Source organism: Dendronephthya gigantea, unplaced genomic scaffold (genome assembly GCF_004324835.1).
Source record: "Dendronephthya gigantea isolate DGI-Jeju-01 unplaced genomic scaffold, DenGig_1.0 000108F, whole genome shotgun sequence".
NCBI lineage: Eukaryota > Metazoa > Cnidaria > Anthozoa > Malacalcyonacea > Nephtheidae > Dendronephthya > Dendronephthya gigantea.
In genome coordinates, this window is record NW_021163118.1 from 1 (window position 1) to 215,000 (window position 215,000).

Below are 215,000 nucleotides of genomic sequence, written 5' to 3' on the forward strand. Positions count from 1 at the left end.
AGCTTTTTGATATCTTGTGAGGATTAATATCCTTGATCATTGAATCTCCAATTAGTAGGATGTTTCGCTTGGATTTTGTGCCTTTATGAGTTGTGTTAGTGTTCTCATTCCGATGACCAGTTTCCAAGGTTTTGTCTAAAGATACTTTGCTCACAGAATCATTGGCATCGTCTTCTTGATCACTGATGCTGAGGACTTCGTACCGATTCTTTGACTCAAAAACGCTTTCAGATGTATCTTTACTAGAGCTCTTTACTTTGGTATAATCCCGTTTCTGTGTTTTGCTTCCATCATTGAGGTCTTCTTGTAGGGATCTTGCAGCTGCTCTTAAACTATCGTTCTCAGTTTCCAGTTCTTTAATTCTCTCCCTCTCCGCCGGTAGAACTTTTTCACGTTGGACCAGCTTCAGTGAGGTCATCAGACTCGATTTCTCTTCCTGGAGGTCCAGAACTTTAGCTCTAGCTTCGGACAGAGATTGGAACAAGTTCCTATTTTTCTCTTTTAGCTCGTTATTTTCCCGGTTAAGTTGCAGTTTTTCCTTCCTTAACTCGTTAACAACGTCCTCTAAGACCAGGATAGCATATGCTTTGTTCTCTTTAGTTTCTTTAATTGTTGAAATTTCATCATCAGCAAGAGCCTCTAGTTTTTGAGTAACACTCTGGGTATATTTCTCTAGCTTAGATTCAATTTCGTAAACTTCTTTTGGGTTTTTGTTGAAGTTTGTACTATTTAAATTACTTGTGTAGTTTTGATCATTTAGCTGTATCTTATCAGTGTTCAGGTTACAGTCTCGTGAGTTTGTATGCAAATTACTGTCTGTTGACTCCGAGATGAAATGCAAATTCCCGATCTTTGAGCTTTGATGTTTTGCAATGGCTTCGCCGCCTGTTTGTGATTCGAGTAATTCGCAATCGCTTTCCACAGTCTCTCTCGTTTCGGTCAAGGGTTCACCGTCCGCTATGTGTTCAGATGCTGCCTTATTAGTTAGATATATGTCTTTGACTAGGTCTTTGATTTTCAGAGAGGCTTCGCCTTCGAACGACAATACTGACGATTTCTTCGAGTATTTTATTGTTATTTCATCGCTGCTAAAGAGCTTAGTTGATCCACCAGGTGATGTCCAGTTGCCTCCTAAACCCAAGCGTAGCTCGGTAAAAGCTTTCAGATCTTCGAAGGAGCCATTCCATTTGATTTATGATCCCTCGACTACGAGTTGATTGTTGATAGTAGGTTGAGTCGAAGATTCGCTTTGATTTATACACGCTATGGTGTAGGCAAATTAAAACCGTAATATGTACTAAGCCAATTGTAGTTAGAAATTTTTTAACAGCAGCAATTACTTGGCGAATTCACGACTACGATGACGACAATATCGCTTGTCATTTTACGAGCAAACACTCGTGGAGGGAAAGTGAGTTCCGTGTAACCATCGGGGAATCGAGCCCCGGTCTCCCGCGTGGCAGGCGAGAATTCTACCACTGAACCACCAGCGCAACGCCACATCCTAGCCACTAGACCACATGGAAACTTCCTAAGCCTTACGTAACAATGTCGTTTTATTTCGAAATTACCCGTTTCTTCTGATGATTTTGGTACGACACAGCAAGCCCGAAAAAGAAACCACAGGATGGGTGTTTTTGATTAGGACAATGCATCCGAGGGGAATTTCATGCGCTAGCGGGGAATCGAACCCCGGTCTCCCGCGTGGCAGGCGAGAATTCTACCACTGAACCACCAGCGCAACGCCACATATTGTAGTCAATTTCGGCAATAACCTTACTCCGGATCCGCTGTATGAAACATATTTTGAATCAACGTATTTTGTTTTAAAGGAGTTCATTTTGCGATATGCATGTTCAAGAAAATGTTGGCATTACACCTATAAATTAGGTGCCATGCTACACGAATCAAACTTAAAAAAATTCAATTTTTAATTTAGTAAAGAGTGATCTATATTTTAAAAATTGTTGTAAGAGCTGTAAGAAAAGGCAGCAATTGGGGGATTAGCTCAAATGGTAGAGCGCGCGTTTAGCATGCGCGAGGTAGCGAGATCGACGGCCGCATCCTCCAAAATTTTACGCTTTGGATCTCAAATCATTCTTCAGAAAACCGTTGCTTTGCGTTAAAAGTTTTTCGTAATATTTTTAAAAATAATATTTATACTTAAGTTTTTAATAATTATCAAAATTTTAATTAATAGAATTAACTATTGTACGACAAAATTAATATTGATTGATCAATAAAGAAGCTAGCCGTTATCAGCCTTCGATAGCTCAGTTGGTAGAGCGGGGGACTGTAGATAAGTAAACAAACATCCCTAGGTCACTGGTTCAAATCCGGTTCGAAGGACAGTTGCATGGAAAAGGTTTTGAAAAATATTTTGCTTCCCTATGTCAAATTGATATACTGGAAATGGACTAGAAATTTACTAAATATATGTATGCATATTTATCATAACCTTACATTTTGAAATTGCCCAGTATGCTCCGTTGTTGTGTGCAGCTAGGGAACGAGGTGGATGATCGAAAACGTCTCAAGAATATGAATACACGTTTTAAGCTGTATGCCGAAATAGCTCAGGTGGGAGAGCGTCAGACTGAAGATTTGAAGGTCCCTGGTTCAATGCCGGGTTTCGGCAGGAATTAATTTGAAAAATTTTGCCGGTTAGCTTGGTATGTCTGCAAAATATTGAAAATAATGCTTTCATTTTGCGGTTTTCGCAAACAGTTTGTTTGGATAATCAAATGTAAAAAACCCAAAAAAGTAATGTGTCATGGTAAACAATGGATTTCAATTCGTTACGGCGGCTGTTGGGGATTAGCTCAAATGGAAGAGCGCGCGCTTTCATGCGTGAGGTACGGGTATCGATGCCCGCATCCTCCATATTTTTTCCTATTCCATCAATTAAAAACACATTAAATTCTCGAAAACGCAACTCAACTTTATTCGTTCAAAATATAATTTCTTTTTTAACAAACTCGATGAAACGCGATTCTTCCTATCTTTGTCAGTCTTCCTGTCCTGGAATAACTCTCATTCAGGTGTTAAATGTATTGCCGTAATCTCTTTTTGCGGGCCATAATTCTAAAAACGGGTTTCCCATGCCGGGAATCGAACCCAGGCCATGGCGGTGAAAACGCCAGATCCTAGCCACTAGACCACATGGGAACTTGCTATGCCTTACGTAACAATGTCGTTTTATTTCGAAATTACCCGTTTCTTCTGATGATTTTGGTACGACACAGCAAGCGCGAAAAAAACCAACAACATGATGGGTGTTATTGATTAGGACAATGCATCCGAGAGGAATTGCATGCGCTAGCGGGGAATCGAACCCCGGTCTCCCGCGTGGCAGGCGAGAATTCTACCACTGAACCACCAGCGCAACGCGATATATTGTAGTCAATTTCAACAACAAGCTTACTCCGGATCCGCTGTATGAAACGCATTTTGAATCGACGTATTTTGTTTTACAGGAGTTTATTATGCGATGCATGTTCAAGAAAATGTTGACATTACAGCTATAAATTAAATGCCATGCTACACGAATCAAACTTAAAAAAATTCAATTTTTAATTTGGTAAAGAGTGATCTATCTTTTAAGAATTGTTGTAAGAGATGTAAAGAAAGGCAGCAATAGGGGGATTAGCTCAAATGGTAGAGCGCGTGCTTAGCATGCGCGAGATAGCGGGAGCGACACCCGTATCCCCCAAAATTTTACGCTTTGGATCTCAAATCATTCTTCAGCAAACCGTTGCTTTGCGTTAAAAGTTTTTCGTAATATTTTTAAAAATGACATTTATACTTTTAATAATATTATTAAAATTCTAATTAATAGAATTAACTATTATACGACAAATATTGATTGATCAATAAAGAGGCTGACCGTTATCAGCCTTCGTTAGCTCGATCGGTAGAGCGGGGGACTGTAGATAAGTAAATAAACATCCGGTTCGAAGGACAGTTGCATGGAAAAGATTTTGAAAAATATTTTACTTCTCTATGTCAAATTGATATACTGGCAATGGAGTAGAAATTTATTAAATATATGTATGCATATTTATCATAACCGGACATTTTGAAATTGCCCAGTATGCTCCGTTGTGTGTGCAGCTAGGGAACTAGGTGGATGATCGAAAACGCTTGAAGAATATGAATACTCGTTTTGAGCTGTATGCCGAAATAGCTCAGTTGGGAGAGCGTCAGGTTGAAGATCTGAAGGTCCCTGGCTCAATCCCGGGTTCCGGCAGGAAATAATTTGAAATATTTTGCCGGTTAGCTTGGTATGTCTGCAAAATATTGAAAATAATGCTTTCATTTTGCGGTTTTCGCAAATAGTTTGTTTGGGTAATCAAATGTAAAAAACCCAAATTAGATAATATGTATTCTTGTTCATTTGAATCACTGAACAAAGCCAAATTATGCCATGCAAATATCAGGAGTAAGTTAGAAATTTCGTTTTTTTTCGCTTTTTATCGTAATTAAAGTTTCATTTTCGTTACCATGCCACAGGCTCATGTATGTACCGGCGAATGTCGAGCCTTTTTTAGCATCGGAAGTATTGATGTTTTTCCAGTATCAGCGGTATCGAGTAGCAAGTACTTATATATTACTTTATATTGACTAAGCTCTATCGTCTCGTAACATGCCATATGTTATCGCTGAGAACTTATAAAATGCTATTTCTCCGATTCTTTTGCACATCCTACCCCCAAAATTACTCAGAATTATAACAGAATGATAATATGTAAAATTCAGACATTCTAAAGACAACAGAGAGCAAAAAAGCGAGAAATTACGGAATTTCTAAAGTATATGGTTGGGCTATGGTTGACTAATTTGAGATAACAAAGCAACCTATTATTTTGACTCATGTTTTGACTTATAATACACAAGCAGCTTAATATCACTATATGCTGGTTTGAATATACCATTTAGATCGTCTTTCAAGCTCTATCGTTTTAGCGGTATTCCGGGGTTTTTAGCCCAAGTACTTGCCGAGATATTTAGTTTTCCTTCTTCCCAACAGTGTTAATTGTCTCGATTAATTATCCTCGGACAATAGTGAGTAACGATAAATGCATTCACTAAAACCAGTGCGGGTTGCGTTTTCTGGGAATCCCCGTGCAGGGGTCAGTGAGAATTCTTATCAAAGCATCAGGAAAGGTTTTTACGATGAGAAATCCGATCACCGAACGCACTTGCTAATCTTTGATTGCTTCTAGTATTAGTTTATATTGACCCATCTCTATCGTCTCCTAAAAAATCAACGCAAAATCTCGCAAAAATAAACGCCTGTCCTGGGAAGGTACGGAACAAATCACAATTCTTACTCTGTAACATTAGTAAATCTTTTAAATAGTTAACCCTTTCTTGAATTTCGACAAACCTGAAAACCGATTTAAACAAAAATTTAAACAAGCACAGATTCAAACAAACACACGCAAAAAGGCAAAAGCCTTCAAAAGAATAAAAGTTAAGAGACTATATAATTAAAAAATGAGACGTTACAATGCTATTACGCTTACTTAATTCACATAGATATTTATGCAACTTCAAATCAAATAGTTTCATTCCTTGTTCGCTGTTTGCACAATTCTGAACTAATTACCTTCACTGCATGCAATATTTTAAAACTAGATTCAATAATTAGGAAAGTGTTGACAAGCAGTTCGCATGCATGCTAAAAAATTACCTAGCTGGGATGTCTTTTAAACGAAAGCCTTCAAAATTAGAGTAAGAATGGGACAGTAACAATCTCTCTCTGCTGATTTTTAACTCGACTTCAATTTCTTCAGGGTCATCTGAGCGACGGTGCACCTTCAAAACGCGTTTAAGTTTCGACTTCAAGCTAATTTTAAAGGCAGCGTTTTGTTCGTCATTGTTCATTGTCCAAACAAGGTTGAAAATAACGGGTAAGGTAGTGGCTGCGATGGATCCAGTTACTTGTACACTATCCTGAACTCCTGACTTTTCTGACAATGACATCAAAACAAATAAATAGTATGCGAATGCTATAACAATGAACACTCCAGTGAAATAGCGGAACAAAACTCTATCGTAAGGCAGAAATTTCTCTCTAACCTCATGGTACAACTGCCGTGGAATCATTGGCTCACCATCATCGTCAAACTTGATAACAAACGTGGCGTGCCTGTCGTTGATCGAGAAACTTTGCATATCAGTAGGAGCCGACGGTGGACTTTCATTGCAAACTTCGTAGATTGCTGTATTTAGTAACAAGTATTTCGCTTCGACAGAAACCTTCCAATTGGTATAAGAGTAGGAAAAGATGGTGAAAAGTGGAGCTAAAAACGGACCGTACGTTTCCCCGTTAAGAAAGAGACCTACTACAAAATAAAGAATGAAACGAAAGAGACTATAGGAGCAAAGACCGATTAAAGCTACCCCCACAATGTTTGATTGATAAAACAAAGAAGGCAGCTGAAGCAAGCAATTGCAACAACAACTACGATTACATTTTGGCAACCTATCAATTGAATAGCAAAGACCGGTTATCAAAGTTATTAGAAGCAAAACTAACACACACAATGCCGGGAAAATTCCCAAAGAAAGAGCGACCAAAATAACAAAAAAAATACGAGACACCAATCCCTTTGCTCTATCGCAACTGGATTCCGATTGTTTGGTTAGCATCGGAGTACGCTCAGTTTCACGTCCTTCGTGATTAATGCAAGAAAAATACAGCATAAAAATTTCAGAGAACTTTTGCGACCACCATTTCAGGTTAAATGGAAGAGAAAAAAGTTCAATCATGCTCTGACAATTAAATTTATTGTAGACTGACTGTATATAAGTGCCTCTTGTACGTCTTGTGGAAAAGTTGTGCCCGTCAGAAAGCAAAAAAAACAATGCCCATGGATATACCAGGATGCTAAGGGCAATAGTAGACGCAGAGGTAATAGTTTGCACTGGTAAAATGGTAACAATCACAAAAGACGCAATCAATAGTTTCCGTACACACGACTTTATTCGACCTTCCCCTTCGAGAAAAAGCATGACCGCTATGAATGATATATCCATGAGACTATCTGTTATCATATAATATTTACCTTCTACACGAAACCGATTTGTATAATCTATCATCAAAGGGAGAACAAAATAGAAAAAACAGAGCACCATGACAACAAAAATTATTTTAAAAGAGTGGATCATGATTGACGAATAGTGTAAGCATAATGGGACCGCTTTAGTTCCAAATTTCCCCGATTTTATTGTTTGCATCGAACAACAAACAAATGTTATGTTGTCATAGCGACATAATTGATAGCCGACCATGTTGTCATCACTGATGTGATAAAGGTGTTCTAGAATTCGATCAAAAATTGGATTTTCCGATGTTCTGTTCCTGGCTGAGCTCATACATCTCTGGCTTTCTATGTTCACATAAATGTCTACATTCACAACGCCAGAGTTCATCGTGATGGTAGATATTGATGAAATCAATGATGGAATATGATGAATGTAGGTATGTATTAACCAATACAAAGTGCGACCAGCTTCGTTTGCCCACTGAAAATCTATCAGTAAAGTCTGATTATCATTCGTGGTATCGTTGTCTGCCAGTTCAGACCAGACATGCAGTGTAATCACATGCGTTTTGCTATCACGCATCAAACTTACGGTTCTCTTTAGAGATGACTCAGAGAAATTAAAATTGCAGGCGTTGGAACCGCTTGTCGTGTTTGATGTCATAACAGAGTCAACCGAGATGGCAACGATTTCTCTCAGGCACACAGTTAGGATTAAAATGAACATTGATACTTTCACAACAATTGTAGACATCTTGACGGTGGAGATCTGGAGAAGAGAGGTTATACATAAAAAGATTTAGACAGGAACATCATTGAGTGGGTTTACTTTAACTACCTTTTATCAAACTTCTCCCGACGAAGGCCCTTGGGTAAAAACTTCGAGTTTTTTCGTTCATTTTCGGCAATTGTTACCCCTTATTTGTTGAAAGATGAAACTAGGGGACTCGAAAATGTGCTGATAAACCAAATCAGTTAATAATAAATGAGAGTCTCCTCGTCACAAAACTCAAGCCTTCTCTTAACGTTCAAGGGGTACATTCCTTTTGTGCAACCGGAGTTGAACTCTCAAATGAGATTATCGATTTTCATTTCTACTAAATATCTTAAAATAGAATCGAATTTGATGAATCCACGTTTGAATTTTTCGGATTCAATCTTAATCTTGATTCGATATTCAACGTTCCTTTTTGAACCCACCGAAAGGCTGCACACTGCAAAGAAGACCTGGTAACGTTAAATCTATCGGAAACAATGCGTAATGATCTATTTTTAATAATTAATAAAAGGGAAAATACTTAAAATACTGTTCATCCGATTTATATAATATCAGTAATCTGCATCACATCATCATGCGGTCGTCTCGTGACATGTTTATTTCTGGCAGAAACGAAGTACATAAATCCTTGAATATTTGCAAATATTCGCATTTCCCTACAATTTATGAGATAGACGTGGCTTTATCCGTTCCTTAAAGAAATGTAACGTTAATGCACAAGGATATTAGCTTTCCGGTGAGCATCTCCGGTAAGGCGCATTAATGCAACGTACAAACATTTTGAAGACATACAAAAAGTCGAGCTCCTCTCGGCATCAATCAATGCTTACAGCCAGTAGCGGATCTAAGGTTAGTCAGAATAATTTACGCGGTTTCCCGTCCGGTGTAGATTAATTTCGGACGTTAGAGTCCGAATTTTTTAAAATTCCAATAGCTCTGCGAATGCGCGAGCAAAAAACACATAAATACCACCAAAATATAGCTCGAGAAAAATACTATAACCCAATCGCTTCTGTTTTAATCCGGAAATTAATAAATATTTCTGTTAACCTGACACCGCAGTGCAGCTGTCAAAATCATGTCAAATTACAAGGTGATGACAACCGGAAATATAACTCGCCTTTGGAATTTCGTTATTTTCTTCGTTATTTTTCATCCTTTCGTATTTTAACCGTTATATATAAACTAGGAATGCTTTAGTTTAGTTTTTGAGTTAGGATGGGCAGAAAAACTCGAAAAATATCGATTTTTCTGATTTGTTATTGTTTGTAGCGAGACAACAGGGGGACATTTGTTTGCGCATGCGCTAATACAAACAAGCGTGGAGTACACGAACTGCGAGATTTCTGCGGAATGAATGGTGGCGGGAAATTTAAAGTACAATTTTACAATTTGTAAATAAACAAACATTTTGTCCGTCCTCGATACATAAATGGCGATAAAACTTTTATTAATTGTTGTTTTCGTGTGCATGCTTGTAATACCTGTTTCGTGTCATAAAAAGTGTCTAGTTTGTGGTAGGAATGTCGACAGTAAAGCAGCACGGAAACCTCTCGCGCTTCACATTTTCGAATACTTGCGTTCGCGGGTGATTGCCAGCGAAATACACAAGTGCAAATTGATCCTCGCAAAACTCATGCTTACCCTATTTTTCACTTCATAAAGACTTTTTTTATTGAAAGACAAGTTATTCAGCTTTAAAATTAAGCTAAAAAATTTGTGGTGTCAAGGGCTCATTTGCTCGCAAATTGTGATTTAGTACCTTGAAATGTACTTGTTCGGTATGAACAAAAATCTAAAATGAACTCAAGTTCCTTCAATATAAAGAATTTGTGCTTATTACTACTCCTTTTAAGTAAAATACTTAACTTAGTTTACTTGGAACCTATTTTAAGATATAAACAAGAAATCGACATGCAACTTGCAGAGAAACACGATAATGAAATTGGGGTGTCGGAATGCTTGATTTCACCAAACGGCCAGATCATAGTGTCGAGATCGCGCCTTTACCGAATTTTCCTAGCCTTAAGTATCGTGTTATAAATTCAACAGTTATATGTACTTCAAAATAAAAAAGAAAAAATTGTGGTGTCATAGGCTAGATTTTTCGTAAAATGCGTATATTCATTTGCAAGTTGTTTACATTATTTCGAAGCCGTCGAATTGTTCTCAAACAAAATATGGGCGCTAAATGTTTTAAAAAATTCAAAATATTCAAAGATTAAAGACATGGAAATGTAGCTTGCGTTACAAAGAAAGATTGACTTACCTAACTTTTTCATTATACGTTGACTAAAACCATGTAAATTCCTTTCAAAGATGCGTCTCACATAGATATCATGTCACATAGCGGTGAAAAAACTCCACAAAGTGTCTTACCCATTTAAAAGTCAATTTAAACGCCGATGTATACATATCCCACGGCTAAACATGCCAATGATATTGGACAACGAATTTTACCAGTTTCTATGGAATTTCCAATGATATTTTTAAGATACGAGATCAAATCAAATCATGTTCTTCAAAGCATATGCAATAAACAGAACAACACCAACGTTGCGTCTCACCTTCCTCGTATTAAAATCTATGTTTTCTTTGTAATTGTTTCGATTTTTAAACACCATTAAGCTTGTGGAAGAGTTACTCTACAACTTCCAACAAAGTAAATCTCGGTACATTGAAAAACCAGCGAATCACAAATTATTCACAATGCTGAAAACTGCAAAGCGCTTATAATTTACATGCCAAACTTTGAAAAGCAAAATTTGAGCGAAAATGTGCATGAGCCCGCGCTATTTTTTTCAGCGTATGCAAATGTCCCCCCTGTTTAGCGAGACGCGTTGCTCAGCGCACGCACATGCGGTTGTCGCGTGAGCTTAGAGGTGTCAAAAACTTAACGTTGCCTACCCCCTAGGGGTGAAATAAGCCCGGAAATCGATTCCTGGGGTAAAAATGTCCCTAGAAGTCATATATTCGGCCTTTTTGGAGGGAAAATTTTCCGATTTTTTGTCAAATTTTCGCCAATATGGTGATAATTATATGCAAATTTTCGGATTTTCCGTTTGTAAACACGTTTGTTGGAAATATCACTACAAATCGCCAAAACGACTGTATTTCAAGCAAAATAGATGGAAATATTGATCACAATGTACAAACATTTGGAGGTTTTTAGGCGAGATTTCTGGAAAGCTTTGCGTATTTTCGCTTCTCTAAAATTCAATTTCAAAAGTACAATTGAAAGAAAGCTATTGAAATGAACTAAACTTACACATATAGATAAATGTTTTAGCTTTAAGATAATACAATTTCTAGTTGCTTTGGTAAAATACTTGCAGATAAAATCGAAATTTTTTGCGTGCGTCGTTTACGACCGGACGGTTATTTCCAATGGATTTCAAAAGAATATATTTTTAAACCAAAAACTATCAGAGAGATTGCGACTTATTCTCAGTTCGCCACTGTTTGCACCTGTATTCAAAAGTTTACTCCCAAACATGAGTCACTGCACTCATGAATGAGTGCATGCATGTATCTTATCTTTAAAATTTCCGTTTGTAAAATTTTAACAACTTCCTCACCTTGATTTATTGTGCGATATAGCCACTTCCGCACTATAGTTTGTTGTCGAAATGTGTCAAAATGTAAATAATAAATGCATTAACATCAGCCACAGTTGCTGTGCATAAACCAGCCACTTGCGTACTACACTTAAATTTGTTGTTGAATTTAAACGATAAATGCATTCACTGAAATCCCCATGGAAGGGTCAGTGTGTACCAAGAATTAATCATGTATATACATATGAATACAATGGAGCGACTAGCTGCATTTCAGGAAATGGAAATGGGAATAGAAAATTTCTCCTTTTCTTAGTATCAGCAGTATTGATACGTTTCTCAGTATCAGCGATATCGAGTAGGAAGTACTTAGTATTAGTTTATACGGATAATGTTTGTTTCTAGCGAAAACGAAGTACATATTCCTTGCATACTTGCAAATATTCGCATTTAGCTACAATTTATGAGATAGACGTGGCCTTATTCCTTTTCTATTCAGACTAGGTTTTCGGTAAGCATCCCTGATGACTGATTTATCACTGATCCATGTGAAAATATATAGAGTTCTATCTTTAGTCAATGGAAAGTTTCAAGGTAAAACACTGAAAATAAGTTCATATTCGAGTAGAAATACCGTCATTGAATCGCTACTTGACGTGATTTAAATATCCCACTCAATCAGTTTGAGTGTGAGTGAGATTTTAAAATACATGCAGGCGTTAGACTCGTCTTTATATAATTTTCCGTTAATAACATTTTAAGAACTTCCTCACCTTGATTTATTGTGCGATATAGCCACTTGGGCACTACACTTTGTTGTTGAAATGTGTCAGAATTTAAACGATAAATGCATTCACTGAAACCAGTGCAGGACTGCGTTTTCGGGGAACCCCCATGCAAACGTCAGTGTATACCAAGAATTAATCATGTATACATATGCATACAATGGAGCTACTGACTGCGGTTGAACGAACTTTTACCAACAAAGGCTAATTTTAATATCCAAGTTGATATTTTGCTAATATTGTAGGAAATGTGAAACTTGCATACTTACTGGCATACTTACTTACTTACTAGCTCACTGGCTGTAGTGAACAGCGGTTGGTCGTCCCGTGATGATCCCGTGATTCTGGAGATTATTGTCACGGGAGGGGGGGTTGGCTTTCCCTCATTGCCACTGTACATCATGAATTTTAGGGACGTTAATATTGTTTGTTATTTGGAAGTAGGCATCTGATCTGCTGAAAGCGAACAAAAAACGGGCACGAGTTATAGCTGTGAGCTATGATTGAACATGATTATTTTATTAGACTAATGCCAGTTTTCATACATGGTTATACTATTAACTTTTGCTTCTATCCATAATGAACAAAACTTCATTCATGTTTGGCCATTCAGTATTCAATTATGATGACATATTTAATTATGACATAATTATACGTTAAAATAGGAGTACGGATTATTGTGAGTTTTAATCCTTTTTTAGAACACCTAACAGCTGTGGAGAATAATCGAGAAACTATCGATCCTTTAGCAGGAATGGAACTTACGGTTCGCTGATACGCGAAAATAAATATGAAAAAAATATGATATGCGAAAATTAATTGCATATTGAAAGTTAAGTGCATATTCTCTTGATTAATACATTTGTGTATTATCATACCTATGAAGCAGAGCTGAATTCATTGGTCATTTTTAAACGGCCCTGTTTTCGCACACTTTATTTTTCCTTTCATATCGTCTTCTGTTTCGAAGATGTATTAACGATGCATTCTAAAATCGTGATTTTCATTTAAACATGCAGAAAAAGGTTATAGATATACATACTTAATTGTTATATATGAAACGGATAAAACATGCAATAAACTTGGCAATTCAACCAGTTCCATTTCTTATCTACCCTAAATAATTGGATTCTTGTATACAAAAAAAATCAGACTACATCTCTGTTTGCAAAATCTCCGTTCTTTTTCTGGGTTAAACAATTAACCAATTCAACAATAATCATGTTATTTTCGCGTTTCTTAATCTTCAGTATGTGTTGAAGCTTTTCCGTGGTTGCCATATTTGTGGAGGACTTCTGTGCTGCTTGGTAATCGGCGTAAATTGTTTTAAAAATAAACGGCAGTAAGATAGCCACAATAGCGCTAATTGCTCGAATACTTCCTGAAATTCCCGATTCCTTTCCTAGAATCAGGACAATCAACATAACCCAAGCGTATATGCAAACGAAAAGCACTCTTCTGAAGAATGAAATAATAGATCTCCCAAGGGAAGAACTATTTTGCTGACTTCTTCGTAAAGTTTCCTCGATACCATTGCCTCGCCAGTTCTTTCGTCAAATTTGATGGCAAGATTTTGTTCTTCAGCAGCATCAGTCTCATCGCCGGCAACAGGAGTAAGAAAAGTAAAATGAAATATTCTTAAGAATGAAGATTGCCAAAAAATTGTCAAATTGGGGAAGGTGGGTTTTCATCACTCAGGAAAGGTTGGAAATTCTTAATTACGAAATGCTAGAATCAATTTAGAGCATCATGTCTGCACGGGGCTCTTCGGGTTATATTTATAAATATGTAAACTATATTTATATAAATTATACACAATTGTGTGAGCATGTAAAAGCGTTATTATACCAATGCCAGGGTAAAATAGATTATCATTTTACCTGAAAGATTACTGCATTCATTTTCAGTGCATAAATAACTACACGAGCAGAATAATTTTGAAATACTTTTGAATGCTTTTAAACAACTATTTTCACCAGGCGATCCACGTGGTGATGATCCATCTGGTGATGGCCTATCTGGGGATGATCCATCTGGTGATGATCCATTTGGTGATGATCCATCTGGTGATGATCCATCTGGTGATGATCTATCTGGTGATGATCCATCTGGTGATGATCCATCTGGTGATGATCCATCTGGTGATGATCCATCTGGTGTTTGGGTGTTAGCGGTAGTTTCGGGTTCATCGGAGGGAAATTCTCTCGGTGATGTTTGGGTGTTAGCGGTAGTTTCGGATTGATTGGGGGGTCTGGGGGTCTTCTTAGCTTTCTCCTTGCGAACACTAATAATTAGCGTTTTGAGTTGCAGACACTGCGCTTCGACCGAGAACTGCCAATTTTTCCACACAAAGGCTATCAAAGTCACAACCGGGGCAAAGAAAGGATTGAAGAATTCTCCGTTTAGAATCAAGCCAACCGTTATAGTAAGACCAAAAAAAAGAATCGACCCAGAAAGAATGATGATCACCGCGAAAGTTAAAAGAAAGTTGCCATAACCTTCTCCCCATTGACAACATACACAAGTAAATGGAAAAGCAAAACGTAATATGAAGTCAAATAATACGAATTTTACCAGACATAATAGTACAAGGACTAGAGAAAACACTAAAAGCAGAATTTTTACAAAGTAAATCCCAATATCTGTCAAAATATCCTTCCACGACGAGCCCCTTTTGGAATCTTCATTATCAAAGGGAAGGGAAATCGGAATTGTGAAGCAGGAGATTAGGTTTTCTGTAAACTTCAACTCGAATTTTTCTTTGATTCTAATACAGGGGGACTTTTGTCGAAGAGAATCCGAAGAAAGTGACAAAAACAAAAACATAAAGCCCACACAATAAAAAGCCACAGGAAATACGCGTGCTTGAAATATTTGGCGAAATAGAACACTGTGGACGAAAATCCTACAAAAGCTAATCGTCTGAAGAGAGTTTTACCCCATCCACGACCTTCACAAAATATCATAGAAAAAAAAGAAATAAGAGACATATGACTGAACGAAGATTTGTAAAACGTCATTTCTGGGTAGGTTATAACATGTTCAAGCACGAAGGGTAACGTCATTATACAGAATACAACCACCGCGGCTATTGAACCCGGACGAGCCCATTCAAGTACAATAGAGGAATAATCAGCACAGAATGTCAACTTTCCACCACCAGTTATTTCATAACACTTGAATCTGTAAGATTGTGCATAAAGTGGTCGAGGAAATTAAGGTACGACCAATTTCGTTCGCCCAAGACCATTTCATTTCAGGAAAAACTCGAGTCTTGTTTGCAGAGGCAACGGTCGCTGTTATTTCAATGGTGTTTATGGTGGCTAGAAGCATTAGCTGAATCAGATCTTCCACGAACGTCGATTCTTGGAAATCAACAGTGCAATTGGTAGAACTCATATTTATATTATTTGTCGAAGTTTCATGACCATAAATCGCGGTTGAAAAATGCAGAAACACGACTAAACCAAAGTAGTTAAGCAAAGACATCTTTCAACGTGGTGGATTTATATCTCTCAAATTCTAGATGTTAAAAATAGTACGTCAGTCAAAATTTGGACTTGTGAATGCTTGTAATGCTAAATTTAAATACTTTAACTGTTATTTTTTACAGAAAGTTTTAAAAAAATTTTTTGTCAAAATTAATTACTAATTGTAAGACAACAAAAACTGTGTTCATATATTATGTATTCTTGTTCATTTAAATCACTAAACAAAACCAAAATATGCCGTGCAAATACCAGGAGTAAGATAGAAATTTCGTTTTCTTTCGCTTTTTATCGTAATTAACAGTTTCATCATAACCGTTACCATGCCACAGGCCCATATATGTATCGACAAATGCCGACCCTTTCTTGGCATCGGAAGGAATACTTTTCCAGTATCAGCGTTATCGAATACCAAGTACTTATATTACTTTATATTGACCCATCTCTAACGTTCAGTTGTTTCTGGCAGAAACGAAGTACATACTCCTTGCGTGCTTGCAAATAATGCATTTCGGTACAATTTATGAGATAGACGAGGCTTTATTTGTTCCATATTGGTAATGTAATACATGCACAAGACTAAGAGTAGGTTTTTGATAAGCACCCCCGATTGGGAACATGACATTCAACACCGTGGTTTGTAGACGAACTGGCTAACGTTTCGAAGACATATAAATAAACTCGAGCTCTGTCAGCATCAACATTCACAAAATTACTCAATGAGCATGACTTAGAATTTCCTTTATCACTGATCCATGTGAAATATATATAGCGTCCTATCTTAAATCAATGGAAAGTTTCAAGGTAGAACACTGAAAATAAGTTCATATTGGAGCAGAAATACCTACGTGACGCGATTCAAATCTCTCACTCAATGAGTTTGAATGCGAGTGAGGTTTTAGAATACTGGCGTTAGGCTCGTCTTCATAATTTTACGTTAATAACATTTTAAGAACTTCCTCACTTTGATTTGTTGTGCGATAGCTATACTTGCGCACTAATTTATTGTTGAAATGTGTCAGAAATTAAACGATAAATGCATCCACATCAAGAACAGTTAGTGTGCATAAACCAGCAACTTGCGCAGTACACTTTGTGGTTGAAATACCACAGTCAAGCCTAGTTTCTATAAGGAAGTTATCTGTTGCAACCTGTCTTTCAGAGTCTTTGAAGTAATCTTGAAAGACCGAAAACGACATAGAAGAACCGAGAAGTCGTTGAGGGTTTTTAAAGCAGTTTTTATGGCGTTCTTTCTGAAGTTCCTTCTTCAACTAAATTTGTTTATGCTCTTTGCGACGAGGCGACGACAAATAAAAAGGAAACAACGCCGCTTCTGGGCTAGAGAAATTTTTACGAAGCGAGAAGAGGTTGGTGCGTACATAAACTAGTCCTTATAAACTTGGTATGCATGACAGAGAATACTTCTTTAGGTTTGTATCTTTCGCAATAATTTTCGATTTAATATGTTTTTCTACTTCGTAAAATATTCCATACTTACCCTTACAAAAATTTCACATAACGATTTCACATATGAAATATTTCATATATGAAACCTTGTGTGGAATTGAAACACTTCATATATGAAAATTTCACATGTGAAATTGTTTCACATGTGAAATCATTTCATATATATGATTTTTACCCAAGAATATTTCATATATGAAATGATTTCAAAAATGAAATATTTCACATATGAAATGGTTAGAAGATAATAAGATGGCTGCATGAGTGAATTTCAATGCATGTATGGATTGAACATTTATTGGATTAAAACTTTAGAGGTTTTATACAATAAAAATCTAAATACAAAAGTTAATCATTTTAAATACATACACATATTTACATATACAATTAAAAAAAAACAATTTGGCTAACATTTAAAGAAGAACACTTATCAAGTTCAATCATTATTTTTCCTTTGCATGGCATTTTTTCATGATTTCATCCTTCATCTGTTTGCACATAGCATTCCTTTTCACTATCTTTGCTGCTCTGCTCTGCCTACACATTCTAATAAAAATTAAATATATCAGTTTATTCAAATGCACTTAGGTTATCTCACTTTCATAATTATTATAAACTAATTTAATCATACAAAACTATTCCTAGCAACACAAATTTTTACCAGCTTTATCACAACTTTAGTATATAAAGCTTCTATGGCTAAGGAAAAATCATGCCAGTTGCTATTAATCATATTATAAATATAGAAAAGGTATATACATACCTTTTATCATTTAGCTAGATCAAGTTGTTTGTCTTTATTTTCCTTGCCAGCCGAATCCCTTTCGATCCCTGGTGTGTTTCTAACTCAATGGGTACCAACAGTATATTTGTCCATTTTTATTCATTTTTGGCTTGGTCCACTTCAACCCAAGCAGGGTGTGTAGGCATCAACTAAGAGCAAAAAAAAATAATTGTGTTACTATTATACAATGTATTTGTATACTATATAGTTCTTACAGATTTTGTCAATATGTTATCATTAGCATTCATTCATAGGCCATGATGTTCAATGGACACAAGTTTATATTTGAAAGACCAAAGTTCTTGTAAAGTTCAATTACCTGATCATGCAGCTAATAGGTCAATGTAAAAAAAAACAAATGAATGACCAATACATTATTCGCAACATTATTTTGCAACAACAGTACTCTTGTCAGTTCATTGTGAACAAATCTTAATTTTCAGCTGATTGAAAACCTCAAAATTTTAAAAATCTTATCCCACTGATTGTCATTCCTGGTGATTGATGACTGTATGCAATAATTTTGAGTCAGACTCAGACATGACATGGCTTTCCCATCTGACCCATCAATACTTTCATGTGTAAAAAATAACATAAGTCATAAGGAACAATATAAATTCCCTCGTATTTTCATATTACTGTTATATGAAAAAGGATTAAGAGTAATCAATATAAATTGAACAAATTGCCCGTGAGTCATCTGTGATTACCGTGATTTTATTGCTGCGGAGCAAGCGAGCCTGAAGCGAGCGAGCGTAGCAGCAGTCTAATTGGCGTAGTAGTTTGATTCACAAAATAAATATTCGCGCATTGATGTCTAGATTTTTCGTTTAGCATATCGTACGACGCGCGATATACAGCATTGACTATCAAATCGTATTTTAAGTATATTGTTGATTTGCCTGTTTGGACTTATTTTGACTCAGTGTTGATAATCCAAGTTTATTTCCTCATCTTTGTCATTGCGCCTCGTGTTTCATTGTCATAGTGTGCCTGGGCAGTCTGCCGTATTCGAATTTCATTTTTTCGAACTGATTAAACTGTTTGTAGCTATTCTCGGTTTCATTTGCACTACGGTACTGCGCTTAATTCAGTGTGACGTTTACTAGAAGTAAAAAGCTCAGTAAAAGCGGCAATTTAGTGTTTAAAATTAAAAATCCAAGTATTATGTTTTACATATTTGTCATTGCGGCTCGTGTTTCGTTGTCGCTTGCCGCATGTAAATACAGTAAATGAGTAGCAATTCTTTGAAGGAACTGATTATATCTTCGATTTCATTTGCACCTTTGCGCTTGATAGTATTTCCTATTTTATCTTATCGTTAGACCACAGTTTAGCTTGATAATCCAAGTTTATTTTTACATCTTTGACATTGAGCCTCGTGTTTCATCGTCATAGTGGGTCCGGGCAATCTGCCATATACTAAAATACAGCAAACGAGTATAGCAATTCCTTGAACTATTTAAGGCAAGACAACGATGCCGAAGGTTCGCCGAATACATCAAAGGTGGATTGCCCTGCAGAAGGAGTCACTTACATTCTTATTTTGTTAACTTTAGAGTTTAGTTCAGGCCCTGTTACACGATGCAATTTTTTTGCAACTTGCAAAACAACTCTACTCTTGAGAAATGTAAAATGCCAAAGTACGTGTTTTGCGTTTATATTTTTCCAATCCATATGGCATATCTCCATTGACTTTACTGATTACAAGCAGAATTCCAAGTTGCAAGAAAATTTTCATTTTTACACGTCCTTTGTTAAATTAGTTGCGACGTGATCGTGTGACACATATTTCATAAATTTCAACGCTTTTGTAATATTTTCTTAACAATTGTACAGTTTTGCCAATCCTGTTCTTATATGATATTTGGTTCAATTTGTTTTTAATGCCCGCAGAAATCCCTACCTTGCAGGTAACCTAGTATAATGTATATACAAGATCAATTCAAGCAGACTCAAGCTGATCAACACAAACAATGAAATACCTGACAACTTCTTTAAAACCATTCTTTAATAGACCACATGAACACAGCCTAACCACAGCTTAACCACATGTCTCATTTATATCTATATTTGGACTATTCCACACGGATATATATTAAATTTTTACGCGAAAACAAGTTTCCCAAACCATATTTACGACAGCCAGCAGAAAGTTTGAGACGTGATGTAATATGAGAAGTTCTTCCGAAGCACGGATCGTTTACGAACTAATCCTATCCAGGACTCTTCGGGTACCAATCGGCCGAATCGGGTCATCCTCGCTGCCAGGCGCTACAGGTTTATGTTGCCGAAATTGACTATAATATGTGGCGTTGCGCTGGTGGTTCAGTGGTAGAATTCTCCCCTGCTACGCGGGAGACCGGGGTTCGAATCCCCGCTAGCGTATGCAATTCCTCTCGGATGCATTTTCCTAATCAATAACACCCATCATGTGGTTTCTTTTTCGCGCTTGCTCTGTCGTACCAAAATCATCACAAGAAACTGGTAATTTCGAAATAAAACGACATTGTTACCTAAGGCATAGCAAATTCCCATGTGGTCTAGTGGCTAGGATCTGGCGTTTTCACCGCCATGGCCCGGGTTCGATTCCCGGCATGGGAAACCCGTTTTTACCATTATGGCCCGCAAAAAAAAATTACGGCAATACATTTAACACATAAATGAGTATTGTTCCAGGACACGAAGACTGACAAGGATAGGAAGAATCGCTTTTCATCGAGTTTGTTAAAAAAAATTGATATTTTAAACGAATAAAGTTGAGTTGCGTTTTCAAGAATCTAATGTGTTTTTAATTGATTGAATAGGAAAAAATATGAAGGATGCGGGCATCGATCCCGCTACCTCGCGCAAGCAAAGCGCGCGCTCTTCCATTTGAGCTAATCCCACATAGTCCCCGTTATGAATTAAAATCCATTGTTATAATGACACATATCTATTTTGGGTTTTTTACATTTGATTACCGAAACCAACTATTTGCGAAAAACCCAAAATGAAAGCATTATTTTCAATATTTTGCAGACATACCAAGCTAACCGGCAAAATATTTCAAATTATTTCCTGCTGAAACCCGGGATTGAACCAGAAAACTTCAGATCTTCCGTCTGACAATCTCCCACCTGAGCTATTACGGCATACAGCTCAAAACGAGTATACTGGGCATACTGGGCAATTTCAAAATGTCAGGTAGTGATAAATATGCATACATATATTTAATAAATTTCTACTCCATTGCAAGTATATTAATTTGACTTAGGGAAGTAAAATATTTTTCAACATCTTTTCCACGGAACTGTCCTTCGCACCGGATTTGAACCAGTGACCTAGGGATGTTTGTTTATTTATCTACAGTCCCCCGCTCTACCAACTGAGCTATCGAAGGCTGATGACGGCCAGCTTCTTTATTGATAAATCCATATTTGATGCAACATCCGTTGTATGAAACACATTTTGAATCGACGTATTTTGTTTTACAGGAGTTCATTATGCGATGCATGTTCAAGAAAATGTTGGCATTACAGCTATAAATTAAGTGCCATGCTACACGAATCAAACTTAGAAATTCAATTTTTAATTATATTTGGTAAAGAGTGATCTATATTTCAACAATCGTTGTAATTAAGAGATGTTAGGAAATAATTTGAAATATTTTGCCGGTTAGCTTGGTATGTCTGCAAAATATTGAAAATAATGCTTTCATTTTGCGGTTTTTGCAAATAGTTAGTTTGGGTAATCAAATGTAAAAAAAACCAAAATAGATATGTGTGATGGTAACAATGGATTTTAATTCATTACTGCGGCCAGGGCGCCTATAAGATAGGGCGGCGAAACGCACGGATGGCGTGTTGAAACATGTGTGATTTGCGGACCCCCCATGAAGATTCGAAAAACTGTTTTCAAAATGGCGGCGGGTTACTTAGATGACGAAGAACTTGAGATGTTTATAAGTTTGGATGACACTGATCTGGCAAGAAATGACACAAACTCGTCATTTCTAGTTGGAAATACTGTTAATTTCAACGTAAAAGAGTTAATTGCTGTTCTTGAAAGGGTTTCTTCGTGTTTTTTATACTCGTCCCAGTCCGCAGGTTACCAAGACAAGTTTGTAAACATGGTTCCGTTTTATGGTTGTCGTTTTCCAGAGAAAATTGTGAAAAAGGTTCAAAACATTATACAACCATTTGCACGTGGAATCGATGTTAATGAACAAGGGAGTTATTTTCTAAATTTTCCAGCTTTAGGAGCTATGGCAAGGTTTTCAATTTTTTAATGGAAATTTTGTATATTGAAAATTCGAAAACGTTGTTGCGATGCGGTCTAATGCTCTTGCAAGTAAGTTAGCATTTTCTTGTTTTGTTTTTAGCTTGGCCAGGTCGACATTGCCATGACGAAAGAAAAACATATCATATTTTCAATTCGGAACGTTATCTAAGTATATAATATAGTTTAAAGGGATTTTGTGTTGATATTTTCCGACCTCGCAGCCGTGAAAACAATTTTGTTGTAGAAAGTTTGAATACGTTCACTTCTACAAATGATTGCAAAAAAGGTTCAAAACGTTGTGTAGTGAAATTTGCTACAAATGTTCGTCAATATTCTGTACACCAAATCTTGAAGTATAATGCTTTTGGGGATTTTCCTCACTGAGAAAAATCAAAATGTGTATGATACATCTAAAAACAGACCAAGTAGCCGTGCGTATCCGTAGTTTTAATTTGACAAATTCGGTCAGTTAACTTTTGAAGAAACAATTTTAAGGCACAATATTAATAGAAAGAGTTATAAATTACACAGGAGAAATCTTATTTTAGATATCGCGTTAATAGTTTCAGAGATTGAGTGGTTTTAATCGAGCTTGTTAAAAACCAAGTAAATATTGTTTCGTTCGAGAATTTTTCGCCGACCGCCCCGTCCCAGTCCTAAAATCGCATCACACATGTTTCAACACGTTATCCGTGCGTTTCGCCGCCCTATCTTATAGACGCCCTGCTGCGACTGTGGGGGATTAGCTCAAATGAAAGAGCGCACGCTTTGCATGCGCGAGGTAGCGGGATCGATTAATCTAGCCACAAGACCACATGGGAGCTTTCTATTCCTTACGTAACAATGTCGTTTTATTTCAAAATTACCCTTGCTCCTTTAGATATATATTTTTGTTCCTATTCCATCCTTTAAATACTTTGATCTAATATATTTCGTATGAATCTTTATCAAAAGAAGGGCTAGAGTCGCTAGACACATTTATCTGGTTAGACCTGAGTTTTGGCTCAACTACAAGGATTTAAATCAGTGTAAAACATAATGGATAAACAAATATTAATATAAATATGTTGTAGGTAAACAAATTAAATGTTAGTGAAATATATAATTTCTGTTTTCAGATCTTTCATAGCTGTCGAACTACGAAGCTATATTTTTTACAAGACGTTCAGAGTTCAGACATTAAAATTGCGAAAGCCTTTTTAAGACTCTTACCTCTTAACTGAGAGCAAATCGCCAAAAATTTCCTCTTTGATAAGTAAATTGCGGTAGGAACAGGCAGAGCAAATAGCTGCTTTTTTTTTCAAGTTGAAAAGAACCAACAAAAAGGAAAAAAATCCATGTTCTTGTTCAAAAACAAAAAAAGTTGTAAAAACTAAATTTTGTTTTCATCGAAAACCAGGAGGGTGCTCGCATTTTTTCATGATTTGGATCGCGGTTGGTCAGTGGTAACTACCATGGCAAATAAGAACCAGTGGCGTCAATCTGGCGCCAGCAAAGGCCAAAATCCGCCATGTTTTTCGATTCACTTTTTTATTTCAAAACATTAGGTGCAAGTTCTCCAGGAATTATAGTATAGCTCAGTGCTTTAACTGCATTGAGCCACCGAATCATATACTTAACTGAACTAATAAATACTGAACTAAATATGTTACTTACTAAACCATGCATCTAACGTCTGGATCAGTATGCACTAAGCAATTTCATTAACCAGATATATCACAACTGAGTGTGACTGGATTGAGAGTAGAAATGCAACAACTGGATTGAGTGTAAAAACGTTATTTTACATCCTCTTTTGACTTATTTGACACCATTGTGAAACATGATTCAGTAGTAAAAAACGCGCGTTATTTGCATTATTTTGTCAACGAAGCATTTAAATTCGTCATGTTATTTTATCTCTGCTGTTTTTAATACACACGTTTCGTCTTGTATAAATATTTACATTTTTCTGCTAAAATTATTAACTTGTGAAATATTTGCTTTGCTAATAGTGTTCTTCAAGCTTTGTTATCTGTTAACGGTTATGCGGATAACCTTCTGCAATTGCAACGCAACAGGAATCAGTGTCGAAAATGCGGTAAGAAACAAATTTAATGTTATTTGATATTGAATTTCCGAATTTTTAATGGTGCTAAATGTATAGCCCTGCAAAATTTGTGAATTTAAGCTGAATATAATTTTTTACGTTATCTAAAATTAGTTAACTTCACGCGAGACAAACGATTACAAGGAAGCGCTTAAATATTTTTTCCTCCCTAGCGAAGACGCTCAACAAATATAGTAAGTTTAACTAATTTATACACTACCCCACGCAAATTATACCAAGTTTGATGTCTAACCAAATGAACATCACGTGAATATATCTTTTCACACACATCGCAATTCAAATGATTTTACTTCAATATGTCTTATTTGCAAGGCCTTCTTTACCAGATGGTTCGGGGGGGGGGCGTAGCATTAAAAAATTGTGCGTAACTATAAACTGCTTTTTCAAAACTGGTGGCCCCTGGAGGCGTTTTTCTAGGGGCCCCCACAAAAAAGGTTAGCGAGTTTAACATGCTCTAAATCTACGACGCGGACGTTACATGAAAACTGCTACTAGTGTTAGGAAACCATTATTAATTTGTTTTACATACGGCTTTGACTTCGTTTATCGAAAAATTAATGGTGTATAATTTTCATCCCTATTGGGAAACTATTAGAGCAGTTTTATTTCACGTCTGCGTCGGAGATTAGGTGATTCTTAAAATCACTATTGTATGTTGGGGTATCTCTGACTCAACTTTCTGCATTTTGCGAATACGTATTGACGAATCCATCTGAGCGGAAGTTTTAATCTAAAGAGAGAATTATCTTCTTCCATAAAGAGGGTTACTTTGGGCTATTTCTAAAACCAGGAACGCGGAATCGGGGAACGGAACGGGGAACGGAACGGGAAACGCGAAAACCCGGAATACTAAAAGCCGGAATCTCTAAAACCCGGAATACTAAAAGCCGGAATCTCTAAAACCAGGAATACTAAGGGCCGGAATCTCTAAAACCAGGAATACTAAAAGCCGGAATCTCTAAAACCAGGAATACTAAAAGCCGGAATCTCTAAAACCAGGAATACTAAAAGCCGGAATCTCTAAAACCAGGAATACTAAAAGCCGGAATCTCTAAAACCAGGAATACTAAAAGCCGGAATCTCTAAAACCAGGAATACTAAAAGCCGGAATCTCTAAAACCAGGAATACTAAAAGCCGGAATCTCTAAAACCATGCAGGAATACTAAAAGCCGGAATCTCTAAAACCAGGAATACTAAAAGCCGGAATCTCTAAAACCCGGAATACTAAAAGCCGGAATCTCTAAAACCAGGAATACTAAAACATATGGTTAAGTAAATTACCAATGACAATCATGAGTGCAACGCGGTATAAACTGTAAAACTAGTTATATTTATATTTGAGTACAATTACAGAATATTATGCGATAACTGATCAGACAGCCAAAGCTTAACATTTCAATCATGAAAATGAGGCATAACTGAGGCCACGTACTGTCGAAAGGGTTTATTACCAACATTCAAATATGCAAGAGGATATATTGCCATTTCCCTCTTGAAAGTATTAACTCAACTTTAAGCATTGACATACAATAAAGAAATTTAACGACTTAATTAAAGGTGATGTAAAGTCTATTTGAAAACTCAGGAACGACTGTTTCAGACTGTTTCGGCATTTTACTTCAATTATTTGACAATATTCAACCAATGGAAATACTGTAGACAAATGTGATGTAAAAAAAGAGACCGCTATAAGCAGAACTAATGTGCAAAACCGACTTTACATCATCTCTAAACAAAAGTTTCTAATACAAAAAACCCTATAACTGGCCAAAGACGTCCCCGAGTGTTAACGCGTCTTGGTTTTAGAGATTCTTGGTTTTAGAGATTCCGGCTTTTAGTATTCCGGGTTTTAGAGATTCCGGCTTTTAGTATTCCTGGTTTTAGAGATTCCGGCTTTTAGTATTCCCGGTTTTAGAGATTCCGGCTTTTAGTATTCCGGGTTTTAGAGATTCCGGCTTTTAGTATTCCGGGTTTTAGAGATTCCGGCTTTTAGTATTCCGGGTTTTAGAGATTCCGGCTTTTAGTATTCCGGGTTTTAGAGATTCCGGCTTTTAGTATTCCGGGTTTTAGAGATTCCGGCTTTTAGTATTCCTGGTTTTAGAGATTCCGGCTTTTAGTATTCCTGGTTTTAGAGATTCCGGCTTTTAGTATTCCCGGTTTTAGAGATTCTGGCTTTTAGTATTCCGGGTTTTAGAGATTCCGGCTTTTAGTATTCCGGGTTTTAGAGATTCCGGCTTTTAGTATTCCGGTTTTAGAGATTCCGGCTTTTAGTATTCCGAGTTTTCGCGTTCCCCGTTACGTTCCCCGTTCCGTTCCCCGATTCCCCGTTCCTGGTTTTAGAAATAGCTGGTTACTTTGCTAATATTTAAACTGAAAAGGGCTTGTTAATTTGGACGGGGGGAGAGCAAAAGCTGTCACTACGAAAGGCTGGTGTCCCCTAGTTATATAGTAAAAGCTAGCCAATGGGTCTTTCATCGGTAACCAAATTGCTATCATAGGAAATTTTATATTACAAATATCATATTTATGAGGTTTATCTCCACTGTGTCTTCTTTGATAGCATTAACCAAACTACTACCATGCGAAAATGTTATGTCACAAATATCACTTCATAAATTTTTTCAGGCGTGTTTTTTTATACCAAATTGCCATTACTAAAGGACTAAAATGAAAAAAATCTTCTTAGAAACATCACATTCATAAGGGCTCTCTCCAGTGTGTGTTTTTTATGTCTATATCCAAAATGATGACCACTATTTGAAAATCTCTTCTTACAAACATCACATTCATATCGTTTCAAGTTGCTCATCGCCCTCACTACGAACTTTCAAAAAACAAACAAAATTAATCTATTCAAACTTCAAATCCCAACTTTTGAATTTTCAATTTTAGACGAGTTAAATTCCCCAGCACAAAAAGTACTAGAAAAAAAGTAAGAAAGTACCTGGAGACCAGGAAACACTTGATGTTAGAATTATAGCTGTAGAGCAATATGAAGCACGGAAAGTTGCGTTTGTTACTAAAGTCTTGTTAGTGGCGTCAAGCCCGTTTAGCTTACGTTTAAGCTAGTGGATAAGTCAAAATTAAATAACACTCTTACAACTCTGTCGAATGAGTCAACTTGAATATTATGCACTGAATATGTATAGTTTGAAGGGTATCTTTCTATTAAGGCTAAAAACATTTTGTTTGCTCGTTGAATAAAACTTGATTTCCATTTTGAATTTATCCACCGTTTAAGCTAAACGGGCTTGATACAACCGGCACCAGCATGAAGAGTCAGTGGGGTGGATATATTCATATATATTCATATATATCCACCAAACTTATCGATGCTGGCGACGCCACTGGTATACTTCACGGTCATGACGACTCCCCCTTCTTCAAGTGTTTTGAATGAAACTGCTACGAAAGTCCGACATCGTGGCTTGTGGCTTGTGGGGGCGCAGGCAGACCAAATTATTTTTGAATGATGTTTTTTCATGATTTTTTACTGTGCTGGTTTGCGTCCCTAAAGCTTAATAATATGAAATATAAAGTCGAAGGGGGTGTGCTGCAAGCTGTGACCACACACTTTTTTGGAAATGGGCGCAGCCCTCTCAATTCAAATTTCGTTCCGATGGGCTTACAAGAAGGAGATCGAAAACCATCTCAACAGCTCCGACGCCTACCGCAGCTATAATATACTTCCAACAACGAGTTTTTACGTAAGATTTAAAAAAAAAACTACCACCCTGTCTGACACACACTTCGCACAATATTTCCTGATATGCCCATTTCGGTTTCTATTTCCCAAAAAGAAAACCGGGAAATAATTTGATGCCTTCAAAAGCGTGTGTTGTCCATTTTTTTTCTGGAAATTATCATCAGTGTATGGCTCATACATAGGTCATCGGAGTATGACTCTTACAACGTAAATTCCAAAGTGGAAGCGTTCCTAATGGCATTGTTACACTATGCAATTTTCCCTATGCAACCTCCAATGCGATTCAACTCCTGGTGCATCTAAAGTCTTACTTTCTGCATTTCAAACACTCTTTACAAATTAACATGGCTCAAAATCATAATTGCATTGCAAGCTGCAAAGAAATTTGCGTAGTGTAATAGCGCTTCGAATGCGACTGAAGGTATTTAGTGAATGATGTTTGTTTTTACTCGCCTCAGCGGCTCGTCCAATTTTGGCAAAATTTTTAAATATAACACGCGCTGTTAATCCCTAACTGTGCTCCTAGATCGAGTAATCAAAAGTCTTACGATATTAAATTACACTGTCACACGTTCTGGCTTTGATCTGTTTATTATCATAAATGTTCGTCTAAAATACTCTATTCGTCAACATTTCAATCACATCTCTTCTTCGTAGCCTCAAAAGCAAAATATCCTCATTCTCCATTTCTCCGTACTTTCCCAACATTATATCGTCTCTTCGTCACTACTTAAAATAGACTGTTCACGTGTTCAGCGCATGCAATCATTATTGCATGTTATAATTATCTCGTAACAAAAGGGGCAAATTTAAATCTGATGAGGAATCCAAGCTGATAAAATGCATGCGGTCGTTCGCTTTGTAGGCTATTTGTCATTCTGGATTTCAGATTGCGAAAACACTGGAAGATAGAGTCCTGGGCTCCGTTGTATCAAGCCCGTTTAGCTTGAACGGCAGATTAGTCAAGATTAAATAACACTCCTACATCTCTCTTGAATGAGTCAACTGGAATATTATATGCATTATGCACTGAATATATGAAGTTGTAAGGATTATCTTTGTTGTAAGGTTAAAAGCATTTAGTTCGCTTCTTGAATAAAACGGCAGACGTAATTTCAATGTCAAACTTAACAACCGATTAAGGTGGCTCCCTACAGTTTTAAGAATATTGAAATATTTTCCTATGATATTATGTGCATGTATGTTTCAAATTTCTCTTATCTTCACCATAAATATCAAGGTTGTATGTAAGCTTGCATGCAAAATTAAAGTCATAAACTTGGTAGTTATAATCGATGACCAACTATTTTGGTCAATGAATCCGGGATACCCTGCTGTTCGATATACAGGGTATATAAAAAAAAGGTAATCCAACTTCAACACGCTATTGTATATGTGAACTACCCAGTCTATGAACGAAATTTTTCCCATTCGGAATGATCAGGCTTTTAGCTATCGCATGACATGCTTTTAATACAAAATGATGAAACAATGAGCATATACCAGGCTGATAAAAAATATTAGTCACATGCAATCGCATATTTTCACCTTTGAGCCTAATTAAAGCAGTGTATTGATAACAAAAGAAGTACAATTAATCACGAACATGTCACAGCTTGCATGGTTTCATAACATGTTTATTTGCAATTATTTACATTTACCTTCTTAAAAAGAGATTTTGCGCCGATGTCTTTAACTTGACCACCATCTCTATCGATAGAAAATTGACATCGCCGCCACATTATTGCTCGGAATTTTCTCCTGATGTGATTTATATATGCCTACTTAATATGCATATGCGGGTAGTTCATTCGGAAGCAAAATTCTTCACAGCAATGTCTAATGTTAATGTTCTGTTTTGACACTATAGGCGCATTTCATCTAGTGAAAATTAGCTACTCGAAGTGCTCGAACGAAACACATATGCATTTGCATTCAACAGAAAATTTGAAAGCCAATTAAGCAGCTTATATTAACTCCCATTATAAAAGAGGAATAGAACTATATATAATTTTTTTCTCACATCCTAAATGATTATAAAGATGCATGTATGTATCAAATTTCTTTAATCTTTATTGTAAATATATAACTTCTCAAGGTTATGTAACCCAACATAAATCCCTTTGAAACTTATATCTGGCAGACTACATTTTGTGATTGGTTAGAGGCATAATAATTGCAAACACCGACATTGCAGCCAAATGCATACGATGTATAGTCAGTATAGTTTAGCTGTTAAAGACAGATTGTTATGCATAATGTTATTAATATAAAGGGAAGTTTGATATTTCACACAACAACTGAGCGAAGTTTATTGTTTTAGTCTAGCTTCTGACTATAAGTTCCAGCCATTAAAGGGATTTATGATGGGTACATTACCTTGATAAATTGTATATTTATACTGAAGATTAGAGAAATTAATTTTGATACATACATGCATGTATATAATCATCAGGAAATGATGAAAAGATTACCCTGCTGCATGTGAGTATACTCAACAACAACACAATACGGTTGCTCGTGGAAAGCGAGAAAATGGACTTCATTCATAAATCACTAATAATTTTTACGCAATTAACTGGAGGAAAATTTTGCTCATGTTGATAATTGAGTATACGAACAATTATTGTTTCCTCTTTTATAATGATGGAAAGTCATATAATTTATAGAGGCAACGAAGCATATACGACTACTTCAAATCTCATACGTGTACTTAATTATTTCGCAACCACACGATACGGTTGCTCGTGCAAGGCGAGATAATCGAATTCATTCAAAGATCACGAATAGTTTGCATGCAATCAACGGGGGGAAAATTTTGCTGATGTAAATGATTAGGTACAAGGACAAAAGTCCGCGGGAGGGACGTTTCCATGCATGTAATTCGGAGAGGGGCCTGAGTGTTTCTTAAAAAAAAACACTTAGTGTTTCTTAAAAAAAAACCACTTATCTTAATCAAGGCAAATTTGAATACAATTCCTACGAGCCTATTTATGATAATTAGAGTGAGCATATAAAAGTAAGTGATTTGTTCATGGATTTTATTAGCTTGCGACGACATTGGAACCAGTAACCGCAAACGTTGAAGATATTTCAGGTATGATGGAATGTTTTTTTCTTATTCAAAAATCTTTTACTAATGCACGAACGTTAATTTACACGCCGTCATAGGAGCATAATTCTACGTAGGTAACCTTAGGATTTGAGAGCGCTACTTGAATATCAAGCCTACATTCATATACTTAACTATAGAAAATAAATCTTACGCAAGATATTAAATATTTTAATACAAGCCCCCGTTTGAATAAAGAGGGCTAAAATTTTCTATAATGTGAACAGCGATGAAAAAACATTGAATATGGCGACATTCTACTGCACGAATAAGAGAATAATCAAGTTTCCACAATTGTTCACGTCATGTGATGTCATATTACATATTGCTAGATGTCGTTACTTATCAGCACTATTCATTTTAAATTTGTGAAACATAACCGGTATATTTGTCATATAATTTTTATCGTATAACTTAACTTCATCTCTTCATGCATTGTTAAATGAAGTCATATAATAGTTGAAGCTGCATGTCTGCAGACACTATTATTGCTAAAACCAAAGGTTTCAAAGTAAAAGCAAATTCCGAATAAACAAGAAATCTTGAGAATCAAAATATAATTCTAACAAGACACAGATTAGGACTGAATTTTCGACTTTATCACAAAATAATCTTCATTCTGTCTGAAGGGTGCAAAATGAAACGTGATAACTATCCACTATATGGATACTGGAGGTGAAACCATCGGTTTAACTTTAAAAATGTTTTTGAAAGTGTGATTTGAATTTTTGAATTTTTGTGATTTTGTGATGTTCTCAGTTATGGTTTGCAGCATAAATACATTTACTTAAGATGCGACAGTTTGGAAACTGTCTGTTTTATTTGGCAAAAATACAGGTAGTACCAATCGGTTGTGTATACACGAGCCGAAGTGCGTGTAGAATTACGTTTCTCTTTGCTGAAAATTATTGCCAGTGGGAATGGTAATAGAGGACCTTGCATATCAACTTGAATAATGATTTGTAATATAGAGATAAAAGTACATTAGGAAAATTTCTACCCACTTAATGTTGAATCGTGATTAAGTAACGAGTTTATTATTGATCTGTGTGTTAAAATTTATTGTAGAATAACAGCTGAAAAGGAAAGTTTAAACGACAATGGCTTCTTTGAAATTTGCTCTTTTTCTGGCTTTCGTTCTCCTGAATGCAGCCGAATTTGGTCAGTTATTGCATAAATTACATGCATCAAACTCTATTACATTATCCCACCAACTATTTTCAGTATTTTAAGTATTTCACAGTAAGGCAGCTATAGTCCTTTCCAGAAAAATGTGGTCTGCAAAAAAAGTGAATTAGGGACTTAAAATTAAAGTTTGATTTGAGTTCAGGGCCGTTGCTAGAACGATAACTGGTAAGGTGTTTATTCCCATACTCAGTTCGGCCCGGTTCCAAAATAAAATTAGTCTGGCGGAATGAGTATCTGAAATCCTACCGCTCTCTGAAAGAACTCTTGTTAAAATAAAATATGGTTGATGAAAGATTTAAGTCCCAATAACAATATATGTTTATATATGCACTGTTTCGCAGCTAATTTCATTTAATTTGTACCAGTGCAAAAATAAATGATATCCAAAAGTGCTTTACATGTGACAGATATTTTTTCATTATGAAAATCCTTTTTAGCTTTCGCAAAGTTCACGGTAAGACACGAGCAATATGGTTATCTGTGCAGCTTTGGAAATTCCTTAGGTTTCTCGACGGCAACACCTTCCGCTCCATGTTTGTTTCAATTTCTTCCATCGACAAATGCCATACAAGATTTGGCAAGTGGGAGATGCTTTAATGTTATAACCTCATCCAACAAACAAGTTGTTCTCCAACCATGTTCTTATAACCCACTACAGTGGCAAATTACCGACGATGGTCACCTTAAATCAGTACAATATAATCAGTGTTTAAGTGTGTGGGGTGCAGTTATGCCTGGTCTTAATGATTGTGCTAATTGGAATAGAATGGTCATACATCAGGTTCAGCAATGAAACAGTACGTTATCAGCCATATGTACTATCTAAAACGCTATAGGGCCGCTAGAACAAGAATGATTGTTCATTTCTCCTAGAATTCTACAAAACAAAGTAAAGCTAGTATAACGATTGTTGTCCCAAAATGACCTCAATCTAATTTTTCTTTTTTCATTTTTTTCAGAAGCGTAAATAAACATTGAAGAAAACGTGATAAGGATGAGCTTTTTTGTTGTTTAATTTTAGTTTTGCATGCATTTTTGTTGGTAATTTTAATCGAAAATAAATTGATAAAGTGTTATTTTTGTATTTCTTTGCTTTATATACATTTTAGTAATTGACACAGAAGACTGGTATTTACTAGATAAGTGAAGCTTTTATTACATTCTCACTCACAATGAGCAATTCGTCCGAGTTGCATGACACATCAAGTGTCATTGGAACGCTTTATTCAACCATTATACCAAATTGAAGTTTATTATTTCACAGCAACACATATGTATTTATATTTAATCACATTTATCTCCGCTCTGGTTTATATATTAGCTATAACTAATGAATGTAATAACCACACTACGATTACATTCACGACCCACTAAGGATCATTATGGAGAAAGGCGTTGCGGTTTAGAAACATGGCATATCAATGTAGGTTCTTGTGATCTATATAGATAGGGATAACAGAAGTCATTTACCTAAAGAATATTTACATCTTGTTGCCAAGTGACGCCATCGACGCCAAAGTTCCCAGTCTAATCATCAGATCACCTTGATGAGGAAACTTTTTTCTTGCATGTTTGGTGTTATGAGTGAAATTTGAAATCAAGAAGTGTGACGTGAGATTAGTCACTACCACGGACATTACGTCATATACTATAATTAAATCTAAAGTATGATGTCGCTGCATGATGTACTATATTAATATTTTAACTTCTTAAAAATTTGGAGATTAGAGTATCTTAATTTATTATAAGTTGTTAGTTGTTTTAAGTCATAATTGTTGTGTTCGAACGGCGCTGCAAAAAAGAAGATATTATCATTGTTATTTGTTGGGTTTCTATGAGTATGAAAGCAATATAGTCGGAAGAGACATACTAACTCGAGAAGTGTGAAGAACGAAGTCTGCAAAGCAAAGCTGTGTCATTGTCATTTGAATGAAAAGTTTAAACTGTCGTGATTCTTCCTTCTTTCAGTTTTTCTTTTAAACATGCATGAAATATTTAAAAAATTCTACAGACTTCTCGCTTCTCGTTCAGGTGAACGTACTAGAAGGAACTGAGGTTCGTGTGACCTACAAATGCGACGCCGATTACAGAACATGTCTTTGGAACGCTTTATGTTGCCTATATCACTCGTAGAATTTACGCATTTGAAAAGAATGTAGAAAGTTAGTTAATATATTAAAAAAGTTTTTTGATTTAGTGCGACAATTTTGAAGATACTAGTCTTTAAACTACCTGCAGTTCCTGAGTCCCAGGCTCCTGTAAACAATGGGCAGTTTCAAATTAAATAGCCGTGTTTAAACCCAGGAGGTTGGGACTCAGGAACCGCAGATAGTTGAGTTGCTTGTATCTTAAAGATCCAACGAGTGCATGACATAGGCACTTTAAGGCTTGGTTACAAAGCACGTAGCCATGCTTATTTAACTGGATTGAGCCACCGAATAATATAATTAACTGACCCAATAAATACTGAACTATATATGCATGTTACTTACTGAACCATGCATCTAACGTTTGGATCAGTATGCACTAAGCAATTTCATTAACCAGATATATCACAACTGAGACTAACTGGATTGAGAGTAGAAATGCAACAACTGGATTGAGTGTAGAAACGTTATTTACTTCCTCTTTTGAATTATTTGACACTATTGCGAAACATGATTAGTAATAAGCGCGTGAAATTTGCATTTGTCAACGAAGTATTTAAATTTCGTCTTTCGTCTATTTAAAAATATTATTTTATCTCTGCTGTTTTTAATTATTTGTTTCAATATTTACATTTTTCTGATAAAAATCATTAACTTCCTAAATACTTGCTTTGCTAATAGCATATCAAGCCTTGGCATCCGTTAACGGTTATGCGAATAACCTTCTGCAATTGCAACGCAACAGGAATCAGTGTCGAAAATGCGGTAAGAAACAAATTTAATGTTGTTTGGTATTGAATTTCTAAATTTTTAATGGTGCTAAATGTATCGCCCTGAAAATTTGTAAATTTAAGTAAAATAAGGTGATGTTTTAGGCAGGATTAAAAACAACAAAATATTTTAATGTCAACTCTGTTTTACATACATTTTAACACAAGACCCACGAGTTCCTATATATCTTCCCATAGTCCCTTTCGGTCTGTCTTTTAACACCGTAATACTTTATGTAACATACACTACATCTCCCCCTTACTTAGAATGAGATTTCAACTTCACTAAAATGTTCACCGATGTCCTTAAACTAATATAACTTACTAAACAAATATATAGTCCTGATATTTTAGTGGCATATTACTTTGGCGCGAAGGTCGCGCTTCAGCTTCAGAGTTTTGCGTGGCAGAATCAGTTTGATTGTCCCCTGGCAATGCTTGTGAGGTTGCTTGGCTTAACGGTTTCGCTAGTTTTTTTACATGTGCAACATTACGCATCTTTCGAACTCCTTCTTTATTCTCGATCAATACAGCATTTCCTTCTCTTTGGACAACTTTATATGGTACTGGTTCAAAATTTGTGTCCAATTTGTTCTCGCGGTTTTGCTTTAGCAGCACCTCATCGCCCTCGACAATAATGCTGATGTCTGCAGATCGTCTTACATCGGCGTGCTCCTTCTGCCTCAGTTTGTTTTTAGCATCTCTCTCTCTCTCAGTAGCTGTTTCCATTCTGCTTCAGTAGCCCGATCCGCTGGTATGTGTAATCGAGGAAGCTTGTCGCGGAACGTTCTACCCATGAGGAGTTTGGCTGGCGACAAACCTGTTGTAGAATGAGGAGTTGTTCTATAGTGAAAGAGAAAATTTTCCAGTGCGGTCTTCCAACTTGTTCCTTCGACGTTGGCAATTCGAACAGCTTTCAGAACGGTCTGGTTGAATCGTTCAACTTCTCCGTTGCTCTGAGGCCAATAGGGAATTCCTTTGCTGTGTTCAATTCCAAGATGTTCCAAAAAACTTTCAAACTCCTTGGGTGCGAAGGGAGGTCTGTTGTCACTTCGGACGTTTTCCGGCAGACCATGCGTTCTGAACATGCCTTCCATTGCTGTAATTATGTGCTGAACATCAGTTTTCTTAACGAGCACCACTTCAGGCCAGCGGGAATAATTGTCTATGATTACTAAGAGGTGATTACCACCTGGTATTTCTAGTAGATCGATTGCAATGTCAGTCCAAGGACCTTCAGGTAGCTTTGTGGATCTAATGGGTTCTGGTTTGGTTCGTGGTCCCACTAATTGACATGGGTAGCAGGTTTCGACTAATTCTTCAACATCTTTGTCCATATTGGGCCACCATACCTTTTCCCGTAGTCGTGCTTTTGTGCTGACGATGCCCTGATGGCCTTCATGTGCGAGGGACAACGTCTGTTTCCACATGCTTTCAGGCATGATGATGCGATTTCCACGCATAACTAACTGTCCCAAGACCCAAATTTCATCAGCTAGGGCTTTGTACATTGAACCAGATAAACGACTCTAGTCTCCGGTGGTGACTGCATCTCGAACTAACTTTAAGGTGGGGTCCTTTTCAGAAGCGATTTCTACTTCCTTTGCTGTTAGAGTTGAAGGTATGGCTTCGGTAGCGAGACTACATGCGTATTGCTTGGTGGCGGTGGCATTGGTATCTTGAGCAGGACCGACAGGCAGGCGACTGAGAACATCAGCTGAATTATCTTTGCCTTGGATGTGAGTTACTTTATAGGAGAATTGCTGCAGGTATAATAGCCACCGTTCGATTCGAGCTGATAGGTGTTTGCAATTTGGTCCAAGAACACTGAGCAAGGGCTTGTGATCTGCCCGTATTTCAAACTCAGTTCCGTATAGGAAAAGGAAGAACTTTTCACAGGCCCACTACACAACTAGGGCCTCCCGCTCAAATTGCGAATAACGTGGCAGGCGAGAATTCTACCACTGAACCACCAGCGCAACGCCACATATTGTAGTCAATTTCGGCAATAACCTTACTCCGGATCCGCTGTATGAAACATATTTTGAATCAACGTATTTTGTTTTACAGGAGTTCATTTTGCGATGCATGTTCAAGTAAATGTTTGCATTACACCTATAAATTAGGTGCCATTCTACACGAATGAAACTTAGAAATTCAATTTTTAATTTCGTAAAGAGGGATTTATCTTTTAACGATTGCTGAAAAAGATTTAAGGAAAGGCAGCAATTGGGGGATTAGCTCAAATGGTAGAGCGCGCGCTTAGCATGCCCGAGGTAGCGGGATCGACGCCCGCATCCTTCAAGATATTGTGCTTTGGATCTAAAAATCATGCTTCAAAAAACCGTGGCTTTCCGTTGAATGTTTTTCGTAAAAATTTTAAAAATAATATTCATTCCTAAGTTTTTAATAATATTATCAAAATTCTATTAACTATTGTATGACAAATATTGATTGATCAATAAAGAAGCTGGCCGTTATCAGCCTTCGATAGCTCAGTTGGTAGAGCGGGGGACTGTAGATAAGTAAACAAACATCCCTAGGTCACTGGTTCAAATCCGGCTCGAAGGACAGTTCCATGGAAAATATTATGAAAAATATTTTACTTCCCTAAGTCAAATTTATATACTGGCAATGGAGTAGAAATTTATTAAATATATGTATGCATATTTATAACAACCTGACATTTTGAAATTGCCCAGTATGCTCCATTGTTGCCGTGCAGAATATGAATAATGCCTGAAGAATATGAATACACGTTTTAAGCTGTATGCCGAAATAGCTCAGGTGGGAGAGCGTCAGACAGAAGATCTGAAGGTCCCTGGTTCAATCCCGGGTTTCGGCAGGAAATAATTTGAAAGACTTTGTCGGTTAGCTTGGTATGTCTGCAATATATTTAAAATAATGCTTTCATTTTGCGGTTTTCGCATATAGTTTGTTTGAGTAATCAAGTGTAAAAAAACCAAAAAAGATATGTGTCATTGTAACAATAAATTTCAATGCGTTACGGCGGCTCTGGGGGATTAGCTCAAATGGAAGAGCGCGCTTTGCATGCGCGAGGTAGCGGGATCGATGCCCGCATACTCCATATTTTTTTCCCTATTCAATCAATTAAAAACACACTTTAAATTCTCGAAAATGCGACACAACTTTATTCGTTCAAAATATCAATTTTCTTTTTAACAAGCTCGATGAATGGCGATTTTTCCTAACCTTGTCAGTGTTCGTGTCCTGGAATAATAGTAATTCAAGTGTTGATTGTATTGCCATAATCTCTTTTTCCCGGCCATAATTATAAAAACGGGTTTCCCACGCCGGGAATCGAACCCGGGCCATGGCGGTGAAAACGCCAGATCCTAGCCACTAGACCACATGGGAACTTGCTATGTCGTACGTAACAATATCGTTTTATTTTAAAATTACCCGTTTTTTCTGAAGATTTTGGTACGACACAGCAAGCGCAAAAGAAAAACCACAGTATGGGTGTTATTGATTAGGACAATGCATCCGAGGGGAATATCATGCGCTAGCGGGGAATCGAACCCCGGTCTCCCGCGTGGCAGGCGAGAATTCTACCACTGAACCACCAGCGCAACGCCACATATTGTGGTCAATTTCGGCGATAACCTTATTCCGGATCCGCTGTATGAAACATATTTTGAATCAACGTATTTTGTTTTACAGGAGTTCATTTTGCGATGCATGTTCAAGAAAATGTTGGCATTACACCTATAAATTAGGTGCCATTCTACACGAATGAAACTTAGAAATTCAATTTTTAATTTCGTAAAGAGGGATTTATCTTTTAACAATTGCTGGAAAAGATTTAAGGAAAGGCAGCAATTGGGGGATTAGCTCAAATGGTAGAGCGCGCGCTTAGCATGCGCGAGGTAGCGGGATCGACGCCCGCATCCTCCAAAATAATATGCTTTGGATCTCAAATCATGCTTCAAAAAACAGTGGCTTTCCGTTGAATGTTTTTCGTAAAAATTTTAAAAATAATATTCATACCTAAGTTTTTAATAATATTATCAAAATTCTATCAACTATTGTATGACAAATATTGATTGATCAATAAAGAAGCTGGCCGCTATCAGCCTTCAATAGCTCATTTGGTAGAGCGGGGGACTGTAGATAAGTAAACAAACATCCCTAGGTCACTGGTTCAAATCCGGTTCCAAGGACAGTTCCATGGAAAAGATTTTGAAAAATATTTTACTTCCCTAAGTCGAATTTATATACTGGCAATGAATTAGAAATTTATTAAATATATGTATGCATATTTATAACAACCTGACATTTTGAAATTGCCCAGTATGCTCCATTGTTGTGTGCAGCTAGTGAACTAGGTGGATGATCGAAAACGCCTGAAGAATATGAATACACGTTTTAAGCTTAATGCCGAAATAGCTCAGGTGGGAGAGCGTCAGACTGAAGGTCTTAAGGTCCCTGGTTCAATCCCGGGTTTCGGCAGGAAATAATTTGAAAGTCTTTGCGGGTTAGCTTGGTATGTCTGCAATATATTGAAAATAATGCTTTCATTTTGCGGTTTTCGCAAATAGTTTGTTTGGGTAATCAAATGTAAAAAAACCAAAATACAGGGTGTCCCAAAAAAAACGAAAACTATTGAAATCACTCATTGTTAAAATTTGAATGCCGTGTTCACGAATTTCAGCCCGTGGGGATTTAATGCAGCTTATAAAATGCTAAATGCTTTTTGCTGCTAGAGAAAGGGAACATGTCGAAAGACATGGTCCTTGAGATGCACAAAAATAATGTTATCCATATTTGTAAATTGTAAATATTGTTAGTAAATATCATTTTTGCGAACAAGCAAATTTGACTGCATCATGATGCATGCATAAAAATGCTTATGGCAACCCCGATTTATACACTTGTGGGCCCAACAGAGTGCTTAGGCATTCAAACTCTAACAATGGCATTGTTATGGGTGCTTTCAATAGTTTTCGCTTTTTTTGGGACACCCTGTAGATATGTGTCATTGTAACAATAGATTTCAATGCGTTACCGCGGCTCTGGGGGATTAGCTCAAATGGAAGAGCGCGCGCTTTGCATGCGCGAGGTAGCGGGATCGATGCCCGCATCCTCCATATTTTTTCCCTATTCAATCAATTGAAAACACATTAAATTCTCGAAAATGCGACACAACTTTATTCGTTTAAAATATCAATTTTCTTTTTAACAAGCTCGATGAATGGCGATTCTTCCTGACCTTGTCAGTGTTCGTGTCCTGGAATAATACTCATTCAAGTGTTGATTGTATTGCCATAATCTCTTTTTGCCGGCTAAAATTTTAAAAACGGGTTTCCCACGCCGGGAATCGAACCCGGGCCATGGCGGTGAAAACGCCAGATCCTAGCCACTAGACCACATGGGAACTTGTTTTGCCTTACGTAACAATATCGTTTTATTTTAAAATTACCCGTTTTTTCTGAAGATTTTGGTACGACACAGCAAGCGCAAAAGAGAAACCACAGGATGGGTGTTAATGATTAGGACAATGCATCCGAGGGGAATTTCATGCGCTAGCGGGGAATCGAACCCCGGTCTCCCGCGTGGCAGGCGAGAATTCTACCACTGAACCACCAGCGCAACGCCACATATTGTAGTCAATTTCGGCAATAACCTTACTCCGGATCCGCTGTATTAATTATATTTAGAATCAACGTATTTTGTTTTACAGGAGTTCATTTTGCGATGCATGTTCAAGAAAATGTTGGCATTACACCTATAAATTAGGTGCCATTCTACACGAATGAAACTTAGAAATTCAATTTTTAATTTCGTAAAGAGGGATATATCTTTTAACAATTGCTGGAAAAGATTGAAGGAAAGGCAGCAATTGGGGATTAGCTCAAATGGTAGAGCGCGCGCTTAGCATGCGCGAGGTAGCGGGATCGACGCCCGCATCCTCCAAAATAATATGCTTTGGATCTCAAATCATGCTTCAAAAAACAGTGGCTTTCCGTTGAATGTTTTTCCTAAAAATTTTAAAAATAATATTCATACCTAAGTTTTTAATAATATTATCAAAATTCTATTAACTATTGTATAACAAATATTGATTGATCAATAAAGAAGCTGGCCGTTATCAGCCTTCGATAGCTCAGTTGGTAGAGCGGGGGACTGTAGATAAGTAAATAAACATCCCTAGGTCACTGGTTCAAATCCGGTTCGAAGGACAGTTCCATGGAAAAGATTTTGAAAAATATTTTACTTCCCTAAGTCAAATTTAAATACTGGCAATGGAGTAGAAATTTATTAAATATATGTATGCATATTTATAACAACCTGACATTTTGAAATTGCCCAGTATGCTCCATTGTTGTGTGCAGCTAGTGAACTAGGTGGATGATCGAAAACGCCTCAAGAATATGAATACACGTTTTAAGCTGTATGCCGAAATAGCTCAGGTGGGAGAGCGTCAGACTGAAGGTCTTAAGGTCCCTGGTTCAATCCCGGGTTTCGGCAGGAAATAATTTGAAAGTCTTTGCGGGTTAGCTTGGTATGTCTGCAATATATTGAAAATAATGCTTTCATTTTGCGGTTTTCGCAAATAGTTTGTTTGGGTAATCAAATGTAAAAAAACCAAAATAGATATGTGTCATTGTAACAATAGATTTCAATGCGTTACCGCGGCTCTGGGGAATTAGATCAAATGGAAGAGCGCGCGCTTTGCATGCGCGAGGTAGCGGGATCGATGCCCGCATCCTCCATATTTTTTTCCCTATTCAATCAATTAAAAACACATTAAATTCTCGAAAATGCGACACAACTTTATTCGTTCAAAATATCAATTTTCTTTTTAACAAGCTCGATGAATGGCGATTCTTCCGAACCTTGTCAGTGTTCGTGTCCTGGAATAATACTCATTCAAGTGTTGATTGTATTGCCATAATCTCTTTTTGCCGGCCATAATTATAAAACCGGGTTTCCCACGCCGGGATTCGAACCCGGGCCATGGCGGTGAAAACGCCAGATCCTAGCCACTAGACCACATGGGAACTTGCTTTGCCTTACGTAACAATATCGTTTTATTTTAAAATTACCCGTTTTTTCTGAAGATTTTGGTACGACACAGCAAGCGCAAAAGAGAAACCACAGGATGGGTGTTAATGATTAGGACAATGGATCCGAGGGGAATTTCATGCGCTAGCGGGGAATCGAACCCCGGTCTCCCGCGTGGCAGGCGAGAATTCTACCACTGAACCACCAGCGCAACGCAACATATTGTAGTCAATTTCGGCAATAACCTTACTCCGGATCCGCTGTATGAAACATATTTTGAATCAACGTATTTTGTTTTACAGGAGTTCATTTTGCGATGCATGTTCAGAAAATGTTGGCATTACACCTATAAATTAGGTGCCATTCTACACGAATGAAACTGAGAAATTCAATTTTTAATTTCGTAAAGAGGGATTTATCTTTTAACAATTGCTGGAAAAGATTAAAGGAAAGGCAGCAATTGGGGGATTAGCTCAAATGGTAGAGCGCGCGCTTAGCATGCGCGAGGTAGCGGGATCGACGCCCGCATCCTCCAAAATATTATGCTTTGGATCTCAAATCATGCTTCAAAAAACCGTGGCTTTCCGTTGAATGTTTTTCGTAAAAATTTAAAAATATTCATACCTAAGTTTTTAATAATATTATCAAAATTCTATTAACTATTGTATGACAAATATTGATTGATCAATAAAGAAGCTGGCCGTTATCAGCCTTCGATAGCTCAGTTGGTAGAGCGGGGGACTGTAGATAAGTAAACAAACATCCCTAGGTCACTGGTTCAAATCCGGTTCGAAGGACAGTTCCATGGAAAAGATTTTGAAAAATATTTTACTTCCCTAAGTCAAATTTATATACTGGCAATGGAGTAGAATTTATTAAATATATGTATGCATATTTATAACAACCTGACATTTTGAAATTGCCCAGTATGCTCCTTGTTGTGTGCAGCTAGTGAACTAGGTGGATGATCGAAAACGCCTCAAGAATATGAATAACGTTTTAAGCTGTATGCCGAAATAGCTCAGGTGGGAGAGCGTCAGACTGAAGATCTGAAGGTCCCTGGTTCAATCCCGGGTTTCGGCAGGAAATAATTTGAAAGACTTTGCGGTTAGCTTGGTATGTCTGCAATATATTGAAAATAATGCTTTCATTTTGCGGTTTTCGCAAATAGTTTGTTTGGGTAATCAAATGTAAAAAAACCAAAATAGATATGTGTCATTGTAACAATAGATTTCAATGCGTTACGCGGCTCTGGGGGATTAGCTCAAATGGAAGAGCGCGCGCTTTGCATGCGCGAGGTAGCGGGATCGATGCCCGCATCCTCCATATTTTTTTCCCTATTCAATCAATTAAAACACATTAAATTCTCGAAAATGCGACACAACTTTATTCGTTCAAAATATCAATTTTCTTTTTAACAAGCTCGATGAATGGCGATTCTTCCTAACCTTGTCAGTGTTCGTGTCCTGGAATAATACTCATTCAAGTGTTGATTGTATTGCCATAATCTCTTTTTGCCGGCCATAATTATAAAAAACGGGTTTCCCACGCCGGGAATCGAACCCGGGCCATGGCGGTGAAAACGCCAGATCCTAGCCACTAGACCACATGGGAACTTGCTTTGCCTTACGTAACAATATCGTTTTATTTTAAAATTACCCGTTTTTTCTGAAGATTTTGGTACGACACAGCAAGCGCAAAAGAGAAACCACAGGATGGGTGTTAATGATTAGGACAATGCATCCGAGGGGAATTTCATGCGCTAGCGGGGAATCGAACCCCGGTCTCCCCGTGGCAGGCGAGAATTCTACCACTGAACCACCAGCGCAACGCCACATATTGTAGTCAATTTCGGCAATAACCTTACTCCGGATCCGCTGTATGAAACATATTTTGAATCAACGTATTTTTTTTACAGGAGTTCATTTTGCGATGCATGTTCAAGAAAATGTTGGCATTACACCTATAAATTAGGTGCCATTCTACACGAATGAAACTTAGAAATTCAATTTTTAATTTCGTAAAGAGGGATTATCTTTTAACAATTGCTGGAAAAGATTTAAGGAAAGGCAGCAATTGGGGATTAGCTCAAATGGTAGAGCGCGCGCTTAGCATGCGCGAGGTAGCGGGATCGACGCCCGCATCCTCCAAAATATTGCTTTGGATCTCAAATCATGCTTCAAAAAACCGTGGCTTTCCGTTGAATGTTTTTCGTAAAAATTTTAAAATAATATTCATACCTAAGTTTTTAATAATATTATCAAAATTCTATTAACTATTGTATGACAAATATTGATTGATCAATAAAGAAGCTGGCCGTTATCAGCCTTCGATAGCTCAGTTGGTAGAGCGGGGGACTGTAGATAAGTAAATAAACATCCCTAGGTCACTGGTTCAAATCCGGTTCGAAGGACAGTTCCATGGAAAAGATTTTGAAAAATATTTTACTTCCCTAAGTCAAATTTAATACTGGCAATGGAGTAGAATTTATTAAATATATGTATGCATATTTATAACAACCTGACATTTTGAAATTGCCCAGTATGCTCCATTGTTGTGTGCAGCTAGTGAACTAGGTGGATGATCGAAAATGCCTCAAGAATATGAATACACGTTTTAAGCTGTATGCCGAAATAGCTCAGGGTGGGAGAGCGTCAGACTGAAGTCTAAGGTCCCTGGTTCAATCCCGGGTTTCGGCAGGAAATAATTTGAAAGTCATTGCGGGTTAGCTTTGTATGTCTGCAATATATTGAAAATAATGCTTTCATTTTGCGGTTTTCGCAAATAGTTTGTTTGGGTAATCAAATGTAAAAAAACCAAAATAGATATGTGTCATTGTAACAATAGATTTCAATGCGTTACCGCGGCTCTGGGGAATTAGATCAAATGGAAGAGCGCGCGCTTTGCATGCGCGAGGTAGCGGGATCGATGCCCGCATCCTCCATATTTTTTTCCCTATTCAATCAATTAAAAACACATTAAATTCTCGAAAATGCGACACAACTTTATTCGTTCAAAATATCAATTTTCTTTTTAACAAGCTCGATGAATGGCGATTCTTCCGAACCTTGTCAGTGTTCGTGTCCTGGAATAATACTCATTCAAGTGTTGATTGTATTGCCATAATCTCTTTTTGCCGGCCATAATTATAAAAACGGGTTTCCCACGCCGGGATCGAACCCGGGCCATGGCGGTGAAAACGCCAGATCCTAGCCACTAGACCACATGGGAACTTGCTTTGCCTTACGTAACAATATCGTTTTATTTTAAAATTACCCGTTTTTTCTGAAGATTTTGGTACGACACAGCAAGCGCAAAAGAGAAACCACAGGATGGGTGTTAATGATTAGGACAATGGATCCGAGGGGAATTTCATGCGCTAGCGGGGAATCGAACCCCGGTCTCCCGCGTGGCAGGCGAGAATTCTACCACTGAACCACCAGCGCAACGCAACATATTGTAGTCAATTTCGGCAATAACCTTACTCCGGATCCGCTGTATGAAACATATTTTGAATCAACGTATTTTGTTTTACAGGAGTTCATTTTGCGATGCATGTTCAAGAAAATGTTGGCATTACACCTATAAATTAGGTGCCATTCTACACGAATGAAACTGAGAAATTCAATTTTTAATTTCGTAAAGAGGGATTTATCTTTTAACAATTGCTGGAAAAGATTAAAAGAAAGGCAGCAATTGGGGGATTAGCTCAAATGGTAGAGCGCGCGCTTAGCATGCGCGAGGTAGCGGGATCGACGCCCGCATCCTCCAAAATATTATGCTTTGGATCTCAAATCATGCTTCAAAAAACCGTGGCTTTCCGTTGAATGTTTTTCGTAAAAATTTTAAAAATAATATTCATACCTAAGTTTTTAATAATATTATCAAAATTCTATCAACTATTGTATGACAAATATTGATTGATCAATAAAGAAGCTGGCCGTTATCAGCCTTCGATAGCTCATTTGGTAGAGCGGAGGACTGTAGATAAGTAAACAAACATCCCTAGGTCACTGGTTCAAATCCGGTTCGAAGGACAGTTCCATGGAAAAGATTTTGAAAAATATTTTACTTCCCTAAGTCGAATTTATATACTGGCAATGGAGTAGAAATTTATTAAATATATGTATGCATATTTATAACAACCTGACATTTTGAAATTGCCCAGTATGCTCCGTTGTTGTGTGCAGCTAGTGAACTAGGTGGATGATCGAAAACGCCTCAAGAATATGAATAAACGTTTTAAGCTGTATGCCGAAATAGCTCAGGTGGGAGAGCGTCAGACTGAAGGTCTTAAGGTCCCTGGTTCAATCCCGGGTTTCGGCAGGAAATAATTTGAAAGTCTTTGCCGGTTAGCTTGGTATGTCTGCAATATATTGAAAATAATGCTTTCATTTTGCGGTTTTCGCAAATAGTTTGTTTGGGTAATCAAATGTAAAAAAACCAAAATAGATATGTGTCATTGTAACAATAGATTTCAATGCGTTACCGCGGCTCTGGGGAATTAGCTCAAATGGAAGAGCGCGCGCTTTGCATGCGCGAGGTAGCGGGATCCATGCCCGCATCCTCCATATTTTTTTCCCTATTCAATCAATTAAAAACACATTAAATTCTCGAAAATGCGACACAACTTTATTCGTTCAAAATATCAATTTTCTTTTTAACAAGCTCGATGAATGGCGATTCTTGCTAACCTTGTCAGTGTTCGTGTCCTGGAATAATACTCATTCAAGTGTTGATTGTATTGCCATAATCTCTTTTTGCCGGCCATAATTATAAAAACGGGTTTCCCACGCCGGGATTCGAACCCGGGCCATGGCGGTGAAAACGCCAGATCCTAGCCACTAGACCACATGGGAACTTGCTAAGCCTTACGTAACAATATCGTTTTATTTTAAAATTACCCGTTTTTTCTGAAGATTTTGGTACGACACAGCAAGCGCAAAAGAGAAACCAGAGGATGGGTGTTATTAGCGAGCTTTAGCAGTGACTAGGAGTACGACTACGAGTACGAGATTCGTCATTCTCGCGCGTTGTTTGCTTACGCCATCGGTCAAAAGTCGTAGTCGTTGGGCTTTCGAGTACGAAGTTTATCAAAAAACTCGTACTTAAATGCCCGGCGACTACGAGTTTTGACTGATGGCGTAAGCAAACAACGCACGAGAATGACGAATCTCGTACTCGTAGTCGTACTCGTACTCACTGCTAAAGCTCCCTATTGATTAGGACAATGCATCCGAGGGCTATTTCATGCGCTAGCGGGGAATCGAACCCCGGTCTCCCGCGTGGCAGGCGAGAATTCTACCACTGAACCACCAGCGTAACGCCACATATTGTAGTCAATTTCGGCAATAACCTTACTCCGGATCCGCTGTATGAAACATATTTTGAATCAACGTATTTTGTTTTACAGGAGTTCATTATGCGATGCATGTTCAAGAAAATGTTAGCTTTACACCTATGAATTAGGTGCCATGCTACACGAATCAAACTTAGAAATTCAACTTTTAATTTCGTAAAGAGGGATTTATCTTTTAACAATTGCTGGAAGAGAAATCAAGTCTTATGACCTCACTGAAGCTGGTCCAACGTGAAAAAGTTCTACCGGCGGAGAGGGAGAGAATTAAAGAACTGGAAACTGAGAACGATAGTTTAAGAGCAGCTGCAAGATCCCTACAAGAAGACCTCAATGATGGAAGCAAAACACAGAAACGGGATTATACCAAAGTAACGAGCTGTAGTAAAGATACTTCTGAAAGCGTTTTTGAGTGAAAGAATCGGTACGAAGTCCTCAGCATCAGTGATCAAGAAGACAATGCCAATGATTCTGTGAGCAAAGTATCTTTAGACAAAACCTTGGAAACTGGTCATCGGAATGAGAACACTAACACAACTCATAAAGGCACAAAATCCAAGTGAAACATCCTACTAATTGGAGATTCAATGATCAAGGATATTAATCCTCACAAGATATCAAAAAGCTCAGTTCGAAAGTTAATAATATACCCTGGGAAAAGAGCTGAGGAAATAGCAAATGAATTCCAAAAAGCTCATGTGCATTCCTCTCCCACAGATGTTATCATACACGCTGGAACGAATAACTTAATACAGAACTCGAGTAAAGAATGCTGCGACAGTATTAAGCATCTATAAGCTCCACAGTAAAAACAAGTTTAAAGATGCCAGAATCGCAATATCTGGCCTAATATCGAGAGGAGATATTGACGTAGCAACAAAGATTCATGAAACCAATAAATTACTATACAATCTATGCAAGAAAAAAGGATATACATTCATCGCAAATAAGAACATAGACGAATCCTGCCTCAATGGCTCTAAGTTACACCTTAATACAAAGGGATCAGCGCTCCTGGCTGTCCATTTTATCAAATTTCTTTGGCGACTTTCACATCCAACTGTTGAGGATTTTCCGAAGGAACTTCATCATCAGGGGGAGCTTCTGAGGATGATCATACCACAGACGCCAAGGAAAAGAATTCATCGTTAGACAAATCGTTATATAACGCGGAAAAGAGTACTTATGCCACAAATAACAATGATCTGGCGAACACGTCAATAATAGGTAGTGTGGACGACCAATCTGCTGTGCGGGAGTCTGAATCTGTGCTACCGAGTGTAAATCGTAAGTGACTAATATTAATTATAAACCATTTGGCAAAGGTCTAGTAATGGCCTCACTAAATATTAATAGCCTTTTTGCACATATTGATGAATTTCGAATATTTATGAAAGAATCTGATATTGATGTTATCTCAATTAACGAAACAAAGCTTGATTCTTTAATTGGAGATAACGAAGTCCATATACCCGGCTATGAAATAGTAAGGAAAGATAGGAGAACAAATGGGAGACATGGGGGTGGTGTTTGTTTCTATGTAAGATGCAACCTTAATTAAAAAATTTGCGATGATTTAAGCTCTGACGATTTAGAATATTTAACAGTTGAAATAATTAAGCCTCGGTCTAAATCTCTTTTAATTAGCACTTGGTATCGACCTCCAGATCTGCCAACGTATTACTTTGATTATTTTGAGAAAATAATACAGAAGGTAGATTTGACGAATCATAACTAATTTCTATTTAATAGGGTGACATAAATGTGGACCTTATGCCGGGAGCAACATCAGCCAATGCTAATAAATTAAATGATATATTTGAAATTTTTGGCCTCACACAGCTAATTAAAGAACCCACTAGAACTACACCATATTCCTCAACGCTAATTGATCTTTGCGTTACAAATGCCCCCAAAAAATCATAAATTCAGGTATAATTGATCTTTCCATAAGCGATCATGTTTTAGTTTATATGACACATAAGGTTCATTATAAGAAAGCGGAAGCGCGATTAGTTGAAATAAGGAGTATGAAAAATTTTCATAGAGGAAACTTTATAGGAGATTTAAAACAACAGCAATGGTTAGAATTAAATTTGTGCAATGAACCTAATGAAATGTGGGTAAGATGGAAAGGGATGATGTTACTTAATTGCATTGATAAACATGCTCCACTCAGATTAAAAAGAATTGGGAAAAAGAAATCCCCTTGGATAACTAATCAATTAAAACAAAAAATGCGCCAGAGAGATTTTTTGAAAAAGAAAGCAAAAATGACTGGAGACACATTGATTTGGCAACAATATAAATCATTAAGGAACTCTACGAATAATGAAATTAAAAAAGTGAAAAGTCAATATTTTACTGATAACCTTGAGACCAACCAGAACAATCCAAAGTCAACTTGGAAACTTATTAATGAATTAAGCTCTCGTAATAATTCTAGTCATAAGACCATATCTAATATTACAATTAGCGAAGAATCAATAAATGCGCCTAAGGACATAGCCGAAATGTTTAATTCTCACTTTGCAAAAGCAGGTGAGAATTTAGCATCTGATATACCACCATCTGCTGTGGAACCGGAGGTTTATATTGAGCCAACTGAAACTACATTCTCATTGACAACCCCCACAATAAATACAGTTTGTAGTAAATTAAGAACGATTAACGAAAAGAAAGCATCAGGTCTGGATAAAATACCCTGCAAACTTTTAAAACTTGCAGCTGAAATCGTTGCCCCATCATTAACTCTAATATTTGATAAGATTATAACTACTTGCATATTCCCAACGGAATGGAAGTTAGCAAGAGTTACGCCGATTTTTAAGAAAGGTAGAAAAGATGATATGGACAACTATCGACCAATATCCGTAATTTCATGTGTTGCTAAGATTTTTGAAAAACTGATTTTTGATCAGCTATATGAGTATTTAAATGCTAATAATTTGATATCCAAAATTCAATCCGGTTTTCGATCATTGCACAGTACATTAACTGCCTTATTAGAAGCAACGGACAAATGGTCAATCAACATAGATAATGGCTACTCAATGGAGTGGTCTTTATCGACCTCAAAAAAGCATTTGATACCATTGATCACACCATTCTCTTACGGAAGTTAAGAATATATGGTGTTGACCAAAGCGGCATCAAACTCTTTGAATCATATCTAAGCAACCGTGGCCAAAGATGTTGCGTAAATGGTGAATTATCTGAGGCTGTTAAAATAAGTTGTGGTGTGCCTCAAGGTAGCAACTTGGGGCCACTATTGTTTTTAATTTACATTAACGATTTGCCTAATTGTCTGGAAAGAGCCTCTCCGAGAATGTTTGCTGATGATACAATATAAGTATTGCGGCAAAATCTGTAACAGAGCTTGAATCAATAATTAACTCTGAATTGAAAAATCTTAATCAATGGCTCATAGCTAACAAACTGAGTCTAAATGTCGCTAAAACGGAATTTATGATAATTGGATCTCGTCAACGGTTAATGATACACAATAATGAACAAATAAACATTGAAATTGACGGGAAGATAATCAAGAGAGTTAAAGATACGAAATCATTAGGATTACAAATTGATGAGCACCTAGTATGGGCGCGACACGTTGAAGGCATTTCCAAAAAGGTTGCGTCGGCAATTGGTGCTCTTAAAAGGATACGCCAGTTCATAGATACAAGCACTGCCCTCAAAATTTACGGAGCTTTGATTCAACCGTATTTTGATTATTGTAGTTCAGTTTGGGATGGTTTAAATATCACGTTAAATGATAAATTGCAAAAACTGCAAAATAGAGCAGCGAGGGTAATTACCAAATCTGGTTACGATGCAAGTTCCAGCGACCTTTTCACTAAACTAGGTTGGGACAATCTTTCGACACGCCGGAAAAAACACAAGGCTGTAATAATGTTCAAAATTCTTAACGATTTAACACCGAATTATCTCCGTAATTTATTTGAATTCCACAGCACAGGATACAATTTGAGAAACTTTGAAAATGCTTTATTTGTACCAAAACCGCGAACAAATTATGCTAAACGAAGTTTTAGTTATAGTGGCGCGGTGTTGTGGAATGAGTTACCTCAAAATGTATGAGCATTATGCTCTCTTAACCAATTTAAAAGGGAGATTGACAACATTTTTTCCCTATAAAACAGACTCTCGCACGGCAATCTTGTAAATCAGTTTATATAATTATCTGTATTTTAAATTGTATTGTATTGTTTTGTATTTAGTAATTTTGTCCCCAAATATCTAATGAATGTACATAATTATAGCCCACTTTTTATACTGTAGATTTTACAGTGCTTAAATAAAGTTTTGATTGATTTTGATTGATTGATTGGAATAGATTTAAAGAAAGGCAGCAATTAGGGGATTAGCTCAAATGGTAGAACGCGCGCTTAGCATGCGCGAGGTAGCGGGATCGAGGCCCGCATCCTCCAAAATATTGTGCTTTGGATCTCAAATCATGCTTCAAAAAAACGTGGCTTTCCGTTGAATGTTTTTCGTAAAAATTTTAAAAATAATATTCATACCTAAGTTTTTAATAATATTATCAAAATTCTATTAACTATTGTATGACAAATATTGATTGATCAATAAAAAAGCTGGCCGTTATCAGCCTTCGATAGCTCAGTTGGTAGAGCGGGGGACTGTAGATAAGTAAACAAACATCCCTAGGTCACTGGTTCAAACCCGGTTCGAAAGACAGTTCCATGGAAAAGATTTTGAAAAATATTTTACTTCCCTAAGTCAAATTTATATACTGGCAGTGGAGTAGAAATTTATTAAATATATGTATGCATATTTATAACAACCTGACATTTTGAATTTGCCCAGTATGCTCCGTTGTTGTGTGCAGCAAGGGAACTAGGTGGATGATCGAAAACGCCTGAAGAATATGAATACACGTTTTAAGCTGTATGCCGAAATAGCTCAGGTGGGAGAGCGTCGGACTGAAGATCTGAAGGACCCTGGTTCTGTCCCGGGTTTCGGCAGGAATTAATTTGAAAGACATTGCCGGTTAGCTTAATTGGTATGTCTGCAAAATATTGAAAATAATGCTTTCATTTTGCGGTTTTCGCAAATAGTTTGTTTGGGTAATCAAATGTAAAAAACCAAAATAGATATGTGTCATTGTAACAATAGATTTCAATGCGTTACGGCGGCTATGGGGGATTAGCTCAAATGGAAGAGCGCGCGCTTTGCATGCGCGAGGTAGCGGGATCGATGCCCGCCTCCTCCATATTTTTTTCCCTATTCATCAATTAAAAACACATTAAATTCTCGAAAATGCGACACAACTTTATTCGTTCAAAATATCAATTTTCTTTTTAACAAGCTCGATGAATGGCGATTCTTCCTATCCTTGTCAGTGTTCGTGTCCTGGAATAATACTCATTCAAGTGTTGATTGTATTGCCGTAATCTCTTTTTGCCGGCCATAATAAAAAAACGGGTTTCCCACGCCGGGAATCGAACCCGGGCCATGGCGGTGAAAACGCCATATCCTAGCCACTAGACCACATGGGAACTTGCTATGCCGCACGTACCAATGTCGTTTTATTTCAAAATTACCCGTTTCTTCTGATGATTTTGGTACGACACAGCACGGGCGAAAAAGAAACCACAGGATGGGTGTTTTTCATTAGGACAATGCATCCGAGGGGAATTTCATGCGCTAGCGGGGAATCGAACCCCGGTCTCCCGCGTGGCAGGCGAGAATTCTACCACTGAACCACCAGCGCAACGCCACATATTGTAGTCAATTTCGGCAATAACCTTACTCCGGATCCGCTGTATGAAACATATTTTGAATCAACGTATTTTGTTTTAAAGGAGTTCATTTTGCGATATGCATGTTCAAGAAAATGTTGAGATAGATAGATAGATAGATGGTTTATTGACTTAAAACTTGCAGCCTCGGCAATAGGCTCCGGCTGAAAAACCTTAAGTGTTACAAAAAGTATGATCTATGTTATTAAAATCCATAAAAGTGGAGGTTCAATTGGTAAAACTATCTATTTACATTATTTAGTGTCTCAGATATATTATACGTATTTACTAGAGTTGAAATTGATAAAATCGTTTTTAAATCTAAATGTTCTACAGTTTGGAACTTGAAATATTCTTCTTTCTCTCAGAGATGCCTCAGATAAATTTAATGCTGGTAATAAATGGTGTAATTTGTCTTGCGGATCATTAACAATTTGCCGAAAAAGTTTATCGGTCAAATTTTGTCTTCGATCGAACAGTGACAAGAGACCTAGTTGATTAAGTGCATCCTCGTACGAATGTTCGGGGAGGATTATTCTGCAAGCTCGGCGTTGTAATCTTTCGAGATCGTCTGACAGGTATTTTGTAAGGGAATCGTGGAATACTTCGCACGCGTATTCAGCAACCGGCCGAATACAAGTAACATAGAACAAGAAAAGATCCTTGGATGGTAACTTTGCCCGTTTCAATTGTCGCAAGAAGTATAGACGAGTTGAAATCTTCTTGCATACAGTCTCAATATGTTTATTCCATTTGAGGTTGTCGGAGATGGTTAAACCGAGTAGTTACATCTATAAATTAGGTGTCGGAGATGGTTAAACCGAGTAATTACACCTATAAATTAGGTGCCATTCTACACGAATGAAACTTAGAAATTCAATTTTTAATTTCGCAAAGAGGGATTTATCTTTTAACAATTCCTGGAAAAGATTTAAAGGAAGGCAGCATTTGGGGGATTAGCTCAAATAGTAGAGCGCGCGCTTAGCATGCGCCAGGTAGCGGGATCGACGCCCGCATCCTCCAAAATATTGTGCTTTGGATCTCAAATCATGCTTCAAAAAACCGTGGCTTTCCGTTGAATGTTTTTTGTAAACATTTTAAAAATAATATTCATACCTAAGTTTTTAATAATATTATCAACATTCTATTAACTATTGTATGACAAATATTGATTGATCAATAAAGAAGCTGGCCGTTATCAGCCTTCCATAGCTCAGTTGGTAGAGCGGGGGACTGTTGATAAGTAAACAAACATTCCTAGGTCACTGGTTCAAATCCGGTTCGAAGGACAGTTCCATGGAAAAGATTTTGAAAAATATTTTACTTCCCTAAGTCAAATTTATATACTGGCAGTGGAGTAGAAATTTATTAAATATATGTATGCATATTTATAACAACCTGACATTTTGAAATTGCCCAGTATGCTCCATTGTTGTGTGCAGCTAGTGAACTAGGTGGATGATCGAAAACGCCTCAAGAATATGAATACACGTTTTAAGCTGTATGCCGAAATAGCTCAGGTGGGAGAGCGTCAGACTGAAGGTCTTAAGGTCCCTGGTTCAATCCCGGGTTTCGGCAGGAAATAATTTGAAAGTCTTTGCGGGTTAGCTTGGTATGTCTGCAATATATTGAAAATAATGCTTTCATTTTGCGGTTTTCGCAAATAGTTTGTTTGGGTAATCAAATGTAAAAAAACCAAAATAGATATGTGTCATTGTAACAATAGATTTAAATGCGTTACCGCGGCTCTGGGGAATTAGCTCAAATGGAAGAGCGCGCGCTTTGCATGCGCGAGGTAGCGGGATCGATGCCCGCATCCTCCATATTTTTTTCCCTATTCAATCAATTAAAAACACATTAAATTCTCGAAAATGCGACACAACTTTATTTGTTCAAAATATCAATTTTCTTTTTAACAAGCTCGATGAATGGCGATTCTTCCGAACCTTGTCAGTGTTCGTGTCCTGGAATAATACTCATTCAAGTGTTGATTGTATTGCCATAATCTCTTTTTGCCGGCCATAATTATAAAAACGGGTTTCCCACGCCGGGATTCGAACCCGGGCCATGGCGGTGAAAACGCCAGATCCTAGCCACTAGACCACATGGAAACTTGCTTTGCCTTACGTAACAATATCGTTTTATTTTAAAATTACCCGTTTTTTCTGAAGATTTTGGTACGACACAGCAAGCGCAAAAGAGAAACCACAGGATGGGTGTTAATGATTAGGACAATGGATCCGAGGGGAATTTCATGCGCTAGCGGGGAATCGAACCCCGGTCTCCCCGCGTGGCAGGCGAGAATTCTACCACTGAACCACCAGCGCAACGCCACATATTGTAGTCAATTTCGGCAATAACCTTACTCCGGATCCGCTGTATGAAACATATTTTGAATCAACGTATTTTGTTTTACAGGAGTTCATTTTGCGATGCATGTTCAAGAAAATGTTGGCATTACACCTATAAATTAGGTGCCATTCTACACGAATGAAACTTAGAAATTAAATTTTTAATTTCGTAAAGAGGGATTTATCTTTTAACAATTGCTGGAAAAGATTAAACGAAAGGCAGCAATTGGGGGATTAGCTCAAATGGTAGAGCGCGCGCTTAGCATGCGCGAGGTAGCGGGATCGACGCCCGCATCCTCCAAAAATTGCTTTGGATCTCAAATCATGCTTCAAAAAACCGTGGCTTTCCGTTGAATGTTTTTCGTAAAAATTTTAAAAATAATATTCATACCTAAGTTTTTAATAATATTATCAAAATTCTATTACCTATTGTATGAGAAATATTGATTGATCAATAAAGAAGCTGGCCGTTATCAGCCTTCTATAGCTCAGTTGGTAGAGCGGGGGACTGTAGATAAGTAAACAAACATCCCTAGGTCACTGGTTCAAATCCGGTTCGAAGGACAGTTCCATGGAAAAGATTTTGAAAAATATTTTACTTCCCTAAGTCAAATTTATACTGGCAGTGGAGTAGAAATTTATTAAATATATGTATGCATATTTATAACAACCTGACATTTTGAAATTGCCCAGTATGCTCCGTTGTTGTGTGCAGCAAGGGAACTAGGTGGATGATCGAAAACGCCTCAAGAATATGAATACACGTTTTAAGCTATATGCCGAAATAGCTCAGGTGGGAGAGCGTCAGGCTGAAGATCTGAAGGTCCCTGGTTCTGTCCCGGGTTTCGGCAGGAATTAATTTGAAAGACATTGCCGGTTAGCTTAATTGGTATGTCTGCAAAATATTGAAAATAATGCTTTCATTTTGCGGTTTTCGCAAATAGTTTGTTTGGGTAATCAAATGTAAAAAAACCAAAATAGATATGTGTCATTGTAACAATAGATTTCAATGCGTTACGGCGGCTCTGGGGGATTAGCTCAAATGGAAGAGCGCGCGCTTTGCATGCGCGAGGTAGCGGGATCGATGCCCGCATCCTCCATATTTTTTTCCCTATTCATCAATTAAAAACACATTAAATTCTCGAAAATGCGACACAACTTTATTCGTTCAAAATATCAATTTTCTTTTTAACAAGCTCGATGAATGGCGATTCTTCCTATCCTTGTCAGTGTTCGTGTCCTGGAATAATACTCATTCAAGTGTTGATTGTATTGCCGTAATCTCTTTTTGCCGGCCATAATAAAAAAACGGGTTTCCCACGCCGGGAATCGAACCCGGGCCATGGCGGTGAAAACGCCATATCCTAGCCACTAGACCACATGGGAACTTGCTATGCCTTACGTACCAATGTCGTTTTATTTCAAAATTACCCGTTTCTTCTGATGATTTTGGTACGACACAGCAAGCGCGAAAAAGAAACCATAGGATGGGTGTTATTGATTAGGACAATGAATCCGAGGGGAAATTCATGCGCTAGCGGGGAATCGAACTCCGGTCTCCCGCGTGGCAGGCGAGAATTCTACCACTGAACCACCAGCGCAACGCCACATATTGTAGTCAATTTCGGCAATAACCTTACTCCGGATCCGCTGTATGAAACATATTTTGAATCAACGTATTTTGTTTTAAAGGAGTTCATTTTGCGATGAATGTTCAAGAAAATGTTGGCATTACACCTATAAATTAGGTGCCATTCTACACGAATCAAACTTAGAAATTCAATTTTTAATTTCGCAAAGAGGGATTTTTCTTTTAACAATTGCTGGAAAAGATTTAAAGGAAGGCAGCAATTGGGGGATTAGCTCAAATGGTAGAGCGCGCGCTTAGCATGCGCCAGGTAGCGGGATCGACGCCCGCATCCTCCAAAATATTGTGCTTTGGATCTCAAATCATGCTTCAAAAAACCGTGGCTTTCCGTTGAATGTTTTTCGTAAAAATTTTAAAAATAATATTCATGCCTAAGTTTTTAATAATATTATCAAAATTCTATTAACTATTGTATGACAAATATTGATTCATCAATAAAGAAGCTGGCCGTTATCAGCCTTCGATGGCTCAGTTGGTAGAGCGGGGGACTGTAGATAAGTAAACAAACATCCCTAGGTCACTGGTTCAAATTCGGTTCGAAGGACAGTTCCATGGAAAAGATTTTGAAAAATATTTTACTTCCCTAAGTCAAATTTATATACTGGCAGTGGAGAAGAAATTTATTAAATATATGTATGCATATTTATAACAACCTAACATTTTGAAATTGCCCAGTATGCTCCGTTGTTGTGTGCACAAAGGAAACTAGGTGGGTCATCGAAAACGCCTCAAGAATATGAATACACGTTTTAAGCTTTATGCCGAAATAGCTCAGGTGGGAGAGCGTCAGACTGAAGATCTGAAGGTCCCTGGTTCTGTCCCGGGTTTCGGCAGGAATTAATTTGAAAGACATTACCGGTTAGCTTAATTGGTATGTCTGCAAAATATTGAAAATAATGCTTTCATTTTGCGGTTTTCGCAAAAAGTTTGTTTGGTTAATCAAATGTAAAAAAAACAAAATAGATATGTGTCATTGTAATAACAGATTTCAATGCGTTACGGCGGCTCTGGGGGATTAGCTCAAATGGAAGAGCGCGCGCTTTGCATGCGCGAGGTAGCGGGATCGATGCCCGCATCCTCCATATTTTTTTCCCCATTCATCAATTAAAAACACATTAAATTCTCGAAAATGCGACACAACTTTATTCGTTCAAAATATCAATTTTCTTTTTAACAAGCTCGATGAATGGCGATTCTTCCTATCCTTGTCAGTGTTCCTGTCCTGGAATAATACTCTTTCAATCGTTTATTGTATTGCCGTAATCTCTTTTTGCCGGCCATAATAAAAAATAGGTACGCAATGCGTACATGTGGGTAGCCTCTAATACATTTGCAAATCATTGGCTGCGATGAAGCTATGGTTTGGCAAAAAAATTCAAGTTTGATTCAATGTCAAATTACAGGCTGCTATAGTGGCGAGTCAATATAAACTAATGCTTATAATTTTACTTTCTACTGCCATATATTAGCCAGTCGAATTGACGAAATCGATTTTTTTGCACAATATATTTAAATTTTTTATTGTATTAATTTAAATACATTTTTAACGACAGAATAATAACATATATAAAAACATATTTACAAAAGATAGGAAATGCATGGTTTTTAAAAATAGAATAGGTGGACAGAACAAAAAAAAGAGTAAGGTTCTAGAGTGGTGGTACAAATCATCTGATAACATAAAGCTTAGTTTGGAATGAGAGAAAGATTTTTTAACGTTTTCAAAGTACTTTTGTTTTATGCCGCTTAATTATTTATTAGCTAGCATATCGATGTTATTGTTCCTGTACGAATTCAATTTGACAGCCTTCAACAGCATTGTGCATCAGCTCATAGCTAGATGTTCCACAGATGACTCGCTAGATCAAATGACACCAGAAAAGCTTATCAATCAATTGATAGCAGACATTGATTAACTGGACATTGTTTATGACACTATCCAGAAGAAAATCATTTAACTATCCCAAAAGTTATGTTTATAGGAACTGCACAGTTACATAAAATAAACTAAAACAAAAAAAGTATAAAGTTCTGTTAATTTATGTTAAAGCTTCCTAGTGACAATTGACACTTGTTATTTGACAAAATGATATATATATATATATATATAATATATATATATATATAATATAATATATATATATATATATATATATGTATGTTAGGTCTTGATTTGAATATATTATCAGTAGTTTACATACACATATGTTTCTACAATACACACATTGTCTGTGAGTTTAAACTAACTTGAGTAAAATTTCTATATTAATTATATGAAAAAACATGGAATTTTGGGAATGGGACTTTTGCAATGACTATATTGGTCTTCGATTACTATTTTTCTATACAACCTGATCTATCAAGTCCCTTGCATTTTAGATATCTCAGCCATTTCCTTCCATCACCAGTAGTTAAGGGGAGCTGACACATTTTCGATCCATGTGTTACATTTTTCATGAAACTGTAGCATATAATTTTTGCCAGTTTCATTCAAAACTGAAGCACAACTTTTGCCAGTTTCATCCAAATATTATAAAAAACTAAACCTTGAGATCTTGTTATAAATCAATACGTTCTGTTTGTATCGCTGTTCCACTGCTTCGACATGCTATTTGTGAATTTAAGCAGAATTCCTTTGCTCAATTTTAGTGTTTACAGGAAGCATAATTTAGCATTTAATATTTTGATATTTTTGAAGCAAATGGAATATAAATATTTCATATTCAAAAAATACAAATGTGTGCATATTAACATTTCCATGTATGTACAAGTCATTAAATATATACAAGGTATTAAATATGCAGGGTGTATCAATATCCGCTCTGTTTTACAATACAAAAGCCATTTTAAATATCCATAGGCCTAAAATCTATTATGGTTTAGCCCAAACGTTTTTAAATTTAACTATTTGAAATTAATCAACAAATGAAATGGGCGATATAAGCAAGTTTTAATACTTATGCTGTGTTACCTTTGGAAATCATATACAATTATATATGGATAATAAATAGCATGCCAAAAGTACTTACGAATCAATAAATATGTTCCTCCATGCCAAAATTACTTCGAAATCAATAAATATGTTCCCGAATTCCAGAAATCGTGCAATTGCAGCTGTTAGTGGTGTGCATCCATGTTAGTTCGTTTCGGTCATCCGACAATCATCGAAGATGTCAACAAACACTAATAGTTCATAATTGTGACAGTGAATCGTGATCACTCGTGATCTGTTCACTTATCCGACGATTTCCGAAGATGTGGACATTTAGACGGACGCAGACACTTTTCAGGTACATAGTGGTTAGCCGCGCATGCGCGGCTACCCACAAAAAACGGGTTTCCCACGCCGGGAATCGAACCCAGGCCCGGGCCTTACGCACCAATGTCGTTTTATTTCAAAATTACCCGTTTCTTCTGATGATTTTGGTACGACACAGCAAGCGCGAAAAAGAAACCACAGGATGGGTGTTATTGATTAGGACAATGCATCCGAGGGGAAATTCATGCGCTAGCGGGGAATCGAACCCCGGTCTCCTGCGTGGCAGGCGAGAATTCTACCACTGAACCACCAGCGCAACGCCACATATTGTAGTCAATTTCGGCAATAACCTTACTCCAGATCAGCTATATGAAACATATTTTGAATCAACGTATTTTGTTTTAAAGGAGTTCATTTTGCGATGAATGTTCAAGAAAATGTTGGCATTACACCTATAAATTAGGTGCCATGCTACACGAATCAAACTTAGAAATTCAATTTTTAATTTCGTAAAGAGGGATTTATCTTTTAACAATCGCTGGAAAAGATTTAAGGAAAGGCAGCAATTAGGGGATTAGCTCAAATGGTAGAGCGCGCGCTTAGCATGCGCTAGGTAGCGGGATCGACGCCCGCATCCTCCAAAATATTGTGCTTTGGATCTCAAATCATGCTTAAAAACACCCCGTGGCTTTCCGTTGAATGTTTTTCGTAAAAATTTTAAAAATAATATTCATACCTAAGTTTTTAATAATATTATCAAAATTCTATTAACTATTGTATGACAAATATTGATTGATCAATAAAGAAGCTGGCCGTTATCAGCCTTTGATAGCTCAGTTGGTAGAGCGGGGGACTGTAGATATGTAAACAAACATCCCTAGGTCACTGGTTCAAATCCGGTTCGAAGGACAGTTCCATGGAAAAGATTTTGAAAAATATTTTACTTCCCTAAGTCAAATTTATATACTGGCAGTGGAGTAGAAATTTATTAAATATATGTAGCATATTTATAACAACCTGACATTTTGAAATTGCCCAGTATGCTCCGTTGTTGTGTGCAGCAAGGAAACTAGGTGGATGATCGAAAACGCCTGAAGAATATATGAATACACGTTTTAAGCTGTATGCCGAAATAGCTCAGGTGGGAGAGCGTCAGACTGAAGATTTGAAGGTCCCTGGTTCTGTCCCGGGTTTCGGCAGGAATTAATTTGAAAGACATTGCCGGCTAGCTTAATTGGTATGTCTGCAAAATATTGAAAATAATGCTTTCATTTTGCGGTTTTCGCAAATAGTTTGTTTGGGTAATCAAATGAAAAAAAAAAAAAATAGATATGTGTCATTGTAACAATATATTTCAATGCTTTACGGCGGCTCTGGGGGATTAGCTCAAATGGAAGAGCGCGCGCTTTGCATGCGCGAGGTAGCGGGATCGATGCCCGCATCCTCCATATTTTTTCCCCTATTCATCAATTAAAAACACATTAAATTCTCGAAAATGCGACACAACTTTATTCGTTCAAATAACAATTTTCTTTTTAACAAGCTCGATGAATGGCGATTCTTCCTTTCCTTGTCAGTGTTCGTGTCCTGGAATAATACTCATTCAAGTGTTGATTGTATTGCCGTAATCTCTTTTTGCCGGCCTTAATAAAAAAACGGGTTTCTCACGCCGGGAATCGAACCCGGGCCATGACGGTGAAAACGCCATATCCTAGCCACTAGACCACATGGGAACTTGCTATGCCTTACGTAACAATGTCGTTTTACTTCAAAATTACCCGTTTCTTCTGATGATTAGTACGACACAGCAAGCGCGAAAAAGAAACCATAGGATGGGGGTTATTGATTAGGACAATGAATCCGAGGGGAAATTCATGCGCTAGCGGGGAATCGAACTCCGGTCTCCCGCGTGGCAGGCGAGAATTCTACCACTGAACCACCAGCGCAACGCACATATTGTAGTCAATTTCGGCAATAACCTTACTCCGGATCCGCTGTATGAAACATATTTTGAATCAACGTATTTTGTTTTAAAGGAGTTCATTTTGCGATGAATGTTCAAGAAAATGTTGGCATTACACCTATAAATTAGGTGCCATTCTACACGAATCAAACTTAGAAATTCAATTTTTAATTTCGCAAAGAGGGATTTTTCTTTTAACAATTGCTGGAAAAGATTTAAAGGAAGGCAGCAATTGGGGGATTAGCTCAAATGGTAGAGCGCGCGCTTAGCATGCGCCAGGTAGCGGGATCGACGCCCGCATCCTCCAAAATATTGTGCTTTGGATCTCAAATCATGCTTCAAAAAACCGTGGCTTTCCGTTGAATGTTTTTCGTAAAAATTTTAAAAATAATATTCATGCCTAAGTTTTTAATAATATTATCAAAATTCTATTAACTATTGTATGACAAATATTGATTCATCAATAAAGAAGCTGGCCGTTATCAGCCTTCGATGGCTCAGTTGGTAGAGCGGGGGACTGTAGATAAGTAAACAAACATCCCTAGGTCACTGGTTCAAATTCGGTTCGAAGGACAGTTCCATGGAAAAGATTTTGAAAAATATTTTACTTCCCTAAGTCAAATTTATATACTGGCAGTGGAGAAGAAATTTATTAAATATATGTATGCATATTTATAACAACCTAACATTTTGAAATTGCCCAGTATGCTCCGTTGTTGTGTGCACAAAGGAAACTAGGTGAGTCATCGAAAACGCCTCAAGAATATGAATACACGTTTTAAGCTGTATGCCGAAATAGCTCAGGTGGGAGAGCGTCAGACTGAAGATCTGAAGGTCCCTGGTTCAATCCCGGGTTTCGGCAGGAATTAATTTGAAAGACGTTACCGGTTAGCTTAATTGGTATGTCTGCAAAATATTGAAAATAATGCTTTCATTTTGCGGTTTTCGCAAATAGTTTGTTTGGTTAATCAAATGTAAAAAAAACAAAATAGATATGTGTCATTGTAATAACAGATTTCAATGCGTTACGGCGGCTCTGGGGGATTAGCTCAAATGGAAGAGCGCGCGCTTTGCATGCGCGAGGTAGCGGGATCGATGCCCGCATCCTCCATATTTTTTCCCCATTCATCAATTAAAAACACATTAAATTCTCGAAAATGCGACACAACTTTATTCGTTCAAAATATCAATTTTCTTTTTAACAAGCTCGATGAATGGCGATTCTTCCTATCCTTGTCAGTGTTCCTGTCCTGGAATAATACTCTTTCAATCGTTTATTGTATTGCCGTAATCTCTTTTTGCCGGCCATAATAAAAAATAGGTACGCAATGCGTACATGTGGGTAGCCTCTAATACATTTGCAAATCATTGGCTGCGATGAAGCTATGGTTTGGCAAAAAAATTCAAGTTTGATTCAATGTCAAATTACAGGCTGCTATAGTGGCGAGTCAATATAAACTAATGCTTATAATTTTACTTTCTACTGCCATATATTAGCCAGTCGAATTGACGAAATCGATTTTTTGCACAATATATTTAAATTTTTTATTGTATTAATTTAAATACATTTTTAACGACAGAATAATAACATATATAAAAACATATTTACAAAATAGCATGGTTTTTAAAAATAGAATAGGTGGACAGAACAAAAAAAAGAGTAAGGTTCTAGAGTGGTGGTACAAATCATCTGATAACATAAAGCTTAGTTTGGAATGAGCGAAAGATTTTTTAACGTTTTCAAAGTACTTTTGTTTTATGCCGCTTAATTATTTATTAGCTAGCATATCGATGTTATTGTTCCTGTACGAATTCAATTTGACAGCCTTCAACAGCATTGTGCATCAGCTCATAGCTAGATGTTCCACAGATGACTCGCTAGATCAAATGACACCAGAAAAGCTTATCAATCAATTGATAGCAGACATTGATTAACTGGACATTGTTTATGACACTATCCAGAAGAAAATCATTTAACTATCCCAAAAGTTATGTTTATAGGAACTGCACAGTTACATAAATAAACTAAAACAAAAAAAGTATAAAGTTCTGTTAAATTATGTTAAAGCTTCCTAGTGACAATTGACACTTGTTATTTGACAAAATGATATATATATATATATATATATATATATATATATATATATATATATATATATATATATATATATATATATATATATATATATGTATGTTAGGTCTTGATTTGAATATATTATCAGTAGTTTACATACACATATGTTTCTACAATACACACATTGTCTGTGAGTTTAAACTAACTTGAGTAAAATTTCTATATTAATTATATGTCTAAACATGGAATTTTGGGAATGGGACTTTTGCAATGACTATATTGGTCTTCGATTACTATTTTTCTATACAACCTGATCTATCAAGTCCCTTGCATTTTAGATATCTCAGCCATTTCCTTCCATCACCAGTAGTTAAGGGGAGCTGACACATTTTCGATCCATGTGTTACATTTTTCATGAAACTGTAGCATATAATTTTTGCCAGTTTCATTCAAAACTGAAGCACAACTTTTGCCAGTTTCATCCAAATATTATAAAGAAACTAAACCTTGAGATCTTGTTATAAATCAATACGTTCTGTTTGTATCGCTGTTCCACTGCTTCGACATGCTATTTGTGAATTTAAGCAGAATTCCTTTGCTCAATTTTAGTGTTTACAGGAAGCATAATTTAGCATTTAATATTTTGATATTTTTGAAGCAAATGGAATATAAATATTTCATATTCAAAAAATACAAATGTGTGCATATTAACATTTCCATGTATGTACAAGTCATTAAATATATACAAGGTATTAAATATGCAGGGTGTATCAATATCCGCTCTGTTTTACAATACAAAAGCCATTTTAAATATCCATAGGCCTAAAATCTATTATGGTTTAGCCCAAACGTTTTTAAATTTAACTATTTGAAATTAATCAACAAATGAAATGGGCGATATAAGCAAGTTTTAATACTTATGCTGTGTTACCTTTGGAAATCATATACAATTATATATGGATAATAAATAGCATGCCAAAAGTACTTACGAATCAATAAATATGTTCCTCCATGCAAAATTACTTCGAAATCAATAAATATGTTCCCGAATTCCAGAAATCGTGCAATTGCAGCTGTTAGTGGTGTGCATCCATGTTAGTTCGTTTCGGTCATCCGACAATCATCGAAGATGTCAACAAACACTAATAGTTCATAATTGTGACAGTGAATCGTGATCACTCGTGATCTGTTCACTTATCCGACGATTTCCGAAGATGTGGACATTTAGACGGACGCGGACACTTTTCAGGTACATAGTGGTTAGCCGCGCATGCGCAGCTACCCACAAAAAACGGGTTTCCCACGCCGGGAATCGAACCCAGGCCCGGGCCTTACGCACCAATGTCGTTTTATTTCAAAATTACCCGTTTCTTCTGATGATTTTGGTACGACACAGCAAGCGCGAAAAAGAAACCACAGGATGGGTGTTATTGATTAGGACAATGCATCCGAGGGGAAATTCATGCGCTAGCGGGGAATCAAACCCCGGTCTCCTGCGTGGCAGGCGAGAATTCTACCACTGAACCACCAGCGCAACGCCACATATTGTAGTCAATTTCGGCAATAACCTTACTCCGGATCCGCTATATGAAACATATTTTGAATCAACGTATTTTGTTTTAAAGGAGTTCATTTTGCGATGAATGTTCAAGAAAATGTTGGCATTACACCTATAAATTAGGTGCCATGCTACACGAATCAAACTTAGAAATTCAATTTTTAATTTCGTAAAGAGGGATTTATCTTTAACAATCGCTGGAAAAGATTTAAGGAAAGGCAGCAATTAGGGGATTAGCTCAAATGGTAGAGCGCGCGCTTAGCATGCGCTAGGTAGCGGATCGACGCCCGCATCCTCCAAAATATTGTGCTTTGGATCTCAAATCATGCTTAAAAACACCCCGTGGCTTTCCGTTGAATGTTTTTCGTAAAAATTTTAAAAATAATATTCATACCTAAGTTTTTAATAATATTATCAAAATTCTATTAACTATTGTATGACAAATATTCATTGATCAATAAAGAAGCTGGCCGTTATCAGCCTTTGATAGCTCAGTTGGTAGAGCGGGGGACTGTAGATATGTAAACAAACATCCCTAGGTCACTGGTTCAAATCCGGTTCGAAGGACAGTTCCATGGAAAAGATTTTGAAAAATATTTTACTTCCCTAAGTCAAATTTATATACTGGCAGTGGAGTAGAAATTTATTAAATATATGTAGCATATTTATAACAACCTGACATTTTGAAATTGCCCAGTATGCTCCGTTGTTGTGTGCAGCAAGGAAACTAGGTGGATGATCGAAAACGCCTGAAGAATATATGAATACACGTTTTAAGCTGTATGGCGAAATAGCTCAGGTGGGAGAGCGTCAGACTGAAGATTTGAAGGTCCCTGGTTCTGTCCCGGGTTTCGGCAGGAATTAATTTGAAAGACATTGCCGGCTAGCTTAATTGGTATGTCTGCAAAATATTGAAAATAATGCTTTCATTTTGCGGTTTTCGCAAATAGTTTGTTTGGGTAATCAAATGAAAAAAAAAACAAAATAGATATGTGTCATTGTAACAATATATTTCAATGCTTTACGGCGGCTCTGGGGGATTAGCTCAAATGGAAGAGCGCGCGCTTTGCATGCGCGAGGTAGCGGGATCGATGCCCGCATCCTCCATATTTTTTCCCCTATTCATCAATTAAAAACACATTAAATTCTCGAAAATGCGACACAACTTTATTCGTTCAAATAACAATTTTCTTTTTAACAAGCTCGATGAATGGCGATTCTTCCTTTCCTTGTCAGTGTTCGTGTCCTGGAATAATACTCATTCAAGTGTTGATTGTATTGCCGTAATCTCTTTTTGCCGGCCTTAATAAAAAACGGGTTTCTCACGCCGGGAATCGAACCCGGGCCATGACGGTGAAAACGCCATATCCTAGCCACTAGACCACATGGGAACTTGCTATGCCTTACGTAACAATGTCGTTTTACTTCAAAATTACCCGTTTCTTCTGATGATTTTAGTACGACACAGCAAGCGCGAAAAAGAAACCATAGGATGGGGGTTATTGATTAGGACAATGAATCCGAGGGGAAATTCATGCGCTAGCGGGGAATCGAACTCCGGTCTCCCGCGTGGCAGGCGAGAATTCTACCACTGAACCACCAGCGCAACGCCACATATTGTAGTCAATTTCGGCAATAACCTTACTCCGGATCCGCTGTATGAAACATATTTTGAATCAACGTATTTTGTTTTAAAGGAGTTCATTTTGCGATGAATGTTAAAGAAAATGTTGGCATTACACCTATAAATTAGGTGCCATTCTACACGAATCAAACTTAGAAATTCAATTTTTAATTTCGCAAAGAGGGATTTTCTTTTAACAATTGCTGGAAAAGATTTAAAGGAAGGCAGCAATTGGGGGATTAGCTCAAATGGTAGAGCGCGCGCTTAGCATGCGCCAGGTAGCGGGATCGACGCCCGCATCCTCCAAAATATTGTGCTTTGGATCTCAAATCATGCTTCAAAAAACCGTGGCTTTCCGTTGAATGTTTTTCGTAAAAATTTTAAAAATAATATTCATGCCTAAGTTTTTAATAATATTATCAAAATTCTATTAACTATTGTATGACAAATATTGATTCATCAATAAAGAAGCTGGCCGTTATCAGCCTTCGATGGCTCAGTTGGTAGAGCGGGGGACTGTAGATAAGTAAACAAACATCCCTAGGTCACTGGTTCAAATTCGGTTCGAAGGACAGTTCCATGGAAAAGATTTTGAAAATATTTTACTTCCCTAAGTCAAATTTATATACTGGCAGTGGAGAAGAAATTTATTAATATATGTATGCATATTTATAACAACCTAACATTTTGAAATTGCCCAGTATGCTCCGTTGTTGTGTGCACAAAGGAAACTAGGTGGATCATCGAAAACGCCTCAAGAATATGAATACACGTTTTAAGCTGTATGCCGAAATAGCTCAGGTGGGAGAGCGTCAGACTGAAGATCTGAAGGTCCCTGGTTCATCCCGGGTTTCGGCAGGAATTAATTTGAAAGACGTTACCGGTTAGCTTAATTGGTATGTCTGCAAAATATTGAAAATAATGCTTTCATTTTGCGGTTTTCGCAAATAGTTTGTTTGGTTAATCAAATGTAAAAAAACAAAATAGATATGTCATTGTAATAACAGATTTCAATGCGTTACGGGCGGCTCTGGGGGATTAGCTCAAATGGAAGAGCGCGCGCTTTGCATGCGCGAGGTAGCGGGATCGATGCCCGCATCCTCCATATTTTTTTCCCCATTCATCAATTAAAAACACATTAAATTCTCGAAAATGCGACACAACTTTATTCGTTCAAAATATCAATTTTCTTTTTAACAAGCTCGATGAATGGCGATTCTTCCTATCCTTGTCAGTGTTCCTGTCCTGGAATAATACTCTTTCAATCGTTTATTGTATTGCCGTAATCTCTTTTTGCCGGCCATAATAAAAAATAGGTACGCAATGCGTACATGTGGGTAGCCTCTAACATTTGCAAATCATTGGCTGCGATGAAGCTATGGTTTGGCAAAAAAATTCAAGTTTGATTCAATGTCAAATTACAGGCTGCTATAGTGGCGAGTCAATATAAACTATGCTTATAATTTTCTTTCTACTGCCATATATTAGCCAGTCGAATTGACGAAATCGATTTTTTGCACAATATATTAAATTTTTTATTGTATTAATTTAAATACATTTTTAACGACAGAATAATAACATATATAAAAACATATTTACAAAAGATAGGAAATGCATGGTTTTTAAAAAGAATAGGTGGACAGAACAAAAAAAAGAGTAAGGTTCTAGAGTGGGGTACAAATCATCTGATAACATAAAGCTTAGTTTGGAATGAGAGAAAGATTTTTTAACGTTTTCAAAGTACTTTTGTTTTATGCCGCTTAATTATTTATTAGCTAGCATATCGGATGTTATTGTTCCTGTACGAATTCAATTTGACAGCCTTCAACAGCATTGTGCATCAGCTCATAGCTAGATGTTCCACAGATGACTCGCTAGATCAAATGACACCAGAAAAGCTTATCAATCAATTGATAGCAGACATTGATTAACTGGACATTGTTTATGACACTATCCAGAAGAAAATCATTTAACTATCCCAAAAGTTATGTTTATAGGAACTGCACAGTTACATAAAATAAACTAAAACAAAAAAAGTATAAAGTTCTGTTAATTATGTTAAAGCTTCCTAGTGACAATTGACACTTGTTATTTGACAAAGATATATATATATATATTATATATTAATAATATATATATTATATATATATATATATATATATATATATATATATATGTATGTTAGGTCTTGATTTGAATATATTATCAGTAGTTTACATACACATATGTTTCTACAATACACACATTGTCTGTGAGTTTAAACTAACTTGAGTAAAATTCTATATTAATTATATGTCTAAACATGGAATTTTGGGAATGGGACTTTTGCAATGACTATATTGGTCTTCGATTACTATTTTTCTATACAACCTGATCTATCAAGTCCTTGCATTTTAGATATCTCAGCCATTTCCTTCCATCACCAGTAGTTAAGGGAGCTGACACATTTCGATCCATGTGTTACATTTTTCATGAAACTGTAGCATATAATTTTTGCCGTTTCATTCAAAACTGAAGCACAACTTTTGCCAGTTTCATCCAAATATTATAAAGAAACTAAACCTTGAGATCTTGTTATAAATCAATATGTTCTGTTGTATCGCTGTTCCACTGCTTCGACATGCTATTTGTGAATTTAAGCAGAATTCCTTTGCTCAATTTTAGTGTTTACAGAAGCATAATTTAGCATTTAATATTTTGATATTTTTGAAGCAAAATGGAATATAAATATTTCATATTCAAAAAATACAAATGTGTGCATATTAACATTTCCATGTATGTACAAGTCATAAATATATACAAGGTATTAAATATGCAGGGTGTATCAATATCCGCTCTGTTTTACAATACAAACCATTTTAATATCCATAGGCCTAAAATCTATTATGGTTTAGCCCAAACGTTTTTAAATTTAACTATTTGAAATTAATCAACAAATGAAATGGGCGATATAAGCAAGTTTAATACTTATGCTGTGTTACCTTTGGAAATCATATACAATTATATATGGATAATAAATAGCATGCCAAAAGTACTTACGAATCAATAAATATGTTCCTCCATGCAAAATTACTTCGAATCAATAATAATGTTCCCGAATTCCAGAAATCGTGCAATTGCAGCTGTTAGTGGTGTGCATCATGTTAGTTCGTTTCGGTCATCCGACAATCATCGAAGATGTCAACAAACACTAATAGTTCATAATTGTGACAGTGAATCGTGATCACTCGTGATCTGTTCACTTATCCGACGATTTCCGAAGATGTGGACATTTAGACGGACGCGGACACTTTTCAGTACATAGTGGTTAGCCGCGCATGCGCGCTACCCACAAAAAACGGGTTTCCCACGCCGGGAATCGAACCCAGGCCCGGGCCTTACGCACCAATGTCGTTTTATTTCAAAATTACCCGTTTCTTCTGATGATTTTGGTACGACACAGCAAGCGCGAAAAGAAACCACAGGATGGGGGTTATTGATTAGGACAATGCATCCGAGGGGAAATTCATGCGCTAGCGGGGAATCAACCCCGGTCTCCCGTGGCAGGCGAGAATTCTACCACTGAACCACCAGCGCAACGCCACATATTGTAGTCAATTTTGGCAATAACCTTACTCCGGATCCGCTGTATGAAACATATTTTGAATCAACGTATTTTGTTTTAAAGGAGTTCATTTTGCGATGAATGTTCAAGAAAATGTTGGCATTACACCTATAAATTAGGTGCCATGCTACACGAATCAAACTTAGAAATTCAATTTTTAATTTCGTAAAGAGGGATTTATCTTTTAACAATTGCTCGAAAAGATTTAAGGAAAGGCAGCAATTAGGGGATTAGCTCAAATGGTAGAGCGCGCGCTTAGCATGCGCTAGGTAGCGGGATCGACGCCCGCATCCTCCAAAATATGTGCTTTGGATCTCAAATATGCTTCAAAACACCGCGTGGCTTTACGTTGAATGTTTTCGTAAAAATTTTAAAAATAATATTCATACCTAAGTTTTTAATAATATTATCAAAATTCTATTAACTATTGTATGACAAATATTGATTGATCAATGCAGAAGCTGGCCGTTATCAGCCTTCTATAGCTCAGTTGGTAGAGCGGGGGACTGTAGATAAGTAAACAAACATCCCTAGGTCACTGGTTCAAATCCGGTTCGAAGGACAGTTCCATGGAAAAGATTTTGAAAAATATTTTACTTCCTAAGTCAAATTTTATACTGGCAATGGAGTAGAAATTTATTAAATATATGTAGCATATTTATAACAACCTGACATTTTGAAACTGCCCAGTATGCTCCGTTGTTGTGTGCAGCAAGGAAACTAGGTGGATGATCGAAAACGCCTGAAGAATATATGAATACACGTTTTAAGCTGTATGGCGAAATAGCTCAGGTGGGAGAGCGTCAGACTGAAGATTTGAAGGTCCCTGGTTCTGTCCCGGGTTTCGGCAGGAATTAATTTGAAAGACATTGCCGGCTAGCTTAATTGGTATGTCTGCAAAATATTGAAAATAATGCTTTCATTTTGCGGTTTCGCAAATAGTTTGTTTGGGTAATCAAATGAAAAAAAAACAAAATAGATATGTGTCATTGCAACAATTATTTCAATGCTTTACGGCGGCTCTGGGGGATTAGCTCAAATGGAAGAGCGCGCGCTTTGCATGCGCGAGGTAGCGGGATCGATGCCCGCATCCTCCATATTTTTTCCCCTATTCATCAATTAAAAACACATTAAATTCTTGAAAATGCGACACAACTTTATTCGTTCAAATAACAATTTTCTTTTTTAACAAGCTTCGATGAATGGCGATTCTTCCTTTCCTTGTCAGTGTTTCGTGTCCTGGAATAATACTCATTCAGTGTTGATTGTATTGCGCGTAATCTCTTTTTGCCGGCCATAATAAAAAAACGGTTTCTCACGCCGGGAATCGAACCCGGGCCATGACGGTGAAACGCCATATCCTAGCCACTACCACATGGGAACTTGCTATGCCTTACGTAAAAATGTCGTTTTACTTCAAAATTACCCGTTTCTTCTGATGATTTTAGTACGACACAGCAAGCGCGAAAAAGAAACCATAGGATGGGGGTTATTGATTAGGACAATGCATCCGAGGGGGAATTCATGCGCTAGCGGGGAATCGAACCCCGGTCTCCCGCGTGGCAGGCGAGAATTCTACCACTGAACCACCAGCGCAACGCCACATATTGTAGTCAATTTCGGCAATAAGCTTACTCTGGATCCGCTGTATGAAACATATTTTGATTCAACTTATTTTGTTTTAAAGGAGTTCATTTTGCGATATGCATGTTCAAGAAAATGTTGGCATTACACCTATAAATTAGGTGCCATGCTACACGAATCAAACTTAGAAATTCAATTTTTAATTTCGTAAAGAGGGATTTATCTTTTAACAATTGCTGAAAAGATTTAAGGAAGGCAGCAATTGGGGGATTAGCTCAAATGGTAGAGCGCGCGCTTAGCATGCGCGAGGTAGCGGGATCGACGCCCGCATCCTCCAAAATATTGTGCTTTGGATCTCAAATCATGCTTCAAAACACCGCGTGGCTTTCCGTTGAATGTTTTTCGTAAAAATTTTAAAAATAATATTCCTACCTAAGTTTTTAATAATATTATCAAAATTCTATTAACTATTGTATGACAAATATTGATTGATCAATAAAGAAGCTGGCCGTTATCAGCCTTCTATAGCTCAGTTGGTAGAGCGGGGGACTGTAGATAAGTAAACAAACATCCCTAGGTCACTGGTTCAAATCCCGTTCGAAGGACAGTTCCATGGAAAAGATTTTGAAAAATATTTTACTTCCCTAAGTCAAATTTATACACTGGCAGAGGAGTAGAAATTTATTAAATATATGTATGCATATTTATAACAACCTGACATTTTGAAATTGCCCAGTATGCTCCGTGTTTGTGTGCGGCAAGGGAACTAGGTGGATGATCGAAAACGCCTGAAATATGAATACACGTTTTAAGCTGTATGCCAAAATAGTTCAGGTGGGAGAGCGTCAGACTGAAGATCTGAAGGTCCCTGGTTCAATCCCGGGTTTCGGCAGGAATTAATTTGAAAGACGTTGCCGGTTAGCTTATTGGTATGTCTGCAAAATATTGAAAATAATGCTTTCATTTTGCGGTTTTCGCAAATAGTTTGTTTGGGTAATCAAATGTAAAAAAAAACAAAATAGATATGTGTCATTGTAACAATAGATTTCAATGCGTTACGGTGGCTCTGGGGGATTAGCTCAAATGGAAGAGCGCGCGCTTTGCATGCGCGAGGTAGCGGGATCGATGCCCGCATCCTCCATATTTTTTCCCCTATTCAATCAATTAAAAACACATTAAATTCTCGAAAATGCGACACAACTTTATTCGTTCAAAATATCAATTTTCTTTTTAACAAGCTCGATGAATGGCGATTCTTCCTATCCTTGTCAGTGTTCGTGTCCTGGAATAATACTCATTCAAGTGTTGATTATATTGCCGTAATCTCTTTTTGCCGGCCATAATAAAAAAACGGGTTTCCCACGCCGGGAATCGGACCCGGGCCATGGCGGTGAAAACGCCATATCCTAGCCACTAGACCACATGGGAACTTGCTATGCCTTACGTACCAATGTCGTTTTATTTCAAAATTACCCGTTTCTTCTAATGATTTTGGTACGACACAGCAAGCGCGAAAAAGAAACCATAGGATGGGTGTTATTGATTAGGACAATGCATCCGAGGGGAAATTCATGCGCTAGCGGGGAATCGAACCTCGGTCTCCCGCGTAGCAGGCGAGAATTCTACCACTGAACCACCAGCGCAACGCCACATATTGTAGTCAATTTCGGCAATAACCTTACTCCGGATCCGCTGTATGAAACATATTTTGAATCAACGTATTTTGTTTTAAAGGAGTTCATTTTGCGATATGCATGTTCAAGAAAATGTTGGCATTACACCTATAAATTAGGTGCCATGCTACACGAATCAAACTTAGAAATTCAATTTTAATTTCGTAAAGAGGGATTTATCTTTTAAAGTGCATATCACCCAATTTTTTTTATTTGATAAACAAGAAGTAAACCCCTCTAATAATCATATTTTTTTAAAACGAACCTCTATTGCGTTGCTTTTGATACGTTCTGGGAGCCTAAATTACAATAAATATAGCGATTCTGGATAGCTTCCAAATTTAGACCGAGCAAAATGAGTGTCGAGGGCCTGGGTCTTGTGACGTAGCGCGAGGAACCTTCATTTCGCATCTTGTATTTACATATACGGCGCTATACATATTATTTCACATCTTACGCGAAAATATGCCTAATAGATGTGTAGCTGGCGGTTGTTCAAATCTTCCAGACCCTTCGAACAACATTGGCCTTCATAAATTCCCCGAAGATAACGATTTGGAGAAAAAAAGACGGAGAATTTGGATTGCTTTTGTTCGAACAAAGCGTGCAAAATGGTCGCCAACGCCAAACTCCAGACTTTGCTCGCAGCATTTTCGGGCCGATGATTTTGAGAAGCTAGAAAGCTAGAAAGGAGCTGGAAATCATGACACCAGCTCCAATGAACACTATGCTTCAAAAACAGCCGAGGTGTGAAGCAACAGCAGCACGGGAGAAGAGAAAATCAATGGTTGTGCAAGAGGTTCCAAGGACTATTCAAGGTATATCACTTTCAGGAATCTATATGTAGATTTTCATATTGAGATTGGAAACCCAGCTCGCCCCATTATGATTGTGTTTTACCAGCACTAACAACAAGCAATCTTAGTCCACCTTGAAAAAGTGGTGGGTTTTAATGAGTTTAATGTTTGTTTTAGTGAATGCAGAGACAGAAACCTCAGCAAGGAATCCCCAGCCATTAAAGCGTTGCAGAACATGCAGAAATCCCATGAAAGGACATAAATATGTAAAAGATTGCCCAAAAAATATGCAGACCTGATTTTTTAAATAAATATCTATATTTATACAAGCTTTTGAATAATTATAAATACTTAATTAATCATCCATGTCATCATCCTGGAAACCAACAAAATGCTCTTTACTGTCCTTTGGTTGAAATTTAGATCTTATTGCATGATATGCACATGCAGGAAGAGGAATTCGCATTTTTCCAACACGGTCATACACAAGATGAATAAACTCGCGGTATGCTACACTTCTCATGAACCTACAGATATAAAAAAATAGGATCACATTAACCATAATTTACATTTCTTTTGCTTGACCTTTACCTAATAATGCTAGCACCAAAGGAATGGTATATAAGTAAAATATTACTTACGCCTCCTCTGAACCAGTTTGTCGATAACACTGCCTATCGATTGTTCTGTACTTTGATGCTGATAATCTTAATGACCATCTATCGAGGCAAACAGTGGAAAATGCCGGATGTAGTGTAATACACTCTGGGGCAGTAGACATGTCTTGAATTACCCATTCGTCTGACAAGGACTCCACACATCTATCAAAGTCTTTACAACACACACATTCATTTTCATTTTCCAAAAATGCTGTAGAGCAATTACCACAAGAGCACCTATCAATTAATAACAATAGTTGTGTCTTTGTGGTCACATATCTCAAAACAAAATTTCAACCGCTATAATATACAAAGAGAGAAATCTGCCTGAAATATATAAGAATGAATATGTTCCCATCTTTGGGAATTTCACATACCAGTTACTAAGGCTTTCTTTTCCGGCGAGACGATCCTTTAAATTTGCCAATCTTTGCTCTTTCTCTTTTTGTCTTTTTCGGTAAGCCTCTAACCATTCTTCGTCTGCAATAGGCTCGTTAGAATACGGTCCAACTTCAGCAGAGCTTGTTTGTTGTTCATTTTCGCCATCATCAGAAGCTTGCATAATTTCCGATTCAATAATGGTATATTTACCAGGATAATAGTTATAATCCGAGTCATCGTCGGGAATTGAGTCATTCTCAGAATCAGAAGTCGCTGTGGACATTTCTTATGTAAAATTTGCGCAAATTCTTCAAAAATGTATTAAGAATTTATGCCAAATAGTATAGTATCGATATAGTATATCTACTTGGCATCCAAACACGAGTTCCTCGCGCTACGTCACTGGCACCAGTCCTCGCTTGTTGTCGCTGCGCTCGGTCAAGTTTCTTATAGGGACGCTATTTACGCTCAAATAATCATGAAAATAAACAAAATATTCAAAAACCAAACTGAATCTTCATTCTTAGTCATTAATACGTTTAGTTTATCAAATAAAAAAAATTGGGTGATATGCACTTTAAAAATTGCTGGAAAAGATTTAAGGAAAGGCAGCAATTGGGGGATTAGCTCAAATGGTAGAGCGCGCGCTTAGCATGAGCGAGGTAGCGGGATCAACGCCCGCATCCTTCAAAATATTGTGCTTTGGATCTCAAATCATGCTTGAAAACACCGCGTGGCTTTCTGTTGAATGTTTTTCGTAAAAATTTTAAAAATAATATTCATACCTAAGTTTTTAATAATATTATCAAAATTCTATTAACTATTGTATGACAAATATTGATTGATCAATAAAGAAGCTGGCCGTTATCAGCCTTCTATAGCTCAGTTGCATGGTAGAGCGAGGGACTGTAGATAAGTAAACAAACATCCCTAGGTCACTGGTTCAAATCCGGTTCGAAGGACAGTTCCATGGAAAAGATTTTGAAAAATATTTTACTTCCCTAAGTCAAATTTATATACTGGCACTGGAGTAGAAATTTATTAAATATATGTATACATATTTATAACAACCTGACATTTTGAAATTGCCCAGTATGCTCCGTTGTTGTGTGCAGCAAGGGAACTAGGTGGATGATCGAAAACGCCTGAAGAATATGAATACACGTTTTAAGCTGTATGCCGAAATAGCTCAGGTGGGAGAGCGTCGGACTGAAGATCTGAAGGACCCTGGTTCTGTCCCGGGTTTCGGTAGGAATTAATTTGAAAGACATTGCCGGTTAGCTTAATTGGTATGTCTGCAAAATGTTGGAAATAATGCTTTCATTTTGCGGTTTTCGCAAATAGTTTGTTTGGGTAATCAAATGTAAAAAAACCAAAATAGATATGTGTCATTGTAACAATAGATTTCAATGCGTTACGGCGGCTATGGGGGATTAGCTCAAATGGAAGAGCGCGCGCTTTGCATGCGCGAGGTAGCGGGATCGATGCCCGCCTCCATATTTTTTTCCCTATTCATCAATTAAAAACACATTAAATTCTCGAAAATGCGACACAACTTTATTCGTTCAAAATATCAATTTTCTTTTTAACAAGCTCGATGAATGGCGATTCTTCCTATCCTTGTCAGTGTTCGTGTCCTGGAATAATACTCATTCAAGTGTTGATTGTATTGCCGTAATCTCTTTTCGCTGGCCATAATAAAAAAACGGGTTTCCCACGCCGTGAATCGAACCCGGGCCATGGCGGTGAAAACGCCATATCCTAGCCACTAGACCACATGGGAACTTGCTATGCCGTACGTACCAATGTCGTTTTATTTCAAAATTACCAGTTTCTTCTGATGATTTTGGTACGACACAGCAAGGGCGAAAAAGAAACCACAGGATGGGTGTTTTTGATTACGACAATGCATCCGAGGGGAATTTCATGCGCTAGCGAGGAATCGAACCCCGGTCTCCCGCGTGGCAGGCGAGATTTCTACCACTGAACCACCAGCGCAACGCCACATATATGTTAGTCAATTTCGGCAATAACCTTACTCCGGATCCGCTGTATGAAACATATTTTGAATCAACGTATTTTGTTTTAAAGGAGTTCATTTTGCGATATGCATGTTCAAGAAAATGTTGGCATTACACCTATAAATTAGGTGCCATGCTACACGAATCAAACTTAGAAATTCAATTTTTAATTTCGTAAAGAGGGATTTATCTTTTAACAATTGCTGGAAAAGATTTAAGGAAAGGCAGCAATTGGGGGATTAGCTCAAATGGTAGAGCGCACGCTTAGCATGCGCGAGGTAGCGGCATCGACGCCCGCATCCTCCAAAAGATTGTGCTTTGGATCTCAAATCATGCTTCAAAAAACCGTGGCTTTCCGTTGAATGTTTTTCGTAAAAATTTTAAAAATATTATTGATACCTAAGTTTTTAATAATATTATCAAAATTCTAATAACTATTGTATGACAAATATTGATTGATCAATAAAGAAGCTGGCCGTTATCAGCCTACGGTAGCTCGGTTGGTAGAGCGAGGGACTGTAGATAAGTAAACAAACATCCCTAGGTCACTGGTTCAAATCCGGTTCGAAGGACAGTTCCATGGAAAAGATTTTGAAAAATATTTTACTTCCCTAAGTCAAATTTATATACTGGCACTGGAGTAGAAATTTATTAAATATATGTATGCATATTTATAACAACCTGACATTTTGAAATTGCCCAGTATGCTCCGTTGTTGTGTGCAGCTAGTGAACTAGGTGGATGATCGAAAACGCCTGAAGAATATGAATACACTTTTAAGCTGTATGCCGAAATAGCTTAGGTGGGAGAGCGTCAGACTGAAGATCTGAAGGTCCCTGGTTCAATCCAGGGTTTCGGCAGGAATTAATTTGAAAGACTATGTCGGTTAGCTTGGTATGTCTGCAATATATTGAAAATAATGCTTTCATTTTGCGGTTTTCGCAAATAGTTTGTTTGGGTAATCAAATGTAAAAAAACCAAAATAGATATGTGTCATTGTAACAATAGATTTCAATGCGTTACGGCGGCTCTGGGGGATTAGCTCAAATGGAAGAGCGCGCGCTTTGCATGCGCGAGGTAGCGGGATCGATGCCCGCATCCTCCATATTTTTTTCCCTATTCATCAATTAAAAACACATTAAATTCTCGAAAATGCGACACAACTTTATTCGTTCAAAATATCAATTTTCTTTTTAACAAGCTCGATGAATGGCGATTCTTCCTATCCTTGTCAGTGTTCGTGTCCTGGAATAATACTCATTCAAGTGTTGATTGTATTGCCATAATCTCTTTTTGCCGGCCATAATTATAAAAACGGGCTTCCCACGCCGGGAATCGAACCCGGGCCATGGCGGTGAAAACGCCAGATCCTAGCCACTAGACCACATGGGAACTTGTTATGCCTTACGTAACAATATCGTTTTACTTTAAAATTACCCGTTTTTTCTGAAGATTTTGGTACGAGACAGCAAGCGCAAAAGAGAAACCACAGGATGGGTGTTATTAGCGAGCTTTAGCAGTGACTACGAGTACGACTACGAGTACGAGATTCGTCATTCTCGCGCGTTGTTTGGTTACGCCATCAGTCAAAACTCGTAGTCGTTGGGCTTTCGAGTACGAAGTTTATCAAAAAACTCGTACTCAAAAGCCCGGCGACTACGAGTTTTGACTGATGGCGTAAGCAAACAACGCACGAGAATGACGAATCTCGTACTCGTACTCGTACTCACTGCTAAAGCTCCGTATTGATTAGGACAATGCATCCGAGCTCGAGGGCTATTTCATGCGCTGGCGGGGAATCGAACCCTGGTCTCCCGCGTGGCAGGTGAGAATTCTACCACTGAACCACCAGCGTAACGCCACATATTGTAGTCAATTTCGGCAATAACCTTACTCCGGATACGCTGAATGAAAAATATTTCGAATCAACGTATTTTGTTTTACAGTAGTTCATTATGCGATGCATGTTCAAGAAAATGTTAGCTTTACACCTATGAATTAGGTGCCATGCTACACGAATCAAACTTAGAAATTCAACTTTTAATTTCGTAAAGAGGGATTTATCTTTTAACAATTGCTGGAAGAGAAATCAAGTCTTATGACCTCACTGAAGCTGGTCCAACGTGAAAAAGTTCTACCGGCGGAGAGGGAGAGAATTAAAGAACTGGAAACTGAGAACGATAGTTTAAGAGCAGCTGCAAGATCCCTACAAGAAGACCTCAATGATGGAAGCAAAACACAGAAACGGGATTATACCAAAGTAAAGAGCTGTAGTAAAGATACTTCTGAAAGCGTTTTTGAGTGAAAGAATCGGTACGAAGTCCTCAGCATCAGTGATCAAGAAGACGATGCCAATGATTCTGTGAGCAAAGTATCTTTAGACAAAACCTTGGAAACTGGTCATCGGAATGAGAACACTAACACAACTCATAAAGGCAAAAATCCAAGTGAAACATCCTACTAATTGGAGATTCAATGATCAAGGATATTAATCCTCACAAGATATCAAAAAGCTCAGTTCGAAAGTTAATAATTATACCCTGGGAAAAGAGCTGAGGAAATAGCAAATGAATTCCAAAAAGCTCATGTGCATTCCTCTCCCACAGATGTTATCATACACGCTGGAACGAATAACTTAATACAGAACTCGAGTAAAGAATGCTGCGATAATATTAAGCATCTAAGCTCCACAGTACAAAACAAGTTTAAAGATGCCAGAATCGCAATATCTGGCCTAATATCGAGAGGAGATATTGACGTGGCAACAAAGATTCATGAAACTAATAAATTACTATACAATCTATGCAAGAAAAAAGGATATACATTCATCGCAAATAAGAACATAGACGAATCCTGCCTCAATGGCTCTAAGTTACACCTTAATACAAAGGGATCAGCGCTCCTGGCTGTCCATTTTATCAAATTTCTTCGGCGACTTTCACATCCAACTGTTGAGGATTATCCGAAGGAACTTCATCATCTGGGGGAGCTTCTGAGGATGATCATACCACAGACGCCAAGGAAAATAATTCATCGTTAGACAAATCGTTATATAACGCGGAAAAGAGTACTTATCCCACAAATAACAATGATCTGGCGAACACGTCAATAATAGGTAGTGTGGACGACCAATCTGCTGTGCGGGAGTCTGAATCTGTGCTACCGAGTGTAAATCGTAAGTGCACTAATATTAATTATAAACCATTTGGCAAAGGTCTAGTTATGGCCTCACTAAATATTAATAGCCTTTTTGCACATATTGATGAATTTCGAATATTTATGAAAGAATCTGATATTGATGTTATCTCAATTAACGAAACAAAGCTTGATTCTTTAATTGGAGATAACGAAGTCCATATACCCGGCTATGAAATAGTAAGGAAAGATAGGAGAACAAATGGGAGACATGGGGGTGGTGTTTGTTTCTATGTAAGATGCAACCTTAATTACAAAATTTGCGATGATTTAAGCTCTGACGATTTAGAATATTTAACAGTTGAAATAATTAAGCCTCGGTCTAAATCTCTTTTAATTAGCACTTGGTATCGACCTCCAGATCTGCCAACGTATTACTTTGATTATTTTGAGAAAATAATACAGAAGGTAGATTTGACGAATCATGACTAATTTCTATTTAATAGGTGACATAAATGTGGACCTTATGCCGGGAGTAACATCAGCCAATGCTAATAAATTAAATGATATATTTGAAATTTTTGGCCTCACACAACTAATTAAAGAACCCACTAGAACTACACCATATTCCTCAACGCTAATTGATCTTTGCGTTACAAATGCCCAAAAAAAATCATAAATTCAGGTATAATTGATCTTTCCATAAATGATCATGTTTTAGTTTATATGACACATAAGGTTCATAATAAGAAAGCGGAAGCGCGATTAGTTGAAATAAGGAGTATGAAAAATTTTCATAGAGGAAACTTTATAGGAGATTTAAAACAACAGCAATGGTTAGAATTAAATTTGTGCAATGAACCTAATGAAATGTGGGTAAGATGGAAAGGGATGTTACTTAATTGCATTGATAAACATGCTCCACTCAGATTAAAAAGAATTGGAAAAAAGAAGTCCCCTTGGATAACTAATCAATTAAAACAAAAAATGCGCCAGTGAGATTTTTTGAAAAAGAAAGCAAAAATGACTGGAGACACATTGTTTTGGCAACAATATAAATCATTAAGGAACTCTACGAATAATGAAATTAAAAAAGTGAAAAGTCAATATTTTACTGATAACCTTGAGACCAACCAGAACAATCCAAAGTCAACTTGGAAACTTATTAATGAATTAAGCTCTCGTAATAATTCTAGTCATAAGACCATATCTAATATTACAATTGGCGAAGAAACAATAAATGCGCCTAAGGACATAGCCGAAATGTTTAATTCTCACTTTGCAAAAGTAGGTGAGAACTTAGCATCTGATATACCACCATCTGCTGTGGAACCGGAGGTTTATATTGAGCCAACTGAAACCACATTCTCATTGACACCCCCCACAATAAATACAGTTTGTAGTAAATTAAGAACGATTAACGAAAAGAAAGCATCAGGTCTGGATAAAATACCCTGCAAACTTTTAAAACTTGCAGCTGAAATCGTTGCCCCATCATTAACTCTAATATTTATAAGATTATAACTACTGGCATATTCCCAACGGAATGGAAGTTAGCAAGAGTTACGCCGATTTTTAAGAAAGGTAGAAAAGATGATATGGACAACTATCGACCAATATCCGTAATTTCATGTGTTGCTAAGATTTTTGAAAAACTGATTTTTGATCAGCTATATGAGTATTTAAATGCTAATAATTTGATATCCAAAATTCAATCCGGTTTTCGATCATTGCACAGTACATTAACTGCCTTATTAGAAGCAACGGACAAATGGTCAATCAACATAGATAATGGCCTACTCAATGGAGTGGTCTTTATCGACCTCAAAAAAGCATTTGATACCATTGATCACACCATTCTCTTACGGAAGTTAAGAATATATGGTGTTGACCAAAGCGGCATCAAACTCTTTGAATCATATCTAAGCAACCGTGGCCAAAGATGTTGCGTAAATGGTGAATTATCTGAGGCTGTTAAAATAAGTTGTGGTGTGCCTCAAGGTAGCAACTTGGGGCCACTATTGTTTTTAATTTACATTAACGATTTGCCTAATTGTCTGGAAAGAGCCTCTCCGAGAATGTTTGCTGATGATACTAATATAAGTATTGCGGCAAAATCTGTAACAGAGCTTGAATCAATAATTAACTCTGAATTGAAAAATCTTAAGTGTTAAATCTATTCCAATCAATCAATCAAAATCAATCAAAACTTTATTTAAGCACGGTAAAATCTACAGTATAAAAAGTGGGCTATATAATTATGTACATTCATTAGATATTTAGGGACAAAATTACTAAATACAACACAATACAATACAATTTAAAATACAGATAATTATATAAACTGATTTACAAGATTGCCGTGCGAGAGTCTGTTTTATAGGGAAAAAATGTTGTCAATCTCCCTTTTAAATTGGTTAAGAGAGCATAATGCTCATACATTTTGAGGTAACTCATTCCACAACACCGCGCCACTATAACTAAAACTTCGTTTAGCATAATTTGTTCGCGGTTTTGGTACAAATAAAGCATTTTCAGAGTTTCTCAAATTGTATCCTGTGCTGTGGAATTCAAATAAATTACGGAGATAATTCGGTGTTAAATCGTTAAGAATTTTGAACATTATTACAGCCTTGTGTTTTTTCCGGCGTGTCGAAAGATTGTCCCAACCTAGTTTAGTGAAAAGGTCGCTGGAACTTGCATCGTAACCAGATTTGGTAATTACTCTCGCTGCTCTATTTTGCAGTTTTTGCAATTTATCATTTAACGTGATATTTAAACCATCCCAAACTGAACTACAATAATCAAAATACGGTTGAATCAAAGCTCCGTAAATTTTGAGGGCAGTGCTTGTATCTATGAACTGGCGTATCCTTTTAAGAGCACCAATTGCCGACGCAACCTTTTTGGAAATGCCTTCAACGTGTCGCGCCCATACTAGGTGCTCATCAATTTGTAATCCTAATGATTTCGTATCTTTAACTCTCTTGATTATCTTCCCGTCAATTTCAATATTTATTTGTTCATTATTGTGTATCATTAACCGTTGACGAGATCCAATTATCATAAATTCCGTTTTAGCGACATTTAGACTCAGTTTGTTAGCTATGAGCCATTGATTAAGAAAAGGCAGCAATTGGGGGATTAGCTCAAATGGTAGAGCGCGCACTTAGCATGCGCTAGGTAGCGGGATCGACGCCCGCATCCTCCAAAATATTGTGCTTTGGATCTCAAATCATGCTTCAAAAAACCGTGGCTTTCCGTTGAATGTTTTTCGTAAAAATTTTAAAAATAATATTCATACCTAAGTTTTTAATTATATTATCAAAATTCTATTAACTATTGTATGACAAATATTGATTGATCAATAAAGGAGCTGGCCGTTATCAGCCTTCGATAGCTCAGTTGGTAGAGCGGGGGACTGTAGATAAGTAACAAAACACCCCTAGGTCACTGGTTCAAATCCGGTTCGAAGGACAGTTCCATGGAAAAGATTTTGAAAAATATTTTACTTCCCTAAGTCAAATTTATATACTGGCAGTGGAGTAGAAATTTATTAAATATATGTATGCATATTTATAACAACCTGACATTTTGAAATTGCCCAGTATGCTCCGTTGTTGTGAGCAGCAAGGGAACTAGGTGGATGATCGAAAACGCCTGAAAAATATGAATACACGTTTTAAGCTGTATGCCGAAATAGCTCAGGTGGGAGAGCGTCAGACTGAAGATCTGAAGGTCCCTGGTTCAATCCCGGGTTTCGGCAGGAAATAATTTGAAAGACTTTGTCGGTTAGCTTGGTATGTCTGCAATATATTGAAAATAATGCTTTCATTTTGCGGTTTTCGCAAATAGTTTGTTTGGGTAATCAAATGTAAAAAAACCAAAATAGATATGTGTCATTGTAACAATAGATTTGAATGCAATACGGCGGCTCTGGGGGATTAGCTCAAATGGAAGAGCGCGCGCTTTGCATGCGCGAGGTAGCGGGATCGATGCCCGCATCCTCCATACTTTTTCCCTATTCAATCAATTAAAAACACATTAAATTCTCGAAAATGCGACACAACTTTATTCGTTCAAAATATCAATTTTCTTTTTAACAAATCGATGAATGGCGATTCTTCCTAACCTTTTCAGTGTTCGTGTCCTGGAATAATACTCATGCATTCAAGTGTTGATTGTATTGCCATGTAATCTCTTTTTGCCGGCCATAATTATAAAACCCGGGCCATGACGGTGAAAACGCCAGATCCTAGCCACTAGACCACATGGGAACTTGCTATGCCTTACGTAAAAATATCGTTTTATTTCAAAATTACCCGTTTTTTCTGAAGATTTTGGTACGGCACAGCAAGCGCAAAAGAGAAACCACAGGATGGGTGTTATTGATTAGGACAATGCATCCGAGGGGAATTTCATGCGCTAGCGGGGAATCGAACCCCGGTCTCCCGCGTGGCAGGCGAGAATTCTACCACTGAACCACCAGCGCAACAACACATATTGTAGTCAATTTTGGCAATAACCTTACTCCGGATCCGCTGTATGAAACATATTTTGAATCAACGTATTTTTTTTTAAAGGAGTTAATTTTTGATGAATGTTCAAGAAAATGTTGGCATTACACCTATAAATTAGGTGCCATGCTACACGAATCAAACTTAGAAATTCAATTTTTAATTTCGTAAAGAGGGATTTATCTTTTAACAATTGCTGGAAAAGATTTAAGGAAAGGCAGCAATTAGGGGATTAGCTCAAATGGTAGAACGCGCGCTTAGCATGCGCGAGGTATCGGGATCAATGCCCGCATCCTTTTTTGAATTTATCCAGCGTTTGAGCTTAACGAGCTTGATACAACTGGATCCAATATGATAATTGGGGTGTATTACCTTATTCATTTTTTTTCAAATTGAATGTTTTTACGGTAAACACGAATAAATATATTAATATGTCCACCCAACTTGTTGATGCTGGCGATGCCACTGGTATACTTCACAATTATGACGACTCCTTCTTCTTCAAGTGCTTTGAATGAAGCTGCTACGAAAGTCCGATATCGTGGCTACGAAACGGGGGAGTGGCTTGTGGGGGCGCAGGGAGACCAAATTATTTTTGAATAATATTTTTTCATGATTTTTTTACTGTGCTGGTTTGTGTCACTGAAGCTTATTAGTATGAAATATAAAGTCGACGGGGGTGTGGTTCAAGCTGTGACCGCGCACTTTTTTAGAAATGAGCGCAGCCCTCTCAATTCAAATTTCGTTCGGATGCCTACAGCAGCTATAATATACTTCCGACAACGATTTTTTACGTAAGATTTTCTACAAAAACTACCACCCTGACAAGCACCTTGCTGCCTTTTCATTGTCACAGATAGCATGATGGAGTCCGAAAATCGAATGGTGGCGACATTTATGGTACGATATTTCTTGGTATGCCCGTTTCGGTTTCCATTTCCCAAAAAGAAAACCAAACTGGAAATCACTTGATGCCCTAAAAGTGTCTGTTGCCCATTCATCGCTGTATGAATCTTGCAAAGTAAATTCCAAAGTGGAAGCGCGTTCCTAATGCCATTGTTTTGCCGGTTTTCCACTAGGGATATTTTTCGCGCGAAGCGACTTTATTCCTTTGTATTTGAGCAATTTGTTCCAGATGGTTGCAGTTGAGAGCTCGGGAACAAAATTAAAATGTCGATTCGCGCAAAAAATATCGCTAGTGGAAAACCGGCTTTACACTATGCAATTTTCCCTATGCAACCTGCAATGCGATTCAACTCCTGGGGCATCTAAAGTTTTACTATCTGCATTTCAAACACTCTTTACAAATTAACATTCCTCAAAATTATAATTGCATTGCAAGTTGCAAAGAAATTTGCGTAGTGTAATAGCGCCTGGAATGCCCTTAAAGGTATTTAGTGATGTTTTTTTACTCGCCCCAGCTAGCCGCTCGTCCAATTTTGGCAAAATTTTCAAATATTATAACACGTGCTATTAATCCCGAACTGTGCTTGCCATCGCATGATTACCTCTACTTCTAATTTGTTATGCTTAAGATAATACGTATTCTGTATCGTATTATAAGAAGTCGGTAACTATAGAGATTATCAGTGGCGTAGCCAGCCTGACGATTTAGTCATGCTATGCAAATTTTATGTTATTATCATTATTCATTTCGTTAGAAATTCATTGTTTTCACAGTCGATGAACGCCAAATTATTAGCATAGTATGACTAAGTTGTCGGGCTGGCTACGCCACTGGAGATTATTTTTGTGTCCTCAAATTTTCCCCAAATGTACCCATCATGCACACGCCACGACAATTGCTTGACTGGTAGCTGCCTGTGAATTTTTTATTATTTCTGTGCATGGTTTTAATTGTAATTTGTTGGATTCTAATTAACATTATATTGTTCACCTCTGGATACTACAGTATATATAATAGATTATTAATTTATTTCTAAAGGAATTTTTATCACACCGCATAAAAGCAATGACGTAATGACAAAATTAATGACGATTATCACGTAATAACATCTTCGTGCACTGGCCTACGATTGGTAACGCGATTGGTCAAAATCAAAGCTTGCCTCTTGTTTACACTGAACGTTTTTATAATTCACATTCAATGAAGCAAAAATTAACTCAGTTAATGATTACCTGTAGTCCTATTTTTTTCCTCGCTATGGCCATAGATAGAGAGAAAGGGGTCAGTGCTGATGGGATCTATTTAGCTATTTTTTTCAAAAGTTCTTTTTTTCTTAATATCGCCAACCTCCTTTCCATTATACTGACTACAGGGACAGATATGAGCTACATGCAACAATGCAAATAACTTTACTTTTTGAAAGCGCAGCCAATTTCTTGTTCGCCAATATTGATTATTACATGAAGTACCACAAAATATTTTGTCACGAAAACAGTGTTTTGGCGCGAACCACACGATTTTATAATTTATTTCCGTTTTAATATTTCGAGGGTTCTCCTATCTCGATCGCATTCACGGGAACATAATTTGTTGGCTGCATTTGAGAAATTTTGTATCGAGCAGTCATGGATCGTGGTGGAGAGAAGAGAAAGATAGACTATCCAAATTCAAATGGTATTAAACGTACGAAATCTGACGAACAGAAACCCAGTGGATTCGAACGTGAATTAGCGAAATTTGGTCCCACGGAAAGTCGGACATCAAAGTGGCGTAGACCTCCTTTACCCGCCTTGGACATCTCAAAAGATGCCTTGATATTTCAACAGCTTGACTTAGACCATTATATTGGTGAGGAATTATGATGTCATTTTTTTCATGGGCCTTATATCAGTTATATGTACTGTAGTCGCTTAGTGAATGAATTTATATTTTGTAGGTATACTTTAATATAGCTTATGTTCCTAACATATACAGTAGGCCATATGTATTTGTCTTATGTCCGACTGATTTCGTGTGGTGTGATTGCATTTACAATATGTGGACATGATTATACCCTGCAATTGAGCATATCTTGCTACTGCATTTTTTATACTCAGGCCCTCAAAACAATCCAAACAGTTCTATAACTGAATAAATTGATGACATACCACATATTTTAAACTGATGATGTTGAGTTTGCAGGCAATGCTTCCATAGATAACAGACAATAATTAAACATTACTGCCATAGCTTAATACATTATTTATTTTCATGTTGCTGATATAAATAAACAAATTCTTTGAAATATAAGTGATTAAAGTCTTAAAATCTCAGGTAGTGTAGTAAAAGCTCTGAGAGACTTTGCTAACCTCAAAATGTCTGACCCATATGTAGTCCCTGCTGGTTAGACATTGTGCTAATCTAAGGCTGCGTATTTTCGACCAGCCACACTAAGGATTTGTTACAAAGCTTTCACATTCCTTGGGTAAAAGCCTGGTCAGGTCAAAAAAAGCCAATTTTCTGCCTTGCTTATTAATGGAGGGACAATTAGTCTGAATGTCTTCCATACATTTAGAGCTAAACATACCTTATCCCTGTAGTATAGGGTGAATTATGCTAGTAATTGCCCTTCCGAGACAAAAAAAAGCCAGCTAGAGCCAATCATATAAATAAATGTTTATTACTACAATAAAAATACCCTCCATATATGAAGAAATATAATTTTTCCAGTGTATAAATCATTAGTGTTACAATTAATACTTACATTTAGAAATTTAACATGTATTTGGCCGATTTTTACCGGATTGTTCACCCTTTTATTTCACTATGCGCTGAGGCCATGTCATAACCCAATCTTAAATATAGTATTCTGTTGTATTTTTAATGTAGAGCACCAGCTAGTATAATGCTTTTCCAGAAATATTATTAGATTACCATTGTATCTATAAACATTTAATATTAGCATACCATGTATTAACAAAACCGGCCATGCACTACTCTAAACACTTTGGTAAGAAAACAGGCCTTCAACATGCATGATGTATCTGGTATCAAACATCATGACTTTTGCGTCGTTGCATTGGGAGATTAGTCATTGATATAATTTCATGATTGGTATCTTTTTTATTATTACCGTATACATTATAGTAATGGATATTGAAACTCTGCTTTTATCTCATGTGGTGCATAATATATACATTGCCTTGCTTCTAGGTCAACATTTTCCAGGAATGCCAGGGTCTGCTGTAGGCCCCGTCCCTATTGTGCGTGCATATGGCATTACCATGGAAGGAAACAGTGTCTTGTGTCACATCCATGGCTTTGTACCATATTTCTTTATACCAGCACCTTCCAACATGAAGAAAGATGATTGTCATGCATTTAAAGAGGTGCTCAATAAAGCTGTGATTGCAGATATGAGGTCAAACAGAGATAATGTTGTTCAGGTACAGTATATTTTGATTTTTTTTTCAGTTTGACTGGACTTTAATTTTCAGTTGCGCTGTGAAACTGAAACTGTTTGTTTGCTACCTGTTGGTTGTTTTTTCTCTTAATTGTTAATTCACATTTATTCCATGCAAACACAATTTCTGTCGCATTTATACTATTTTGCAATTGAGCTAACAACAAGAAAAACAAGTTCATGAATGAAACCAGGTGATTGACTTTCATGTGCGCCCTGTGATGGTGCTATACCACTCTGAGTTTCAGTACCAACCAGATATGCTGAAAATGAGCATTGAACTTGTAACTTCAATTTTTTAGCTTGTTCGGTTGGTTACTTAATTAAAGTAGCACCATCACAATACTAATTCACTCAAGTCACATAATCATAAATGATGATTGTTATAATGTCTTATTTGTTGTACTGAGCCTGCAAAACACACACCTTTATTTACATTCTTTATTTTGATGATGTGTCTAGGCAGTGCTTGCTGTCGATCATCACACAAAGGAAAGCATTTATGGTTACCATGAAAACAGAAAGATACCATTTCTCCAGATAACTATGTCATTGCCAAAGTTAATTGCACCTGCAAAACGAATTTTGGAATCTGGCATTCGATATAACATTGAACCTGAAAGAGCTTATACAACATATGAAAGCAATATTGAATATGAGGTCAGTAGTGGTCCACTAGAACTGTGCGTCCATACATGTGTGAATTTTGAATATTTGTGTTTTTTCAATAGATTCGTTTTATGGTTGATACTGGCGTGGTTGGCTGTAACTGGATCGAACTACCAGCTGGTAAATATCTCATGAGGAAAGAGAATCAGAAAACTTCAAGGTGTCAGTTGGAAGTTGATATTGCTTGGGATGAGTTTATTAGTCACCCTTGTGAAGGTATTGTTCTGCTTTGCATCATATGCATGCCCAGATCGACTTAAAGCTGTCACAAAACCTCGTTTAAACTTAAAAAAAGACAAAAAGGAGCTTATTTTACTATTTCTTTTCGTAATATAGCATTTGTTTGTATCAAATCCGCACTTCTGCCGTAGTCTGTATTCTTCTCCATTATTCCATTTACTATTCCATTTAACTATGGTTAAAACCATATACGTAATACATATTATATACCTCCTACAGTAAATGCATGCATCGGTTTTAAGGCCCGTTTACACTTGCTGCGATTGTATGTGCGATTTTCTTCTTTTCATAGATGTGAACGAGTAATAAGTCACGAATGCTCTGATGTGTACGAGCTCCTGTTTGCATATCAGTAACTAATTCACTCGTTCACATCTATCAAAAAAAGAAAATCGCGCATAAAATCGCAGCAAAAATTGCAAGTGTAAACGGGCAACAAAACGTGTTAGCGTTTTGCTCTTTGGTTGTATTTGCGATGTACAGTATTGTCCAGAAATAACCTAAAAAACCGCGGTTAACTAGGTCAAACCTCGGTCTGATCGCGATTGAACCGCGGTATTACGTATAATCACTATATATCATCTTATAACAATTTATATAATATTATAATCATATAACCATATAGCATCCTCTTCAGTCAGACTTCCATGCATGAGTAAGCAAATAGTTACATGCATGAGTAAGAAAATAGCTATCCACACCTTATACCACAAACCACGATAGCATGCATGTGCTACAACGCACTGAATTGCGTACGGGAAATGACTTATAGTTTTAGGGTAGCCAAGCGTATAAAGTCTGAGCACAACCAACCACGGGCAGAGAAATGCGTACAGCATTCTTCGTAAGGCCTCAGTGCCTAAATATTATATTGTAAAAGCAGAAGCACTAAACAAAGAGAATTGGAGTTAAAGTTGAAGACAAGGCTTTGTGGAGTTGTGTTCAGACAGAGATAAGTCAAACGTTTAAAGATATATTATCTTCTTAAAGTCATAATCTTATAGAGACGTTAATTACTGTACCGTTATTGGAAAGTTAAGGAATAAATAACTATATAAATCAAATTGATTCACACTGTGTTTGTTGCGAGTAGAAACAGAACCAAAAGCGAGTATTATCAAAGTTTATAGGACCGCGCTCGTAACAGCGGTGAGACGGAGGTTTAACCTCGGCCTAACTCGGTGTGACAGACATTTCTTAAGATGTTTTCGATATGATTATTGTGTTGTCGTTCTTAGCAAACGGCAACCGCGATCGTATTTTTTCCCTTGCGGTCGACCACAACCGAACCGCAACCGCAGTGTTAGGTTATTTATGGACAGTAATGTACTGTCATCGGTACTTTCTTTCCACCCGCAAAACAGCGCGAGAATGTATTTTTCCTTATTTTGCTTTCACTGTATATCAGACAACGCTGCAGGCTGTGAAATGGAACTCGGTTGTTTAACTGTATTTTTTCGACATTTCTTTAGGAGAATGGCAAAAGATCGCTCCAATTCGAATTCTGAGTTTCGACATTGAATGTGCTGGGCGCAAGGGAATCTTCCCAGAACCAGAAAGGGACTCGGTCATTCAGATTGCTAACATGGTTATTCGTCAGGGTGAGAAAGATCCATTCATTAGAAACGTTTTTACCCTCAACACATGCGCGTCAATAATTGGATCGGATGTGAAATCTTTTAAAAACGAGAATGATTTACTTCAGGTATGGCTTCAGCTAATTTGCAATTATAAAAGCTCTGTCTATAATGCTCGGTTTACAATGATAGGCTTAAAATCCAAATTTGCTAAAAAGGAGCGCTTTCAACAGTCTTGGTTTATATTTCGTAGTGTATTTTAATTTTGCCTCCTGAGTCGATCTTTTCAGTGTGTAGTGCATGTATTAAGGCTCTTGTTCTCCATTTTTTTCTGCAATGCAGTAGCTATATAGATACATGTAGCTATATGCATGCATGGATAAATTCAATGTCACAATAAAGGCTGGTTTATGAAAGAATGTTGTGACTGAAAATGTGGTGATTTACTGTACAAACTGGGCGAGTTGAAAAGTAGGTTAACCCGACACCGCGGTAATTGGTATGGCCTTCAAGGCAATTCTCAATACTTAGACTTCAAACTTGGTGAGAAAAAATATTTATAAATACTCAAGAAAATATGTCTGACACAAAATATTTGAAGCTTGCACACGGTAAAAACGAATCGTCTGAATTTATTTAATAACCTTGTGTATACTTAAAGCCTAAAGATGGCCATTTAACAACGGTCAGATGTGTATGATGAGCTGTTTTTCTTTGGTAGCGGTAGAGAAATGCACAATTGTGAACCAGCGACTAGCTTTTCGGTTTGAAACGTCTTAAACACCAATTTCTGCGGTGTCAACCTAACCCCTTTAGTTTACTGGTCCACTGCTAGCTCAGTTGGAGGTATAACATTTTCATCCACTCACTTCAGTTCATTATATTATGCAGGGATGGTCGAACTTCTTGTGCGATGCGGATCCTGACGTCATCACTGGCTACAATATCGTTAACTTTGATCTACCTTACTTGCTCAACCGCGCAATTGCGTTGAAAGTGCTGAAATTCCCATACTTAGGCCGGATCAAGGAAGATAAAAGCACCGTGTCTTCAACAACATTTCAGTCCCGCGCCTACGGAAAAAGGGAAAACAAAGTTATCAATATCACTGGTCGGGTACAGTTTGACTTGCTGCATATTTTGCTCCGAGACTATAAACTTCGATCCTACACATTGAATTCAGTTAGTTATCATTTCTTACAAGAACAAAAAGAGGATGTTCCGCATTCCATCATCACTGATTTACATGTGAGTTGAATATGTCTTTATATATATTCCACCATTCGGGTTTTTTCGTCTGATAATCTTTTCAATTGTGAGAATATTCCCTTCACCGGCCAAAAATTCCGTCTAGTGGAAAACTGCGCAGAGTACATGATCCTATCAATGGAACATTTACCTCATGCAAATATTCATACCAGTTCACACATAGACATTTATTTTTAGTATTCATCATTACATAAAGTGGTGTTTCATGCAACAAATTTGATTCACTATTCAAATAAGCTTATCACGTCAGCTTGTCAAACCTGTTTTCCTCAATATAAATAACAAACAGTCCAAATATCGCTGTACTTTGTTGTACTCGTTTTAGCAACATTTAGACTGTCTCGTTTACACGTAATTGTATAATCGAAATGAAAAATAACAAACAGTTCAAATATCGCTGTATAAGCTGTATATTTGCACTCGTTTTAACGACATTTAGACTCGTTTACACGTAGTTGTATAATCGAAATGATAAATTTATATAATTGTAATACTTTTCGCTGCAGAAATTTACAGCAATCTCCCGCTCTAAAACACTAGTTTGCTTGCATGGTCAACCAAACTGAATTTATCCATCAATAAAATTATGAAATTATTTGTATTATAGAAAGGTACTGACCAGACTCGTCGTCGGTTGGCAGTATACTGCCTTAAGGATGCCTTATTGCCATTACGTCTACTAGAGAAGCTCATGTGCGTTATAAACTACATGGAAATGTCTCGAGTGACGGGCGTTCCTTTCAGTTACCTGTTATCCAGGGGACAGCAGATTAAGGTTATTTCTCAGCTTCTTAGGAAGGTCAGTGTTGATATTCTTGTAAGTTTGCATGGTGATATTAAGTAAGTGAATTAGCTTGTAGGTATACCACGCGCGTATATGTATTTAATACTAGAGAGGTTAAAGATACCCGGGTTTCGGTATACGGGTACGGGTAGCCACAATTTGTTCATTGGAATTTCTGTTTGTTCGCACGTTTCATGATACAAATCATGCTTACCTCAAGAGGCTAAAGTCTACTGGAAAAGAATTGTCTAGTAATCTTCGAGGAAATTGAGAAACACTGATGGAAATTCATTGAACAAGATAAGGCTATCCGTACCCGTACACCGGAACCGGATCTTAACCTCTCTACTGCAAAGCTTTCCGTCCGTTAACCCCGTCCTTCATCAGTGCAATATGAAGGTCCGGGTTAACGGACCGAAAGCTTTGTGGTATATTCAATATTACCTGGTGTACCTATATGCTAATTTACTTAACGTCAGTATACTATTGTTGAATACCAAAATCTAATAAAAATAATATAGATTTAAGACGAAAATTCCACAGCTAAAACATAATCGTCCTTAAATTCAAAATTTGAGAATCGAGGAAGATAGTTTGTGAAAGTATTTTGGTTAAACAGACAGTTAACTATATTGTCATGTGGCCATTACAGCTGTATTGTTATTCTCTCACGTCAATCACATCAGCCTCTTTGATGTGTTCACTTTCACACTCACGACTAACAGGTAATCAGGCTTTACAGCACCTACAGTGCGACCTATTACCATTACAGGGGCAATATTTTTCTTTATTGTTTCTGTTTCGGTGGGAATAATATAGTGTGAATAAACCCAGGCCCCGATACTCAAGTACATCTCTGCAAATTGTTTTTCTTATTCCATGTTCCCGACATTTATTTACTGGAACATTTTGTGGTGTTTTTATTAAGGCACAAACGCAAGATTTGGTCATCCCTGCCCAAAGGATTGATCCAGGTGATGAATACACTGGTGCTACTGTAATCGAACCTGTAAAAGGGTGAGTGAGCATTTGTCCTTTTAGTGAAAACGTCTCGCGTCGTTCATGTTCGGCTGCAGTCATTTTGCGCGTGAATTCAACATCACCGATGTGTATATAATATGTACGTTAGAAAATTAAAAACTATATTCAAGACCTATCTAAACGATTCAAGATTCGATCGAGTACTGATGAAGATTTACACACTTTAGACCTATGAAAAGAGGGCGACTTTTTCACTATTGAAAGAGAAATTAATTTTATGACTTCAGGAAACGAATTGTTTAATTTGTAAAAAATTGCCGTTTGCACTTTGAATTACCAAAAATTCTCATTAAATATCAGTGACGGATCTAGGCCCATGGGGTAATGGATTTCAAAAGAAGATTTTTAAATAAAAATCTACCAATGCGATTGATTGCAATTTTAAGCTGTATTAACCCTTAGATCCGTCACTGTTAAATAAACCCGCTGATCTTTCTATATAAACTGTATGGAGACAATTTTGATTTGGGAAATTCTACTTACAGGTACTATGACTCCCCAATTGCCACTCTGGATTTTTCGTCATTGTATCCGTCTATCATGATGGCTCACAACTTGTGTTACACAACGCTGCTTACAGAAAAAGGCGCCAAAGAGTAAGTGCAGAGATTATTTTCAGACTTGCGTTTCTTGTTAAACCATTGGGTGCCCAAATTTGCGTGATAATTTGAACGCGAGAAAATTTTCGGCAATTTGTCAACATAGTGTAATAATATAATTACATATATTTTTACAATGCGTTGACAGAATTGAAAAATTTCTCGCGTTTAAATTATGATTAGCAAAATTGGCCTGCCTATGATTCAATCGCTATAGCTTTTTTAATTTAAATTTTCTACCTTTCAAAACTAAGGTCTAAATTATATGTCGGAAACAATAGATAATGAGATGATAGACGTTTAACCTAGGCCTAACTAAATCTAAGTCAAAGTAAGTGTAGCATAAATGTAATGTAATATAATGGTTCGAAAGTTAAACAGGACCAACCTGCCTTTGCTTGTTATATTCGAGTTATATAGCTATCATTTGTTCAAGTTACGTGTATATAAACGCATTGAAGAATCAGCCCATTAAATGCAACCTGTCTTTTCTGTTGTTTGGGGCTCTTTAAGATGAATTGCTTGAATTAATGCTTTGAAATTTTTAGACTTGCTCCTGATGAATATATAAAGACACCATGCGGTTCATATTTTATTAAATCGACGAAAAGGAAGGGAATATTGCCAGAGATTTTGGAAGATCTATTGAGTGCGAGAAAGAAGTGAGTATTAATGACCGTTTAAATAATGCATTGTGTTTAATACGTTCTATACAAAAATTTGTAAACACGAGTTTTTTTTTTGCCCACGGTAGAAGTTGTTGGAATTGGGCTGGACAACGTATTTCTTTGTACCGAGAATGTTATTTGCGTCCTCATGCATATTAGAAACGCCCACCATTAACTTTATGTATTTATTGGAAATACTTTTTTTCATGAAATATTCAGCAAGATATTGCATGAAAATGATTGATAATCAACTCTACGTGATATTCCCACAGCAGAAAAACAATTTGAATTTTTTTTATGCATTCGCTAGTAAATTCATTATACCTTTGTACATATACCATAAATTAAATGGTAACTTTTATACAAAGAGAGTTGTGTAATTAAAAGGGTTAGTTAATTTGTTATGGATGATATGTGATAATATACGGGTGATATGTTATCATGTAAACCTCAGGACAAAACTCTTCTTCAAATAAATCTCCTTTCTCGTTTCAGAGCAAAAACGGACTTAAAGAACGAAACAGACCCTTTTCGCAAGAAGGTAATTCGCATCTTTCTCTGGCTGCTGTTAAACCTCATATTAATAGCAAGCACGCACAGTCAGAGGAAGTTGTTGCAGTCGAATACAACTTTGCGCTACAAAGCCCCCCGTATACCTACATAATCAGATAATTATAAATCATTACAATTTCGTAGACCAACCACTGACAAATGCTTTTGAAAGTGCGGGCTCTGCCTTATGCCCGGATAAAATCGTTACCCAAAATGATCTGACGTGCTGTGTATTCTAAAGCGTTTTCATAAGAAAATGGGAAATTCTAATGACCCTAGTAATTAGGATACGAGTGTTATTTAATTTTGACTTATTCATTGTTTAAGCTATAAACGGGCTTGATACAACCGGCCCCATATTGCTAAACACTAGTATTATTTGTTTAAAAGAATCCGCAGCCTCTGATTGGCTAATAGTGATGTGTGAAATCGTCATGTCCAAAGTGTATGTCACAGCGTGTGATACGACTTTTTTCATGCGCGCTATTACGTCATAGCAAAGACATCTGCGTCCGAAGGAAATAAATAAATAATGAAACAATTATTGAATTTGGTTTTCGCATGATAAAAAGAATTATCAACCCTCAGTTTGTCACATTGACATGTATATACCTAGACTGCCTGCTCGTGCACTTTTGATTAGCGACGAGCATGGCAAATTACACGTCATATCTGCTGACGAATATAAGATGGATGAGAATGGTGTATATTACTGATTCTTCAAAAATACATCAGCTTGAAATTAAATAATTTGAAATTTAAAAAAAAAATCTTGTAAAGCTTGAAAATATTCTGAAACTACTGCATGTTTAGTGTTTCTCGTTGTTTATAAGCGGATCTTCGCGCCCAAAATGCAGTCAGCAATACTGGTCAGTTGTCGATGTCATGAACACTCTCATAATTGCCGCCATTTTGAATCGCGCATTTTTAGCAGTGGTTTGTCATTATCACAAACTTCGGCTTGATAATTCTTCATATAATGTTCAACTTCATTCAAAACTTGTTAATTATTACACCCACTAAGAGAAAAATTTACTTCAGAAAATATCTCACCAGGTACTCGATGGTCGACAGTTGGCCCTAAAAGTTAGCGCTAACTCCGTATACGGCTTCACTGGTGCTCAAGTTGGAAAGCTACCCTGTCTTGAAATCTCCTCGGTGAGTATATTTAGTTTTCTCTATACTTGCAGGTGCGTGATGCACGACTTTACATATGTCGATGATGTTCTAGAGCGTAACTGCATTTGGGAGGATGATGATTGAGAAGACTAAGGAACTTGTTGAAGAAAAATACAGAATAGTAAATGGATATAAACACGATGCGCAGGTGAGTTTGCTGAGGCCCCGTTTACATTACACTCGATTTGTTTTCACGACACGGCTAAAGTGGGTGCCTGTGCCAATTTCATCGGTGACCGGACCTTTCTATGGGTAGCCTGAACTCTAATAGAATTGGTTCCCGAACACAATCGTGTTAGTGCTCAAGCTACCAATTCAAAAACCGGGCCCTTCTAAAATGGGCACCTGTGCGACGTGCCGATTAATTTAGTGTAATGTTAGTGTAATCCCTTTTCAACCTGCTAATCTCATCTCATATCGAACATTCTTATAGTGTTGCTGATATACACTGGCACTATAGTATATAGTGCATGTCATTATAAATTTTCAGGGCTAATATTTACTTCATAGGTTATATATGGCGACACGGATTCTGTTATGGTAAAGTTTGGTACAGATACCGTTGGGGCAAGCATGGAACTTGGAAAAGAAGCTGCTTCTTACGTCACCTCACATTTTATTCAACCTATTAAACTGGAGTTTGAAAAGGTCAGTATTTGCAATGTACATTCATTAATATGAATGCGTATACATGCATGCAGGCAAAGTTAAACTGCTGGCCTGGATGTTCGCGGGCTGATGTGGATGGTCTATGCCCCTCTAGGGGCTCAAGGCTTAAGTAATAAGTAAGTACGCAAACATCTACGTTTCTTGAGATAGAGGGTTTCCCAGAAACCTATCACCGATGCATAACAATGTAATAGTTAGAGTTTGAACGCTTAAGCACCCTGTTGGGACTCACAAGTGTACGTACAGGGTGTATATAAAAAAGGCAATTTGCTCTGGGGTGCTCTGATATTTATCTTTATTTGTCGTTTTCCGCTAAAACCCTGTCAAATTGTGGCGAATTTCCGTTTTAAAAGTCATTAGTTCTAGCGTCTAATCAAACATTTTATTTCAAGGTTTATTTTCCGTACCTTTTGATCAGCAAGAAACGGTATGCAGGATTGTACTTCACGAAACCCGAAATTCACGATAAAATGGATTGCAAAGGAATAGAAACGGTAATAAAGACCTTAGAATGTTTGTTCATTTTCCCAAACCTGAGTGTATTGTTCTATTTTGTCCATAAATGTATACTTGAGGAAAACTCATTTTGAGATTAAGTATTCTTACTTTATGTTGACATTTCAGGTTCGTCGAGATAATGCTCCATTAGTTGCCAGCCTTATCAATAGTTGTCTGCAAAAAATCCTCATTGATAGGTACTGTGCGTTTTAGCTGAAGTAGATTTATACCTGCTATCATTATGCTTCAAAAGCATTTTCCGTGTTTCTATACAGTGTGTATAAAAAACCTGCAACCCTAATAATTAATTAAAGCGAACATATATATGAATATTAAGTGATTGCAGTTTTTTTATACACCTTGTACAAGTTATAGAAACACGCCTGGGAGTTTGGGAGAACGAGAAATAAACAGTGGGATGGAATGAGCCGCGTTATTTCATTACTTCGCTTATATTCGGCGGGAAAAGTCCCGTGTTTCTATACAGTTATAGAAATACGCTTCTCGACCAATCAGCACGCGCGTACTATAAGTGTTATTATAATTATGTTTGTTGCACTCCATTGACGATTTTTACACCCACATTTTTTGAACAGTTTTACTAATTTAAAAGTAGAGTTTTTTTGCACGTTGCAAATAAATGTGTAACAGGGCCTTTAATTAATTATAAAGTTATATCTTTCAGAGACCCTCAAGGAGCAATCGAATACACGAAACAGGTTATATCCGACCTATTGTGCAACAGAATAGATATATCACAGTTAGTAATTACGAAAGAACTAACAAAGACGGGAGACGAGTATTCCGGAAAGCAAGCTCATTCAGAATTGGCTGAAAGGTGAGATATTTATATTACAATAAGTAAAATGCTTTTATAAGAGTTTGTGACCAACGAAATTTTTCGCTTGTTAACAACGCGTTTTGAATAATTTGCTAAATTTGGTAGTTTGAAAGAACCAAAGCATCCCTAAACATCGGGCTAATACTCATTGCAGATATCCTCTGTATCCAGGAAGCTTGTTTGTAGAAGCTAGCCGTAAACTTTCGAGTTAGCCGAAATAATTGAAGAATTATTGAAAATTTAAGCTAAGCATTTAATGTCATGATCGAAAAAGACAATATTTTTTTAACTGAGCGTGTGGGTACACTTTGTTAGGCATTAATTTATATTTAAAATTTCACATAAATTGCGTGATATTTTGGTTTTTATCCTGTTTAACCGTGCAAAATCAACCGTTTGAAGATTGTTTTTATTCGTTTCGTTTCAATGAAAATGAATATGGTAACGTAGCAGGAATCTAGTGTGTTTTTTCGAGCAGATTCAATGCAGTGCAGGAGGCTAAACACTGGCTGTATTACGATGCAATGATCGCAATGTTTTTTATTTGAAACAAATGAAGAAGACGTTTACATAGCGTGGCTTCGCCAAAAGAATGAACAGTGAACACCAATGATAAATCATTGATAATGAAAAATTATCCACATTTAGGATGAAGAAAAGAGATGCGGGATCCGCCCCTAAATTAGGCGATCGTGTCCCATACGTCATCATCGCAGGGGCAAAAGGAATGGCTGCGTACCAGAAGGCGGAGGTAAAGCTTGATATGCATGTGCATGTAAAACTACATCAAACCTTACGGGGTCATCGTTGCGATAAACTGCATGTCCAGCGTATTTAGGCCAAAATTTTGGTTTAATCGAAACATACGCTAGCTGCTTTTGATGGTTAACCGTTTAACTGCCTAGTTTTGTGAGGCTAAACTCTTTATTTGGTCGCAATAGTGTTTCCTTCAACTGTACGAACAATTTGTACTTGTTAGCCTCGTTTACACTACACTCGATTTTTGCCGGCTCGTCAGGGGTAGCTATATTAATTTCATTCCGTCCTCTGCCTTTGTATTGTGGTCTGGGGGAATTGGTCTGGGGCCTGTTGTATAAAAGACTTGAAACTGTAGTTAAGGACAGAATTCGCCAATCAGAGTTGTGTATTTCTGAGTTAAGTAGAATTTAACTATGCAAAATATAGTTAAAGGCTTTTATTATATACCACTTGTCAAAGTTTTCTGTTCGTAACGTTTCATTGGTCGAGAGTGACGAAAAATGCGATTTCAATTATGTGTTATCTATTCATATTTCAGGATCCTATTTATGTACTAGAAAATAATATCCCTATCGATACAACTTATTATTTGGAAAACCAACTGACAAATCCTCTGATGAGAATATTTGAACCAATCCTTGGTGAAGATAAAGCGAAGTCTGTGTTATTTAGTAAGTCTCCTAAACCTTATTATTATATACCTAGTGTCAAAATTCATTCATATATGAGAGGGTGTTCGTATATTCATCTTTTTATAAGTGGGAATAAAAGCGTAGAAAAGAAATCAGTCGAATATATGAATATGCACCCCTAATTAAGCGTCTAGCTACGGCCATGATTGAAGGCATAAATCACCTTGCTGTTACCTCAGGCTACTTTGATGCAAATGGCTAGCAGGGCGAAAAGATTTTTTTACGAACATTTCATTCATGCAACTTGATATCTTCAAAATATGACACACATGCAAGGATCCCAAACCTTCATCTTTTTTCCTTCGTGCAGAAAGTAGATTGGAAATCAGAGAGTTGTGCATATAGACCCAATCTACACAATTGAAGATTAGTGTTTTACATTGAACAACCCTAAATATTATGACATCACCACGCAAATAATTCCTACCCTTATACTGTTTACCATTGTGTTCGCTTTGGCGGTGGCTCGCTTAAAAATCTGCCCATGCAGTCGTGACAGTCGTGAAAAACACAGCAAGTGTAAATTAATATAAATTCGGAGTTAAATGACATCTAATATTCCTTATTTTGTAGTAACTTTTGTCCTTGTCCTTGTCCTGTTTAGAGGGAGAACATACAAGAACAAAAACTGTCGTTACGTCAACGATTGGAAAGTTGGCGAACTTCGCTAAGAAACGTAGTACTTGCATTGGTTGTAAATCAGTGCTTCCCGATGACCGTAAGTATGCTGTTGTAACCTTTCCATGTAAACGAGGAGCTATTACAGTATGAAGCAAGACGATTAAGAAAATAAAATAAAGTAAAGGAAAATCAGCTCAAACAAGTCTTGATTAAGCAACTGTTTTAAATGTACACAAGTCGGATAACTTTTCAATATTACACTCTCAACGGTACCTCGAAATTAAGTCAAAGGCAGTTGATGAAGAGGAGCCAGTTTTTTAAATAACTAGTTGACTTTTAACTGTAGTTGAATTGGCCAATCAAATGCGTGTATTTCTGCGTTAATTAGGATTTAACTATGCAAAATATAGTTTTATACAACCGGCCCCAGATGTTTGGCTAAAGTTAACATCCCGTATGCGGGTTTGCGAATCCACATCTATTGTCAACATCAGATAAAATTGCCTGTTAATTAATATATTCGATTATAATTTCTCACTATATTTTTTTCTTCTGCTGTGCCAAGGCTAGATTTGAAGGTTTTTCCATTTGAACGTGCAACAAAATGCTTAGCCGAAAAGTTGTCATCAATTTTACAAATTGAAGTGTTTTTTAAATTACTAGTGCTAATTTGAATAAAAACCATTCAATATAAAATTTAGATTTATAGTTTTTGAACTTATTTTTAACTTTCATCTCTAATCGTCCAACGCAATTAGGTTTTTATTTGACTTTATGTAGCTCATTAGAAGTAGAAATTAAAAAATATATAATCCTTATAGGTTGTGGCTTCTAAGGACATTAAATATATCTTTCGTTAAGGGAAAATTCGTCTAATCTCTGCAAGAGGCACGTTATAGATGCCCTAAAGGTTGCCAGTCTCCGAACTGTTCGTCCAAGTCGACCATATCCGTCGTTTATCTCATGCATGTAAACTTGGCTTTAGGCTATGTATTAACTCAAGTTCGGCCAGCTCATTTTTTTGCACTTTTGCCGTAGGTGCTGTGTGTAATCACTGCAAGCCGCAGGAGTCTATGTTTTATCAGAAAGAAATCGCCAGTTTAAATTACTTAGAAGAGAAATTTTCCCGTCTATGGACGCAGTGCCAGGAATGTCAGGGCAGCCTTCATCATGACGTGTTATGTACAAGGTTAGAAACTTTGCATTTTAAGCCCTAATTCCACGGCCTAGATTTTCGTAAGCGAAATGCGAAATATCTCGCCTGCTTCTTTTAAATTGTGATCGATAAAGCAGAACAATTTATTCTAGTAGTCGAATTTCAAAAGAAACAGGTGAAATATTTCGCATTTCCCTGAGAAAAAACGCTCGTGGAATTAGGCCCGTTTCAAACGGCGAACTTTTCATGCATGCGTTGAACCTAATATTAAACAGCTAAAGTCTTTGTTTAAGTTCATTTGCATTCGATTCGACACATGAAAATTTCCACGTCTGAGACAGGATATGGAGGGATATCGCTGGGAAGTTACTGGGACTAAAATTTTGGTTCAATTAATTGGCTCCTTTATGTTCAAATTGTTAACACGGCATGGAAATGTTTGATTTTACCTCGCAGCTCTATAGACACGCCCTCAAATGCACCCCCTAAAATACACGCCCTAAAAACCAGCTTCACAACTGCGATAATAACTTTATAACTGCTTTTTCAGTCGTGATTGTCCCATATTTTACATGAGGAAGAAAACCAAAAAAGATCTTGCCGATCAAGACAAAGTTGTGGCAAGATTTGGGAATTATTCATGGTGAATCTGCCTGGCGATCAGATCATGTTGTTATTAGCATTGTAGTTAACCTTTGGGTATGTTCCCGGAAGTAGCTGGAGCTCTGCCATTTCCCAATCGAACAGGGTACTGGATCTAGTCACCAACCGCAAAGCATCAATGGACTGTTTGGAGGGACTGGAAATATAAGTCTTAAGTTTTTGTCCCTCCAGACAGTCATAGATGCTTTCCGGTTCGCGGCTAGACCCAATATCCTGCTCGACTGGCAAATGGCTAATAGGAAATGAATGCGATTTTGTAAATATTGCATGTAGCCGTTTGATTTTACGCCTTTATATGTTCTTCTGAAACATTAATATTATACCTTACATATTATATATGTCTGGTGAACATGTCTGGAAATGTTATTTTTCCTAAGCGGAAGACAATTCAATACTTCATCGTTTAACAAAACCTGTGTTCCTTTTGTAATATAATCTGTGACAATGAGTTATTTTGAAATTATCATGGGAGAAACTTAACCTGAATTTAAAACACTTTAATTTCCTGTATTACATGTAGCAATTCTCAGCTTATGCTGATGTATATATGGAACAGAAATTATAATTTATAAAACAGTTTCCATTATTAAGAATATAGCAACTCAAACTAGTAAATTTGATAGTCGTGTATATACTGACTTATAGCTAAGAAGTTCAAAATATTGCAATTTTTGCATGTTCTCGAGGATTTTGGGTTGAATATTTCATCTAATTTTAATAAATGTGGAAAAATAATTCAGATAGAAACATTGCTAATCCAGTCGAAATGTTGAGCTATCAAGCCTATCCATGAAGCGAGAGTATTTTTCGTCTGCATCAAGTTTCGATAATCCGATATCTGTAAAGAGTTAAATGTAGAAATTCTCTCAGAATGAAAGTAAACATGGCCTGTTGTCAATTTTTTATTCGTATTATCATTTTTATTTATTTTTTACTTGTCTTCTGACCATGTTTAGTGAAACAAATATCCCGAAATGAGACAAGATTGTTGAGCAAAATTCGTCCGGCAATTAATATCCTTTATCCATGAATATCCCTCTGAATCCTCCTTTGGTCCTCATCCTTAATCAGTTATATATTTGTGCTACGAATTTCACGATTTGCGGTTAGCAAAAGGTGGCGGTTAGGGATGGGGTTCAGAGAAAATATTTCGTGCACTTAACATGTCGACAGTTTCCCCTCATGACGGGTAACTATTGAAAACGCATTTTATTAGAATAGAATTATTTGGTGATGTATGTAACTACATAACATTATATATGAAAAATTGATTCCATATAATTGAACTACTAAAATGAATATGCCTTGACATCTGAAAACGTTATTTACATTTTTATGCACCCGCAACATATCAGTTATATATGATAAAATGATTACGAATGATTGCGAGGTAAATTATTTTATGAACTACAAAGCCGATTCAAATATTCAGTTTCATAAAAGGCTATGGCTATTTATTATATAATTGCCTTGCTGACTGAGTCTTACTAATTGTTTATTCTTAATGAAGTGATAAATAAGAATATTCTCTTTCTACCTATAAAATTTCCAAATAGACGCGACCACATTAGCGCTATATATGATAAATATAAAAACATGTATAATGTGTATCTAAATCGCATTCGTTTTTGCGAGCAATTTTGATGCAACGCATATTCCAGGCAGTTCTTAAAGAACTGAAAAACATATCTTAAAGCGTTCATTATGAATTCCGTGTATCATACCGAATTTTGATTTTTTGCTGTAGTGCTTTATACCTACAGCGGTATAACTATGGCACAGGCAGATCTCCTTTTATCTTTCATTCCTGGCAATTCTTTCCAGCCATTATCGCCAATAGTGAAAGATTCCACTGAGTTGAGAAATTGCTGCTCCTCATTCCATCCTCCGAACACGAAAATGACGTCATTAATAATCACAGCAGAGCTGCCGCTCCTTTTGTAAATCATAGATGGCAGTCTCTCACTTCGGCCAGTTTCTGTGTCATACATGATGACGTCATTTAGCGCGTCACCATTCCTATCCGCACCCCCAAGAATAATAATCATATTTCCCCAAGTTACTGTGGACATATTACACACAGGTTGAGGTAACGATGGGCATGGCTTGAACTCATTCGCAACTAAATCATAAACAATGACGCTGTCAATGACATCTTTACTAAGACCGGTTGTCTTTGCGCCTAAGATAAACAGTTTTCCATTAATAACCTCTGCTCTGTGATATCTTCTTGGCTTAGCCATTCTCGTCAGCAGCTTGGCTGTAAAAGGTGGGCTGAGAGTAATCTCATAAATAGCATTCGATATTTCTCCATTCCCGTCATATCCTCCTATTATATATAATTTTCCCTGGTAAACTATGACGTCGTGATGAGATAATTTGACAGGCAGTTTACCATCAAACATTGTCCATTGCAATGGATGTTGTTTCATGTTCAAAATCTCGATCTGGTCAGTTTCTGTTTTACTATCGTAACCACCGACGACAAGCAGGTCATTGTTTACAACACACGATGCTGATGCTGCTCGAGGATGATTCAATCGTGGTAGCAGAGTTGACTTTCCTTCCACTATATTGTATTTCTCTACCGTATTTAACACCTCGTCATTTCCTGGGCCATACCGGCCGCCAATAATAACAACGTCTTGAAAGTTGACTGGACCTGGGCGAACCATAGTACTGGCACCATTCTTGTTTGTATCATTTCTTTGAAATGCTTGATTCATCATTATCATCGTGGTTGTCATGATTTTCTCAAATTGTTTTCTTATCTCGTCCATACTTTGCTAAATTGAAAATTAATGACGCTCATGACGCTTAATCACGGTTCTGTTGTATTTCAGTACGGATAGATTACTGGCAAAGATAGATTAGAATGTTTCAAGAACTCTTCATTCAACTGCATCGTTACTTAAAGCGGCATTAGCACGTCACATGGGCGTCAATCGAACGGGCATTTGGGGAGCACCATATTTATGTATTCTGTTATCCCAGTCTGATTTCTATTGAAAGTGAAATTGTTTTCAAAAGAAATTAGCCAGGCATAGCAGAATATATGAATATGGTCCACCTAAATTAACGTTCGATTGATGCCAATGAGAACGGAAAGCGTGCTTTCACCGTTTTATCTTTAACGAAATAATATTTTTTAAATTCAAAATATGATGGTTTTTACCTTCTGGCATCGGAAAGGAAAGCGCAATAACCTAGACACGCGAATTAGTCGACGTTGCATAATGTCGCCGAAGTTTAAGTTATCTAGGTAATTCACCTAGTCAAAAATATTTATTGTGTGCTTTCAATGACGTCTGACGACAGAATATTTGTTAACATGCACTCTGCAAAGAAAATGAACAGCGAGGTTCACTGCATGCATTTTAAGTAAATCATCCTGAAAATCAACACCGCGTGTTTAAACAATTTCACTTCAATCAAAGCAAACTACAACCCGAGTAGCGTAGCCAGCCTGTCGATTTGTCCCGCTATGCTAATATTTTGGTGTTCACTGACTGTGAAAACAATACATTTCTAACGACATGAATAATTATAATAACTCGAAATTTACATAGCGGGACAAAATCGTCAAGCTGGTTACGCCACAGTCGCCACTGACTATAACTACATATTCGTACCTTCATTTCATTCTGGCTTTCCTTAATTTCTTCTACATCATCCTTAATAAAAGAGCAGACGAGTTAATATCTCAATAAATATGCATCAGTTTTTACGATAAAATAAAAATGCTAAAATATATCTTTATAAAACATTTTGTTTAAAACTGGAAGGACATGTTCTACACTTTAGAAACCATATATCATGATATAAATGACTAAATTTATCATAAATTATATCAAATTAATAATAAATATAAAAATAAATTATAAATTTCAAATAAAATCTCAAATCTTAGTTCAAAGAAATAAATGATGATTATAAAAGACATGTCTTACTTTCATTTCTTCCTGTTTTTTTTCCAACGCAGTCATTCGAACGTTCGTTTCATCCTGACTTGCCTTAATTTCATTCACACTTTCCTAAAACAATAGAATTATTGTTTTAAAAGGCAAAAATATAATGTGTGTATCTTCTAAGTTTACTTCTCAGGATAAAGCTGCATTGTTTAAAAATACCTTTTCCAACAAATTTATTAAGTGAATAATTTTTCATTTTTGATTTACCTTGATATATTCACACTCGTGACATTTGGCGATTCTAAACTGGCAAAGATATTTCTCGTGAGATTCAATATTTCTTCTATTGACCTCTGTCCCACATCCTTCATTACGACACATAACAGGTGCATATCCACATTCCTTGACATGTGTTGGAAGATTTTCCAGACGGACATAGTCAGGACATCCCCGATCATGATGATCACACTTGATTTTGAGGTCGTCCAAATAATTCTTCAGGAATCCTGTTGGTCGTCTCAAGGTTTCTTGATTCAGAGGATCTCTGCAAACTGGACATGTTTGAGAGTTTTGAACTAGATGTCGTGATATATGAGTAAAACAAAATATATGATCTTTGTGTTGGCAAAGTCTGGGATCCTTTGGGACTTCCTGACAAATGGAACAAAGCAGATCTTCTCTGACTTCTTCTTGAAAACGATGCACGTCATATCCTTGCAAATCATCTTCCCATCTTGCTGCCATGAATACGTTCTCTGTGTTTGTAGAGTTTGGGATCTGAGATATAAAACAGTGTAAATCATCCCAGACCTTATGCACTTTCAAAATGACTCCTCTCATATGTTGCAAGCCATGCAGTATTTTCAAATTTGGTCATAAAGTTCTAGGATAAGCGAAACTTTACTCTGGCCCAAAAGAGTTGTTTAAAACATTATCCAATTGTACAGTGTTTTATTCAAGCTTAATCCAGTTTTAATTTTTGAGACCCAAGCGAGCGAATGTGAGATTCACGTAATGGCTCAAGTTAGGTTGGGCAAAATGCCCAAAATTATAACTATAATTTACCCTTATCTAAATTTTTTATATACAAAAGATCACATTCTCTCTTGGCAGCTTACTCTGTAGCTCAGTGATCAAAGCAGATCGCTAACAATGCACGATTCCTGATAGATAAATTCTTTTTAACTGCCCGGGTTAAAGACGAGACGCGATTCACCAACGCGACGCGATTTTTACGAATTTTTCGGTTTTCAAAAGCCGCTAATTTTGTTAACAATATTAACTCAAGATATTCTTGGTAATTACCGATTGATAGTACATTTTTACTGGTATGGTACCGATATCTCCCAAAAAGGTCTTTCAGAATTAAATTAATTCTTTCAGAATTAAATTATTTTGCTTCTGAAAATGGAAAACCTGAATCGCGTCCAGTATGTGGGCCGTAAGACTTAAAAGTATATAGATTCCGCTAAATTAGCCATCCGTCACTTCTGATGATTTTATTATCACTTGAGCAAAATGCCCGAAATACATACAAGTCAGGTAAATTAACATGTAGGTATATGTAGCTAGTACATATATAAGTGTTTAATACTGCTATATTGCAACTGTTATACTGATAAAGGCCAAGATGAACGGGCGGAATGCTTTGCAATATTAAATGCTTGCGAGGTGTATACGTAAAAGCTAATTTACTTATATGTGATATCAGCATGGAAGGGAACAAGAATAGAATTATAAAGTCTGAAGAAGTTGAAATTGCAATTCCAGCCTTATTCTGGTAACTACAAGACTGAGTTTAGCGGTTAGCGACATATCCTTCAGCATTACATTGCATGCAGTAATAAATATTTAAACGATACGATAGCTCGAAGCTATATTATTAGAGAGTTTTAGTTTGACGTTTTTCTTCAACCGCGAACCGTAAACCTCATCTCGACGTTGAAATTTTGCCGCTCTTTCACGGTTTCAACCGCTCGAAGGGTATTTTCACGTAGCTCGTTTACCTCAGCAATTTATCAAACAATAGTGTCTCGTTTCACGTATAAACACTCCTATCGTAGACATATTCGTTACCCGAATTTTCCTTGTGGTCATTTTCCCGCCATGCAGTTTTCAATGCGTTTACCGAGATTACTTCAAGAAAGCGGCTAGCTGGCTACCACCATTCAATCAATATGACGGTTTACCATGATATCGAATTTCGATAGCCGCTTATTAAAACCAAGTGTAAACGACATTTCATTTAAAAAAACTGAAACATTATAAATAGCTATAGAAGCAATTTAACTGCGAAACTGTTTAACTGGATGCCAATTTTGAATCGTTCTAACAAAAGGTATAGGTGAATGATTCCTAACTAAATGTCAAATTTGCAACAACAGGTGAACAGCAACGTGAAACCGCTAACGTGAAACAGCGGTTTCCTGTAAACGTCTATCTAAAACTCTTTATTGACTGCGTGTGCAGGTCTTGCAGCTGGAACGGTTAAAAGTAATTATACTAGATAAAACTTACCAAATTTGAAGAATTGGATTTCCACCATGCAAGTTGATCTTTAGTCTGTCAATAATACGGTGTCAGAATTCCTTGACACGTCGCAATGTTTATTTTGTTCAAAACACTTCCTACTTCCTTATATGGAGATAACTGGTTCGAGCATTTTTTACCTCATGCATGCTGTGAGAATTTCAAATATCTTGACTACACATTTGCATTTCTTTGTTGTTCCAACAATCAACCCGAGTTTCCAAGTATTATTAAATGGTTGGTTTATTTTTGGTATATATTGAGATTCTTGTACATATTCGCTGTTGTAAAAGCTGTTTGGGTTTTTTTTCGTATTCTAAACTAATATATTGTAATATGCATTTGTTCTGTAGGCCTATGTCTGTTATGAGGAGGAGAAGTGTAAAATAAACAATAATATAATGAATGTTGAGCTCTTATTAGTAGCTCGTCCACAGAGCTAATTTTATTGTTTTTTTATAGCAAAACATATTCAATCATTTAGTTTTATAAAACATTGATCGCCGTTGGTCAGTCGCGCTGAAAACCTGACCAAAACCCAACATAATTTCGCGCTCATCTCAATCTTAGCCAACATGCCAAACTCTTTTAATTTAAATTCTTTATTCTTTAAATTCTCATGTAAATTTTACCAATATCTATTAAGAATTCACCTGTTCAATAATTCTATGTTATGAATATTTTGATATTCATATTATAATTATTTCACGCTCATCATCATGTTATGATTCGACTGGAATATTCTCGCGACGCAGAGTCGATGCCGTTGAGAACATGTCAACAGTCTGCTCACATGATCCAATTTTGCCACACCCAATTCACTTCTGATGGATGTTTTATAGTGTGCTGTGTTTTAATGTGTTTGTTTGAGCAGCAAATCGTCTGAAGCCAATGCACTACTGCTTTATCAGTAACTGACTATATTTCATACGTCAGAAGTGAATTGGATCCAACAAAATTGGATCGTGTGAACAGACCTCAACGTCTTTTAGTAAATATTACTTTCATTTATTGCATTTCTTTTCTCTATTATTTCTGGTGGTTCTTTCCAGCCATATCCGCGAATTGTGAAAGATTCCCCTGAGTTGAGATATCGCTGCTCCTTATTGCTTCCTCCAAATAGGACAATGACGTCATTCATGATTATGGCAGAGTAACCACTCCTTTTGTAAATCATGGATCACTCTGCCCAGTCTCAGTGTCTTACATTATGACGTCACTTAACACCTGACTCTTCCTATTCTTACCGCCTATAACAATTATTATATTGCCTCATGTGACTGTAGACATGAAACAAACACGCTGAGGTAACGAGAGAGATGGCTTGAACTCATTTGTAATCAGATCAAAAACAACAACGCTATCAAAAGCATTTATACCAAATCCGGTTGTTGTTTCGCAAAAGGTAAACAGTTCTAAATTAACAAGTTCTGCTGTGCGATATCGTCTTGACTCAGTCATTCTCATCAGCAGCTTGGCAGTATAAGGTGGGGTAAGAGCAATCTCGTAAATGGCATTCGATAGCATTCTTTCCTCTCAGTCATATCCTCCTATGAATTATAGTTTTCCTCGATAAACCATGACGATATGAACATATAATTCAAGTCAAGGTTGAGGAGCTTAGCAAGACGAATGCCATTGGTAGGTTTGGCTAAAATACAATAGACACGTGACGAGAAAGGAACCATTTTTTTGCATAAACCTGGACAATAACATAGTTAATGAGTTGTATTGTACTTTTATTTAGCCTCCAAACCACGTATATTCTATTAACTGTGGTTAAATTGTAATCCGCTGCACCGCGCGGTTAGAAAGTAATCTCAAAAATATTTGCATGAAATAATTCGCATGCGTCAGATGCTGACCGGGAGCTGGGTCAAGAGGTGGCCCCCAAATTTTAAATCATGGTCTTCAACATGGTATTTTCAAAGTTTGAGAGCATTACGTTGCAATTCCAAGACTAAATTTATATACACAGTTGCTTTATAGAAATTTATTAGAGAATCAAATCAAAATGCTTTAATACATTGTGATGGTATTAATAGCTGGCTTATATTGTTTTTTGAGCAAATATACATGTCTTTGGGCATATTTAAAAAATTCATTGTTCGTTATTTTATCTGTGACGAGTGTTCTTTGTTACTCTTCTATTCGCAAATTTAACGGTCTTAAATGATTCAATTTCATAAAAGGACATTTATGCCCAACTTTACGATATAATTCTATATAAGGTGTATACCTTGGTACGTTATCTACAGCGGTTTAATTGCAGGTTTAAGATTTATCTTCCTTATTATTCCTGGCAGTTCTTTGAGGGCATAACCACCAGTGGTGAAAGATCCCACTGAGTTGAGATATCCCTCCTGCTTATCCCGTCCTCTAAAAAGGACAATTACGTCATTTATGATGACAGCAGAGCAGCCGCTCCTTTTGTAAATCATGGGTCGAAGTCTCTCACTTCGTCCAGCCTCCGTGTCCATACTGATGACGTCATTTATTGTCTGATCACTCTTATCCTCACCGCCAAAACAATGATCATATTAGCCCAAGTGTCTGCGGATATGTCACTAACAGGCTGAGGTAACGATGGACATGACTAATATGTAACCGAGTCATTGTTCTGCTTCGTGATTCCTTCTTGGCTCAGTCATTCTCGTCAGCAGCTTGGCAGTATAAGGTGAGGTAAGAGCAATCTCATAAATGGCATTCGATGTTTTTCTTTCATTCCAGTCATATCCTCCTATTATATATAATGATAAATTTGACAAGGAATATACCATTACATTGTTGTAAACACACGATGCTGATGCTCCTCGAGGATGATGCGGAGTTGACTTTTCTTCTCCTATGTTGTAATTCTTGTTCCATTGTAACTCACAACATCATCCTTGTTTGAATTATTTCCTTGAAATGCTTGGTTCATCATCATCATCATTATTTTCTGAAACTGCTTTCTTAACTCTTTTATACTGTCCTAAATTGAAAATAAATTTCCTTTAGACCTAGTTCATGCGTCGCATTTTGATCGCGTCGAATGCAATTCAAGCAATAAATAATAAGATGGTAAACCTTCAGCTTCATTAATATATTATCATCTCATTACCTATTGTTTGAATTGCATTCGACGCGACCAAAATGCAACGTATGAACCAGGCCTTAGCCTGGTGAATTGCGCGATGATGCATAATATATCGCCTCTGAAGTTCATTAATTTGGTTTGTCTTTCATTTCGCGAATGAAAGACAAACCATATGCATGATGGTTATCGCACTGATCTTAAAATTCGTGTACCGTCATCAGGAACAGTAATGATTTATTTATAAGGCATTACTGTTCTTATAAGGCATTATCGTTCCCAGGCTTTTCGCGTACTGCGTTTGCCAAAAGCCCTGGTAAATTCAATGCCGACTGTGATCTGATTGGTCGCGGGAAGTAAAAAATTACGGTGGCCGTTATGGGTGTATTTTTAGCGATTGTGTTAAAATCTCCAAAAAATACGCTTGTCCTATGTCTATTTTAGGCAGTTGTTATACCACATTTAATGCTAAGTTATAGATCCAACATATGCCTTGTGATTAGTAATTGTATTTAACGCATATAACAGATCATTCATAGTGATAGTGATTTATGTGTCACCGTAACACATCCAAAACAAACAAAGATGTCACACGACTACACATCTGTAACTCCTTGTACAAAATCCGCGTGTCAGCACTTTTCTTATGGCTAAGACACACCGCAAACTAACCTATCAGATCGCTGTCGGCATTGATTTTCCTAATCCTTTTGGCGCACACATTACGCGAAAAACCTGAGAACGAGCATGATTCGAAGCCGAATTACCAGTTCCAGTCCTTTCCTATTGCTTTTGTCGGGGCGGCCCAGTTATCGTTCCGGTACACATAAAGTTTACTGCATGTAATATTTGCTCTACAATGACATTTTTAAGCGGCGAGATTGGCTGCATGCATTATAAATTATGTTAACTTTTGACGTGTTTTACCATGATAACCATATGTTGATTCGTTGCGAATAATTCCGATTTAGGTTTTATAAACCGTGTTTAAGATTTGCTTTCGGGGCCGTAAGAAACAATTCAATTAATCTTTCCTCAAGGCAAAGCCAAGCTAAGCAGTTTAATTGTTTACCTTCACTTCACTCTGACTTGCTTGCTAGTCACGCCATAAGCTTGAGGGAATTTGATCTTTGGCACAAGGATCTTACAGTACCACTTGAGAAAAGGAAAAAGGAAGGTTACGTCTAAATCGAATTTCAAAGTATAACCAAATTGAAACACGCATTTCTAGGACATAGCGAAAAACTTAATCTAATGGAAGAGACTTGGTCAACACATTGTTTTAACACAGTTCTAGGAGGCTCCTTCTGGCGACTAACTCCGGTTTCTGGTTGATCACTATTAAAATTATTTTAGTTAGGTGGTGTTTCAATCCCTTTTGTAATTAGAACAGACATGCATACAGTGCACATGGTTTCTAATAATGTACTTAACGCAGAATACACTATTTTACTTATAACGAATACACCATTTACGCAGAATACACTATTTTACTTATATAACGAATACACCATTTACGCAGAATACACTATTTTACTTATATAACGAATACACCATTTACGCAGAATACACTATTTTACTTATATAACGAATACACCATTTACGCAGAATACACTATTTCTTACCTGCAACAACTGTCTACGCAGACAAGCGAGATCAATTTCCTGCCCTCACACCCACAGTGTCATGTCCACAGTCACTTGGGCTAATATGATTATCGTTATTGGCGGTCAGGATAAGAATGATCAGGCATTAAATGACGTCATCATGTATGACACTGAGACTGGGCGAAGTGAGAGACTTCCATCCATGATTTACAAAAAGAGAGGCCGCGCTGCTTTGATCATGAATGACGTCATTTCGCGTTCGAAGTATCGAATGAGGAGCAGGAATGTCTCGACCCAGTGGTCAGGGCCGAAACTGGGAGGATAATTGGGGATGTGATTATTCATATATTCAGTTCTGCCCAACGGATTTCCTTTGTAACTGCAATAGCTTACTGAAGAAATCCGTCGAGCAGAATTGAATATATGAATAAACATTCCTCCCAATTATTCACAACATCGTCGATGACTCGATGTACTCAAGTAAATTAATATAATGGAATTCGGTTCTTTCAGTAGATAGCCACACAGGCTGGCCTCTTGTTGTGAAGTAACCACTCAAAGAATCTATTGATAAAAAATAAATAAATTCATTGTAGGATTGTTGATTGTTGTGTTCTGATATTACCTGAACTTACATGGAGAAAATTTCAAGTTAGGGTTAGGGTTTCGTTATGACCAGACTCTTACGTATGCATAAGACTCAAAACCTCGACCTCTGCGAACCTGCTGTACTCTTCTATGCCTGATTTTGAAATATATTATCAGCCCATCCCTAACTGGGCATGCGCATTTCGTTTAAACACATTTCAAACAATTTCAATCTCGCCCCACTGCGATCTGTGGGGAAGGAATTTTGTTATTTCGTCGTGGCAAGTGTGTTTTGGCATGAAATATATATTTAATTCAAAGCTATCGGCCAATTTGTACCCAGGGCTTGAGACGACATTCGACCCGACGTTCGCTGAAGATCATATGTCACTGTATTTATCTACGATACACTTTTTGTTTCGTTATAGTTGAAGTGCGATTTCCGATATTGCGATTTCATTTTGCTCATGCACATGTCACATGATACGGCAACACCTTCACGAGGCATTTGTACTAAATTATGAGTTTATATGAGGAATAAACCGTTCTTTTAATGCTTTTGGACTCATTTTAGGTTTAAATGGGGTAATAATTTTTAATACATGTGGAATTCGGTTCTATTATAATAAATAGATAGGTAATATCGTTGCTATTTTACAGTTTAGATGTGATCGTGTATGGCGTGATGACACGTCACAGCGGTCACACACGATTGAAGAAGAACACGAATTATACGATCAAGCACCAACACAGCATGGACAGCATGAACACATCACATATATTTGACGCTAATATAAGTTATAAGGTTGTCATATGAACAAAAGTGATAAATATAAGCCCGAATTCGAAAGTTTAAGACAATATAGTGGCAGTAATGCCCGTATGCATGCATGTATAAACATATGGTTTATTTAAATTTTTTAGCTTCTATGCTTCTTGAAGTACGATGTGCTATCTAAACATCGAACAAAATTAAGGTTCGCAACGCTTCTAAGTGATTATGAACTATAGTGTTTATGATTGGAAGCTTTGTAGTGAAAAGACTCGTACGCGCCCCGACGTTAACGCCAGACTAGGCGTCTTGTTATATTCAAAGAAGCCTTGTTTATCGTACTTGCATGCAGTTCGTTCGCGGAGAAACTCTTGGTTATTGAAACATTCATTCATTGAAATCGAGTTCTTACGAGATCAGACAAACTCGGAGTGCGTCCATTTGTCCCCTTGAGAAATTCTTCGCTAGCTTTGCTGGCATTTTAAACACGACACTCGCCACTTGGAAGCGAATAATACTGATCCAAATTTAACAAAAACGATACGGACCAATTTGCCTGGCGGTGGCGCTGAATTCGTGCGATATCGCATCTTACAGTTGTCTAAGAGTCTACAATTATCTACAATTGTCTAAGAACAAACCCTACAAGAAACTTACCAGTGGTTTTCACAGCAACAATTGTCAAATCTTAACTCTTGTGTGTTCCCGATGCATGTGTAACACAATCTGTGAAGACGACTGACTTAATCATTGCGAAATGATCATGTGATACTTACTTGACCCTAATTAAAATACCTCAATTTCCTGTTATAAACATAAAACAATTTTCAACTTATACTGATGTACGATGTATCATCTATGTAATGGAATTACAATTATAAATATAAAAAAATGCATTGTTATTATAACTATATATAATATATAACTCAAGCTAGTAGTTTTTAGTTTATATTAATACTGAATAACGAAGTAATGGGTTCAAAACATTGCAATTGTTTTTCAGAGGAAGTTTTAGTTTGAACTTTGAATATGTCATTTGTGCGTGGAAGCAGCATTAATTTCCAAGTAATACTCATTAGTGTGAAATCAGCCCCGCTGTGAGATTGAAAATACTAACTGAAACCATCCATAATTTCGCTTTCATCTCATTCTTGTGCGGCATGACAGACAAACTCTTTTAGTTCGAATTTTTTATTTCATGCAAATTTAACCAATAGTGTTTAACACAGCGACCTAAAATTACGCGAGAAATTTTTCGGTAATTTGTCAATATATAGTAAAATTATACAAAATTTACATTATATCTGTGCTTATTTTGACAAATTGCCGAAAATTTCTTGCGCAATTTTGGTATTCAAGTGATTAATCATGCAGTACATGCTCGGATGATTCAGTAGCCTGCATGGCAGCATAGCCTTTGGCTCATGTGAGCATCAAACTTTCCCTAAAAAAAAACTGAGCTACTCAAGAGCACTTATTCAATTGCTCACTTAGTTCCTAATAGACGAGGTCCTTAATAATTCTCATCCCTTGTTTTAAAGATTCCGGCTTTTCTCATTCCTTGTTTCATAAAGATTCCGGTTTTTCCCGTTCCAGTTTTTTTAAAGATTCCGGCTTTTCTCATTCCTTGTCTTATCGTTCCTTCTTTCCTTCCCCGTTCCCATCCTCGATTCCCCGTTCCTGGTTTTAAAGATAGCCAATTGAAAAATGCTTAGGTCATGTAAAGCATCACATGAGAATTTCACATGAGAGAAGTCAGTCGTCGTCACAGATTATGTTACACAACGAACGAACAAACAAGATTGAGATTCGACAATTCTTGCTGTGAAAAAAACTGGTATGTTTCTTGGAAGGTTTGATCTTACTCTTTGGAAACCTTAAGAGGCGAGATCGCGCGAATTCCTCGCCACCGCCACGCAAATTACTACCTATAGGATTTCTTTGGATATATGATTCGTTTCCCAGTTGTGAGTGTCGCGTTAAGAATGCGAGCGAAGCTAAACGAAGAATTTCTTGAGGGAACAATTATATATGGACCCAAATGAATGAATTGACGGGCAGTTTTGAGTTTGTCAGTCTTAGGGGCTGTTTATATGGCAGCCGGGCTGGCTCGGTCAGCGAGACATGTATGCATGAGAGCATTTCATCCCGCTTGCCGCAAAGCGAGATCTCGCCGTGCGGGATCTGGCCAAGCCTATCCATAAAAACGCACAAAAGTTTTTATTGGGAAATGTATTCGTGGTGAGATCTCGCCAGCCCGGATTCCACAGCCCCTTCGTGAAAAAATGTTCCAATCACGAAAAGCTTCTAGCGAGTTTCTTCGCGCACGTACTACAATAAACAAAGCTTCTTTGAATATAACAAGACGCTCGCTATAAGCGTTTCCTTAAGCTAAATGAGTGATTTTGCATGTGATTTTAGCGGAAAAAGTTTATAAATGAAAGCAGAAGATTGGCGGCAGGACCTGCAAAAAACATCGCATGCAGGTCAACTTAAAACGATGACTATCTTTAAGAAAAAACTGCATGGGAACTCTGTGAATTGTCGACTGCCCATCCCCATTTTAGTAACATATAGTTATAATATATTATATTGTTAAATTTTGAAATGGTGTAGTGTCGTTTAGCTTCGAGCGAGTGTACAGAATATGCGTGCGGTTGTTTAGCTTCGACCAAGCACACAGAATATTCGTACATTCCCTTAGTTTTGATCGAGTACCAAGAATACGCGTGCAGTGTCGTAGAACTTCGAATCGAGGACAGAATATGCCTGCAGTATCCTTGAGCTATATACGATCGAATACGCTTAGAAAGCGTAAATTCACAGATAATTCTGAACGCATAATATAACGCACTATTATTACACTCTTTGTTAACGTAACGTGTCGGATGCCAGAAAACAGTTCCCGCATGTTATTTTGTTTTAAAAGAAAAAAAACAGCCGGAAGTCGAACGAGCCGCTGAAGTAACTTCAGACGAAGAAGCAGGAATTTGAATGAGCCGTACGCGTTGAGTCGATGAGTCGTTTCATTGTTTTTTAGAACTAGATCGTTTAGGTGTTTTAGTTAACCTGGGGTTTTTGTTGCATGATCAACAATTATTCCTCAACATGCTCAACTTTAGTGTGCTAAGTCCACTTACTAAGTCCAATATAATGAAAGCCATTTGAATATAATATTTTCACAGAATACTGCATGGACGAATTATAGTCATTGTATGGTATAGCTATAGTGAGTTGTTGACATTATCAGTTATTGCTGCCGAGCCCCAGCCAGGCAGCACACTATTTTTGACGATTGCTCAGGATTTGCCAGAGTTCACTCTTAATAATTCTCATTCCTTGTTGTAAAGATTCCGACTTTTCTCATTTCTTGTTTCAAAGGTTCCGGTTTTCCTCGTTCCAGTTTTTTTAAAGATTCCGGCTATTCTCATTCCTTGTTTTATTGTTCCTTCTTCCCTTCCCCGTTCCCTTCCTCGATTCCGAATCTCTGTTCCTGGTTTTAAAGATAGCCCGTTAAAAAATGCTTCATGTTAATACAGGAAATTGAAGGTCATATAAAGCATCACAGGAGAATTTCACATGAGACTGATGAGAGAAAGAAATCAATCCTCGTCACAGATTGTGTTACACAACGAACAAACAAGCTTCAGATTCGACAATTGTTGCTGTGAAAAAAACTGGTAAGTTCCTTGTAAGGTGTTTTCTTACTCTTTGATAACCTTAAGAGGCGAGATAGCGCGAATTGAGCGCCACCGCCACGCAAATGCTACCTAGCTTTGTTTGGATATTATTCGTTTCCCAGTTGTGAGTGTCGCGTTAAGAATGCGAGCGAAGCTAAACGAAGAATTTCTTGAGGGAACAATTATGGGCCCAAACAAATGAATTGACGGCTGATTCAGAGTGTCAGTCTTAGGGGCTGTTTATATGAGAGCCGGGCTGGCTCATTCAGCGAGACAGCCTGGTAAACGGGTAAACTTGTCCTATATGAGAGCATTTCATCCCGCTTGCCGCGAAGCGAGATCTCGCCCGACGAAATCTGGCCAAGCCTGTCAATATAAACACACAGAAGTTTTTATTAGGAAATGTAATCGTGGAGAGATCTCGCCAGCCCGGCTTTAATGTAAACAGCCCCTTCCTGAAAAAATGTTCCAATCACGAAAGGTTTCTAGCGAGTTTCTTCACGCACGTACTACAATAAACAAGGCTTCTTTGAATATAACAAGACGCTCGCTATAAGCGTTTGCTCAAGCTAAAGGAGTGACTTTGCATGTGATTTTGGCCGGAAAAAATTATAAATGAAAGCAGAAGATTGGCGGCAGGCCTAGGACTGCAAAAAACATCGCAGGTTAACTTAAAACAATGACTTTTTTAGGAGAAGAATGGAAAGTCTGTGAATCGTCGATTGCCCATCCCCATTTTAGTAGCGTAATAAATTACATTGTTAAATTTTGAAATGCGCACAGTGTCGTTTAGCTTCGACCGAGTGTACAGAATATGCGTGCAGTTGTTTAGCTTCGACGGAGTACACAGAATATGCGTACATTTGTTTAGTTGATCGAGTACAGAGAATAAGCGTGCAGTGTCGTATAACTTCGAATCGAGGACACAGAATATGCGTGCAGTATCGTTTAGTTATGATCGAATACGCTTGGAAAGCGTACATTCACAAATACACACACGGAACGCATAATAAAACGCACTATTATTACACTTTTTGTTAACGTTACGTGTCGAATGCCAGAAAACAGTCCCCGCATGTTATCTTGTTTTAAAACAAAAAAAACAGCCGGAAGTCAAACGAGCCGCTGAAGTAACTTCAGACGAAAAAGCACGAAGAAGCAGAAAGTTGAATGAGCCGCTGAGTCGATGAGTTGTTTTATTGTTTTTTTAGAACTAGATCGTTTACGTGTTTTAGCTATAACCTTGGGATTTAGGATTGGGATTTGGGATTTGGAATTGTTGCATGATCAACAATTATTCCTCAACATGGTCAACTTCAGTGTGCTAAGTCCATTTTGATAATTATAATGAAAGTCATTTGAATATAATATTTTCACACAATACTGCATAGACGAATTATAGTCATTGCATGGTAGCTAATGAATTGTTGACATTTTCAGTTATATACATGTTTTGGAGTTCTTAACTGAGCATCATCATAAAAATGATATGTCTATCATTTCTACAAGTATTATATACTCAAAAGTTATGTAGTAGCTATGTGGCAATGCTACAGTCTTTTGGAAATGTTCATACTTAGACATACTTAAAGTATTTTTATGCAGTGAGAATAGTCATGATTGTACAAATCAAAAGCCAATTGTTTCTGACATGGGCAAATTTTTTAGTGTGTATTACTATGTATCATATATGCATTCAACAATTATTATATCATAATTGTGGAGTTTGATAAATACAATAACAATAAAAAATAAACATTTTCCATTGTTGCAATAAGCCTCCTGCGTACGATGCGGGATGACAGTGGTCCGTGTATGTATTTGTCATTGTTTTGAAATATTTTACATGATCCTATTGGTTAAAAAATAGTCCAAAGAATCTAAACCAATTTTAACCAATAAGATGATGTAAAATATTTCAAAACAATGACGAGTACAGGGACCACTGGCACTGTCATACCGTATTGTACGAAAAGTTTTTGATCAAAAACTGTAAAAAAATTATGCCGTATTTTGACATGTTAAAAGTAATTTTATATCGTAATACGCTTGTATAAGAAGTTGATAAATTTTTCAGAGATTAGTTTACTATATTTTTATTGGTTTTAGCGAATTTAATTGAGGCATTTTGTCCTAGTCTAAGAGGTAAGTTTCGTAACGTAAAAAAGAGCTTCCTACATACCTTATAAATTATAACCTTTAAGAAATAGAAAACATTTTCCGTGTTTCTATACAGTTATAGAAAGAGGTACTAATTCTGCCCGGAGATTTTAGTAACGCCAAGGAATGCAAATGCGAAATTGAAGTTGTCTGCCATTATGTCATGGACGTTGAGCGTTTTTGTAACTAATGCGCATGGGTGAGTTTAGAGGAATGGAAACTGGTGACTAGGAAACGTTTGCAAACGTGCAATGAGTTTTTTGGTTCGTCTCAGCATAACTGATATTTTACAAAAAATTGAAGCGTAAATTAATTTTAGGAGAATGAGAAAGATGTCTTCGGATAGAAAAAAAAATTATTGAAATGCATGAGAAAAATCTTTGAAGCTTTTTAAGAATGTTTTTGAATAGGTAAATGGGTAGATTTTGTATTTTAAAGCATGCAAGTATTTTGTAAGTTTAGTATGTGGATTTATCAACAAATGTATGACATCTCTTTGAATTTATTCGTCAATTTCGTTAAATTTATTTTGATTGGAAAGGCATTTATTTTTTAAGATTAATCTGTTTAAAAAGCAATTGAAATTTCGCTAAAAGTTGCAGTAATTAAAACTATTCGTAGCACAATTATGATTATAGTTGAATTACTTAATATCATAGCTCGAGAGCCGATTTTATAATTGTACTTGATATAGGATTTTGCTTGTACGACTTCGATCATTCAGCAGAAACGACTATTAAAAAATTCACTGTTGGAAATGTATGTTAATTGCTTCATGCAGGCGAGGCATATGGTAAAACGCGGACTGGACTGGACTCGTAAAACACGGACTGGACTAAATTAGTGAAACGCGGATCGACTGGACTAAATTAGTAAAAATGGAATCGATAAAATTTCTTTAATTTTATAATTATTAGCACAACAAGAGATTTAAAAAGTCGTATATACTTTCCCAAAGTTTTGGAAAGGAAGCGTAGAGCCTTGAACATTACTCACGATGTAAAGAAACGAGGAGCGACGAGCATTGCTTCAAAACATTCCGGGCGTAAAAATCGAGCAATTATTTCAGAATCTACGCAATTTATCATCTTATGTTACGAATTACCAGCATTCAATTCAACACAAATATAATTTGGAAGGTTTATTCCATCAATAGAGCTAAGAGGTTAGGAATAAACGACGGACTGTTGTTTATGCATTGATAGATCTCTTACACGAATTTATATTATGTCGATAGCAAGTCGATACCTGGTATACCGCATAAAGTACATAAATGATACTATACAAAACGGACATTTTGTGCAGTAATCAAATCATTTTGGCGGTACACAGTATTGATTATAAGTATATATTTTTGTATCGATTTACGCGTCGAAGTATCCATATCATAGACATAATATGCACCGTGGTTTATTTACATTATTTACAACGCAACTATTTTAGCTATTCTTATGAAATGACGGATAAATTGGTGCCATCATGTAAATGTAGTGAATGTAGTCACAGTTGTTTGACGAAGAAAAGAGACTAAACTGAGAAAATCGCGCCTGGCTTACATGAGCAACTAAAATTATAATTTAATATAATTTAATGAGTATACTTTGAGTAATTTCCTTTTGATTAATGTGTCAAAATGTTTATGTTGGTAAAACGTCTGGTTGTTTAGGTATTACAGGGCATGAAAACTTTGCACTATCCTTGGATCCCTAGTTTGGGCTTTTTTATCAATGTCGGAATTTTGAAGCTTGCTTCCATGTTTAAACAATGGACGCAAGCACCAAGACTTTCGATTTTGGCGGGTAGTGGCGTCGTCCTTCGTCGACGTCGATCGGAACCATACGGAGTGCTCTCGGTAAAACAGTTTCTGGCATGCATTGAGAAATTTTTGGGCAAACTATAGGCTATAATAAATCACAATTAAAGAAATTTTATTGATTCCAGTCCACGTTTTACCTATTTAGTCCAGTCCGTGTTTTACAAATTTAGTCCAGTCTGCGTTTTACTAATTTAGTCCAGTCCGCGTTTTATTAATTTAGTCCAGTCCGCGTTTTACTAATTTAGTCCTTTGCATGAATTTAAGTATTGATTACATTAATAAGAGCTGACCAGCATGAACTATGAAGTGAATCAAGCGGTATTCTGTATGTAAGTAATAGCTGGATCTGGCCCTGTGTGTGTTATTAGAGAAATTCCAATGGTCACACCACTTTGTATCAAAATATTTGTTGCCGAAAACGCTTAGTGGGTTGTGCCAAAAAGGTGTTGCCTCATATAAGGTAGAGATGGGTTATAAGGAAAATGCTTATTTTTAATTAAATGAGGCCATTGTGTTAAAATGAATAAATGGTACTGGTAAGGTCTGTTAATTATTTTCTTAATAGTTCTGGGGTTTTTTATGAAAATGTCTCACATGGTTTGCAAAGCTGCACTGTGGTTTATTTTAATGCAATTGAAACATGTGCAGATGTGTCAAGGCAGCAGTCAGCCTGGTACAATATACATACAGGGTATTGGGCTGTATATTAGATTATCTATATTATTGAGGGAGAACATACCATAGTTAATGTCAGGTAAAAAAGGTAAAAATTAAATTATTTGAGAGCTTGAAGCTCAACCTGCATTTTTCTTATAACCCATCTTTACCTTATATGAGCAACCTGCAACAAATATTTTAATATAAAGTGATGTGACCATTGGAATTTCTCTAATAACACACACAGAGCCAGATCCAGTTATTACCTACATAAAAAATACACTTGATTCATTTCATAGTTCATACTGGTCATCTCTTATTAATGTAATCAATACTTAAATTCTTGCAAGACAATCTCAACCAAACTGATTTATAGGACAGACAATGACCATTATTTTACAACCTATTCCTTTGATTCCATATATTTAGGAGCTTGAGACTTAAACAACAAATGCATAACTATACTAGATCTAGGAGCCTGCAGAATATTTATAAATAATATTCTGTAAAATCATGTTTATTTCTGGCATTACAACGTACTCATGATTAATGCACCAAACCAACCATTTCTACCTCGGACAATTTTGACAAATGTGCCGAAAATCCTAGACCTTCCGGCCTTTAGCTAAACCTTCAAAACTGCACAACTAATTTAAATCCCCAAGCATTAAATGTCCAATGTTGTTTTCCAATTTTTGAATTTATGCAGAGATTGCAGTCAACTCTTTAGTCGAATTCGACGAAGTCAACTCTTTAGTCGAATTCGACGAAAGTCGAAGCTTTAAAGTGATATTTGTCATATCGAAACTGCAAATAACACTTTTTTAAAAACTCCAAGAACTCTTTTTGAAGTTAAAAAGATGGTGTAAAGCCTTCAATAGTCGATTAGATCTTCACAATACGACATCCAAGTTCATACTTATAAAAAAAAATAATGCATTTTTACAGCAAACACGAAATAAGCAGAATAGACACCTATACCACCTCAAGAATTATAAACTACGAATTGTTCCTTTTTCCGATTGTCCTGAACTTTTTATATTTTCTTCTGATATTATTTCAATCTTTTCCCTGTGTTTGTATCATTTTATTTGATTCAACATTTCCGCATATTTTGTTTACGAAACATTAAAAAAAATAGTTTGCAAAATGACAGTTCGAAAATTTTCTCGTATAATTGCCTCCACTTTTTGACATGCTAACGATTCTAAAGCAACGAATTTTTGAAACAGTATTTGCGGTTACGCTATAAACCTAAGCAACGCTTTCGAATGTAGCTGGCAAATACGCATTATCCATGCAATAGTCGATTATTACACGACGTGAATCATCTCTATTTTCTTTCCCAGAATGATACGATTTTCCTTCTTACCTACGTTCATGTGACATTAGAAGTTGTCAACATAAACCTCCTAAAACGTCACGATAAAAGGGCAGAACCTATGCAGTACATTAGGAAAACATATATAGGTTAAAACGTTTTAATTCAAATGAAAGACCGCCGACAGATGTCGACACTATGATACCATCCAGTGTTAAAAATTGTTGCCTTATAATTCGGCTGGTATTTTATGAATATGCAAATTAGCACTCAAAGATATATATTTACAATAGATGAATGTCCAGTTTTGGCGTTTAGAATCCTCGAATAACATTAACATTAATAATAACATTCAACGCATTAAATATACGTTATCGTAACCAGCAAAACATATTATTTGATTAATTGAAAAAAGGAAGAATCTGTGGTACTGCGCAACATCATATTTGGCGTATAAGATGTTCAAAAATAGCCGTATATTATAAAGAAAAAATCATTCCACATTTTGCGGAAATCGACACTATGCCAAAATTCGACACATTTTCTACCAGGCGCGATACTTGGCCACCGATCTCTATACATTAGCTGAATGCAACCTTTATAACCTTTGTTTTCATAAAAAGCGCCTTAGTGCGAGGCTGGACTATTGTGCCGTTTCACCGCCCTATCATATATACGCACTGACCACAGATTTTTAGCTGATATCGCAGTTTCATATAAGTTGTAAAACAGCTATGACTTCAACTGCATTCATGTGGTCAAAAAGCCGTTAATTTAAAATATACTGCCTCATTTGAAGGCGTCGTGACAACGCTGTTCTGGAACGGTAACGCTGTTCTGGAACCACAAGTTATGCATAGTTTTGTTTTGCGTGTAGTATTTCTTTGTTTTCTTTGTTTTTTGTCGAGCTCGCCGCGTCGTGAATCTTAGGCTCCCTATTAGTGCAGCACCCGCACACCAGCCGCACACCATCCGCACACCATGTCCCTGGTTATAGTAATATTCCGCAGCTTGACATGATTGTAATGGAAGCCGGGCTATAGGAGTAATGTATGGTAATAACTCCTTTTAAGACTGTTCATTGTAAATATGTTTTAGATTCATGTGAACGTATTGCTGATGGGTGAAGGGTACGATCCTGACCGTTTCATTGATCGAGTTCTTCATGGTTTTAAATGCTGCATTTGCCGTTGTGTGTTAAACGAGCCACGATTATGCCAGGCAGAAGAACATCAATTTTGTTTCAATTGCATATCTCAACATCTTCCTAATTCCCAAACGTGCCCAGAATGTCGGCAACACCTCACTTTGGCAACTTTGAAATGTCCTGGAAAAAACCTCAAGAACCTTTTATCAGAGCTGAGAATCAAGTGTGATCACAGCAATCGAGGTTGTCCCGAACAGGTTGAACTTGGAAATCTGCAGAATCATGTGAGCAATTGTGAATACCGTCCAATAACGTGTGGAGATTGTTACCTTGAAGTAAACGCCAAAGATGAAGACAAACACAAGAAGAGTTTCTGTCAGCTTGGCGGGGCCAATATTTCGGGCTTAAAAGATATAAAACTTCGTCAAGAAGAGATGAAGGATAATTTCACGATTATCAAAGCAAGACAGAAAGAATTCACCGATAAACAAAAGGAACTGGAAGAAACTCAAAATGTATACGGGCAGAAGATAGCTGACATTCATGATGATTTAGATGAAATGGAAGGTAATCAGAGAAGACAGAAGCGAAAACTGAAAGAAGTCGTCAATAGTTGTGAACAAATTCGTACATTACTAGACGAAGTCGAGGATGATCAGAATTTACAAAGGCAGGAACTGAATGAAGTCACCAATAGTTCCGAAGAAATCCATACCTTCACGAATTCAATTCAAGATGAAATGAGAGGCGAGGTGACAGAACTCAAAAGACGACATGATCAAATATACGATAAAGTAAAGAAAATGAAGGTAAGACCATTATAAAGTACTTTCGTGAGAACGACAACACACTATTCAAATTGAAAAAATCTTAAGAAATGTCTGTCAGACCGAGTTAGGCCGAGGATTAACCTCCGTCTCACCGCGGTTCGACCTTGGTCTGATCTCGGTTCAACCGCGGTTTTTGTTAGGTTATTTCTGGACAGTACTGTGCATATAATACATAGTACGGCGTGCGCGCCTGCTAGCGGGTTAGCTGTGACAAAATTAACATTCTAATTCCGCCGGAATTTGCATACTGTTACACGACCCCTATTCTTTGTATCTTTGTAACATATATTAGATTAGAACCACTTTTTTATAGAAATGTATTAAAAACTGTGCCTCCGGCTTGTGCTGTTGCCTCTCACACTAACTTTAACTAATGACTAAATTAATCACTATTCACCGTTTCCGAGTGTCAAGTGTCTAACAATTAAGCATTGTTCATTGTCTCACAATGTTTTTTTTGCCAAAATACATACGTTTATTAGTACTAGGCAAAATTACAATAATTGTTTCACAATATTTCATTATTTAGTTGTGCAATGACCGTGCATAATTGCTTATATCACATATCGCCCTCTTTAAGTTGAAAACCTCCCGGGTTTTCAGTGTAAAGATGACAAAAAAGTTGTTACAATTTTTTTCAATGCATGTAAAAGCGCCCCCCCCCCAAAGTTTCGCTTCTTTTTAGAATCAAAATTTAGCTTCACTTCCTGCTTTCTTCAGTGTAGGTCGTAAATTTTGTTTCAACGATAACGTTCTTATTTTTGCATATATTCATAGTACATAATTAAGTTGAATCAGTCATCAATGTTAACAGTACAGATAAATACTCGCCCAATTGCCAAGGCGTAAGAAATAATCACTTGAACCAGGGGCGGATCTAGGATTTTTCGCACGTTTGTCAAAATTATCCGAAGTGAAAACGGGGAGGTGGGTCATTTTCTCCCCCCTGGAATAATGAAATTTCAAAAATTATTAACTTATCATCTGAAGCCGAAATTTATACAAGTATTATGCGCGAAACGTACGCATTAAAAATGTTTAAAAGTTTACTGAGCCTTCAGTTTTAATAGGGGAAACATGTGTGTCGAAAAAATAGGCAATAATAGGAAGTTACATCCATGGAATAAACACATGAATGCGGTCAATTCGTAGGTTGTAATGATATTCATAACTGTTACAGCATGCATAAGCTAGTATTGCTCCAAGATATGCTATATGCCAAATATTATGTGCTTAATGCCATTTACACTTTATAGTAAGTGTCACAGTAGGACAATATATAGTAAGTGTCACAGTATAGGACAATATTGGGTATAATTAACGCGCTATAATTGCCATATTGGTTTGGTGGGTAATCATGATTACGTTGTACTGTTTGACATAAACATGAATTGCAAGATTTTACAAATGTATAAATCTTCTTTATGCATTGGCTGTTTGTTAGACGTAAATTCATACAGTAAATCTTGGTTGATACTTGATACAAATAAACAATACAATAATCGACCTTATATGAACGAACTACGACGGGGGAATGCAAATATATGCTAATACAGAAAAACGCTCAAATATGCAGTTAACATAGCAAATTTTAGGATTATAGTTCATACGAACTTATAGGAGTATTGTTTATATGAACATCGACATGAATCTTTTACCTTATCTCAGTGGATTTCTTATTTTTATGAGCACACGAGCACACGAGGTAACGGAATTATCCATATTACTCGACAAGACGAAAACTGAAAGCTATTCGACGTATTCGCTATTTGTAGCGTGAACCGCCTGACAAAGATCTGTATTATTTTGCCTTGCAGGAACCTCAAATCATTACAATAAAATGCCATTTAATAAAATAAAAATACAAATTCGTATAAATGGCGAGATCGAGCAGCAGAAGTCCAACAGATTTTTAAAAACATCCGCTGACAAACATCCAGAAATTTTTCAATATTCCTTATTTACTTGAAAAGGATATATTTTTTCCTTTAAGTCAAATAAAGCAAACCAATAAGAAATCAATATTTTTCTTTCACCAGCCAATCGGAAAGCTTAAATTTGACAAATGAGTCAGACCCCCGCAATGATAAGGCAAGCTAAGCCAATCAAATGCCTAGAATCAGAAGTCGATGAGGAAAAATTCAAGCGGGCATCGCAATTATGACTCATTTGCCGAGGACTCAAAAGTCTGTGACCAGCAACTGCATGAAGCTTCATAACATTTAACTGGACTGTTAATTTATCGCATGACTATTTTCACTGATTGAAGTTGAAATATTTCGACCTGCACTTGTGTAATTTTTGACTTAGTCGCGTCACTCATCTGACAACCATTAGATCCGCCCATGATGTCAGTATAGGCCGTTTATTACTAGCGCGCTTTGCCTTTGTTGCGTAAGTCTCGGTGTGACCCGCATTGATAATCCCCTCAAGTTTTTGTATTTTGTTATCTACGTTGAGGCTTGTACAATCTACGTTTCCGAAGTTGATACCTAGTAGTTTTTCATGCAGGTATGCAGTCGTAATACCATTCAAAGCCGAAACGTTGGTCTGTTCTGTCGCGAAAATGTCCCGTCCAAAGTCCTTTGCATTTTTCTACGTTTATTTTTGCCCCTGAGCCACGCTCATAAGGATTGTTGTGTTTTCCGCATATTGCGATAATTTGACTTTCCCTGCTGAATTTGGTAGCCGGAGGCCTTTTACTTTCTCATTTTTGCGCAGATGTATTGCTAGAATTTCAGCCCTTCAATATGTACAGTGGCATGCTTAAGGGGCAGTCCTGTCTCAGTCCTCGCTCTATATTTACAAAATCTGTCATCCAACCGTTGTTTTTTCTGAGTTGAAAACAGAATTATACAGAAGTTTGATCCACTTGATAAATGGTGGTCCGAAGCCGAATTTTTCTAGTGTGCGAAATAAAATCTGTGGTCTACTCGGTCAAACGCTATTAATTGATCGATTGTTATTATAGGTAGTTTTTGTTCGGTTTCATTGGCATAAAAAATTGCATCTTGTATTATAAGCTGGCTTTATCGTTAATCGTGCGACCTAGGAAGTACCTTTGACAGTCTAGTTATAATCGGTTGAAGGTAATTGGCCGCCAGTTTTTAAGTCCTTTTTGAGTCCGGTTTTCGTGCCTTAAACACGTTAAATCAATGGCGTTGCCAGCCTGACAATTCAGTCATGCTATGCTAATATTCTGGTGTTCATTGACTGTGAAAAGAATGAATTTCTAAATAAATGAATAATAATAATAACATAAAATTTACATAGCATGACTAAATCGTCAGGCTGGCTACGCCACTGCGTTTAATACTTAATATTTTTGTCACATATACACTTTTGACCTGGAATTGTCACTCGATAATATAATTAATTACATTGGCTGGATAAGGAAGCCTAACACCTTCACTAGCGCCCCCAAGAGGAAAATCAAAGGCCAAAATAAGAAGAACAAGTGGCTTCGCAAGACTCTGTTTCGATAATTATTGTATATCAACACTGAAATCCCAATATGTTCTCTGTTTTAAATTTGAACTATCATTTCAGAGATTATATATCTTCAGTCAAATGGATAATTGAATCGTGTCACCAATGAGAAAATATTTCAACTATCGTACTGTAATTTAGGCAAGTGTTCACCAATTAACACCGTCCCAAGATAAAATGAAAATTGAAATGCTTGAAATGGCAAGAAAACAAGATCAAATGGAGGCAAGACAAGATGACGTAAAGGTGATCTCTCTCTCCAGATGACAATGCCTCTTTCCCGTTCCATAGGACAATGAGTATCGTTTTTCCATAACTATTTCCATACCACGCCAGAAATACATGCATGCAACAACCTTGGCTAATTCAAAGCAAACAAATAATTTCCTGAACCTATCTTTAAAATGACCCTGATGAGGCGATAAAAATATTTCTGTAATTCGGTATGAAAAAAGTAAAAGTGTAGTAAACATTGCTCGGTACACTGCTGCATTACTAAAGCAGTCATGCGCAGTTTATGGACTCTCTCAGCCTTAGTAAATGTTAAATGATTCAAGCTCTAAAACATCAAAACAGTGCAAAATAAGCCCGGTTTGAAGGTGATTCATAATAAATGAACGTTAGTGAGACTTAAGAACACAGGCGATTGTTTTAATACCCCCTTCGAATATTGTTATTTAGAAAGATCTTGAAGAGATTAAACAAACTCAAGAGGGAATTAACGAGAATGTAGGGGAAATGAAGGTAAGAAAAGATTGTTACATTTCAATTGATGGTCATTGATCATCAGTTGTGTGCTTTAAACACGTTAAATCAATGACGTTGCCAGCCTTACAATTCGGTCATGCTATGCTAATATTTTGGTGTTCATTGACTGTGAAAAGAATGAATTTCTAAATAAATAATAATAATAAAAACATAAAATTTACATAGCATGACTAAATCATCAGGCTGGCTACGCCACTGCGTTTAATACTTATTATTTTTTCACAAATACACTTTTGACCTGAAATTGTCGCTCGATAATATAATTAATTGCATTGGCTGGATAAGGAAGCCTAACAGCTTCACTAGCGCCCCCAAGAGGAAATTCAAAGGCCAAATTAAGAAGAACAAGTGGTTTCGCAAGACTCTGCTTCGATATTGTATATCAACACTGAAATCCCAATATGTTCTCTGTTTTAAATTTGAACTATGATAATCATTTCAGAGATTATATATCTTCAGTCAAATGGATAATTGAATCGTGTCACCAAAGAGAAAATGTTTCAATTATCGTACTGTAATTTAGGCAAGTGTTCAGCAATTAACACCGTCCCAAGATAAGATGAAAATTGAAATGCTTGAAATGGCAAGAAAACAAGATAAAATGGAGGCAAGACAAGATGACTTAAAGGTGATCACTTTCTCCAGATGACAATGCCTCTTTCCCGTTCCATAGGACAATGAGTATCGTTTTTCCATAACCATTTCCATATAACGCCAGAAATGGCATGCATGCAACAACCTTGGCTAATTGAAAGCAAACAAATAGTTTCCTGAACTAGATTGACTAAAGCGGCGATAAAAGATGAGGCGATAAAAATATTTCTATCATTCGGTATGAAAAAAGTAAAAGTGGAGTAAACATTGCTCAGTACACTGCTGCATTACTAAAGCAGGCATGCGCAGTTTATGGGCTCTCGCAGCCTTAGTAAATGTTAAAGGATTCAAGCTGTAAAACATCAAACAGTGCAAAAACCGGTTTGAAGCTGATTCATAATAAATGAACGTTAGTGAGACTTAAGAACACAGGCGATTGTTTTAATACCCTCCTTCGAATATTGTTATTTAGAAAAGTCTTGAAGAGATTAAACAAACTCAAGAAGGAATAAACGAGGATGCAGGGGAAATGAAGGTAAGAAAAGATTGTTACATTACAATTGATGGTCATTGATCATCAGATACGCTGTCGCGTGCTTTAAACACGTTAAATCAATGACGTTGCCAGCCTGACAATTCAGTCATGCTATGCTAATATTTTGGTGTTCATTGACTGTAAAAAATGAATAATAATAATAACATAAAATTTACATGGCATGACTAAATCGTCAGGCTGGCTATGCCACTGCGTTTAATACTCAATATTTTTGTCACAAATGCACTTTTGCCCAATTGTCGATAATGTAAACGCAAACGGCCCACGGCTCATCGAAGCGATTGTTTTTATGAAATTACGTTATTACTGTATTGATGTATTCAACTGTGGCTATCCATTTGTGGAATTTGTGAAATTTTGAAACAGGTTTAAAAAAAATCGAGAAAAAAGTGAAAATAATAAAGACGTGGTTACAAACCTAGACAACAATAATAAAGACGTGGTTAACAAACCTAGACAACAACAAGCCGGACTATAGGTTCCTGCTTTTAGCCGCAACTATTTCTTATACGGGACACGATATTGAATTTTTAAATTACGCATGCTTTGCATCCATACAGGGCGAGTAAAAAAACTGACACCTTTAAAATTCAAATTAGCTGCATGCGGCTGTAATGTGACAGAAGTTACCTAAAATATCTCATGGGTCTACGAAATTAAGCATATCAAATAAGCGAACACATTAATTAACCTAAAACATAAAGTTTGTTCCCTTCGGGAGATAAAATGCATTCTAAGCTCTGTAAATAAAAAAGAACAGTTTTATCAAATTATTTTTCTATTGGTTTAAAAACTTTCGCATTAATTAACGAGGGAATTGTTAAATTCCAGCCATAAGTTCACGGCTAATTTGAATTTCAAAGGTGTCAGGTTTTTTTACTCTCCGTGTATTGACCTGCATTTCTGACCATGACAAAGTCTTCATGTAATCTTCATTACCTGTAGTCACTATAGGAGTTGATACAGGATTTCTACTGAGATTTTTAAGCATTAATACCATATATCGTCCCAATGTAATGTTATCACGACACAAAAACCTTGATGGCCTGAAATGATCGCTCAATAGTAAAAGACGCGTTGCGATTGTCCCACGATTAATCACATGCAGCGAGGCATCCTGGTGAAATTGGCGTAGTTTTGGGATTGATTTTTTGAAAACAAAAAAATGTATAAAAAATGGAGATTTTTTACTGGGCCAGGCCTGGATTTGTCAATAATTTTAACTATCCAATATCATCAACAAGAAAGACAGTGTAAACGAGGCACAAATTAGTAGTGATATTACCTAAACATGGCCTAGGTTCAAAACAGATCTAGACATCAAGTGTAAACGCGGCTTAACATCACGGGTACTATTAATCCCTAATTGTACTAGCAATGTGATTAATTGTTTATTATTAGCTTCAGAAAATCGTACAACCGTTCCGTACCGTTTAATCGCGAACCTTTCTGGGGCATAATTTCAATTTTCTGGGGCGTAATTTCAATTTTCTAATGTAAATACAGTCCTGCCAGACTTTTATCTCTTATTTTGTACTTCTGGCAATACGTTCGTTTACATTTTTGGCCTTTTTTAGTTCCCCTATGCGGGGCTATCATTTAGTTTGTATGCAAATAATTTTCCGCCATTTTGTTAATTTGACAAAATCATTGTTCTGAAATAATTGTTCTGCTCAAGACGAATTTTGGTAATTTTAGTACAGTAATAATAATTAGTACAGTAATTCGCGCACATCAGCGCGATGAAGTTTGTTTCCATGTATTCTGTCTTGCAAACTAAGTCTCGCCGGAAATTAACTCCTAAACCCATTTGCCGAAGTGATGTACTTATTTAATTATTTACGCGTATATTTTTTGAACATAAACAAATTACTAGTTTAATGTTAAGATTTTCAAGCACCAATGCTGTTACATAATTTACAATTCAGGGTGTTTTTGAGATGATGAAGTTGCAGTTTGACAGATTTGAAGGCTTAATGGGTCATCTATTTCAACAAGATAATATCAACAGAAGTGGTGCTGAAACAAATACAGCTGTTATTATTATTGGTGGTTTGATGCCGCCTGTCTCTAACATCCCCATTTTTAATACTGTTGAACAGTATGATATTGTTGAAAAGAGGTCTACTATGCTACCACCATTGAATCATCCTCGAGTATCATTAGCATCGTGTGTTTACAACAATGATGTCTTGGTCGTTGGTGGTTCCAGCGGTAATGAAGATACTGACGAGATCGAAGTTTTGAAAGTAGACCAACATCCTTTGCGATGGACAATATTTGATGCTAAACTTCCCGTCAAAACATCGGCTCATGACGTCATTGTTTATCAAGGAAAATTATATATAATAGGAGGATATGACATCAATAAAGGAATTACATCGAATGCCATTTATGAGATTGCTCTTACCCCACCTTACGCTGCAAAGCTGCTGACAAGAATGACTGAGGCAAGACAAAGTCACCAAGCAGAACTTATTAATGAAAAGATTTTTATTTTGGGCGGGTCATCAGGTGGCCACCATAACAATGCTCTTGACAGTGTTGTAGCTTATGATTTGATTAGGAATAAGTTCGAGCGATGCCCATCGTTACCTCGGCATGTCTATAATATGTCAACAGTCACTTGGGGTGATAAGATCATCATTGTGGGTGGTAAGCAAAAAAATGATGAGACATTAAACGATGTAATCATGTATCACACTGAAACTGGGCAAAGTGAGATCTTGCCATCAATGATTTACAAAAGGAACGCCCCCTCAGCTGTCATCGTGAATGACGTCATTTTCGTGTTCGGTGGATACAATAACCAGCAAAATCATCTCAACTCGGTGGAAACCTTCACCATCGGTGGCAATGGCTGGGAAGAACTGCCAGCAATGATGGAAAAAAGATGTTGGATGACAGCTGTAGTGAAACCTCACATCTGAAAGTTTTCTCAATATATACGTGTGCCCTTGCATGAATATGATAATATTTTGTCATGATGGTCAGTAATCTGTTCCTAATCATCTAACCTGAAGTCTTTTGTAATATCAATGGCGTACCCAACATCGATAATTTGGGCCCATATTCATGTATTCATATATTCATGTTAACAGACTGTAAAGACAATTGATTTGAAAAGAAATTAATACTTGGTACCAGGAATATATATATATATATATATATATATATATATATATATATATATATATATATATATATATATATATATATATATATATATATATATATATATATATATATATTATATATATAATATATTATATATATATATATATATATCATAAGATATATAATAATATATATATATATATCATAAGATATCTAGATATTATAGAAATAATTATAATGTTAGTTTGAACAATCAACATTTTATTCAAATCAATGTCGATAACAGTTGTCATCTGTAATATTTCTATATACTGCATGTATGTTATGTCTGGTGGAATATGTATAAGCAATATTATAAGTGTGTAAATAGGTTTGACAATTTGACATTTTATTCCTAAAGTGCCTATGCCAAGGTTGCGGATTTTGAATAATGATATAAAAAGTTTAAGGTATTTTAAAAAAGTTTGCAATATATTTTATTGAAAAATTTCTTCATGACCGGTAAATTTAAAGGCTGATAAATCCATCAAGACTAAATTTCTCAATTACAAAATATATTGGAAAGTTTTTAAAAATGTATTCAAAACCTGCAACCATGGTATAGGCACTTTAACTGATGGATATTAGCAGTATAAGCAGGAAATTAATGGAATAATGTTTGTTGGTAAATACTAATCGATAAATATAGACTATTCTTTTTTTATTGGCGTTCAATATAATTCGTTGCCGCCCTTAGACCAGACCATACACAGGGACACTGAGGGTTACATGTTTTAGGAGAGGGAAGGGAGGGGTAATGGACTGAATTTTTCAGAAAGACATCATACAGCATCTTAATAACCGCATGATTCGTTACCAGTTAATTTCAAGAATTATGTCGTGAAACTTGGTTTACCAAACGTCAAGCGATAAACGGGTAAGTATAGTTTGGTCTGATCTCAAGAAATTACTGGATAATCCAGATATTTATCGTTTAACCTAGTTTTGCATTGTCAACGAAGGGTAGTATAATTCCTGATCTCATATTATGATGGAGTGTTGAACCACGAAGTTCCAACGAGACGAAACGTAAACGAGAGATGGAAAAGAAAACCAAGTAAGCTCTTTAACCGATCTTGAGATAAATCACAACATATTAGGAACAAAGACATTATTATATACCACCTGTCAAAGTTTTGTGTTCCTAGCGTTTCATTGATCGAGAGTGAAATCACGTTACTCTTTATTTATTTTATTTTATTTTATTTTTAAAAAAAACACATAAAAATGTAGCTTAGACAGCTAAATTACAATGTGATTTACAGGTTCATAAAAATAATTTAAGAAATATTACATTTTAGAATTACAATAATTCATACTCTAATCTATATTACAAAGCTAGAAGTAAATTACAAAAGCTATATTTTAAATATTAATAAACTAATAAAATAGTTAAGAATCATCAATTTTGAGATTGTACTTACGAATCGCATATACTAGAGGACTATTTCTAAAGCGCTCTGTTCTGCATTTAAAATTGTGAATTTTATTTACATTAGGTCTCGTGTCTCTCTCCCGTAATTGACCTACAGTTGGTGGTAGCAAATCATTGAGTTTATGTGAAGGGTCCTTTATATCCTTTATCAAGTTTAGGCACATTAACTCTCTTCGACTTTCCAAAGTTTTAATACCACATTCAGTTAATGCTTGTTCATAATTCTTTTCCGGGCATATAATTTTCATTGCACGCTTTTGAATTCTCTCTATATCCCTAGATTGTTCCTCTGTCAAACTCCCATGCCAAATTTGAGCTCCATATTCTACGATTGATCGAATTGCCGAAGTATAAATAGTTTTCAAGTCATCTCGCGGAGCATTATATCCTTTTAAAATTTTTAAAAGATATAATCGTTTAGCTGCCTTTTTGACAATGTATTCCGTATTTGTTCTCCATTTTAGATCATCGTCTAACCACAATCCAAGTAATTTATAAGAACTTGTAGGTACACCACGTAAGTATTAAATACTGCAAAGCTTTCGGTCCGTTAACCCGGACCTTCATCAGTGCAATTACTTGAATACACGTTTGCGCGTCACTTAAATATCATGTTAGTCGTGATTAGTTTGCTCGCGCTATTAATTAAACGGTTTCATTTAATTAAGTTCTAACTAATGCGCGCGCCCTAGACAAGTATTTGACTAAGAGACACCGAAAAGAGCACGCCACGTACTATTAAGTGGCTTTCCCTCTTGGACGATAGTTTGATGTTTATAAATTTCAATAGATTCTCTCATTTTACGAGAGACAGTAAACTTATCGTTTGCTAAAATGATAATGATAATGGTAATGATAATGAGAGAATCTATTGAAATTTATAAACATCAAACTATCGTCCAAGAGGGAAAGCCACTTAATAGTACGTGGCGTGCTCTTTTCGGTGTCTCTTAGTCAAATACTTGTCTAGGGCGCGCGCATTAGTTAGAACTTAATTAAATGAAACCGTTTAATTAATAGCGCGAGCAAACTAATCACGACTAACATGATATTTAAGTGACGCGCAAACGTGTATTCAAGTAATTGCACTGATGAAGGTCCGGGTTAACGGACCGAAAGCTTTGCAGTATTTAATACTTACGTGGTGTACCTACAAGTTATTATAATTACTAAAGTCGCCATGCAATCATACAAGAAAATTAATTTATAAGAGCTTACTCTTTCTAGGATGCATTCATCGACTTCTGTTGCAGGAATAGCTGTTCTATCCTTTCGAAAGTCGATAATCACTTTTTTGCACTTTTTTGGGTTTAACTCCATTCTCTCAATTTCCGCAAAATTCTTTACCGAATTAATTTTTTGGGGTATATTACCAATTTCCGTGCCAGAGATATGATTGTGAACATCCAGTGCCTCACTAATCGTTGTATCGTCCATGAAGAGAATCGTATCTTCATCCACAACGACATCATTATTTCCATTACCTACAACAGCTTCTGCTATAACACTAGGTAACATATTAATTTTAACCACAAAAGCAATAGGTCCCAGCTTACTGCCTTGCGGAACGCCTCCCATAACATTCGCAAAATCAGATACTCCGTTTCCAAACTGTGTAAAATGAGATCTCTCGTCCAGGTACGATGCATACCATTTGATCAGAGCAGGTCTTACACCAATTTCTCGCATGTTTTCTAAGAGTTTATTATGATCGATAAGGTCAAATGCCTTTCGGAAATCCAAAAAGACTATTCTTATCACTCTGTGCAGTTCATCCAATGATTTATGCCACTTGTGTATTAAATTAACCAGCGCATTAATTGTCGATGATCGTGGTAGACCCCCATATTGAGAATCAGAAATTTTTTCATCGGTATCTTCATATATCCACTGAACAGCAAAAGATTCTTGAACCTTTGCTAGGACACTAGTTAAAGCAATTGGTCTTAACTCTTCAACATGCGTACATGGTACAGATTTAGGGATTCCAGATACCTTATATTTTTTCCAGATCTCAGGAAAAATTTTTGATTGAAAAGATTCATTGAAGATTTCGGTCAAAGGTACAGCAAAATATTTTGTAAAAATCTTCAAGATCTTCAGAGAGGGATCATAAGGACCAGGTGCTTTATTAAGGTTAATTTTACGCAATTCTCGTTGTACCTACTCACGGGAAAAGGGATATTTTCTTCCGTTATGATAATACGTTATGCCAAATCTCTGTTTCATCACAGCAAAATGTTTCTTACATGTTTGGCTGAGCGTTTGTGAAAAGTGTTGAACATGTTGTTACGACTTCCTTTTTTCTTATCGCAGCTAAGTAGGCAGTTTGTCGAAAAAATGTTTTTGCGTGTCTTCTAAACTTTTAAATCATCATCATCATCATCTTGTCCTTTTCCGTTTAATAGAAATTGGGCCTTAAAACTTTTAAATCACAAAGCCTATATCTTGAAAGTGTTTTATCGTACCAAAAAAACCCTTTGGCCCTAGAGAGGGGCAGTGCCCCCCTGCCCCCTTTGAGATTAAAATCAGGGGCGGATCTAGGAATTTTCTTACCCTAGTCAAAAATTTTCGGTCCGACTACCGCAGGTACATTTCTCCCGATTATTTTTTCGGAACGATTCGTGGGGGGGGGAGGGGTGCGCATTTTATTTTTAAAACAAAATTGATCATAATACATATTAGAGATCATATTACACCACACTATACGACAAACTATGCTTTTATAAGCTTTAAACCCCGACGTTCATGTTTCAGCAAAGAAATTTGTAAATCTGTGTGCTAAACTGGTTTGTTTGATAAAAATGCTGACAGGAAAGCTTCGGTTGATGTAAATATTACATTATATGAAATTAAAATCAGTTCTAAATGACCTTTCGGTCTGACCGGGAACCGCTATTATATGCAAATACAATAGCAAACCTGGCTCATACATTTATAGTGCCACAAAACGTATTGAGTTCATTATTATTGTAATATATTGCTTGTATGAAAATCAGCAGAATTATTGACCTTAATGCTGTACACTTCTTACGAAGAAGGGAAATTTCTCGGCAGCATATTGTTTGTGTCGTAAATAGCGGCAAGAAGCTCTTCGACTGATTTTGCATTTGCCGCGTGAATTTCTTTCGAAAGATCTGCCTTTTGCGAATCGAATCGCAGACCTGATTGTCTCGTACTCGTAGACTGGCATTATCAATTCGCATGAGCGATAGTATTCGATAAAAAATCTTCAGCAAATTTTGAAACTTTGCTAACTAAAATGTTATTATCATTTCTATTGACTGAAGTTGACTAGATTACCCCACGCAGCGAACTAGTCAAACGCATCAAGCCAATCAGAAGCCAGAAGTTTTCTTTAGACAGCCAATCAGAACGCAAGAATATTACGCAATTTAGTCAACCCCCCGCAAACTTTAGTCAAAATGCGAATTGACCAATCAAATGGCTTGAATCTGCCCCAGATTAGTCAAAATTCACGCAGTCACCCGCTTTTTTGACTAATCTGCACGCTGGCTCACTTACTGGAGAGCATTTGAAAATTAATATGCGGACTTCTGACGCTGTATGGGATATTAAAACTGCAGTACTTGGAACTTGGATTTTATCTATGCAATTTTTACCCTAGTCGCGTGACTAGTTTGACTACCCCTAGATCCGCCCCTGATTAAAATTGATATTATGCCCTCTTGCTCATAAACTTTTTTCCTCTTGATTTTTATTGATTTTCATTTCTCGAAGCTAATTAATATACATGTTGTACAGATAATTGAAAATTAAACGAGACTTACCTGGAAGTTGAAGTTTGATTGGAATTCTATGAGTCATAACACTGCATCGAGGGATCACATGAGATTGCATCGCGCATGCGTTCATCAGTTTTTAAAGCTCGAATGTGAATGTTATCCCATAGATTCATACATATATCCTGCTAAACATCCAAATCTTGCTGGAAATACATCAGCGTTAAGGGTGGGAACAGCAGTGGTTGGGCATGTGATCCCTCGATGCAGTGTTATGACTCATAGAATTCCAATCAAACTTCAACTTTCAGGTAAGTCTCGTTTAATTTTCAATTCTATTTCGTCATCACTGCATCCGGAATCCCATGAGAGTTAAAGCCAGCATTCACATGAGAGACAACACGTGCCTAACGTAACAATTGTAATGAACATAACAATCTAATGAATACAACAGCTAGAGCTTATTAATTCAGTTCCGTTAAGTTACTGCGTATAATTACTTTAGGACCAACTCTGCAAATACAGAATCCTGTCGAACTGGTTTATTATAAAACCGGTCAAATGTTCGCTGATTTGACCAACCCGCTTGTTTTAGTATGTCCTGCATAGGAACACATGCTTGTTTAGCCTTAGATGTTGCTGCCGATCGTGTACTATGGGGTTTAAATACAGTGACGTCAATTCCTGCATCACCCGTGACTGTACGGATCCATCTGGCTATGGTGTCTTTCGAAACGCCCTTGTGAGGCTTAACAAAGCTAATGAACACTCTGTTCTCATCCTTCCTCAATGTTTTTGTTCTTTCAAGGTATTCGTTCAAATGTGTGACCACACACAAGGCAGAATCTATCGGGTATGCCTTAAGGATAACTGATGGAACTTTGTAACCGGGTCGGCTTTGTTTTATGTGTTCTGGTAAAGCAAATTCGACTTGGTCAGTACTTGATTTCATGAATTGTAAATTGAGTAAATGAATACTTTGAATCCTCTGTGCTGATACTAGAGCCACTAACACAACCAGCTTGAGCGTAAGGGATTTAAGGTCTAATTCATCTGGTGCAGTGAAGGAGGATAAATGAGATAACATCGGTTGGACATCCCAAGTCGAGTCATATCGAGGGACAGGAGCTCTGCTCTTAAAAACTCCCTTCATAAAGCGCGAAATGAGCGGGTGGTTTCCGATGGTAGGGCTGTTTCTAGTCACAGTAATTGCTGATATTGCTGACTTAGCAGTGTTAATTGCATCATACCGGAGACCTCTTCCATAAAGAGAGGTAAGAAAATCAAGAACCTTTGTTATAGGTGGATCATATGGATTTATATGCCATTCACTACACACTTTAAGCCAGGGCTGGAGGTAGGTGTTGTACTGTTTGATGGAGGAATCTGACCAGGATTGCATGATAATTTCTGCTGCTTTGTCAGAAACACCTCTCTGAGAGAGGCTTGTCCCTATAGTTTGCATGCTATCAATCGTAGTTTTTTCCTGAGTGGGTGTTGCGCCCCCGTGTGGGGTAATAGTAACAGGTTGTCTGACTGAGGGAGAACCAGAGGATTGTCTACCAATAAGTTCATTAGAATTGAGAACCATGCCTGAGTTGTCCAGAATGGTACCAGAAGAATTCCCGTTGCTTTGTCTTCCTCTATTTTCTTCAGGCATTTGGCAATCACACTGAAAGGTGGAAATGCATAGAAAAAATAAGGTTCCCAACTAAAACTAAATGCATCAATAAATTTTGCACCTGGGTCAGGTTTCCACGCAGCATATTCATTAACTTTGTTGTTAAGCCTTGATGCAAACAGGTCAATATCAAAGTATCCCCATTGTGTGAGAATAGATTGGAACACCTCTGTTGATAGTGACCATTCAACAGAGTCATTAAATTCCCTTGAAGCTGTATCAGCTTGGACATTTAGGACCCCAGGAATGTGGCGGGCACTTAACCAGATTTGTTTTGAAATACACCACTCCCAAATTTGGAGTGCTATGTCATGGCAGTCCTCTGACTTGACCCCGCCCATGTGATTGATATAAGCCACAGCTGTGGTGTTATCTGTCTCTATGCAAATGTGTATATCTTTACAGTTGTTACACAAGGATTTCAATCCTAGAAAAACTGCCTTCAACTCTAAATAGTTTATGTGAAATTCCTGTTCTTGTGGGTTCCAATGCCCTCCAGTTTGTTCTTTGTGTAACACCGCACCCCATCCTAGATGTGAGGCATCTGTAGTTAAAGTGATAACTGGGTTACTTATAGTAAGTGACCTCTGTGAATTAAGAATATTGTTAATCCACCATGATAATTCTACCTTTGAGCCCTCAGACAGATGCATTATTGCATCAAAATTTCCATAATTGTGCCTAAGGGCTTGAGTTTTGTTAAGCTCTAGTTTCCTATAGTAGAGTGCCCCATATTGTACTGCAGGAAGACTGGACACTAAAACCCCTATCACATGAGCCACATGTCGGATAGTAATAGGCTTGTTGCTTCCCAAGAGGTCTTGACAGACAGACTGAACTTTAATTGCTTTGGTTGTTGACAATCTTACTGTCATTGTCAGGCTGTTTATCAAAAACCCAAGAAATTCTATTTCTTGAGTAGGTTTCAAAATTGACTTATCAGGGTGTACAGTGAAGCCCAGTTTAGTAAATAACTCAACTGTTGTAGTGATATTATTTTCACCCTCATTAAAGGCAGAAGCAACAAGTAAAGAATCATCAATATGTCCCATGCATGTGTACCCCAATGTTCTGAGATGGGCATAGACTGGTTTGAGTATTTTCGTAAATAATCTGGGCGCACATGACAAGCCATTAGGCAGGCAAGTGAAATGAAAAAATGAATCTTGCCATTTAAACATTAAGAATTTTCGATCCTCTGCAGCAACAGGGATAGAATAGTAGGCATCCTTTAAGTCTACTGATGCCATGAAACATCCTGGCCGAATGAGCTTAACAGCTGTTTGAAAAGTGTCCATTTTAAAATGGTGATATGCCACAAATTCATTTAATGATTTAAGGTTGAGAATCATTCTGTGAGTGCCATCCTTTTTAGGCCTGACAAACACATTTGAAAGATAGCTGTCTGGTGTGTAAGCAGCTTGCTCAATGACTCCTTTGCTAAGGAGTTTAGCAATTTCATTATTGATGATCTCTTTTTCAGATGGGGAGAAGATTGTATTTTTAGGAGGATTAGCCTGTAAAGGAGGGCTCTCCGCAAACTCAATATTATAGTGCTGAATAGCACTTAGAATTATGGGGTCTTGTGTAATATATTCCCAGTTGGATAGATGATTCTTTACTTGGCCTGCAGTAAAAGCCAGTGTCTGGCATTGCAAATCATTGCTTAACACATTTTTAGAACAATCTTTATCAAATATTACCTGTGTTTCTAATTTCCCTTCTTGTTGTTTTTCTTGTGCAACACCCCTGTCTGGGATGCTGCACGGCCGTGCCATAAAAAAGACTTCTTGGTATTATGACCTTTATAGTTGTAGCTTGGGCCAGGCCGGTCATAAGGTTTATGGAAGTGATTTATCTGACTATAGCTGTGCTGTGGGGTTTTCTTTTGCAATTGTTTCCCCACTCTACTCACATCTGTTATGTCCTTCAGATGTTTGGTGAGGTCATCACCAAAGAGTTTGGTTGTTGTAGCTATTTCTGGTTTACATAAACGAGTAAACGGAGCGTTTAAGTCAGGCTTGATCAGTTCGCGTCTTTTCATATTCAAACTCCAGTCTGCATGACTCACAAGTACAAGACTGTCCATGACGTGATGCATAATTTCCATCATGTCTGGATTTCGCTTATTCTGCACATCTTTAGCTAACTTATCAGCTAGAAGTACTAATGATGAAACACCCTGTGTCAAGGTTTCTTGTACTCGCTGAAAAGCGAGATCTACAGTTCTGCTTCGTCGGGGTAGTAAATCCCAGATCTCTTCGTTAACTGTAGATGTACAGACGCGTTGACAGTTTTCGGGCGGGAAATATTTCTCGCCCCGTTCTTTCACGGTTTCTGGTGAAAGTTTACCTGACAATATGCTGTCTACAAGATCAGCAATTTTGGTTGCAATAGCGGGAGATTTTCTCTCCGAGGGAATAATCGCCTGTGTCAGGCTTTCAAGTAAATCAGTATGTTTCTCTGTGTCAGAGTTATTCTGACTGTTAACAACGGCGCCATCGCCATTGCTGCTCGAGTCGAGCAAGTCATTTACAACACGTGTTGGGTCAACCGTGCTTGTTTTGTCGTTGTTATCTTCAATTTCAAACCCAGAATCTTGCTGGACTTGTAAATCTTCGTGAAGGTTTTGAAAAGCTGCTGATTGATCTTTCGAAGCCTGAGCTAGGTCCGCCAAGGAGCTTTGGATGCCTTGCAAGATTCCCGCCAAACTACCAATGTCCGATTCTTGCGATAAAACCACATCCTCTGATAAAAGCCTATCTTCTTCACTCTGGGAGGCCATCAGGGTGATCATAAAGTGCGAAAATTCCAACAAATCTCGATGAGTGATGTCTTAAAAGACGAATTTTTTGTTTTATTCAGTAGAAGCTTTCTGCTCTGATGAAGCGAAGCGTTAGCACTGATGAACGCATGCGCGATGCAATCTCATGGGATCCCGGATGCAGTGATGACGAAATAGAATTCCTAAATTTGCATAATATGTGCAGAAAATCAAGGAAATACCACAAAACGGCGTATTTTATAGCAATGCCCTCCTGCCAGAAGTCTAGATGCCGCTACGGGCTGATTTGATGCACCGGTACCATTAACTGGGTTGATGTATGCTACACCATTTAAACCACACTTTGACGATGGCGGTTTGACTTTATTTTTGAACCTCATCTACGATTATGCAAGTAATCCACGAATGAGATCCCACAAGTGATATAGGCACTTTAACTGTGTGGGTGACACCACACACAAAAGGTTGGTAAACAAAATTTCGAGCAACTTAAAGGTTAAGTAAACAAAATGAAAGTTTCTACTGCATGACTTGCTTAAATATTGCAAGTCCATAGATGGATAACTATCAATCCTGCTTATGTCACAGCAATTTTGAAGGTCATGTGCATGTTAACATATTTTATTGCAATTGATTTATTTTCAAGCTCGTAGAGATTTAAATGTGAAGATGATGGATATTGAAAATTTAGGGGTGAGTTGATTATTCTTTATTGATATTGATTTTGAGATTTGGTTAAAAAAATATCACGGGTACTATTCATCCCTAATTGTACCAGCAATATGTTTAATTGTGAGTGCTGTTACTTGGAGCCAGGTTGAGATCCCTACGGTATTTTAGGCTGAGCACGCAAGGGTGATGTGAAACATTACCCTCCAATTGACTACCCCTCACTCAGCCTTCTTCAGGGGCGAGCTAGCAAGAACGGTGTGCGCTATCACAATTGTGGCGACTGCATGGGCAGCGGACGTTGTTACCAGCCGACATCGTAGCACAACCTTAACCGAAAGACGCTGCACTTCTCACCACACTGCGTGGTAAGACAATGTATGCACTGTGTCGCCCTGGAAGTTGCTCCCAGCTTCTATGCGGGTACAACGAGGCCGAACCAACCTGGGCGCCGAATCCCCTCGCCACCCTCTGGAGAGAGGACACGCCTGCGCGGACAAGAACCAGGACGTTGTTACACGATGAGATGGTAGCACAACGTGTATTACGATAGCGCACCTGTGGGGTTGGGTTCCCTCCCTTGACTAGATGGTAACGCGATACTTGCACCGACTCGTGCGAGGACGTTGTTGCCAGTTGTAATGGCAGCACAACGTTCGTCTTCGCCCATCCCTTGGGCTGACCCTTACCGAAGTAGGGAAAGCACCGCATATAACAGTGTGATAACTGGTATACTAGGCTGGTTCCTATGGCACTGATCCTGGATCGACATTAGCGGACCGGACTACATGACACAAGATCTTTTATTGTGATTGACAACCCAACTTTATACACGGTTTGTTTTTTTGTTGATTGTTTTTTGTTTTTGTGTTTTTTGGTGATCTTTTTTTCTAATTTTTGTGCGACTATTAACTATACGTCTACCCAACGAGACGAGCTGTTACGCTGTCGATTACACTCGGCGGAGTTCTAATGTACACTTAGTACGCGTCGCTGAGCCACCTGCCCATCCTCTTAATCAGACGGTCCTGAACATCGGCCATCGCTGCTGTAGTCGCCGCACCAATGCCGAAGCTGTGGCTCGAAAAATTACCCTCCAAACCTAAGTGTGCGAGCGCGTCGCGTGTCCACGACACGATGTGATTTCGGGATAGAGGAGTGCCGTTCTCGAACACGAAGAGGGGCCCTGGGCTGGAGGAAAGGGAGTCAGCTATATCAGTCAACTATAGCACTTTGCCTCAAGCTTCTGCTGTCCACGTTATCACTCGTTCGCCCACGGGTTGTTAATGCGCCCTCTGAAGGCTCTGCTCCACGCCTTGCCACTCCCCCCTCCATTTCGGTCACGTGGTTTGCCTGACGTCACGGCCCGACGTCATTTAAGCGGTTTGCTCGTTGTTAACCTTGGTTATGGCATAACCCCATATATACATTCGTTTAGTTCTGATTGAGTACACAGAATATTCGTGCAGTCGTTTAGTTTCAGGAAAAGACCAGAAAAGCTGATTCTTCACGTTGGAACCAACAATCTTAAGGGTTCGTCCGCAAAAGTTGTTGCCGATTCTATCGTAGATCTTACGAACACAATCAAGCACTCCTCTCCAGATACAGTTGTAGTTGTCTCAGCACTTGTGGTAAGGAATGATAATCAAGAACTTGCTGGTAAGGTAAAACAAGTTAATGATATGCTAAGAAGTCATTGTAAACACTCCCAAATATCGTATTTAGAAAATGCTAACATTAATAGTTCCCATTTGAACTTCAGAGGCCTTCATCTAAATAATGTAGGCAGCTCAATTCTTCAGGACAATTTAAGAGAATTTGCAAATAATATACCTAATTGACATGATATTTCCCCGGACATTTCAGCAATAACCTCCGATAATCAACTAAATGACTTGTTGAATGACCCGGCAATAGTAAATTGTAATTCTGAATCTGGTCTTAGCGAAATTGCTAATCTCAAAGGTTTTCGAATAGCTAGCCTAAATGTTAATAGCCTCTTGAAGCATATCGATGAGCTTCGAGTAATATTGGAAAAATGTCTGATTGATGTCTTAGCCATCAATGAGTCCAAAATCGATGAATTTGTCTCAGACCATGAAATTAAAATATCTGGATACGATTTATTCAGAAAGGATCGTAATAGACACGGTGGGGGTGTCGTTTTATATGTTAGAAACTGCTTTTCATGTGTTGAACGTACAGAATTGGTCCCAAATTCGCTTGAAATGGTGTGCATTAAAATTTTTCGTCAATATAGCAAGCCATTCTTAGTTTGTTCTTAGTACAGACCTCCGAATGCTAATATAAGTTTGTTTGACGACTTTGAACGCTTTATTCAAAAATGTGATATGGAAAATAAAGAATTAATAGCTTTAGGGGACTTTAATTGTGACGTTAGTAAATCCCCATATGATAATCACACGCAAACATTATTAAATATATGTACGTTATATCAGCTGAAACAACTGATAGAAGAACCAACTAGGGTGACTAAAACCTCTGCAACCTTAATTGACTTGGTTCTAGCTAACAATCCTGAGAGTATTTCTAACTATGGAGTAATTAATTTGGGGATTTCCGATCATAACCTAATTTTTGCTGTCAAAAAAATGGTGTTTCCAAAGAAAAAACAAGCCTTTAAGGAATTTCGAAATTTTAAAAATTTTAATGAACGACAGTTTTTCGAAGACTTAAATACGGTTCCCTGGGATTATGTGAACCAATTTAATGACCCAAATGATAGCTGGCAAATTTGGAAATTATTCTTTCTAGAGACACTCGATAGGCATGCGCCAATTCAGAGTAGGCGGACTAAAATTAAATCAATGCCATGGGTAAATGCATCCATAAAGCAACTTATGAGGGAAAGAGACCTCCATCAGAAATTGGCTAAAAAATTTGGCTCTGAAGCGCATTGGGAAAAGTATAAAACCATCAGAAACAAAGTGAATTCTGAAATAAGGAAAGCTAAAGCTAACTACTTTAATAATAAACTTTCAGAATCCTCTCAGCAGAGAAATGTTAAAAAAAGCTGGTCATTAATTAATACTCTTCTAGGTAAAGACGGTAGTAAATCTACAATAGTCAATGAACTCAATATCGGTGGCAGTGTTATTACAGACGGAGTTTCAATTGCAAATCAACTAAATAACTATTTTGTTAATATTGGCCCGTCACTAGCGGCTGAAGTGACAAATTGTAACGCTGCCTAGGAAACAAATGTTAAGGATTCTACTTGCCGTTCAACATTTTGCTTCTCAGGTCTAAGTATTGATCAAATTGCAAATAATCTAAAATTTCTAAAAGTTTCTAAAGCTACGGGACTCGATAAAATTCCAGCAAAAGTACTTAAACTATCTGCGGATATAATTGCTCCATCACTGACTGCCATTTTTAATCTATCATTATATACTGGGAAATTTGTCAATGATTGGAAAATAGCACGAGTCCAACCAATCTATAAATCCGAAGATAGGAGAAAGTGTGAAAATTACCGTCCGATCTCCATTCTGCCAATTGTTAGCAAAATATTTGAGAAAGAAATTTTTCGACAACTATATGACTATCTGTCAGAGAACTTCTGATTTCAAAATTTCAATCTGGCTTTAGACCAAAACACTCAACATTAACTCTACTTCTTCAAATGTGTGATAAATGGTTGGAAAATATGGACGAGGGTAAAATTACTGGTATAGTTTCCTTAGATATTCGAAAAGCTTTTGACTCAATTGATCATGAAATTCTACTGATAAAAATGAAAAACCAGTTTGGAATAAAACACTCCGAACTTGCTTGGTTTGCTTCCTATTTGACTAATCGAGAGCAGGTGTGTTATGTGAATGGCTATATATCGACTCGCAAAGAAATAATAAGTGGAGTTCCCCAAGGTTCCATTCTGGGTCCCCTGTTGTTTCTGCTGTATATCAATGACTTACCAGAGTACCTAAAATCTACTACCCCTGGAATATATGCAGACGACACTCAAATCTTTGCGTCGTCGGATAACTTTGATGAATTAGTAGATATGTTGAATTCTGATTTAAAAAATATCAGTAAATGGCTTAGTGATAATAAATTGCAACATCATACTACCAAAACTAAACTTTTGTTTGTAGGCTCTTCGTATAACATTCAAAATAAACTAGGAAATAAGTCAGTGATCTTTGGAAATGTACCAGTAACCCGTTATAGATCTTTTAAATGTTTGGGCGTCGAGATTGATGAACAACTTAATTGGGAAGCCCATATAAATGCAATAAGCAGAAAGGTAGGCGCGGGAATAGGTGTAATGAGACGAGTTAAACCCTTTGTTCCTGAAGAAACCATGCACACCATTTACAAAGCTTTAATTCGACCATACTTTGACTATTGTTCCCCTCTTTGGGACAATTGCGGTCTATTATTGAAAGAAAAGTTACAAAAATTTCAAAATAGGGCTGCTCGGGTGTTAACGGGGGCAGACTACAATACAAGCTCCTCTGAACTCCTGGAGCAGCTTAGATGGAAAAATCTCGAGACTAAATATAAAACTAACAAAGCAGTTCTCGTTTATAATATCCTAAATAACGGTACTGCTCCGTGCCTTCGCGAATCCTTTTCTGAGCGTAGTGTAATTGAAAATGGTTATAACCTGAGACATTACGATACTGATCTATCAATCCCGAGACCTAAGAAAGAGTTTCTCAAAAGAAGTTTTAAATATAGAGGAGCTGTATTATGGAATAGTCTTTCGCGTGAAGCTAAGTCTGCTCAATCGATTCATTGTTTCAAGAGGCTCATAAATTCAAGTAGTTAATTCTGCATATTATATATAGTTTATATTTGTATAGTGTAATTAAGTAGACGCTCATAATGTAATTAAGTAGACGCCCTCCGTGGAAATCAGTGGTAACTGACGGGGCTAGTGTCTGTAAATAAAATTTTTAATAATAATAATAAAAAAGTTTGGATTAAGTACGCCGAGAGAGTACATTCACAAATACCTGTGTGCGCATTATACAACGTACTATATATTATTACACTTTTTGTTAATGTAACGTGTCGTATGCCAGAAAACAGTTCTCATTCGCAGCTGATGTTGAGCACGAATTAGCTAGAAGGCGAATGAGCCGCTGAAGTTAGGACAAAAAAGCGGGAAATTGAATCAGCCGCTGAACGCGAATAAGATGGTCATAAATATGTCACATGCGACAACAATTTATTTCGAAAGGCCAAAATTGGCCGCGTGGGAGAATAAGTCTTGCGCGAAGAAAAAACCTGACTGAATTTAAGACTCTCGCTTTAGTTAGAGTAAAAATACAGCAATCATCATGATGCAACAAATATATTTATTACCGTGCAGTTTTTTTGGAAATTTAGTTTAATGGAAAAGAGATATTCTTTCCCATAGAAATTGAGAGTTTCGTATTTCAATTTCACTTTATTATTCCGACGCCATCTTGAAAAAAATGTGAACAAATTGGCGCCAAAATGCCATAGACATTATATTCACACGTAAAAAAACTGCGTAAATAAACTACGTAAAGTAATTTTTTTCAGTGAAGAACTTCATTCATTCGATCACTCTTTTTCTACAGCTAGTGCGTAAATCACTATACACAGTCATTAAAAAAAGGAGATTACGCGGTGGTTAGGCGGAGATACGGATTTTATGTTCGATTAGCAATAACGATATCTCACAAGTAAATGGAGAGACCGAACGAGATATCATTCTTTCCAAAAGAAAATAAATCCATATCTCTGCGCAACCGTGCAATGTTCCGTTTATTATATAAACTAAATTCAGAGTGACAATAATACACGTGAAAACGGCAAGTAAATAAGCCGCCACCATTATAAAAGCGAATATATCTTTAAGTTATAGCGTAAACATAAAAGTAGAATATATTTTAAATATCTAAAGATGTCTTTTCTGTGTTTTCGCTGTATTTCCAACGGTAATTTTGTGCGGCATCTTATCCCTGAGGCCACTTCCCAAAGGGAGCTGAAGTAATCAAAATACGGTTGCATCATGCAAGGGTACAAAAGTCTTCATCCTTCATATAATTCCTATTCTAGCCCCAACCTTCGCACAGATCTGTCAACACCCATGCAAGCATGTAGTTTTCCGTTCTGGGAACTGGTGTGTTATTGATTAAAATTGGGGTCTCAGCAATTTTATTCTTAATGTTAAAATATGATCCGATAAACATGTGTTTTGTCTATTTTGGGAGAATTTGGAGCTTATTTCAGTGTAACATCCATTTACGGACATATTCAAGATCGTGATTTATATTATTAATAAGCTCATAACAGTCATTACCAGATGCATAGATTTGGCCGTGTCGTCAGCATACATGGAGGGAGTGCAAGATTTTAAACATAAATTTTCAAGGCATATCGTCTATATATAACAGAAACAATAGGCGCCCCAAGATCCAGCACTGCGGAATTCCGCAGAATAATTTCTTTGGTGATGAAGTCTGGCCATGTTGTATAATGAATAACTTAATAATGTACAATGAAGACAAACTAATTTCACTGCTGAACCGCTTAAACTCCGACCACGCCCCCCCCCCGGGCACCACGCCCCCGAGTGTGCAGATCTATTGTTATGTTCTTATTACTGTATATGAAGTCTGTTTTGAATTAATTTGCCAACAATAAATAACTAGATACAATCAAGCTTGCACTGAAACGTGCGCACTGATCGTAATAAATTATATGAACTGGACACACATGCTTTTGGGCTGCCTAACCTAATGATTCATTACTATAATTAAACATATTTTCCAGCCTATGCTTATTCACACTCAAAATAGGCTGCTCTTAAAGATTTAAAGTCTTTTAAGAGCTTAAAATCTCACTCGGCCCTATTTCAGTGGTGGTGTCTGGCACAACATAATATATGCCCACTTCCATTTTCGTCAATCGAACGTTCATTGAGGGGGACCATATTCCTGTACTCCGTTATGCTAGGCCTTTTCTTTTTGAAAGTGAAATTGCTTTCAAAAGAAATCAGCCAGGCTTAGCAGAATATATGAATACGCTAATCCTCTTGCCAATGTTAATCAACTTCCTACACTTATTCATTTCATATTCGGATATTATAGGGAATACCCCCGTTCTTAAGAAACATCGGGGTTTTCCCATTCCAAATTTGACTTTCTTAGTATTCAATTCACGGAATGCAATAAACAGTACCTCGAAACTAAATGTGTTTTCTGCTCGCTAGACAGTGATTCAGTAAGTATATTTTGAAACTATGTGTTGTAATCTTTCCCGTTTATGAAATATTTTATTTAATAACCCGGGTAAAGCAAATTCAAGCCCCAATTCCTGCCAATAAATTGAGTGTAATGTAGACTGGGTTTAAGCTGATTTGGGGCAAAAAGGCGAGAATGATAATTCATTTGTTATTAAACAATATCATGCGTGTACGAACAGACAAATGGACATCAGTAAACTCTATTCATCAACCGCGAAAGCTTACCAAAATTCATTTATTACCAGAAATTTGCGTCATGATGAATGTCGCATGTATACCGATTTGCATTTCACCCAAATTTTGCTATAAAATAAAATCATAAAGTAAGAGTAAAAACCTAAAATCACCGTTGCAATGGATCTCACACACTGTTTGTTGCCCTTTGATTCAATAGAGCAGCCGTTTCGTTACGTTTTGATTATCAAATTACTAATACCTTGCATGGGTAATCATACTGCTTTATTTCAACTGCGTGATCAAACTTGATCGTGGAAACAATCCGGACCGTACAAAAAATTTATACAAGGAATACGAAAGTCAATTTCTTGAAAAAAATTTCTGGGTATATCATTTACACGTCAATTCACTCTCTATCGATCTTGAGGTTGGCAAACAGTGCTCGCAGTCTGTAGTTGCGACGATTTCACGTTTTATAATTTCAGTTAATGTTTTTATAGTAAAACTTTATTACTTGAAGGCCATTATGTCTAGTGAAATGCAAAATAGAGCACAAACGACAGCCATTTTGTCGCTAATTTCAGGTAGTAACAAAGTATTTAACAAACGAATCGAAATAACAGTTCAGGCAACCTCGCATGCAGGCCAGTCTCTATACCTACGCTCCACGGCCAACGTTGCGGCGAAGACCCTGGTTAATTAATTAAGGCTGGTTACCACTTCTGCATGTTTTACACTTGTGACAATCCAGGTGAAAATAGCGCGGTTCACACAATATACACTTAACAAATACTTAATAAAAACCCCAAAGCATAATAAACCGAATTTAGATTCAAAGTGTGTGTGTGTCGACTGTATCATCCTCGATAGAATCGGTTTAGTATCTTTACAAGTTCTGTTGACATTCAATAGACACTCGAAGTCCTGTACTATCTTCTAAATATGGTTTTTGATGAACGAATATAGTGGTCAAATAACAAGAAAGACACAGGTTATTTCTCTTCGCAGTACAACAGCGCTTGATGTCCTTAGAAACACGCTGTTTAAACAGATGTGATTAATGCGCTATTTAAGAAAAGAATCGCAAGACCAGCCTTAAACTGAGTCTTCGCCGCAACGTGGGCCGTGGAGTTTAGGCGACTCACTGGCTTGAGATTTTCTCAGAAAGAGTACTTTTAAAAGGGAATTCCTATTCTAAGAAACATCGGGGAGAAACCCATTACAAATTTAACTTTCTTTGCATTAGTCCCACGAGTTTGAGTAACGCAATAAACAATACCTCGAAGCTAAATGTGGGTTTTACTAGCTAGTAAATAACGCAATAATTCTATAACAACATCCACGAACGCACTGGAGAGAAGTGCGATAATTCCTTTCGTGTAAAACTGAATAAGTTAACAACGGAAGAATGTCAGACAGTGAGTCAGTGAGTATTTTGTGGTCTGTTGTGTTGTGTAAGTTTCATGCCCAAGATATACTTTGCTTAATTGCGATTCAGACGGTTTTCAGCGAGAAGGCGAAAATTATAAATCATTTGTAAACATGCACATGCGGACAAGCAGACATCAGTAAAGTCGGCTCATTTCATCTTACGTATGCGTCGTAAGTCAAATTTGCATATGGTTCAATGGACGACCTGCGCTTTAGACTAATTTCTTACCCCTAATTTCCTTCTAAAATAAGTAGTAAAACTGCCAAGTTTGGCTGAGAGTTGTTGTAAATTATAGAAAAAATAGCCAAGCAAAGTAGCCAATTTTTGTATACTTTTTAATTACGACCGAAAGTGTGCAACTAATTTATTTGTTTTCATAATTCCACCCTGAATTCTTAACGGGACGCCATGGCGTATTGGATTTTCAAATTTTCAATTAGATCTATTAAAATTTGCTCTCTATGTGACCCACAATTGCGAAGTCATGTTTGTCCACGTCCAAAACATCATCAATTTTATCGATCTTTAATCACTGAAAATTTGAGGACAAGATGAGTTGCCTCCAGGGCCGTAGCTAGATTAAGCCACCCCCCAATTAAGCGGTCTAGCTACAGCCCTACATGGTTGGCTCAAATATGTTCCCGAGAAAGAACATTTTTAGGACTGAAATTGTTGTAAAAGCAAGTATACACTCCGAGCATATTAGGTGCTTTGCCGCTCCGATTTCTGCTTGTTGTTGGCAGGCATCTGGCATCGGCAAATGTCTACGTCAGAGCTGGTACATAAAGACTCTAGTTTTGTTTACATCGCAGATGCTTAAAAAGACGCGTAAATGTGTTCCCAACGCGATGAAATACATTAATTTCGTAGAGTGATCTTTCATCGACATTAATTGAACATTAGCTTATTGGTTGATCCATCAAAATCAATGGAGCATTAGTTGCAACCGTTTTCTGAACTTGATGAAATATAATAAAACTGATTTTTTCTATATTAAGTGAGAACTTATTTGCAGTGGGCATCTAGGTTTTTCGAATTTCTAGGGGCGGATCTAGAGGCGATCAGAGCGATCACGACAGGGACTAGAATACAGCCTATCTGATTGGTGCATTCAAAAAATTTCTTGTCTCCCATTGGCTGTCTTTTTCTGATCGATCATGCATGGTCATTTTAGCTTGCAAGCAAAGCGCACGACATAATGCATGTTCTGTTCTGGGTTCTGATCGTAGTGAATTTGATATCGTTGTTAGTCAGAAAATTGTATCAAAACTCTACGACATCGGGTATCAGTTGTGTCCTATTAAGGGGCGTGTATAATCGTTTCTGTAAACTCAGTCTGGTGAGAATTTATCAACTTTATGTTTTTATAATCAATGAAATCAATGTAGTATTTAATTTCATATTCCTGCTGTTAAAACAAAAACTGTGGTAAGTACCAAAGAGTTATTAGTTAGGTAACAAGCCAGTTTTCTGAGGAATAAAAGGTTGGCTGAATACATAGGAATAATGGACATAGAATGCCTCTTTCCTTATAAAAATTTGTCTCCAAAGAGTGCGGATTTATAACGGCATTTTTCCTCGTTTCAGACTCATGCGAGGAGTTTTTTGTGAGCGGTCGTGACGAGCGAGATCTGAATATGAGTGAGTTTGAGAGAAAAGCTTGTTTTTGTTTATGTCACGCACTAGAGTATTAATTGGTTGGTTGATTACAGTGTTTCATGTATTGACTGATTGAGTCTGATAGCTGTTCCTAGCTTTCGATCAATCTTGTTTCAAGCCTACATAAGTCATGATACGGAAAAAGTGGAATCCTGCTGCGCTGTCGACATTATAACGCAGTATTTATTGTGTGAAAAATGAAAATTACCTACACAAAGACAAGGCTAGCCTCCTCCGCAGGCAACTCTGTTGGTATTCAAATAGTTTTATAGCATAGATGAGTAACAATATAAGTAGGCAAAGCTGTGTAATCCCAAACGGCAAACCTTTGAGAAATTGAGTTCATAATATTTTATATTTTCGCCGAGTGTAATTGAATATTCATATGTTTTGGCCGAGTGTAACTGAATATAAGGGGATTGCGCCGGGAAGGGAAGGCGGGAAGGGGGGCGGGGCAGAAAGAGAAAGAAAGGAGAGTTGCCTGCCAAAAATCGACATGGTCTGTCAATTCTGCGCATATGACTCGCGCATACCAATAATCTACTAAGTAGGGGAGAGAAAAGCGAATTTAAGTGCTTTCCCTGTAAGACAAAGAAGAAATTTGCTCATTGACTCAGCACGCATCATCAGTATGGCGGAAGAATGCGATGATAACATTTTACTTCTAGCGCTGGAAAAACTTTCTGCTGTTCCTCCATTGTGGCCTAATAATGCATCGATTTTTTAAAAAAAAGGATACGAAATAGAGTGTGTGGTTAAAGCAATTTCAAGTTTTGAAGCTGCTACGAAATTTGCTTTTTGTCTTCATGAAATTCATGGCTTTGCCGAACACGAACCGACTTCGAAGAACATTGAAATATCGGACGAAGCAAATGATCGTTATGTGTATAGTATTAGGATCTTGAACAATAAACCTCTTGTTGAACTGAATTATGTACTCAAGAATACACCTTTACATTCGGAAAGAACCACATCCAACGACCAAAGTTTAAAAGATTTTGAGGAGTCAAATTTATCTCAGGATATCAATCTTGAAAGGGGAAAGCTCATAGACAATACATTGAGACAGTATTTTGGTTTTACGTCCTTTCGGCCACTGCAGAGAGAGACAATGATAACAACAATGAACGGGGAAGATGCTATGACAGTCGTTGGAACTGGTGGTGGTATAACTTTGATGTATCTTTTACCTGCTGTAATTTCTGCCAAGACAACTTTGGTAGTTTCTCCCATATTATCCTTGATAGATGATATTCTTGCTAGATGTTATAATCTCAGCATACCGCCCAGCTTGTAAATTTACTGGAGATGTTCCAAAGGAAGTACAAACTACCCAACAGTTGAATATTAAACAATATAAGATTGTTGTTGGAACACCTGAAATGCTGAAGGATGAAGAATTCAACAGTACTGTCATGTCCATGATTGAGAAGAATGAATTAGAATGGATTGTGTTTGATGAAGCACATACCATTATTAGCGGGGGTAACACTTTTCGCCCAATATATAGGGAGGTATGTGAAGAGTTAGCTAAGACTCCCTGCCCTAAACTTTTGTTGAGTGCAACAGTTCCTGCCAAAGTTGAATATGAACTTCACTACTAGAGTCTTCTTCATCCATAACTACCAACAAATTGTTGGCATTGCTTAAAGCCACATCGTCTTCAGAAATGGTTGCTGCTTTCCCTCTCAAAATATTTTCATATTCCAATTAGTGCTCTTTATGCCTTTCTAAAGTTTTCATGAAGGCAAAGCGTTCATATGCCCTGTCAAGGGCGAATCCTCTCCTGAGCTTCTCAGTGGCACATGCGTGGTATTCTTCTTACTTTGAGAACCAAATTCTTTCGCGAATAAGTCAAGGTTACTCGCTAGTCCAACGGTCTTGCACTGAAATTCTCATGGGAAATGGGCAGAGGAAAAATTCGTGTTGGTTTTCCAACAAGATCAGGGAAATCTTTTTCAACTGGTGGTATTTCTATAATGTAATGCCTCCTTGGTTCTTGTTGAGTCTGGTTAAGTTCCCGTGCATTGCCACTCGCTAATTCTTGCAACTTATCACTTGTGGACGCTTTAATTTCCTCACTTGACAGTCCAACCGAATTAAGGGCTTTATCCAGTTTACGTAGCAAATTTCGGTCTTGAAATTGTTCCACATGTTGTTCAGCTCATCGTGTGTTTCTAAGATATATATTACAAATGAAATATAAAGTTCACACAATTGCCAAATCTATAAAAGGTATTAAAAAGAGGGCAAAGTCCGACTACACCAGTGCGAGAAATCTACTGTCTATTTCGTAGTATATAATATACAAATAATCTATTTCGAAGGGGTGACATTAAAAAATATAAAACATTTTCTGTTTTGATATTTTCCGTGTAGAAATTGACTCAACAAATGACTGTAATATTATAAAAATTATATATAAATATATATATATATTATATATATATATATAATATTTATTATATATATTATATATATATATATATAATATATATATATATATATAATTATATATAGTTATAAAGTTTAACACATACTGTCAGTAATGGTTCTTGTGAAATAAAGTGTATATAAAACAAAATAATCTAGGAAATAGAAAAAAATGAGTAATAATAAAAAAATTACTTACAATACAGGAAATGACTCGGATAAACCAAGACGTTGCAGAGGCCTTATTAATGCAGGCCCAGCACCATAGCAGACACACAATAAACCAAAGAGTATTGGGATATCATTTTTGCTGTGTTGATCCCTAACGTCCAATAAGGATGCCAATAGATGCACAGCAGCTATCATTTTCATACTCTCTGTTTTCATAGTGTTTCTGGAAGCATTATGTGTGAGTACAAGCTGCTCCAAAATGTTTGTTATAGTAGGACAGCTATTTCCTATGTTTGAAACAAGTGTCTGGAATAGTAGTGGTTGGAAAATGTGGGAAATGTCATTTGCTTTATCATCTCTTATACTAAGGTTGAACAACTGCTTCGCTTTATCCACTTCAAATGTAATGGCATTTCTTTCCGACACTGACAACAGCCCACCAAGAAGCCTTCCAGTGGCAATGATATCTTTTTGTAAAGCAATAATATCATCTTGTAGCTGAATAATTTCTTGTACAGTACTTCTTTGTCAAAGGCAACAAATGCTTCCTGGAAATTGGACAGTTTGTCACTATCATCTTTTTTAGTACGTAGACTGCATGGAATCTTCAAGCTCCATTGTTTGAGATACCAACTCTTCCAAACACATAAAATTATCACTGCCTGTGAAGACAAACAAAAAAGTTACATATTATCACTTACTAAATAAATTTGACATTGGGTCAAGTTAAGTTTTTATTTTACATAATAGTATGCATTGCATGCCTTCATTTTCTTCGACATTTACACTTTCCATCTGAAGACCTAGATAAATAATAATCAGTCATTCAAAAAATAAACTAGCCCATTGAGTTGCATTGTTATGTGATGCAGCCTACTTTATTATTTCACTGTCTAATGCCAAACAATTTTACTTATCAAGGGAAACTTGATGACACTTGATGGTTTAACTAGCCTATCTGCCCATGTGTCTAGTTAAACCATTGACTCATGTTGCACTGTAACACAAGCGTATTATTCTCTGTTCAATGCAAAACAGTTTTTCTTTTCAAAGGGAAGGCGTTATAAACGAAAGTATCATATATATACAGTACTGTAAAAATATTTACATACTTTTTCTGGCTTTACTTGGCTTTTGCATTTCTTCATTTAAACTTGACATTCCTGTCAACAAAGTTATAGTATAATTAATATTCAATATTCACAAAACTGTACACTCAGTAAAAGATATTATAAATACAAGCAAACTAGAGAAAGCGTAAAAAATGTAAAGTCAGTGTGAAAAATAATATAAAAGTTTTAAATAGTATTAAAGCTGTGTTACATATTTTTATCAGGGAGAAAGGCATATTATGTGTTTTAGCATTTAGCATACCTGCAGATTTGTCCTGGTCTTCAATGAAGGCTAATCCTCGATAATATGCTCTGAAATGTACAAATAGAGTTATTAGAAACTATTAGAATGAATACCATTTCATATTTAAAATAAATTTAGCTGTCTAGTAATTGCAAGGCATATATGACCATATCACAAACTACCAAGCAGATATCACAACAACTAGCTTCCTTCGCCAAGATTTGACTATATACTTGATACTAAAATTCATCATAAGCTTGAGATGGAATCAGCTTGGGAAAAAAACCTCCCAAACTGTCTCCCTTCAATATAGTGTAAGTACCACTTAAATAAACTTATGTAAGATGAAATATGAACATGACAAAAAAACATAATCCAATGGAAGGAACATTCATAGCAATCAAACATTCATCTTACCTTTTTTTCTTCCCCATATATTCCACCTTCTTTCCAAATGTTTTGGATAGTTCCCTTAATACATTTGTTCTATTAAAATCATATGCTTCTGGGAACCTCTGATTCACTCTTTCAATAATATCATCTACCATGACAATGGACTCTGTCTTCCTACAAATCAAACATTCTAAGGCTGTCTTCACGTCGGCCTTAAATGCTTGAAATGAAGGTTTTACTACAAGAAATAATTTACATATGCTCATTTTACTGATTAGAGTTTAGTGGTTACTTTTAAATATAAACATTTTTAATCGCAAAATTGCTACGCGTGATCATGAGTGGCCTATTGTCTGAACTGAATATTGTTTCCAAACTTACAACCCACCTTTCCTTTTGGTTCTTCCTGGAGTAAAAATGACTTTCCTCTGATTAGTATCACGGACAGGCATCGTCGACTGCTTTGCTGATTGTTCCCTGCCACTGGCACGATCTACACTGATACTAGACGATAACCCAAAGTTGGGAAAACATAAATTCTTACGAACGGCCAACCCTTCCTTTTTCGATTTAATTTGGTCTTGTATTTGTGCTATTTGTGCTTCTTTCTGTCGGACACTATGCAAAACATTTTTGTATTCCAAACTGCATACAGGAACTTGTGTTCTTAAATAGCGTGGTATCTTCGATTGAGAAGCTTTAGAACCCGTTGAACTTTCAGCCATGTTTATAGTAAAACCAGTCAGTAAAACGACTGTTCACCACTGAGAGTGATTTTACCAAACGAACCAAACCACTATATGAGCAAATTAACCTCACCCTACCCGGGGTGAATTGTTAGGTCCATCGAGGTGAATTGTCGCGTCCAACCAATCGATTTTTGGCAGGCAACTCTCCCTCCCTTCGTTTTCTCCTCCCCTCGTATTTATCCTCGGAAATCCCCCAATGCTCCGCAAATAGTTAGTTCTCAATTCCCTTATATTCAGTTACACTCGGCCAAAACATATGAATATTCAATTACACTCGGCGAAAATATAAAATATTATGAACTCAATTTCTCAAAGGTTTGCCGTTTGGGATTACACAGCTTTGCCTACTTATATTGTTACTCATCTATGCTATAAAACTATTTGAATACCAACAGAGTTGCCTGCGGAGGAGGCTAAGACAAGGCATAACTTTTAGAGTGTGGAGTACATAATTAACACTTGATCTCCTCTGGTACTGAGGTATGCCAAATGATGTTTTTGATTGTATTAAGCTCGTTTTATGTGTTCTTATTTATTTACAAAATGCACGAGAAGCGAAATAAAATATAGTCATAGTCATTTCTTTTCCCACGGCTTATTTATGCAGAAATCGTTCGTAATTTTTACGTGGAAACCTGTTAAAAATCTATACAGAGCGATATGTTTTTCGTAGCTAGGCAAAAAGGTTTTTAACCATTTATCGTTGCATCAAAGCAAAGTCATGGGACAAATAATCATGTTCAAGCCAAATAACAATTTATGTAAACAAACGGTTGCATGTAAAATACGCGAAATTCTCAAAAAACAAAGCACAGTTGAAAATTCGCTAGACAATAGTAATTGACAACCTATTACAATATACATTATTCTCTACTAACTATATTTCCTACATAACAATGAACATATTTGGCCAGTGGTTTGTTTTTGTGTGCTCAACGGTGAAAATCGATTCTTTCTCGGTTATTGCTTGTCGCTTTTTCTGTTTTTTTTTTCTGTTCTGCAACTTAATTTCGAACTGGGTTTGGCATTTTTGCTTCTGTGTGCTAATAATTGACTGTAAAATATGCCTTCGCACAAAATTTAAGTTTTGAATTAAAAGTTTTTTTTGAAAGATTTCTCACTCCTCGCGAGATTCAAATGGCGCATTTATAAGGGCACAGCTTAAAAAAAATATGGGACATGTATTCGTGATAAGTACGCATTCTATATCTATTATTTCTATGGGTGATTATAATAGAGACAATAGTAAGTAGATTTTTTCCAATCCAAACCTTTGATTGAATGACACATTGGAATTATATATTTGATTAATATTCACGAGGATATCCTAGGAAATCTAGCTCATATACACATGATATCAGGAACAATTAACTCCAAGTTCACAGTTCAATTCCAGTTTTGAGCTATGTGAGGTTGAACTGATGATTAAACAAATACATACATTCAACAAATTAGTGCACTAAATAATACATGCACAGAGATGTTTATACATGGTAGCCTGGCCTGACCTGCATGTAGCTAATAAATATTATCATTCATTGGTTAAAAATTAAAAATTCATTGGTTAAAGTGCCTATATCACTCGTGGGATCTTTATGCATTTGAAAAGAACGTAAAAAGTTAGTTAATATATTAAAAAAGTTTTTTGATTTAGTGCAACAATTTCGCAGATACAAGCCTCTAAATTACCTGCGGTTCCTGAGTCCCAACCTCCTGGGTTTAAACACGGCTATTCAATTTGAAACTGCCCATTGTTTACAGGAGCCTGGGACTCAGGAACTGCAGGTAGTTTAAAGGCTAGTATCTTCAAAATTATTGCACTAAATCAAAAAACTTTTAATATATTAACTAACTTTTTACATTCTTTTCAAACGCATAAAGATTCCACGAGTGGTATAGGCACTTTAAAAATTTACCTGCAGTTATCTGCGTGCAAATAATAGACTCAGCATGCGCATTTGTTGAAAACATTGCTCAGCTGCAAATATTACTCTCACATCAGTGGCAGATTCAGGGCTAGCCAGAATAAATTACTACGGCTCAAAATCGTAATCGCATTGGTGGATTTTCATTTAAAAATATTCTTTAGAAATCCATGACCAATCGCATTGTTATTATGGTAATTTGAATTTGAAATTAAGCCTTTTAATTTCTACCTAAACCTAGGTGCGCCACTGCTGAGCATGAACATTGGCTTCAATTAGCCATTCCCTAATCGAGCAGGGTACTGGTCTAGTCCGAACCGCAAAGCATCTATGGACTGTCTGGAGGGACAAATGTACTCATTTGTGCTCGATTGGGAAATGGCTAATTTTATAAACAATAATGGCGACTAGCTTTGCTGAAATTTAGGAAAATGAGTTGTATTGCTTACTCGAAGATAAAAACGCGTAAAAAAGTTACGTGGATGCTAAAACAATTGTTGAGCTCGGTTCTTGCAAAATATTGATTTGTCGGTGGCATCGGCAAATAACTGGGTCTGCTCGCTACCAACAAATCATTTTGCTCGACCTCGTTCAATTATTGATTAATATATAGAAAATATTGATATATCTCATATGTGTAAGTTACTTGTATGATTTTGAAATTGGGTTGGGTAGGATAAATTCATACATCCCAACATTTGTAATTCATCATCCCCGCGGGTGCGCAGCGCCTGCGAGGGTACTAATTCCGTTCGGAAATTAGGTATTACACCCGGAACCCGGAAGAACTTATTCCTAGGTGAATCCAAAGTTGTCCAAATTCTATGTCATGGACGGTCGACGTTGGGTCGTTTTGTAACTTATGCGCATGCGGGAGTAATGACTGGTAATCAAGAAACGTTTGATTGGGTAAGACAGACAGTAAGAACGTCGGCAATTTAACTGTCATTTCGTAAACCTTTTTGTAAAAGCGTTTCCGTGAAACTTTGTGCAAAATAAAACGAGAAGAAACAAGATATACTAGAAATACATGCATGCATGCAGCAATCCCTCGCTATTTCAAACCAAGTACACAATTTCCTGAGTTAACCTGACCTAAATTTATATTATGAAATGACACAAAACTCAAATCAGTCTTATTGTATTTTACCGAGTATATTATAGCTAATGTTTCCATCATTCAATACAAAAATAATCATAAAGCTAGTGTAAACATTGCCCGTTCAATTTTGCTGCATTATACCATGCCAGCAATTAAGTAACGGTTTAAAATCGTTAAGTTTGAAACGATTAAAACAGTACAAAATCTTCACACGCTTCATATTAGCAGACGAAATTTTTGACTAATTAATGTATGAAAATTCCTAGAGCCTCCCCTGATTTGCACGAGGCCACGCACTAACGCATATAATATCGTCATTGATGCAACACTTTGACCTTCATAAATTATTAGTGTAGAAAATATTAGAGTTATCTTTAAACAAATAGAAGTCTAACAGTTTGAAACAGTTATGGAAATCATTCACACGCAGCAAAATAAAGACAGTGAACCCTGGGGTACATCACAGGAGGTAGACCGTGTGACATACCAGGTTTACATTACTGACTGTTTACCGTTATTTACACTATATGGCTTACATCACATAAACATAGAGGTCCCACGGGTTTTAATTTCGAGTGGAATTATACACACAAATTCTAGCCAGGAACAGTTTACGGAAAAATGAGTCAACTATTTGTCCTCCGGCAGGAATCGAACTTACGCTTTTACGATAACGCTGCAATGCTCGAGCTACCCTGTGCAATGCTCCAAGTGCTCTGCATGCAGAGGTAGCTAAACAGGCAAAACGATCGCGTTGTTTCGGTTCTTCGCAGCGTAACATGACACTTATCTAAGGACACGTGAAGAAGAATCGGCCAATGAACAATTATAATTTTTTTATAAGATCCAGATATAACAATGTATTTTAACAGCGTGACTCGTTTTTTTAATAGAAACAAATTGTTGATGTTGTAAGGTCACCCAAATGCGATCGTTTTTGCCCAACGCATGTTAAATGGCTATTATTCCCGATCCTTCTTATTGGTCAACTAATTGGAATAATTTTGTTCACCATCTGGGCAGCTGATTGTTTCTTCCGGGAATTTCGAACGACAGCATTTTGTGATAATTTTACGCTATACTATTGGCCTCAGCAACTCGAGTGTCTCTAGCTATTCTTCAGTTGCCTCTGCTCTATCTTTCTGATCTATCATGTCGTCTACCAGTCACCAGCGTTTTACGGAATTCGAAAAGTTAGTGGTCATTTGATTAAGAGAAAGTATTTCTATAAAAAGATTCTTGTGTTAATGGCTGTCGTGGGGTATGATATCTACGTTATGACAATAAGTCCACGAACATGGAAGACACTGTCTTACATTTTATTCATCTTTGAGAAGTCTTTAACCGTTGTACTGATGTTTCTTCTCAACTTTTTACCAAGGTAATCGTCATAGAGCTATATAAATTCCAAAAAAAGACAAAAAATAACGGCCCGAGAGCTTTGCAGTATTAAATACCTACGTGGCTACTACAAGCTAATTCATTTAATATATTAGTCTTTAATCCGTTTGGAAAAATACATTCATATATGGTGTAAAATTTCAAAATCGCCACGCACGAGAATCAACAATTGAAATGTGTACGGGCTTGGAGAAAACCTGTACCTTTAAGCACCTTTTGTGCGAATTACGATAATTAGAGCTTTCTTAATTAGTGCATTAAATTTAGTTTTATTATTTATAGATCTGGGGCCGGTTGCATGCATGAAAGTTGGATAGCGCTATCCACCGGATATACTGTAGTGGTTTTTTTCAGTCGCCTTAAAATCGCACGTTCTTCGGTTTAACTTTGAATAAATCTTAGTGTCACTAAATCGAGGGTCCTCTTTAATAATTTTTGGTTCCTAAACTGAAAATTGAAAAAATCATGCACCATCCCGTGGATAGCGCTATCTAGCCTTCATACAGCCTGTCCCTGGAGTGAAGGGAGGTTGTGAAGCCTTTGCGGCAGATGGAAATATGGTCACTTTATAATTGGGAGATATTTTCCTCGAGAGGAAGGTCTATAAATGATATATTTTAGCTACTGAGAATATTAATGTAAAAATCTTTATAGCTACTCGCTGTATATGAGCTAATCTACAATCTGATTAGTCGAGCTATACGGTCCACCCTCTATTATATACGCCCAGTAGCAAATTTCAAAATGGTCGAAACTTTGACTCAAGAATTGTGACGATGGAAACAAAGCACTTTTTGTAACTGCAGTTCCCAGAGATTAAAAACAAATCAACAAAATCGCATGAGATAAAAATATTAGGGGTTGTTAAAACTGACAAAAGCAACTGTGTGTGTTCATGAAAACGAGCTTCTAAATGACTGGTCTAGTTAAATTTTAAATGCAATGTTTATTTTACCCATAACATGGCATTTATAGTACCTATATCATAAAACTCCTCGACTCTCAGCCGATGTAGAACTCAAGCTCCCAGTATAATTGTTAAATATAACGTTCTTTTCATATAATAACTCCGTAATCTAATTAACAAATGATTTTTTTTATTCATATGGACAAGAGACTTATTAAGTTTACTGTTTGTTTGAGCATATACGTATTATTAGTCTTCAAAATAATATTTCCAACGATTCGCGGGACTTTCTAACAGTGGTTTTTATTCAGATTTTGGACTGGTGGACAATCGCTACTCAGATACTGGTTTTATAAAGCAGCTTTACTGATGTATGTCCTACACAATGCTATGATCGCGTTGCTTGGTTCAACAATAGCTGCATACAAGGTCCTGAGCGTAGAGTCAGATGTGGAAACTCGAAATCCTGGAGCGAAAGCAGTTGTGGGTTTGATGTTGCTTGTAACAAATAACGGATTTCGTTATTTTGTCGCAGATTTTTTCCTTTCCAAAATATTTGATGATGAATTGGATATATTTGGCGGCAATACGATAGAAAAGAGTATGGGCGCTCAAAATGAAGATGATCATGAGCAAAATCCACATAATAATAATAATAATAATATATAATTTAAATCTTATATAGCGCATCTTCTATAAATATCCAGAAGCGCTTTACATTCAAGGGGTAAAAATTACAATTTATGATTATTTACAATACTTAGATAAAATCTTTATGTACAGTTCTAAACAAATATGTCTTTAATCCTACCTTAGAACTATTTACAGACTCGGACAGTCTTAGTGTCTGTGGTAACCTATTCCACATATTCCGCATATAGCGCATCTTCTATAAATATCCAGAAGCGCTTTACTATAAAAAGGGTATAAAACTAGCTACAATTTATGATTATTTACAATACTTAGATAAAATCTTTATATACAGTTCTAAACAAATATGTCTTTAATCCTACTTTAAAACTATTTACAGACTCAGACAGTCTTAGTGTCTGTGGTAACCTATTCCATATAGTGTTGGTGCAACTACAGAAAAAGACCGTCCTCCATAAAATTCTAAATTATATTTTGGGACTACTAATCGTTTATCTACTGAAGATCGTAGATTACGTTCAGGAATATAAATCTTGAGCATATCGTTTATATATGGCGGAGCTAGACCAGATAGTGCTTTATAAGTGAGTAATAGTATCTTATATTCAATTCTTTCTTTCACCGGCAGCCAATGCAGTTTAAACATCACAGGAGATACATGATCCCTTTTATTTGACAAAGTGACCATCCGTGCAGCTGCATTTTGGACTTTCTGAATTCTTTGTAGGAGTATGCTTGGTAATCCATACAATAAGGCATTGTTGAAATCCAATCGGGAAGTAACCATAGCATGTACCAAAGTTTTAGCAGATTCAAGGCTAAGATATTTTTGTATTTTACCTAACTTTCTCAGATAGTATATAGAATCCAGATTTGCAAACAGTTATTACTTGCAAGTCCATATTTAACTGCGAGTCCATCGTAACTCCAATATTCTTTGCCTTTGGCGATAAATCAATAAGTTCGTCACACACTGTTACCGAAAATGAAAATGGACAAGGGCGATATCGAGACGATAGCAACATTATCTCTCTATGTTTTTTCAACTGTTCATTTCAGTTTATTCCTAGATAGCAATTCATTCACTTTTCTGATACATTGCTCAATCTCAAATTTAGCCTCACCCAACTTACTTGCATTAGTCGATTTAAACGTAATGTATAATTGAGTGTCATCAGCGTAGAGATGATAGCCAATGCCTATTGATCGTATAATATCTCCTATAGGTGCAATATAAAGTGAGAAAAGCATCGGTCCCAAAATACTTCCCTGTGGAACACCAGATCGTATAGTTCGTTTTGTAGATTGGCCATCAAGAACATATACCGTAAATGACCTTTCATCAAGATATGATTCAAACCATCTTAAAGCCTTTCCGCTGATCCCGTATTTCGAAGAGAGTCTGTGCATTAATATTGCATGGTCTACAGTGTCATGTGCCGCAGAAAGGTCTAGGAGAACTAGGATCACTGCATTTTGATTGTCCAAAGCTTGCAGAACATCGTTTTGAACCTTTACCAAGGCTGTTTCAGTGCTGTGGTGTTTCTTGTAACCAGACTGTAGAGATTCACTTAGATTGTTTCTCATGATGTGTTGATCTAATTGAATTGCCACAACTTTCTCTAGACATTTAGACACAAACTTGAGATTTGAGATCGGTCGAAAACTAGGATATTCATCAGTGTTTATGTTATCTTTCTTCAGCCTTGGTTTTAGAGCTGCACATTTTAGGTTTACAGGTACAGTAGCAGTTTCTAGTGAGTTGTTAATTATATTCATAATCGGCGGTAACAAATCAGCTAAACACTCCAGCTAAACATTCTCTCTACTTTCTTAAAAAGTTCCCTTTGATCAGATCCGCAGTCATTTATTAACTTTTTATAATAGCTGGTTTTTGCGTTTGTGATAAGCCTATTAACATCAACACACTTCTGAGTATATAATTCTCTATCAACAGTTAATCGTGACCTTCTCCAACGATGCTCTAACCTTCTTTTTTATAATTTTTTGTTCCTGAATTTCGGGGGTGTACCATGAGGTATCAGGACGTAATAATTTAAGCTTAATTTTAATGGGTGCATGCGTATTCAGTAACGTTACCATGCAGTGTGTTTTCATAGGCATCAACAGAAGCAAAAGTGTTGATCGCGGTGTTGCTTTTTTGGGCAAAAGCTGATCTTCTTATATCGACACAGAACAAATCAAAATTTATCGACTTGATGTTCCTGAAGCTAATGCTCTTCTTTACAGAATAAGGTTTAGTAAACAGTAGCTTACAATTTACTGCAAAATGGTCCGAGATACCAGGATCAGTTACATTTACGCCGGACACAAATGTGTCATCTGATCTTGTTAATATTAGATCCAGCGTATGACCTTTTTTATGGGTAGCAACAAGCACATGATTTTTATAGTCAAACGATCTAATCAAGTTGTTGAACTTTTTCGCCGACACATCAGTTGTTGATATCATTAACATGAAAATTGAAGTCGGCCGCTAGTAAGACATCTCCAATGCCTTGGCTCGGAACCAGTATTTCCAGCAAATTAGAAAATTCATTAAAAAAAGTAGCTTCATTTACTCCGTTCTTTTTTGACATAGGAGGACGGTAGACAATAATAATTCTGCCAGTCTTCGATACCGATTTCATAGTCAGATCCATATATTCGAATGATTCGAACTTTCTAATGCTCGGATTTTCCTTAATATATAAGGTTCTTCTAAACACAATAGCTACACCACCACCACGAGATTCTCGAGGAACATGTAAGAATGAATATCCATTAGGAGTAGCTTCACTTATTTTAAAATCATTATTTTCAGGGGAGAGCCAGGTTTCTGTTAGGACCAAAATATCCAGTTTGTTATCTACGATAAATTCATGAACAAGACACATCTTGTTTTTTAATGATCTTACATTCAGCATGCTAAAATGTATCGCTAAGCTTGCTTTAGAGGGTTGAGCCATGAGTGCACAGGCAATTGTAATCAAGTTGTTTCGCTTGGGTTGCTCCTTATTAATATTCAGATTTCGAGACCGTGTCGTCATTATTCTTTTAATCATATAGCATTGTCCATTATCAGAAGTATATCCATCATCAAGCTTAGTAACTGGATTTAAATTAGAGGAGAAGGTATTTGCGGGGGATTGGGAAGAAGGTGACTTCCAATGGGACTGTGGGGGACTGTGGAACTGTGACTTCCAATGGGACTTGTGAGGGAGCTCTGAGAATTCCATTACTGGTCTTGCAGAAGGTATGGGTCTCCACAAATTTGGGTGATAGTTTGGAAACCTGGTCAAAGGGTCCATGTAGATGTTTGGTGGCATTGACGCTCTGCTGCCGAATAAAAAAGAAGCATTGGGCAAGTGATTATTTGTCAATGGTCTTGGTGAAGCCTTTCCTCGGTAAATCGTTGCATGGGAAAAATCACAGTCATTCTTTTTCAAACAGTATCCTCTTCTTTGCAAGAAAAGACAGAAGGTTTTATGCTTAGGGATTTTGTGTTGAAAATCGCATTGGTTCTCTTTGAGACATCTGCCTCGACGTAACAAGAAAGGGCATGGAGTTGAACTTTTTGTAGCATTTACTTCTGTGTTTAAGCTTCCTTGCGTTTGAATTTGCTGTTTATTTATAGGTAGGTTATTTTCTATTGAGTTTATAACAGATTCTTGTTGATTTTGCTGCGCACCAGCACGATTTGGGATATCCGATTGAAAGTTGGGTGGTTTAGTACTCACAAGTTTAGGAGGATTAGGGGTCACAGATTGGGGATCATTAATTGCCACATTTACTAGGGAATTATGCCCTGAAGGACTGATATCATCTTTACCTTGGTCGAGATTAGCCGGAATAGTAGGTGTAGTATGACCTACTTTCCTTTCTAACTCATCTATACGTGACCTTAAATGCAAATTTTCGTTCACCAGGTCGTTCAGCCTCTGTTCACTTTTGTAAACAAACTGTTCCTGCTCAAGAAATTTAGCATTTAGAATTGCAAGTTCGGCATTCAACTTATCTTCCAGCATTGAACAGAGCTTTTTTTCAAGTTTATTGAAAGTGTTCTCATTTTGAGACTGCTTTGGGGTAGAACAGCCGTTTGTTTGTGCAAACAATGCACTATCTTTAACGTTTGATTTGCGTACATTTTGAAAGGATTTATCAATGAAGCCTTCAAGATCTTTAACCTTTGAAGAATCCAAGTTCAAATCATCGGGTTCGTTCATATTATTAAGCTCCGGGGTCACAGAAAGATCATTTAGGACCGAACTGTTAAACGAACTAGCCATTTCCGAAGCACAAACATCAACTGGCTTTTGTAATTCATTATTCAAATCTGTATAAGTATTTAGATTTTTTGTCATTGGCCTCATAGTTTGAATCAACAACTGATTTATTCTTTCCCCAATATCACCTTTCAGGATCAAAGACTTATTTTCATACCATGTCACTTTAATTCGATCGTTCTTAAACTCTTTCGCCTTTCCACCAGGTGATTTCCACACTCCATAATCCCCAAACATATCAAACATACAGCACTTCAGCTCTTCTAGCCGGCCGAGCCATTTAATTTTGCGATCATGGTTTAGCTTTAAATATACCTTGTACTTTAAAATGTGTTCCAACAGATCAGCATCATTATATTTGACATATTTAATAAAAGCCTTTGAGTTAACATTACGATCAGTATAGCCGCCATATTGGATATTGATACCTACTGCAACACCTTTTAATATTTAAAACACTCGAACTCGCGTTTTATCATATTTATTTTCCTTCGGGAAATAGAACGATAATGGAAGGGGAGCTTCATTCATATATTAGGTTCAGGCCGACAGATGTCTTTAGTATGTGCATTAGCATTCAAATGAAGTCCTAAGAGAGTTTTGAATAAACATGCAACCCCCCCCCCATTATCGTTACAATTTCGGTCCGCCAACCCAACTAATTATGGTAGTTCTAAACCAGCGTTTTTAACCTCGGGACCTGTGCATGACCATGTTCCAGATAACTTTTCGCGATTCAAAGATTTTACAAAAGTGCTGACTCGTTACTTTTATATATTTTAACGATATCACAAGCATATTTGAGTAATGAGGAATAGTTAATGAGTTATTGATCACTGGTGGAGTGTCACAGTACTTGATTATACTTAAAATAATTATACCCACATTGATTTTTATCATTTCAGATTCTTAGCAATATTTGAAATGATATAAATTTTGTAATAAACAAAACACAGCTGTTCAAGCTTCAGGCGGTTTACATTCGATGTGAGTATGACGATAAGTATTTTTAATTATTTGTAAGTTTGTCAAGTATTAAATCTGGTATTAAGATAAATGCAATATATCTATTTATTATAGCCTCCTCCCCAGGCATCTCTTATGTATCAAAAATGCATAATTAGCTTGGGCTAGCTGTGTGAGGGAAGGCGAAGAAAAAAGTGGGGGAGATGCCCGCCATAAATGGAGACAACAGTTGAACTGCGCACGCCAGCTAGCACATGCTAATTTTAGAAAAAAAATGACAAATTGTACGGTGTATAGGGCAGAATGGAAAGGAGTGAAAGAATTTTGCAACAAACTTGAGTGAAATTTTGTGGTTTATTAAAGAATAAAAGTGTTTTGTAATTGTGACCTGATAATCCATGAAGTGTGTAGTCTGTAGAATGCAATTTGATACATTTGATAATGATTAATATCAACATAGCTGGGCAAGTTTAGGCAAAATCGAGCAAATGTTGTGGAGAAAATATCGAATTTTTTCGCGTTTGACCCATTAAACGTGCACAGTTTCAACGACGACTGTGAAGATGAAGGGTTATGCAATTTAATTCAAGCGAATATTTTTCGGGGGGGTGCGATAAAAGTGGGATTGATATTCCTCGATTTGAATGTATTGCTAGCCTAGATCATAGATGCATGCCTCCTCCTGTGTCAATGCAGTGCATGCAAGGTTGAGTTCCTTAATCTTTTGTTTTGCAACACCCAAATCTTGTTTGATGCTCGTAAACTGTTTTAGAATTGAGAAATCTCCGCTACGCGTTGCATGGAGTGCCCATGCCAATTATAATGGAATTAATCTTAAATTCAACCAGGTGAACTGTTTTACGAATTACGACTGGTGATCGGATTGAAAACAAATTCTGTTAAACGGCACAAGTTTATAGCGATGTGCAATTTGACAACAATATCTGTACGAAACGGATATCCTAAAAGCTTAAATTTTATCGCAAAAAACACTTGATAGACATGCATTCTACCAACATCAAGAATGTCTCAGCCGGTAAGAGGCACTAAAATTTAACCATCTTTTTATATATCCGGCTTCATATGATATGCTATTTCGCCGTTTAACCAGATACATCATCTTGTATTGTTTGTACGTATGGAGGCGTTGACTCGTCGTAGTTTGCACAGGAATGAGGATTGAAGATTTGATATAACTATATAAGCGCGAATTCCAAAGGCAAAGTGTAAGACAAAGCGAATGTACATATCATGCGGTTTATTTACATTTTTGAACAATTGAACTTCTATACTTTTCAAAGTACGATGTGCTTCTGAATTTCGCGATCGAATATTTAGGTTCGCAAGGCATCTAAATGCGAATATGAACTGCATGTATTGTTTATGTTCAGAAGCTCTATATTAAAGACTGGCACGTGCGCCGGAGTTAACGCCAGAACAGGCGTCTTGTATTCATTTTATAATGCCATTACTCGTAAATATCAAAGACGGACATGTACTTTGCACATTGCCACACGCTGCTAGCTTTATTTAGTCTTATCCGGATGATTTTGAGCTTGACGAAATGCTTTGACGTTCATTTGCTATATGGCATTGAAAAAGCATCGGAGTTTTTGACAAAGTACAGAATACATCAAGCTTTTGGATGCATCCATGGCATGAAAACATGTTCAATGTAGAATGAAAAAGCGTAATTTCTATCAAAAAGGTTGACTAAAACTATAGTCTTGAATAGAACAGCTACTGTATGTACATGAGAACAAACTTTTACAACATGAAAACCATTTTTTTGTTAGTGCATGTTATTCTGTTTGAGCAACAGTTCGTTGGCCATGTTAAAAAATACTACAACCATATTTAGGTATAATGATTGTCGTATACAAAATATTATATCTAGCTAACTATGTTGCTTGTACTATTATAATACAACGGAACCGAATCGCATGCAACCGCAGTGTTATTTCTGGACAGTGCTGTAATTGTATAGAAACACGGGAATTTTCCCGCCGAACTTGACCAGCGATATCTGTCAAATCATACATGTTGCTTCTTTGCAATCTTTCTTGCAACCTTTCTTTGTAGCTTCAGGAAAATTGAAGTTCGCAGGGTTATATTTTGCCGGTATAAGTATGTATGTCGTTTCTGCTTTGATACCATTTGAAATTTTCGGCGGAATTGGAATGCTAATTATTTCCGAATTTTTCGTTACTGCGCTGATTGTAAATATCACACTTTAGATGTCAACTTCCTTTATTGATTACATCATCCTTTCAGATTTTAAAACGAACATTTTTTCAAGCCGAAAAAAAAACCGGCTGGATCGCAGTTATGTCTTGTTCTGCATATTTTACATGCACGAGCATATCGATTATCGATCAAGGTGTCTTTACCATACAATATTTAATTTCTCTAACCACCATAACTCTTTTTATAAACGAAACACCAGTAAGGATGATATTTTAATTACTCGCGAGTTGGAAGAAAGAATGACAGGCAGTGATTCAGAATTGGTGAGTTCGTGGCGATTTCGAGTTGCAATTGGCCATAAATAATAATTCTGATTTTAAAATTGCTGGATTTTTGGTAAAGCTGTCAACAGAAATAATTTATCTAACAAGTACGATCGTACTACAGGGTGTCCCAAAAAAAAGTCCCCGCTATTGAAATGAAGCTTTTGTTGGAATTTGAATGCATGATCAACGCAGTAGTGTGTAAATAGCATATTTATTAGGTTGAGGCATTCAAATAAAGCGTCTTGCTTTCAATTGGGTTTATCATAATATTAAGGCAATCAGATTCGAACCAAGGCTTGATTTCAATACAGGGGACATTTTTTTGGGACACCCTGTATAGGGACCAGGGTTTAATTTCTGAACTGCATTGTATTTATAACAATGGAGAGGACAAGGCTTAGTATTTCTAATCTTTTGCGTTTACTTATATATAGGCTGAATATTAATGATATGTATATATTATTTGCTGCATATTTATCAAGAAATGCTTGTAACTTGCTTCAAAGTCAAAAATAAGAATTCGAACTCCGTCAATCGATGCCGAATATTGCTTAGAGTGATTGTGCCAAGTTTCATTCCGATCAAACAAGTAATGCTCGAGCTTTAGGGTTTTTTTAAAGAGCGTCGCCCCCTAACAACAACAAGAAGAAGAAGAAGATTAGCAGCGGTTAGGGACCAGTTCCTGGTCCAAGAATAAACAGAGACTAACAATTAAATCGTTTGCGAAGCCGAATAATTATGTAGTTAAAGCCAGACTTCGCTTATATTATATAAGTGAGTGTGTGGTTTGTTCTAAACAAACCATCTAGACGAACTATGTAGACGAATATGTGAAACGAAACATGATTATAGCGCTTTTAGAAAGTGCATGAGGATTGGGGCATCATTTATGTGGTTTATGATGATTTTTTGATGATTTTTCGTCCCCACCCCGTATTTATACAAAAGAGCCGGATGACGTCGAGACGAGCTACCATACAAATCCGTCTAAATAGACGAACGTTAACTATTCCTATAATTCATGTTCATATTTTCATGTTCATATTTACCGCAGCGCTATGCGTGATGATGCTGATTATATAGTATAATAAGCAATAGCTGAGGATCTCTTTGCCCCATCATGTGGTACGTAGGCTATATTATGTTATTACTGATCATAAACTACGTAGCACAGTATTAGATGATAAAGGAGTTTCTCTCAGACGATGAGTTAAAAAAATACTTTAATTCAAAAACAAAAGTTTACTTCCTGAACATGACAAGAAAAGTTCAAACACAAATTTGTTTTCTTTTTACTTTTATCGTTCATATATAATGATTACAGTGTTAGGGCCGATTCTATCTACAAATTTAACTTGACTGCGGTAGCTCAGTATATCTTTCAATACGCTCGTGTGCAGACACACAAGTCTTTGCGGGTCAGTACACGTCGTTAACATTTCCGACAATGTCAATTCATTGTACACTAGCAAATATACAGTTGTGAATCAAAGAGGCAGCCAAATTTCATAGGCATAACCGCCAATATTCGCTAACATTCTACTTTCATCGCTGTTTCGGATAGGAGTACGTGTCTCAGCTGTAAATTAACAATATGGATCAGTATCGTCCTTTCCGATGGCGACCTTGTCTATTAACGATTTGCATGTGTGAAAATATAAGTAATCATTGAGTATGTACATAACAAAAACATGCATATATATCTGACAGTATATGTTTCTTATGGCATACTATCTTTTTCTTTGACTAATGATTACCATTGAAAGTGATGATTAAGGTGGTTTTACTTATATCATCAGTGCCGGGCAACCATCGCTTATTACAGACCAATTTAGTGCCAGTAATTATATGGTATAATAAGCAATAGCTGGGGATCTCTGTGCGCCATAATGTGTTGTGTATATTATGTACACACAAGTCTTTGCGGGTCACACGTCGTTAACATTTCCGACAGTGTCAATTCATTGTACACTAGTGAATAGAGCTGCGGTTCAAAGGGGCAGCCAAATTTCATATATGCATGCATAGCCGCCAAGATTCCTTCACATTACACGGGTATTTCTACATACCGAATAACATTTCTCAGTAATTTACACGTCAGTTGATCAACTATTTGTAAATTAATGATTTTAAAAACTTGTTGACGAGATCTTGGATAGAAATCGCTCAAAAGTCTCCTGATGTTATAAATTGGTTTCAATTAAACAACCTAATTATTATGAGTTCTCATTTTAGTTAACACGAAGCATCGCGGGCAATGGGAAATTTTTTTTCCCTGTATAACTACGAAAAGGTACCGCCACTTTAGATGTCGAGGAAACATCGGATATTATGTAGGATGTATGGGCAAAGAATGTCAATCTTGTGAATAAGGATGATCGACCATGTAAACGGGGTAGTAGGACACGTGTGAAATCTAAGCCTTTCAGAAGGGCTTTTTTTCATTCCGCACTTAAAAAGAGCATGATGTAATCTTTGTTGTTTATAACTCGATCCATCTAAAAAAAACTCTTTTACCAGTAAATTTATGTTCTTAAAAAACGTTTTTTATTTGTTGCTATGTAATTTCTGAAACTCTCTTCTTGCTGAGTATGCCGCATGATTCAGTATTTACATTTAGTGGCAGATCTACGAGTAGTCGGAATAAATCAATACGGCTTAAAATCGCAATCGCATTAAATTATTGGTAGATTTTTTTACTTCTTTTGAAATTCATAACAAATAGCGCTGTTCTTATGGTGTTTGGAATTTAAATTTTATTGTGTAACTTACTCTGACTACCCTTAGATCCGCCACTGTTTCTATTTCATGTGCTTTTAAGGTTCGTGGCTTCAGAGGTTGGTGGAGTATTGGGAAGCAGTGCGCACCTTTGTTTGAAAATTTTATTGATATTATGGCGTTACCGCGGATAGCAACTCCCTGGCAAATTTTTAACAGTGTTCCCCGACAAGTAGAGATTCAATTAGCAGTCTGGGATATACGTGGTGGAACAGTAAGTATCTTTATGATTATCTATGTTTACCACTTCTATGATACCCTTTATTAAATGGATCTGACTTCTTAAACATGTCGATAATTCAATTTTTTCTGATACAGGGTTCATGGACCAAAACAAGGCCAAGGGTAGAAACAATTTAAGAAAAATATCCTGCACTTCAGCTTATTACAGATGTAAGTTTGCTTTTAGTTTACAGCATTCATATTGATATAAGGTACCTGTTGGATTGATGTCAAGTGCTCTATTTCAACACTTTGCCATAATTCTTGTTGAAAAACTATCCAAACAGATAATTGACTGCCAAATTTCTTTGTTCGACAAAATACCCATGTGTGCTACTTAGCTATTTTTTAGTTAGCCTGCCATATTTTGTGTAAAATTCTCATTGATATTTTAGTTAATTGACAGAGTATGGGTTCTAAATTACCAGTAGAATAATTTTATTTCACAATGTATCTAGCAAACTCTATTAATTCTTTTTCAGGTAAAAGCTGAATTTCAAAGAGTAAACCACAAGTTAATCCATTATATAGCTGGCAAATTTCAATCCATTGATTGAGAAAAATGTTTTGGACTATGCCAAAAAATGTAACAAGAAAACTACATTGGTTCTAATAAACAGAGTGGAGAGAGCAATTGCTGGGAAATCAGGTAAATCATGCAATTAATAATCTATCTATATTGATAAACAAGTTTTCTTAACACCCATCAAGAGCACAGTTGCTTAGGTTTTGAAGGAACTATTGAAGGAGAATGCAGGAGAATCTCAGTCTCTCTTCTTTAAGATTTGTTCTGTAAGGGTGACAAAATTCTGCAAGCTGATTTGTTTTTTAAACACTTTTAAAGTCATTTTTAAAAACATTGGTTTCTTATTATAGGTTGTTGATTTCATAGATCAGGATAATTGGTTGAGAAGACCTTTCAGATGTTCAAACTTTGATGATTGCAGTGGAGGGGCAAATGTTAATTTATCGAAGAACACACTCAGCCTTATTTTATCTACTAAATATGGAGTACATTGCTGGTGTGGCAAATGAAAACTGCTCTCGTCGGGAAGCCTTAGGACAAAAACTTTTGAAGGACGTTAAGTACCCTAGACTTTTTATACATTCTTGTACGTAGATTTTCCTGTCACAGCATATGTAGAAATAAATATTTTTTAATCGCATTTTGTCTACTTCGTATGATATTATAGCTATGCTATTTTGTCGCTCCTTTGCCAGCGCTAAAAGTGCAAAAACTAAACCACACAAACTTCAGGTGTTAGATTAAAACACCAAAAATAGGCGTCAAACTAGCACCAAAGATCGTGCTAATATGACACCTTTTTTAGTGTCAATATGACGCCGCAAAATTTAATTTATGTTTTCAAAATCCGATTCATTCTACGCCAAAACAGCCTATACCGAGCTCAATTTCTACCTCGATAAAAGCTATATATCTGCGTGTATGTTAGCCAAATTTGGTTCGTTGGAAACCAGAGAAAGTAATTAGCCTCCTCCTCAGGCATCTCTTGTATGAAAAAAAATGCATATTTGGCTTGGGTTAGGCCCGGTTAGCTGCAGAGTTGGTATATATGCAAATATTTGAGGCCAAATTGTCATTAGTGCTATAAAGAAAACAAAAGGCAAAGACAAAGGAAACAAAGAACTAGTGTGATCTTGTTTGGCCTCAAATATGCAGCTGTCTACCAACCCTGGTTAGCTGTATCGGGGATGCGAGACAAAAGTGTGCGAGAGATGCCTGCCAGGCATATTGAAACCATTAAATATTTAAAAGGCTAAGATCGGAAAAAGAACTATACATTAAGGCACCGGTTATTTCTGTGAAAAGGCCAGAGCCTTCTGTTACATTGACCAAGACACACGAAAGAAGCGTAATAGAACCTGTGTGGAATTTTCTGTCGTGCTTGGAGTTAAATAGCTTAAATAGCTGTGGAGCACTGTTAAATAGCTTTTACAGCGAGGTTTTTTTAAAACCTAAAGAAGTACTTTGCCCAGAAAGGATCTTTTTAAATTTCGATATTCTTGCTGTTCTACCGACAGGATACGGTGAATCGTTGATTTTTTGTTTGGTTCCTGCCTAGCTGTATATGCGAAGAAAAAAGGTGTCCCAAAAAGCACAGCAAACAAAACATCAATTATTGTTGTTGTATCACCTTTAAACGCACTGATAGAAAACCAGATTTTGCGGCTAGACTTGAGTGGAATTCGGTCGTCTGCTCTCGATATAAGCAGTTCATCAGTGGATGTGGAGGAAGACGATATAGAATCTGAACTTATCTCAGCGACAAAGCCAAACTTGAAATCGGACACTATAATATTGTGTTCGCACACCCCGAAGCGTTGGTATCTTGCTTCATGGAAGGAAGTTGATGCAGAGCAAACTTTACCAGGAAAACGTCTGCGCCATTGTGAAAACTATTAACGAGAATAATCCTCATATAAGCAAATATGATATGTGATGAACAAATCAATCAACCAGTACATAGTGCATGTTGTGCTTACTAAAACTACATCTGTAATTTAAGGGGTCAAGATTTCAGGGTTGACTATGGCAATTTGTCGTTTCCAAGTATACCAGTTGTTGCCATGACTGCTACGGCAAGTAAAAGTGATAGAGAATCTATTAAAAAATCATTTGGGCCTTAAAGAATGTACCCAGGTAATTGGTAATCCTGCATGACCGGAGAAACATTACCTACAAAAAACATTTTACAAGTCAATCAGATGTGGACTCAATAATACACATTGAAGAAAACAATAGATCTTAATTTTTTAAATTAATTTCGTCAATAAAGTCATGTTATCGGGACGGATCAGGTGGAACTATTGCACGTGGGAGGCACGTTTGGGAAATTAGCTAAGCGAACACCAGAAAATTATTTTGGCTTGTGACTCGTGATTTAAATAAATTATTATCTAAAAAGCAAAGAGCAACGCTTTTTATATGTAGCCCAATATGGGACAAGTCAAAAGGTCATTACGAACACGCGGGAGAAAAAGTGAAGATACCAATAGTGCGTTAAACTTGGCAACAGTGAACATACGTCTGAGTGTCTTTCGTGAGCGGTGAGAGCATAATAATAATAATTATGTTGCATGGTGGAGGTCAACTCTTTCCCGTTGTAAACTTTTTGGTGTTGCGTCTTATTGAAAAGGGGGTATAAACGGTAGTTGTGGAACGTTCGTTTCTTTTATGATGTATAATGTATATCATATTTTTTCTTGTCAGTCTATTGCATGTCATGTGTGTGTAACGCGGTGGGTCTTGTCTGATTGCATTGTGTTGTGATATGTGAAGTCGGTGTCTGATATTTCATATATTAGGATGACGGAAGACCTAGCAAGGGCTAAGGTGGACACATTGATCTTAGCACGCATTTGAAAATTCTTTTAAGGGAATTAGATGGTTATGTAATTTCGGAAGATGGTGACTGTGAGCAATCTAAACTAATTCAATCTAATAATTTAAGCGCTTTTATGCACTGCCTGAAAATTCTAAATTAGTGGCATGAAGTAATTTCTGAATTTAGATTCTTTCGTAATATCTTGAAAGACACAGATTTGAGGGAGAATCAAACCATACACCGTATCGTGTGCGTCGGCAATAGAAGTCTTTAAAATTATATTATCCATACACTAGTGACTACAGTACTTTGCATTTAGAACGCAGTTGCTTTAATGTAATAATATAAATAATTTGCGCGCTTTTATGCATATTACCGCACAAAGTGATTTGGAATTTTGCAAGTAATAGCAGCCTCGCCCAGTAAAATGCGTCAAACTCTAATCCGTAATTCGATCGCGATTCTGCGATTGGCTGATATAGTACAACGCGGTTGTTGTAATATTGCAATATCCGGCTTGTTCTGTATATATAATATAGCTGAAAATTGGAATTATATTACTATAATTTCTAAAAGGTAAACTAAATAAAGCATTTTTAAATGAGGCTATTCATGATGCGTGATACTGGGATGTCTGCCGTCATTGTGTTGTATTTTGCGGACTAAAATGATAAATTTGCCGGGCTGAAATGTATTTTTGCTCGCTGATCTAAATGCGTTCACAGTTGGAGAAAAAACACATTTATGCCCGCGAAAATCAACTCTATTAATTGTTATATTAGAATTTATATTTGGCAGCTGCTTGGACAACAGGTAAATATTCACTAATTTTGATTCGCAGCTAGCGCGGCGAAATGAACAAAATATGAAATGGAGCCAATAAAGTTCAGGAGCGCTCGGGTGAAGATCTTTACCAATAGTTTCGCGAAGCATGCACTATCCAAATATTTGCTGGGTATTGACATGCATCTATGGAGAAGTCAAGGCGTTTTAGCACGTGCCTAAAGGTATGATCACTACATTAACATTAACTATATACGTCGGAATTTGTTCAGTATATATACATAATACTTCATAATTATCGATTATCATAACCCTTTTCCACATATATATTGCTTATCATGCATGACCGGAGGAATCCGATTTATCGAGTTGGGCCAAGATTTTTAGACAATACTAAGCTTACAGCCAGATAAAACCTGCCTATAACTGTTCTCTGTTTTCACAATGAGGGCTGGAACAACGAATGTTTGGCTACGATAAATAAATCAGCATATATGTATGGCGTATTTGTAAATGAACCAGTTTTCCTTTATTGATAATATCATTTATCCAATATGTTTTAATCGTTATTTTCTAGACAATTATATTCCCTTACCAAATTGAATTGTCTATCGTTGATACTTTTTGTGTGGCATTTTCTGACGTTGATGGCCATAAATTTGCCGAAGGTATTTTTGTAACTATGAATGGGGGTCCGGCATAACTCAAGCGTATATCAGCTTGTAGGCGCAAATAATTGCATGGTTTGAGTATACGTTAGAATTTTTAAGAAAGGATAAAATTCGCTTAGCAGCGGTGAAACTAAAGATATCTTCATTCCGATTTTTAGACTTTTCTTAACACAAGAACGAGGCTGCCTGACGTTCCCTGGTAACCTCGTTTAGTGTTAACGACTTATTTTCGCATTTCTTGGTCAAAATGAAAAAAAATGCATGTTTTGAAGAAGGATGTTTTGCATCTTCTCACGTGGCTAGTTATAGTAAAACTTTAAATCCATTTAATGAAATTGGTTCGAAATTTATAACGATATTGTTGTGACGTATTTCTCGAAAGCTAAGGGTCTATTCGCACGCCAGGAGGAACGAAACGGAAAGGTACATAATATTATGTTAATCTTTAATTCTTATCTATATTTAAACATACAGCGAATACAGTTTGATGTTTGTGGCCGTGCACTATTGATTATACATTATTTACATTCTTATGCATATAATCATATTGACATTGCAACACAATTATACAGTATAACCTTTCTAATAATAATCAGCGTTCTATTAGGCGTCAACGCTCAGTGCTTGCTATGTGTGATAATTTCTTGATCTGTGTGGATTACAGCACTTGAATGATCATCTATGCAGTTCTCAAAGCAACATTATTATAGAATTTTTATGGCCGACGAATTTAATACCTAAATAAAACGTCGCTTAACTACTCATAGAACATTTCTTACAGGCATGCAGCAGCTTGTTTTATATTTAATAGTAATATAGATTGATATATTATTGTTGCTTTATAGTCAATCCGACACATGCTTTAAAACCAAAATGAAAGAAACATCAAAAAGAAATTAGACTTTGAAAAAGCAAAGCAACTTGCTAGTAATACCTTGATATCAGTCTCAGAGAAGGAGTTACCAGAATGCAAGGGACTATAAAAAACAACTATTTTAAAACTGAACTCTTTATTTTTATGACTTAAATTGTCATATGTGGGGAAATCTCAGTAAGTAGACCAAATTCTAACTTCTTCTTCACATGTGTGCAATCGTTTAAATTTCCTATAAGTTATACACATATTTTTTAGGTTCCCTTCTATTATAGATCCTCCGATTATAAAGGTCTTACTCTCAAGGAGCAGAATTTGAATTAATGTTTAGTATTGACTGGATGTATCATAAAACTAAGAAAGTATGATGTGCCACGTCTGGCCGGATACTATACCCAGCATGATTTCTTTTTTATTATATATTTTAGATATGCCAGGTCCCTCTGTTTGCCACTGTACCAAATCATCTAATTCTAAAATTGCAACAGGTGCTTATAATGTATACATATATTTTACATGCATATAATTATAACACCAAATTTTTATTTCCTACTTAAATAATTATTAATTCTAAGGCCTGGTTTTTACTTCAACCATACCCTAGTTAAACATAGCGTATTCCTCTGTTTGAAAGTCATAACAATAATGTATAAAATTATTACGCTTCACCATGAATGACTACACTTCACTTACCCTACCCGTTATGTTATTACAGGCATACTAAAGTTACAGTTGTTACTAACTTTAGTATCATTTTTATATAGAAAGTGATAATGTAGAAACTGATGATATTCCACCTCTTGCGACATCCCCAATAAAATGCTGCACTAATGTCCACTCGCGGTTACAAATGAATATAATCTTTGATTTATGCTATAGCTCTATATGTGTAAAGTACCTAATCTTTTCTACGTGATTTCCATAAATATTATTAGGGACATTTATATACGAGGCAAATTAAGTTGCGACTTATTTAAGACGAGATTTGAATAAGACGCGAGCTGGTATAAATAGTTAGATCATTTCTTCGTGTCCTAATTCCGTATTAAGTGTTGTTGCCTCTCCACGTATCTCTTATTTTGCTGGAGTTTTCTTGTATTTTCACTCTAAAAAAAGATGTGTTTAAAAACACACAAAAACACACCTTACTGAGTCACAAAACACATCTTAATTAGTGTGTACAGAAACACACCCTGTTGTGTCAACTGACACACCTTAAGTTAGCACCCTATTTCTAAAGAAAATATGTGTTCAACAAACATATCTTTTCCTGAAAAACACATCTGTGAGAAACTGTACATCACATATTTATATTTTGTTCACGAACACTTATACACTACATAGTGGATAGTTATAGAACAATTAGTTTAATTGTATGTCCTGTCAATCATGTAATCGTATTGGATATTGTATTGTATTGTGTACTCGATTAAATTGAAAATGTAAGCGATTAAATTTAAAGATCAAACCTACGAAGCGAACCCTGAACGGTATTTATTACATGGCGCCCGACGTGGGGCGGGCTTTTTAAGAATATTAAAAGTCTGCTACTCGAATGAACGATGTCGACGAAGGAGAGACTAGAAAGGCTACGAGCACGGCGAGGTGGCCATCGCGGCGTGTCTACCAAACTTATGAGAGAAGCGACCGAGTTGCTGAAAACTCCTAAAGGAGAAAATATTGAAAGATGTGAAGTTATAGCTGATGATAATGATATTTAATCAGGGTGCCCATATCTCCGAAGAGTTTGTCAATGACGCCCTGCATAAAATACACTTACAATACAATACAATATATAAATAGATATCTTACAATATAAAATAGCAAGAATTACCTATAAAATATGATTAAAAATTAGTGTTCTACATTGCCAAAGTCAGCGTAGCTACATAAGGTAGCTACTTAAAATGCGATTTAAAGTATTTAAAGATTTAGTATCCTTAACAGCCGATGGTAAGTCATTGAGGCATAAATAACTTAAAGTTTGTTTAGCCCAAATAGTTTTTACTCTCTTAAGGCGACAATCATTTTTTCTTCTTGTGTTGTGCTGATGGATGTCACTGTTTAGTACAAAATCAAATTGATAATCGATTTGATCATTCTTTATCTTGTGTACTAATAGACAACGATGGTAGAATCTTCTTTCGCTAAGCGGCTTGAATTCCAAAGTACTTAAGGCCTCGGTCGACGACGCATACATTGGCATGTCAAGTATAGTCTTGGCTGCTTTATTCTGAACTATTTGTAGCATGTTCATTAACGTGATGTTATCTCTATCACCCCAGACAATATCCGCGTAGTCCAAAATAGGTAATATAAGGGCGTTGTATAGGGTGATTCTAGCATGGTGTGGTAATAAATGCTTGACACGTCGCAAAAGGCCAATATGCTGGTTTGCCCTTCACACCAAAGATTCGACATGATCACTCCAAGTAATATTTTTGTGGATTGTAATTCCAAGATATCTGAATATATCTTCTACCCGTTCCAACACTGTTCCATTAGGGAGCTTTAGCAGTGACTACGAGTACGACTACGAGTACGAGATTCGTCTTTAGCAGTGACTACGAGTACGACTACGAGTACGAGATTCGTCATTCTCGTGCGTTGTTTGCTTGACAGAATTGCGCGAGTAAACAACGAAACTGCGTCGAAATTAGCTAATCGTCAATTTCTGTTGTTTGGAAAGACAAGCAGACTGCTGGAAAATGGCGTAAAATGCATTAAATAAACAATGAAAGCACTGAAATTTTTTTTGGAATAAGTAATGATCTAATTGCGATTTTAGTTAATTAGTTAGTGTAATTTTTAGGGAGCTAGCTACACCACATTCATTTAAGATCATTGATACAAAGTACGCGGAACAGGATCATCTTTGAGCAAGAGGAGCGCAGCGCGTGCCTTTATAGTATGATGGCACGATGTACTGTGGGATATAATGAACAATTAAACCAGATCCTCCAACAGCAGATCCAACAAAATCGTGAGTAGATGAGGTCTATTATTAAGACCGTTGTCGTTTGTGCTTATAATGCCGTGGCATTATATTGCGAGGTTCAAGAGATATGACAATCCGATGACGAAACTCTTCAGGGTAACTTCCAAGTTTTGCTGGCTTTTCGTGTTGACAGTGGAGACAAGTCGCTACAAGAACACTTTGGAAATGCCCCTCGAAATGCTACCTAGCGTTCGAAAACGATCCAGAACGAGATTATTAACACAGTTGGCTGGTACATTACCTCAAAATTCTCAGCAGAAATTGTATTAAGCAAGTTGTTTTCAGTGGTAGCAGAGGAGGCAGCGGATATCTCGAACAAAGTCTAAGAGCAGCTCTCTTTAGTCATACGATTTGTCGACTTAACTGAATAGATTCGAGAGGAGTTTGTTGGTTTCTACCATTGTGAAGCTAGAACCAGTTAAGTGGCATTGAAGAATATGATACTGAAGGCTGTAGCTTACTTGTTTTGTCAATAGAGAGCTTACGCAATCACAACTTCATTCTTCAACGTCGTCGTCAAATACATCATAGTCGACGACGGCGATGTATTTCCCGCCGTCTCTGAATTGAGTGTTACGCAAAGAAGGTAGACGACGACTTTTTGAATTTGAAAATACCAAAATTATTCAAGCACTACAGCAGAAGCAACCGACCCTTCAAATCACCAAAATGCTTCAACACGATTCAGGAAAAGTCAACCTTTGATGGACCCGTTGGCTTGAGAAGAGAATGGTGTGATATGAAAGGATTACCTCCACAGTGTTTCAGGCATCAACAAGGCGAATGTGGAGTTATGTTCTGGGCTGCGATCATCAATGATGAACTTGTCGGCCCATTTAGAGTCAAGGATGAGGTTAAAATGACCGGCCCGAAATACATAGCTTTCCTAAAGGAGCATTTTTTGCCATGGTATAAGAAGAAAAATTTGTCATTTCGGAGGAATATGGTTTTTATGCAGGACAATGCTCCTTCCCATGCTGCACACTTGACAACCGGCTTTCTTAGTAAAGTTCTTATTAAAAAGGTGAAATTATGCAATGGCCAGCATGCTCTCCGGATCTCAACCCAATTGAGAACTTGTGGAGCATTATCAAAAGAGAGGTTATGCCGGTGGAAAACAGTACTCGTCAACAGAAGATCTGTGGAATGCAATTAAAACTACTGCTCGAGGTATTTTACCTGATGCAACAGGGAACTCACCGCATTGATGGATCGAAGGCTACTTTTAGTCATATCAAATCATGGATGATACATTAAACATTAATGAATAATATTAATCTTCTATTTCTGGTATATAATTATTTATCAAATGTGTGTGAGAATAAATTATACTGATTAAAATTACCTAGAAAGACGATATTGTTTCATTTTATAAATTTTTTCATTGCATCAATTCGCTAAATAGCTGTATAAGTGTAATATGCATTTAAAAATGGACGCCAAATATCTTTACTTTCTGAAAAAATGGCAATTGTTTTTTTTTCTATTGGACAGATAAACCCAAAATTACAGCTTTGCACATGTAATAATGTTTCCATCATAAACACTACACTTCATAAAACTCTTCTAAAAACCAAATGAAATGTAGCGAATCCAAAACCGATCCTTTTCGCGTAGGTCACACTATAACAGTCCGTACAGTCGGTGGTACAAACACACCACTCTGTCCCGTTCAGGCAATGAAGCGATACTTAGCCATCAGACCAGCAACAACGAATCGACCTCTGTTTCTGAATGCTTCGGGAAGACCACTTTCGAAGCAAATAGTGATCTCGGAAACCCGCAAATTGCTTTCACAATCAGGTCTCGCTGCTTCTTAATTCGCCGGTGACAGCTATCGCGTTGGTGCTGCTACAACTCTAGCATCAGCTGGCTTACCCTCTTGGCTTATAAAAACACTGGGTCGTTGGTCTTCGAATTGTTACGAACGCTATAGTCAAACTTCGTCTTCAACGTTACTGCGTATGCCGCGTATTTGTATGCAATACGCATGCTGCATATTGTGGGGATGGGGTGCTCCCGAAGGTCACCCTCTACTCCATAGACTCGCAAAGATTTATATGCATTCTTTTCTATACCTAGGTAAATAATTACCATCTTGGGGATCCACGACCTCTTTGGACATTTAGGATACCTATCTGGGAGCTATGACCGCTTTTGGGTGAAGTCCATTGCTGGGGAGCAGCTGCTAAACCCCTGAGGACGCGTCCAACATGGGGATCCACGACCTCTGAGGACATCTGAGTCATTGGCCAGGACTACATAATTAATTGTACCATAAACTACATCCATAAAGCTGTAACGAGTCTAAGGGGTAACTTCGACCTTATAATTATCTACATTATATTTGGAACACTTCTTCCTCGTAACCCTTTCTCCCACAATTGTGTCTCGCTTGGACCTTTAATGATTTAAAATGTTGTGTCTATCCGAAATGAAGCGTTAATGCCAAAAACTTGTGTTTTTCCATTGTTATAAATCTCCATTTTAAGGACGCCTTCAAAACTAGCTTTTCCACAGTGTCGACCTACGAAAGACGTCTTCACGGGTGTAAACACGCATGCGCATTTCAATTCTCCGGTCATTTCCGGACAAGATGATGACCGCGTCCTGCAAAATTTGACTTTGCGTAAGCTCCCTAATCGTGGACAACTTTCATTTCGCAATTGCATTACCGGGCGTAATTAAAATCCCTAGGCGGAATTAGTACACTCGGGGATATCAACATAGAAAAGGATCGTAGATCTTAAAAGAGCGTCACGAACTCTGACAAGGTCGACCTTACTGCTCTAGGGCCGTTATATGAAATCCGGATAGCGCTATTCACCTGATACTGATTTTTCAACTGTTCTTAAAATTTTTGAAGCCCAATACGAACTAACAAGTGTTAAAGAAGATCCTCAATTTATTAATACTAAGATTTGATCAAATTTTAAGGAAAATAAAAAAAAATACCCGGCTTTCATATTACCGGCCCCTGCTGTAAGTGGAGTCAGTCGCCAAACTTTTAATTTTTTGCAACGAAGATACATTCAATTAAATAATATTAAAATTTAGTCATTAAATAGTAAGAATCAACTTCATGCCGGATTCTAATAAGAAATGAAAACCATAGCTCAGTTGGTCAGGTTCAGTTTTAGGATAAATGTTTTTTTTCAGAGCAGTGGTAAAGCGCTAAAAGCTCGCAGAATACAGTGGCAGCCTGCTCATTTTTGATTCGTCGATTGGACTTATCTGGGCTAACTTGTGTGAGGTGGCCGGACTAATTTGCTACTTACTCAGTCCAATGTAGTCCATTTCATGTATTGTGATTAGTATAATTCGTTTCAATTTATCGAACTCATTGGATTGTTAGCGGGGTAGCCTTATGCTTACTGTACATGGACTTTTAACGGGGTCGGGTTGCTTTGTCTTCAGAATTACAGAATCGCAAAATTTATTGAATTAATTTAAATACACCTGCTTTTCTACTTCCAATCTGGTCTTATACGACGGATTACAATTTCGCTGTTGGGATTTTACAACATGTCTAGCACTTGATAAGAGTAGTGAGCCTCTTCATTATAAATTTATCAGTGAAATATATTTCCATCCCAAACTATAGCGTTCAAATTATTTAACTTATTCTCAGCAAGCTTATAAGCTTGCAGCTCTATAAGATAACGAATATTTAGTGAAGTGATTCTTCATCTTTAGTCGGAAATGATTATGTGATGCTATAAACTCGTTCGTCTGCATCTGATTAAAGCATTAACGTAGCAACGGGTATTTATACAAGTTGCATTCAAAAATATGAATTAAAGATGTTTTCAAAAAATGATATGAACTAATGATGTCTTCATCTCAGTGATTTATTTTCCGTCGGTAAAAAGTAAACGACGACTTGTGTCAACTTTACTAATTGAAATTAAAAGAACAGAAGATTCCAGCTATCTTATTTTTTTCGCTCGTGATGGGAAATTATCTTCTAATGTTTACAGTTCTTTAAATATTAACGACGAAATTAGTGATGTGCACGTTTTGTTTGTATTCGTCAAGTCACGAAAAAACCACTTCCCACGTAACTGAATGAATTCGAAACTAACTCGCCAGTAGGGGAGCATGCGAACGATTTTAGCAAAAATTGTATGATTCATTAGTATAAATTGCCGACTTATTCATCACCAGTGGCCGAAATTTTCTAGATTCGTCATGATGACACCATGAAAATAAAAAATTCTAAAACAATTTTTTAATGGTTTCCGTTCTTGGATGGCCCGATCGAAACGAGGAGCCAATCAGAAATGTATGCATGCATGCATGTTATTTTTTCTTATAACAAAAAAATTTTCCCGAAGTAATAAAGAAACTGATAATTCAGTAGATTTTTATACTTTGATCAACTGAATGATTCACGATCTTTTACAAAAATAGCAAACGTAACATGTGTTTATTCTTCGCTGCAGCTGTCGTATGCATTTAGCTGAAGCTTTTTTGTTTTTTCTTTTGGCTATATATATCTATTTTGGCTGTTTACCTTGGTGTTTGTAGCAAATAATACATGTATATTAACTTAAGCAAAAATAGCAGTAAAAGCGAACGATTAATAAGAAAGACATTGCCTTCTCTATTGTTGTAAATTAAATTAATGCTAATGTGAAGCTTCTCTCAAAAATGTGGACGACTAATTTTTTGATTATCAAATCATAATCTTGAAGCCCTTGAGCGAAATTAAAACAAAATCGGAACTCGATCAGGTAGTTCTCGATCCACTATACTACGATTATATCAATTTTTTGAAGTCTTTTAAATATTCAAATCTCTGCATCTGTCCTTTTCGTTGTCTTAAGTTTGTTGGTTTCAGATCGCGTTTTAGAAAAATATCATAACAAATATTTAACTGCAGTTATTGCAGTGACAAAAAGCATGCACCTGCTATGCAATTAAAGCACTGTTATAGATGCCTGGCGCTATTGATTGCAGACAGTGGACTCAACACCGGCGTATCGCTTCCCATGCATTTATATTTCTGCTACAAAATGTTAATTCTAAACGCACTGTTTGTGGTAATTTTACAAATGGTGAACGCACAACCCGCGAGAGATGGCAAACCGTGCACATTGAGGAATTTTAGGCGCACCAGTGAAGGTAGGGGCTTAAATATTTTGCAACTTTCCCAAAGATTTTGCCTTAAATATTATATCCTTTTTCCTGGATGATACTTCCTAGCTGAACTTTCTCAAAGTTTATTCCTGGGCGTTTTAGTTGAAAGTTTGAGCTAAGGAATGCTAGTCGTTGATAAGAAACCACTTATAAAGCTTAGCATTATTTAACGGCATCTTGTTCAAGATGTCCAGGGATGATTTCTGTTCCTAGCGATTGTGTTTACCCCTATTAATTAACATGCACTGAACGACTTTTAGGCTCATGCCTGGTTTTCATATGTCGTAGTTCATCGGCGATGTCTATTGTCGGTGGCTATTGATGCATATAATCCTTTGTCTATCGAAGAAACGTATATACTTCATTGACCACCGACAATAGATCCTAGAACATCGCGGATGAATCATGACATATCAATAAACCAGACTTACACGAATGAAGGTTAAGTTAGGATCATTGTTCCTTATTTATCGATTGGCGGAACATGTCCATCTATATTTCTATTGAAAGATGTTAATTTTAAACTTGTATTATTTTTGATATTTTGCTAACGATTAATTCACAACCTGCGAAAGACGGCAAACTATGTAAAATATCTAAAGATGTCAAGTTTTCATCGGTTTAACCTTAAATGTTTAGTGCAATATTTTCTTGAATGAAAACCTTGTAGCGCGTCGTTAATATTAGCAAAAGCATTCCACTCAGATATTAACAAAACGACTTTTAAGAAAGCTTTATTTAAAATTCATGATGTAAAATACTTAATCATGCATTCAGTTTTTCTTGGGGCTGGCTTTACTGATTCATGAATCATAATACAACAGGACAGTCACATGAATGTGATTGGTAAATGCATCTTCTTCATCTAAATTACACGCATAAAGTTAAAGATTTTTCCGCAGAAATAAGGCAGAAACATACGATTACAGAGATCTAAACGGGAACGTTGCGAAAATGAAATTTTACTAATCGCACTATAGTGACACCTTTTACAAATCGCACTACTACCCGACAATGTTACATACGCAATTTACACCTTTTCCCACACAAGACGTTCTCCATAGCTTAGTGGGCTGACTTTTAAACTTAGATTCAGTTAGAATCCGAGAAACTAAAATTATTCACGATCTTTTAAAATATAGCAAATATATGTGTACTTCAGTGCATTGAAGGCGTCAAACGCTGCAGCTGTTACATGCATGCATTTAACTAAAGCATTTTACATGCAACTACGCAGTTGACAGTTTAATTGACGTTTTTCGATCTTTTACTTTTGACGTTGAAAGGATTTAAGTTACAAGTAATTCTTGACGGTATTTGTAGCATCATATCACTAATACTAAGGAAATATAAAAGTTAACGCAATCGATTAGAAAGACCTAAGACAGGAAATTAAGGAAAGAAGATTCTTACTCACTAATTTATATATTCACAGACTATATAGTTTTCCAAAATGAAAGGTAGCACTTGAGCCAAAAAGAAAATCAAACGATAAAGGAAAATAAAAGAAGTTTGTTTCGTCACATACCTTATTTAATGAGAATTAAAACGGATAACGATATATATAAAGATGGCTGGCCTATTATACACCGCATGGAAGTTTCAACGCATGAAGTATAAGTGGGAAAGTGTATTTGATGCTAAATATTATTTATTAGATGAAGAATATTTATTGAAATGATTCTCGATATTCGATGCAAACATCGCAAATAAGTGTTGAACATGCACATTCGTCTCCAGGTGGCTAAAGAATTAACGTGGGTTGTTACAAATTGCATTCAAAGAAAATAATATGAATTAATGATTTTTTAACTGAAACTATATGAATCAATCGCTGATGTCTTGATCTCAGTGATTATTTCTCCAACAGTAAAAAGTTATCTTCATCCGAAAAATATTGTCTGATGTTTATAGTTATTTAAATTTTAATGTCATAATTGATGCTGTGCTCGTTTTGTTTGTATTGGTCAAGTCACGGAAGGAACAATCGCCTGCACGAAGCTATATATATATATATATATATATATATATATATATATTATATATATATATATACACCCGTTTGCAAAAACGTTGTTATCCTAGTACAGGGGAAAACGGACTTTTACTCAATATGATAAAGGTGAATGATTAATATAGAATGCAAATTTATCAACCTCAACGGTCTGTATTTTACTTGCAGGAAATCAAGCACTGCGACTATCCGATCTTATATCAAAACATACCATTAATAGTTTAGCAGAGTGCCACATTCTCTGTAATAGTAAAAAAAATTGCTATGGTTACAACTACAGACAGAAACAAAGCAACCTTTATACAAACTGTCAATTGAGCAACAGCACGGTGAAGATGAACAAAAAAAAAATGAAGAATGGGCCATGGGTTTTTTACAAAGACGTTTTGGTAAGAACCGTATTATTCATTTGCATTGTCTTATTAAAGTGTTTGGGTACAAACAAAAACACAAAGGGTATACCTAGACTTTTTACATTTCAATTTGTAGCGAGCGAAAACACATTCACTTAAAGCATAGAATGCAGAAATGATGTGTCCACAATTCCACGAAAATTAGATTATATTGTGAAAGTCAAGGTATACCCTTTCGAGTGCAATCACTGCATAAATTTATTATTCGAAAAACAACATTCGACGTTTACTCGTATAGTGCTTGTTTATATAAATTATTTCTGGTGTTTTGATGTTTTGAAGATTTAGTTATAGTGTTCAAGTATTACCTTTCGCCTAAACCGCGAAAGTCTATAACTGCATGAGTCGTGTGGTTTCACTTCACCTTTACGACTTTGTTTGTTTGGAACAAACACGGTCGTAAAGTTGGAGTGAAAAAATTGGAAACGTCATTCATCATCAGCTACATAAATAATTATAATACAGGCTTTACAATTAAGTCATTTGAAAATGATTATATACTTAGGAGGTTAAGTCTGGCAAGCTGAGGAAATATTTTTCTTCGTTTGAAATAGCAAGGGATTGCTGCACCCAGTGGCATAGCATGCAAGCCCGACGAGTTAGTCATGCTACACAAATTTTATGTTATTATCATTATTCAGTTCTTTAGCAGGCAGTAGTTTTCCCAGTCAATCGACACCAAAATATTAGCATAGCACGCGCTACGTCGCTGTATCCAGCTAATTTGTATAGAGGTAGCTAATGAGAAACCATGCAGAAAGTCATTAAAATCGACTTCTTTACTTAAAAATTTTTGAGTGCATTTTCTACACTGATACTTTAACTTCTCCGTTATTTTATTTAAACTTATAAATGGTGCCTTCGCCACATAATGAAATTTCTTATGGCAAACAATGATTAGAACATTTTAGCACTCAAAAATTTGTAGAAATTGTATGTTTTCTTAATCTCACTCACTCCGAAACCTAACCATAACTCATTTGAAATGTTCTGCAACAAAGGTTGAAGTAATATACAGTACTGCTCAGAAGTAACCTAATGCGACGAACGCGTTCAGAACGCGTTCCCGAACGCGTTCAGAACGGGTTCCCCTAACGCGTTCCGAACGCGTTCCGAAATGCGTTCCGAACGCGTTCCAGAACGTGTTCTGAACGTGTTCTGAACGCGTTCCCGAACGCGTTCCGAACGCGTTTCAGTATTTTCACTTAGACGCTTCGTGTGCCTTCGGAAATTCCGAATAAATTATCGCGTAAAAATAAGCGCATGTGTAACTTGTGTATCTCATTCGAAAATGATACTAATATGTATGTAGCATCTTAAGAAATTCGGACTGTGAACTTACCATGATCTTTTTCTTTCTCATGTAGGTAATAGAAGGTAAGCCAAAAATAAATACGCATTTACAATTCTGGTTCGCAGGTAATCCCATGAAATGTACAAATAGTTCCAAATGGCAAGCTAGCCCCTTTTTAGAGCTTATAATATTCCGATTCATGCCTTATCTAATTAAGGTTGAAATATTTTGATGTGCTGCATTGTAAGCACATTACTAAGCACATAACAAAGCAAATAATTTTGTTTTTTTTTCAATTGCAATACTTTGTATAATATACTAAAGTATAAAAGTTAGCTATCCTTCTTTGGCAATGCTACTTACATAGTTTTAAAACACCATACAAATTAAAAACCTATATGCAAATGCTAGAAATGCAGTCTAGATACGCCAATAAAAACATGTGGTGATTAACTCGCTTTACATTAATCTGGATTGCAAAACAAAAGCATGTTCGATGAACTGTTCCACGAAAAAGCCCGTTGTTGCTTACTGGTGAAAGTATTTCTCTGGTATCGCAACCAGTCCTATAATATAGGACATAATACTTATGTTAATTAATGATTATATTGGAAATCTAGTTTCGGCCTTGAGTGTATAGTAGAATAGGATTACAAAAATAACTGCAATGCAATTAAAGTATGTATTTCAGATGTCGATGAATGTGAAAAAGGAACGCACAAATGTGACAAAAATGCAAATTGCACCAACACTCCAGGTTCATTCAACTGCCAGTGTCAACGTGGTTACACAGGAGAAGGACGGAAATGCGAAGGTATGATTACACCACCCAATAACGTGTTATGATCGGGGGTGATCGATTTTCATCGTTATTTTTGTTCTAAATAATATGAATATGTACACATAAAAAATTCTATTTCAGATGTTTATGAGTGTGCGTCTTGTTCCCTTGAAGGCAATATATGATGTCTTAAAAATGTAGAACTCACGCAAAATAATTTTCTGCCATTTATGCTGTTAATTTGTCTCTTAAAAGCCCCCTTTTTCTGAAGTAGCTATTCCAGGCAATAAATCAGTATTGAGCGCAATTGCTGCTTCCCTTAGAAGGCAACGCAATATTCTTGACATTATTGAAGATTCGCGATGTTTGTTCGCAGTTTTGCGAACATAAAATTAATATTGTACGCAGTCCACCGCCGTTATCTAAATGCGGCAATGATCTCGATCATTTGGAAGTTCGCGATGTTTGTTTACAGTGTTGCGCAATACATACCTTAACAAGAAGGACACCAATGCGACAACGACGGCAAGAACAAACTGCTTGAAATAAATAGCTGGAAGAAAACTTGTCATGTATTGTATTATAACTTTATAAGAATTCAATACAGCATATCGGGAGTTGAAAATATGGCTTTTTTGCTCGTAACCGGATTCAACTGAAGTGAATTTAAAGCAGCACTGTGCAGCCTGAGATATAGGCGTCGTACACACGAGGTGAAAATTTGTGTTTGTCGTTGTAAACTGAGCCATGCAGTATTGTGTCCAAATTATTGATTTTAATAACTTTCATAAACTTTAATCATTGTGTTGATGGCCGTTGTCGTCGTGCGTCGTCGTCGTAAGGTCTTTATTGAGCTGTAAGCTCGACTATCGATTCAAAAATAACTAAAGGGCACTTAAGAGACTGCATACCTCCGCCCGTGTTACTGAGCCATAATACACGTCCTTAATAATTTGCACCTCATTACGCGTTCAGTGAGTTTTTCTTAATTAACCGGGAAAAGCAAAAAAAAAAATTTTAATTTTTCGTTCAATTTTTAACTAAATTCAACCATATTTTAATCACTTCTTCCTTTGCCGATGGGCAATGCATTCCTAAAATTTTGTACGAATACGTTTGGTATTTTTTGAGTTATCGTGCTCACAGACAAACACCCACACAATACACACACAATACGCACACAAAATTACAGCTTTGCACATGTAATAATGTTTCCATATACCCTACACTTCATAAAATTCTTCTAACAACCAAATGAAATGTAAAGAAAAAACGATTTTGCATATAATTTTTGGACGCAGTGTAGTCGGGTGTATACTAAAACTGGATAGAAACACGGAAAATGTTTTCTATTTCTTAATTATTATGCATGCAGAGATTGAAAAATGTTCCCCGGGACACACCTATGTCATGTGAATGCTATATGCGGCAGCGTTATAAGGGCCTTCAGGTCGAAACGTCGAGAAGTGTTTTAGGCAGTTGTTATACCACATTTGATGCTAATTTTCAAAATTATTTACTCTTTTTGGAGTACATTTTTATATATTGCAAAGCTTACATGGATTGGTTTCTGTACTTGTGTAAATGCATACACTTTCATAATCATATGTTACATCATTTTCAGCTACAAGTTGTCTCAACTTGTACCACAGCGGGAAGAGATCTGATGGAATTTACACAATCAATCCGGATGGTAAGAGTTCTTTTCAGGTCTGGTGTGATATGACAACTAATGGAGGAGGATGGACGATGTTTCAAAGAAGACAAAATGCAAGTGTGGATTTTTTTCGTGGTTGGTTAGAATATAAAACAGGATTTGGATCTTTAAACGGAAATTTTTGGCTTGGTTTGGAAAAAATTCATCGCATGACAAAAGCTGGAAAAAAGAATTTAAGAATCGACCTGACAGACTTTGATGATTCAACAGCTTTTGCTCTTTATTCCACATTTTCTGTGGCCTCTGAGTCTGAAGGTTATAAGTTGAACATCGGTGGGTTTTCCTCGAAGAGTAAGTAAATTTTAGTACACTCTAAAATGCCGAAGTGTCCAGCAAGCACCGAATAAGTGTAAATACACACAATAATTTTGGTGTAACTCAGTATACATCCACAAAGTGCAAATATATGTTTCATATATGAAAATTAATGCATTTTGCTTAAAAATGAATTTTATAGAAATAAAACCAAGGTTTATGTCGGTTTGTACGCATTTCACTTACGCGTGAACACGATCTTTACTGTTTTTAGTTTTACTAACACGGTGCCGGACTTTAAACCCAGCTAATAAATTGGTGGGATTTTTTTGGCTTACAAACTATAGAGAGCAAGCAAGCATGGAAGCGACGTTTTGACAACACGGACGTCACGCGTACTTTACAGAAAATTATTGCGTCAGCAGCCCGTGCTTGAAATCCAGAACGACAGTGGGAAGGATTTCACCACAGAGTAATTGGGTGGAAACCAAAAATAGGGGTCAATTAACATTAGGTTTGGCTCATGAAGGACGCTACTTTTCAGGCAGGAGATTAATTCGGCACTGGTTTCTTCTGGATACAGCTGGTTAATTATCTTTTAATATAATTTCAGGTAATGCTGGCGATTCTTTGACATCTATGCATAACGGAATGAAGTTCTCTACCAAGGATCAAGATAATGATTGGTATAGTGGTAGCTGTGCTGTGTATTGGAAAGGTGCTTGGTGGTATAACAAATGTCATGATTCCCACCTCAACGGCCAATACCTCAACGCAGGTGACAGATCTTGGAGTGGCATCAACTGGGTTAACTGGAAAAAGGATACGAGATCTATGAAAAAAGCTGAGATGAAAATCCGCTGACCTCAATTTTTGAACTGACATGGTTGCAACATTTATCTAGTACTGAAACTACTCACTATATCTTATAATGTTCGTAATTATTTAGACATCTGAAACATATATCATAAATTCTTACTTCCTATGCTATCCTTTTGGAAGAGAATAATTTTATTTCCCTGTCGTTTTTTATCTTACACAGTGGAATATAAAGCCACTGGAATATAGAGCTAGCTAGTCTGTTATAGTCAATGAAGAAATGCATGTGCCAACACGCACACACAAAGTATCTTCAAGGAAATTGAATATTTCTAACTTATATATTTACCTATCTCTGTCAGATGTGTCAAATATATTAATAATTTTATAAACTAAATAGGCTAAAATTAAGCTGTTTAAGCCACTAAGGTATATAATATAATGATATGTATAAAAAATTGATAGTAAAATCACTAAATAGTCTCGTGTTGTCTATCCTAATGTCATGACAAATGATACAGTAGATTACTGCGTACAGCGTCTGACGACGTTGCATCTAATAATTATGGTGTAACAAGGAGTTGTGGGTTCCTACTACAGATCCAAATTGCCTTCGCATTAGTGTATTTTTTAAAATGTTTTTGAAAATCCATAACCAATGACCCTGTTAATAACGTATTTTTAATTCAAAATTTATTCCACTAGATAACAAGTACCTAAAATTTCGAAAATACTTCGACATTTCGACCAATTGGTCTTCGTTAGAAAATTTAGTAAGAAAAGAAATTCCAGAGCATACGTTTGACATCAAAACACGTGGTAAAATAAACCAACGTAAAACAAAAAAAAAAAAAGTTATAATACCATGTTCCGTTGCCCTAGAGTTTTAACGCCTGAATTGCAGGCTAGACAACCAGCAAACAAGGAGGACTGATTTGGCGAAGGAATCATATTGCAATGTGTTTTGTTGTAAACCATATTATAGCATGTAATTCATGTATTTGCAAAGGGTGAACTGAAGTCAAATAAATATAAAGGTAGTAATTCATCTATAAGATGAAGAGTGCAAAGACTGTGAATGAGTCATATTTCAAATTAGTGTAAATGCATGCGACACTCGTCAGTCACAAATTTCTCTGGTTTTTATGCCTCGCATATTTTTAGAGAATATTTTATTCTAATTAAGTCTCTATTATTTTACATTCGATAAGCAAGATTTAACAATTATTCACAAAAGGTGAGGAAGTATCGCTGGATATACATTTGCATAGAGTCGAGGCGACTACGTCACACTCAGTTAAGAGTGTCTTGTTTCACTATTCTTAAAAACGATTTAAGTTCTACTCATGCTGATATTTTCTCATGCACAAAATTTTATTAATTGTTCTACGAACAACTGATAAAACCGCGAATACTGTGAATGATTGACACGTTTGAATAAACGATCACAATAATATACAAAATGTACTAGAGTATAATGCATGGTTCTAGGCAAAAACCACAATCATATTCCACATAATTTTTATATAATTATCATTCTGGTCATTTTCATTGACACAAACCATTGTCGATTTACTCAGCGTGTATTTGGACACGTTGGAAAATATCACAAGTGTAATTTTAATGTTCAATATAAATCTTTTCAGTTTTCTTTTGCCACGCTTCATTGGTGATTGGTTTGGCAAATAACAATGAGCATTGAATGAAATCAAATAACACTATCACTGTTCAAGAAGCAAAGACAGATTTTAAGTTTCTGTTATTGTATTCCTTTTGCAACAGTACAGTCGAGAAAAATTTTTTTATAGTTTGGTAAGCGTAGTACATACACCAAAGGATTGACAGCAAAGTTGATGTGGAATATTCCAGAAGATATCATCACTAAACAATTTTTGAAACACCTTCATGTGAAAGAATATCGTCGAAGGCACAACACAAATCACTTGAATACACGCCACATTAATAATTGTTCTCAAAAATTGTTTTTGCTGCATAATTCGCATCCGTTGCTGTCGATTTGTAATGTTCTCTAGAACAAAATTTTTTGACTGTTTTTTTAACTTGTGGTACGTTAACCTGTACATCACACTTGCAAACAAACCTGGCAAAATCTGGGTAAGAATCCTTATGTGTGTTTTCACGTCAGTTACTATAGCAAACACAAAGTTTTTTATTGGAAATGCCGAACCAAAGAGCCAACACAAGCCAACCACACGAATATATTTTTCCTTTCGTCAAAGCTCTATGTTTGAAAGGACACAGAACCAAGAAAAAGCGATCAAGCGAAATTGACGCTATTGTTAAAATAGATACATTCATGGAAGAGAAAACAACGAGCTGCCTCAGCCTTTCCCAGAGCCAGTTTTTCGGTATGCAACATTTTGTCGGAGTTATGAGACAGACCAGGAAGTCTGAAGCAGCTAAATTTACAACAAGATATGTTCCTGAATTCTTGAAGCATTTTAGAGGATCTTTGATGAAAGCAATAATGAGAAAAGCATGTAATATTACACCAACAATACAAACACATAAGGACAGCATGTCCAAATAACATAATTATCTTAAAACCAGCGAATTTTTCCACTGCAATGATCTATAAAGTTATTAAAGTAGCTCTTCGTAGTATGCATTAAATACTTCGTATTGAGTTTATTAAACATACGTTTTCATTTAGAGCAACTTGTTTCATTTTAAATTAAAACGCTTCATAAACCGTTTAAATATCGAAAGACCTATACATACCACAATAATGATAACACATGTAAAATTTAATGAAAAAGATGCTAAACCACCAATCAGAACCATCTTGCTACAAATAGAACAAAATTTATGTTGTTTATTATTGACATGCATGTAGCTATTGTAGGGTGCTGAATTAAAAGTGCTACTAAGATCTATAAGTTCTTTACTTTAGCTATTATATACGCATATATATATATATATATATATATATATATATATATATATATATATATATGTATATATATATATATATATATATATATATATATATATATATATTATATATATTATATATATACAGGGTGTATCAAAAAAAAGGTAATCCAACTTTGGTGCGCTATTGTACGTGAACTACTCATTCTATTAACGAATTTTTTTCACATTCCAAAAGTTTAGGCTTTTAACTATCGAATAACATGTTTTTGATACCAAATGGTGAAAAAATGAGCAAATAGGAGGCCGATAAAAAGTGTTAGTCAAAATCGCATATTTTCACCTCTGAGAGTTGGGACTAAAACCATTGAAAATTAACTCTCTTTGGGATTAATTGAAGAATTTTGCTTTTGAATAAACTAACCGCATATGCATATTAAGTAGGAATAAATCACATCAGGAGAACATTCCAAGCAATGCGGCATAAAACCAGTGTAAGCTGTGACATGTTCGTGATTAATTGCTCTTTTCTTTTGTTATGCACTGCTTTAATTATAGGCTCAAAGGTGAAAATATGCGATTGCGACTAACATTTTTTATCAGCCTCGTATGTGCTCACTTTTTCACCATTTCGTATTAAAAACATGTCATCCGATAGTTAAAATCCTGATCTTTCCGAAAGTGAAAAAAATTCGTTCATAGACTGAGTAGTTCACGTACAATAGCGTGTTGAAGTTGGATTACCTTTTTTTTGATACACCCTGTATAGTCGTTATCATTAAGGTTGTCCATGTCAATATATACACAAATATATAAATATCAATCACGTGACCATTAAACATGGCTTATTTTGTTCACTTACCTCTTGTTTCTTTATTATTATTAATATTGTTCATCTTACCAGTTACCATGACATTCAAGAAATTATTAAGTTAGATTTCCAACGATTTCCCGTAAAATTAACGTACAGTACAATCACGTGATCGATATTTAGGTATTTATATATATTTCCAGGTGACAACCTTAATGATAACGACTGTATATATATATATATATATATAAAATAGTTAAAACTGTTAAAACGAGAAATCCATATATATAAAATACTAAAATATAAACTAAACACCGTCAGTAACTCGGAGTTTCACGCTCAAAGGCGATCATCAGACTAAATAAAGGCAGGCGTCTACGCCGGCTTATAATTACTTGCATAAAATTTGTTTTCATGTCTACACTTAGAAATTAATTCAGATCTTTTGTTTAAAAGGGTGCCTTTGTTAGCGTTTATAATACAGAGCTTCTCCGTCAAACACAGGGCGCATTGATTCGATCCAGCAGTGTATGCCTTTGCTCGTTTCAAAATGGACCATTTGATAGAATATTCAACATCCAATTTCTTTAACTTCCAGACGTACTTAGACAATGCAGTAGAGTTTTCACATTTTGCATGTTTAAATGATTGCTTGTGGACATTGTACCTTGTTTTGAATTCATGTTCAGTCATGCCGATATAGTGCTTTGTTTCGTGGCCATTTGCTATTATATCTGCTTTGTAGACAATACTCTTGGTCAGGCATGCACCACTTAAGGGGCATTCCGTCTTAACTCTGCAGTTGCAGTTTCTTTCAGGCAAATTCGGCTTACGGTTAAGGATTGTGTTATTGTGTCGTCTTATGATGCATGCCATATTATCCATACAACTGTAGCTGACTTTCACATTCTTTCTGTTAAAAATCTTGCTTAATTTATGCTTGCCAGGAAAATGCTTATCGATTAAACGTAAAAAGCGACCAGCGACGTTACACTTCACATTACGGCTGTACGGTGGGTTAAACCAGGTCACCTTTCGGGTTCTTTTCTTTTTCTCCTTGTATTGCTGGCTGTTGCTGCGGTTTAAATTGCTATATTTGATTGGTGATGTAAAACCACAAATATAGCGTTTAATCGATAAGCATTTTCCTGGCAAGCATAAATTAAGCAAGATTTTTAACAGAAAGAATGTGAAAGTCAGCTACAGTTGTATGGATAATATGGCATGCATCATAAGACGACACAATAACACAATCCTTAACCGTAAGCCGAATTTGCCTGAAAGAAACTGCAACTGCAGAGTTAAGACGGAATGCCCCTTAAGTGGTGCATGCCTGACCAAGAGTATTGTCTACAAAGCAGATATAATAGCAAATGGCCACGAAACAAAGCACTATATCGGCATGACTGAACAAGAATTCAAAACAAGGTACAATGTCCACAAGCAATCATTTAAACATGCAAAATGTGAAAACTCTACTGCATTGTCTAAGTACGTCTGGAAGTTAAAGAAATTGGATGTTGAATATTCTATCAAATGGTCCATTTTGAAACGAGCAAAGGCATACACTGCTGGATCGAATCAATGCACCCTGTGTTTGACGGAGAAGCTCTGTATTATAAACGTTAACAAAGGCACCCTTTTAAACAAAAGATCTGAATTAATTTCCAAGTGTAGACATGAAAACAAATTTTATGCAAGTAATTATAAGCCGGCGTAGACGCCTGCCTTTATTTAGTCTGATGATCGCCTTTGAGCGTGAAACTCCGAGTTACTGACGGTGTTTAGTTTATATTTTAGTATTTTATATATATGGATTTCTCGTTTTAACAGTTTTAACTATTTTATACATGCTCTACGCAACCACGCGTATAGAGCTCTCTTCTACCGAGTGATCTGTACCTGCTGGTAACCACCTACTATATATATATATATATATATATATATATATAATATATATAATATATATATATATATATATATATATATACACCCATTTGCAAAAACGTTGGCCGCAGATAGATATATAGATAGATACTCGAAATCTAATTAGAATTGCATATGTTATATAATATTATAGAAATTCCATGCAAATGTAATCATATGCAATTCTAATTAGACTTCGAGTATCTATCTATCTATCTATCTGCGGCCAACGTTTTTGCAAATGGGTGTATATTAATATATAATATATATATATATATATATTATATATATACATATATATGTATATATATATATATTATATATTATATATATATATACATATAATATATATATATATATATATTATTATTATATATATTATATTATATTATATATAATTATATATAACTATTCATAATTTTGGTTTTGATTTCCAGGAAAAAACACTTGATACACTAAAGTTGGTATAAAACATCCAAAGTTGTCTGCTTTACCAAAACACAATAAACATATTGCAGTTTTAATACTATAACACGCATTTAAATTACATAAAAATGATAATTGATATGCATGCAAGCAAAAGTTATTTTAGTACTGACTTATTTATTTATAGGTCTCTACAAATTGACAGAATAGATTTTTTCAATACAACATATTAAATGAAAAAACTCTATAAGTTATAGTACAGTTCAGAAATAACTTAACAGTGCGTTTTCGATCCGGTCCCGGTTCGGTTGCGGTCGACCGATAGAAACCGCAGACGACCGCAAAGAAAAAATGCGATCGCGGTTGCCGTTCGCTTCAGAACGGAATGTTATGAACAGCTGAGAACCACAAAACAATAATTTTATCGAAAACAATCAAAACATCTTAAGAAATGTCTTTCAGATCGAATTCGGCTGAGGTTAAACCGCGACCAGACAGAGGTTTGATATTGGTTAACCGTGGTTTTTCTTAGGTTATTTGTCTGGTCTTTCAATGTTGTGTTGCTTTGCAACAATACAACATAGATTGTGCTGACAATTTAGGTATTAAATGGAAATGTCAATCAAAGTGCAAAACGATAGCTTTTGCAGATGTTTCAATCAAAATGAACTATTTAAACGAGTGTTTCTCTCCGCAATTTAATGCACTAAACTTGCTGGCTTCGATTTAGGTACGATGGGCCAAGTACCTCACTTTTCTTCCATTCTTGTTATAATTTCAAATATTCGCTGTGGGAGAGGCTTACGAATTTCGTGAAGTATTCTTTCACAAGTGTATCGATCTTAACGATCGCATCAATTTCACTTCATCGCTTCTTTTTAGTTCTGTATCCTTTATGAAACATCGAGTTTTAATGAGAGGAAAAATTATGATCATGTGGGTGGCTGGTATTTGGCTTCTTGGTTCTGGATAACCAGTAAAAGTTTTTATCCTTTCCTTTGAAAGTGACATGGAGAAACACATGTGGTTTAATTCTTAGCGAAATGTCGCGAATCCTATTTTCAAGCGTGGTGTACGGATTAACATGTACCAGAAAGTACAGAAATAATCTGCAAACGTGGCTTTCGAAAACATTCCAAATCGACAGCAACAGGCGCGATTTATAAAGGAAAAACAATTATTATTGTAGCGTGCATTCAATTCGTTTGCATCGTCCCTACGTCTATAGCCACGCATTACCCTGAGTCAATATGAAAAAACAATTAATGATAGCGCAGCTGTTTGGATTCTAAAGGAGATCTTTCATGGGTTATTCCACTTCAACTTTTTTGTAAATCCACTGGTGTACGTACTGCGTTTACGAAACTATAGAAAAACATTTTAATTGTGCTATAGTAGGCTACATGATACTCTGTCATCACTTTGTGGATATTCACTCCGAAAACTATCCACAAGATTTTAAGAAAACGTTTTACAAAATATTTTACAATAATTTATAAATATTTACAAAATATTCAGCCAGAAACCTTCTGTTCTTATGATTTAGATATTCGGACAAAAGGTAATCTAAATATTCACGTAATCAGTAAAAACATAGCAATATTCAATTATACATATATAGAATTAATTTTTAATATGAAATAGTTAATTCGAAAAACAGTTTTTAATGTATTAAACCGAAATTGTAACTTTTCATAAAGAATGCTTTCAAATGTGTTCTAGCATTTGAAAATGATCAGTATATCCTGTAAGGGCCTTTTCCACTCATTGCAAACACCTACTCCCAAGCTCCTTTGCGAGTGCTTGAATGACAATTAGAATCAAACTAAAAGCATTTTCATTGGATGAAAGCCTTCGCTTATGAGTTCGCCATTGCGATGAGTGGAAAAGATCTTAATAATTGTTTGAAATAATGCCAAAGCTTCAAATCATTAGTAGAATCGTTATCTTCGAAATGCTTATCCTCGGGCTGGACGAAGCGTGCTGTGCAAGGGTACTAACTCAGGCCGGAAATTTAGAATTCCACCTTGCACACGGGTATTATTGTAAAAGAAACATGCGAAATCCAAACTCGTCCAACCTCTATGTCATTTACCGTTGGCGGTGGACGGCCGACGTTGGATGGTTTTGTTAGTTACGCGCATGCGCGTATTTTGAACATTTAAAAACTGGTAATCAGCAATCTTCTGTTTAGGGAAACAATTTAAATCGGAACGTCAGCAAATTAGGTAACTGTCATTTCACAAAGGTTTGTAAAATCGTTTTATAACCTATATACAAAATAAAAAGTGGTAAACGATAATGAAAATTATCAAGGAACCTTTATTTAAAAAAAACACGGATAAAGTTCTTGACTGATTAGGAAAATAGAAACGCGATAAATATGCTCTAAATTCTGAGGTGTATTAAAAAGTATTAGTATTAGCAAGGTGCATGTCTAGTCTATACTGTTAATCTCGTTTTTGCTATAATAATGCATGGTTGCTTCGTATTTGAGCTTGGTGGGTATATCTTTTTTCGAAGACATAAGCGAATATCAAGGGCCATTCCACCATTGCTTTAGCATCAAATGGGTTTTTGAACGGGTATAATATTCAAAATTTGATTAATGTCATCAAAGCCTTTCTAATAAATACTAGCATGCGGGTTTTCTGCGCAAAACAATACACACACACGTTTTTGTGGGAGAAGCACTCAGTATACGATTAGACTGATCTATGATTGCAAAAAATTAATGCTGAGTTTAAGGGCTTGAACGTACAGTGAGCGTAAAACAAATGTACCGAGTAGACTGCGTCAATATTCAAGTGACCGAGTAGATTGCATCAGAATTAATTTGACTTTCTGACGGAGATGTTTGTCTTTAACTGTTTAGAAAATTCTGGATGAGAGCAGTGATTTAAGGATTGCAATTGAAAATAATCTGAAAATTCAAGAAACACAAGGTGGTTGGTCCATCTGTCCTACCTTGAAAAAATTTTCAGTTTGTTCTATAAAATTTCCGTCTGTTCTATTCACGCTGTCTGCTTTGAATGTTTCGTACTTGAGTTTAGTTATATCCTGCGCTTATATACGTTGGATTATTTGTTTTATTGAAAACTCGCATGCAAAAGCCATCTTTTAACGCGTTCATTTGACATTTTTATTTCAGTTGATACCCTACCAGCCAACAATATCACAGTGCATGCCATTTATATACTCAAACACTCATCCTGGGTATAAAATTAGTAACCTTGTAGAAATTTTATCATTGCTTTGGGAATGCGGAAACACATTTTAAGTGACTAAAGTACACTCATAGATCGTACTGTTTAATTTTTTTATATATGACTTTATTTAAATAAGCAAAAAGGAATATATACAAAGTCAGGAAGTGTACAAACATGTACAGTCCCATAGGGAATATTAAAACTCAAAATTACATTTAATATAACATATATAGTGTATTTAATGAAAGGAAAGCTTAGTGTTCTAAATATTACAGCAATGCATCATCTGTTTAAGTTAAAAATGCCTTCAAAATTTGTCGAAGAATTTGAAAATGAACGTAACAGTTTATTTACCGGGTGTTTATGCTTAATGCTTTAAGTATTACTATAATTTAGAACTCGCTGCTGTGAAATGTGAACGTAGCTACATCGTTTTCAAATACTAAGAGCAACATGAGTCCTGTAATGTCGTGTTGCTGGGCAACAATACAGCAAATAAAATGTTTTTCTATATATAGTTTGGTAATTAACGCAGTACGTACACCAGTGGATTAACAGAAAAGTTAAATAGAGAATAAATAATACATGGATGCGCGGAAATATGGAATTTATTTCGAGTGTAGAGAATGATTGTAATATTATGTGTACGCACTCGGACTTGCAAACAACTGACCTTGACTTTATTGTAGTTACGATTTATATACAAGTAATTATGTTAATTAGAAATTCAACTAATTTGAATATACTACAACTCTCCTTTTGAGCTTAATATTTCAATCTACCTACATTTTTTTGTATATTTTAATGTTTTCTAAAACTTAATTGTTGGAATTATCATATGCATGCGAAAAAAGTTACTAATGATAAGTTAGTCTTTGAGGAGGTTTTGATACTCGGCCACTTCTAGTTATATAAGATTCACTTCGTTCTTCCATCTGTTTAACCTCTTGTTGACTTGAACTTGAATTGTTCGCTTCCTTACGTTCATTTGCTATTGCTTCATCGTCGTTGCCAGTTATATGAGCCATTTAATTTCAGTAAATGTCTGCGATTTCTTCGATATCTTCGACCTTCAGGGCTTTGTACGATATAGCTACGTGGTTCGTTGGCCTTCTTCGTTACTGTAACTGGTTTCCAACTTTTCCCATCTTTTAGTCGAGCTTGTTCACACTCCGTTTGTAATGGGAGACTCTTGCATATAATTGCTACTCCGCCCCCTCGACGACTCAATCTGTCCTTCCTTAAGATGGAATAACCCAAAGGAAAACCCAAACCCTGAAACGAAGTCACTTATTTGCATTTTCACCTCCTCCATAATCGAAATTTTCTTCCGACGGGTCTGAACTCATACCGATGTATACAACCGAATTACAATTACAAAAATGAGTTTATGATTACTAAAAATATATAAACTCAAACTAGCAATTTTGGTGATCACTTAGTTTAAATATTTAATTCGCGAAAATTGTCTAAATTTCCAAGTCATAATCATTGTGAGAAATCAGGCCTAAAGAAATACGAGAGAATTTCTAATATAGACATTTCGGTATCGGCTAAAGCAGTGCACATGTCAACATATTGAAGCGTCAAACCTACAGCAAGATTATTCACTCAGGGATAATTTCCGCAGTTTTGAAATATTTGTAAAGAGTATAAAACTTTCCCTAGAGCTTTGTAACGCGCCTGCCCGACCCATATTCTACAAAGCTCCCAACGAAAGTGATCTCAAAAAAAATTGCTACCCGCCAAGGTGATCAAGTAATGCGTCAAATGCTGTCTAGATCTAGGCAGTGGGTTAATAAGGGGGAAAGGACCCAGATTTTAAATCACGGTCTTAAAGGGAGATGGCAATATGTTTATGTATTTCCCCATTTGAAAGAGCTTAATTCCTTTTTACCGTTTTTTTTATCTTGCTTACTTCTACATTTATTTTTATCGAAAGGAATGAAATATCCGCCATCTTGGATCTTGCAGATATGCAGTTACGTCACAACATGTGTCACGCAATATTTCTATCTCGACAACAACTAATCATTTTGCACTCAAAACTATACTCTATATGCTCTTCGAAATATCAAGATCACCCAACACCTTTAAAACATCTACCAATCAATATTTGGTCAGCAATGAATACTTTTATACGGCTAATAATCCCTGTGGTGACGTCACCAAAACTACCGTTGATGAGATAAAAAAATATCCAAGATGGCAAGTATTTCATTCCTTTCCATCAAAAAATTTGTAGATAAGCAAGATATAAAACAACGGTAAAAGAGAATTAAATGTGACCTTCCACGGGAAAACGTACGTTAACGATATTTCGTTGAAACGGCAAAACGAACGGATAACGAACGGGTAGTGAACGATCTGTAATAACGTTTCAACGAACCCAAAAAACGTTTTGACGAATTCAGCTAAAAATGTGAACGTTTAAAGTCGAGAATACGAACAGATAAATAAACGTTCAATCAGAAGCCGTTTGAACGATTTATGTTTATGAACGGTTTTAACGAATTAGTCTGAACGCCTGTTGCGCGTATGATTGACGCAAGATGTTATTGACTAATTAATAGAATAGGAAATATTTTCAAACACGTAACATGTGTTGGCGCAAATATGCGCGTGTACATAAATAGCTATACCTTCATTTTAATGCTTAACTAAGATTATTTATAGCTATACTACCTAAATCACAATATTATATACTTTATATACATATATACATTTGCATTTTGCATCAAAATTCGGGTTAATCGTTAGAAAGCCTTCAGTTATTAGTACAAATTATCATCGTTATGTCAAATTAATCAATGCATCATCTGCAACTATACCCATTAAGATATTCAGCGCGTGTTCATTTGCAACAACGTTACACATTTTGTAAATCTCTCCACAGACAAACTATATGTATGAGTGGTTAAAGACATATAAACACATACAGCATGCATCCATTTTATTAACACGGCTCTAAACCGAGAGTAAACGAAGATTGCCATAAATGGCCTGGCTTCGATAATAATATCATAGGCAATGTCATCGGTCATGCACCGTCTCAGTTTGGTTGAGTTTGAGCTACTGGATACATATTTCATGTTAAACTAAACACAAAAGATTCCACTGTACACTTTTGCTTATACTCTTTGACGCGCAAACGATTAAATTAATTAGCGCAAGGATCAAGTTGTTTACAGATGATAACCAGACATTAATACAGAATATCACATAGGCAAAGTTCGTTTGTATGCGAACCAGCGTAGTAACGTGTGCTTGCATGCTGTCAAAACGTATTTGGTATAAATACTACATTAAATATCCAAACCATTTATACACGTGAAAATCCACATTTCAATTTCAGCAATGCATTGCGCGGTACTAAAATATTCAAAATATAAGCTTGGATATTTACCTAGTGCACACAATATGTCCCGTGCAGCAACACCAGTAGCCTCTACCTGCAGTCAGGCTTGTCGCGGAATGTCGCCTATACACAGTAATGTCAGTAAAGGCTCAGGGCATCATTATACCTTAAGAATATTTTAAAATTTGATAATAATCTATTTTATCGACTGCGTGCACCATCGCCATATTTTCTTCGCAAAGCTAAAGGCAAAGCTGCAATGTTGCTATTTCTGCCGCCATATTTTTTCATATAAGTGATATATTTTGTGACCATACGATCACATATGCATGTGTTATGACTTTTGAGCCAGTATATCGCTAATTAATACTTGTGATATTAAATTAGCTAACTAAATTCTTGGTGGTCACTATATTCATCAGGAAATATTTTATTTCCCCCCATATATTCGACCATCTACATAGTTTACTGTGTAAAAATACCTAAGCTACCTGCATGAGCCTAACAATAGTGACCTAAAGAAATAGAACGCGTAAATTAATGGGATAATTTTCGAAATCTTCATTTCAAACGATCGCCGGCAATCCGCAATCCCGAAGGTCCGACTATCCGCCCTGCAAAGCAACTTAATACTCAACCCCGGCAGCAAGAAAAGAGTGCACAGTATTTTCACTAAAGCATATAGCAATAGCAGACGGCCCATATAGAAACCGGGTTTTTAAATCACAAAGAGTGCAAATAATTTTCTGCAAAGCATATAGCAATGCTGCCGCCCATATAGAAACGACGATGCCAAATGCATGCACAGGGGAGTTTATACTCACCATTTTAAGAAACATCGATCCTCAACATCTTCGAGACATCTACTTGTGACACAATT

At 36.6% G+C, this 215,000-nt stretch overlaps 4 protein-coding genes, 4 long non-coding RNA genes, 91 other non-coding genes and 1 pseudogene across 100 annotated transcripts; 62 read left to right on the forward strand and 38 right to left on the reverse strand.

The window, feature by feature from the left end:
• Positions 1–1,670: 1,670 nt before the first annotated feature.
• Trnag-gcc lies at positions 1,671–1,741 on the reverse strand. The gene has a single exon. It is a non-coding gene; the product is annotated as a tRNA-Gly (tRNA).
• Positions 1,742–2,262: 521 nt separating this feature from the next.
• Trnay-gua lies at positions 2,263–2,349 on the forward strand. The gene is given in 2 exon segments: positions 2,263–2,299; positions 2,314–2,349. It is a non-coding gene; the product is annotated as a tRNA-Tyr (tRNA).
• Positions 2,350–2,565: 216 nt separating this feature from the next.
• Trnaf-gaa lies at positions 2,566–2,638 on the forward strand. Its single transcript has one exon. It is a non-coding gene; the product is annotated as a tRNA-Phe (tRNA).
• Positions 2,639–3,096: 458 nt separating this feature from the next.
• Positions 3,097–3,168, reverse strand: Trnae-uuc. Its single transcript has one exon. It is a non-coding gene; the product is annotated as a tRNA-Glu (tRNA).
• A 146-nt stretch (positions 3,169–3,314) lies between these two features.
• On the reverse strand, positions 3,315–3,385 carry Trnag-gcc. The gene has a single exon. It is a non-coding gene; the product is annotated as a tRNA-Gly (tRNA).
• A 791-nt stretch (positions 3,386–4,176) lies between these two features.
• Trnaf-gaa lies at positions 4,177–4,249 on the forward strand. The gene has a single exon. It is a non-coding gene; the product is annotated as a tRNA-Phe (tRNA).
• An 8,639-nt stretch (positions 4,250–12,888) lies between these two features.
• Positions 12,889–14,242, forward strand: LOC114534886. Its single transcript, XR_003688169.1, has 3 exons — positions 12,889–13,479; positions 13,579–13,851; positions 14,152–14,242. It is a non-coding gene; the product is annotated as an uncharacterized LOC114534886 (long non-coding RNA).
• A 5,983-nt stretch (positions 14,243–20,225) lies between these two features.
• On the forward strand, positions 20,226–20,296 carry Trnas-gcu. The gene has a single exon. It is a non-coding gene; the product is annotated as a tRNA-Ser (tRNA).
• A 144-nt stretch (positions 20,297–20,440) lies between these two features.
• Trnae-uuc lies at positions 20,441–20,512 on the forward strand. Its single transcript has one exon. It is a non-coding gene; the product is annotated as a tRNA-Glu (tRNA).
• Positions 20,513–21,203: 691 nt separating this feature from the next.
• Trnay-gua lies at positions 21,204–21,290 on the reverse strand. The gene is given in 2 exon segments: positions 21,204–21,239; positions 21,254–21,290. It is a non-coding gene; the product is annotated as a tRNA-Tyr (tRNA).
• Positions 21,291–31,043: 9,753 nt separating this feature from the next.
• LOC114534901 lies at positions 31,044–33,284 on the forward strand. Its single transcript, XR_003688177.1, has 4 exons — positions 31,044–31,085; positions 32,169–32,261; positions 32,726–33,085; positions 33,248–33,284. It is a non-coding gene; the product is annotated as an uncharacterized LOC114534901 (long non-coding RNA).
• A 4,405-nt stretch (positions 33,285–37,689) lies between these two features.
• Trnay-gua lies at positions 37,690–37,776 on the forward strand. The gene is given in 2 exon segments: positions 37,690–37,726; positions 37,741–37,776. It is a non-coding gene; the product is annotated as a tRNA-Tyr (tRNA).
• Positions 37,777–37,977: 201 nt separating this feature from the next.
• On the forward strand, positions 37,978–38,050 carry Trnaf-gaa. The gene has a single exon. It is a non-coding gene; the product is annotated as a tRNA-Phe (tRNA).
• Positions 38,051–38,511: 461 nt separating this feature from the next.
• On the reverse strand, positions 38,512–38,583 carry Trnae-uuc. Its single transcript has one exon. It is a non-coding gene; the product is annotated as a tRNA-Glu (tRNA).
• Positions 38,584–38,727: 144 nt separating this feature from the next.
• On the reverse strand, positions 38,728–38,798 carry Trnag-gcc. The gene has a single exon. It is a non-coding gene; the product is annotated as a tRNA-Gly (tRNA).
• Positions 38,799–39,050: 252 nt separating this feature from the next.
• Trnaa-agc lies at positions 39,051–39,123 on the forward strand. Its single transcript has one exon. It is a non-coding gene; the product is annotated as a tRNA-Ala (tRNA).
• Positions 39,124–39,302: 179 nt separating this feature from the next.
• Positions 39,303–39,389, forward strand: Trnay-gua. The gene is given in 2 exon segments: positions 39,303–39,339; positions 39,354–39,389. It is a non-coding gene; the product is annotated as a tRNA-Tyr (tRNA).
• Positions 39,390–39,605: 216 nt separating this feature from the next.
• On the forward strand, positions 39,606–39,678 carry Trnaf-gaa. The gene has a single exon. It is a non-coding gene; the product is annotated as a tRNA-Phe (tRNA).
• A 565-nt stretch (positions 39,679–40,243) lies between these two features.
• Positions 40,244–40,316, forward strand: Trnaa-ugc. The gene has a single exon. It is a non-coding gene; the product is annotated as a tRNA-Ala (tRNA).
• A 215-nt stretch (positions 40,317–40,531) lies between these two features.
• Trnae-uuc lies at positions 40,532–40,603 on the reverse strand. The gene has a single exon. It is a non-coding gene; the product is annotated as a tRNA-Glu (tRNA).
• Positions 40,604–40,747: 144 nt separating this feature from the next.
• Positions 40,748–40,818, reverse strand: Trnag-gcc. The gene has a single exon. It is a non-coding gene; the product is annotated as a tRNA-Gly (tRNA).
• Positions 40,819–41,321: 503 nt separating this feature from the next.
• Positions 41,322–41,408, forward strand: Trnay-gua. The gene is given in 2 exon segments: positions 41,322–41,358; positions 41,373–41,408. It is a non-coding gene; the product is annotated as a tRNA-Tyr (tRNA).
• A 216-nt stretch (positions 41,409–41,624) lies between these two features.
• On the forward strand, positions 41,625–41,697 carry Trnaf-gaa. The gene has a single exon. It is a non-coding gene; the product is annotated as a tRNA-Phe (tRNA).
• A 461-nt stretch (positions 41,698–42,158) lies between these two features.
• On the reverse strand, positions 42,159–42,230 carry Trnae-uuc. The gene has a single exon. It is a non-coding gene; the product is annotated as a tRNA-Glu (tRNA).
• Positions 42,231–42,374: 144 nt separating this feature from the next.
• On the reverse strand, positions 42,375–42,445 carry Trnag-gcc. The gene has a single exon. It is a non-coding gene; the product is annotated as a tRNA-Gly (tRNA).
• Positions 42,446–42,696: 251 nt separating this feature from the next.
• Positions 42,697–42,769, forward strand: Trnaa-agc. The gene has a single exon. It is a non-coding gene; the product is annotated as a tRNA-Ala (tRNA).
• Positions 42,770–42,944: 175 nt separating this feature from the next.
• Positions 42,945–43,031, forward strand: Trnay-gua. Its single transcript is given in 2 exon segments — positions 42,945–42,981; positions 42,996–43,031. It is a non-coding gene; the product is annotated as a tRNA-Tyr (tRNA).
• Positions 43,032–43,244: 213 nt separating this feature from the next.
• Positions 43,245–43,317, forward strand: Trnaf-gaa. Its single transcript has one exon. It is a non-coding gene; the product is annotated as a tRNA-Phe (tRNA).
• Positions 43,318–43,487: 170 nt separating this feature from the next.
• On the forward strand, positions 43,488–43,560 carry Trnaa-ugc. Its single transcript has one exon. It is a non-coding gene; the product is annotated as a tRNA-Ala (tRNA).
• Positions 43,561–43,776: 216 nt separating this feature from the next.
• Trnae-uuc lies at positions 43,777–43,848 on the reverse strand. Its single transcript has one exon. It is a non-coding gene; the product is annotated as a tRNA-Glu (tRNA).
• Positions 43,849–43,992: 144 nt separating this feature from the next.
• On the reverse strand, positions 43,993–44,062 carry Trnag-gcc. The gene has a single exon. It is a non-coding gene; the product is annotated as a tRNA-Gly (tRNA).
• A 498-nt stretch (positions 44,063–44,560) lies between these two features.
• Trnay-gua lies at positions 44,561–44,647 on the forward strand. Its single transcript is given in 2 exon segments — positions 44,561–44,597; positions 44,612–44,647. It is a non-coding gene; the product is annotated as a tRNA-Tyr (tRNA).
• Positions 44,648–45,394: 747 nt separating this feature from the next.
• Positions 45,395–45,465, reverse strand: Trnae-uuc. The gene has a single exon. It is a non-coding gene; the product is annotated as a tRNA-Glu (tRNA).
• Positions 45,466–45,609: 144 nt separating this feature from the next.
• Positions 45,610–45,680, reverse strand: Trnag-gcc. The gene has a single exon. It is a non-coding gene; the product is annotated as a tRNA-Gly (tRNA).
• A 252-nt stretch (positions 45,681–45,932) lies between these two features.
• Positions 45,933–46,005, forward strand: Trnaa-agc. The gene has a single exon. It is a non-coding gene; the product is annotated as a tRNA-Ala (tRNA).
• A 179-nt stretch (positions 46,006–46,184) lies between these two features.
• Positions 46,185–46,271, forward strand: Trnay-gua. Its single transcript is given in 2 exon segments — positions 46,185–46,221; positions 46,236–46,271. It is a non-coding gene; the product is annotated as a tRNA-Tyr (tRNA).
• A 216-nt stretch (positions 46,272–46,487) lies between these two features.
• Trnaf-gaa lies at positions 46,488–46,560 on the forward strand. The gene has a single exon. It is a non-coding gene; the product is annotated as a tRNA-Phe (tRNA).
• Positions 46,561–47,021: 461 nt separating this feature from the next.
• On the reverse strand, positions 47,022–47,093 carry Trnae-uuc. The gene has a single exon. It is a non-coding gene; the product is annotated as a tRNA-Glu (tRNA).
• Positions 47,094–47,485: 392 nt separating this feature from the next.
• Positions 47,486–47,556, reverse strand: Trnag-gcc. The gene has a single exon. It is a non-coding gene; the product is annotated as a tRNA-Gly (tRNA).
• Positions 47,557–52,220: 4,664 nt separating this feature from the next.
• On the forward strand, positions 52,221–52,307 carry Trnay-gua. The gene is given in 2 exon segments: positions 52,221–52,257; positions 52,272–52,307. It is a non-coding gene; the product is annotated as a tRNA-Tyr (tRNA).
• Positions 52,308–53,058: 751 nt separating this feature from the next.
• Positions 53,059–53,130, reverse strand: Trnae-uuc. Its single transcript has one exon. It is a non-coding gene; the product is annotated as a tRNA-Glu (tRNA).
• Positions 53,131–53,274: 144 nt separating this feature from the next.
• Positions 53,275–53,345, reverse strand: Trnag-gcc. The gene has a single exon. It is a non-coding gene; the product is annotated as a tRNA-Gly (tRNA).
• A 1,230-nt stretch (positions 53,346–54,575) lies between these two features.
• On the forward strand, positions 54,576–54,662 carry Trnan-guu. Its single transcript is given in 2 exon segments — positions 54,576–54,612; positions 54,627–54,662. It is a non-coding gene; the product is annotated as a tRNA-Asn (tRNA).
• Positions 54,663–54,878: 216 nt separating this feature from the next.
• On the forward strand, positions 54,879–54,951 carry Trnaf-gaa. Its single transcript has one exon. It is a non-coding gene; the product is annotated as a tRNA-Phe (tRNA).
• A 461-nt stretch (positions 54,952–55,412) lies between these two features.
• On the reverse strand, positions 55,413–55,484 carry Trnae-uuc. The gene has a single exon. It is a non-coding gene; the product is annotated as a tRNA-Glu (tRNA).
• A 144-nt stretch (positions 55,485–55,628) lies between these two features.
• Trnag-gcc lies at positions 55,629–55,700 on the reverse strand. Its single transcript has one exon. It is a non-coding gene; the product is annotated as a tRNA-Gly (tRNA).
• A 252-nt stretch (positions 55,701–55,952) lies between these two features.
• Trnaa-agc lies at positions 55,953–56,025 on the forward strand. Its single transcript has one exon. It is a non-coding gene; the product is annotated as a tRNA-Ala (tRNA).
• A 176-nt stretch (positions 56,026–56,201) lies between these two features.
• On the forward strand, positions 56,202–56,288 carry Trnay-gua. The gene is given in 2 exon segments: positions 56,202–56,238; positions 56,253–56,288. It is a non-coding gene; the product is annotated as a tRNA-Tyr (tRNA).
• Positions 56,289–56,502: 214 nt separating this feature from the next.
• On the forward strand, positions 56,503–56,575 carry Trnaf-gaa. Its single transcript has one exon. It is a non-coding gene; the product is annotated as a tRNA-Phe (tRNA).
• Positions 56,576–56,751: 176 nt separating this feature from the next.
• On the forward strand, positions 56,752–56,824 carry Trnaa-ugc. Its single transcript has one exon. It is a non-coding gene; the product is annotated as a tRNA-Ala (tRNA).
• Positions 56,825–57,038: 214 nt separating this feature from the next.
• Positions 57,039–57,110, reverse strand: Trnae-uuc. The gene has a single exon. It is a non-coding gene; the product is annotated as a tRNA-Glu (tRNA).
• A 144-nt stretch (positions 57,111–57,254) lies between these two features.
• Trnag-gcc lies at positions 57,255–57,325 on the reverse strand. The gene has a single exon. It is a non-coding gene; the product is annotated as a tRNA-Gly (tRNA).
• Positions 57,326–57,829: 504 nt separating this feature from the next.
• Positions 57,830–57,916, forward strand: Trnay-gua. The gene is given in 2 exon segments: positions 57,830–57,866; positions 57,881–57,916. It is a non-coding gene; the product is annotated as a tRNA-Tyr (tRNA).
• Positions 57,917–58,132: 216 nt separating this feature from the next.
• Trnaf-gaa lies at positions 58,133–58,205 on the forward strand. The gene has a single exon. It is a non-coding gene; the product is annotated as a tRNA-Phe (tRNA).
• Positions 58,206–58,381: 176 nt separating this feature from the next.
• Trnaa-ugc lies at positions 58,382–58,454 on the forward strand. Its single transcript has one exon. It is a non-coding gene; the product is annotated as a tRNA-Ala (tRNA).
• A 2,422-nt stretch (positions 58,455–60,876) lies between these two features.
• Positions 60,877–60,947, reverse strand: Trnag-gcc. Its single transcript has one exon. It is a non-coding gene; the product is annotated as a tRNA-Gly (tRNA).
• Positions 60,948–61,453: 506 nt separating this feature from the next.
• Positions 61,454–61,540, forward strand: Trnay-gua. Its single transcript is given in 2 exon segments — positions 61,454–61,490; positions 61,505–61,540. It is a non-coding gene; the product is annotated as a tRNA-Tyr (tRNA).
• Positions 61,541–61,757: 217 nt separating this feature from the next.
• Positions 61,758–61,830, forward strand: Trnaf-gaa. The gene has a single exon. It is a non-coding gene; the product is annotated as a tRNA-Phe (tRNA).
• Positions 61,831–62,006: 176 nt separating this feature from the next.
• Trnaa-ugc lies at positions 62,007–62,079 on the forward strand. The gene has a single exon. It is a non-coding gene; the product is annotated as a tRNA-Ala (tRNA).
• A 213-nt stretch (positions 62,080–62,292) lies between these two features.
• Positions 62,293–62,364, reverse strand: Trnae-uuc. Its single transcript has one exon. It is a non-coding gene; the product is annotated as a tRNA-Glu (tRNA).
• Positions 62,365–62,506: 142 nt separating this feature from the next.
• On the reverse strand, positions 62,507–62,577 carry Trnag-gcc. Its single transcript has one exon. It is a non-coding gene; the product is annotated as a tRNA-Gly (tRNA).
• Positions 62,578–63,080: 503 nt separating this feature from the next.
• Positions 63,081–63,167, forward strand: Trnay-gua. Its single transcript is given in 2 exon segments — positions 63,081–63,117; positions 63,132–63,167. It is a non-coding gene; the product is annotated as a tRNA-Tyr (tRNA).
• Positions 63,168–63,383: 216 nt separating this feature from the next.
• On the forward strand, positions 63,384–63,456 carry Trnaf-gaa. Its single transcript has one exon. It is a non-coding gene; the product is annotated as a tRNA-Phe (tRNA).
• Positions 63,457–63,632: 176 nt separating this feature from the next.
• Trnaa-ugc lies at positions 63,633–63,705 on the forward strand. The gene has a single exon. It is a non-coding gene; the product is annotated as a tRNA-Ala (tRNA).
• Positions 63,706–66,131: 2,426 nt separating this feature from the next.
• Trnag-gcc lies at positions 66,132–66,202 on the reverse strand. Its single transcript has one exon. It is a non-coding gene; the product is annotated as a tRNA-Gly (tRNA).
• A 504-nt stretch (positions 66,203–66,706) lies between these two features.
• On the forward strand, positions 66,707–66,793 carry Trnay-gua. Its single transcript is given in 2 exon segments — positions 66,707–66,743; positions 66,758–66,793. It is a non-coding gene; the product is annotated as a tRNA-Tyr (tRNA).
• Positions 66,794–67,260: 467 nt separating this feature from the next.
• On the forward strand, positions 67,261–67,333 carry Trnaa-ugc. Its single transcript has one exon. It is a non-coding gene; the product is annotated as a tRNA-Ala (tRNA).
• Positions 67,334–67,545: 212 nt separating this feature from the next.
• Trnae-uuc lies at positions 67,546–67,617 on the reverse strand. Its single transcript has one exon. It is a non-coding gene; the product is annotated as a tRNA-Glu (tRNA).
• Positions 67,618–67,761: 144 nt separating this feature from the next.
• Positions 67,762–67,832, reverse strand: Trnag-gcc. The gene has a single exon. It is a non-coding gene; the product is annotated as a tRNA-Gly (tRNA).
• Positions 67,833–68,335: 503 nt separating this feature from the next.
• Positions 68,336–68,422, forward strand: Trnay-gua. Its single transcript is given in 2 exon segments — positions 68,336–68,372; positions 68,387–68,422. It is a non-coding gene; the product is annotated as a tRNA-Tyr (tRNA).
• A 214-nt stretch (positions 68,423–68,636) lies between these two features.
• Positions 68,637–68,708, forward strand: Trnaf-gaa. Its single transcript has one exon. It is a non-coding gene; the product is annotated as a tRNA-Phe (tRNA).
• Positions 68,709–68,882: 174 nt separating this feature from the next.
• Trnaa-ugc lies at positions 68,883–68,955 on the forward strand. Its single transcript has one exon. It is a non-coding gene; the product is annotated as a tRNA-Ala (tRNA).
• A 2,974-nt stretch (positions 68,956–71,929) lies between these two features.
• Positions 71,930–72,016, forward strand: Trnay-gua. The gene is given in 2 exon segments: positions 71,930–71,966; positions 71,981–72,016. It is a non-coding gene; the product is annotated as a tRNA-Tyr (tRNA).
• Positions 72,017–72,478: 462 nt separating this feature from the next.
• On the forward strand, positions 72,479–72,551 carry Trnaa-ugc. Its single transcript has one exon. It is a non-coding gene; the product is annotated as a tRNA-Ala (tRNA).
• Positions 72,552–72,979: 428 nt separating this feature from the next.
• Trnag-gcc lies at positions 72,980–73,050 on the reverse strand. The gene has a single exon. It is a non-coding gene; the product is annotated as a tRNA-Gly (tRNA).
• A 252-nt stretch (positions 73,051–73,302) lies between these two features.
• Positions 73,303–73,375, forward strand: Trnaa-agc. Its single transcript has one exon. It is a non-coding gene; the product is annotated as a tRNA-Ala (tRNA).
• A 181-nt stretch (positions 73,376–73,556) lies between these two features.
• Trnay-gua lies at positions 73,557–73,643 on the forward strand. Its single transcript is given in 2 exon segments — positions 73,557–73,593; positions 73,608–73,643. It is a non-coding gene; the product is annotated as a tRNA-Tyr (tRNA).
• Positions 73,644–73,857: 214 nt separating this feature from the next.
• On the forward strand, positions 73,858–73,930 carry Trnaf-gaa. The gene has a single exon. It is a non-coding gene; the product is annotated as a tRNA-Phe (tRNA).
• A 176-nt stretch (positions 73,931–74,106) lies between these two features.
• Trnaa-ugc lies at positions 74,107–74,179 on the forward strand. The gene has a single exon. It is a non-coding gene; the product is annotated as a tRNA-Ala (tRNA).
• Positions 74,180–74,394: 215 nt separating this feature from the next.
• On the reverse strand, positions 74,395–74,466 carry Trnae-uuc. Its single transcript has one exon. It is a non-coding gene; the product is annotated as a tRNA-Glu (tRNA).
• Positions 74,467–74,610: 144 nt separating this feature from the next.
• Positions 74,611–74,681, reverse strand: Trnas-gcu. The gene has a single exon. It is a non-coding gene; the product is annotated as a tRNA-Ser (tRNA).
• A 2,738-nt stretch (positions 74,682–77,419) lies between these two features.
• Positions 77,420–77,510, forward strand: Trnay-gua. The gene is given in 2 exon segments: positions 77,420–77,460; positions 77,475–77,510. It is a non-coding gene; the product is annotated as a tRNA-Tyr (tRNA).
• A 749-nt stretch (positions 77,511–78,259) lies between these two features.
• Positions 78,260–78,331, reverse strand: Trnae-uuc. Its single transcript has one exon. It is a non-coding gene; the product is annotated as a tRNA-Glu (tRNA).
• Positions 78,332–78,475: 144 nt separating this feature from the next.
• On the reverse strand, positions 78,476–78,546 carry Trnag-gcc. Its single transcript has one exon. It is a non-coding gene; the product is annotated as a tRNA-Gly (tRNA).
• A 508-nt stretch (positions 78,547–79,054) lies between these two features.
• Trnay-gua lies at positions 79,055–79,141 on the forward strand. The gene is given in 2 exon segments: positions 79,055–79,091; positions 79,106–79,141. It is a non-coding gene; the product is annotated as a tRNA-Tyr (tRNA).
• Positions 79,142–79,356: 215 nt separating this feature from the next.
• Positions 79,357–79,429, forward strand: Trnaf-gaa. The gene has a single exon. It is a non-coding gene; the product is annotated as a tRNA-Phe (tRNA).
• A 172-nt stretch (positions 79,430–79,601) lies between these two features.
• Positions 79,602–79,674, forward strand: Trnaa-ugc. The gene has a single exon. It is a non-coding gene; the product is annotated as a tRNA-Ala (tRNA).
• A 215-nt stretch (positions 79,675–79,889) lies between these two features.
• On the reverse strand, positions 79,890–79,961 carry Trnae-uuc. Its single transcript has one exon. It is a non-coding gene; the product is annotated as a tRNA-Glu (tRNA).
• A 392-nt stretch (positions 79,962–80,353) lies between these two features.
• On the reverse strand, positions 80,354–80,424 carry Trnag-gcc. The gene has a single exon. It is a non-coding gene; the product is annotated as a tRNA-Gly (tRNA).
• A 4,670-nt stretch (positions 80,425–85,094) lies between these two features.
• On the forward strand, positions 85,095–85,181 carry Trnay-gua. The gene is given in 2 exon segments: positions 85,095–85,131; positions 85,146–85,181. It is a non-coding gene; the product is annotated as a tRNA-Tyr (tRNA).
• A 216-nt stretch (positions 85,182–85,397) lies between these two features.
• Trnaf-gaa lies at positions 85,398–85,470 on the forward strand. The gene has a single exon. It is a non-coding gene; the product is annotated as a tRNA-Phe (tRNA).
• Positions 85,471–85,642: 172 nt separating this feature from the next.
• Trnaa-ugc lies at positions 85,643–85,715 on the forward strand. The gene has a single exon. It is a non-coding gene; the product is annotated as a tRNA-Ala (tRNA).
• Positions 85,716–86,125: 410 nt separating this feature from the next.
• On the reverse strand, positions 86,126–86,196 carry Trnag-gcc. Its single transcript has one exon. It is a non-coding gene; the product is annotated as a tRNA-Gly (tRNA).
• A 2,480-nt stretch (positions 86,197–88,676) lies between these two features.
• On the forward strand, positions 88,677–105,945 carry LOC114534850 (DNA polymerase delta catalytic subunit-like). The gene is made up of 22 exons (XM_028556323.1): positions 88,677–88,976; positions 90,321–90,553; positions 91,033–91,230; positions 91,302–91,455; positions 92,952–93,184; positions 93,948–94,304; positions 94,933–95,124; positions 96,038–96,126; positions 96,636–96,746; positions 97,298–97,411; positions 97,913–97,958; positions 99,026–99,127; positions 99,201–99,296; positions 99,659–99,796; positions 100,210–100,311; positions 100,442–100,512; positions 101,001–101,153; positions 101,805–101,907; positions 102,454–102,586; positions 103,212–103,325; positions 104,267–104,417; positions 104,935–105,945. Exons 1-22 carry the CDS (start codon positions 88,754–88,756, stop codon positions 105,029–105,031), a joined length of 3,210 nt encoding a protein of 1,069 aa, XP_028412124.1. The 5' UTR covers positions 88,677–88,753; the 3' UTR covers positions 105,032–105,945.
• A 410-nt stretch (positions 105,946–106,355) lies between these two features.
• LOC114534851 (kelch-like protein 1) lies at positions 106,356–111,521 on the reverse strand. Its single transcript, XM_028556324.1, has 5 exons — positions 111,476–111,521; positions 109,226–109,735; positions 108,998–109,081; positions 108,680–108,721; positions 106,356–107,833 (listed from the first exon to the last, which is right to left on the reverse strand). The coding sequence occupies exons 2-5, from the start codon at positions 109,700–109,702 to the stop codon at positions 106,805–106,807; spliced, it is 1,632 nt and encodes a 543-aa protein (XP_028412125.1). The 5' UTR covers positions 109,703–109,735; positions 111,476–111,521; the 3' UTR covers positions 106,356–106,804.
• A 1,979-nt stretch (positions 111,522–113,500) lies between these two features.
• Positions 113,501–118,283, reverse strand: LOC114534897. The gene is made up of 4 exons (XR_003688175.1): positions 118,188–118,283; positions 116,189–116,734; positions 115,636–115,718; positions 113,501–114,461 (listed from the first exon to the last, which is right to left on the reverse strand). It is a non-coding gene; the product is annotated as an uncharacterized LOC114534897 (long non-coding RNA).
• A 979-nt stretch (positions 118,284–119,262) lies between these two features.
• Positions 119,263–137,691, forward strand: LOC114534899 (kelch-like protein 40a). 2 transcript variants are annotated; one of them, XM_028556370.1, is made up of 8 exons: positions 119,263–119,367; positions 121,070–121,210; positions 128,263–129,120; positions 132,772–132,876; positions 133,312–133,374; positions 133,922–134,026; positions 134,465–134,527; positions 136,477–137,691. In XM_028556370.1, exons 3-8 carry the CDS (start codon positions 128,284–128,286, stop codon positions 137,476–137,478), a joined length of 2,175 nt encoding a protein of 724 aa, XP_028412171.1. In that variant the 5' UTR covers positions 119,263–119,367; positions 121,070–121,210; positions 128,263–128,283; the 3' UTR covers positions 137,479–137,691. The 2 variants fall into 2 exon arrangements, with proteins under 2 accessions (XP_028412171.1, XP_028412172.1); XM_028556371.1 differs by lacking the exon at positions 121,070–121,210 and having other exon boundaries at positions 119,350–119,367.
• Positions 137,692–151,687: 13,996 nt separating this feature from the next.
• On the forward strand, positions 151,688–169,640 carry LOC114534860 (annotated as a pseudogene).
• A 10,416-nt stretch (positions 169,641–180,056) lies between these two features.
• On the forward strand, positions 180,057–181,514 carry LOC114534898. Its single transcript, XR_003688176.1, has 4 exons — positions 180,057–180,379; positions 180,484–180,558; positions 180,870–181,036; positions 181,264–181,514. It is a non-coding gene; the product is annotated as an uncharacterized LOC114534898 (long non-coding RNA).
• Positions 181,515–196,566: 15,052 nt separating this feature from the next.
• LOC114534861 (microfibril-associated glycoprotein 4-like) lies at positions 196,567–201,540 on the forward strand. The gene is made up of 5 exons (XM_028556340.1): positions 196,567–196,605; positions 197,997–198,006; positions 198,615–198,737; positions 200,329–200,712; positions 201,290–201,540. The coding sequence occupies exons 1-5, from the start codon at positions 196,567–196,569 to the stop codon at positions 201,538–201,540; spliced, it is 807 nt and encodes a 268-aa protein (XP_028412141.1).
• Positions 201,541–215,000: the final 13,460 nt, after the last annotated feature.

What these genes read in the sequence shown, in the direction of transcription:
- LOC114534850 (XM_028556323.1), top strand. Translation starts at nt 88,754, where the DNA reads ATGGATCGTGGTGGAGAGAAGAGAAAGATAGACTATCCAAATTCAAAT. An exon ending in CCATCATCACTGATTTACAT is followed by an intron (nt 94,305 to 94,932) that starts GTGAGTTGAATA and finishes TTTGTATTATAG; the next exon opens with AAAGGTACTGACCAGACTCG. An exon ending in CAGACCCTTTTCGCAAGAAG is followed by an intron (nt 97,959 to 99,025) that starts GTAATTCGCATC and finishes ATATCTCACCAG; the next exon opens with GTACTCGATGGTCGACAGTT.
- LOC114534851 (XM_028556324.1), bottom strand. Translation starts at nt 109,702, where the DNA reads ATGGCAGCAAGATGGGAAGATGATTTGCAAGGATATGACGTGCATCGT. An exon ending in ACGAGTGTGAATATATCAAG is followed by an intron (nt 109,082 to 109,225) that starts GTAAATCAAAAA and finishes CTATTGTTTTAG; the next exon opens with GAAAGTGTGAATGAAATTAA. An exon ending in AAAGCCAGAATGAAATGAAG is followed by an intron (nt 107,834 to 108,679) that starts GTACGAATATGT and finishes TTTTCAATTTAG; the next exon opens with CAAAGTATGGACGAGATAAG.
- LOC114534899 (XM_028556370.1), top strand. Translation starts at nt 128,284, where the DNA reads ATGGGTGAAGGGTACGATCCTGACCGTTTCATTGATCGAGTTCTTCAT. An exon ending in AGAATGTAGGGGAAATGAAG is followed by an intron (nt 133,375 to 133,921) that starts GTAAGAAAAGAT and finishes ACTGTAATTTAG; the next exon opens with GCAAGTGTTCAGCAATTAAC. An exon ending in AGGATGCAGGGGAAATGAAG is followed by an intron (nt 134,528 to 136,476) that starts GTAAGAAAAGAT and finishes TTTACAATTCAG; the next exon opens with GGTGTTTTTGAGATGATGAA.
- LOC114534861 (XM_028556340.1), top strand. Translation starts at nt 196,567, where the DNA reads ATGAAGAATGGGCCATGGGTTTTTTACAAAGACGTTTTG. An exon ending in AGAAGGACGGAAATGCGAAG is followed by an intron (nt 198,738 to 200,328) that starts GTATGATTACAC and finishes CATCATTTTCAG; the next exon opens with CTACAAGTTGTCTCAACTTG. An exon ending in CGGTGGGTTTTCCTCGAAGA is followed by an intron (nt 200,713 to 201,289) that starts GTAAGTAAATTT and finishes ATATAATTTCAG; the next exon opens with GTAATGCTGGCGATTCTTTG.